General features: G+C 44.5%; 2 protein-coding genes across 4 annotated transcripts; one reads left to right on the top strand and one right to left on the bottom strand.

Annotated features, from left to right (window-relative positions):
• Nucleotides 1–33,068: 33,068 nt before the first annotated feature.
• Nucleotides 33,069–41,565, bottom strand: MRPL53 (mitochondrial ribosomal protein L53). The gene is made up of 3 exons (XM_083187328.1): nt 41,408–41,565; nt 36,992–37,104; nt 33,069–33,693 (listed from the first exon to the last, which is right to left on the bottom strand). Exons 1-3 carry the CDS (start codon nt 41,500–41,502, stop codon nt 33,575–33,577), a joined length of 327 nt encoding a protein of 108 aa, XP_083043454.1. The 5' UTR covers nt 41,503–41,565; the 3' UTR covers nt 33,069–33,574.
• A 47,962-nt stretch (nt 41,566–89,527) lies between these two features.
• Nucleotides 89,528–254,813, top strand: PAG1 (phosphoprotein membrane anchor with glycosphingolipid microdomains 1). 3 transcript variants are annotated; one of them, XM_083187325.1, is made up of 9 exons: nt 89,528–89,778; nt 144,213–144,253; nt 189,444–189,565; nt 237,472–237,683; nt 240,891–240,942; nt 242,250–242,346; nt 244,551–245,140; nt 248,070–248,129; nt 251,048–254,813. In XM_083187325.1, the coding sequence occupies exons 4-9, from the start codon at nt 237,535–237,537 to the stop codon at nt 251,399–251,401; spliced, it is 1,302 nt and encodes a 433-aa protein (XP_083043451.1). In that variant the 5' UTR covers nt 89,528–89,778; nt 144,213–144,253; nt 189,444–189,565; nt 237,472–237,534; the 3' UTR covers nt 251,402–254,813. The 3 variants fall into 3 exon arrangements, with proteins under 3 accessions (XP_083043451.1, XP_083043452.1, XP_083043453.1); XM_083187326.1 differs by lacking the exon at nt 189,444–189,565; XM_083187327.1 differs by lacking the exons at nt 89,528–89,778; nt 144,213–144,253; nt 189,444–189,565 and adding an exon at nt 199,461–199,633.
• Nucleotides 254,814–278,644: the final 23,831 nt, after the last annotated feature.

The following is a 278,644-nucleotide window of genomic DNA, read 5'->3' as shown; positions in this document are numbered from 1 at the left end:
AAATGCTCTGTTCCTGGACTTCCCTGGTAATGTAGGATTGCCATCACCTTAACCTAGCTCCCCACAGGTGATAGCAATCATACATTATCAGGGAAGTCCAGGAACACAGAATTTTCTCCCGCATGAAGAGGGTCAGGTAGGCAAGTATGAATTAACTACAGGTGCACCCCACATGTGCTGATTTACATGTAGGTGCCCCTTCAGGGGGAGCCCAGAAGCTGGAGCCTCCATTGCCTCTGAATACACACTGTCCTAACTGATGACACAATAATGCACCAATGTATCATTAACTAACGTGATATGTAGTTCACAGACATTTCGTTGTACACACATGCTGACCAGTGCATACCCAGCATTACAGTCCACGTTTTTAGGATAGTAATACATGCACACAGATGCATAACTCCCAACTATTTAGTTGGGGGAATCAAGGCCCTTATTCAGATCTGATCGTAGTACAAATTTGGGTACTTATGTAGTAACTGGGCTGCCGATTTTTTGATTGTATGCCTTAAGTTAAGGCATACAATCAGATGCGATGCGATGCGATATCGCATCGCATCGCATCGCATCCGATATCGGATGCGATGACCCGATTTTTCCATAGGAATCAATGTTAAAATGATTCCTATGGAAAAATGGGTCCTTTTCATACCCCTACTATCCAAGTGGGCATGGAGTTGGATATAAACCTGTGGCGAGCGTAGCGAGCCACCGAGCCCGAAGCGTGGCGAGCGAAGCGAGCCCCGCGAGGGGACGGTATTCGTCCCCTCGCGGGGCTCGCTTCGCTCGCCACGCTTCGGGCTCGGTGGCTCGCTACGCTCGCCACAGGTTTATATCCAACTCCATGCCCACTTGGATAGTAGGGGTATGAAAAGGACCCATTTTTCCCATTGAATTCCATGTTAAAATGGACTCAGTCCATTTTAACATTGATTCCTATGGAAAAATCGGGTCATCGCATCGCATCGCATCGAATCGCATGGTCGCATGCGATGCGATGCGATCTCCCGATCCGACCCGATTTAGAAATCGGCAGCCCAGTTACTACATAAGTACCCAAATTTGTTCTCAAAATGGGCAAAACCATGTGCACTGCAGGTAGTGCAGATGTAACATGTACAGGGAGAGTTAGATTTGTGTGAGTTATTTTGTTTCTGTGCAGAGTAAATACTAGCTGCATTATTTTTACACTGCAGTTTAGATTTCAGTTTCAAAACACCCCACCCAAATGTAACTCTCTCTGCACATGTTAAATCTGCCCCACCTGCAGTGCACATGATTTTGCCCATTTTGAGAACAAATGTGTACTGCATATCAGCTCTGAAACCAAAAAAGGGTGTGTAGCCTCTTCTGGATGGGGTGTGGCCTCATGGGGATGCTGCAGTAGTGAGACTATGGAAACATGGCCAGCACTGAAATGCCCCCACTCCCTCTGTCTCTCTAAGCCAGGCATGTCCAAACTATGGCCCTCCAGCTGTTGTAAAACTACAAGCCCCATCATGCCTTGCCACTGTTTTGCTATGAGTGAATGCTAAAACTATTGCAAGGCATGCTGGGATGTGTAGTTTCACAACAGCTGGAGGGCCATAGTTTGGACATGCCTGCTAAGCAGACACTGTGCATCTATTCATCACTGCTGAGCAGAGCAGCGACGGACAGGGGGTCTCCCAACTGAGCTACTGTGGTAGCTAGTCACACCCCCTTCTGTAGACTGGCCACACCCCTAAACATGGGCCCCGATAATGGCATTCCCTTGTGGGCACCAGTCCGACACTGGACTGCAGTACTAACTAAAGCTATGTACACAACTAAAGGTTTATCTTTCCTATCTGTCTGGTACGAACAAAAATCTTGTAATGTATGGACCCAACAGGGCCGCCGCCTCCACTAGGCAGCTTTAGGCATTTGCCTAGGGCGACAGCTACTGGAGGGTGGAAATTAGGAGCAGGAGTCCCCTCCCCCCCCCCCCTGAATGGAGGTGAGCTGCAACCCCCCCCCCCCCCCCCCCCTATTACTTTACCCATACTTGCCAGATAGATGGCCAGATCAGGACATGACCATAGATGGGCAGATGGAAGGGGTGTGAACACACAATCATCATCATTACTCCTCCCCAGCCATACAGCACTGTACAAAATAGGCAGTGTATAGCAGGGGCAGGACTACGATTCCGTAATTTAGTGTAAATCGAATCATTGGACCCTCCTCAGTTTGCCACTTGTGTTCTTTAAATGGGTGGGTGGACAAGGAGGATGCAGAGTTTTGCCCTCCTTTCCTGGGGACTGTAAGGGGCTCCCAATTTTCCAAAGGTCCTTTCTGTGAGACATTCCATGAGGCTAGGTAAGTATGATGGAAACCTGTCCGGAAAGTGGGATTCTTCCCCAGGGGAGTGGACCAGTTTTTGATGCATGTCTGGCATATTCTAATGGCTGCAGTGTGAGCTGTGATCCTGGGTCCATTAAGCACCTGCACAGTACAACCTTTACACAGAGCAGCCAACGTCCCTGGTGCGGTTGAGCCGGAAAGTGTAGGGGGTGCAGTCCAGTGATATCTTTGCAAAGATGTCAGTGCACAGTTACAGCAAAGCCTAAGGGCCTGATTCAGATGTGTATGCAAAACCAATGGTTAGCGTACATGTCTGATGGTGGGGAAACTGTGCATAACATGTTCTGAGTCTGCTTACGGAGTTACTCCTAAGCCCCAGCCTGATTGAAAGGCTGAGGGGTTGGAAGGGGTTTGTTGCGTCCGTTCTGTGTCTGGCGATGCAGATTTACTAACTTGGACTGCGAATCAGAGACAGCCGTCCTGGTTTACCTAAGGATATACAGTGTTCCGATGGTGCAACAGTGGATCACAGAAGCAGTCAGGAGGCGTCTATTTACCCCAGACACCTGCTGCTCCATTACCATATTAGTTGTACGCAGTGGTGTAAGTTTGACCCAGTTGCCCGGAGGCAAGATAAATATTGGTGCCCCCCCCCAACTTATATACATTTACGTATGCATGTGTGTATATGTATGTATGTTATGGATATTATGTTTAAAATAAAGAGAGTGTGACATCTATGGTCCTGCTAGGAGGTGGAGTCCGCCGCAGAAGCGATATATAAATGGCTTTCAATTAACTGATTCAAGCTTGCAGGGGAGGAGAGGTGCCCCCTTTGGGAGCATGAGCCCGGTGGCAAATAACTCCATTGTCTCCCAGAGTTACACCTCTGGTTGTACGCATGGCCAGCTTTACCATTAGGAAGCTTTAGACAGCTGTCTAGGTGCTCCAGAATCTGGGCTCCTGAGTCTTGCTATCAAAAATTTGAAGATAACCCAGAAAGAGAGGAATCACTGTTCAACGTAATGCAAATGGCAGGTGTTGAACTTCTAAGACGGCACCTCCACACTTTCACCTGAGGTTCTGGAAAGTCAGTATTGGTGTGTGGGTGGTGGGAGCAGTAATCTGAAGTTTTTGCCTGGGGTGCCAAAAAACCTGGCACCGGCCCTGTTTGTGCAGTATTTCCCAGCCGCTTCCTTACCCTTCCCAGCACACAGCCTTGTTTGGTCCTTTCACACGCTCCTATAGTTGACTATGGGGGTAATTCAGGTTGATTTGCAAAAGCAAACTCTTTCTTAAATAGACAAATCCATGTGCACTGCAGGTGGGGCAGATGTAACATGTGCAGAGAGAGTTAGATTTGTGTGGGGTGTGTTTAAACTGAAATCTGAATAGCAGTGTAAACATAAAGCAGCCGATATTTATCATGTACTGAACCAAAATAACGCACCCGAATCTAACTCTCTCTGCACATGTTACATCTGCCCCACCTGCAGCACAGCATGGTTCTGTCTGTTAAAAAAGGAGTTTGCATTTGCAAACCAACCCGAATCACCCCCTATATGTGGATCGCCTATATTCACTTGGTTATACCGACATGTGTTTTCAATAACAATGATTTGTATTTTTTTTCTGTTTGCTAAAATAAAAAGCAGATTGCATAAAAGAAAAAAAATGTGTTGCTTAAAAGTTTGCGGGCCAAATATGTGCTTTGAAAAAGCCATCGTTATGGATATATACCCCCAGGTCTGTTAGCACTTACTGAAATACAAATCTGAGCAGACTGCAATTCAGTTTCCTTTTTTCGTGCAGCTGGAAGAGGAAATAATGACTATGGCAATGGCATGTTTTTCTAAGATAAAAGAAATACTCAACAGGGTGTAGCCTGTTATCAAGGGCAAAGCACACCCAGATAGAGCGGTGATTTGTTTAACATTGAAACAAAAGTCTTCTAGAAGCCAGTCTGGCGTTCCGTTGCCTGCATTAAAGCTTACATCTTTGTTCTTTTATATGGACCCATAACTCTGCTTCTAATATCTCAAAGCATAAAGCCAAATTGTGTGTTCTTGTCTTTACTGCTTGTGGACAACTTGCAGGAACATGTAAGTAGCAACTGCTGAAATCAAGTCTATCAGCAGCAGTTACTGCAGTGAGTGACAGGTAGCTGTTATCATGTCTGCACACGCCTCCAATCACTTGCAGACTGACTACAAACCTTCCAACCTGTCTGTCACAATGACACAATGCTATAGCTGCTGCTGGGCTCTTCTGGCATCTATTTCCTCATATTTCTGAGGAAATTGAGAATAAGAGCGTTTCATCATAAGAGGTAGGAAACTATCTTGCTGCGTTCTCCTCAGAGTACAGGATATCTAGTGTTTGGGTTCCTCTGGTTTTCCAATGAATTCATTTATCCTGAAATAGTGCAAAAGAGAAAAAGGGAGAAGCAAAATGAGGCTGTTGTTACCGCTGTGACAAGGAGTCCAAGGTTTCTCAGTAATTCGTTATAGCAAAAGACACATCTGTATGGGCTCACATGTGCTATACACTTAGGGGTCAATTCTGGTTCACTCGTTGGGAACTAAATTCGGCCTCTGCCCCGATGGTCGAGGTTTGCCTATGCGCATTTCTGCGCACGTGCAAATCTCGACTGTACACAGCCTTGGTGATTTACAATGTCGCTGGGCCATTCAGAGCGGGGAGGGAGAGACGGGGGCGGTGGCAACGCTGACTTCCCCATGAAACCGCTGGGCGTTCCCATGGGAACGCGGGCAGGATTAAGTCTGCCGAGGGGGGGCAGCCGCCACCCTGTATTCGTCCCGGTGCCCAGAAATATGTCAGTCTCCACTGACTTATATTTGCGAAGGCAGGAGAAATCATTTCATGGTCGATTTCTCCTGCTACGTTCACATGTGAGGCGATGTGTCTTCATTACACATCGTCCCCTCGCATGGTTGCGAGGGGAAACGGCGGTAGGGGAGCAGGTATTCAAGAAAAAGATTGTACCACCGTAGACACTCTCTCGATTTGGGCTTTTGACACAATTTATATAAACAAAATTATCATAATGGGCTGGGTTAAGGGCATACCAAAACAAAGAGGCGTGAGCACAGAACCTAAACAAAAGTGACGGGGAACGCATCTAAAAAGCCGGCAAGGTGACTAAACTTCTATATAGAAATGGCGGCTAGGACTGTATGAATTAACGGGGGTTAACAGTGACTAATGTGACTTCACAGGAACCGTAAGCAGAATTATCCTGTGATGGTTCTCTAATGAGTCTTAAATAAACACTGTTATCACTGCGTGTCTGGCCCCGCAGTTAAAGTATAGACGCTGACTAGTCACAATATAAATAAAGGAGACGTATCACAGAGTCTACGTGTTCCGTCTATGGTCTGTGTTCCATCTATGGTCTGTGGTATGTGGCTGTAAACGGTGGGAAGGCAGAGCAGTACTTGGGCAGCTTACACTAAGGTTGCCTCAGCCGGCACTCCTCTGAGCCCCAGCATCCATGCTGCCTACTCTGCTCCCCCGTAGCTGCACTGCGGTCACTGGCGGGCCCTCCACGACTATGGGACCCGAGGCAGCCTGTGTCCCATCTGTACGGGTGCCTGAGACAGTGAGGAGGGGGCAAGATATAATTTTATTTCGCCACTCACCCATATGCAGCAGCAGCACAGTGTGACATACTCCCGTACAGTCGGGACACAGTCGCCTCAGACTTCCTGTCACAGTGAGAGTGCCGATTCCCCGGTTCCCATAGTCATGGAGCGCCCACCAGTGACCATGGTGCATCGACGGTGGAGCGGAGTGGGCAGCATGGATGCAGGGGCTCAGAGGAATGCCGGCTGACGCAACCATAGTGTAAGCTGCTTTGTATTTTTTTTATTTTTTGCTTTTTTCAAACAAAACCTGTGTAATCCTTTTCCCATTGGAGATAATGTGAATTTAGTGGAATCCGGTTCAAGCGATCTACAGCAGTCACTGCTGCATATGTTCATAGGGCAATAAAAAAAAATAGAAGATTAAGCTCCGCCGGCTCCCAACAGTCTAGCAACCTTTCAGGAATTACTATGATTTATAACAACTTGGGCCATTGTCATCTGATAAAACAGACCATGGCTACATCTAGGCAGCACGGATGCAGGGGCTCAGAGGAATGCCGGCTGATGCAACCATAGTGTAAGCTGCCCGGGTACCACTTTGCCTTACCACCGTCCATAGACGGAACACACAGACCATAGACGCAACACATAGACTCTGTGATACGTCTCCTTTATTTATATTGTGACTAGTCAGCGTCTATACTTTAACTGCGGGGCCAGACACGCAGTGATAACAGTGTTTATTTAAGACTCATTAGAGAACCATCACAGGATAATTCTGCTTAAGGTTCCTGTGAAGTCACATTAGTCACTGTTAACCCCCGTTAATTCATACAGTCCTAGCCGGCATTTCCTCAACTGACAGTCAGAAAGTGCTGAGACTGAAACATTGTTTATTTATATTTCAAGAAACATATACTCTGTTGCCATATTGTTACAGAAAGTGAATCATTCCTGGGGAATCTATATTTATGACAGAGCATCATTTAACCGCTGCAGTTAAAAAAAAAATCATAGAGACCATTTAGTAGACACGGGAGCCCCGCACGTGCTGTTTTTAAACACGCACTTACCTCACTTTGTTTGTCAATATTTGTATATTTTTTTAATATTTCTCAGTTTTAAGTACATTTAAATAAAGGCTACATTTTATTCTCTAGTCACCTGCCGGCTAACTAATTAGACGCTTACCCTATACGTCTATATAGCAGTTTGCCGTATATGTCTGGCCCCTGGAGGTGAATGCTTCTTGTTTACATGCTGTGCTGTAGTAGAGATCATGCAGCTATGGAACGCCCACATGGGCGTTCCAGCTTTGGCAGTATAATCGCAAGAACGGACAGGTTATCGATCGAACGTGCGTACACACTGCCCTTTTGTTCCGATATGGTCCTGGCCGGTCGGATGAATATTAAACAGCACTGAACCTTCGACCGACCGAGAATGGACGGACAAGACCGTTTTTGGCCGTTTATCGATCGTACAGAGGTAGTCGGGACAGCGTACACACATATACAATTTAACACACAGATGTAATGGGTAGATGTTCCTTAAATAACAGGCAGTCCCAAGTACTCCTTGTGAGATTCCGCAATCAGCTCCTTGGTAACAGAGCAAGCTCTCTAACAGAGACAGTCCTCCTTACAAACATCCTCCTTGTGTATATGGATTGTGGCTGGTCCCAAAAATAAAAAGATTGCCCTCAGTCCAGTAGGAGCACCTGACGCATTTCCTTGCTTTGTCAACAGCTTTATCAAAGGACCTTACGAAGGACCTTAAGCACGACCATACGCATACCTCCCAACATGACCCTCTCCAGGAGGGACACAATGCTCTGTTCCTGGACTCCCTCTTAATGTATGATTGCTATCACCTGTGTTGAACAGGTTAATTGATGAGAAAGGTGTTTCAACACAGGTGATGGAAATTATACACCAAGAGGGAAGTCCAGGAGCAGAGCATTGTGTCCCTCCTGGAGAGGGTCATGTTGGGAGGTATGCATACGCAATTCACGGCCCATCGAAACCGATTTTACTGTCTGTGCAAATGTGAGTAGGTTTAAGGCTTCCACTACAGGCTGGAAGTGGTCATCGCTGATTATACAAACACTCCTTAAAAACACCTGGGCATGCTGGGTTTTTACAGACACACCAAGAAATGATCAGACTTTCACCTCTAAACGCTGGTTTCCTGTCAGTCAAATAGCAAGAGGATTATGATTACATTCCATAAGAGTTTTTATGGGAAATTCCCCTTGCGCATGTGTGATTCGATCAGTACGCATGCTCAGCCATTTGTTAATCACTTTATTTGTGAATTCTCTAATTAGCTCAACCCTGTACCAGGCCCTAGATTCAGAGCCACATGTGAAGTGATAACATCTGCAATCTTTTGCACTGCGCATCTGTCTGAGGTGCACATACGCATTCAGCAAGCTGTTCAGAGATATTCTGAGGTAGGATAAGCGACCGTGGGCATGGAGACAGATTTGCAGGCTATTCAGAGGTCAGGGCATACATAGACCAAGCTGATTTCAGATGGATCATTTGCACTAACTATGGGGCTAGAGGAAATCTGTGATGAATACTCATTAATACTGTTACTTTCTCAGGAGGGTACATAGATGTAGAGCTGGAACAGGGCAACAGTACTGGAAAAATATGCTGATGTGCAGGTCACACCAGTATATATAAAGCAGCGCTGGACAATAATGGTTTAAAAATTGTCAATATTTAACCCCTTACCGACGCAGCCTGTTTTTGCCTTCCTGACAGAGCCCTTTTTTTCAAATCTGACATGTATCACTTAAGTGGGGATAACTTTTTTTTGCTTTTACTTATCCCAGTGATTTTGAGATTGTTTTCTCGTGACACATTGTACTTCAAGTTAGTGGTAAATTTTGGTCGATACAGTCTGTGTTTTTTTGTGAAAAATACCAAAATGTCGAAAAAAAATTGAAAATTTAGCAATTTGCAAAATGTTAAATTTTCTGCTTGTGAGACAAATAATCATACCACTCAAAATAGTTAATAACTAACATAGACCATATGTATACTTTATGTTTCCATCATTATTTCAACCTCCTTTTAATTTTTTTGGACACTAGGAGGCTTAAAATATGAATAGCAAATTCTCAAATTTTCAAGAAAATTTCAAACACTGATTTTTTTAGGGACCAGTTCAGTTCTGATGTGAGTTTGAGGGACTTGTATGTGAGACACCCCCATAAATGATGCCATTTCAAAAACTGCACCCCTCACAGTATTCAAAACAGCATTTTGGAAGTTTGTTAACCCTTTAGGTGTTTCACAGGAATTAAAACAAAGTGTAGGTGAAATTTCAAAATTTCATTTTTTTTAGCAGATTTTCAATTTTAATAAATTTTTCTAAGGAACACAGTAGATTTTACTAGAGAAATGTGACTAAAAATTGATTCCCCCAATTCTTTTGTTTTCATAAATATCCTATATGTGGCCCTAGTGTGCACGTTGACCAAACCACAGGCTTCATAATAGAAGGAGCACCTACTTGATTTTGGAGCCTCCTTTTTATGAGATTATTTTTTAGGCACCATGTAGGTTTCTAGGCACCATAAGATGCTAAAAGTTAGGAACCCCCCCACAAGTGGCCCCATTTTGCAAACTACACCCCTCAGGGAATTCATCTAGGGGTATAGTGTACATTTCAAACCCCCAGGGGTTTCACCAATTGTGGTACAACTGGGCTGTGAAAATGAAAAATTAAATTTTTTACACAAAAATGCAGTTCTGGCTCAAAATTTTTCATTTTCACAAGGAATGAAGGAGACAAAGCACCCCAAAATCTGTGCCCCAATTTCTCCCGAGTACGGCAATGCCTCATATGTGACCAAAAAATACCATTTGGGTGCATGGCAGGACTCAGAAGGGAAGGAGTGATATTTGGATTTTGCAGCACAGATTCTGGTGGAATGAATGGTGGGTGCTATGTCGCATTAGCAAGACCCCCGAAGCACCAATACAGTGGAACCCCCCACAAATGACCCCATTTTGCAAACTACACCCCTCAGGGAATTCATCTAGGGGTATAGTGTACATTTCAAACCCCCAGGGGTTTCACCAATTGTGGTACAACTGGGCTGTGAAAATGAAAAATTACATTTTTTACACAAAAATGCAGTTCTGGCTCAAAATTTTTCATTTTCACAAGGAATGAAGGAGACAAAGCACCCCAAAATCTGTGCCCCAATTTCTCCCGAGTACGACAATGGCTCATATGTGACCACAAAATGGCAGGACTCAGAAGGGAAGGAGTGATATTTGGATTTTGCAGCACAGATTCTGGTGGAATGAATGGTGGGTGCTATGTCGCATTAGCAAGACCCCCGAAGCACCAATACAGTGGAACCCCCCCACAAGTGACCACATTTTGCAAACTACACCCCTCAGGGAATTCATCTAGGGGTATAGTGTACATTTCAAACCCCCAGGGGTTTCACCAATTTTGGTACAACTGGGCTGTGAAAATGAAAAATTACATTTTTTACACAAAAATGCAGTTCTGGCTCAAAATTTTTCATTTTCACAAGGAATGAAGGAGACAAAGCACCCCAAAATCTGTGCCCCAACTTTTCCCGAGTACGGCAATGCCTCATATGTGACCAAAAAATACCATTTGGGTGCATGGCAGGACTCAGAAGGGAAGGAGTGATATTTGGATTTTGCAGCACACATTCTGGTGGAATGAATGGTGGGTGCTATGTCGCATTAGCAAGACCCCCGAAGCACGGTGAAATGATGAACCTAATAATCCATAGATGTGTGGTATATTTTAAAGCACTCCTTCATACATAGGCCGGGTTTGTCGGGGCAAGTTTCACAGTGGAAAATAGTTTGCTTTCGTATTCCCTTTTTATAGCAAACTTTGCACCTTTTTTGTGTCCTGCCCTTTTTTCCAGTGGAGGGGATTTCGTTAGGAAAATGCTGCCCTGATACAATACGGGGGCCAGTACTAGAAGTACTGGGGCCAGTACTAGAAGTACTGGGGCCCTCTGCCTGCTGGTTCCTAAATATTAGGCCCTTTATGACTTCCTCTTGAAAGTGCATAAATGTCCCCGTCTGGCTGGTAGAACGGAATAGTACGTAAGCGTTATACAGTGCCATCTGGATGATATACACGGCCAGCTTCTTATACCATATTTTTGTTTTCCGCAGGGCACTGTACGGCTTCAGTACCTGATCTGAAAGATCCACTCCGCCCATGTACTTATTGTAATCTAGGATACAAATAGGTTTTGAGGTGTGGGTACTGGTACCTCATACAGGGACGGAGGTGGTACTGTCTCCGTGAATTGTTGTCAGTATAAGGACATCCCTCTTGTCCTTATATTTGACCAACAACATATTTTCGGTGCATATTCCCCTGCTTTCACCCTTTCTCAGTAATTGGGCAACGTGCGTTTTTGGGAGGCCTCTTTGGTTCTTGCGCACAGTACCGCAAGCTGCTGTACCTCTTGAACCAAGGGCCTTAAACAGGGGGATGCTGGTGTAAAAGTTATCCACATAGAGGTGATAACCCTTATCCAGGAAGGGGTGCACTAAATCCCAGACAATCTTTCCACTAACACCTACGAGGGAGGGGGGGCATTCTGGCGGTTCAATTCTTGTGTCCTTCCCTTCATATACCCTAAACCTGTGGGTGTACCCTGAGTTACTTTCGCACAGCTTATACATTTTTATGCCATACCTTGCCCTCTTATTGGGAAGGTACTGGCAGAATTTAACCCTTCCTTTAAAATGTATAAGTGACTCGTCTACACAAATGAATTTTTGGGGGATGTACATCTCAGCTAATTTGGCGCTGAAATGATCAATGACCGGCCTGACTTTGAATAGCCGGTCAAAGGTGGGATCATCTCTGGGTGGGCACTGTGCATTATCGTTGTAATGCAAAAATTTAAGGATCGTCTTAAAACGAGTCCGGGTCATGGCCATACGATGAAGTGGGGTGCTGTACAGAACATCTGTACTCCAATATTGCCTAATTTCTGGCTTTTTAACTATGCCCATATGTCACACCAGACCCCAAAACGTCATCATCTCTACTGCATCTACAGGGGTCCACCTAGCAAATGATGACGTGGGGTTTTGGGCAATAAACTGCTGGGCATATAAATTACTTTGGTCCACCAATAAATTTATAAAATCATCAGAGAAAAAGACTTTGAAAAAGTCAATTTCTTTGGGGCCTGTAGTATCAAATTGGATTCCTGGGTTGGCCAAAAACTCAGGAACCTGGGGCTCAAAATTGTCTGGTGGTGGGGTCCATACGAGATCAATCATTGGGGGGGGGTCTCAGCTGCTCTACGGGGGCGTCTTTGAGGGGGTCCCTCATCACTAGAGGAGGAAGAGGAGCTTAAGACGAATGCAAATTCATCGCTTTCTTCACTGGCTGTGTCAGTGTCAGAGGCAATAAGGGCATATGCCTCCTCCGCTGAAAACAGTCTTTGCGATGATTGGGGCATTTTTATTATTTTTGTGTAGGCGTGTATAGTGTAGGGGGGGGTATAAACTTTATTTCAACACGGGGGGTATGTAGTGTGTATGTAGTGCTTTAACACGTGAAAGTTAAAAGGAAAAAAAAAAAGCTCCTGCGCCAAAAATTGAGCACAGATGTTGGTCAGTAACGTCCGTCACTGATCAGCGCTCAGCGGGCACAGGACACCCACAAAAGCACCGTGGGTGTAAAAAAATTTAAAAAAAAAGACTCCACAGCACCCTCCCAAAAAAAAAAAAACTTCTGATGAGTCAAATACAACAGGAATTTGATCCCAAAAAAAAAATTAGATTAAAAATGCTGATCAGTGATGTACGTCACTGATCAGCGCTCAGCGGGCACAGGACACCCACAAAAGCACCGTGGGTGTAAAAAATTTTTTAAAAAAAGACTCCACAGCACCCTCCAAAAAAAAAAAATTAAAAAAAACTTCTGATGAGTCAAAGACAACAGGAATTTGATCCAAAAAAAAAAAATTAGATCAAAAATGCTGATCAGTGATGTACGTCACTGATCAGCGCTCTGCGGCCACAGGACACCCACAAAATCACCGTGGGTGTAAAAAAATTTTTTAAAAAAAACCCCACAGCACCCTCAAAAAAAAAAAACTGCTGATCAGTGATGCAACACTGATTAGCAGTGAGGGGCAGCAGGCACACCACTGTGGGTGCAACCTGACAGGGTATATATATAAAAAAAAAAAACCTGCACCCCAAAAAAAATGCTGATCAGTTAGTTTACACTGATCAGCACAAAAGGGGGCAGCAGGGGGCAGCAGATACAAAATTATATCACACAATTTAAATCTCTGACACAATGACGCTGCTGCAGCAGCAGCAGCAGCACCAGCAGCACAAGCACCAGGAAGTCACAGCAGGAGCTGGCAGCACGGATGCCACCAACGCAGATCAGGTCAGTATAGGCACAGATGGGCACGGAGACAGCTCTGCACGCTGTTCCTGACCGGAATGGCGCCTGCAGGGCTGTCTCTGTTATTTCATTTGAGGTGTAATGGCTGTGATTGGTCCGTCGGTCCAACGGACCAATCACAGCCTTTGGGGGCAGGTGGGGTGAGGTGGGGTGACCACCAGTGACACCCTTACACCCGGTGGTGATTGGTGCTGTACTTAACAGCACCAATCACCACCGATCCCTGTGTCACCGGCGAACGTTATTCGCCGGTACACAGAAAACGCTGTAATTGGCTGTTCACATTGAACAGCCAATCACAGCGATCGCCGATGGGTGGGGGTATCGCTGCACCCCCTGGGCAATGAGGGAAGAAGTCTGCTGTCAGGGACAGCAGACATCGTCCCTCTGTCACCGCGTCTATAGACGCGGTGACAGTTTAATGGCATGACGTACATTTATGCCATGTGTCGGGAAGTACATCCCGACCATGACGTAAATGTACGTCAAATGTCGGGAAGGGGTTAATAAGGACAATTTCATACAAATAAAAACACACTATATGATTGGCAGTAACTAAAAAAGCATATTGATATGTTCCTCCACTGGAACTCAGCAATTGGGACACCACCACCTGCTCAACATCTGGGGTTCTTTTCCATCAGCCTGTGAGCCTGCCCCAAACAATGAGCACAGAGTTATCACCACACAGTGCCAAGAACCCTGCCAGGTGTTATGGATACCCACCATCACCAGTTCCAGTGATATACAAAAACAGGGAGGACGAGATACGTCAAGGTCCAATATGGACACAAGTGGGTGATCATTTTAAGTACATTGCTCAGTCCGATATTTATATTTTTATATTAATCAATTTTTCTATTTTAATTCAGTCACTTGGCCAATTACAAGTACAGGTCGAGTATCCCGTATCCGAATATCCGTTATCCGAATTATTCCGAAATACGGACATTCCAGAAAGTGAAAAAAAAATTTTTTTTTGCTTAAAACTCACTGGGGACATATGTAACAGCATCACTGGGGACATGATATGTAACTGGTACTATATATGTGCAAGACAATGATTGCTTGGCATTCAAATTCAGTGCTGAGATAGTACACACATTTTGTTTCACGTTTTGAAACCTTGTTTTTTGAACAATTAAAATATGTTTGTGTGTATTTTATGTGGTAATAAAATGAATTTGTGTGTATATTATGTGTTTATACAGCATAAATGCAAGATACTTCAAAATACATCATTGAAATATTAAAATATTCCGAAATACGGAATAATCCGTTATCCAAAATTCTCCTGGTCCCGAGCATTTTGGATACGGGATACTCAACCTGTATATTCATTATTTTAGATTGTTTAATAAATGTTTCTCATTCATTTGTGATACCCAATTTATCAATTAATTTATTTTTTAATAATTTTTAAATTGATTAATATCTAGCGCTCCACTTTCCTTTCCTTTTTTTGTTCATATTTTGATTTTGAGGAAGTGACCATTCCTTTGTATGAGCTGCTTATACACACACACACACACACACCCCACTCCTGGCGCCTACTCTTCACCTTTTGGTGAATACCCTCATTTTTGTCTCAATGCAGACTCAGGGCTAGATTCTGTAAGCTTCATCAGTGATAAAATGGAGAGTAATAACAGCCAGCCAATCAGCTCCTACCTGTCATGTCACAGACTGTGTTTGAACAATTTCAGACAGGAGCTGATTGGCTGGCTGTTTATCACTCTCCATTTTATCACCTTTGAAGTTTAGATAATCTGGCCCCAAGTCGCTTAACTCCGCAAAGGCCCATGGGAGGAGAAGCAGCTGTGGCCTAGCATTCACATCAGCCCTCCTCCATGGAAGGTGGCCATTTTGTTTATCTCCACTGACTGTTTATCTCCAGCTGCCCACTGCATTGTATAATAGTAGTGGAGTGCCCAGCTCCTTCTCTGCTATATGTACTGCTAATATACCTTACAGCTGTCAGCTCTGCCTGACCCGTGTTTCTCAGCTCTCTTGCCCATCTCCCGCCTTAAAGTCCTGGCTCATTTTTAGGTATGCACCTTTGGCGTGAGCTGTCCTTATTAAAATAGGGCGGGGGGGGGGGGGCGGCATGAATGCACTCTCTTGCACAGGGCATCAAAATGTCTGGCTCTGGGACACATTTACCATGACAGGTGTAAATGTGGGTACTTTAGTGCAAAAAATGGAGTTAGGTGGAACAGATTTTTGATTGAGTTAAAAATGTGGCTTCATTAGGAAAAATTGCATCCCAGGAGTCAGGTATTGTGTATGTAGTGCTTAGCTGTAGTGCACTGTATCACAGTGAGCTGGTAGATTACACTTCTTCCTTTTAGTGGTACTAGGCCTCCATTCTGACACATGCCTCCCCCACTAGCGGACAAGTTCTAATAAGAAGATGTGGAAGAAGCCCTGTACAGAACAGAAAAGCTGCATTTAAAGGTAGACATCAGGATAATGACAAACTACTAACAAATAATCATTTTATTTATATAGCGCTCTTTCTCCAACAGGACACAAGGTGCTTTACAGACATTAAAATAATGCATATAATACATACATTTTACATAATACAGCAATAGACAAGTCACAAAAAGAAAAAAAAGAAAAGAGTGTGCGATAAGCATAATACAGAGTACGTGAAGGCATTTTAGTTAATAAACTTCCACACTATCAGGTCCATGTACTTTTCATACCATCCAGGTGAGGCAGCCATGTTTGCGCACTAAAATGTGGGGAAAAAAAGTGTGGAAAGATCGACGTAAAGTGCATCCTGCCCACGGTGGAACTATGAGGTAACCATCAGGTGCACTGCATAGGTTGCTGCCGGCAGGGCATGCAATCAGTGGAGGTAGACATCACAGGAACAGCACTGAATGGGGCAGAACTAGGAAAGCAAGAAAGAAAACCACATGGTAAAAACATATTTACAGGTAAGAAAGAAAAATTGAGGTAGCAATTTTTTTTAAATAAAACTATACATAAATGTCCTGGTCTCATGGGAGCAATACGGGCAGGTGTGAGAATGCGGGGAGTACTACACCTGGTGTCCTCCCCCTTTAGCGACCTTATGGTGTAGGACCAGGGACAGTCCCCATAAGAGGTAGTTAGCTTGAACCCAGTTGTCTTGCTGCAGAGGTGCTGAGCTGCAGTGTTTGAAAAATTGGATTCACTTGTGATTCTACAATATTTCAAAGTCCAAATCCAGTTTAAACTCCTCCAGTTATAACTCTGCATCCTTGGAATGCAGTTCTAATCCATAGAATGCCGTTCGGATTGCAGGCCTTAAATTTTTTCTTTTTGACTCTACAAAGGGCCTCAGTAGCCATCTCTTTTTTGCAGTTGAATGCCAGGTTTTGCAGTGGCAGAATTCTTAAATAATACACTGGATGCTCTCACAGTTCTGACACAGCCCCACTTCAGAGCAGAGGCGTTTGTTTGGAGAATAAATTGTTGGCTCAATTGTAAGAACTTTATTACTATTCTTAAAATGACATGAACATTTACTACCTTTTCCCCAAATCAGTGACACTCATAATAGAATTATTTACACCCTCTAAATATCAAGAAATAGCTTCCTTTTATAGACAGAACACATCACTAAACCAAGATTTAAAAATCTTATTTATAGTAGTTTGGGTTCCAAATGATTTTCAACAAGCAACAGATCTTAAACTGGGCATTGCTATTAACACTGGACACTAGATTAATCCATATACCATGACTTACTGAAATAGCAAGTCACACTTCACATGTAGAGCGCTACATACAAGCAGATATAAGCTAGCCACTAGGACTTCTAGCACAGAACAGCAGGCACCTACGTATCTACGTATCTAAGTGTAAGCTGGAATATGGAGTATAACAAGGTACTTGACAGACTGCAGGCTGAAGGGGACATCAGATCCATGGCTGGCGGCAGGGTCATCTTTTCTAATGGGCTGGGTAGGCTGCATAGGGGCCCCAGAGCAGCCTAAGGCAGGGTAAATCAATCTTAAAACATTGCTTACGGCAACACCGCTAGTGCTGTCCAGAATTAGCCAGCATCCCTCCTCCTCCTGTCCTCCTCCTCCAGCGGTCGCACTGAATGTTGAGAGTGATGTCATCATACTTGATATGTTATCAGTGAGGAGCACCAAGAGAGTAGCGATGTGATGGACAAGAGAGAAGAGAGAAGAGAAATCAGTAGAACAAAGGCAATTGAAAGGTAAGTGAAGGGGAGCAAAAGCTGCACGATGGAGGGAAAAGTGTGAAAAGGGGGAGTGTTTGTGTAGGTAGGGCCACAGCACTGCTTTGCTCGGGGGCCCATAATGCCATTAAGATGACCCTGGCTTGGGGAGAACAAGAGAAGTTCCAGGATTAGGCTAAAGATCAACACTAATGGCAGACAAGATATATCCAGTAAGACAAGATGGTGCACAAATAATTTCTAACGTCTGCTTTTTGAAAAATCCAATAAAACATTTCAAACAAAAAAAACTTCCACACTCCACACTTTTTCAGGGCCATGCGCACTATTGTGAATTTGCAACGGTGAGCAATGTTTTTGTGATGATTTCTGCGCATGTGCCTGTGAGCGATGACTTCTGCGCATGTGTTGGGTGCAAGTGGTCACGGCAAACAGAGTGTTAGCCAGGCGCTCGCACCCACCAGTGTGGGCAGGGGGCAGTGGCGTGTAGTTGCGCCCATTGGAACACTGGCATTTTGCGGGTACCATTTAATGAAGCTGCCAGTTGAGGACCTGTGAGGTGTCTATTTCTCAAACTAGAGATTCTAGTGTACTTGTCTTCCTGCTCAGTTGTGACATGCAGTGCCAACCAGAATAACCTCCTATTTCTGATCAATTTAATGCTATCTTCATTGAAAAAAACAGTGCTTTTCTTAAAAAACAAAAACAAAGGAAATTTCTAAGTGACCCCCAAACTTTTGAATGGTAAGGTATGTATAAAACTATATATATAGTACAGAGGTCCGGCACTCCCAATGAGTACCTTTTGTCCGGTGGGTGCCTTCACAAAAGGGGTAAGTATATATGTTGGAGGTGCAGCACTCGGGCTTGATGATGATGCAAAATGATGCTCAGCAAACAACGGCTGGAGACAACGTTTCAGTTTTTATTTCAACTGTTTCATATGACTTGAAAACAGTTGAAATAAAAACTGAAACGTTGTCTCCAACCGTTGTTTGCTGAGCATCATTTTGCATCATCATCAAGCCCGAGTGCCGCACCTCCAACATATATATATATATATATATATATATATATCCAAAAGACAGGCACACTCCTATCATCAATCCGCCAACCGCGGTGCTTCCAGCCGAATATATGTACCGTATTTTCCGGCGTATAAGACGACTTTTTACCCCAGAAAAAAATGCCTCCAAGTGGGGGGTCGTCTTATACGCCGGGTGCACGGCGTGACATACTGGTATTATTATTTTCCGGGTGCGTCATACAATTATTACAGGGTAGCTCTCCCACCCCCCTCTTATGCATACGGTACCTTGAAATAATAGTATCCAGGTATGCCAGCGCTGCTCCTTCCGTTCTGCTTAACCGCCGGTCACGTTGAGCATTGAAGTCGGCGGCAGGCTCGGGTGTTTTCGGCGCGGCTCGGGAGGACTTGTGTGCCTGAGCGCTCCCGAGTCCCCCCGAGCCGCGCCGAAAATACCCGAGCCTGCCGCCAACTTCAATGCTCAACGTGATCGGCGGTTAGGCAGAACGGAAGGAGCAGCGCTGGCATACCTGGATACTCTTATTTCAAGGTACCGTGTGCATAAGAAGGGGGGTGGGGGGGCTGAGGAGAGCTACCCTACAATATATTTTATGCCTGGGGGGGGGGGGGGGGAGGACAGCGGCATGAGGGGGTCTTAAAACTTTATGTGGTGGGTTTTGCTGGGGCAGGACAAACCTGCCCTGATAGGTTTGTCCTGCCCCAGCAAAACCCACCACTCAAGGGGTTAATATATGGTACGGTACTATAATACTGGTCCCTGCTCCCTGTCTGCCCTCCCTGTCTCCCTGACTCCATGTCAATAGCAGCAGTCTGTGGAAGGTGTGCGGAAGAGGGGGTAGTCTTTTACAGCGAGTATATAACAAACTCTGTATTTTGAGTGGAAATGTTGGGGGGTCGTCTTATACACCGAGTCGTCTTATACGCCGGCATATACGGTAATATAGAGTCCAACGGCGAGCACCCACGGACTTTGCATCAAAAAGTAATTCACTCAAACACAGTGAGTCTTCCTGAAGAAGTCCAACATTATTTGATAAGGACGAAACGCATTGAAGACTGTTTGGTGGATGGTGACTGACCTCATGGGTGCCGGCAAAGCACACACCAGATAAGCTATTTTTTTAATCAACATTGTACGGGCAACTTAGTTGTCATCATTTTATGTATATTAAAAGTGTTTAATGGTATTACACTATTATCTCCTTCATGTCTTTCCAATTTATATGCACTATTGCCCTTATTCAGATCTGATCGCAGTACAAATTTGTTCCCAAAATAGGCTAAACCATGTGCACTGCAGGTGGGGCAGATGTAACATGTGCAGAAAGAATAAGATTTGTGTGAGTTATTTTGTTTCTGTGCAGGGTAAATACTGGCTGCATAATTTTTACACTGCAATTTAGATTTCAATTTCAATACACCCTACCCTTAACTCTCTCTGCACATGTTACATCTGCCCCATCTGCAGTGCACATGGTTTTGCCCATTTTGAGAACACATATGTACTGCAATCAGATCTGAATAAGGGCCTATCTGTGGAATATATGTGGAGACGAATATGGGCTCTTAAAGAATTTAAAGCGTTCCTGATTACCTAGGATACTGATCAGAAGCTCAAATGACATACTGACGTACTGTTTACGGTACTCCTTTATTTTTGGGGGTGCACCTTCCTCTATGGTGAAGGGTCCTTAATGTTGGATATGTAAACATACTACACTAGGAGGCGCTTTTTCTCATATTTATTTCAAGATTTACTTAAGAGTTTCCTTGGACAGAAACCTATTAGAGAGTAGCAGCCGCCCTGAAGAAGAGGGATTGTGTTTACAAGGACTGGGCGTCTTTGTTCATTTATTTTGGACAGAAAAGGACTAAGGGGGTCCAAATCTGACATCTACAGTGACCGGTAAGGGAATTCAGCGCTAGTACTATCATTTGAACATATAGATATATATAGATGTATGTATAATGTGGTCACAAGCCATAGGGCACCCCAAAACTAGGAAAGGTGAGTGCCGATGTTAAGTGTATATATTGTTTATTAGATTAATTATTTTAATTAGTCTTATTGTGGTCACATTCTCTCATGCACCCTGTTTTAACCCATAATGCATAGCTTATGTTAACCAGTTCCCTAGATGATTAGTGACAGGTGTGTTGGTAACTGCTCACCTATAAAAGCACAGTCTGCTGTGAGCTTTAGACCAGATAACATGCCTGGATTCAAACATTGATGTGATAGCTATGTGTATTGTAGCCATATTGAGCGATAGTGTTAGGACCTGCAGAAAGGTGGGGTCCCGTGAAGGGGGCTGCAGGCTTAAATGCATTGTTCAATTCATGAACCAAATCTCCACTATTTATTATCAGTTAATTTAGTGAGTGCAGAGCCCCTACAATGTCTGTTTAAACAATGTGGTCACAAGCCATAGGGCACCCCAAAACTAGGAAAGGTGAGTGCCGATGTTTAGTGTATATATTAGATATATAGATAGGTAGATATATACATACATATACATTGAAACAGAAATTCGTAGATTGAGGTTATGATGGACATCTCAATAATGTCATGCTACAAGTTATATAACTTGATAGAGAAGATACATTAAAAACTCATAATTCCACTAATAAAACCCTTTCGTGACTTACAGTAGATGAGCAAATTTACACCAGCAAGTGGGTCTATTATTTATTATTTATTAACAGTTACTTACATAGTGAACACATATTCCGCAGCGCTTTACAGAGAATAATTGAACATTCACATCAGTCCTTGCCCCAGTGGAGCTTACAATCTATATTCCCTACCTAGGCACACACATTCATTCTCTGGATAATTTTGTAGGGAGCCAATTAGCCTACCTGTATATTTTTGGATTGTAGGAGGAAACCGGAGTACCCGGAGGAAACCCACGCAAGTACGGGGAGCATATACAAACTCAGCACAGTTACAGCTATGGTGGGAATCAAACCCATGACCTCAGCGCTGTGAAGCAGTAATGCTAACCATTACACCATCCGTACTGCCCATTAAACATATTGTTAAAAACATATTTTTTTTAAAACGCTAATAACATATCATGATTTGGAAATATCTGATATGAGACTTGTGCCTTGCTACACCAGGGGTTGTAATTCCTGTGACTTTCTGGTCAAACCATTACAGGAAAAGAGATTGGCATAGCAATATTGGGGCACGGTCAAGCCTGATTGGGTATGTGGCAGACCAGTAGCACAGGTGGATAGATTTGGGTGTAGTTAGAGCAAGTGACCTAAAGTGTTTCCGTATTCAAATGTAAATAAGCAAGTAATGTCTACAGTATTGCTGACTGATGTTCCATGAGGTGTCAGTTGATGGTCTCTGTAAGGAAAAACAGTAATGCACTTGGTGATCTACACTTGTATTAGTACAAGAATAAATTGGATGCAAATATAGCAAAATAATAACAATAATAGTAATAAGCACCACCAAGCACATAAAAATATGGGTAGACTGACATGACAGAGTGGATTGCTGGACAGGTAACTTACTGTTACCTACACAAGTTTGGGTCTGCTAGTCTAGTCCCTAAAGGGTCAAGGCGCCTGCAGATGCTACATACATAGATTTGACAGCTTCTATGGAAACCACAGCAACATCCTCTTTCTGAAGTGACCCTGCCAGCTGCAGGGGGTATAACCACACAAAAGCACAGTCACACAGCTGCACAGATGATCATGAGGCGGAACATATTCTTAATAGAGAGAATTTACCTTGTGCAAATATAGAGAATGACACAGAAGACATTTATCACCACTTCTTGAAACTTAAAAAGATAGAGACTGTATTTTTGCTGAATAGCATTTACCTATCAGGCTATTTTAGGGAGAAGTTGATGTCTATAATACAGAATACAGATTACCACACTATCCTTTTAAATGGAGAAACTCATACATTACACAGGTTCTGTGGCAGGCTACCTTCAAGGCTGCATTTGATCTGGTTTTAATCAGCCACAGAACCTGTGCAAACCCTGAGCATCCCAGTTTAAATAGAATGAAAATGTTACTATAGGACTTCTAAAGGTGCGTATACACTGGCTGATATATCGGCCGTTAGAATGAATGGCCGATATATTGATGCACCATTGGCCAGTGTGTATGAGCGATACATCTTTAAAAGGCGATCACACATATATGGAGTCAGCTGTGCTGATTCCTGATCTATCTAAAGATATATAATTGCATCATGCTGTAAGTATGGGTGATCCTTCGACCTTCCGTACAGCCACAACCGGAGCCGCTCAGTGGTGATTGACAGCTCGCAAATGTGCCCGCCCATCTGTGATGTCAATCCAGACGGATTGGGCAGCGTGTATGGAGAACACGCTGCCCAATCTATCTGTAGATCTATCTACTAGTGTGTACCCAGCTATAATCCCATGTTTAGGCAATGGGTAGATATACACTAATGGCCCTCATGCTACTTGCAGTAGAGGAGGGGGACACAGTGGTGCAAGTAGGAAAACATCCTCAATTGTGCATGCACTAAAGGCCCAGATCTCAATGCAAATGTAATTATTTACATAAAAGTTAGTTGTGTCCACATTATCATTTTAACGTACATGCAGATTGTTTGTTTTATTATGGATTTACTCCTGTGGCAATATCAATGCCTCATGGTGCAAAAGTTGCCCCCTTTTAACACCCGATGTCGCATGCCATCTTGCGATGGCACATCGGGTGCGGGAAGAGGGTGGGCAGAGGGCGGTGGAGTATTACAGCGCTAGAAGTAGGGGGTCAGCACGGAGCAGAATTTGAAAAAAACTATTTAAAACACCGGGCAGCCCTCTGATTGGCTGAGAGAGCTCAGCCAATCAGAGGGCTGCCCAGTGTTTTAAACAATTCTGCCACCACCGCTGACCCATGTCGCCCGCTAGCACTTCTTCTAGGCTATGCTACTCCAACACCCTCTGCCCGCCCTCTTCCACACCGCCAGCAGTCCCTCTGGTCCCTTCTCCCCAAACCCTACGCCGCCGAAAGTGTCTCCTCTGTCCCCCACCCACTGATAGTTAAAAACCACATGCGATCAATCCTGCAATTCGATAGATATTAATTGCTGCACATACTACCTATCGACGCGACATTAGACCGCGGGCCCACGCATCACGTCGAATGGTCCCTTAAAAATGCAAACAGTCATTCAATTTATTGGCCAGATGTGGTCGAAATCGAATGATTGCATGCAATATCTCACAAATGTATGGACAGAATAACTTTTATTTTCTTTTGTTTATGTAACTACACAACATGCACATGGAGGTACCTTTAACTGTGTTTACTCTGTAACCATGACACTGAATTTCAATAGTCAAACTTAAAACACACAAAGCTTTGCATTAAGCAGTGTGCAAACGGCCATTGGAGGCTTTTTTACCTATATTAACCCTGTCAGTACCATTGTGTATATGCCTGTGTGGGAAATGGACATGAAGAAACAGACCATAGATAGATAAGATCCTGACAAGAAACACACTTTTTTCACAAACAAACGTCTAATATACAATTTAAAACCGTTACTTTTCAATCACATTGATTATAATGAATAGATATGAGGAAGGAGGATAAAGTTGCTATTTTCTAGTTTACTGTATATAAATGTTTGTAATCAAATGTAACTGGACATTGTAAAGCATATTATTACAACTTCACCTCCAAAAAATGAACTCTAAAATACTATCCTGTCATGTTTATCTTCTATACAAAATCTGAGGAAATTCAAATTCATTCAGAAACAAAACATCTTCATTGATTGTTGTAGCAACAGCACCACCTGCAGGTTACTAGACCAAACACGATACTTGTTTCCTAGCACGGCGCCCATGATATTAAGTTGTATGACATCGAATCGCATTGCATCGCATGCCATATGCCCACATGCGATGCGATTATATTTTAAATTGTATAAGCCCCTATATGATTTTTAATTGTATAAGCACCCTAATACAATGTTAAATGCACCCCCACGTCACCCCCACTATCAACGCCAACCCGAAGTGTGGCGAGCGCAGCGGTACGCGTCCTCTGTCCTTTTCATACCCCCACTATCCACGTCGGCGTGGAGTTGATTTTATATAGAGTGGCGAGCGCAGCGAGCCACCGAGCCTGAAGCGCGGCAAGTGCACGCGTATTACTTTACATGTATTCCACTCGCCACGCTTCGGGCTCGGTGCGCTCGCTGCGCTCGCCACACTATATAAAGTCAGCTCCACACCGACGTGGATAGTTAGGGTTTAAAAAGGTCGGAGGACGCGTACCGCCGCCCCTCGCGGGCTCGCTGCGCTCGCCACACTTCGGGTTGGCGTTGATAGTGGGGGTGGCGTTGGGGGTGCTTTTAACATAGTAAGCACCCATTACGGTGCTTATACAATTAATTATCTTATAGGGGCACATTTAACATTGAAAACACTCATTAGGGTGCTTATACAATTTTAAATCGTATACCATTGTATATGGCATACAATGGCATAAAATGCGATGGTATACAATTTAAAATTGTATAACATCGGCTGCCATCGCGTAACATCGCCGTGCTAGGAAACAAGTACCCCAAACACATACACATTAAAATTCTATAAACCAGACGTACTTATGGTGCATACACACCACACACACACTATACAATATTGTTAACGATCTTCCCTTGAACTGCCTGTACTCCTGGACAAACGATATAGACTTTTAATGAGAGCTAGTTCTAGGCAGTAAATGAACTAAAACCAAACCCCCCATTTGTCCCAATTTTTGCAGGACAGTGCCATTTTTTTTAAATTTCCCAAAGTCCCACTTGTGGCTGACAGTGTCCCATGGGGGTGGGCACCTGGGAGTCCCCAGTGGTGGTGGAGGGCAGTTGGGAGTCCCCACTGTCTGTCACTGCTCTGCTTAGGGAATAGACGCTGTGCGCATGTGTACAGTGTTTATCCCTTTAGACCAGACATGTCCAACCTATGGCCCCCCACCAGTTGTGAAACTACAAGTCCCATCATGCCTTGCTACAGTTTTGCTATTAAGAAATGCTAAAGCTATGGCAAGGCATGCTGGGATGTGTAGCTTCACAACAGCTGGAGGGCTACAGTTTGGACATGCCTGCCTTAGACACAAAAGAAAGGGGGCATGACCAGTAGCACTCAGACCACTGGCCATGTCCCCACAGTGGCGAAACAGGGGCGTGGCTTTGTGATTGCAGACATTCTTTGATGCCACACTTCATTTCCCAAGGCCACACATCCATTTTGCATGCAGGTGGCTGGGGTGCACAGTTTGAGAAATAATGTGAAGCCATTTCAAGCTCCTCTATTTATAGGCAATGACTCTGGATAATTATAATTTAACTGAATTCCTACTTAAAATATTTAATCTTTGGGGAAAAGACATAGCAGAGATTTCTTGTCTATTATGGTTCGTGAGAAAGTGCAATCTTGCCTGGGAGTTCTGGGTAAAAAAGAAAAATCCTGTATAATCACTCCTTTAGTCTACCTTTCAAATCTCAGACATGGCGGGTATCCAATTACCTGCAGTAATTTACAGTGGTCAATTATATCGCCAGGACCTATCCTATCGTCCTCGATAAGCCGGCATGAGACGCTGCTTATTGTGGACTTTGTTTCACCTGCCGTAGGCAGGCAAAACTAAACTCCAGCTAAGTGCTGTCTTTTTTCGCAGACACAATTGCAAAAACACACAGGTTTCACTGAACGTGTATTTGGAGTAGAGCTGAATTGTATGCAAAAACTGTGGTATCCTGATGATAAGCTGATAAAGTCGAAGGTCAATAGGTTGACATTGCCAAAATGTTGACATGGGGGAAAGGTTGACGGGGCAATGGTCAACACATGAAAAGGATGACATGCTTTTTTCACAATTTACTTTTCTTTTCCTTTTTTTGAGCTTTTCATACTTTATCATCCAAGGGAGCGGTAAAGTGTGCCGAGCGCAGCAATCCATATGGCTTGAAGCATGGCGAGCGTGCATGGTACAATAATTGGGGATCCACACGCTCAGGTGTGAACATTGACACAAAAAAAACCTCATGTCAACATTTTCATGTGTCAAACTTTTCCATGTCAACCTTTTGCTTGTGTCGAGTTATTGGTATCAATCATATGATTTATACCCAAAAATTCCTATATATATGTTCAGAGTGTCGGTTTTTATAGGCCACCGGTGATTCATAACGGAAATCATCATGAATACTATATTGGGCATTATATATATATTATAACATTATTTATTATTGCAGTTTGATCATCTGGATAGAACAGTAATGGGGCCTACACACGGGGAGATAAGCTGAGCATTCTGAGTGATGCTAGAGCGTTCAGCAAGATCGCTCAGAACACAGCGATGTGCCAGCAATCTGTCAGTGCCAGTGTTCTACGGTGAGAACACTGGTCCTCCACTCAACTGAGAAAACATTTCACCGCTACAGAAATCTTGGAAAGAAATCTAGGAAAACTTCAACTAATCAGGTTTCATGGTGAAACTTAAGCCAGGTACAAACTGTAGCGATGTGGTTTGGTTCCTGCATTGGAACGAATCCCGTCAGCCGGATCACCTGCACACACTAGAGCAATGTTAATGAAGGACTGAACAATCACTGTTCCGTGCTTCATTGTGAGCAGTGGTGGCCAACCTGTGTCTCTTGAGCCTCATGCGGCTCTCCCCCTTGTAAAGTGCGGCTCCTGCTCCCACTGCTGCCCGCCACCCACCGTCTGTCCCAGTCCCCCCTGCTGTCGGTTCCCTGAATCCCTTCTCTTTCTGAGGGGAGGAGAGCGCACATCGCGCATCTCTCCTACCCCTTACTGTGCATCCTTGTGACTGGGCCGTCCGCCAATCAGAGCTATTGGGGCATATGTATAAATGGCACTGCACTATTGGAGGCATATTTGTATCACACCCACCCAAGGGGTCAAAATAGACTACGCCCCTTTTTTTGGCGCATGCGCCTTCGGCGCGCGCATGATGTCGGCTCTTTAGCTTGACTACCGATATTTTTCGGCTCTTTACCTCTGACCGGTTGGCCACCCCTGATTGTGAGCATGGGGTTGCTAGTGCTGTCCCTAAATTTGATGTGCTGCACAAGCCACTGCAGGAGCTCGCATATCATGCTTTCACACTGATATGCCCTTTTGATCTGTCCAGGTGGCATATCGCGTAGTGTGTAATCAGCCGAGAGCTGGTTTTGTGCTGCACATTCTGTAGTGACCCCAGCAGTGGATCACAGATCACTTCACAAGTCTGAGGGGCTGCAGTCTCCAGGCTAAGGACATCTATACACTACGGGTTCCATGGCCTGAAGCTCCAAAGGGCAGTAAGCCAGCTAAGAAGAAACTGCAATCAGGTAATCGCCACCCAGCCACAGAGAAATCCCTGCAGGTGGGGCAAATGTAACATATGCAGAGATTTGGATGGGTTATTTTGTTTCTGTGCAGGGTAAAAACTGTTTGCTTTATTTTTACACTGCAGTTTATGCTGCGTTCTCATTGCCGCCCCTGCCATCAAGTGTGTGGTATCTAAGAGCAGCTTTGATTGGATGTTTAAAAAGTATGTTTGATTAGCTGTTAAAAAGCAGCTTTGAGCAATGCAATGAACTTGCTTTTTTGCATTTTGTGAGATAAACCCGGGTCTAGCCTGTTCACACTGCCATACACCCGTGTATTAGCCAGGAAAAACCCTGCAAAAACCCTGTGTGTAATTTCCGGGGCATAACACCCAGGAATTTCACAAAGACCCTTTCACACAGAGACGTGACACAGGAAGTTACCACTCGCCCTGGCAAATACCCGGGTTTTTGCGGCAGTGAGAACGGGGTATTAGATTTAATTTTCAACACACTCCACCCAAATGTAACTCACTCTGCACATGTTACATCTGCCCCACCTGCAGTGCACATGGTTTTGCCCAATTTAAGAACAAATTTGTCCTGTGATCAGGTCTGAATTGAGTATGTCATACACTGCTGCGGATTCTCGCAGCATTGTAGAGCCAGTCAATCCCCCTTGAGCTACCCGGGCCTCAGTATTGCATGCGATTGATCACATGCGATCCGAGCAAGTGCTGCAGGAGGCTGTCTGATACAACAGATCATATGTGCAGCACTTGCGATCTATGGGACTCTGATTCTGTGCACACGGCACCGTGCATCGGAGTAGATCTAAGACAAATGTGATTCCCCTGATCCGTCGGAGTTGGGTGAAATCAGGCCAAATCACACTAGCATATGGACACCTTTAGGCCTAAAGACAGCAGCAGTTTGTAGCCAGTATTGTAACAGGGGAACATAGGAAGCTGTAAGATTACGTGTACAGGCCTGTGGGCCATGTTAAACACAGATATGGAGAAGGTGGAAGTCAGTTATACCATTTTTACTTAAGTTCAATGATAAGCAGCCATGTTTTTTATAAACAGGAAAGTCTGTTTGATGGGGAAAGTGCTTGTACATCTCCCAACAGGGCTGTATTTGGGCCCCTATTCTAATTGCCTGGCTCCCCTGCGTGTTCGCACAGTGATGGCGAGAGACTGCGCATATATGCATATTTCTAAGCTTCTTTTTCTTAATAATTTATTTAAATTAATTAAGGTTTGTCTTCTGGCTCTAATTATATTAATAAAAGTCTATTTTGTACACAATAATATTATTAAGTGGGATTGTTTGACACGTGTGACAGATTAACAATTACTAAGTGGGTATATAAACCCAAACATGGAGACCCATAACATCACCTTGAAAAAGCTGAAACTAATCAGCGAAACGCGTCAGTGGGCACAGGAGTTAGCACCCTTGCTAAAAACCTCTACACCTCTACCACCTTCAAACGGGCAACAATTGTACCTCTGTTTATATATAAAAATGACTATTCAAAGGCAAAAACCTTCCAAGTCCTGGAGAGAAATTCCTCTAAACGGCAAGCTCCATTCAGGATGGATACCGTAATCTCGTGAGGACACCTGGACATATGCCACAAGTCGTCCACTGAAAGAATCTACAGTGGTGAGATCTCCTATTTGCCCATACTTTTACACCAGAGGACATTTTAATTATTGAGTAGGATAACATTCCTAAAGGGTGCTGAAGGCTCCTGGATATTGAACTTTTTTTTTTTTTTTTTTTAAATAGACATTTTTATTGGTTTTGCTGAAATTAACAACATGAGTAATACAGTTTGTAACATGGGATGGAGAAGGGATATGAATGTATTAACTACATAACATCAATAATCAGTACTACAACAATTCCCATTAGGTGTGGTCTCTCAGCTGGTTGAAGGGGAGCAGTATGACCAAACAGGTCCTAACTCAATGGACTAGTCGGTTGATCAATATGCCGAGATAGTTATATCCCACAGTTTCCAGTAAGACTATCTGTAGTATCCATTTTATTTCTAAATAATAACCAATAATACTATAATAGAGAAAGGAATCAAAATGAGAAATGATGTAGTGCGTAAAAGGGTAGAAGAAAAAAGGGGGGGGCAGAGGGGGAAAGGTAAGGAGGGGAAGGGGTGGGGTATGGTAAGCTCACAGATCTTGGGTGTCTTCTCCTCCGCGACGTTCAATAAATTGCAACAGGAGACATCTAGAGTGTCTTTAACATTAGGTTAAACATCAGAACCAAACAGTCTCTAGGAAATGCATGGCTCGAGTCATATCCCAACCTGGGAAATCTAACTCGGCTGGGGGTTTATGAGCGGTGGTGGGTAGGTGAATATTCAACTTGTAATTTCAGATAATCCCATTACTTTTTCCCTGACATCCGGGTCTAAGGTGGTAAGATAAGGACCCTACTTTTTGTAGAATTTGTGACCTGATCCAAAAGACACTGTATGGCTGTATTTTTTGTCGAAATACAGTTGCTGCAGCATCATGGAACGTAGCAGGGCTAGGGATGGGGACGTTTTTACTGTCCAGTTTTTTAATATGAGCTTCTTGGCCACAGTAAACATTATGGTGAACATAGGATACAGCGGTTTGACTGTTGCCACAGATGCCAATTCAGAGAATATAAGACAAAGACTGGCAGTAGGAGAAGGGGAAAGAAATAAGTGGAAATGACTGTTAATAAACATATATACCTTAAGCTATGTACACACGGGGGCGATGGGGGCTGAAATCGCTGGAAATATGGTCGCAGGCGACCATATTGCCAGTGATGGGAGTGTGCACTGGCAATAAATCGCCGGGTGCGCGCTCCCGTTTTCTGCCCCATTGTAATCGCTGGTCGCAGGAGCTTGCTCCTATGACCAGCTGATTACCTCTGCGGCTCCCCGGGCAGAGGTTCCTTTTCATCAGCGACCATCTCTGGTCGCTGATGCAAAGGAGAAACTGAGCAATATATCTCCCCCGTGTGTACGGGGCTTTAGTCCAGAAGCGTCTGCTTTTCGGGCAATCCCACAGACAGTGGTAGAAGTCGGCTCTGGAGCTCCCGCATCTGGAGCATACAGCATCAATTGCAGAATCAAAGTGAGTGCGGATGGATGGCGATATGTAAGCTCTATGTATAGTTTTCACATGAACTTCTTGTAAATAAACTGAGCTGAGCAGTTTAAGCGAGGTGGTATATTCAGTCAAAAACATGTCAGGCGAAGATATAGATGGTATGTCTCTCTTCCATGCCTTATTTCATGCAAGAGAAAGGGACCTTGCGGGGAGACTAGTTAGTAGGTCATAGAAGACGTGCTTCAATTTATATGATGTTTTAGTCTGTTTATTTAAAAGGGCCATGACGTGGGTGGGGTTAGTTGTTCAGGCTCTTAAGTGAGAACGATTGGAAATTCAAAAATTCTTTTACTCAATTGAGTTTTTACTAATATTGTATTGTCTATGTAGACTAATTAAATAAATAATATTTTTATAATATTCAAACAATCCCATAGTGTTTATAGCACTGCTTTATTATTGGTTGTTTATGTACCTATAGCTAATTGAGGATTTGACTATACCCTCAGCCCAAGCAGCAGCTATTACAGCTATATACAGCGCCTAATTAATTTTACCTTGGTAAAGAGTCTCTTTTTATGCACAGCCACCTGGTGCGAGCGGGCGTGGCAAACTGCTTGTTCACCGGCCCGGTCGCACCTAGCAGTGCGACAGGTGGTGGAGGCCTGAGCCATGGGAACGCCCAGCGTTTCATGGGCGTTCCAAGGAAAACGCTGGCCATTTCCATGGTAATTGCCCGATGACACAGTTACGGGGGTCAGGCAGCTGAGATCAGTGGATGTCAGCTGCCCGCCGGCTTCCCGCACAGGGCGCTTGTAGAAGTAAGACAACCAGAATCACCCCCTTAGTTTCAACCCTGCCCTTGGAAGCAGTCATACCCTAATGTAAAACACTCTATAAAGTTGGGAACCCAGAACTTTATAAAGGGATAGGAAGATACATTCAGAACATATAAAGTAAAAAAATATATCGGTGCCCAGCATAGTTCAATATAGGTTTAAACCACCATAGCATAGAATTTGATGGCAGATAAGAACCGTTGGTCCACTTTGGCTTAAGTATATATTCGGATTGAGGAAGGAACCCGGAGTTCTCGGAGGAAACAGACAGGCACAATATACAAACTCCACACAGTTAGGGAGATGGTGGGAACCTATGACCTCAGTTCTGAGCGGCACTAATGCTACTCATTACATCATCCATACTGCCTAAAGGTACATTACATAGAACTCCGCAGAAAGAGAACATTTGTTCATTTAGGCCCTGATTTCTGTAGTGCTCGCAAATCTAAATCAGTCTCTGCTGACTTAGATCTGCGGCGTCCTGCTCCGTGAACTGGGCGGGCAGTTGACATCCAGTGATGGAAGGCACCCCTAGAAGCCCGGCACATGCGCTTAAGCAGATATGCACAGAGCTTCACCAACAAACTCCCTATGCGCATCTACAGGTGAGTTTGCGAACTAGAATCAGGGCCCTTATCTATATCCTAACAGGATACCCACAAAAGTGCAAATGCATGGGCCAATTCTACGGAGTCCGGTGAACTTTATCGGCTTAAAAGTAAAAGATACCATATTCAGATAAAAAAATCTGAATTATTCATGCGATGTGAAAAAGTTATAAGATCAGGTACAACTACCTGCTAGGGAAGAGGGTGGAGGGGTTTTGGGTGCACAATGTAGGTTGTTAAATCTAATTTTTAGAATGACTTCCATTGTCCTCGAAGCAGGGGAGCCCCTATATACTGGTATATCTAGGGAAACACCACTGATTTCACAAAGTAGTCTTCCAGTTACAGGTTATAATGCAATCTTTACATACTGTAGTTTAGGTGTGCCTAACTGGGAAGAACACAAGCAGTTTTCACATTCAATTTGGGGACATCACACAATCTACCGGATATCGGAGACACCGTTAAAACCAATCACATAAAACAAACAGGAAGAATTCATCAAGTATCTTTATTTAGAAAACACAATACAGTATCACGCAATTGTTCCAGGTTGAACTCAGGTGAGTGACATAAAGGGACGTTACTGCTAGAATTTGACAGACTCAGTCTGTAACGTGGAATTACCGTGTATCATTAATATTTGCTCTTTATCACTGCTTGCCTAGTGGTAATCTCCTTTACAGAAAGCGTCCTTTTAAAGGGGACAGCGACATCTTGTAGGCCTTGCTGATAGAGACAGGGCGTGGCCAGGCATGGGGGGTGTGGCTATACTTGCTGTGAAAAAGATTAACCTTTGAGGAACATTGATAAATGATATATATACAAAAATAAACATTTGGTAGCTAAAAGTATTTGATGTGAGGAATCTGTTGTGTCTCTGGGATGGTCCTGGTACCGTAGATGCGTTATTACAGACAGGAACATATTAGGTAATAAATAGGAAATACAGTAACTGTCCCCTTTCCATGTTAGATGGGGAGCAGAGCTCACACAGTCTATTTCTTGGCGATGTCTTTTGCCTGCAGGTCCTTAGATGCACAGACAGAGCTGAACTTCAGCATCATTTCCTTACAGGTCACATTGCTAGATTTAAACACCAGTCTGTCCCCATCGGCTGCAATCAGAAGAGAACGCCGATTAGAATACATACTTCATTACATTGTGACTCTGCACGACTCTACACAAGTCTGGTCAGAGATTTCTCAACCTAATGAACTTTCTATATACAGATAACATTAGTTACAGTTCTTGTTATCCCTGTCAAGCAGTGTTTCTCAAAATCAGGTTGAGATTTACCAAGCACTGGAGAGAGATAATGTACCAGCCAATAAGCTCCTAACTTATTTTACAGACTGTTTAAAACATGAGATAGAAGCCGATTGGTTGGTACTTTATCACTCTTTTCCTTATCGCTCTCCATGCTTTGAGAAATCTCCCCCTCAGTGGTTACGGTATAATGTATGCATTCACGTGTGTGAGGAGCAGCTCTCAGTGAGAGCAGCCATGGAAGTGAAATAACCTACTAGCAGGTCAGAAAAGTGACTGGCCAAAGGGGCTGGCTCATAATGTTGGAGAATCCAATATAGTGACCGTAAAACATGTGGGAAATAGAACTCAATTGGTACAATTTAAGCAATATAATCATTAGGACAATAGTAAAATGTACACTATGTGTACGACAGTAACATCACTTTATTATTGGAGGCAAATCATTTACACTGGCACTCTGGGTAGAGAAGCTGGGTAAGTAATATAAACATGCAAAGAGAAACCAGAAACTATGACCTTCAATACAAATCATTTACTTAAGATGTTATTGACCCCTTCAGTGGTAATCCCGAGAATTTTCCGTGCTATGCTTCAGTGCCCAGACTGGCAAGCCCAGAAAATTCTCAGGTTTGCCACTGTTTAGCGCCGGGCAGCGTTGCTGAGTTAATCGCTGAACTCAGCTAGCTTCAGCGCTGCCCGATTCCCTCTTCTCTGCCGCGCCTCCTCCTCACCCCGCCCCCCGGCTGCTGTATTACAGCCTGCGGTGCCGGCTACTGATACGCCGGGTTTCTGGGGGCAGGGCCGGGCAGCGACCCTAGACACAGCGTGGTGGGGTTTTTTTTTTTTAAGGTAGAGCTGCCCTTAAAATGTTTGCCCAGTGGGGAGCGTGACCTTCAAAAAAAAAAAAAAAACACCACTGAAGGGGTTAAAGCATGGGTCTTCAAACTGTGGCCCTCCAGATGTTGTGAAACTGCAAATCCCAGCATGCCTTGCCACAGTTTTGCTATAAGGTGGTGTTAAAACTGTGGCAAGGCATGCTGGGATTTGTAGTTTCATAACATCTGGAGGGCCACAGTGTGAAGACCCATGGTAAAGGGTTCATGAGGCACCCTGTTGTTATCCACCTCTATTACTATTCTGGATGTGAAAGTCCAGGGTGGCCAGGTACAGTTTCCGATTTTATAGCAGTCGGTTATCATAAGCTAATGGTGACAGGTAATCATACCATGGAAAAGATGTTGTGTGACCCCCATCCCTTGTTACAGTGGTAGTGCCAAGTGACACCTTCACTAGTGCAACTACACCAGCTGTTCCAATTAGCCTGGTCCTGGTGCAATGAAAAATAAACACTCCAGTTAAAAGGTGAATTTCTATGGTGTTTGGTTGCCAGCAATGGGGCAGATGTATTAAGCCTTAAAAAGAGATAAACATGAGGGTGATAAAGAGTGGTAAAACATCCCGCCAACCAGCTCCTAAGTGCCATTTTTTCAAACACCGCTTATAACATGACATGGTAAGCCCCATCTGTACACACAATGAGATATTGGCTATTGGCCAAATTTTGACTGAGCAATTTTGACAAATGCACAAGAGATTTTGACTAAAGGCCCATACACACTGGGCGACTTTGAGCTGAAAGCCGCTCAAAACAGCATGTTTGAGCAGCTTTCAGCTCAAAGCCGCCCAGTGTGTATGCCCCGGCAATGAGCGGTGAGTGCTGCTGTGTGCTCCCGCATAATCACCAGGAAAGCTGTTCATCTGCTGGTAACACCAGCAGATGAGCAGCTTTGAGGACAGCTTTGCATAGCGCTGCGATGAACGCGATCATCGCTGTCCATACACGCTGGGCATAGTCACCCAGTGTGTATGGACCTTAAGTAACTGTAGTCTAGAGGAGTGTACACACAGTGAGATTTTGGCCACGTGTTTAAATCGGCATAGAATATAGTCACATTCATGTTCTGCTGATCTTATTTTTAGTATGTGCTTGGATATTTCATGTGATTCCCAGCTCTATTGATCGGGTTGTGCAGTGATGCACTAGGATTAAACCCCCTGTATTATAAATTGGGGCGGATATATTAAGCCTTAAAAACAGAAAAACGAAAGGGTGATAAATGTCCAGCCAATCAGCTTCTGAAGGGTTGTAAACATGGTCAAATCTCCTAGAAAGTTAGCCAAAATCTCCCAGTGTTTCTCCTGCTTAGTCAATTATGACTAGATCATAGATTATCATTATTTAGACAAAATCTCTTAGTCAAAATCTTCAGTGCATCTAGCCAAAATCTCTCTCAAAATTGCTTAGTCAAAATTGGACATTAGCCAATATCTTGCTATGTGTACAGGGATTATGATCTAGTCAAATTTGCCTTGCCTGCACAGTCAATCTATGCTAGACAATATTTACTAAGCAGGAGAAACACTGGGAGATTTTGGCTAACCTTCTAGGAGATTTTGACTATCTAAGTTAAAATCTCCTGCCAAAATCTCACCATGTCTACAACCCTTAAGAAGCTGATTGGCTGGATGTTTATCACCCTTTTGTTTTTCTGTTTTTAAGGCTTAATACATCTGCCCCAATGTATAATACAGGGGGTTTAATCCTAGTGCATCACTGCACAACCCGATCAATAGAGCTGGGAATCACATGAAAAATCCAAGCACATACATGTTAAAATTAAGATCAGCAGAACATGAGTGTGACTATATCCTATGCCGATTTAAACACATGTGGCCAAAAGGATGAGCTCTAGATAAGACTGCAACATTATTATTATTATTATTATTATTATTATTATTATTGTTATTACCAGTTTCTTATACAGCACAGCAAGTTCAGTTGCGCTTTACAATTGGAAATAAGAATAAAACAAACTTTATAGTTACACAAAGTCAAAATGGTATGAGGGCCCTGCTCGGAATTTTACAATCTGGAGATTGCAACAGTTACAAACTTCAATATTAGGACATAAAACTGAGTTGTGTCTGTACAAACCCTGTTACTTTAGATAGATTACACAAGGAATGGTACAATCGTGACACTAATTGGGCAAATTATGGCAGTATTCCTAAGAGGAATTGTGCAATTTTACATTCCAAAACAGGGACAAGGAACACCAGTAAACTCCACGTATGCAACTTACCAAAGACAATGTCCACTAGCGGCTCGGACCGGTCATGCCTGACATCTACAGTTATTGCACAATTCGTATTGGTGGAGCGGATTTTTTTGACGTTTATGGCTTCCAAAAATTCTCTAGAAAAGGAAATATAAAAAATATGTCAAACAGCAAAATAAGCTATCCCTGGTGAAACTACAGATGTCACGTTGCACACGGGGCGGGTGGTAATAGGCATCACATCCGCAATGGGGTACATCCCAACACTTAGGGCAGTATTCAATGAGAAAAATTCTCCGTGTTTTATGGAGAATTTTTGCTTTTTTTGCCTTGGACGGAGCATTTTGCTCTCCAAAAGTGAACCACCCTATTCAATGTGAAATATTCACCGTCTTTCTAAGTGATTTTCGCCGTCTCTCTCCGTGTAGAAATTCTCCATCTTTTGATGTAGAGCTGGAATGTGAACTTTTAAACTAAAAGGTTTTTTTTTTTAATTTTGGTGTAAAAAAAATCAGGTTTTTTTTTTCTGTGAAGGGGCATGTTATTTTTATTCATGTGCTTATAGCACATGAATATATATTTAATAAAAAAATATATATTTTTTTAAATTTTTTTTTTATTTTATTTTTTATTTTATTTTTTTACACAGTGCAGCCAGCAGGGGGCCGGCAGGGAGCGGTCGAGCCACTCATTAGATATTCATATATTCACTGCACCCGATCGTTAATATGCACGATCGGGTGCAGTGAATACTGGGTCCCCCGCTGGCTATAGGCAGTGGCAAACGCAGGATTTTCAGAAGGGGGTTTCCAGAGAGGGGCGGAGCAAAGCGCGGAGATGGACACTTAGGTGACCCAGTATATGCCGGGTCAGTTAAAGTATTATAGATAGACCAAATGTATATAAATAATAATACACACATATACATACATTATATATATATATATATATATATATATATATATATATATATATATATATATATATATATATATATATATATATATATATATATATATATATATATATATATATATATATATATATATATAACAGCAGTGTAGACCCCTGGGCATAGCAATGTATTGGGGCCCCTAACGATCCTCCAGCGGTAGGGGTGGGGGGTGCTATGAGCGGAAGCTTTGATGTCCCGCGGGTGGTAGGGGGTATTATATCAACCGCTCAGCATGTAGGGCCTGGATCAGTAATTTCCACTAATTTCCCCTTTACTGCACAGATGGTGGGAGATGGGGTGGGAGAAGGGGGCATTGGGCTAAATGAAGGGGCCCTGATACATAACTTCCAGGGTGGTAGAGGATGTTTAATATGCAGAGGAGGGGTGTATAGTGGAGTGGGCTTATTATTCATAATTTTCTGGTGGGAGGAGCTTGCTTGACTGCAGATATCTCCAGTTTCTGGAAATAGATTTCTTAGCTTTTAATGGAATTAAAAACTAGAGAATTCCACCTACCAAATGGTATTGGGGACTAGGGGATCAGAGTTCAGGAGGCAGAGCAATCTGCCCACGAGTATATAAAACTACATACCAGGTGTGTGGAGCTGGAGCAGTAACCAGTTGCTGGAAGGCTGATATCTCTGCTTCTGGGACAAGCTACTAGTGTCCATCAAAGTGAGAGAGTCCCAGCTTTTGGAATATATGCTCAGAAAAACTGTAAGTCAGACAAAACCTGAAATATCTGACTGGGAAGAGCAATTAACAGGCTTGGATGGGGACCACTGCTTTGAAGTCAGATATCTCCGGTTCCCCATGGCCGATTTTTAAAATTCTTGTACCCATAGAAAGAGGGGACTCTCAGCTTTCGGTCTAGGGCCCTTAGATTCCTGGGGGGGTTTCTGGGTACTCAGAAACCCCCCCTGCATGCGCTACTGATAGGGGGAGCCCCCTCCCCTCCACATATGTTCTGGGGCATCCAGGGAGACTTTAATCTCCCTGGATGCCACCATCCCATGGCTCCCTGTCAGCTCCCTGCCGCGGACGCTCGTCCGCTGCAGGGGTTAAGACTCGCCGCGAGTGGCGGCGAGTCTTAAATACATTGAATAGTGTTAGCAGGAGGCTCCGGAACACGGAGAGTGCATGGCGAGAGAAAAAATCTCTCGCCATGCACAGAGAATTTTTTTCATTGAATACTGCCCTTAGGCTGGTTTCACACACTCCGGCTCCTGCCGGACGGCGAAAACCCATACGGCCAGGTAGCCGTGCAGCACACAATAGTTTATCATGGAGGGGATGGCCACAGCCCGGCAGCCCTCCCTTCCAGTGGCGGGATCCGGCTGCAACCGTGCGTCCGGATCGGGGCTGTCCCGTGTGAATGGACCGAATAGGGTGTCCATTCACAACTACTGAGTGTGGCACGGCTTCCTGGCCGTGCGGGATTTCGCCGTCCGGCAGGAGCCAGAGTGTGTGAAACCAGCCTTACTGTGTACAAGGGTATGGCTCATAGGGTCGACAGCACTGAGGCCAACATGCATTGGGTTGACATGAGCCAAGGTCTAAATATGGGAATGTCGACATGGGCTAGGTCAACAGTCAAAGGGTCGACATGGGGTTTTACTTTTTTTTTTTTTTTTTACCCAAATATCAACAGTCGACATGAACACTGTGGATGGTAGGGCAAGAAAAATCCTGTATGGCGGCACAAAAAAATAAAATAAAGTGAAAACCCCATGTCGACCTTTTGACCGTCGACCAAGCCATTGTCAACCTAATGCCTGTGTCAACCTTCCAACCATTTTGTCCTTGTTTGATGTGTGAACCTTCAGTAATCGACCCAATGATCCATACCCATGTAAAGTCCATGTTCAAATACAGCTCAATAAGGCAGATGTATCAACTAACGTTAAGTGCAGATAACTGGGGGAGATTATTATTTTTTTTTCAGATGTACTAACAGCGCACCTTACGTACGCACCTGCAACCCCCGCCCAGTAATTAGCGGGGGGGGTGTATTACCAGCCTTCAAGGCACTAAATTGCCACGGTCGCTTCGCCAGCTCAGGGTTAGCGTTGTCCTATCCCCACAGCAGTGACAACTCTAGAGATCTCGCGCATGCCTAGAGAGCCGGCCAGACAGAGAGAGGGTTTTTTCAAATAATACGCATGTGCAGCACTGCAGGGGGGGCACCAATAAAGAGAACCATGGGCGCAGGCCATAATGGCTCTCCTTATCGGCAGGGTGTGTGTGTTAATACATCAGCCTGCAACGGTGCCCGCTTCTCCTCGTTATGCAGGAGAAGCTGGAACTGTTATTTTTAAACCGTCAAAGCCATATTAATACATCTGCCCTGATTTGTTCACCTGTAATTGGTTCCTCCCAGGTCTTCAAGTTCAAGATGCTGTGGAAGGAACTTAAGGCTCATATACACAATAGAGTCTAGTGTGTAAGAGCATTACGTTTGTAAGCTTGCGAGTAGGGCCCTCCTACCTCTATGTTGCTTTCTTACTACCCGTTTGTTTTATTGTACAGCGCAATGGAATTTTCTGTGCGACATAAGAAACTGTAAATAAATAAATACGTTCCTTCCACAGGACTAGACGATGACTAGATGATGTGTTCAGTGAAAGATACTGTTGAAAATTTTCCTTGAACCTTCCAGTGTCATGGACAAATGATTTTGTGCATAGACACTGAACGATATGACGAATGATGAAGAAGAAGAATGATCTAGCTAGCTCAGTGTTGTGGAACTACACGTCCCAGCATGCCCTGCCACAGATTTTATATAATGGATTGCTTAAACTGTGGCAGGGCATGTTGGGACGTGTAATTACACAACAGCTGGAGGGCCATGAATTAACACCGACCTTCAGTGGTTCACCAAATGCTTGTCAACCTTAGGTGTCTCCACCTAACAATTGTATACCGTTCAAAGTTGTCATCGTTAGCAAGAGTGCTCAACATGTGGCCCTCCAGCTGTTGTGAAACAACATCCCAGCAGCAAGTTTAAAAAAATCCCTAATAGCAAAACTGTAGCAGGGCATGCTGGGAAGTGTAGTTTCCGGCTTTAGTGACACGTTCATTCTAGCATCCTGCACCTTTCAAAATCCATGCAGTTCTTTCCTGCCTAGGGTGTCACTCTTTGCGGTTGCGCTCCTTGAACAGTCTGGTCTGTATTTCAGCAGAGAAATATAAAGCATTGGGTTGACCTTTTGACTTTCGACCTAATGCAGGTGTTGACCTTCCAACCCTGTCGACCTTAGCCATTTCAACCTATTATATATGTCGACCTAATGACCGTATAACCGCGCACCCTGCTAATATAGAGGGCACAGTGTAATGACAAGTGACAGCAGCTAGTGTGCAGTGCGCCGTGTAGAGAGATTGTGTGACCCCAACATACACCGGCGGCAGTACCTGCACTACACTAGTGATGTATAACAGGTCGCGTGTGGATAATCCCCGTAAAATGAGACATCTCTCACCGGGTGGATTGCACGTTGGACTCGAAAGGGCACATGCGGACAGCGATCGCTTTCACCGACTTCAGCACCAGCTCTGCGCCCTTGGCGGCCGCCATGACAGTCCTTACACACCGAGCCAGCGGCCAATCGCAGTTAAGACTACAAATCCCTAGTCCTGGAAACGGTCATCTTTGGCAAAGCATCACGGGAAATGTAGTTTAACTGTGATACACTACTACTTCCCCTTCGTCCTTAGGACCTTCTGACGTCAGGAGCTGGGCGAGAGGGCGGGTGCACACTGCACAGGATTTGGTTGGGCATAACCTACCTCCTCGTGAGGCCGGGACGCTGCCGCTTAGCCCACTAGAATTTAGCAACTACTGTTACTTGTTGGTTTCCACTTCTGCTGTATGTACATGTATTGTGTGAGCTAGGAATCCTGTCTGCAGGATGTGGGTTTGTGCTGGCAGCTGCTTCTATTCCCTCTGTACCGGTCTCTCACGTGTCTTCTGGATGCGTCTTATAGGTGACTACTATTGGTCAACAGGGCAACGGCAGACATATGAAAAAGGTCGACATGGCTTAGGTCTACACATGCAAAAGGTTGACATGAAAGGGTTAATATAAATTTTTCGTGGTTTCTTATTGGCTGACAAGATGGACACTATGGGCGGTATTCAATGTGAATACCGGCGACGTGCAGCGAATCCTGTTTAGGATTCGCTGCACATTCGCCACTGGTCGCTGCGTTCCAGAGCCTCGCCTGCTCAGGTATTCACCGAGTTGGGGGCGGTATTCAATGTGAATACCGGCGACGTGCAGCGAATCCTGATTAGGATTCGCTGCACATTCGCCACTGGTCGCCGCGTTCCGGAGCCTCGCCGGCTCCGGTATTCAACGAGTCAGGGGCTCGCTGCCCCTGACCGGCGAATATGAGCTCCTGCGGCGAACGCCGCAGGGAGCCTGAGGACGGTGGCAGGCAGGGAGATGGAAGTCTCCCTGTCTGCCCCAGAGCGTATGTGGGGGGAGGTGGGCTCCCCGGGTGCCAGGCAGCACAGGCTGCCCCCCGGGGGTGCCAGCAGGGGACCGGGTATATTCACTACACCCGATCATGCATAGGTAACGATCGGGTGCAGTGAATATATGAATATCTAATGAGCGGCTCCGCTCCTGCGCCCCCTGCTGGCTGGTCAGTGTAAAAAAAATAAAATATTTTTTTAAATTAAATATATTTCTCTTTCAATGGTCCTGGTGACACAGCTCAACATTGGGATGTAGGAGAGTCCGAAGGAGCCAGGCACCTATCCTAAAGCTCTTAGAGGGTAGGCTCCTCCCCTACTGCATCCCGGACTCTTCAGATCGTGTTAGGTTCCCACTGGAGTGGGTGCTATTCTAAAGGGTTGCGGGAGCAGCCGAAGAATTAGAGTAGTTAGGGTATTTTTATTATTTTATTAACTTTCACTCTAGTTAGGTAGGCACAGTGTGAGGATTCTCATTAGTGAATCCTCACACTGCTAGCGCAGCAGGAGCTGACAGAAGCGCGTTCTGTCAGCTCACTGTGCACAGGGGAGATGCTGTCTGGCCTCCCTGTGCAGCGCTTACAGCTTCTTTTTAGAAGCTGCCTGGGCTCCGGAGCGCTCTGAAACCGGCTTCACGCTAGGTGGGGATCATGGGGGACAGGCGCTCCGTGATGGCGGCGGCCATTTTCTGCGGAGCTTACACACTGAGCTCCTGTTATGAGAGGACAGCAGTGTGTTACAGGCATGTTCCAAGTGGTCCCCAGCCGAGGGGGAGATACTGGAACTAGGAGATCCTACTAAGGGCGCGGCTGTCTGGGGGTGGTTGGCGCCAAAAGTCACGGACCCCGCAGCAGCAGGGAGTTGGTCTCTTCCCTCACTCTATTTTGGCGCCATTCGGAACGCTTGCAGCGGAGCTGAGCTGGCTTACAGATCCTGACAGAGTGTTTGGATTTCCTGGGCATCATTTCCCCGCATCTGAAACCGACAGACAGATAAGTGGCTGGGTGCATTGACTCTGTATAAGCGCTGTTGTACATTGTATGCACTGTGTGGTTACTTTACATCATGTCTGAGCAACAAGGACCGTTCAATCATCTGGATTCAGCTTGATTAATGTTGACGGCCTGGCTGTTGAAACCGCCATTTTAAAGAATAAAGGATTCTCAGAGGCGGTGGTTAACACCATGATAAAAGCTAGAAAGTCAGTGTCTTCGGCAAATTATTATAGGGTCTGGAAGACCTATATTCGATGGTGTGAGAGACAGAAGTCACATACATCACGCTTTAAATTGACAAAAATGTTGGAATTTTTGCAGGATGGTTTTTCCTCTGCAAATCTCGGCCTTGTCCATTTACTTCCAGAAAAGGATTGCATTATTGCCGGAAGTACAGACCTTCCTACAGGGGGTGTCTCGGTTGAAACCTCCCTACAAACAACCAGTAGCACCATGGGACTTATCTCTGGTTTTGGAATGCCTTCAGAAGGCACCTTTTGAACCATTAAGGTCGGCTGACCTTAAGTTCCTTACTTGGAAACTGGTATTTTTGTTGGCAGTGGCATCAGCAAAGAGGGTGTCAGAGTTGGGAGCATTGTCATGCAAGTCTCCTTTCCTGATATTTCACGATGATAGGGCGGTTCTTCGGACAGTACCCCAGTTTTTACCTAAAGTAGTCTCTGCTTTCCATCTAAATCAGGAGATAGTTCTGCCTGTGTTCCAACCCCCAGAGGGTTCAAGAAAAAGGGACAAATTGAGGAATTTGGATGTTGTGCGTGCCTTACGCATTTATGTGGACAGAGTTAAGAATGTCAGAAAGACTGATACCTTGCTAGTGTTGTATGACATACACAAAATTGGTTGGCCTGCTTCTAAGCAGACCATTGATAGGTGGTTGCGTTCTGTTATAGCGTTTGCATTTACTAAAGTTGGTAGGCCTGTACCGGCCAGGATAAATGCGCATACCACCAGGTCAGTCGCCACCTCTTGGGCGGTTCGACATGGGGCAACAGCTGAGCAGGTTTGCAGGGCTGCCACTTGGTCATCTGTTCATACATTTGCCAAATTCTATAGGTTCCATGAGTTCGCGTCGGAGGACGCATCATATGGGCGAGCAGTGATGAGAGCTGCAGACCTGAGCGTACCCACCCAAAGGACCGGCTCTGGAACGTCCCAATGTTGAGCTGTGTCACCAGGACCATTGAAAGAGAAAAAGGGATTTTTGTAAGAACTTACCGTTCGAATCCCTTTCTCTGATATGGTCCTGGTGACACAGCGATCCCTCCCTTACGCTCAGTAAGTATGCCAGGTTCATGATGTTTCATGTTATATGGTTAAAAGTTATTGTTGAAAAATGTGCATATAATATGTGCAGGCGGTTGTACTGAGTTAATGTATTCCAGTGGCTTTGAAAGATTGAACTGAAGAGTCCGGGATGCAGTAGGGGAGGAGCTTACCCTCTAAGAGCTTTAGGATAGGTGCCTGGCTCCTTCGGACCCTCCTACATCCCAATGTTGAGCTGTGTCACCAGGACCATATCAGAGAAAGGGATTCGAACGGTAAGTTCTTACAAAAATCCCTTTAATCATGTGCTTACAGCACATGAATAAAAATAGCATGCCCCTCCTCAGAATAAAATTCCAGATTTTTTTACACCAAATGTAAAAAACAAAACACTTTATTTTAAAAGTTCACATTCCACTTCACCATAAAAAGATAGCGATTGCTACTCGGTGAATCATGGCGAAAAAAAGGTACTTATGTATTATCTGGGCTCCCATGTTAAATGCACCCCATTTTTTCATACCCCTACTATCCAACTACGCATGGAGTTGATTTTATATAGTGTGGCGAGCGCAGCGAGCCACCGTGCCCGAAGCGTGGCGAGGGGACGCGGTCCCATAACAAAAACGGGAGCCCAGATATTACATAAGTACCGAAAAAAAACTTGAAATGTATTCGCCATCTGGTCATTGAATAGGGTGATTCACCGTTTTTGTCAAAAATTCGCCTTACAGCACAAAATCGCCATAAAAACCTGGCGAATCAGCCTCATTGAATACCGCCCAATAAGTGTACTGCTGTGAATCGCTACGCTCGGTACACTAGTTTAAAGCAGTGTACACATGGTAGGGTGTACACTTGACATAATCGGCCCATGTGTACACAGCGGCGATAGCGATATGTGGCCCCTCAGCGTTGCTATCCCCAGCCAAATAGATTATGCAGACAAGAACATTTTCACTAGATGCCTTCGGCAAAGTGTATTTGGCCGTAGCACCCAGGGCTGGCAGGATGTAGTTAGCCGTCTCTGACAGCTTAGCTACATCTTCATATTACACATGGGGCTCAGCCGAAATCGCAGGGACTGAGTCCTGTGTTTACACCTCTTTACTCTGACACTTGGATAGTAAAGAATGAAAAAAATACTGAAAAAAAAGTTCAAAAACGTGTGTCGACCCAAGCAGTGTTGACCTTTTGCATGTGTTGGCCTAATGACTGTGTACCCTTCATGGTGAAAAAATACTTCAAACCATAAATATGGCATCATGCTGTGCTGTAAGGTGCAGCTTTGTGCTGTATTCCTTCCTTTGGTTTTCAGTCCTATGTCCAGCTCATATCCAAAGGTTTCTGACTATTTTGATGATAAAACCATACCGCGTTATGTTGTGGTGTTATGCTGTACACTGCCTTCCTGGTGGTTTCAGTCCTATTACTTTCTACATGGTGATTGCAAATTTGAGACCAGGGACTCCATTTTATGAGCTGAGCACGTCGACTGGAGCACGCTCTGCTGCCACCAATCCCATGGCGCTATCAGATGGCTGCCCAGGAACCAGGAATGGAGCAGCGGGTGGCCACTTCCCTGCCCTGTGCCCATGAAAATTTGTGCATCACCACCAAGGTGGCACCAACCGTGCACTAGAAAGTATGCTCTAAGCCTCCCTCCTCACAGAGCGGGGCCCGCCCAATAAATGAGGTGTGGGATCACCATGTCCGGATCGGCAGCAGGTAAATGGGCTGAATTACTGTCTGCTGCCACCATTGTCTTACCCACCGGCCAGGGTTCAGGTAACCCCCTATGTGCCAGGTTGTTATCCACTCACCCGCCCAGCCTTCGACTACCCATTCCCAGTACTTCCATGTGTCCCATGTAGCTTTTACCACCCGGGAGCACCCCATTCTGCAGTGATTCAGCCCTGGGACAGCTGGGAATTTGCCACCACCACCCCCAACAGTGACCCTGCAGGACCAGCACTCCTGCACGTGTTGCGGTGGGAGGGAATCGAAGTATGCTGCTGCCGTGTGTTGGGAGGGTGATGCAGTGTGCTGCGTGGAGGGTGTCTGGTGATGTGCTGTGAGAGCATTGGAGGTAACCCAACACAACGTAAGCAGCCATTGTAGAGTGTCTGTGGTTGTGGCACGCACATGCTCCCTTCAAACCCCCCCCCAAGGGTTTTGGGTATCCAGCAATGGTTTCAATCACTCAAAGTATACAGATGATCATCAAGGGATGGCCATCGTCCAACGATTATTCAATGTTATCAACGGTATATGACCAATGTAGAATATTTTTACCATCGATGGGGAGAACCACGTGGTTCCCCCATCAATAATGAATGAATCATTATTTATTTCAACCCCTCCCTTTTTAAACTCACCACTTCTTCCCCATCACCTGGCCTGTTCAGCTCACCACATCACCTCACTCCTCTTTGCCTCACTTCCTCTCGCCCAGTCACATCACCCCATCACCTCACCCCCCCCTCTCGACCATCATCACCTCACCCCCTCTCACACAAATGCCTCATTGTTGTCTCACCCCCTCTTGCCCCATCTCCTCACCCTCTCTTACCCCCCACCCTGTCTTTCCTCTTTCTCACTCTCCAAGTCCCCTTTTTCTCTCTCTCTCTTCTGTGTTCAGTTTGCTTTATCTTAATATCTTAAGGTTCCCTTAAACCAGTGGTTCCCAAACTTTTTTGAATCACGGCGCCCTAGAGCATTAAGATGTTTTCAAGGCACCCCTAGGCCAAATGTTTCTTTTTGAGAAATTTAGAAAAAAAAATATTAAATTAAGTACATTGTGTGTATATGTCACCGTTATCTGGTGAGGGACAGGATTCGCTCCTGTTTGTCCACATATATTATGATTGGCAGCCACCAGGACTAGTTTTGCCTGTTACATTGACCATTAATAATATGAATTGATCCTGGTCCACCAACCCAAGGCACCCCTGCAAGTGTCCTGAGACACCCCAGGGTGCCTAGGCACACAGTTTGGGAACCACTGCCTTAAACCCAAAATATTGGGTTTTAAACTAACAGTACAGGTTTAAATTACTGTATATCCAGTTCTCTATGACAGTGATTTTCAACCTTTTTACCTTGCGGCACACTAAATAGGACTTTAAAATTGCCAAGGCACACCATGAGATCCCCACAGGGCAAAACACATTGGCCACCACAGGGAAAAAAAACAACTATTGGCCCCCTCATTAAAAACAATCACACTGATCCCCACAGGTAACAAAAATAAAATACATTGGCCCTTTACATGAAAACAAGAGACCAGTAAATAACAGTTGAACTGGTGGTGGCTGTAAATGGGTTTGGGCATCTCTAGATCTGGAGGCACACTTGAGAACAGCTCAAAGCACACTAGTGTGCCACGGCACACTGGTTGAAAAACACTGCTCTATGACATAGTGCAGTAGGTTGACTTCCTGTAGGGTGCTTAATCAATATCAAGTTTGCATGTAACATTGGTAGTGTTTACTTTTACTGTTCCACTTCTCACTAGGACAACTACTCTACTGAAAATTGAGGTTCTACGTATTTGAAGGCTTCATCCATTGACAATGTTGCAAGAGGAAGCCAATGTCTTCAAACACTACGGGGGGAATTTACAAAGATATGAATTCTACTTCACATGTGATATTGCTATGGGCAACCAATAGCTGCCTACCTGGGGTTTTCACTCCCATGTCTATCTTGTTTTTCCTTACTATGCAATGGGTTGTATGACTATTTTGAGTAGAAATTGTGAGAGGCCCAGGCACCCCTCACTTCATAAAGTTGGGATCCTACTCCTCTTTTTGGGTCCCATCATACTATTCTTTTAAGTCCAGCCCCCCCCTACTTTCGCTACAATTCTCCCCTAGGGTAACTGGAAAAAGTGAGTGGCATGATCGACCGAGGGTGTTGGGTAAATGGCAAACAAGAGAGGAGCTAAAAAGGGGGAGAGGGGGTCAGTCAGGGAAAGAACATGGAAAAAGGAAATGACAGGTGCGAGAGAGGGTGTCTGATAGAGAAAGAGGGATGAGGGAGGGATGTGAGCAGGAGTAAAGGCCCACTGGGCGACTTTGAGCTGAAAGTCGTTCAAAACAGCAGGTTTGTGTGGCTTTCAGCTCAAAGCCACCCAGTGTGTATGGTCGAGCGGTGAGCGCTGCTGCGCGCTCCCGCAACATCGCCGGGAAAGCCGTTCATCTGCTGGTTATACCAGCAGATGAGCGGCTTTCAGGATGGCTTTGCATAGCGCTCCGCTATGCAACGCCATCCTCCCCCCTCCGTTGGTGCCGGGCCGGGGGAAAGCCGCTCTTTGTGTATGCACTGAGCAGCTTTCCCCCCAGCGATGAATGCGATCATCGCTGTCCATACATACTGGGCATAGTCACTGTGTCAGAGTGGGAGCATGTCATGGAGAGAGACTGCGCCAGGTAGAGGGGGGTAAAAGAGCATTAGAGAGACTGCCAGAGAGGGGAAGCATGGGGAGAAGAGAGGGTGTTTATAAGTGCTTTTTTGGAGTATAATTAACACCACTGCCCTCCAATGTTTCTAGGTTGTATGTTCAAATTTTGTTTGTTTTTTTGCAGATTTTTCAATGGATAAAAATAAACCATGCTGGACTAGATTCATCTGTTACAAATAAATAAATGCCTAAGATGTGTCAAGAGTAAATGTGGCAACAGAAGAAAAAACTGGAGCTATAGAAAATGGTCATGTACAACTTAGGGCAGAACACTGATGCTGACATACCCTGGGTCAAGAGGATTCAAAATTTAGAGAACCAGTCTTCTTAAGAGCACAACAAACCAAACATCCTGGTGCTGGAGGAGGAGTTGGAGTTAGTGAAAGAGGAGGAATTGGAAAGATAAGGCATAACAATTTTTTAAACACGTGCAGACGGTTCTTCTGGTTCTTCTAAAGACCCCAGATACATTTTAGATTTGTCATGAACTTGGTCAATTTCACGCATCTCATTTGCCAAGACCAACTAGTCCATTTCACGTGTTTGTATTATGTATATTACACGCTGGTTATTCTTCAACATCCACCCACCTACCCTGCGGTGTCTATCTCTACGCCAATTTTTTTTATAGTATTTAAAACATTATTCTGTACTTTTTCTTGGGCTCTCATGTTGAAGTACGTGGGCAGAGTACGATAAAGGTGTTCACTGAAATTTATTTGCACCTGCTAACTAATGTTGATATTAGTATTTTTCTTGTGTTCTTTTGACAAAACTTCTGGAAATGATTATCCAAATCATGTCAGCATCACACTCTTGTTGTTTACTATACTTGGCCAATTGCCGTATTGCCTGATTGTTTGGCCTTTGTTGGGATAATCTTTACTACACAGGCACTTGTTTTCCTTTGATAGATACAGTTGCAAGAAAAAGTATGTGAACCCTTTGGAATTACCTGGCTATCTGCATAAATTGGTCATAAAATGTGTTGTAATCTTCATCTAAATTGCAATAATAGACAAACAGTCTGCTTAAACTAATATCACACAAACAATTATGTTCACAGGGCTGACAGCACTGTAAAGGCCCTCATACACTATGCCATTTGGTCCCGATTCAGATGGATCGGGCAGTGAAATCGGGCCAAATCGCATGTCCAGACACCCGCTCCGACCCGATGCGCGGTCCCGTGCGCATCGAATTGGAGTTGGGAGGTCGGACCGGCTGCACATAAGATTTGCTAAATCTTATGTGCAGCCGGGCAGGGGACGCCGGAGCAGGGAGCTGTGCTCCGGGAAGGTGGAGGGAGCAGGGTGGCTGGGACGCTGTGGGGCGGATCGCGGGGGACGCTGCTAGTAGGGCAGACCAAGACCAAGTCAGCCTCTGTTGGGACTCCCAACATTCCCCTCCCCACATACTAATGTAATTTTGTTGTGAAATTGTTCCATCTAAGACCGCATCAAAGCGAGCGCCAGTTTTCACTGGGTCCGCTGAGTCGGAGACGCAGCATGTGACGCTCACACCGCCGGTCTCCGGCTCATCTGACAGGCACAGGTCCTCTGGCGCTTCCTTACACACGCCCTGTCCTCTCCTGTCTCTCAGCGGGGAACGGCCGCAACTCCGTGTCCAGGCTCGGTAGTGGTACGGCGCTCTGAGTGTGAAGTGGCAGTTCACATCAGACGCCGTCCACACTGAGGGACATTGGTGATATTGTGGCCAACCCGGGACCCGCCACTGCAATACAAGCGGGTCACGCCATTGTGTTAGATTTTTGAATATTGTGGGGTACAGAGTATTTCCTTCCCCACCAGTGCAATATTGATTGCACATGCGGCATTGGATAACATTAGTCAGTTCACCACCACAGCTATTTAGCCTATATACCTACCTGTACCAGTGGTTCTGACTATCCACATATCAACCAAACTCTAATAGGGAGATTGTTTTGGGATAACTCAAGAGTCAGGATATATTATCCTTTTTTTAAATCACATTTGTGTTGTGTATGTTAATAAATGTCAATTGTGTGTGTCCATACTTCGCTACCTTTTAGATACTTTCAATAAAAGTTTCATTTTAATAATCATCCTTCTCCAGGTGCATCACATTGGGCCTTATTCTAGTTCACTCTTTCTGACAAAATCCTTCTTAGATGGACAAGACCATGTGCACTGCAGGGGGGCAGATGTAACATGTGCAGAGAGAATTAAATTTGGGTGAGTTATTTTGTTTCTGTGCAGGGTAAATACTGGCTGCTTTATTTTTACACTGCAATATAGATCTCACTTTGAAGTAAAACCCCACCCAAATCTAACTCTCTCTGCACAAGTAACATCTGCCCCACCTGCAGTGCACATGGTTTTGTCCATCTAAGAAGGAATTTGTCAGAAAGAGTGAACTAGAATAACTCCCATTGTGACATTCTTTCCTTTCTCTATCATCCGGCAGGGGACACTGGCGTTCACGCTGGGTAATAGAGGTGGATGGCTGGGAACTGGCACACTGTAACTTTAAACAGCTGGCTCCTCCCCTCTAGTACCCACAATCCCCAGTTAGAAAAATTGTGCTCGGGAGCTGGCCACGCAGGAGTTCTCTCCTGTATTTGCATCTCTTTTGGGCATTTTTTTTCTGGCATTTTCCCTGCTAGGGAATTTATCTCAGTTTCTGAGTATTTTTCGCATCCCTGCTAGGGAGCTTGGCGCGCTGGTTTAGCCAGCACTGACTGTCAGGGTCTCTGCTAAAAGACGCCTGCCAGCCTACCTGTGTTCCTGCGGTCCCCCACCAAAGGGACCGTCAGACACCTTCTGCCTGCCTGTGACGCCGGAGAGCCCCAGGACAGAGTCACTAACAGTGAGTACCCTTTCAGCGGGGCGTGCTGTTTGTGTTTCACACAGCGCGCCGCGTGTTAACCCGCTGTCGCGTCTCCCAGCAGGTGCAGAGGGGTTAAAACCTTGCTGGCTGGGAGGCTCAGCGTAGCGGGGAGATAGCGGTATATCGCTGTGTGAGGCTGCTCAGACGCGGTACCGCACGCGGCGGGCGCCATTTTAAATGTAATGCCGCGGTGAGGGGGACTTGTCAGTGCTTAGTTTTACAAATGTGGGAATATTGCTGTGTCTAGCTATATTCTGAGGCATTGTTCTGCTTGTCACCTCTCTCCTGCTTAGGTGTACAAGACAGTGGGACGTTAACCCTTGTATCCCCTCTGGTGGCTTTATAGCTTTGTGTGGGGGGAAAGTTTTTTTGGGTTGCTATCAAGGAGGCTTAGTCTTCCCTCTGGTACCTACAGTCCCTGGGTCCTTACACCCCCCCCCCCTGTCTTATCTGTGTGTGAGGTGTGTGTAAGTGCTTTGAAAACATGACTGGCAAGGCATCCACTAAGGCTGCTCAGAAAGCCTTCATATGCATCGCTTGTGGTGTAAAGTTTTCACAGTCCTCTGCTGAGGGTAAAGCTACTACTTGTGAAACATGCAGGGGCATATCACAGGGTCCTTCTGAGGTCCCTGTTGCTCCTCCTGCATGGGCTTCCACATTAGTGGGGGCCATGTCTCAGCTTTCCTCTGAACTGGCTGAATCCAGAGTGGCTCAGCCAGCCTGGGTCTCTTCTCTAACTAGATCCATGGATTCATTTGTTTCTTCTATGTCTGTTCCTTCTCTACAACAGAGGCGGCCAAAACGGCCGTTACTTCTGCAGGACTCTGATGATTCCGCGGAGGAACAGGAGTTTCTAGCAGACGACATAGATCCGGACCAGGATGATGATCAGGTCCAGCCTGCAGCTGAGCCAGAACAAGCCCCGGCAGGGGTGGAGGCGCTTATAGTTGCTGTTAAGCGGGTCCTTAACTTCCCGGAGGAGCCGGAACCCGTGTCCCAGGATTTAGAGCTGTTTGAGGTACGTCCTAAGCAGCTGGTGGTTTTTCCTTTTCCTAAACAGGAACAACTTAATTCACCATGGCAGAACCCGGATAAACGGTTCCAGGTTCCGAAGAAATTTCTTTCCTTATACCCGTTTCAACCGTCTGCGCTAGCGCAGTGGGTGACGCCTCCTCCTGTGGATGCCTCCTTTTCGAGGTTGTCCAAGAAGACTACCCTGCCGGTTCCGGGGGCTACGTCCTTAAAGGACCCTGCGGATAGGAAGCTGGAAAATACGCTAAAGGCCATCTATGTGGCAGCAGGAACCCAGTTGCGACCAGCGGTGGTGTCAGCCTGGGTAAGTAAGGCCATTTCTAAATGGGCTGACCAGCTAGTTCAGGGTCTGGATGCGGGTGTTCCCCGCCAGGAACTGAAGGTACTGGCGGAACATATCCGCGAGTCGGCAGATTTTCTTACAGACGCATCCAAGGACATCACTACGGTTGCTACCAGGGTATCAGCCAACTCTATCGCCGCCAGAAGAGCCTTGTGGTTGCGGTCCTGGCAGGCCGACATGGAGTCAAAGAAGGCGGTAGAAGCTTTGCCTTTTACTGGGGACATGCTGTTCGGCCCTGAGTTGGACAAATGGATTTCCCAGGCCACGGGAGGTAAGTCGGCTTTTCTGCCATCTGCTCCTCCTCCGGCGAGACGTCAGTACGCGGGGCCCTCGTTCAATTCCTTTCGCCCGCAGCAGTCCTTTCGCGGCAGGGGAAGAGGTTCGTCCTCTTCCTTTCGTGGGTCCCGTGGAAAGACAAGAGGTCAGCCTGCGGCCAGGGCCCAGTTGCCCAAGCCCCAGGAGAAGCCTGCAGCGTGACTATCCTCCAGCCATGCTGGGGGATTCCCAGGTTGGGGCCCGTCTTTTGGAGTTTCGACAACAGTGGCTTGCCACCACGTCGGATCCTTGGGTCCGTCTGCTCATTTCAGACGGATACAGGATTCAGTTTGCGGGTCCCCCACCTTCAAGATTTTTCACAACTGCTCTGCCACGCGAGCAAGAGAAGAGAATACAGTTGCAAGGCGCTATGGAGAAGCTCTTGAAATCCAGAGTGATTATGCCGGTGCCGTTCGAGGAGAGGGAAAGAGGATTTTACTCAAATCTATTCACGGTTCCCAAGCCGGATGGATCCGCGAGACCCATCTTAAACCTCAAGGCACTCAATTTGTACGTCCAGTACCATCCTTTCAAGATGGAGTCAGTACACTCTGTTATAGCCTCTCTGGAGCCTCAGGAGTTCTTGCTTTCTTTGGACATAAAGGATGCGTACCTCCACGTCCCTATATGGATTCACCATCAATCTTTTCTCAGGTTCGCTGTTGGTCTGGAGCATTTCCAGTTCCGCGCCCTTCCGTTCGGGCTGTCCTCAGCCCCTCGAGTTTTTACGAAACTATTGTCAGTCCTGCTAGCCTGTCTGAGGCTTCAGGGCATCAATATTGTGCCGTACTTGGACGACCTACTGATAAAGGCAACATCTCCGTCTCTTCTGCAGGAGCATGCTCACAAAACAATTCTGTTCCTGACGCAGCACGGGTGGATAATGAACTATCCAAAGTCATCGTTAGTGCCGTCCCAACGCCTACAATTCCTGGGCCTGTTGCTAGATACCAGAGCACAGAGAATATTCCTACCAGAGGACAAGATTGCCTCCATCCGGTTGTTGGTGCGTCAGATTCTACTCCACAAGAGAGTTCAGATCCTACTTTGCATTCGGCTGATAGGGAAGATGGTGGCAGCCTTTCCGGCGCTTCAATTCGGGAGATTCCACTCTCGAACCCTTCAGTTGGACTTGCTTCGTCAATGGTCAGGTTCTCACCTGTTCATACATCGGAGGGTACAACTATCCAGTCGAGCAAGGTCATCACTGCTGTGGTGGCTACACAGACAGAATTTGACTCGGGGCCGCCGGTTCGCCATATGGGACTGGCTAGTTCTGACAACAGACGCAAGTCTCACAGGCTGGGGCGCAGTCATTCTGGATCGTCGACTGCAAGGCCTCTGGAGTCAGTGGGAAACAAGTCTGCCCATAAACATCCTGGAGCTCAGGGCGATTCACAACGCTCTACTGGCTGTTCCAGACATTGTTCAGGGCAAGACAGTCAAGGTCCAGTCGGACAACGCGACGGCTGTCGCGTATCTCAACAGACAAGGAGGCACCAAGAGCAGGGGCGCCATGAAGGAGGCCGCAAGGATCCTAGACTGGGCGGAGAGACACGAAGTGATTCTGTCGGCAGTATACCTTCCAGGAGTCGACAATTGGGAGGCCGACTTTCTGAGCAGACAGAAGTTCCATCCGGGAGAGTGGTCTCTGCATCCCGACGTGTTTCAGGAGCTGGTCAGGAGATGGGGTCTACCTCAGATAGACCTCATGGCCTCCAGGCAGAACCATCAACTTCCTCGTTATGTCTCACGAACAAGGGACGAAGGAGCTTGGGCAGTGGACGCTCTGGAGGTTCGGTGGCCCTTCAACTTCGTCTACCTGTTTCCTCCGATTCCGCTCCTAGGAAGGATCCTCAAAAAGATAAGAAGGGAAGGGGTCCGAGCCGTGTTGATTGCCCCGTTCTGGCCCAGACGCACTTGGTTCGCCGAGATTCAGTCGCTACTCATAGACCAGCCTTGGACACTTCCGGACAGGCCGGATCTCCTCCTGCAGGGACCATTCCTGCACCCGGCGCTGAAGCCTCTCCGTTTAACGGCATGGCTATTGAAGAAGACATCTTAAGGAAGAAGGGGATACCGGAGTCGGTAATCCCTACGATGATGGCGGCCCGTAAGCCGGTGTCTGCTAAGCATTATCATCGGATATGGCGTGCATATTCCACTTGGTGTTCCGCTCGGGGTTACCCGTTCAGGAGTTTCCATCTGCCTAGGATACTTCGATTTCTGCAGTCGGGGTTAGACTCAGGACTTCGTCTAGCCTCCCTGAAGGTACAAGTTTCTTCGCTGTCCATCCTGTTCCAGAAGAAGCTGGCCTCATTGTCAGAAATCAAGACGTTTTTACAAGGGGTGGCCAGAGTCCAGCCCCCCTTCATTCCTCCTACACCACCGTGGGATCTGCCTTTAGTTCTGCGTTTCCTACAGTCCGATACTTTTGAGCCCTTGGAGCAGGTAGATTTAAAATTCTTGACATGGAAGACAGTTACGCTATTGGCTCTGGCTTCGGCAAGGAGGGTCTCAGAGTTGGGTGCTCTGTCTTGCCGGGCACCTTTTCTTGTTTTTCATTCGGACAGGGCGGAGCTTCGTACAAGAGCATCCTTTCTGCCTAAGGTGGTTACTTCATTCCATGTGAATCAACCGATTGTCATCCCTGCCTTTACGGACTCCGACCCGCAATCGGTCTCCCTTGATGTGGTCCGAGCCTTGCGAGTTTATGTGTCTAGAACAGCGTCATTGAGGAAATCAGACGGCCTATTTGTCTTGTACGACGCCCTTAAACGGGGTTGGCCGGCCTCTAAGCAGACCATAGCTCGTTGGATCAAGCTCACTATTAGGCAGGCCTATTTGGCTGAGGGTAGGGCTCCGCCTCCCTCTATCACAGCTCATTCCACCCGTTCGGTGGGTACTTCGTGGGCGGCGCGTCGAGGCGCGTCTTCAGTTCAACTATGTAGAGTGGCTACATGGTCGTCTTCTCACACCTTCATTAAGTTTTATAGGTTCGACACGTTCGCCTCTTCAGCGGCGGATTTTGGTCGGTTGGTTTTGCAGGCTCCTCCGAGTTCTCCCGCCCAAGGGGGAATCTTTGGAACCTCCCCAGCGTGAACGCCAGTGTCCCCTGCCGGATGATAGAGAAAAGAGGAATTTGGTACCTACCGGTAATTCCGTTTCTCTGAATCCGCAGGGGACACTGGCCTCCCTCCCTACTCTGGTCGCCTGCTGGTCATTGTTCTCAAGTGTGTACAGTTCTTGTGGTCTGTATATATGTATATGTTTGTATATATGTTGTGAACAGTTTATTGGTAAGCCTGGTGTCCTTCCTCTCGTTCCAATTTTCCTAACTGGGGATTGTGGGTACTAGAGGGGAGGAGCCAGCTGTTTAAAGTTACAGTGTGCCAGTTCCCAGCCATCCACCTCTATTACCCAGCGTGAACGCCAGTGTCCCCTGCGGATTCAGAGAAACGGAATTACCGGTAGGTACCAAATTCCTCTTTTTTTGCGCTACAATGTTAATGTGTCCAGTGATAGCGCAACCTCCTTTTTTTTCTATACATTATTAAAAGAATATTGTGTATGAGAGTCAATCCTGTTTACCCCACCCCCAATTGTATGGAATAAATAATGCAATGTGGGCATATACTGTATGCCTTGAGTTTTCCTTTCCTCTGGCCAAAACCAAGTTGACGGGATGCATTCCACCACATCAGGGACATGAAGTGCATAGTATGCCCAGCTTATAGGGCAACAGGAAATTAATGGGGCAGATGTACTAAACCTTAACAAGAGATAAATGCAAGGGTGATAAAGAGAGATAAACATCCAGCCAATCAGCTCCTTGCTGACTTTTTTCAAACACAGCCTGTAACATGGCAGTTAGGAGGTGATTGGCTGGACGTTTATCACCCTTGCATTTATCTCTTGTTAAGGCTTAATACATCCGCCCCAATGTCATCTATCCCCGATTTTGCACTACAGCATTAATTTTTTTCTAAAGTGGTGTAACTATAGATATCTCATTATGGTATGCAAATATTTAAAAATATGGAAAAATGCTAAATCCAATATTCTGGCCCAGAGCATATCAGATATGGGAGGCTCAATCTGTACATCCAAAAATCTGAAAGTGTGCTATTTACAATATGAGTTAGGCATACAAAAAGAATGATGCTTAAATGCATATTCACCATACTTTACAGTAGCACATGTGTTACAGCAGATAACCTGCAGATGGTGCCATCCAATAACATAAATATCACTAATAGTAGCGAAAGTATACAGTCACATAAAAAATTGTCGCAACAAAAGAGGAAATAGAGCAGGTAGTCAGCATACATTGTCATTTGATAAAAATACATCTCTCTCATGTATGCTTTACACATTTTATTGTTATAGGAAATCTTTAACCACTTCATGATCAAAGCAGGGGCATTTGTCATTCATGACCAGACTTGAACCTCACATTTTGAGGTGTATCCATTCATATAGTCAAGAACATGGGCGGAGCTACAGTGTATGCAGTAAATGCTATTGCTATGGGCACCAGACCGACCCATATCCTGAATAGTGTAACATTCCATTTTCAGCGACAGCAGGTGTAGTGGTATAAAATGAACTTCAGGTTCTACCATGTGGCCTAATATGAACAAGGGCCAATATGATGTAGCATATTATTACCTGGGGCACTATAATGTGGCATCAGTGTAGGGATGGCCATTGACCATCAATGATTTAAAATCATCAATGGTTTATGGCTGAGGTTGAATACTTTTGCCATCGATGGGAGATAACCAGATGGTTTCCCTTGCACATACCTCCCAACTGTCACGATTACAGCGGGACAGTCCCGATTTTCGGGTCCTGTCCCGCTGTCCCACCCGCGGCAGGCATTGTCCCGCTGCGGGGGTGACAGTTGGGAGACCCCCCAATCTAATAGAATAGATGCTGTGCGCACAGCGTCTATTCTCATATGAAAATGAGGTCGCGTCTAATTAGCATAAGCTGCGCCCTCATTTGCATATGCCCCAGCCCCCTTTTTGGGCGCGTGTCCCTATTTCCCCAACACAGAAGTTGGGAGGTATGTCTTGGACAGCAAAACCGATGTTTTGTTTTTGTTTTTTTTGCCAGGACACGAAGTATAGCTCTGACACCTGTGAAGCCCCACCCTCATGTTTTGATTGGCCCACAGGCCCATCATTTAAAAAAATGGGTGACCATGTATAGGAAAAAATATATTGCATAGTTTCACACTATCACTGGCCAGTTGCCCGTCAGTGGCGTAACAACTAAGGGTTTAGGGGGTACAGCTGCTTTGGGGCTCAAGCTGTTTATAGGTCCCACAGCTCCCCCTGCACGCAAAGGTCAGTGCTCACTGCTTCCCCTTGTCTACCGGAGAGTGCAGAGCTGGCCCTAGCCTAAATGATGCCCTAGGCAAGATTTTGGCTGGTGCCCCCTAGCACCGCCACTAGTTCCACCTCTGACCCTGCTCCCCTTTCCCAGCACCATCAACCCTCATCATAGCAGTCATCATTTTGGTGCCACTACCTGCAATATTTTAAATAGAAACAGTGCACACATTCGGTGCGCAGCCCAAACAGGGGTGTGTTCTTGCTGGGATGGGGCATGGCCACCCAATAGTACCTCCAATTCAAATTATGCCACACAGTAGTGCAACTTTATTCACATTATATCATGCGATGGTGTCCATTATTCACGTTACATCACACAGTAGTACCACTTTATCTTATGTACATTACTCCTCACATTATTCACATTATACCCTTAGAAAAAAATCCTGAGAAAATATTGTATTTTAAGCACCTCCATGGCCACACTGCAACCCAGCACAAAGCAGTGTGTGCTGGGCAGAGGAGAAGAGCTGCAGCTGCTGCTGTCACTTAAGGGGAGGGGGCCTTCCATCAGACTTTGGCCTGGGTAATTTGTACCCCCTACCCCTTTCTCTCGCCACCCCTGATAATATCACACAGTAATGCCCCTTACACATAACACACATTATTAATGTCCTTATAACCATAATGCCCCTTACACATTATGCCAACCTTTATTAATGCCCTTCATACACATAATGACACACATAATGCCCCTTACACATATGTTGCACATTATTAATGCCCTTATACACATGACACACATAATGCCTGTTACACATATGTCGCACATTATTAATGCATTTATACATGACACACATAATGCCCCTTACATATATGCCGAACACTATTGCACAAACAACCCACCCGCAGACAGCATTCGCACAGCCGCTAACACTGGGACCTCTGCCTCTGCTTGGATACAGATGTTTCCTCATACATCTTGACTCAATAAGCCATGCAGCTCCTGGCCAGTTCTGCTAACGTTTGGGGCCTTTTTTGCTGAAAATTTGTCTTATTTGCATTGTTATGACCAGTACACACAAGGAGCTTGCGATGATTAAAATGATATGTGGCATGAATATATTCTGTGTGCGACTGTGGCTGTACCTGCATACGGAATGCTATGTTACAGTGATTTCCATGAAAACACTATTTCATATGCAGATACAGCTTCACTCACACACAGAATATAGGCATGCTGCATATCATTTTAATCATCAGAAGCTGCTGATGCCCCTAGGCATTCCAAATGCCCTAGGCAATTGCCTAGTTTGCCTATGCCTAAGGCCGGCTCTGGGAGAGTGCAGCCACTGCGACAGCTCCCTCACCCGGCCCATTCACCATCCTGGCCGGATTCCTGCAGTCCTGTGATTCGTGCACATTTATGGGGTGGAGCCTGATGCCTTAAATTGCCCTCCCCCTCTCTGACACTGTCTCCTCCCCAGTGCTGGATCCCGGATGAGGATTCTGTTGCAATTGCAGACTGAGCCCCTCTTCACGAACAATCAGTCAGTAATCAATCACCACCACCAGGCTGCCGTGCATTTAACTGGCTGCCGCTGCGGAACTTACCTTCTCCCCTCCCTCGCACCATTCTAAACTTCCTCCGCCGAGGAGCAGCACAGAGACAAGGGGGACTGCCTGCTTTGACTTCCCGCACTGCTCCTTTCACTCGCCTGCAACTCTCCTGCTGACCCCCTCTTACATCTGCCGCATGCAACTTTCCTACTGCCAGCCGTCACTATTCCTACCACCCACTGGCTACTGGCCACTACCTCTGACATGCATATCACACCATGCCACTGTAGTATATCCACAGCACGTGAGGAGCATCCTGTAACAGAAGTAGAAGGTCAGTAAGTTATGGTCAGGTTGGTCAGTATCAGATTGGAAGCAGGCACCATTTTGTAGCACCCTAACCCTCTCCCCATACCACCATAACCCTCCCTTTCAGCAACCAAGACCCTTACCCCCTCCCTGCTATTGCGCAGCCTAACCCGGCCGGTACTCTGCCAGTTAACCAGCTCTGACCCCCCCATCATATCCCAACTCCTCCTTCTAGAAGCCTAAACCTAACCCCCCTCCCCGCAGCCTAGCCCTAACCTTTTCCTCCCTGCAGCCTAACAGTAAGTTTAATGATATTGTTTACAATGTCGGTCAGTGACGTCACCCGCCCCTCACTCCCCACTCCGTACATGCAGCCTCTGACAATACTGTCAGATTGAGTTGCATGTACAGAAACAGGTGGTGGGGGTCTTTAACGATATTGATCTACACACAACGTTATTTATGCAATATCGGTATCGATATTGTCCATATCATTAGTGATAAATCGCCTAGTATAATAAGGGGAATTTCAGGAACAATGGGGGGGTTGCTATGGGACCCACAATATTCTAGTCATGCCGCTGTGTGGCGTATTATTACCTGGGGCACTACAATGTGACATATTATGAACTGGGATATTATACTGTGGCTTAATATAAACTGGGGCACTACAATGTGACATATAACTGGGATACTATACTGTGGCATAATATGAACTGGGGCACTACAATGTGACATATAACTGGGATACTATACTGTGGCATAATATGAACTGGGGCACTACAATGTTGCATATTATGTACTGGGACACTATACTGTGGCATATTATGAACTGCATGGCATAGTGTGAATTGGAAGCAGTGTGGCATAAGGTGTTTGCTACAGGCCTGCGAAATTCCTGCTATGCCCCTGTTTTAAGTTATATTGATCTGTGTTCTATTTTGTGCCGATATTTAGAGAATATTTAATTTGGCCTGATTTTGATTGAGCTTTGTGTTGCTTATTCCCTGTTCCTTATTCTGTCAGCAGCCACCATGCATGTCAAACTTGGGTGCTTGGGTGCTGTACCGTTATTTATTTTATTAACAGTTTCTTAAATAGCGCAGCAAATTCCGTTGCACTTTCCAGTTGGAAACAGTGATACAACAAACTGGATATTTAAAGATAGTTTAAAAGGTAGAAGGGCCCTGCTATCAAGCTTACAATCTATAGAAAAATAGGGATTGATACACAAGGATAGTTCTTATTGCATAAATTCTACCAGAATGCTAAGGTTCTGCTTTATAATATGGTGACCCAGCAATTCTGACCAGGGGTCAGGAGCATGTAAAGTGTGAAAAGTGAGAGATGATATGTGTGGACTGTACAGTGGGAATGTTGATTAGTAGAGGTTTATGAAGGTTTACGTCACTGGTTCTGGAATTTGATAAACTTGTCTGAGAGGTGAGTTTTAATGGGACACTTGAAGGATTGCAGACTGGAGGGGAGTCTTATTGTGCGTGGGAGAGCATTCCACAGAGTGGGTGCAACCTGAAGAAAGTCCTGTAATAGAAAATGGGAGCAAGTAATACTTATTTATTATGTACTAGCTGACCCGCCCGGCGTTGCCCGGGAAAACCTTGGGGTTTTTTTATTTCCAAAATTGCTGAAAAATGTCATCTTACAGTATGCTGTGCCAAAGACCTAAGATTGTAATTTGTTATAGATTCCACCATAATGTTAGAATGTGTTTGCATTGATACTCAATGATGGCAATGAAATCAGGTGTGGTGTTGTTGTTTGAAACACAACGCTCCTGAGTTGATAACTTGTATGTGTTGATGAATTCCACAACCACTCCTGAGATTTAGCACCTATGACATACCTTCCAACATCTGAGGGTCAGAAATTGGTACAAAATCAGAAATGGATGTGGCCACACCTCCATTTCTATACTTTCAATGGTACAGTTTCTAGGGTGTGTAATTACAGGCGCTGAGTGCGTGGAGACCGGGGTGGGCATTACTTACCGTGCCATAATTAATTAAAAATTCACCGCTCCCTGCCAGTGCCGCTCCCCTCACTGATCCTGCCTGCAACAGTCTCTGAGGTCTGGAGATCTGTAAAGCACATGCACCGGGCATCTCTACCAAATAGTGGGATAGCCACTGAGTGTGGGAGCAGGTCCGCAGGCCTGGCAACACGACATCATGACGCGATGCACGCTAACCGCACCACTGCAATGCACCACTGGGAACGGGTGCAATGGGCCAAATTCTTCCCTACACCCACCGGGCCAATACACCAATTCAGCCATCGCAATCATAAAAGGGTGCATTGATAAGGTTTGGAGTGTAATAAGTTGAAGAATAAGACTGAGGTAAAGATTTGCCATGTTAAAGTGTACAATTTACTTGATAAATTGTGAAAAAAATATATACGTGTACATAGAAGTACTATTAAAAAATGACAGTAGGATTATAAAATAAGTTCTGATTCAAACTGATAATTGTTTGGATGGGGGTGGGTTTCGAAACAAATCTATAGGTGGGGGGGTATGGATATTGTGGGCATAATTGGTGTTTGGTACACCTACAGGGGGTCCTCAATTGATGGGATTTTCAGTACAGTGTCACGGTCACAGTGTCACCATAGCGGGATTCCCAATTGGGGTCCAGGTGGTCTCTTAGGGACCCTTTACAATCCCGTAGGTCTCTCCTCCTTGAGCCTACGGTCTCCCTTGAATGATAGTCAATCACTGAGGGAGACCGTAGGCTCCAGGAGAAGAGACCAACGGGATTGTAAAGGGACCCCTAAAAGACCACCTGAACCCCAATTGGAAATACCCCTATGGTGACACTGAAGTGAAAATTTCTCATCAACTGGGGACCCCCTGTGGGTGTATAAAACACTAATTATGCCCACAATATCCATACCCCCTCCACCTATAGATTTGTTTCGCAACCCACCCCATCCAAACAATTATCAGTTTGAATCAGAATTTATTTTTTAATTCTACTTTCATTTCTTGATTGTGCTTCTATATACACATATTTATTTCACGATTTATTGAGTAAATTGTACACTATAACGTGACAAATCTTCATCTCAGTCTTATTCTTCAACTTCTTACACTCATAACTTCAAACAAATACATGCAGCGCTCATGCCCATCGACCAAACATTATCTATGAACCAAAAGAGTCTGGGAAACCCTTAAGGCAGAGCAGTGCCTGATATCCAACTGACTAACAGGGTGAGTGCAGTGTACCCACTTTGTATTGATCAACGGGTGCATTGGCCAGGACAAAGATTTCTCAGTGCAACTGGCCGGGGTGCGCAGAGATGGATATGGGGAAAAAAGAAAAGCTGGTACATTAGGTACAGTTTTTATTAGCCGGTACAGACTGTTAAATAAATGGCAAATTATTTTTTTATGTGTTTGTGTGTGTTACTGTTTTTGTGTGTGTGTTGTAGTGTATGTGGTTGTGTGTGTTGTGTTGTATGTATCTGTCCAATGCGTAAGTGTGTGAGGTGTGCTATGTATATACAGTATGTGTATGTGTGTGTTGTGCATTTGTGTATCTGTGCAGTGTTTAAGTATGTGTTTTGTGTGTTGTACTGTTTTTTGGGTGTGTGTGTGTGTGTGGTGAATGTGGGTGTGTGTTGTGTTGTTAGAGGTATGTTATGTGTGTGTGTGTGTTGTGTGTATCTGCCCAATGTGTAAGTGCGTAAGGTGTGCTACGTATAAATGTGTGTGTGTGTGTCTAGTGTGCTGTGTGTATCTGTGCAATGTTTGTGAGTGTTCTTTGTATTGTACTGTTTTTGGGTGCGTGTTGTAGTGAATGTGGGTGTGGGTTGTACCATGAGTGGTGTGTTATGTGTGTGTGTTGTGTTATGTGTATCTGCTGAATGTGAGGTGCACTACATATATATGTGCGTGTAGTGTGCTGTGTTTATCCTGACAATGCTTAAGTGTGTGTGTTCTGTGTGTTTCTGTATCTGCACAATGTTTAAGTGTGTGTGTTCTGTGTGTTTGTTGTTCTGTTTTTGGGTGTGTGTTGTAGTGTATATGGTTTTGTGTTGTCCTGCATGTGGTGTGTTATGTGTGTGTTTTGTTGTGTGTATCTGTCCAATGTGTAAGTGTGTGAGGTGCGCTACCTATATATATGTGTGTTGTGTGCATATGTGGTGTACTGTGTGTGTGTGTGCGTGTACAATATGTACGTGTGTGTGATGTGTGGTCTATGTATATCCTCAGTTATTCCTAATTGTTTAAACCCTTTACCATAATGTTAGACTGTGTCATTCATGCTCAATGACAGCAATGATATCAGGTGTGGAGTTGTTCCTTCGACAACGGTTTCCCCGATCGTCAATCTTTTTCCCCAGATCATCAATGAAGGCAAATTTAAACTTGGTGTTTTTTAAATTTCTAAGTGAAATTTCCCAAAAATGGCTTCGAGGTGCACACCACCAGGTCCAGAGGTACCTTGTTGCCAAATTTGGCAGCTCTGAGTGCCACGGTGTGCCCGCATTATGCAACGGACACGCACACACACACACACACACACACACACACACACACACACACACACACACACACACACACACACACACACACACACACACACACACACACACACACACACACACACACACACACACACACACACACACACACACACACACACACACACACACACACACACACACACACACACTCTTCAACTTATTATATGGTACTTGTGAGTTATCCGGGCTGCCGATTTTTTGATTGTATGCCTTAAGTTAAGGCATACAATCAGATGCGATGCGATGTGATATCGCATCGCATCGCATGCGACCATCGGATGCGATGACCCGATTTTTCCATAGGAATCAATGTTAAAATGATTCCTATGGAAAAAGGGGTCCTTTTCATACCCCTACTATCCAAGTGGGAATGGAGTTGGATATAAACCTGTGGCGAGCGTAGCGAGCCACCGAGCCCGAAGCGTGGCGAGCGAAGCGAGCCCCGCGAGGGGACGGTATTCTGTGTCCCCTCGCGGGGCTCGCTACGCTCGCCACGCTTCGGGCTCGGTGGCTCGCTACGCTCGCCACAGGTTTATATCCAACTCCATGCCCACTTGGATAGTAGGGGTATGAAAAGGACCCTTTTTCCCATTGAATTCCATGTTAAAATGGACTCAGTCCATTTTAACATTGATTCCTATGGAAAAATCGGGTCATCGCATCGCATCGCATAGCATCCGATGGTCGCATGCGATGCGATGTCCCGATCCGACCCGATTTAAAAATCGGACGCCCGGATAACTCATAAGTACCTATTATATAGATTAACAGTTTCTTATATAGCGCATACGAATTCCGCAGCGCTTTACAGAGAATATTTGAACATTTACATCAGTCCCTTACATTCTATATTCCCTACCATGTGTACACGCACACAGACATTCTAGGAGCCCATTAACCTAACTGTATATTTTTGGATTGTGGTAGGAAACCAAAGTACCCGGAGTAAACCTACGCATAACGGGGAGAATATACAAACTCCACGTAGATCTTGTGAGGAGCGAAGAGGTGGAGTTGGGAGATATTTTGAGATAATGGGGGTTATTCTGATTCACTCAGAAAGGCACAATAAGGTGGGGCTGTGCAGTTAGATTTGGGTAGGGGTGTACTTCAAACTGATATTGCAAGGTAAAAATAAAGCAGCCAGTATTTACCCTGCACGGAAACAATAAAACGCCCAAATTTAACTCTCTCTGCCTTTCCATGTGAATCAGAATAACCTCCGATGAGTAGGTTTTTCACTGTTAAATGTATCCCCTTTTCTGCGGGCTTCATTGGTGGGGAGTGGGGACCATAAATCAATTACCTCCTGAACCTAAGGTAAGCAAACATCAACCACTAGTGGTAACATGCTCCACATTCACTGCCTGTGACACTATCATCAGCCAGTGACATCACCCCAAATTACATAACACCAGGGTTGCCTACCTGACCCTCTCCTTCAGGGAGAAAATGCTCTGTTCCTGGACTTCCCTTGTAATGTAGGATTACCATCACCTGTGGGGAGCTAGGTAATTGATACGACATGCGTTTCACCACAGCTGATGGCAATCCTACATTACCAGAGAAGTCCAGGAACAGAGCATGGTACTCTTTACCTAGAACGGCGCCCAAGATTTGGATCTTGGGCATCGCAAGGTAAAAAAATCTTGTCGGTCGCATCGCATGCGACCAAAAAATCGTATGCGATGCGACCGACGCGATTACCGTGATTTTACATAGGGAACAATGTTAAATGGGCCAATTGACCCGATTTTACATAGGGAACAATGTTAAATGGCCCACAGAGCCCAAATAGCCACCCTCAAGTGTGAAATGGCCCACCCAATTGTTAACGCCACCCCACGATCAACGTCAACCCGAAGCGTGGCGAGCGCAGCGAGCCCGCGAGGGGCGGCGGTACGCGTCCTCCGACCTTTTCATACCCCCACTATCCACGTCGGCGTGGAGTTGAGAATAGAAAGTGTGGCGAGCACAGCGAGCCACCGAGCCCGAAGCGTGGCGAGCGCAGCGAGCCCCCCGAGGGGACGCGGATACCTTCACAGGTATCTGCGTCCCCTCGCGGGCTCCACAGGTATCCGCATCCGCTCGCCACGCTTCAGGCTCGGTGGCTCGCTGCGCTCGCCACACTTTCTATTCTCAACTCCACGCCGACGTGGATAGTGGGTGTATGAAACGGTTGGAGGACGCGTACCGCCGCCTCTCGCGGGCTCACTGCGCTCACCACGCTTCGGGTTGACGTTGATCGTGGGGTGGCGTTAACAATTGGGGGGGGGGGGGCATTTCACACTTGAGGGTGGCTATTTGGGCTCTGTTGGCCATTTAACATTGTTCCCTATGTAAAATCGGGTCAATTGGGCCATTTAACATTGTTCCCTATGTAAAATCGAGGTAATCGCGTCGGTCGCATCGCATGCGATTTTTGGTCGCATGCGATGCGACCGACGCGATTTACATTTTAACATGCATTTTTATGTGAAATCGCAGGCATCACATCGCTCGCATCGCATGCCTTTATAATGGCATGCAATGTACATGTGATGCCTGCGATGGGCGCCGTTCTAGGTAAAGAGTACCCAGAGCATTAGCTTCCTGAAGGAGAGGGCCAGGTAGGCAACCATTTCATTACATCAGGCAGAGGGATCGCCTCTCCGCCAGCACCCGCATAATCGCCTCTCCGCCGGCATCCAGATCAGGGGATCTGGCGGTTATCGGCACTGTGTGAGAGGTGCTCACTAGGCTTGCCAGGGACACCGGGGACAGAGCTGCAGCTTGCGGGTACAGTACGGTAACTATGCTGCCTGATGGGGACACTACGCTGACTACGCAGGGCTGCCGCGGAGTCACTATGCAGACTACGCTAGGCAGCCGTAGGGCTACTCTGACAACGTAGCTTAGCCTATGCTGAAAACGTAGCGTAGCCTGCCGCCATGAAACTACACCAAGTACCAAATAAATATTGCACTAAGGACCCAATTCAGACCTGCTCCCTAGGCTGCATATATTTGCTGCCTAGCAAGCCCCACCAAATGCACGCCCAACCCTGCCACTCGAATCCCTGTGCTACGCTGTGAGCGGATGTGTACGCTTACACATACACTCGCATGCGCCCGCACAGAGGAATACTCGGTACTTGTTTCCTAGCACGGCGCCCGTCGTAGGTGATCGCATACCTTACCTTGAGGTATGCGATGGACGCAACCGACGCGATTTTAGGGCTATTTTTAGCCTTTTCCCCGACAATGAAAAAATCGCGTCCATCGCATGCCTTAAGTTAAGGCATGCGATGCGACCGATGCGATGGACCCGATTTTACATAGGGAACAATGTTAAATGGGTCAATGGACCCGATTTTTCATTGTATACTCACCCTTATGGGTATTTTACATGACAAATGGCCCTCATTGTTAACGCCACCCCACGATGAACGTCAACCCGAAGCGTGGCGAGCACAGCGGTACGCGTCCTCCGACCTTTTCATACCCCCACTATACACGTCGGCGTGGAGTTGACTTTATATAGTGTGGCGAGCGCAGCGAGCCACCGAGCCCAAAGCGTGGCAAGCGCAGCAAGCCACCAGCCCAAAGCGAGCCCCACAAGGGGACGCGTAATATCTGTGAAGTAATGCGCGTCCGCTCGCAACGCTTCGGGCTCGGTGGCTCGCTGCGCTCGTCACACTATATAAAATCAACTCCACGTCGATGTGGATAGTGGGGATATGAAAAGGTCGGAGGACGCGTCGGGTTGGCGTTCATCGTGGGGTGGCGTTAACAATGGGGGGGAATTTGACCCATCAGGGTTGGGAAACAATAAAAATTGGGGTCTGGGGGGCATTTAACATTGGGGCCAATGTAAAATCGGGTTTCAGGGACCATTTTACATTGATTCCAATGTAAAAATCGCGTCGATCGCATCGCATGCGATTTGGTTGCATGCAATGCGATCGACGCGATTTTTGGGGTCCCGATGGATACAATTTTTATCGCTGGCGCCGTGCTAGGAAACAAGTACCGAAAAATCATTTGATGTTTACTCGCCTTTGAATGATTTTTCCTCTCTTCGCAGATAAAAATAAGCCAGGACTTACCTTTATGCTGCTTCTGCAAGACGTCATCCACCCGCCCGAGCAGGCAGGGGCATGCCCGCATTCGCAAGGGTCCGCCCGTTTCTGTGGGTGCACCCACCCTTTCTGTGGGCACGCCCATGGAACGCTGAGTGGACCCCCGCCCCTCCTGTCACTCAATTTGCAAACGCCTCAGCGAGTGAAAAACTCACCAAAGGCGTTCGTTCATTGGGTTTGCCAGGGTTGCCTACCCTCCTGGAATGGCCAGGAGGGTCCTGGAAATCGGGTCCCCCTTCCGTTCCCCAGGAAAGGGGGGCAACCCTCCCGCATAGCCCTCCATCCCCCGCGAACCGCCCCTCGGCGGGAGGTCCGTTGGTCAAATGATGCGATCGCGCAATTTTAGCCCCGCCTTAAATACCGGCATTGCATAGCGGGGCATGGCTAACATGACATGGTAACTCTATCCATGCCCCCAAACAAATCAGCCCATCTGTGACTCTGCCCCCAAAACCACCGCTTTTCGCTCCCGGTGATGGCAGACAAAAAAGTTGTGAAGTATGAGTTTGTACATGTGCATGAGTGACTATGCGCACTATTCGGGCTTGAATTTGGACCTGTACGCTGTACACTAGTTATTATGAAGCTCAAACATGTTTGTCATTTATGTGAAAACTATCAACTAACAATCTCAAAATATATAACATGTTGATGTGTGTAGCTAAATATACAGAATAACATATTGATGTACCTGTGTAGAAAATGTTCTCACCCTTACACAAAAAAAAGATTTATTTGGTCTGACCCCTGAATGATCTTACTCGCTCTTTTATTTTATTCTTGAGTTTTCTCATTTGTTTTTACTTTTCAACTCGTCAGCTTTGAAATTCCCTTTTCTACGCTGTTACTCCTGGGGCCAATTTTGCTCAGGGCAACAGAGAAACTTTTTCATGAGATCAAGGTTTATAAAGGAATTCTCACCGCAGCGCACATAAAATAATAGAGAATTGCAAGGTTTAAACAGAGAATGTTTGGATAACATTACATTTTAATCTCACTAATCCAACTTCCTACTTTATGTATATCAATAAATCAACAATGTACTGCACTGGAGAAAGTTCATTATCTTTTAATAATTGGCACAGATACCAGCAGTAAATTCTGTACGCCGATTGTGTACACTAATTATATAGAGATCTCATCTGTTCTACTGTGAGATAATGCTGGTGCTGAAATAACGCTAGGAGCCATCAGAGATGTATTTGGCTGGTCTGATCATTTCTCTACCTCATACTGGCTAAAATAACTCAATCAGAAAATTGAACAGTGCTGATGGGTCAGCATCCTGGTGGTTGGGATTCAGGTGTACACCGGTGCCGGGAATCCAAACTGCCTCTAGAAGCCCAGCACTTGAAACTCGAGAAAGATCAAGATGCTGAAGCCAACATCCCAATTGCGGGGCAGGCTAGCATGCACCCAAGAAGGGGAGTAAGGTGAAGGTACTAATAGGGTGACGTAGGGTTAGGCTGCAGGGCAGGGGAGTTAGGTTTAGGCAGTGGGGTACGAAGATTATGTTTAGACACTAGCGGGTAGGGTCAGGATCAGGCTGCGAGGAGGGAGGGTTAGGGTTAGGCTACTGCAAGTGGGATTTAGGGGAGAGGATTTGCTTACAAGCCTTGCCCCTTTTGGGATTCTCCATAGTGGGATGCTAGGGTCTGGATTTTGACCACTGGCATTCCTAACGCCGGGATATAGTATGTAGCCCGTGTTAATAGCAGTCTGTGTATTAGGTGTACTTGTTCTGTTTCCCATATAGTAGACTTTGCAAACTTGACAATTAGCATTCTCGCAAAAATATTTACAAAGTTAAGGTTATTCGGATGGAAACCGCAGACAGGAAAAGGGCCCAGGACTGGAGAATCAAGAATAATTTGTTAGATACAAAGTTCACATTTCCCTTAAATAATATAGAGGTAGAGCTCCAGGCATGCCGGTTGTTTAACAAGGGAAGGGCAGCACCTGGTTGTCACCCGCTTATTAGGCCACTCCCATACTTCCCAACATTTAAGCAATGAGGTGCTTTCCCTAGCCAAAAGGAGCCGTGGCATCACAGGAGTGCTGTGGTCACGAACCATGTCTCCATTTTCGTCACTGTGGGGACATAGCCACCCGCAAGTGGGACAGCAAGACAGTGGGGATTGTACCGTGAAAATCAAGACAGTTGGAGGTATGCACTCCCCCCACATTACTGGGGCATGGGCACTGTCTGTCTCTGGCACTAGTCCAGCCTAAGGGTCCTGACGCAAATCAGAGACCCCCAGGTCACGGTGGTGACACTGGCTATGATACTGGTCGTAATTGACTGGATTTGTGGTGTGAAAATACGGTGTTCTAACTCCTACCACACATATTTTTAATCAGCACATGGAAACGCCCAGCGTTTCATGGACGTTTCCATGAGAAGGCTGGGCGTTCTCATGGTAATGGGCTGATGGGGCGGGGTGGGCAGCTGACATCACCGGATGTCAGCTGCCGGCCCACTTCCCTCAGATTGTGCATGCAGATCTAAGGTTGCTCTGAGCAACCTTAGATCTGCATGCATGTTCCACATCATTCCATGGTCGCCGACCATGGAATGATGTGGGTCTTACCTTTCGCAGTTTATGTTAAACATCCGTTCGCAGGCCCTGCATGCGTACACATGCTGTGAGGGGGCGTCGGCGTACCACTTTCGTAAGGCGGGGTTTAATTGACTCGCAAGGATGCAAACCCCCTGTACGGACACCTTTGGTAAGTGTCACACTCACCGAGGCATTTGCACGGGTAGGGGAGCAAGGTGGGCGGGCGGTGGGCTGTAGATAGGCCCGGAGCAGGGGAGCTCATTTTCTGGGCATCCCCATGAAAATGCCGGGTGTTCCCCTGAGAACGCAGATGGGCGGCTGATGTCACATGAAGCCAGCTTCCGCCCCCTCTTTGGCGGACTTCCGACGGAAATAAAAGACAGTTTAGACTGACTTTATTTTGCCGAAGGGGAAAGAAACCATTTGATGGTTGACGACCACTGAATGATTTCTCTCCCCTTTGGCCACATGTGAGGGGATGTGATAGCGTACATCCCCTTGCATGGTACCAAGGGGATTCGGTAGCGGGATGGGCAGGGGGGTGGCATTAAACGGCACACTAAGCAGAGAACGACAGTTGCTTAGCGAGTGGTACTGAATCAGGCCCTTCGTATCTCAATAACCCTACATCTCTACCACCACAAGATACACTGTGCGTGAGACCATCAGATTCAGTTGAATGAGCCAACATCCTATTAAAAATACATCAACTGTACTCATCAAGCAAAAATACAGCTGTAATGCTATAGCAGTAGTGGGAAGTAGACCACAGGATTCAGCACACTCCTCCTCCTCCTCCTCCTCAATGAGTGGGTTCTAATGTGCAGAGAAGTAGTTTAGGCCTCTAGGATGGAACGTGTGACATGAGACATTATCTGAGGACAAAGGACATATCCCGCAGCGGGGACTGCAGATGGGAGCGTACAGTGGCTGATTCCTTGTGTAATAATGGCTGAGGAGAAGCCTGACATGTCACATGTGATTTTCATCATCTCATGATTTCAATTAGTAGGGGCTTATGATCAATTATATTTGTAGGTCAGAGCACAGGGCCTGAGATCTCGCGTGTGCTGAATAACAGAGCGTCTCAGCAACATGAAACAGCAGTAACCACATCTAGAGAGTGCAGCCAGTCTGCTAATAACATGCAATTACCTGCAAGGCCTTAGCTCAAACTAGAAATATGGATCAATATCCTGAAAACTGGTATAAATCACATTCTCTCCTATCATAGAGTCTCACACGAGAGCTGGCACAATGCTGAAGAGACAGACGGCCATGTTTTATTAGAAAAAATGCCATCGGTCCAATGACAAATATGGCAATGTTCTCCTGGTTAATGGAGATTGCACGGCACATTCAATAAATTGTAGGTCACTCTGTCGTTGATTATAATATAAATTGAATTTTAATTAAAGATGTGACCTATTCCATCCGCCAGTGTGTCATTGAATCGACCTTAATAGGTCGTAAATAATTACCAATCTGTTAAGCACATTTTTAGTAGAAACGCAGATCTGTTATAGCACATTCATAGTACGATAAAGGGAAAGTTATTACTTTGAGGATGTTCTAATTTCAGTCAAAGCCAAAATATGAAGTTAATAAATTGTTTGACATATTCCGTAGAAGATTATGTACGTATTCTGATTAAACAGTTGCAAAATGATTTTCTTAAAGGGATCCAACTGTTCTCAAAGTTTGTGTTAGCTAAATATATATTGAGCAGCTGTAAATTAAATCCAGGAGTAGAACCTGCCTGCTGATTGGAGAAGGCCAACTGTACTAATTATTGTGGTCCATTGTGACACACTCGCATAAAGTTGTACAGTGGGAGGGGATTTACTAAAAAAGTATATTAAAGTAAAAATCCCTTTAAGGTGACATCTATAGTATAATCCTGAATGACTGTCCCGTCTCCATCATGCCCAATGGGAGCACTTGGTTCTTTCCCCCAATGGCTCCCACTGGTACAATGGAAAGGGGAACATAGAGAAGGAACATTCATTAAGGAGGATGTGTCCGGGAGGATGAAATGCTGAGGCCAGGTGTTGTACCATAAGTTTTGCACAGGGAAAGAGGGAGAGGGTACAGGGGGCAGATATATCACAACAGACATATCCAATATCCAACATACTATATATATATATATAGATATGTATATTACGGTTTGCACTTATATATATGCACGTTTATGCCAGTTTGTATAAGTGATGAGGCAGCCAGAACTGTTCCTCCAATGAGAATTAGAATAGTCAACTTTCCAGTTTACGGACAGGCCCCCACTAGGTTACTCCACACGTTGCCCAGCACTACAGTAACTGCCTTCTTCAGTAACAGCATGAGAATATTAGAGGTAAAATTACTAAAGCTTCTAAAAATGAAAAGAGGGGGTGTTGCCTATAGCAACCAATCAGATTCTGTCTATCATTTTCTAGGATGCAAAAGAGAAATGATGGACAGAATCTGATTGGTTGTGATGGGTAACAACAGCTATTTTCATTTTTAGAAGCTTTAGTAAATTAGTGACAGGGGGGCACCCAACTGCCCCCACCACAGGCCACCACGGGTGGGACAGCGGGATGATCCAGAAAAATCAGGATGGTTGTGAGGTATGCATGATGGATAGTGTTGAAATAAAAAAATTGAGAATTATTTACCTATTATAAAAATAGATCTCAAAAACATTTAGGGAAAAGGGAGATTACGTATACTTCCACTCCAAATGCAATTTGACCTGGTGTAAATTCATCCCTAAGCATATAAATATGTTTTCAATGCATTAAATGTTATTTTATTGTGAACAATGACTGTCTCGTAGGCACAGATGTGCTGTTTTCTATACTATTATAGCATTAGCTTAATTAGTATACACTGAAAATATACTTATACTGTATGCTTAGGGATGAATTCACACAAGATCAAATTGCATTTGGAATTTATTGCATAGGCATTACATTAATCATGTACACTGTGTTGAGTGACGACACTGTCAACTTAGTAATTTATTAGGGGGAAATGTAGTAGCAGGTCGAGAGGAATAAAGTGGAGAGAGATAAAGTAACAGCCAGGTTGTGTGAAAAATTACCCAAGCTGGTTTGATACTTAAGCTCTCTCCAAAGTATCACACTCCAAGGTTTAGTAAATCTGCCAGGGCAGGCATTCTGTGCAACTGTTTAGATACGAATAGACAATGATTACAAATGGACGTCCTTTTAGACTAGAAGAACATTCTATTAGGAAGCAACAACCAGGCTGTAATAATGTAACATGTGCTGCCAAGGATATGGATAACTGAATAGTGTTAATGTGAGATTTATAGAATGATCATGTATCAAAAATGGAACCACTTAGTCTATGTGTAGAATGATAATATTGATCCATTCCACATAGAAATATACATTGGAGTAAGTGAGAAGAGTTTGAACTTAATGGAAACTCATTCAGCCTTGACTACTGTGTCATTATGAATTAATCATTTCTGCATTAATTATGCTCCAACCATCCTCATAGAAAACACAGGCTTCCTGTGTCACTGTACATGTGGACCAAATCAAGTTTCCCCAGTTATACAGTAAATGAATATTGTAATTTACTGGTCAGATGATGGGACTGCGGTTTTGTATTTCTCTGATAAGAAAGGGAGAGGTGCATAAAGCCTCAGGCAACTATAAGTTCATATAATGTGAAATCATACCTCCCAACTTATAGAAGGATGAAATCAAGGCTCCCCAAAAGGGGGCGTGACCTCGGTAAAAGAGGGCATGGCTATGCAGCAATGACACACTCTTGAGCCACGCCCCCATGTGCTGAGCGGTGCAGTGAATGACAGATGGACCCCCAACTGTCCCCCACCACAGGGCACTGATGCCCATGGATGGGACAGCGGGGTGGTCCTAAAAAATGGGACTGTCCCATAAAAAATTGAGAATTCTTTACCTATTATAAAAATAGATTTTAAAAACATTTAGGGGCATATGTATTAAGCCTTTTCGAGTGATAACGTGGAGAGAGATCAGCTCCTGACATTTTTCAAACACAGCCTGTAAAGCATGGTGCGCACTAGGGGGCCGAGTCAGGATCACTTGTAGTGATCCGAATTTGGTGCCAGCCCTGATGGTCGGGAACTGCGCATGTGCATTTCTGCGCATGTGCAAACTCCGGCACCGAACGGCTTTGGCGAGTTACACACTCACGGGGCCGTTCGCTGCAGGGAAGAGGGCTGCGGACAGGCAAAGAATGATTGCATGGAAACTCCCAGCACTCTATGGGCATCCCCATAAAAGTGATGAGTGTTCCCCTGGGAATGCAGACGTGGTGTTCCCTGCTCAGAGCGGGCGGCTGACGTCATGGCTGATGCCATGACATTAGGTATACAATAATATAATTGTATGTCCCAAAAATAGGTTTAACGCCCCCCCCCCCCCCCACTATCCACGCCACCCCGAATAATGGCGAGCAGCGGCAAAACGCGTCCTCCGACTTTTTCATTACCCCACTATCCACGTCGCCGTGGAGCTGATTATATATAGTGTGGCGAGTGCAGTAAGCCACCGAGCCCAAAGTGTGGCGAGTGCAGCGAACCCCTGCGTGGGGACTAGGAATACATGTAAAGTAATGCGCGTCCACTCATGGGGCTCACTGCGCTCGCCACGCTTCGGGCTCGGTGCCTCGCTGTGCTCGCCACACTATATAAAATCAGCTCCACGCCGACGTGGATAGTGGGGTAATGAAAAAGTCGGAGGGCGCGTTTCGCCGCCGCTCACCACGATTCGGGGTGGCGTGGATAGTGGGGGGGGGGTGCGTTAAACCTATTTTTGGGACATACAATCATAATATTGTATAGCTAATGTAATGGCATCGTACACCCTATTAAATCGCATGCAATCGCATGCGATTTTGTGGGACATGTGATGCGATGCGATATAGTGGGGTACAATGAGCATAGACAAAATGACAATAAAAAAATCGCATTGCATCGCATCGCATGCCGCTATAATGGCCCATGCGATGCGATGCGATTTCCCTACGGTGCCGTACGTAGGAAATCTGAGCGCCGTGCTAGGAAACAAGTACCTAAACTTGTATCCACCTTTTGTCAATGTCAACCTGTGTACTTCGACTATTTCAAGGTGTCAACCAAGTCACTGACGACCCATAGTGGTCGACTTAGTGACCGTCAACTTAGACATTGTCAACAATTTATACTGTAACCATCTAGACATTCTGGGGTAGATGTATGAAGCAGTGATATGGGAGGAGAAGTGATAAAGTGCCTGGCGCTTTATCACCTGCCAATCAGCTCCTAACTGTCCCGTTTTAAACCCAGCCTGTAACTTAACAGTTAGGAGCTGATTGGCCGGTGATAAAGCACCAGGCACTTTATCACTTCGCCTCCCTTATCAGTGCTTCATACATCTACCCCATTGTGACAGTGTTCTGGTTAGCACAGGCCGGCGATTTGACTAGATCTTGAATACATGTAGTCAAGATCTAGTCAAGCGACAGTGATTCTTGAGATTGCGCTCCGCCATAGCTCAGGGGCATACACATGGAGCGATCCGTGCTTACTTTCTGATGAACTATTGATGGCTGGCTTGCAGTTTACTTATATACACAGAGAAACTGGATAAAAAGCATAACGATGCCGTCTATTGATTCCTTATAGTGCATTTCTTCCACCTTCAAAGTGTTGTGTTTTATCAATCTACTATACGCAGTAAGGCTGTAACTACCTGTGTGCCAGTGGTGCCTTGCCCTTAGCACATATCCACTGTGGGTGCAGTACCGGCATCACTCTCATGGCTGCACTGCTAGCTAGCTGCAACATCTCCTAGCTTCCTCCTTTGTGGCCACAGCAGCTTCTTCAGCCAACCCCCACTGTACCCTGCAAGGAAACGCATCAAATTCTGGGATAGACTCACAATCAACACCCACAGTATCCTGCGAGCAGCCTCAGAGTTTGGATGGGAGGGAGATGGCACTGCCACTCACTGAGAGCTCCCCTAGGACCAAGGAACTTCAGGTCAGATGCAGCAGTGCACGCACTTGTCAGTGACTGTTCCACTCTTTGCACCTCAGCAATAACAGGTATTGGGGGGGGGGGGGGTAGTAGTAACAGGGTTTAGGGGGGTCATTTATAAGAGAGATTGTGGGGTTATTAGGATTAGGATGGTATTAAATAAAAGAAAATGGGTACTTCCTCATCTTTGCGACCAACGCAACGCCTGTTACGTTATACGCTACTTAACCGCTACGTAAGGATTTTCGGCGATGGAACCGTTACAAATTGCGCAACCACCTTTGGTCCACGCAACCCTTCTGTGTCCACGCCACCATCTTTTACCTTTAGTAAAGTTGTGGTGAGCAAATGGGAGCCAACGAGCGCAAAGCTTGGCGAGCGTAAGTTCCGTAGCGTAAGCGGTGGCTGCAAAGATGAGGAAGTACCAGAAAATGAAAGAGGCACAGCCACATACTGTAGGGAGAGGATTTTTTTTTTTTTTTATGTGTTGGTAAAGTTATTATAAAGTAACTCCATGTAGACTACTGTGCGGTGTAATGTGACTAACGGACACTACTGTGCATTGTAATATGAATTATACATGGCCACGCCCCTTAAAAAATTGCAAGTACGTTAGAAGCACACTGCCCATTTTTTAGCTGTGTGGGGGTGGGAGGTTGGGGGGGTACCAAAATTTCTAGTTATGGCACTGATTTGCAGGTTCACAAAGAAGAAATAAGTGGGGAAATCAATTGTAGAAGTAACTGCTGTTGTGTTAAAACGCCCACAGCAGCAGCCCGATTCTCACCCTTTACCTACGATTCAAACCCCTTTCACTCAAAAGCGATTGTTTACCTATGGGGTAGCAAATACTTTTGAGCGAGATCTAGCGGCAGTAAAATAACTGGCAATTAAATCCCCCAAAGGTGTGCTGGGTCATAAAAGTGTAATAATGGGAATGAACCAATTGGAAACCATGTTATTTCAAGGCATTAGCAACTGAAATGCCCATTGAGGGCCTAGTTCAGGTTCAGTCGAAGTTGTGCGATACTGCAACTGCAGGCGGTAGGCTGCAGGGGTGCCCAGCACAGCTGCCCCGTTGCTTCCCCAGCCGGCTCTAAACCTGCATTTGTGTGCGATCGCATGTGACCTCCCAGTAGCGCACGCAGGGGGGGTTTCTGAGTACCCAGAAAACCCCCCAGGAGTCTTAGGGCCTTAGGCTGAAAGCTGATTGTCCCCTCTTTCCATGGGTACAAGAATTTTAAAAATCGGCCCTAGGAAACCGGAGATATCGGACTTTAAAGCAGTGGTCCCCATCCAAGCCTGTTAATTGCTCTTCCCAGTCAGATATTTCAGGTTCTGTCTGACTTAGAGTATTTCTGAGGGTATATTCCAAAAGCTGGGACTCTTCCCCTTTGAAGGACACTAGTAGCTTGTCTCTACTGTTCTCAGAACCAGATATATCAGCCTTCCAGCAGGTGGTTACTGCTCCAGCTCCAGACACCTGGTATGTAGTTTTATATACTCATTGGCAGATTGCTCTGCCTCCTGAACTCTGATCCCCTAGTCCCCAATACCATTTGGTAGGTGGGATTCTCTTGTTTTTAATTCCATTAAAATCTAAAAAATCTATTTCTGGGAACTGGAGATATCTGCAGTCAAGCAAGCTGTCCTCCCACCAAAATTATGAATAATAAGCCCACTCCACTATACACCCCTGCTCTGCATATTAAACATCCTCTACCACCCTGGAAGTTATGTATCAGGGCCCCTTCATTCAGCCCAATGCCCCCTTCTCCCACCATCTGTGCAGTAAAGGGGTAATTAGTGGAAATTACTGATCCAGGCCCTACATGCTGAGTGGTTGATACACTACCCCCTACCACCCAGGAGACATCAAAGCTTCCCCCACCCCTACAGCTGGAGGATATCTAGGTGCCCCAATACATTGCTATGCCCAGGGGTCTACACTGCTGTTGACACCCATGTATGTATGTATGTATGTATGTATATTATTATTATTATTATTATTATTATTATTATTTATATACATTTGGTCTATCTATAATACTTTACCTGACCCGGCATATACTGGGTCACCTAAATGTCTATCTCCGTGCTTTGCTCCGCCCCTCTGGAAACCCCCTTCTGAAAATCCTGCGTTTGCCACTGCCTCCAGCGCACATGCATGCACAGGAAATCGCCAACAGTGGAGTCCTGAAATATTTCTCAATATTGTATGATTAACACAGCAATGTAAATAATTAATAATATAACTTTTTGGGGTAAACCCCTTGTGATAGGCGCTAATAAAAAATATATTGTTTTAAATTTCCATATGGTTTTATTCAAACAAATTTCAATCGATATAGCAGCAGGCAAATAGTGTGACTGTGAACTCACAACTAATTAAGGTGTTGGATACACTATAAGTGCAACCACAGCTATATTCCCAGATAATTTTGTAAAAGAAAGACTGCGCTTATAGAATACAGGTGCATGTAGGTCTGAACACTTGCTTATAAACAAATATATTTATTAAAAAGTATTAAATTCGAATAAATTTATTTCCACAGTAAAATACACATACACATTCAATAATCGGTGGCCACCTATAATGTGTAAAAATAGTTAATAAAACATAATTACTACTACTTGAAGAAGCTTTTGTTGGGCTTGTATGGCTCTAATTTTCAAAGTGCAATAAACTCTTTCCAAGAGGGACAAGTTGTAGTTGTGTAGTTTCACGGTGTTACTTCCCGTGGATCGCATAATCATCGCACGCAAATCGCATGTGATCCCATACGATTTGATCACGTGCGATGCGATGTAATGCAATTTAGCTCACCCCCACTATTACTTAGCACACCCCTACTATCCACGTCACCCCAAAGTGACGTGACGAGGGGACACGGTACCCGTCCTCCCAAAATGTTCATACCCCCACTATCCACGTCAGTGTGGGGTTGATCTTATAAAGTGTGGAGAGGGCAGCGAGCCACCGAGCCGGAAGCGTGGCGAGCTCATCGAGCCCTACGAGGGGCAGTGGAAAATGAGCCCGAAGTGGGCTCACCACACTTTGGGCTCGGTGGCTCGCTGCACTCGCCACACTTTATGAAGTCAACTCCACACCGACGTGGATAGTGGGGGTATGAACAGGTCGGGAGGACGCGCAGCGCGTTCCCTCATGGGGCTCGCCACGCTTCGGGGTGATGTGGATAGTGAGGGTGTGCTAAATCAAATTGCATCACATTGCACGTGATCAAATCACATGCGATTTGCGTGTGATGCAATCTGCGGGAAGGGGTGCGGTGAAACTGCACAAGTACCATTGCATCGCAGGCAAATCTCATGCGATGCAGTCCTACTACGCTGAATAGGACACTACGTTAACTACTTAACGGGCGCCCTGACAATACACAAGTACCCCTGTTTGTACTATACATGCTTGGAGCCGTGTGGAGCTGATACTGACAGCCAGACATGATGGGATGAGAATGCTGTATATTGGGTGATTGAGGAACACTGCACTGCACTTGAGTGGTGGGTTTTGTGGATTGTCCTGCCCCAGCAAAACCCACCACACAACGTAGCCCCCCCCCATCCCCCCCCCGCCCGTTGCTGCCCCAGCCGCCATTCGCAGACAGTGACCAGGTGGCAGGCTCGGGATGTTTGGGGCGGCTAAGAAGGACTCTCGTGCCCGAACGCCCGAGCGCTCCAGAGTCCCCCCCCCGAGCCACACTGAACATCCCCAAGCCTGCTGGCTGCTCACTGCAACTAATGTCGGTGGGGGCAGCGACAGGGGAGCTCCGGCGTACGATCGCCTGAGTGGAGGGGCGAGGGGGAGCGACAGGGGGAAGCGACCATTGTGGGGGTCCCCGGAGAGGTGATGCGCCAGTGGTGCACAGTTTCAGGCACCACTCGTGCACACCTTCATATTGGTGGTATGCACGGAAATTTTCTTTGACAGCCCGCTGCAGCAGTGCAGCTAAGCCTGGAGAATTTCCGGGCATACCACTGAAGAGGTTAATTATACTATTGTGCTATACTATTATCTAAGGTACTTGTGTATTATCACGGCGCCCCCGATATTGATCGCGCAATGTTTGCATCGCATCGCATGCCATAGACCCGATGCACTGCGATGCGATGCGATTTTAGCCCCCTATTCGATTAAAAATTGTATAAGCACCCTAATGGGTGCTTACAATGTTAAATGCACCCCCACGCCACCCCCCACTATAAACGTGAACCAGAAGCTTGGCGAGCGCAGCGAGCCCGCGAGGGGCAGCGGTACGCGTCCTACGACTTTTTCATACCCCCACTATCCACGTCGGCGTGGAGTTGATTTTATAAAGTGTGGCGAGCGCAGCGAGCCACCGAGCCCGAAGCACGGCGAGCACAGGGAGCCCTGCGTGGGGACGCGCATACCTGTGAAGTTATGCGCGTCCCCTCTCGGGGCTCGCTGCGCTCGCCACGCTTCGGGCTCGGTGGCTCGCTGCGCTCGCCACACTTTATAAAATCGCCGACATGGATAGTGGGGGTATGAAAAGGTCATAGGACGCGTAACGCCGACCCTCGCTGGCTCGCTGCGCTCGCCACGCTTCGGGTTCACGTTTATAGTGGGGGTTGGCGTGGGGGTGCATTTAACATTGTAAGCACCCATTAGGGTGCATTTAACATTGTAAGCACCCATCGCATTGTATGCCATATACAATGCCATACAATTTTAAAATTGTATGACATTGTACAACATCGCGCGATATCGCATTGCATCACATACCATCGCATGCCTTATGGTATGCGATGGGCATCGTGATAATACACAAGTACCTTATCTAATTAACAACAACTTTTGTGGCTTTTTGGAGGCATTACATTTTTTTTTTTTTATAAAAAGTGACCTATGATTTAAATCCTATATACCACTACATATATCCTTGATGGCTAACCTTGACACTCCAGCTGTTGTTAAACTACACATCCCAGCATGCTCTACGTCAGATTTAGCATGGCTAAAATAGCAAAACTAAAGCAAAGCATGCTGGGATGTGTAGTTTAAAAACTTCTGGAGTGTCAAGGTTAGCCATCAAGGACTATATCATGGTATAAAGTAGGAGAAATGAGGATCACACTTGGTACATACACATAAAACCATCTCCAATACCAAGATAGGCCTGGATTATAAGCACAATTTGCTTTATATCATTTTTAATATTTTGCAGCATTTTTTTTGTTGTGTATGTTTTTTGTGACAAGGAATCTATCACAGCCCATTTTAATGCATATCCATTAACAATGTTTTTTTTCTAAATACTGTAATCATACAAATATAAAATCTTTTTCTGTTATGTAAGGGTGCCCCCACAAAGAGTTTTCTTTTTCTTCTTCTCCTCTCTTGGCCAAAATAACATCTGGCAATGAGCAAGACATACCTGACAATGAGTATGTAACCACATGGGGCCTTATTCTGATCGGTGCGGATTTCTCCGCATGCGGACGTCCCGCCGATGGTTATCTTCTGCGCATGTGCAGAGGTCACTCTGCGCATGTGCAGGCGATTTCGCCGCACGTATTCTTTACACGCCGCACAGGGGGCGTAGAGGGGCGTGAGGGACTACTAAGCCTCATTACCCTATGCATACGCCCCGCGTTTCATGGGCGTTCCCATGCAAACGCGGGGCGTATGCATGGTAATGAAGCCGTGACGCGTGTGTAGGGGGCGGGCATCTGACATCGCCGGATGTCAGCTGCCCGCCCCCATACATGATTTCACACGGACAAGTGTCCGTGTGGTCTTGGGTGGCGGGACCTAGTGGAGCGTGCGGCCCTGCATTCGATGTTCGGCGACCATCGAATGCAGGGGCTGCTCCCAAGACGGAGGAGGCGTATCCCCGTCCACTTTCATGCGGATCGCCACATATCCGCGTACGGACGGAGGTGGCGATCCGTATGGAAGGCGGGGATTCGCCTGCACGGTCGTGGCCGCATATTCTGATCGGGCCGCACCGATCAGAATAAGGCCCATGGTAACAAGCAAGGAACTGCTGGCAATGAACAAGAATGCCCTGGCAATGAGCATGTAACCTTGGCAATGAGCATGAAACACTGGCAATGGGAAGGTGACCACTGGTAATGATCATGAAATCCTGGGTGCCAATCATGTAATCCCTGACAATGAACAAGAAACCCCTGACAATGAACATGTAGGTAAAAAAATATATGATTAATGTATCGGACTGAGCACCAGAACCTTTTAGGCATGGGGGGCACAAAATATTTACGTATGTGCAGTAAGGGTTCCTGAAGCTATTTGCGCATGCACAGTATGGATCCCTGCGGATTTGTGCACATTTGCAGAATGGGTTCCTAAGGATATCCACAGTAAGCGTTTCTGAGGATATATGCCATGTGCATTAAGGATTCCTGCGGATGTTTCAACTGCGCCGCCCTCCCACGCTATGCTGACATTTGATCCATCTGCGCTGGAGATGAGGGTCCGTGTAGTTGATGCAAGAAGAGCTTTGGACGCTGCAGTCTGCTGTAGCAGCCAGGAAGAAAAAAAAATGTATAGCACTAGACATTTGCACTAGACATATACTGGGGGACATTTACCAAAATGGATTCGTAGAAAAAAGGTGTATTCGTAGGGAGAAATACACCTTTTTTTTACGAATTTGTATTTTCGGGATTTACAATCCCAAAAATACAACAATTCGTAGTCCTAAAGATGGAACATTCGTATTTGTAGTTACAAATACGAATGTCTACACCATCGATAGAATACGACAGAAATCACCATTCAAAAGAATGGTGGTTTCTGATTTACTAAGCAGCCGTATGGATAATACGGCTGCTTAGTGGTGTAAAACACCCACGCAAATACGACAGGAAAATAGAACACCATTTTCATGTCGTATTTGCGTTTTTGCCTGCACGGATCAGTCAGATCCGTGCAGGCTTCGGTGTAAAAAAATAGAAAAAAAAATAAATTAAAAAAAAAAACGGCGTGGGGTCCCCCCCACAGCCGAAACCAGCACCAGGCTGACAGAGCCTGGAGCCGGTAATTAAAAATCAGGGAACCCGACAAATAGGGGTTCCCCGATTTTTAACAACCAGCCCCAGGCTCCTGCTCTGGGGCTGGTTCCCAAAATACGGGGGACAAAATGACTAGGGGTCCCCCGTATTTCAAGAACCAGCCCCAGGCAAAACCAGCCAGCGGGTAATGCCACAGCCGGGGGGAGACTTTTTATGCAAGTCCCCCCGGCCAAAGCATTAACCCTACCGACCAGTCAGCCTGGCCAGGGGCCCTGGGGGAGTGGGGACCCCCCCAATAAAGGGGTCCCCCCCCTCCAGGACTTACCTGACCAGGCTGAAGCCTGGTGCTGTCCTCGATGCCCCTGGGCGGTGGGCATCGAGCTGATGGTTTTGTGTAAAAAATAGAATAAAAACCATTGTTTTTTACTGTGGCACTACAAGTGCCAGCAAGCCTCCCCAGCAAGCTGGGACTTGGATAACCACAAGTCCCAGCCTGCTGGGCATTAAAGGGCCCGCTGGGTCTTGTAGTGCCACCGTAAAAAAAATAGTTAAATAAAACACACTGACACCCGTTTTAAATAAAAGTTTAATACACACATTACATACATACTGATACTTACCTTTCTTGATCCCGTAGGTAGCCCTGGTCCTGATGTCCTGTGTCGTCCTCCAGGTCCATGTCGGCTGTCTGCGTCGTCCTCCAGGTCCATGTCGACGGTCCGTGTCGTCCTCCAGGTCCATGGCGGTGTCCGGGTCCGAAGAAATCCATGTTGGAGCTGTGGAAGGAAATCCTACTCACCTGTTCCTGCGCTGAAGAAGTCTTGTCTTGATCCGACGTAGTCCAGGTAATCTTCCTGCTGTCGCCGGTCCCCGCTGTCTGCGCTGTCTCTGCATCGCGCTGAGGAGAGATGCTGAAGTTTCATATTCGGCGCCTCTCCTCAGACTGAATTCTATTGGCCGCCTAGCAGGCCAATCAGGAGCCGACTTTCTCGACTCCTGATTGGCCTGCTAGGCGGCCAATAGAATTCAGTCTGAGGAGAGGCGCCGAATATGAAACTTCAGCATCTCTCCTCAGCGCGATGCAGAGACAGCGCAGACAGCGGGGACCGGCGACAGCAGGAAGATTACCTGGACTACGTCGGATCAAGACAAGACTTCTTCAGCGCAGGAACAGGTGAGTAGGATTTCCTTCCACAGCTCCAACATGGATTTCTTCGGACCCGGACACCGCCATGGACCTGGAGGACGACACGGACCGTCGACATGGACCTGGAGGACGACGCAGACAGCCGACATGGACCTGGAGGACGACACAGGACATCAGGACCAGGGCTACCTACGGGATCAAGAAAGGTAAGTATCAGTATGTATGTAATGTGTGTATTAAACTTTTATTTAAAACGGGTGTCAGTGTGTTTTATTTAACTATTTTTTTTACGGTGGCACTACAAGACCCAGCGGGCCCTTTAATGCCCAGCAGGCTGGGACTTGTGGTTATCCAAGTCCCAGCTTGCTGGGGAGGCTTGCTGGCACTTGTAGTGCCACAGTAAAAAACAATGGTTTTTATTCTATTTTTTACACAAAACCATCAGCTCGATGCCCACCGCCCAGGGGCATCGAGGACAGCACCAGGCTTCAGCCTGGTCAGGTAAGTCCTGGAGGGGGGGGACCCCTTTATTGGGGGGGTCCCCACTCCCCCAGGGCCCCTGGCCAGGCTGACTGGTCGGTAGGGTTAATGCTTTGGCCGGGGGGACTTGCATAAAAAGTCTCCCCCCGGCTGTGGCATTACCCGCTGGCTGGTTTTGCCTGGGGCTGGTTCTTGAAATACGGGGGACCCCTAGTCATTTTGTCCCCCGTATTTTGGGAACCAGCCCCAGAGCAGGAGCCTGGGGCTGGTTGTTAAAAATCGGGGAACCCCTATTTGTCGGGTTCCCTGATTTTTAATTACCGGCTCCAGGCTCTGTCAGCCTGGTGCTGGTTTCGGCTGTGGGGGGGACCCCACGCCGTTTTTTTTTTTTATTTATTTTTTTTTCTATTTTTTTTACACCATGCAGCCTGCACGGATCTGACTGATCCGTGCAGACTGCTAGAAATAATTCGTATTAGCAGCCGTATATACGGCCGCTAATACGAATCATTACACCATCGGAGGGTTACAAAGCAGTCGTATATGACTGCTTTGTAACTGATCCTCCGGAACACGACTTTGCATACGACTTAAACAGTCGTATGCAGTCGTAGGGAAAATACCAATACGAAAAACTAGGTTTTTCATATTGGTAAATTTCCCCCATAATCCTGTCTCTATTTATGAGTGTGCAGTAAGGGTTTCTGAGTATATTTGCTTGTGCACAGTAAGTGTGCATACACACGGTTCGATTCCGTTTTTGATTCGATTTCTATGAGATCTCCTACCTGAAGCCAGTGTTGATCGGGATGCAGTTAAAATCCCGGCGGTCGGGACCCCTGGAGGGAGAATAAATTAGTGTGCCAAGCGTAACGAGGCACCGGGCCCGCTGCGTGGCGAGGGGGGGCGATCCACGTCCCCCCCTTGTCGGGATTTTGGCTGTCGGGATTCTGAACGCCGGGATCCCGACCGCCGGGATTCAGTACTAAATCCTGTTGATCTAATAGAAAACTGAATGCACATTGGGCCAGATGCATTAGGCTTCAAAAAGTGATAAAATGGAGAGTGATAAACAGCCAGCCAATCAGCTCCTACCTGTCATGTCACAGACTGTGTTTGAAAATGTCAGGCAGGAGCTGATTGGTTGACTGTTCATCACTCTCCATTTTTTCAGTTTTTAAGCTTAGTGCATCTGGCCCATTGACTGAAAAATAGAAAATAGTGTAAAATAGAAAATGAAGTAGAGAAAACTTCAGGGAGGTAGAAAAGTCCAAATCGCATCGAAAACGGAATTGAACCGTGTGTACGCACATTAAGGGTTTCTGAGGAAATTTGCCACCCCCAGAAAATGGTTGCGACACCCCCTTGTTTTCCCAAATGCTTGCTGCCCGTCCCCCTCCGCAAACACCTTTGTCTGTCAATCAAGCAGGAGTCACCACATTTCTACGCTCCGATTGCAGAACCCTTTCTGCACATGCGCAGAACGGATCCTGTTTGTGCGCAATTTCACAATGTAAAGCTGTGTACACATGGGGGCGATAGGAGCTGAAATCGTTGGAAATATGGTTGCTGGCGACCATATTGCCAGTGATGGGAGCATACCTCCCAACTTCTGTCTGGATGAAGCGCGAGCATCCGAAAAGGGGGCGGGGTGTATGCAAATGAGGGTGCGGCTTATGCTAATTAGCCGCGACCTCATTTTCATACGAGAATAGCCGCTGTGCGCATGCGCATAGCGTCTATTCTACTAGATTGGGGGGTCTCCCAACTGCCACCCCCCGCAGCGGGACAATGCCTGCCACGGGTGGGACAGCGGGACAGGACCCGAAAATCAGGACTGTCCCGCTGTAATCGTGACAGTTGGGAGGTATGTAGGAGTGTTCCCCAGTGATTTAAGCCCTGTCATAATCGTGCGACCAGCTGATTACCTCTGCGGCAGCCGGCAGAGGTTCCCTTTCATCAGCGACCATCTCTGGTCGCTGATGAAAAGGAGAAACTGAGCAATATATTACTCAGCCATATATTGCTAGCCATATATGGCTGAGCAATATATCTCCGACCGTGTGTACGGGGCTATAGGGAAATTGCAGAGGATTGCTTGTGTGATCCTTGCTGAATTAGGCTCTGTGTTAGAAGTTGTGTAGCTGCAGTAACCACTGTGTATGCACCCAGCCTGCACCTGTGCTGCCTGCAATGCCTACCACCACACCTCCTGTCTGTTTCATTGCTGACCTCTATTTAATTGCTCAGCTGGTCTGGGAATCCAAATTGCACAGACAACCAGCATAAACCTAAATGTAGTACATATACTGTACACACAGAGACTGCTTATTCCAGTTATGCATAATAACCTGTAAACCTACAAAATAAATCATGCATTTCATTAAAAACATTTATTTTCACGATTTCCATTGATATAAAACGTTGCTATAGTGCAACCAAACGCGATAAATACTTAATCTATAATATGTGCCAAATATAGGAAACAAGTGTTATATATATGACACTATTCTAGCGCTACATAAAATCTGCATTGCCATTATATATTATTAGTAACACAGATGCCACATATGTGCTTAAGCAGAGGTGCCAGACAGACAGCTCTCGGAGAGGTCACGCATGGAACAAGTGGGAGTGGTAGATGAGGAGCTCTGCAATTAGTCAGGCCCCTCCCCCTCATGAATATGCATGACGTGGGAGCTGCCCGGCCTGGGAGCTGGGAGGGGGATGCCAGTGTTTGCAATGCATGCTGCTGCTGCCGCAGATACTGTAGTAGCGGCTAGCGGGAGCGGAGACGGCAGAGAGGTGCTGATGGACAGGGGCTGTACTGGGCACATGTGCTGCAGGCTGTGCTAGTGCAGTGGGGGCAGCTACCCTGTGCTGTAGGAGGGGGCTGATATCCCAATCTGCTGCGGGTGGATGCTGTGCATGGACCGAGCCTGGAGTACACTGACCGGTGAGATCCTCCTCCTATGTACATAAAGGCTGCACATAGATAGGGCACTGCAGACTTCTGCTCTCTAGGAATGCTGCTAGGGCCAGCACATTGGGCTAGGTGCTAGGTAATGGCTGTGCATGTAATTCTCTATACTGGTTGTGTGTTCCATAGAGTACTGTGGTACTAGCTGTGGTATTTCAGAGCTGCAGATTAGCCAATAACATACCTGGGCTCATTGTTATATAGCATTTTATTGTTATTGGCTTAATACTTCTCCCATCCCATGTGTGTACTAGTCATCTGTTACCATATATACTAAGCAGCATATATGGATGTTCCTTAATACAGGTATCAGTACCACTGAGCAATGGGAAAGGCACATAGAACCTCTATACTGTATCTGATTCTGCAGAAGGCTATTTATACAGTTATGATGTTCATTATAGGTGTTACTGGTCCTTTAACTATATACCGTACAGTGCGAATTGTGACAGATATGTTTTATTTATTTTTGTCCCTGAATGTATAATGACATTTGAGTTTTTTGCAGTCTGATGTGTTTCTTTATTTGTACTATGTATTTAGTCCATGCAACATGAGAATCCCACTGAATGGATAGTGCTTCAAACAGATGTAGTGTTGGTATTGTCAGCACACACTGAGGGGAGGACAGATGGAAAATAGTTTGGTATTAATGACTCACTCCCAGCACAGTCCATGTGCCCGATATAACACATTTGGTATACTATGTATGTCTATAAACCATGACTTTTAAAGTTAAACTATCTCGGGAGTGGAATTACGCCATTAAATCCCTGGGACCTGGGTTAGATCTTTGTGAATCTGACTGCAGACTTTTATGTGAAAGACTAGGTATCCTTGCCAGGCTTAGTAGCTTGTTAATTCAGTTTTACAAAAAGATTGCAGCATTTATTGCAGTAAAATGCAGACATTAATAAATCTCAAAGGTGAACGCTACAAAATTAGGGGACTATGTAAAAACCGGACCCGGACTGCACATCCCAGTGTCCCATCCGGGGGGTGTCTTTTCCTTACACCAGGGACATGGCTAAGGGGAGATTACAGCCTCCCTGTGTGGTCCGGTCCATTCCGGTTTTTGCTACATGCCCTGACCATACAGGGAGGCTTTATTCTCTCCCTGGTGACAGCTGACAAGCCCCCCGGACAGGACACCCCCCAGACTGGACGCTACAAGCTCCGGAATGCAGAGTTTGATGTCCGACGGTCCGCGGTTTTGTCCTGGTCTGGTTTTTACCCATACCCCAAAATTAGTTTTCATTTTATTCTTTCCACCCATTATGCTAGTTAAGTATTCCCGCATCCTGGTTTTATTTTAAATACAGTATATATTCATGTCAAGCTATTCATACTGTTATCTATCTATTATCTGTGTGTCCGAAACACTTCCATCTATAGGCAGCGAGTAAAATGAGATCTTTCTGTCACAAAGGTAACTAGCTTTCGAAGCTTTTGTTCCGAGCGGGCTTATTAGTATATCTATCCTATATGTCTTCTTTCCGTTAGCCGTCCATCACCTAAACAATCCAATCAAAGCAAATGCAATCCCAATATCAACAGCCAAACAACGTGACCCTACTTGGCGACCTGACCACCATAGTCGTAGCTAGAAATGGAATGCATGTAATGTCTTCTCCTCCCCCCCCCCCCCCCCCCTCCTTACCCCTGGTTGATGCTGCACTGTAATCCACAAAAAAATCCTAGTGTGCGCAAGCATACATGGCCAATAAAGTTGATTCTATTCTAATCTATCTATATCTCACAAACCGTTCAGTAGTCCTACTGGGAGAAAAAAAGGTTAAAGCGAAATGCAAATTTTGTCTATTTGTCTCATACCAAAAGGTAGCATAGCATTTTGCCAGGAGTATTGCAAGTAAAAACTGCAGTATAAAAGCAAAAATCACATGAAGGTGTTTTGGGTACTTGTTTCCTAGAACAACCACAATCGGTACTAATCGTGTACCTTAACTTAAGGTACACGATTAACGCAATGGACCCGATTTCCTTTGAAATCAGGTCCATTTTGCCGTCAAAGGCAAAATCGGGTCCATCGCGTCGGTCGCGTGCATTAACATGGCACGCGACGCGACCGACCCGATTTTGCCATAGGGTTCAATGTTAAAATATTTTTAAAATTGTAATCGCGTTCATCGCGTCGGTCTTGTGCCATGGCACAAGATGCGATGGATGTGATTAAGCACATTTTACATAGCAAAAAATGGGAAATGGGCCATTTCTCATTGTATATGCCCCCCCCCCCCATTGTGAACGTCACCCCACGATTGACACCAACCCGAAGTGTGGCAAGCGTAGCGAGCCCGCGAGGGGCGGCGGTACGAGTCCTCCAACCTTTTCATACCCCCACTATACACGTCGGCGTGGAGTTGAGAATATAAAGTGTGGCGAGCGCAGCGAGCCACCGAGCCCGAAGCGTGGCGAGCGGACGCGTATACCTGTGAAGTTATGCACGTCCCCTTGCGGGGCTCACTGCGCTCGCCACACTTTATATTCTCAACTCCACGCCGATGTGGATAGTAGGGGTATGAAAAGGTCGGAGGTCGCGTACCGCCGCCCCTCGCGGGCTCGCTACGCTCGCCACACTTTGGGTTGGCGTCAATAGTGGGGTTAAAATTGGGGTGTTGGGACAATTTTACATTGAATCCAATGTAAAATAGGGTCCCAGGGACCCTATTCACATTTCAATCAATGTAAAAATCGGGTCCATCGCGTGCGATTTGGTCGCATGCGATGCGACCGACGCGATTTTTCCGACCCGATCAATATCGGTGTGGCCGTTCTAGGAAACCAGTCCTGTGTTTTGTTTTGTTGTGTTTGTAGGCCATTATTGTCTTTTTCTCTTTATATTACATGAGTTTTTACTGGATTATCTGCTAAAAGGCTTAGATTACGGATTGATATTAAACCACTATGCTTCAGTCAAACCCTCTTTTGTAAATTGTCTGCGTTGGCCACAGGCTTATGTTCCATTGCTTACAGCAGGCTTGGGAAGGAATTGTTTGGAAAAATGAGAGGGGATTACGCATTTTACGCTACGCACTGTCATTTGAAATGTATGGCATTCAAAATATATTTAGAAATTTGGAATAATGGAAGTACTGAATTTCTAAAGGCTGTCTAAAAATGTCTGCCCATTGGTGCTGAATAGACACTTTGATGTATAATTTACATAGTTAATTTTCTATTGTGCATATTTCAAAACCACTTACAAGAAAATATAATTGTCTACTGGTTCTTGTGACCTCCACTTGTGGTCATAGTTGGCAAGTTTACTTTGTTTATTTGTTTATTGGAGGTTGAGATCCTGGTCCTGTGTTTTGCCTTCTCACCAGTATCTAAACCCACTGGTAATTAAATTAATTATAACTATTCAGATTAATTGTACCTCAAGAATGGCATTAATGCTCTGTGCTAATGTGCAGTAATGTTATGAAACATTCAAGGTAATTATCAACGTTCCATGCCACAGGGTGGATAAGTGGAAGTAATGGCTTTCTGTTTTAAGATATGTGGCATATTGAAATGAAGTTTTGGGTGGGTCTTTTTTCCCTCTCTAATTGAAATCTATTAGTGTAACTTGTTTTGGGGTTTCAGTTATCAGAGAAGATATTAAAACATACAGTAGAAACAGGTTTGTAAAAGGTTGGCCTGTATTTCCCTAGTATTGATCCATATTTACTTAACCCCTTGGGTGGTATGCCCGGAAATTTTCCGTGCTCAACTGCGCTGCCGCAGCGGGCTGTCCCAAAAAATTTCCAGGCGTGCACCACCTCTAGAGCCCCCCCATCACCTCAGATTCGGCGATCGTACGCTGGAGCTCCTCCTCGCTTCCGCAGCCGCCATTCACAGCAGTGATGGAGGCGGCAGGCTCGGGAATGTTCGGGGGGACTCTGGAGCGCTCAGGAGTTCAGGTGCCCGAGTCCTCCCGAGCTGCCGCGAACATCCCCTCCCCCGCCGCCTGTGGTCACTGCTGTGATTGACGGCTGAGGCAACGGCAGGGGAGCTCCGGCGTACAAACGCCAGAGTAGAGGTGAGAGGGGGCCACTACGATCTGTGGTGGGTTTTGCAGGGGTAGGACAAACTTGCCCCAGCAAAACCCACAACTCAAGGGGTTAAGGGTGGACATACATACATACATACATACATACATACATACATACATACATACATACATAATATTGTGCGCTTGGCACACTATTATTCCCCCTCTACATTCGCTGGGATGATAACGTATTAACAAGTCCTTTTCTGGGGAAAAAAAGTAAAACTTGTGTCCACCTTTCACTTGTCGACCTAATGCATGTAGACCTTTTTCATGTATCGACCTTTTGACAGTCAAACTAATGGCCATATCCCATGAAAGTCTATACAAGCTGATCCAGGGCTGTGTTAAGGCGGCACATGCGGTACCCTGCGATCTCATCCGGCAGCTGCTGGGAGGCAGGAGCGCATAAGATGTATTGTATGCAATAGGACTGCATACAATATATCTCGTGTGTTCCTAACAGGGGCTACGGGCTGCGATAAATATTCATGGCAGTCCATAGTATCTGTGGTGCAAAGTGCCCGGGAACGCGCTTCTCATCACAATCGCAGGTAAATGACATGCGATGTGTCACTGCTTGTGTGATCCGTCGCAGCAATGCATTGGAATTGCATAAAAAGTGGCCATTTCACACTAGTGCATGGGGGCCTTTACAGTATTGTAGTTCAGTTATAGGGGAAGATAAATGAAGCTGTGATAAGAGTGGAGAGGTTGCCCATGGCAACCAATCAGCCTTGAGGTAGCATTTATCAAGTACTCTATAAATTGATAGGTATATACTGATTTGTTGCAATGTGAAGCTCCTCCAAACGTTCCCTTCTTCGATCTTATCACTTCTTAATACATCTACCCCATAGAGAGAAAGGGCCAGATTCTCTAAGCTTCAAAAGTGATAAAATGGAGAGTGATAAATAGTCAACCAATCTGCTCCTACCTGCCATGTCACAGGCTGTGTTTGAAAAATGTCAGGCAGGAGCTGATTGGCTGGCTGTTTATCACTCTCCATTTTATCACTTTTGACGCTTAGAGAATCTGGCCCAAAGAGAGGAGAGAGGTAACATGCAGACGGTTACAATATGGAAATGGCTATTTAATACAGTGGGGGCGATCTTATTACTTGGGATAGGTAACGGCACCTGATTTTGCATCCTTCGCACGCTGGTTTCAGCCGGAATTAGCTCAAAATTGCTTGCTAGCTTTGGGGCACGGAGCACTGCTGTGGACCCTGTGGAGTGCAGTGATGAATAGTAACAGGCATCTCTGAGTTTACAAATGTAGTAAGTTTTAACGTTGTGCTTATATCTGTAATGTGACACCGTGATGAAGATAATTGGGGTTATTCATACATGATCAATGCCCTGTGATCAGATAGCCGCCACCCTGCCAGAGCAAAAACCCGCCCTGTGCAAGGCTGCAAATGGCTTGCGAAAAAATCCATACGCAACTCTCACCATCAAATGATTTTGCCAGTCTGTTCATAACCCAGTACCTGCTGTACCTGTGCGATAGAGTCCGGCTGATCGGGCCCTGAGCTGACGTTACACCCCACCTGCATATTTCCTGACACTCCCAGATAACAGCTGGTTACCACCCCCCAAACGGCAGCTACCTGTCAGTCAAACAGCGGCCGGCGTGCGATAATAAAACTGCTGATATTTGTAGCTGTTGCATACTGTGATTCGTATGCGTGCGCAGTCATTTCATATTCGGTCCCTGTGCGAGTTTGTACAACAGCGATCAGGTCGGACTAACCCCCAATGCCTGGCTGGGGGAGTAATAATAGCCATGTAGCAATGTGAGGCATAGCAAGGTCTGCTTACAAACAAATCTTCCCTTGTTTTACTATGCGAAGCGGCTCTTTCCCTGGGCGGAAGGGCATACAGGGTAAACTGCATGTCCCTCCCATTATCTCTGATACTGTGTTGGCATAGTGTGCCCTTCCTGTGTTGTGTAGCAAGTGGGCATAAAACACAATGGGGCAGATGTATTAAGATAAAGTGAAATAAAGCAGCAGCCAATCAGCTCCCAACAGTCCTTCTCAAACACAGTTCATTGGTTGATGCTTTGGGTGGGATGTACTAAAGGGAAAATGCGGTAAAACAGGGGTTTTACCGCATTTTCCTATTTACCATTACCCGTCTGCCCCGTTTTCGCCTGGCAGGGTATCGCCGGGAGGACATCCGGCTGCAGGGGGGGAGGAGGAGACGCATGGGGACACTGGCAGCCGCCGGGATGTGACGGAGACCCCCGCAGACCACATCAAAGGTATCGCGGGGGTCCCCGTCACCGCACCCCGATGCTAGCCGCATATGTTAGTATATATGCGGCGGCTGTAAGGCGAAGGGCGGCGATGTATATTAATACATCCCATCCTTTATCTCCTTTCACTTAATCTCCAGTTTATCTCTTCTTCAGGCTTAATACATCTGCCCCCATAAGTGGTTCTTTTAGCAGGGCGCTGCTAGAGGGGCAGGCCGCATTTTGCCCTTTAAAAATCGGGCAGGGCGCAGCGCCCCACTAAAACAGCCTAGCGGGAACACTACTGTTTATAGAGACCACCTCAATTCACAGCCTGAATTTGATTGCCGAGTGGATCGTGCAGGTTTGATAACCAATTCGGATAGTTTCTACATCATCTTCAGGACGTGACTGATCATCGTTCGGTACCATACAGTGTGTTGAATGATATTTGCTCACACCAGTAGACTACTTTGTTTAATTCCTACATAAAATCTATTTGTTTGTTTTTTAAATTCATTCTTCTGTCTTGAGGAAGATTGTTATTCTGTAAATGTAGTTATTTGCATGCAGTTTTGTACATATTGTTTTCTTAATACAGTAAATCCATTCCATGCACAAATCTATCAGTATAATTTAATGTCTTCATCTCTCACTCTGTTAATGGCAGAAATATTGACGAGCGTCAATAAGCCAGAGGTGGTGATATTACAGGTTGGGATCAATATGCTTTGTTACTGCAGTGTTTTCCAGTGGAATTGCTCTTGTGTTAGTACTGAGCCGCTGCTGCTGTATGTAAGCATTGCTACAGCCATTTGGACGCTCGGCAACATTGCCTTTGCTCTCTTCTGTACCACACCCACCTGCCTATTATGGAGTAGATCGCTGAAGGTGTCCTGTGGTATCTGGCACCAAGGTGTTAGCAGCTGATCCTCAGTCCTGCATGGCTGTGAACTCTTGTTTCAGTGCATCCCATGGGGATGGGATTAAGATCTGGGGAATTTGGAGAAACCTTGAACTATTTGTCATGCTGAAGAGGATGTACTTGGTCTGCAACTGACTATTTGTCAAAGTAAAATCCACACAAGGTTACCTGACATAGGGCCTTAATCTGGTTCATTCCTTCTTAGATGGACAAAACCATGTGCACTGCAGGTGGGGCAGATGTAAAATGAGAGAATTAGATTTGTTATATAGTTATTTTGTTTCTGTGCAGGAAAAATACTGACTGCATTATTTTTACACTGCAATATAGGTCTCACTTTGAAGTAAAACCCCACCCAAATCTATCTCTCTCTGCACATGTTACATCTGCCCCACCTGCAGTGCACATGGTTTTGTTCATCTAAGAAGGAATTTGTCAGAAGGAATGAACCAAAAATAACCCCCATAGTCTCCCATCAGCCTGGCACACAGAAGGGGCCTGATTCAGACCTGATAGCAGGTTTGGGGTCAGTTGCCCGCTTAGCAGCGAGAGACAGCGATTTCAGCCAATCCACTTTTAACTGCCTTGTAATAAGTGGGTTTAAAAAATAAGTTAGGAGCTGGTTGGTACTGTGCCCACTTTAGCTCTCTCCAAGGCTTACAGTACATTACAAAGGTGTCATTTGTCACTGTGTAATCAATGATAACCAAGTTGGAATGTGACAAGCGCAAAAGTTGGAAATGGCCTCAGCAAAGGTATTTAATTCTCCATGAGTTACGGGCGTGATATTTGGGTGTATACATTGTGGTAAAATACGGTGTCCACATGGTTAGCGGTTACTGTATTTGAAAAAAAACACCAGTATTCATGCACATTTCTGTAGGGTGTGAGAAAATGGCGATGTTGGTTCCGAAGTTCTGCCACTGTGACCAACCCAGCAGCTTTACTACAGTACATTGCGGACACTTCCAGCGATTGTAATCGCAATCTATTTAGTACAAAGATGCATCTAATACAGGTTGAGTATCCCATATCCGAGTATCCGTTATCCGAATTATTCCGAAAACCATACATTCCAGAAAGTAAAAAAAAATATTTTTTTTGCTAAAAACTCACTGGGGACATTTGTAACAGCACTACTGGGGACATGATATGTAACTGGCACTATATATGTGCAAGAAAATGATTGCTTGGCATTCAAATTCAATATCTGAGATAGTACACACATTTTGTTTCATGTTTTGAAACCTTGTTTTTTGAACAAATAAAATATATTTGTGTGTATTTTATGTGTTTATACAGCATACATGCAAGATACTTCAAAATACATAATTGAAATATTAAAATATTCCGAAATACGGAATAATCCGTTATCCAAAATTCTCCTGGTCCCGAGCATTTTGGATACGGGATACTGTACTAGCACACAACAACAGCAACAAAAATAGCTTGTGCGACATAGCTCATGACTGATATGCACTAACATCAAAGGAGCAGCTGTACAATAATATGGGAAGCTCATTTCATACACTCCAGTCCTACTTTGTCACCATTGCTGTGACTAGCTTGCCAAATTGATACATGGTGGTCAGGAAACGCAAACATTTGCATGTTGCAATACTAAGCTTAAAGAGTACAATCTAAAAGACTAGTAAGGTCAGAGAGACCTCGCTACTGACATATAAGGATCTCCTATACCAGGGATGGGGAATCCTTAGCCCCCAGCTGTTGTTAAACAACACATCCAAGCATTCTCTGCAATAGTTTTAGAATGGCCAAATACCAGAACAGTAGCAGGGTATGCTGGGATGTGTAGTTCAACAACAGCTGGGATCCCTGTCCTATACTTCAGCAGTCAAGTTTGAGAGAACACTGTTCTGGTTGTGGCAGCTTTATTAAAAAAATAATAATAATAATCCCCCCACTGGGCACTCAAAACATGACACGGGCCAGTACTCCAGCTCAGACGGATTCACCCTATTTGGTGCTCATTAGTGTGTTTTTAATAGTGGCACCTCTGATAGGAACTGAAGAGAACTGTAGTTCTACATTCAATCTTAACCCCCTAGGCTTTTCTACCCAATTACCGACACTCTACGCCGCTTACTGAAACATTTATTCTCCTTCTAGACCCAAACAACTCTGAGCCACAGACATTCCTGGATGTAGCCCACTTAGCATTCTTTGCTATGTAAACGCCATGCATATACTCCTGTTTTCCCATAAACCTCTGCTAATAGCCTAGTGCTGTATAAATAGCTTTTTTTGCTCCTAGTGGTACAGTGCTGCGGATTATATTGGTCCTATATAAATAAATGTTACAATTATTATAATTTTGATTTACGCATCCACATGTCTGAGTTTCACCTGTTACAGCTGCAGATCAGCATGGCAGCCTCTGGCCCTTCTGCTGAAGGGATATTTGTATCCCCAGAGATGCCTCATTATTCTATGCGAGTCTGATTTCCCCTGATGCATGCTGGGACTGACCACTGCCACTAGATTGCATGTCTGCCTAAAGTATTATTCATCCGTGCTGGCTGTATTAGAGATGACAGAGCTCGTTCAGTAGTCACCGATATTGGATGATTTGAGTGGAATTAGAAGGGGTTACTGACAGCAATTTTCAACTGGGTTTTAATCCATTCTATGAAATAAAGGATTATGGCGTGCTGCTAAAACACATTAGATAGGACTCTGTATTTAATGCTTTGGTTGGGGTTTAATGGAGCATGGAATGCCTTGTATTTCTATAGCTACATAGACCACACTGAGACATTGAGTAATGGTGAGAAGGTAGCTTTCCTCCCTTCCAGCCTATGTACATCCAATCGCATTAATCCTTTGTTACTGTGTTCTGTTGTAGAATTATGGTCTATCCGTTCTAGAATCCGTTGCTGGTTTATATTGAAATCAAAGTAAATATTAGGCAAATTTACTGAAGATGGGATGTTGCCCATAACAACCAGATTCTATCTTATCAAGAAGGTGCTAATAAAATAAGCTGTAGAATCTGGTTGCTATGGGCAACTTACCATCTTCAATAGAACTCCCATCTTGGTAAATTTACCCTACAATCGGTGATACCTGGTCCCTGCCGCAGCCAATATCCGTGTCGGTGGGGATTGGCGAGTGTATGGGGCTTTTCAATGCTTCTGGCCAATAGGCGCCCACTGGAGAAATAATATACCCAGAATATGGCTTTAATGAAACCGATACTGTTAGCGATCCTTTAACCCCATGGCATTAATATTGATGTGTTTTTGCAGATAGATGTGGCAGCTTTGTTTATAGAGATGTGCTTTTTTATTTATTTTTTAATGTATTAATTTTTAAGGGGTCACTTGGCTTCCGCCCTACCGGGTGTAAGCTCAGTGACTGTAAAACATGAACTCTACGTTATACAATAAATATAAAATTGGCCAGTGAACTGACACTGTAGGACAGGTGTGGATTATTGGGTGGACAATGGTTAGGTCAACAGTCAGTAGGTTGACCACTATTGGTCAACAGGCGAAAGCAGGGGCGTAACTATGAATTGGGCGCCCCCCCCCCACCATTAATGGGGGGGCGCCCCCTTCCCCCCCCCCCTCCGCAGCACCCCCCCTCCCCCATCCCCTACCCGCAGCCTTACCTGTCTTGCTGCCGCTGGTCCTAGCTCCCTTGCTGGCTTCATTCTTCTGCTATGGAGACGGACCAACACAAAATGTCCGCCCCCATACAGCAGACAGTTTCAGAGAACTGTCTGCTATATGGGGCGGACATTTTATTGTGGTCCGTCTCACTAGCAGAAGAACTGAAGACAGGTAAGGCTGTGGGCGGCGGATTGGCGGGCGATGGGCGGGCGGCAAGCGGTGGATGGGCGGACGGGAGGGTGCTAACTATAGCAACGCAGCCCTCCGGCGCCCCCACATGCACAGCGCCCCCCGCGACTGCTGGGGGCTGCGGTGCTTTAGTTACGCCACTGGGCGAAAGGCAGACACATGAAAAAGATGGACGAAAGGTCAACACAGGAAAAGGATGACACAATTTTTTCAAGGTTTTTGGTGTCTGTCAACACACTTGGCACACTATATTCTCCCTCTAAGCCGGTTTACTAAAAATGAAAAACTCATGTCAACCTATTGCCCGTCAACCGATAGTGGTTGACCTAGAGACTGTTGCCCTATCAACCGGATACTATATAGGACTTAGAGTAGAGACAAGTGTTTGGGACTAATGGTCTATTGGCAGGCAAGTGGATGCGAGTCAAAGAGGAGGAGGTCTGCTCAGCAATCAATGCGGACAATTTAGTAGGCACATGGGACTTTAATTCAAATAAACCCCATGACGCCCACTATTTCACACACGAATGCACATGCTTAGCCATGTTAAGCAGCTTGTTATTTTCCATGTGCCCAGTATTTGGGACCATCTCCAAAATCCTTCTTAACCTAAGCTTCTGTTTACACACAAGAATGGTTCTAGCAGAAATCTATGGTGAATGCAGCCTTGTGGCTATTGGTGGAAATAAACTGAATAGCTCCCGTGTAATTAGCCAAGGAGCTAAGCGGCAGATGTATTAGGCCTGGAGAAGAGTGAAAATCAAAGGTAATAAAGCAGCAGCGGGACAGCTCCTAACTGTCATTTACCACACCCAGTCTGTAAGGTGGCAGTTAGTAGCTGATTGGCTGGTGAGTTCTCGCCTTCAATTTTCTCTCTTCAGGCTTAATGCATCTGCCCCTAAACCAGGGATGGGGAACCTTCAGCCCTCCAGCTGTTGTGGAACTGCACATCCCATCAAGCCTTGTTACAGTTTTGCTATGTGGCCATGTTACAACTGTTGCAGGGCATGCTGGAAAGTGTAGTTCAGCAACAGCTGAAGGGCTGAAGGTTACCCATCCATGCCCCAATTGAATATCCCCAATGAATTGCCCCAATGAGCCTGTACCCAATGAAGAGCGAGCGTGAGTCAAAATTGAATTGCCCCAATGAGCCTGTACCCAATGAAGAGCGAGCGTGAGTCAAAATTTATGAAAGGCTCTAGGAGACAAGGGAACACTGGAAGAAAGGATTGTGCTTGGGAAGACTGAGGACAGAGGGACCCCTGCACATAACCATTTACATACTAAGGGCAAGATGTACTAAGCCTTGAAAAGTGATAAAATGGAGAGTGATAAACAACCAGTCATTTCCTATCTGTCATTTTTCAAACACAGCCTGTGACATGGTAGTTATGGAAATGACAATACTACTTTTTTCTGAGTATGAATAGAATTGCGTGCTACTAAAAATGAATCCAGTTTCTATTCATGAACCCTTATCGCAGGCAAAAGCAGGGAATTGAATTTGCTCCTTCGCCTGGTGCCTTTGGAAGTGATTTGTACTTTTTTTTTTTTTTTGTGATACTGGAATAAAATAAATGAAATGATAACCTTGTAGCTCAGACTGCAGGTACAACATTTAACTTAGGAGATGAAGCGTTGCCCACATATTTGTAATACAGCATTGTTCTACCACGGCTGATTTGCGTAATGGTATTTTATACGAACAGAGCGGAAACGTCCTGGTGTAATGTAGTATAAAACAATTGGATATTAAAAAGTTTCATATATCTTTTGGGCTGCTGAGTTCATGGTTTCAGAATTTTTCGGGAATGTTTCCTGTGATCAGACATTACAGATTAGTGGAACACACTGGAGTTCTATTTCAGATATGGGGGTAAATTTAATAGGATGAGCGATTTAGAAAGTGAGAGATACGGTAAGAAAAAGGCAGGTTTTTTTTTTTTTTGGTACTTGTGTATTATAGCGGCGCTCCCGATGTTGGTCGTACGATGTTTTTATCGCATGCGATGCGACTCGACGCGATTTTACACCAGTTATCGATTAAAAATTGTACAAGCACCCTAATGGGTGATTTTAAGCACCCTAATGGGTGCTTACAATGTAAAATGCACCCCCACACCACCCCCCACTATAAACGTGAACCCGAAGCGTGGCGAGCGCAGCAAGCCCGCGTGGGGCGGCGGTACGCGTCCTACGACCTTTTCATACCCCCACTATCCACGTCGGCGTGGAGTTGATTTTATATAGTGTGGCGAGCGCAGCGCATAACTTGTTTTGCTATTTTATTCTATAGTTGGAATGGGAACAATTCAAACCACAATTTTTAGAAGGCTGTCAGTGACCATAAGGAAAGTATAAGGAAGGTTTTTAAAAGGTGGTGAATGGATGAATTTTGTACTTTTGTGCAGATTTTTTTCATCAAATGAATTTTGAGCTACAAAAATACCTTTTTGATTATTTTATTCAAGCTGTGTGGTGTTCTCTGGACCGGGTGTGAGAACCACTGGATTATTGGTATACATTTACAAGCAGTATGGACCCGTAGGTGTTAAGTGGACGGCACTGGATATTCCTGGGACCAATCCTGGTACAGTATGTTTATCAAATGATTTTAAAGAGAAACTTTTGATACAAAAACTCTTATGTTCTCTTTCTTGGTAAGGTGAAGGTGTCCATTCAGTAGGTTTCAACAGATCTGGAGTGCTGTCATAGAGCAAAATAACCCTTTTAATAATCTATGTGGAGGAGAGCTGGTTATACTGCTATGGTTCATGTTTTAGGTGATATGGCAGATGGATCATTTTGTGGTAGTGTCAGATTAGGTTTTTTTTTAAATTCCCAGCTGTGACTCTCTAGTGGGCCAGTGGTGGAAGCTTGATCATGGAAATGAGGTGGTTTCCAATAATTCCTGAGCATGAGATTTATGAATAAAACTGATATTACTGGTATCGGGCTGGTAATAATCTGAGTCAGATATTAAACTGGCACCCATGAGACTTATTCCCTAAAGACAAGTCTAAAGCAACAAGTGCTGATGAAGTCCATGTCGAGCTGACCAATACTGCCTGGTGAAGCAGGAATATGCTGAGGATAGCAGACCGTGGTAAACTACGGCGAGTAGTAACCGGACGTATTGCACCCAGGGATGCGGTGCTGTGAAGCGATGTTGTTCAAGGCACTTGCAACCTGATTGAGCTTCCCTTTTAACCTCAGTGGTCGGCTGTGATTGGAAAGCAGATTCAGCTGACCCCTGAGGAGGCTGTGGTTGGAGAATCAGAAATCAGCTGATCAAAGGTGTCATGGTGGCATAGAGTCTCCAGAGATGGTGGCAGAACATTGGGGTCAAAATGGAACAAGGTACACTGTGGACAGCAATGGACCATGGAAGACTAACACAACTGGCCAGGCAGGCTATTGCCATTTATACTTTGGATTATAAATATTGCTTCTGTATTTGAGATGGTTAAGAACCCCTACTGCCCTAGAATAAAACTGATCTCCTGGGGTAGAGCCTGTTACCAGTTAATGGTTGAGATGCAGTATGTGACAGGGATGTGGCGGTTTACATATATCATAGTATTGATCTAACATGTCTCCTGTCTAGCTAATGTGATTCATGGTATCATGGCTGCTTATTTATTGAACTAGAAAAAAAAACAGATGGCCTTTGAACTGAACATTAATGGTGGCATGAACAATGCAGGGTTCACAGTGGCATTAACCCTTTGAGTGATGGGTATTGCCAGGACAAACCTACCAGGGAAGGTTAGTCCTGCCCCAGAAAAACATACTACATAGCTGTGGGTCTCTCCCCGGCCCCCGCCCTCATCTCCGCTCCGGCAATCGTACGCCGGAGCTCCCAGGCCCTGCCGCTGCCCCAGCCGCCATTCACAACAGGTGGCAGACTCGGGGATGTTTGGGGCGGCTCAGCAGGACTCCGGCACCTGAACTCCTGAGTCCGCCCGAGCCGTGCCGAACATCTCCGAGCCTGCTGCCTGCTCACTGCAACTAATGGCGGTGGGGGCGGTGGCAGGGGAGCTCTGGCGTATGATCGCCGGAGAGGTGAGGGGGGAGGGGAGAGGAGGTGGGGGGTGCCTGGACAGGTGATGCGCCAGTGGTGCACAGCTGCAGGCACCACTGGCACACACCTTCTTATTGGTGGTATGCCTGGAAATTTTCACGGCAGCACAGCTGAGCCCTTAAAATTTTAAGGCAGTTAGGTTCAAGGTGGGGAACGAACCCATGACCTCAGCGCTGTGAGGCAGTAATGCTAACCTTAACACCCTCCGTACTGCCCTGTTTAGCCGATTTTTTATTTATTTATTTTTTTGGTACTCTTTACCTAGAACGGCGCCCGTCGCGGGCATCGCGGGTACATTTATGCCTGCCCGCGACGCGACCGACGCGATGCCCGCGATTTTCCCATTGAAAACCATGTTAAACTTGAAAAATCGCGTCGGTCGCGTCGCGGCCGTCCATAAACATACCCGCGATGCCCGCGACGCGATGCTCCCGATTTCCCATAGAGAACAATGTTAAAAGCCGCGATGGACCCGATTTTAGTGTTAAATGCCTCAATCCACCCGATTTGGCCATAGGAATCAATGTTAAATGGGCTACAGAGCCCATTAACCCTGAAATGTCCCCCCAAATTTTTAACGCCACCCCACGATCCACGCCAACCCGAAGCGTGGCGAGCGCAGCGAGCCCGCGAGGGGCGGCGGTACGCGTCCTACGACCTTTTCATTCCCCTACTATCCACGTCGGCGTGGAGTTGAGAATAGAAGAGTGTGGCGAGCGCAGCGAGCCACCGAGCCCGAAGCGTGGCGAGCGCAGCGAGCCCCGCGAGGGGACGCGGATACCTTCACAGGTAAGCGCGTCCCCTCGCGGGCTTCACAGGTGTCCGTGGCCACGCGGACACCTGTGAAGCCCGCGAGGGGACGCGCTTACCTGTGAAGGTATCCGCGTCCCCTCGCGGGGCTCGCTGCGCTCGCCACGCTTCGGGCTCGGTGGCTCGCTGCGCTCGCCACACTATTCTATTCTCAACTCCACGCCGACGTGGATAGTAGGGGAATGAAAAGGTCGTAGGACGCGTACCGCCGCCCCTCGCGGGTTCGCTGCGCTCGCCACGCTTCGGGTTGGCGTGGATCGTGGGGTGGCGTACAAAAATTGGGGGGACATTTAAGGGTTAATTGGGGCTATTTGGGCTCTGTAGCCCATTTAACATTGATTCCTATGGGAAAATCGCGGGCATTGAGGCATTTAACGCTAAAATCGCGGTCAATCAGGCTTTTTAACATTGTTCTCTATGGGAAAATCGCGGTAATCGCGGGTACCCGATTTTGATGTACCCGCGATTTACCCGCGATTTACCCGCGATGCCCGCGATTACCGCGATTTTACCCGCGATGCCCGCGATTTCAATCGTGGGCGCCGTTCTAGGTAAAGAGTACCATTTTTTTTAATTCTTTTTTTTTTTTAGGGGGAAATATACTGCCCTGTTTAGCCGATTTTTTATTTATTTATTTTTTTTAATTCTTTTTTTTTTTTAGGGGGAAATATACTATTTGGCCGATCCCAGTAAGACCGGGATCTGTCATATGAGACCCGAAAATATGAATGAAAAATGTACTAAGCTGTCATATATTTTTCTCATTTTTATTTTTCGATGTCGTAGCCATACCCATAATATGTCATATACATATTTGGCGGCCATATATACTTCGCCAAATACGTATGGAGTGGCAGCATTGGGATCCGTGCAATGCTGTCCAGTGTAAAATATTGAATGAATGAATAAATAAATACATTAAAAATGTAATTAAAATACATCGCTGCCTCTCGCTGCGCCACCGCAGCCATGCTAACGCATATGTACTAACATGTGCGACTAGCATTGCAATGCGGTGACTGAGGCCCCCCCGCAATACTTGTGGTGTGAGGGGGGTCACCGTCACATCCCTGGGCTTCAGGGGCTGTCCCCAGAGGAGATTCACAGACGACGGGACTGGGTCGGCGTCTGTGGTGGGCAGCATTAAGAAGACAATAAGCTTTTATAGTGTATCGCCACCCAAAGGAGGCGATACTCTGCCTGGCGAAGTTGCAACGGCCGGGTCTTGGTACATTTGAAAATGCAGTAAAACCCCGAAAACAGGGGTTTTACTGCATTTTTCCCTTAGTACATCCCGCCCAGAAACTGATAGAAGGTGATTGGTTGTTATGGGCACCTACTCCATGTTGTGCCTAATGGAGTAGGTATGCATTTAGGCTGATGATGGACGGAACATGATCATTCCGTCCTTCATAAAACTTGGTCTAATGTGTGCACAGAATCTTTGCTCAAGGGTGTCAGAAAGAATGGCTATTGCTCCAGTATGTACCCAGCTTTATTCTAACAAATCCATTCCTTATTTTATCAACTTTTCATTTTAGAAAATTAGACTAATACGGCTTACACGCATGCCGATATTTAGACATTTTGTTAGCGACTTTGCTTAGTCGCTTAGAAAATGCCCCTACATTGTTGTGTGTGTGTGTGTGTGTGTGTGTAGGGGCTATAGCGAAAGCAATGTGTGTCCCCACGTGGAGCTGTCTCGGGCTGAGATTGATGGTCAGTGTCCATCAATCTCGCTGATCGCCACTGGAGAACACTGGCACTGTCCTCTTGCTCAGCACACAGTGCTGACAGCTCGTGCTGTGTGTGGGCTGTCAGTGCTGTTTCCTGAGTGACAGCTGCACAGCACTGCCCGACCTAGCATAGCTAGGAAGCGCTACACTCAGAGCTGTGTGTAGGGCCCATAAGGGTAACCGTTTTAAAGAAGCTTATACAATATGTCCAGTATTAGATGTACAGTAACAATTAGATGATGGTTTTGCTTCAAAATGTCATACCTGGCAATATTTAGGCCAAATATTACAGTTTTAGATACATTTTCAAAAAGACAATAGATATCTGTCCTGTATAGAATGTTCACAAAAGAGCAAGCTGTCAAAAGAGCTAGCAATCCATTACATTGATTTTCACCTTATCAATGTTGTCCGTGCTAATGCAGCCACCTGTCAACTTATTCCTCTTTCCATTACTCTTGCCTTGCGGGTCTAATAACACGTTGTATTATTTTATTTATTTGTGGCTCTCAATTGTAAGCACTTTCTGCTAATTGCAATTTGTCCTGTCGGTCCTGGGGGAGAAAACCTCTATTACCTCTATTCGGAGCGTGATTATGTATACACATTGATCAACCTTAGCGGAGAGGAACTAGGTAATTCCATACTTGAAAAGGATCTAAAAGTCCAAATAGACAGCAAACTAGGATGTAGTGCCCATTGTAATGTAGCTACAAAAAAGGCCAACAAAATTCTGGCATGTATTAAGAGGGGAATGGAAACTAGGGACTCAAGGGTAATTATGCCACTATATAAAGCATTGGTGAGACCTCACCTAGAGTACGGAGTACAGTTCTGGGCCCCACACTATAAAAAGGACATCATAGAATTAGAAAAAGTCCAAAGGCGAGCAACAAAGCTTATTCGGGGAATGGAGAATTTAAGCTACGGGGAGAGATTAAGCAATTTGGGACTATTTACATTAGAAAAGAGACGTTTAAGGGGGGACATGCTCAACATGTACAAGTATATCAAGGGCCAATATAAGGAACTGTCACGCACCCTCTTTTCTACTAGAAAGGAATCTAGGACGCGAGGGCATGAGTATAGATTAGAAGAAAAAAGATTTCATTCAGCTAGTAGAAAGAATTTCTTTACGGTCAGAACAGTCAAACTCTGGAACTCTCTTCCCAGAGAGGTGGTAACGGCTGGCTCATTAAATGCGTTCAAGGCAAAGTTGGACAAACATTTACTGGAGAAAAACATCCATGGGTACAAATAAGAAATATAATTTGTCTGTAAAATACCAGAACCTACCAAATCAGCAATGGATATCTATACCAGGTTGAACTAGATGGACGCAAGTCTTTTTTCAGCCTTACCTACTATGTAACTATGTAACTATGTAACATTTTCAGTTCTGCACAACAAAATCTAAATATTGTCCAGTGTGTACACACAAATCTGCTGACGATGTGGGCTCAGTGCGTCAAGGACATCCTCATTATCGGTACATGCAAGACATTGCATCCGATTTATAACATGGAAAAAATGCCACATTAAGTGACACATCTTATTGGGCTGCCAGTGAAGTCGGTGCCCACTTGTCCTTAGGAAAGGCCTGCCTAATGTATGGGGGCCGTTAGATTTGTGGGGCACTTGGCAGCTGTCCAGTGTACTGATACATTAAGTCGGGCCCTCTGATGTGGCCTCCCGCATGTTACCTACCCAGGGGCTCTTCAATTCTTAATCTCAATCATCTTTTATTGAAAGGACTAGCTGGCTGCTTAATTGACTTTTTCTAATCCAAGGCTAAAGCATATGGCTTTCAATAAATGGAACCTGTGATTTATAGGTGGCTAAAAAGCAACTTTTACAGCGATTGTTCCTGTCTCCTTTTTTGCTTCGATTATGTGTCTCCTCCCTGGGGATTTCTTATAGACGAGTTATACATCACCTGCAGCGTTCATTGCTAAAGCTGATTGCGTTTCCTAAGGAAGCTGGCGCTGTGATGTCATGGGTTACACAGAGAATGGATCTCTGCGCAGAGCATCATCGCTTCTATGTAAAAGGGGCTTTTTATTGGTCTCTTTTTATTAGTTGTAATTGTGCCAAGCTCCTGTTTTACAGTCGCTTGCTTATCACTTTCCCTGGAAAAGAACATGTACCCTCCGTATGAATTGTGAGGGAGAAACTGAAATCAATATCGTAGGTCCAGTCCCTTGCTGGATAAGCCCTTGCTAATTGCGTCTCCCAGCCTGGCTTTGTTGCTGACACGGATGGTTATCTGACAGAATGAGATAATTCATGCAAATGCAAGTCTACATGTTAGTAATGCTGGAGCAGAATTTGTGCCCTAACTCATTAACTCCTCTTGCACACAGACATTGGCCTCTATCTGTTGTTTCATTTAAAATTTGAAAAACCAACTGCACTATTGGGTTTCATGCATTGGATCCTTAAATGCCCTGTGTAATTATTATTCATATAATATTTGTTGTCGTCCATGCGCACATAGTTGAGGGAAACTGAACAGAGAGGCATTAGAACACTGAGGTAAGTATTTGAGTGTGCCGGAGATCGGGATAGAGCCATGCTGGAAACAGGGGATGTCTGTGGAAGCTACGACAGTGGGCGAGGAGTATAACAGAGTAGGGGTGGGCCTGAGCTGGTGGAGAGTTCTATGTATTTCATTGAAGCCCCCACATGAAAGGGAAGTTCAGTTGTTTTCCTGTTTGTGTGCTACTGTACTGTCCAGTGGTGGTGAGCAGAAATCCACCAAAAGTCTGCCAAACTCAGAATAGTAGATCTTTAGAGCATTGCATGATCTCATGACACTAAAAATAAAATTTCTACCAAGTTAATAAACATGAGCTTATGTAGTTGGGGACATGAGGGATGAAAACTTTTGATACTGTATCCCAGTAGAAAGGCAGTGTTGCCTGCGGTAGCCATTAAGATATTTGCGTGTATAAGTCCCATATACATGGAGTGATTTTTTTTTTTCCCCCTTCTTTCTAAGTGATCTGACTAGATCACTTACAAAGTAAGCACGGATCGCTCTGTGTGTACAGCCTATAGCAACGGCGATGTGCGGTCCCATGCGTCACCATCGCCTGACTAGATTTTGACTGCATGCAGTTAAAATCTAGTCATAACACCAGTGTTCTCACCAGAGGACACTGGTCAGCACACATCGCTGGGACATCATATGTGTGTTATCGATCTTTACTTAAATACATCACTAAGCACAGGGCTCCCGTCTCCCCATGTGTACAGGGCTTTAGACCAGTGATGGACAACCAGTGTCCCAAACCTTCACCTTAGGTTGGGATTAGGTCATTGGTGATGCTAGTTGGGGTAATAAGCAGAGAAGAAGACTATACTTCATCCTGTTCTTTGCCTGGAGAAGACAACTTCAGCATTGCATTCACCCTTCTCACTTATATAGTGAGACCTCTGAGAGCTAAAAGCATTTTTAAGATCAGAGGATGCAAGACGTGCAATCTACCCCACTTGGCCTCCCTCATTCCACAGCCGGAAAGAGCGTCATGGTTCCTAAAGAGTGTTGTATCTATTCTAAGCTAAGGGCATGCAAAGTCTTTAATCTTGGCAAGTTAAAACATGGAAATCAACGGTCATGGGCAGCCCTTTTGGCATTAGGAGGGCCACGCATGTAGCCCTCGAAGTGTATCCTGTTGTCTTTCGTGGTTCTACTGTAAACTGCAGGACCTTCAACAATCCGGTTATTTTACCTCCAGAGTAACACTGTCTCCTTATGGCTGTACCCACTCATGGGCTGCAGTAAGATTGATTTATTTGTCTAGGACGAGGTTCTTCCTCCAGACATCCTCCGGCATGAAGATAGGAGAAAAATGTTCTATTTTATTTGGCCAATAAATCCTCCCAACTCTACTCTATGACCTAGTAGATGGAAACTAAATAAATAAGTCTGTTGAAATGGTGCCAGTTGGATTTTGATAGAAAGATTAATTATATTTCTCATCTTCTGAAGAGCTGACAATTTGCAATCGCTGACATTTAAAGCATCTTATAATGTAGCTGCGAGAGAACCCAGCTTCCTGCAGTGTAGAACCGTGGCGGAAAATCTTTAAACCCTCAATCTCTTTTCATTATGTTACAGACTTCGCCTGAAGGGAGAGTTATTATGATGTCTGGCAGATGGATTGTTTACCTGGAATGCAGGACAGTGTTGCAATAGGGTAGTTCAGCCGAAGAAGAGAGAAATCCTCCGGTTACAGTTGCTGGATCTTGTTTATTATTAGTGGGCACCAACCAGCTCCTTCTCTAGTAAAACACTCTTGTAAGGTAATGTCAGTTTAATGAGAAGCCGAGTTTTCTGCTTGCTTGCAAAATGCTTGTCAGCTAATTCTCCCTCCTTATGTGTTTTACCTTCCCTGGCAGTTATGCCTTCTTAATTCATCTGACTTTGAGTAATCAAATGCAATTCTATACTTTTTAAAGTGTTTATTCTGGTTAATTCAATATTATATAAAAAATGTCAAACTTGGAAGATATTTTAATGTAGCACAAAATTTTTTTTCCCCTGAATACAAAACCTTTCCGTAAGTCAGATTTAATAGGTCGAAGGTAAATTTGACCTGTTCTTGCCAAAAATTGCCGATATTTCAGACTTGAAAATATCACATTGAATACCTCCCTAATGACATTACAAATTTTTCCTACTGTGTTTTCCGGTGGAAGTATGGACTTCAAAAAATATACAACGTATACTTACCTTTTAGGCACTGTCACAGACAGCTGTACTGTGTTTACCTCTTATCTGTTTCCAGCAGTCTACAATCCTAACATTCACAACTTTTCAACCAGATTGCAACAGGATTAGAAATAAGCACATGGAGGAGCATTATAGAAGTTATAGCATTTGTGGAGGACTGTTGGACAGCCCTTGGCGTTAAAACCTTGAGGCTACCTCCCTCCCTTTTTTTCACCTGTGGTAGTTCACAGCCATAACTGAATACCGGACAATCTCTGTATGAACTGTTACAAATCAGGTATACCCTTCATACTCTAGTGGAGAGTCTATAAGTGGTGTGCAGCTCAAAAGTGCCCTAATTGCATTTGCTAGCAGTTTAATGTCCTTGTTAAGCAGTGTAATGGGGCTGTAGGATTCAAGTAGTTGGTGGTCACATCTTTGCTTGGAAAGCAAAATCTTATGGGCTGAATTGAAGTCTGGGAAGAGGGTGTGGTTGGGGAGAATGTTGTTAAATAATTCCGCTAGAGTTGGGGCATTTTTGAGCTCTAATGTTTTGTAATGTTCTTTGGACACGCCATCAAGACTTGGCATTTTGTGTAGCTGGGATATGGCGCAGTAACTTGGCTGAAGTCAAGTGTAAAATCTATGCCTGTTGCTTCCGGTTGGGATTGGAAAGAGGAGACCAGTCTGCTTGTAATATTAGGTTATCATGTTTGACTTGGTTGAAAGGGCGGACAGAGTATATCTCTTTTATATATTTGGCTACATCTGTCACTCAAAATGTGTGAGTGTGTCTATAACGCTGGGTGGAGCCTCTGGCTCCACCCACACACACTCACAGTGACAGAGAACCAGCCCAGTGAGCCCACAGTGCCAGACACCCTCTGCCTCCCCATGCTGCCCGGCAAAGACACTTCTACTCCACAGCCACCAGGTGAGCACCCCCCCTCACGGCACCACCCCATCCCCCAACCCCCCTCCCACGTTTCGCGGCACCCCCCACAACTCCCACGATTCGCAGCACACAACCCCCCCGCGACCCCGCGATTCGCGGCACCTCCCCCTCCCGCGATTCGCGGCACACCCTCCCCCCGGGACCCCCTCTCCCGCGATTTGCGCAACACCCCCCCTCCTGCGATTCACAGCACCCCCGCGATCCCCCCTCCTGCGATTCGCGGACTCCACCACCCCCCCGGATTAAATGGTCGGCACAAGCAAAACACACTGACATGGCTATGGTCGACAATGAATGAGTTTTTGAAGATTTTGTTTTCATATTCATTCTCATGTGTCGACATGGACACCAATGAAGTGCCACACTTATGTCAACATGTGTTGACCTTTCAGTGTTGATTTTTTTTCTTGTGGCAATTTTTTCCAGTGGTAACTTTGTGCACGTCAACCTAGACATCATCAACCAAGACGTTGTATAATATACAACGCCTGTTCTGTTTTACTGTAGGTGTTTTAAGTCAGATCTTTTACTGCTACTATTACTGTTTATGTAAATGCATTCTGAATGACAGCAGCATCCTACCATTCTGCTACAAGAATATATAACCAACTAGGTGATTCATCGCACCCCGTGCCCCCCCTCCCGCAATTCCCGGACCTCCCGCACCCCCGCTCCCGCGATTCACGCCCCCCATACCACGTTTCACGATGCCCCCCCTCCCGTGATTCGCAACCCCCCCTCGCGCAATTCACGCCCCCTCCCGCGCTTTGCAGACCTCCGCCCCCTCCCGTGATTCACGGCACCCCCAGCCCCCCTCCCGTGATTCACGGCACCGCGCGCCCCTCCCGCGATTCACGCCACCCTCGTACCCCCCTCTCGCAATTCACTGACCCCCACAACCCCCCTCCCGCAATTTGCGGACCCCGCAATTCGTGGACCCCCGCGACCCCGCTCCCGCATTTCACGTACCGCGCTGCAGGTTCCCCCACTGCCAGAAGTGTCCCCACGGTCCTCTGCACCAGCGCCACAACTTTTATCAATGTCTTGCCCACATACCACTATTATACAGCCTCCTGCTCTCATGCACCCCCTTACTCCCTCCCAATGGGAGGAGACGCTCACTCACTGCCAGGAGCTGCATACTGTCCCCCATCCTCCTCCAGTTCTAGGGATGCCCATCGACCATCAATGATTTCAAATCATCGGTGGTTTATGGCCGATGTTGAATACTTTTGCCATCTATGTGGGAGGACCAGATGGTTTCCCTACATCGATGGCAAAGGAGAACCGATCAAGTTTAAAAAAATTTTTATGGTGCCGGGACACTGAGCATAGCTCCACACCCGACAGTCCCGCCACGAGTTCTGATTGTCCCACGGCCTATTCAGTCAGATATAATGGATGACCATCGATAGCTACAACAATCGATGGTTATGCAAGTAAGATTTTACTATTATCGATGGCAGGGTGCAAAATCGCCATCAATGCCAACCATCGATGGATTTAAAGTACTTTACATGGAAGATGGTGGTACTCCTAGCTCTGGCTTCGGCGAGACGAGTATCCGAATTGAATTCTTTATCTTGCAAGTCCATACCTGGTGTTTCATGCATACAGGGCGGAGCTGTCCATGAATCCCAGGTTTTTGCCAAAGGTGGTTTCGGCTTTTCATGTAACCAGCCTATTGTGATGCTGAACAGTGGGGCCCATCCTGGCATTCCGGAATCACTTGACGTATTGTGAGCTCTCCGTTAAACGAACGGCTCGGGTCAGAAAATCCGATTCTCTTCTCTTTTTGTATTATACGATGCAGGGGCAGTCATCCAAGGCTCCCACACATGACTGTATCACCAGGGTGCAAGAAACTGGCATACTGGAACTGGGATTTTTGTGTGACCTAATGTCAACTGGGGTCACCTACAGTGTTTTTATCACATTTCTGGTGCTGGGAACAGTAATCTCTGCAAATTCCATGCAGTCTTGCTGTACTCATGGAATCTGATTAAAAATGTACACCAAAAATGGCTGCCATCTTGGGTGAGACCGACACTAGAGGATCTACTGGACCTCTGGCATCTGTCAAGGGAGTGCAGCATGTACAGTACTACCCGGGAGTGTGGGTTCCATGACCGATGGTGCACTGTGACCATGTAACCCCTGGCAATGAGCATGTAGGTAAAAAAAAAGAAAAGAAAGAAAATCTAATGTTGGGGGGGAGCAATTTTTCTGCCTGGGTGGTGCAAAATTTCTAGCTATGCCATTGACTGGGAATGGTTACACATTAAACCTTTTTGTTCTAATTGGAGATATATATATATATATATATATATATTCTACAAAAATAGAGGGGGCGCCTGATAGTGTAATATCGTTTTTAGTCAAAAACGTGTGCAAACAATATAAAAGCAATTTTGCAGAAAGTAGTGCCCGTACCAAGGTCTCCCTCTGGTGTGGGCTGGCTACCACAAGATTTCACAATAAACCACTGGCAAGACAGCTCGCAATGATGGACTCACGGGACCCTCAAGATCTCCACAGGCTCTCCCGGCTGGCTGCGACTTTGCACTCAGCACACACACCCGGCAGGCAGCTCGGACCACCAGCAGCGTCTCCAGCAGCAGAGTAGCGTCACACAAGCCACGCCCCTACGCGTTTCGTCACGGGACTTCGTCAGTGGGGAGAGCCTGTGGAGATCTTGAGGGTCCCATGAGTCCATCATTGCGAGCTGTCTTGCCAGTGGTTTATTGTGAAATCTTGTGGTAGCCAGCCCACACCAGAGGGAGACCTTGGTACGGGCACTACTTTCTGCAAAATTGCTTTTATATTGTTTGCACACGTTTTTGACTAAAAACGATATTACACTATCAGGCGCCCCCTCTATTTTTGTAGATGGAGATGTTGTAAGAGACCCCGTGGGAATCGGGATCACAGGAGGGGAGCTGCAGTCCAAGAATTATACCAGGACTAGTGTGTGCTTTTAAGGACACTGATTTACAGACTGTCTTACTAAGGACTACAGGTGTCAGCGCACCTATATTTTCTCTGTTGTATATATGTGTGTGTGTGTGTGTGTGTGTATATATATATATATATATATATATATATATATATATATATATAATTTATATTAGCAGGGGCCCTCACACCTTAACTCACACTCACCCTGATCCAGCCTTGCCGATCTCCCAGAAATATGTTGGGAACATACATGATTTCAAAAGAAAATGCATTGCACAACTGTTCTGTCTACTTTCCTCTGCAACACATCAAAATGTTTTCCCTGGTTTAGGTTTAGCAACATTATAATGCATGAAAGATCAGGGAAATAAGCGAGCGTTCTATCAGCTGTCTTATCTGTAATCTGATCACTCTCTTTAACATGAAACAAGAGCGACAATATAGATCTTGGTGCAGCTGTCAGAGATCCAGGAATTGCTGCAATATGTAACATAAGGGTGAAGCTCGGTGTAATACATTGCAGTACTATTCTCAAGGCAGTTTTTCTTGTTTATTACATGGAATGCATGGAAATTAATTTCGCTGAGTTATTTGACTGTCACGGTTTTATTGCGTTGTATTTACATGAAGAGGGCCACACATATATTAAGGCCATTGCTTGTGGGCTGAATGCTAATAAAAATGATTTCATGCAATAACGTCTGGTGGGGGCCGTAATAAAAAAATAAAAATAAAACCTTTGGTCCTATGTGTTTACCTTTTTTATAAAGATTTGTACTACTGCGCTGATGTGTCCATAACATCACCATTGTCTGCCTCAGGCTTGGTATAAACCGTGTTTTAGAACAGGCATGTTTATATGTATGCATAGTTTTATTTATATATAAATATCCATTGTTTTGTCAGTCAGCTGTATGTCTGTCTTTGTTTTCGTAAATATACTTCTTATCAAAGCCAAGTACACTATGGGTGATGGCCAATTACGCGCTGTCATTTAGCTTGTGGTCAGACGTCCTATACGTAGCAATGTTGTGAGAAATGCATTAGGTTTTAGCTGATAAGGTGTGAGTTTGATGATTATGGTCGTACAATCACTCTCTAATGGACAAAACCATGTGCACTGCAGGTGGGGCTGATGTAACATGTGCAGAGAGTTAGAAGTGGGGGTTTTATTGCTTCTGTACAGGGTAAATAATGTCTGCTTTATTGTTACACTGCAATATAGATATCAGTTTGAAGTACACCCCCACCCAAATCTAACTCTCTCTGCACATGTTACATCAGCCCCACCTGCAGTGCACATGGTTTTGTCCATTAGAGAGTGATTGTGCCTTTCCGAGTGAATCTGAATAAACCCCTTAATGTGGCAATAAAGTCAAAACCAATGGAAAAGCAAGCAAGGAAGGCAGCACTATGAGTGAACATTGATAATAATTAATTATGGCACGGGAAAGTTTAATATCAATAACACTAATAAGAATAAAATGGGTTCCGCAACAGAATAAAACCTGTATCCAAATTGACTTGTATTGTCATAATTCCAATTTAATTTGTTTCTACTGAACCAACATATTCTAATACCAGTCCTTTGTGGCTGCTAAGTGAATGGCTTTCTTTTAGTATCTCCCCTGTATACTTCATATGTTTCAATAAAAAATTTGCCTTATGCACTGGAACTTCCTGGGGCTCCCGGCAGTGACACTGAGCTAAGAGGAAGGTTAAGCAGCTATATTATCCATTCCCAGCACCTTCACCTTGTCCAGTCAGCTGAGACACCATTGCTTGCTGCTTGATCAGTGGACCACAGGCAGTAGGGCTGGTAGTGATGGATGGCTTATATACTGTAATATATGTATTTATGATAACAGTCTCCCAGAATGCATCTGACTTTTACAGCAGCTGCCTGCAGCGCTTTTAGTCCAGGCCATGGCTTATGCTGCTGCATCTAAGGAGTAGGATATTTTATATAAGCATTGAAAGATGAAGAAACTGCAAAACAAAGGGTATGGCATGATGTTCAGACAGTCGGGATTCCGGCAGTCATTAGTGCGGTGTCTGAATCACGGGTGCCTGAGAGAAGGGGGCGAGTGCTAAAAATCCCTTTGCAGGATCGTTGCGCTCACCACACTGTAGGGTCATAGGCTTACTGTGCTTGCCACAGGTTCTATTCTCCCTCTATGGCAGTGGTTCCTAAACACTGTGCCGTGGCACCCTGGGGTCCCTTTGGTGACTTGCAGGGGTGCCGTGGGTTGGTGGTCCAGGATCAATTCAAGTTTATTATGTCCATTTTTAAAGTCAAAATGTGGACAAACAGAGGTGAATCCTGGCCATTACCAAATAACTGATCCTAAGAGATATAAACACAATTTATTTAACTTAATATTTGTATTTGTTATATTTCTGACTTTCTCAATAAGAAAGAAATTTAGCCTAGGGGTGCCGTGAAAACATTTCTGATGCTTCGGGGTGCCGTGATTCAAAAACTTTGGGAACCCCTGCTCTATGGGGTTCAGGGACGATGGAGAATAGCCCCGGTCAGTCAGGATTCCAATTGTTGGGCATTTAACAGTTGGGATTCAGATATCGGACTAATGACTGTCGGGATCCTGACTGTTCGAGCGTCATCCGGAACCTCAAGATGAGGACGATGACTGGATGATGCATGCCTACTGATAAATTCAGAGCTTTATACTGCCCTCAGGCAGTAGTAATAGAGTATTATACAACAAGGAAAGTGGATCCCTTCAGCGCTGTTCACAGGATTTTTCTCAAGAATAATTTTCAATAGGTCATTCACATCCGGGATATTGAGGCCACCAGGAAAAGAAAGAGAAATCTCTCGGTTACCACCAGTATATATAGTATATTCTAATCAGATGGTCAACCACCTGACGTCACTCACCCAGACAAGCTAGGAGAGGTTCACATCAAGGTTTCTTTTTTTTAACGATCATCAAACACTGTACTTATGAAACAGGACTCACCTAGGGTAAATGCCCTATATGCATCCAAAGGTTTCTTTCGTTCAGATGAAGTAGACTCTGGGACACTCGTAAATTTTTCAAAGTAAAAAGTTCACACTTTAATAGTAAAACTGGACACTCCACATCTCCAAATACAGCCACGTCTTAAAACCCTCACCCGGAATGGGGGCTAGTCGGGGGCAGCAGGTCCACAGATGTTAGAAGGACTGAAGATTGGGGTCCAGAATAAAATCCTTTTCATACACCAACGCGTTTCAAACACAGTTTGTTCTTCCTCAGGGTGTCACATTAAAATGATCCCGGGGGGGGGGGGGGGGGGTTTAAATACCCTAAAGCCTCCCGGTCACATCTAAAACCCGGCTAAAATCCACAGAGTACACACTTCACCAATACCTATTTCCATACAGAAAATCATCCTACGGACTAAACAGAATCCATTATTCAGCAATCCCCCAACTTGATAAAAATCAGCATAAAACAATAAATACATACAGATAATTATATTACAAACAGGAGATCCAGTTCATATTTCTTTAACTTCCACGCTGTGCGACGTCAATTCCCGTACTTGCACTTCCGGGAACGAGCGTCACATCCGTTCTCTGTAACGCATATGCGTGTCAGACGGGACTTCCTCCACTTCCGGATTGAATAATGTTCCGGAATTTCCTGCTGCGAATGGAACGCAAGCGGTTTAGTCTCCTGGATACCATACGGACTTCCGGTATCCACGGAGCTGGGGATTCTTATATTCTTGTAGGTCCCGTATTCGGGATCATCACACGATGTACATAAAATAGAAATATAAAAGGGAGTCATTAGACACTTAAAATACATATTTCACGCAGGAAATTCCGGAACATTATTCAATCCGGAAGTGGAGGAAGTCCCGTCTGACACGCATATGCGTTACAGAGAACGGATGTGACGCTCGTTCCCGGAAGTGCAAGTACGGGATTTGACGTTGCACAGCGTGGAAGTTAAAGAAATATGAACTGGATCTCCTGTTTGTAATATAATTATCTGTATGTATTTATTGTTTTATGCTGATTTTTATCAAGTTGGGGGATTGCTGAATAATGGATTCTGTTTAGTCCGTAGGATGATTTTCTGTATGGAAATAGGTATTGGTGAAGTGTGTACTCTGTGGATTTTAGCCGGGTTTTAGATGTGACCGGGAGGCTTTAGGGTATTTAAACCCCCCCCCCCCCCGGGATCATTTTAATGTGACACCCTGAGGAAGAACAAACTGTGTTTGAAACGCGTTGGTGTATGAAAAGGATTTTATTCTGGACCCCAATCTTCAGTCCTTCTAACATCTGTGGACCTGCTGCCCCCGACTAGCCCCCATTCCGGGTGAGGGTTTTAAGACGTGGCTGTATTTGGAGATGTGGAGTGTCCAGTTTTACTATTAAAGTGTGAACTTTTTACTTTGAAAAATTTACGAGTGTCCCAGAGTCTACTTCATCTGAACGAAAGAAACCTTTGGATGCATATAGGGCATTTACCCTAGGTGAGTCCTGTTTCATAAGTACAGTGTTTGATGATCGTTAAAAAAAAGAAACCTTGATGTGAACCTCTCCTAGCTTGTCTGGGTGAGTGACGTCAGGTGGTTGACCATCTGATTAGAATATACTATATATACTGGTGGTAACCGAGAGATTTCTCTTTCTTTTCCTGGTGGCCTCAATATCCCGGATGTGAATGGCCTATTGAAAATTATTCTTGAGAAAAATCCTGTGAACAGCGCTGAAGGGATCCACTTTCCTTGTTGTATAATACGTGTGTTGTTGGGTTTGGTAGCCCTTTTTTGTGTGATCTCTAGCAGCTGGTCCGTGTGAGCGCAGACCGTTACCAACTATCCTTTTTTGTGATATTCTAGTAGTAATAGAGTGCTGAAAAGCACAGGATCAATTAATCAGTGCTCCTAATTGTGTAATTTTGGAGTAGGAGAAAGCAGGATGTGTTTATAATCCCGGTGGCTGGTATACTGGCAGCCACAATACTGATGCCAGCATCCTGACTGCCACCAGGAGTCTGGTACTGGAATGCCGACATTGATGAGGATGCCAGCTCTGGACTCTCAACTGCTGAGATGCAGAACGTAAGTATGCAGAGATTGCTCGCGTTAGTCCAAAGTGGGGGCAGCTTAGGCACTAGGGGATGACTGCGGGGTGATGGGTAGGTGTATGAGGCAGGGAGCAGGGGTTAGTGTTAGGCTCCTGGGAAGGAGGGTTGGACACTTAGGTGTGTGTGTATAGGAAGGAAGGGGGGGGGGGGGGAGTAGGCTTAATCTGTAGATGGCTTTTAGTTTTAGGCGTCAGAGTACAGGTTTCAGTGTTCCTGTGTTGGTGGGGTGTTAAGGAGGTATACTTACCAGACCCCTGTCTGATTCCTGCCATCAGGATGTTGGTGACTATTTCCTGGCCACCAGCATCCCCACCGCTGATCACCTGTATGTATCCAGAGAAGCTGTAGGCTTGTTGAGTCAGCTATCGCTTTGCTGCTCTCTGCTATCAGCCACTGAGGGTAAATGTATGAAGCTTGGAGAAGTGGTATCTATCCCCATAAAGAAAAAGCAGATGAACTAGCCAATTGGCTCCAATATGTAAATTGACAGTAGCTGATTGGCTGGAGAATTATCACCTTGCACATAACTTTCTTTATGGGGATAGATGACACTTCTCCAAGCTTCATACATTTACCCCTATGTAAGGTAAGCTGTTGTCTAAGTGTACCACATCTCCTTGCATGGCTCGCTGCGTTCGCCATGCTTCGGGCTCGCTGCACTCTGCACACTATTTTATTCTCCCCCCTTGCCCTAGTGGATGGTAGGGCATGATATACTGCCTGTCGGCACATGTCGGCTCAAATTTTAGTAAAAAAAATGCATGTCTAAATTTTTTTCAGGTCGACCTTTTGACCATGTCGACCTTTTGACTGTCGACCTAGAGTCATTCTATGATCAGTCCGGATACCATTCTACTGACCCATGGCTCTTGCAACAGTGCATTTTTTTTTCTCTATGCAAATGACGGCAATGCAAGTCTGGTCACCTGGGTTATTCTGCGAAGCAGGGGCGTAGCTAAGGGTTCATGGGCCCTGGTGCGAAAGGTCAGCTTGGGGCCCCCCTACATACAACAAAATTAAAATCTCGGTCTGTTTATATTTTAATACATCAAGTATATTATGTTAATAATAGAACTAACATTTAAACATAGGATAGTAGTTTATTTAAATAAAATATTAAAAGAACTAAGATGATTAAACTGGAGAGGCCCAGGTTAGCAGTTTCCTGGCTTTCAATCTTTTCAAAATGCAATCCTAGTGGGGAAGGACAGTCTGCAGTGACATCGCAGCACTGCATGCAATGATAGTGGCAACAAGCAATTACTCCCATAAGAATGTCCAGTGCATGCATTGTTACCACTAACTAGTCTCTTCCAAGTTCCATGTGAGATCCCCACAACACTGTCTGTAACTAATGTGTTATCCTTCACAAAGGTGCAGGCAAGATAAAATGATAGTTTAAGGTGAAGCCTCCAACATTTATATGTATGCAATTGCCCACTCACTCTGTGTTCTGCTCACTGCTCCCCTCTCACTGTGTCCAGACTCCCGCCAGCCGCCGCAGGTGCTCCACAGTCCTTCTGCTCCACGGCGCTTTGTATACTCTGCAGAGTATGCGCCCGCGGAGGAGTGTGGGAGGTCCTCCTAATCCATGGCGCCTCAGCAGACCATACGCCAACAGAGGAGTACGGGAGGGTACGTGCCAGAGCCGCGTGACGTCAGCGCGACGCACGCTGGCCGGGCCCGCAAAGCACCACTGGGAACGGGTGCTACTGTTCACTACCCTCATCCAGGACGGCCGGACAGTGGCGGGGGCTGGGCCCCCCTGGCTCAGGGGCCCGGTCGCAGGTGCGACCGCTGCGACCCCTGTAGCTACGCCACTGCTGCGAAGTATATGCCATGATCTGTTACTACATTTGTACAACACTTACAAAAAGAAACCCCATCTCCCATAGACGATACTATTTCCACAAGCTTTAGTGCTCTTCCAGTGATAAATATGATCCAAATTGTATATGTCAGAAGTTCAACATCCCACACAAACCAAAGATCCATGACTCAAATAATTCTGGGACCAGGAATCGCACACAGCGGGGACGCAAGATCCCAAACTGCACTAGTAGAGGTACATTTCACTAAGGTGGGAGTTCATTTGAAGATAGGATGTTGCAGATAGCAACCAATCAGCTTCTACTTATTTATTTAGCACCTTCTAGAAGATAATAAATATAAATAGTTTGGTTGATATGGAAAATATTCCATCTTAGTAAATTTACCTGGATGAGCACTGGACCTCGCCAGTCTTTGGAGCTATTGACAATCAGCATTAGAGATAATGGTCTGTATGGTTCTCTTTATCAGGGGCTGGTCACATTTACTTTCCTTACACCACAATATTCCCATCATTCCCATATGGATGCAAATGGGTACCCTTCAAATTTATTTTTTTTACACTTCATGCAACCTAAAAGGGCACAGTAATTGGGGATCTCATCTGCTTATTCTGATACCATCATATCATATCTAACTTGGGTTTTGTAATTAAGAATGTAGAAACAGTGACCCACATCTTCCTTAATTTAAACTCTCTTTTTAAAAATCTTTTATTTTTTCGGTACTTGTTTCCTAGCACGGCGTCACCGATTTTAATTGTATCCATCGGGTCGGAAAAATCGCGTCGATCGCCAATTTGCCAACCAAATTGGAATCAATGTAAAATGGTCCCTGAGACCCGATTTTACATTGATTTTCAATGTAAAAAGCCCCAAAACCCCCCATTTTAATACCAAAGCCCCCCTCATGTTTGAAATGCCCCCCCCCCCATTGTTAACGCCAACCCGAAGCGTGGCGAGCGCAGCGGTACGCGTCCTCCGACCTTTTTTATAAAGTGTGGCGAGCCACCGAGCCTGAAGCGCCATTCTTCGGGTTCAGTGGCTTGCTGCGCTCGCCACACTTTATAAAATCAACTCCACGCCGACGTGGATAGTAGGGGTATAAAAAGGTTGGAGGACGCGTACCGCCACCCTTCGCGGGCTCGCTGCGCTCGCTACACTTCGGGTTGGCGTCAATAGTGGGGTGGCGTTAACAATGGGGGGGCATTAAACATACTTTTTAACCATATTCAATGTGAAATGGGCCATATTGGCCCATTTCACATTGTCACCTATGTAAAATCGCGTTGATCAACCCGATTTTCACTTTAAAAATAATTTAACATTAATCTCTATGGGAAAATCGCGTTGGTCGCATCGCGGCCCCTTATTAGGGGCCGCGATAGATGCGATCAACACGATTTTCTCTTTCACCGGCAAATTAGCTGGTGATTGACAGAAAATCGGGTCCATCGCGTTGATTGTATGCCTTAAGTACCTTAAACTTAAGGCATACAATCAACGAGATGGGCGCCGTGCTAGGAAACAAGTACCATTTTTTTCTCTAAATATAAGTTCCTTAAAAGCTTGGAGCCAAATAACTTGTACATCAGGCATGTCTTTGTGAAGGTACATTAAGCTGGCCGCCCAATTTCACATTATTCACTTGTACGGTGCCCGCTACATTCTCTGTCTTCCATTCATCACATTATTTATTAATAACTCCTTAAATCTGTGTTTAAATGTGTAGTACCTTTTACAGCATCCTATGAAACATTTATAGATGTCAAACTTTATTACCGTATGTTGTTGCTACCTACTGTAGCGTAGTGGAATATTCTGGTAGAATGTTTGTAAACAACGCTCTTGCCTTTGGGGGTGTCAAGATCCTTGTTAAATATCTTTACACCTGAATAGTGTTTAGAGCTCTGAATTAACCCCTTGAGTGCCCCAGCAAAATCCACCAAAGAGCTGTGGGGCCCCTCCTCCTGTCGCTCCCACTCATCTCTGCTCCGGCGATTGTACACTCCCGGGCCCTGCTGCTGCCCCAGCCGCAGTTCCTACAGGTGGCAGGCTCGGGGATGTTTGGCGCAGCTCAGGAGGTCTCTGGTGCCTGAAGTCCCGAGTCCCCCTGAGCCACGCTGAACATCCCCCGAGCCCTGCCGCTTGCTTATTAATGGTGGCGGGGGCAGGGGAGCCCCGGCGTACTATCACCGGAGCGGAGAGGTGAGGAGGCGCTACGAAAGGGGAGAGGAGAGCGCCCACTGGGGGGTGTCCGGACAGGTGATGCGCCAGTGGTGCACAATTGCAGGCACTACTAGCGCACACCTTCATCTTAGTAGTATGCCCAGAAAATTTCTGCCCATGCCACTCAAGTGGTTAATGAATCCACATAATTGCAGTCTGATTTGCACCTGGATACATGCATTTATGGAACAGTTTGCAGAAGAGCTTCGTTTTGTTCAGAAGGAAGAGGCGTTTAATGGTTATTTATGTACAGACCACCTAGTTATAGGATTTTTTTTTTTTAAGCAAGACCATTACAAGGCAGCATAGAAATGGCCCATTTTTTAATAATGTATATTGTGGTGCAGAATTTCTCCCACTTACCGGCATGTTGATAAAACACCTACATGCTTACATCTCATTATACTTGTGTCTGGTTTCCCACACCTGGTATTATGGCTACTACTTCCGCATCAATACTGGATTGACGAGCATTCGTTCTGACATTGAATGTATCCCTTTGAGCCCACAATCTCTGTACACATTAGAATTATTTTTATGAAGGTCAGAACAATCATATTCTATCTTTTAATAAGCTTGCTACCAATATCGCTAGGTGTCATGTGTTGCACAGCAAACCAAACCTAGCGACCTTGCAAGTGCGCACTCTCCCGTACATACTGAACAAGGTAGGTGATTTGTTTAGAAACTGTCTGACCATCGCTCCAGCATGCACCCAGCTTAAAGGTGCCCATGCACGTTACAATTATTGTATACAATATAACATCTCATTGCATCTTGGTTTTGCGATGAGCTCTAGTACAAAAATAATGTGCAGCACATACTTTTTGTACTAGATCTCATCGCAAAACCGAGATGCGATATTGTATACAATAATTGTAACGTGTATGGGCACCTTAAGGGGAACAATTAATCTCAGGCAATATCCCCCCCCCCCCCCCCCCGAATCAACAATCCAGCGGCCAATTTCAACAATGCAGATTTGATGGCAGTCCTGTCCAAGAACAGCTGGGATTGAATACTTATGTCCAATATTTCTGCCTGTCGGCAATCTCAGACAACATGTAATGCCCATCTATGTCAGTAGTTCTTGTTTTGTTCACACGGTTTCTGTTTAAGTCCTTTGTAAGGTGCAGCAGACCTGATGTGACTGTTTATAAAAAATAACCATTTGCATTGGTGGAGCAGGATTGGAGTGGTCCGAGTATGTTGCACTTAGTGGCTTACCCCTCTGTCTAGACTCTAGACCAGGCATTCCCAACCACGGTCCTCAAGGCACACCAACAGTGCAGGTTTTAGTGATATTCAGGCTTCAACACAGATGGTTTAATCAGAATCACTCAGATACTAATTAAGTCACCTGTGCTCAAGTCTGGATAGCTACAAAACCTGCACTGTTGGTGTGCCTTGAGGACCGTGGTTGGGAATGATTGCTCTAGACCCTCCGCACCGATTCAGTCCTCCTATTTCTACCACTATAATTCCAAAATCCAGTCGCATAAATCCACTATTAGTACCCCATCATCTTGATAACTTCTGAATTATGAATATTTGTTTGCGGTGTACTAGGTAAATGGTATTATAATTGCAACAGAAATACTGCCAATTATGTAATATTTAAAGCTGTATTGATTGTAGTTGATTATCTGTCTTGTAAGAAGAGAATGGGACAGCTTAATGATTTAACGCTGCATTATTTATGCCTCTCAATGACATAATGCATCTGCAGTTGGTTTGCTTTGTACACCAGTGTGTGTGTGTGTGATTTACATTTTCTTATGCTCGATTGAACTTCAGATACAGAACTAGAAATAACTTTGCCGTAGCTGAGCTTTGGTCACGCACAATGCTAAGAATACATGGTTGTAATTAGCCTTTGTTTAGCTAACTCACGCCACTTTATAGATTCCTTCTTTAGACCACTGCAGATGATGATTGTGATTTGCCTTATTATATATTGGCCGGTGTGCTCTGGTTTAGAGAAAAGCAGCATGTTCTTGTGTTCTATCTATTCTAACAGAATGTTACTCACTTTCTCCTAACAGCAGTAATAAAAATAGATGCCAAGGAAGATGTAAATTTTAGAGCAAGAATTATCAGTTGCCATCACGATGAAGACTTTAAAACGTAGGAAAAGCTGGTTGTTATATTGCGCCGGCTATAGAGATGTGTTTTTAAAAATATTTAATGCATAATATATAAAATGTATTACATTGCTAGTACTAAAGCCTTGTACTACAGATCGATCAGATTGTATTGTAGTTCATCAGAGGTGATGATTAGTAAAAACTGTTTATTTTTTATTTATTTTCTTTGTTTGGTTGTTTTTTTGTAGTGAATGGCTAAAGAATGTTTAGTTAAAGTTGGTTTGCTGGGATTCTTCTTCTGGTCAGATGAGAAACCGAATGACTGAATAAGAATGGAAAGGTTTAAACTTTCTGAGGCTGGAAATGGCCTTGTGGGTAGCATGTGACATGCCTATCCAATAGGATGACAGAGGTGAAAGGGGTGGGTTGGGTATAAAAGGGCTAGCATGAGGCAAAGTCTACCTCTATCATCAGGATTTCCCACCCACCCTTCCCCGTTTTTTTTTTCTTTTTGGTGGCTGGTTTTATTTTTGCATTAGCTGTTGTGACGGCAAGTTACCTATCACAAGTTGTTTGTTAGATGTCTGTTAATATTGTTGATGTGGAGTTGGTGTGCTCACCTTCGTTGACTGTTAAGGAATTATGCTGGATTACCTAAATGGGGGCAGCGACATCACCCGAACGGGTGGTTAGTCAAGTCAGAAATTGAGTGGTGGTTGTTGTTGTTGTTGTTGTTGTTAGTTCGGTACTTTTTTACTTTCACGGCGCCACTAGAAATCGCGGGCATTGAATGCACTAAAAAATCGGGTGCGACGCGATGCCCGCGATTTCCCATAGGGACCAATGTTAAATTTCTCAATGGACACGATTTTCTGTTCAATGCCTCAATTGACACGATTTTTCCATAGGAAACAATGTTAAATGGCCCACAGAGGCCAAATAGGCACCCTCAAGTGTGAAATGGCCCCCACAATTGTTAACGCCACCCCACGATCAACGTCAACCCGAAGCGTGGCGAGCGCAGCGAGCCCGGGAGAGGCGGCGGTACGCGTCCTCCGACCTTTTCATGCCCTACTATCCACTAGGGCGTGGAGTGAGAATAGAATTGTGTGGCGAGCGCAGCGGATACCTTCACAGGTAAACGCGTCCCTTCGCGGGCTTCACAGGTATCCGCGTCCCCTCGCGGGGCTCGCTGCGCTCGCCACGCTTCGGGCTCGGTGGCTCGCTGCGCTCGCCACACTATTCTATTCTCACTCCACGCCCTAGTGGATAGTAGGGCATGAAAAGGTCGGAGGACGCGTACCGCCGCCCCTCGCGTGCTCGCTGCGCTCGCCACGCTTCGGGTTGACGTTGATCGTGGGGTGGCGTTAACAATTGTGGGGGCCATTTCACACTTGAGGGTGCCTATTTGGCCTCTGTGGGCCATTTAACATTGTTTCCTATGGAAAAATCGTGTCAATTGAGGCATTGAACAGAAAATCGTGTCCATTGAGAAATTTAACATTGGTCCCTATGGGAAATCGCGGGCATCGCGTCGCACCCGATTTTTTAGTGCATTCAATGCCCGCGATGACCGCGATATCCTATCTGTCCTAATCTAGTGGCGCCGTGAAAGTAAAGAAGTACCGTTAGTTCTGTTGATTTGATTGAGGTAGTTCCTTTAAAATGGTGTATGTTTTAAGCCATTTTACCACCATTCTTTTAAATAATGTTATATTCACAGATAATTTGGCTTAAATTTTAATCTGAATAAATCAGCTAACATTTCTCTGCCAAATCTAATAGTAGCCATACATCAGAAAGACCTGCTTACAATCTTGATTTTGTCCAACTTTCCCTTCAACTCCCCAGCAGTCCTTGGTGGTTTTTGTACAATGTACTCGCACAAGTGGTCATTTCATCAGACCTTAGAATGTTTATGGTTAGAAGTATAAATTCAAAGATGACCTGTCTGGAGAGAGCTTGAGATTGCAGAGGAGCAACGGGTGATCAATAACGAAGGTGGAAACACAGCAAAGAGTGGAAATTGAGGGAAGGCGGAAGTTTAAGATGGGGGACAGCAAGGGAGCAGGGGGATGGAGGTTGAGATTAATGAACCCTTATGAGTGCCAATGTTGCTGTGAGAGATGTACTAAATATCCACTAAAATGCCAGCATCGCTTACAGTAACTGTTCTTTGTTTTGGCGCAATGTTTAGCAAACCTTAAATTAATTGACTTTCAGCAATAACTGAAGTGAATCGTATTCCTCGACTTTGAGTTTTGCACATCTCTGAGCAACGCTGGCACTCAAAGGGTTAAAGCTTGGGGAGAGATAAACTACCAACCAGCTCCTAACCAATATTTTTTTTATTTTAAATACAGCCTCTAAAATTAAAGTTCAGCTATGTATACACTGGCCAATATATCAGCCTTTCTATTGACTGGCTAATATGTCATGGGCACATTGGCAGGTGTGTACCAGCTATATGTCTGAACTACATAATTCCCAGATGGCACATGTTGGCCCTGCAGCAGAGCCAATGGGGCCAAATCAGACCTTTTTCCACAGGTCCGAATTCAGCCCCTATGGTGTTGGGGGGTCTGCACATGCGTATTGGTGACAATGCGCATGTGCAGGCCCCCGGCTGTGTTCCTCTGCCTACTCTGGGCAGGTGCCGGCCACTGGAAGAGAACTCATTGGATGCTAGGGTCATTAGACCTGACCTGTTTGAGAAAAAGGTGCTTTACAATTAGGTCTGAATTAAGCCCATACTGCTGTGTGTACAGGAGGCCAGCTGATGACTGACATGACAACTGGGCGGGCAGATGTAATTGCCTCCCCTTGTCGTGACGCCAGGCTGACTATTAGTAAGTGTCGAATGGCCAACCAGTTGTCCCATCATTAAGAGCTGATTGGTTGCTACTTTATTTCGCTGCACTTCATTTCTCTCCAAGCTTTGATACATCTCAATAAAAGAGAAGAGAGCAAGATAGATAAAAAAAAAAAAAAAAAAATTCAAATATTAACCCCTTCCCGACGCAGCATGTTTTTGCCTTCCTGACAGAGGCCTTTTTTTCAAATCTGACATGTATCACTTAAGTGGGGATAACTTTTTTTTGCTTTTACTTATCCCAGTGATTTTGAGATTGTTTTCCCGTGACACATTGTACTTTAAATTAGTGGTAAATTTTGGTCGATACAGTTTTTTTTTTTTGTGAAAAATACCAAAATGTCGTAAAAAAAATGGAACATTTTGCTATTTGCAAAATGTAAAATTTTCTGCTTGTGAGACAAATAATCATACCACTCAAAATAGTTAATAACTAACATAGACCATATCTAAACTTCATTTTTAAATCATTATTTTAACCTCCTTTAATTTTTTTGGACACTAGGGGGCAGCAGAGTCTAAATTTTACACATCACACATTAAAACGCTGTTTTTGGCTGTTCACGTTTGAACAGCCAATCGCAGCGATCGCCCATGACGGGGGGCATCGCTGCCCCCCCTGGGCAATGAGGGAGGATGTCTGCTGTCAGGGACAGCAGACATCGTCCCTCTGTCACCGCGTCTGTAGACGCGGTGGCACTTTGAAGTCATGACGTACATGTACGTCATGTGTCGGGAAGTACATCCCGGCCATGACGTACATGTACGTCAAATGTCGGGAAGGGGTTAAAGAAGTCTGAAAGGATGAGTATATTGGTGGCTGTTTTGCTCTCCTACCTGCATATTCATCCTGGACAGCCTGCTGCTGGCTTCTTGCCTGGATCCTAGAATGTTGCGGCCTATTTTGAAAATGTGTGCATGAAATGGGGAAGCCTATGAGGAGTGAACAAAATACAAATCGGCCACTACATAATAAAAACAATGTAATAAATACAGTACATGACTTTTATTATACAGTCTTTATACACTTACACCCTTTTCCCGCCAAAATGCCATGTCCTACCCAGGTTATTGAACACTGTTTCAGAGCTGCTTTAAAACCTGCTCATTGCCAGGTCTTCCTTATGCTGGCAGTTTGAGATGACATCATTGCCAAACGCTGTTAATCAGGCTATCCATATTTGGTTCACTCTGTAGGCTACAGGTCGGTACTGGGTTAGTCCTTGGTAGCTACCAGGGTCGGATACCTGGGTAACGCAACCTAGGTAGACCCTTTCATACCAAATTTGGACCCGGGTTTCCATGGACATAGCACAGGTTATAAATTTGGTGTGAAAGAGATATTCCAGGGATTATCTGTGATTGCTGGATAACTGGAAAGGTGACCACTTTTGGCTTGGGGGCAACACAAGAAAGTGGCAATCACCCTATTACCAATGAACGCTGACAAAGAAAAACAAACATGCAAGTGGAGTACAGTTTTTTTTTTTCTTCAGTGCCAAAGATTAATACTAATATTTGCATTAATAATAACATAATCCTCATCATGTAGAATTCATTATGCCAGGTAGAGGAGCTTGTCCAAGCTTCCTGCATTTCAGTGGCTCAATAGCAATTGTTTCATTCGTTTCTCCATTAAGTTCTATTCTACCTCACCTTATTTCAGGTTTTGCTCCTCATTTTCTTAATGAAATTCTATTTTAACATACAGTATACTGTAGCTAGCAAATAAGTCCTGGTTGACTGGAAGCATAAAGTAGACTGTGCTTTTCTCAAGCACTGGAGGATCCCATTTTCTTTGTCACTGCTGTTGCATATTGGGGTGATGGCTGGCACATTTTTTTATTTTCTCTATCATTCTTATGGGATACAGGGAGTCGTTCTTAACGATGGGGAAAAGAGCTTATCCGAAGGAGACAGGCACATATAAAACTTTACACAGGGTGTACTGGCTCCTCCCCTCTGCTCCCCTCCCTCTAGCTTCAGTTTGAGAACTGTGCCTCAGGAGAAGCACAGATCAGGAAGAGCTCCAGAGAGTTTTATCTTCTGTTTTATTTCTTTATTATTTTGGGGCTGCTGTTTGGACTTAACAGCAGTCCTGCGTCGTGGGAGACTAGGGGAAGGGTTCAGCTGCTGGCCACTTCAAGGTACCGAGCTGTCCCTGCCACAGGACCACCGTCCTGAGTGGGTGATGTTACCGCGGGCATTGCGCTGCAGCGCGCACACCCCTGGCACGCCGCACACCCCTAGTCCAGTCTGAAGACGTCAGTGGTGAGTATTACCCCAGGGTCCCCCGCCGTGGGGTCCCCGGGTTATTGTGCGGCAAGATGGCGGCGGTATGGCGGTGCCCTGCACAGGGACCGTGTAACCCCCTGCCTACACTGGGACAGGGTACAGTTCCTGTATTGTCCAGGGCAGTTACCAAAGAGGTTTGGACATTCCCCAATGTCAGTCTCAGTATAAAACGCAGGTAAGCTCCGGCGCCATTACGCTGGGCGGAGCTTACCCAGAGTGAGACCAGCTCTGTAAGGGCGCCTAAACCTGCTTCCTGCTTCTTCCCTGGCTGCTGGAAACGCCATTATACTGCTCCAGACACTCCTCAGCGGTGTGGATCAGAGGGAATCTGCTTGCAGAGACAGCTTCAGGTTTTCAGCGCTTGTGTACTTGTACACTTGCCTGCTTACACTGTAAAAGTACTGTTATTGATTACTGTACTGTATTACCAGCCCTTCTAATCGGAGAGCTAGGTTATCAGGTGTATTGGTCTCCTCCATTATCCTCTGTACACGACCCCACTGGCTTGTTAAGCTGTACAAGATCAGATAAAGCTACACATAGTATTTATCTGGATAATATCACACTGCATATCCACTGTGTGTGCGCGCTGTGTGAGGGGAGACTGTTTGTTTGTCACAATGGTGAGGAAACTTACATGTATGGTGTGCAGTGATAAGTTTGTGCCAGGATCTTCATCACAGGTTACTTGTGAGCCATGCATGTCCCCACAAAGTACTGGGGTCCCCCCACAGCTTACTGGGCAGCAGAGTAACACGCAGGACAGCTCACAAGAGCCTGCCTGGGCTACAGGAATGAAAGCCATGCTTGAAACTGTGACTACACAGTTAACTGCTACTGCAGCGCAGACCCAGAGAGTACAAAGGGAGCTGGCTATCCTCTCTGCCAGAGTGGATGTAATCACTCCCACCCCTGGGGATACTCGCAAGAGAAGGGCCCCCTCTCAAACCCCTGATTCTGGGGCTGGGGATGACGATGATGATGTGGATGATGCAGACGCAGGTGATGAGGAGCCTGATGCTTCACAGTCACTGTTGCGGGGCACAGAGCCATTAATTATGGCAATCAGGGAGGTGTTGGACATTCCCTTAGCTGAATCCACAGCAGGGGATGCCTTTTTTGCTACTCAGAAAAAGCAACAGGTAGTTTTCCCTGAGCAGTCTGACCTGGAAAGTACATTCAAGTCAGCGTGGAATAACCCAGAACTGAGGTTTAAAGTGGCTAAAAAGTTTAAATCCACGTTCCCCTTTGATCCTGAGGGACGTAAGGTGTGGGAGGAGCCACCAGAGGTTGATTCTTCTGTGTCTCGCTTAGCCAAAAAGATGGTACTCCCAGTACCAGGGTCGTCTTCACTAAAAGATACCACGGACAGAAAGGTTGAAAACACCTTGAAGTCCATTTTTACTGCTAGTGGCGCGTGTCAGCGTCCCGTATTAGCAAGTTGCTATATGGCCAAGTCTATATACACGTGGGCCTCCCAGATCCAGGAAGGTCTTCTGGGCGACATGACAGTAGCACAGGTGTCTGAGAAATTACACCATATTCAGGACACTGCTAAAGTTCTGTGTGAAGCGCAGAAAGAGTTAGGAGCCATTAACGGCCGTAACTCAGCCATGGCGGTGTCAGGGTGCAGATCCCTCTGGCTCCGGCAGTGGGTAGCTGACGCTGACTCCAAACGGAGTGTAGAAAATCTCCCCTTCACAGGTGGCAGGTTATTTGGGAGTGATTTGGACGAGTTAATCTCTAAAGCCACGGCGGGAAAGTCCACTTTCCTACCATTAACTCCACAGGCGCCGAAGCGTCCCTTTCAAGCTCACTCCCAGCAGTCCTTTCGGGCAAGTAAATTCCGCCCTAAAGCCAGGGGTGGTTCAAATGCTGCAAGAGGCTCCCGTGGTAAATTCAGGAAGCCTTCTGCTTCGGCCACCGCAGAGCGGCCATCCGGGGCAGCTGCAGGTAAACCCGCAGCATGACGGTGGGGCTCCACCATTAGCTCCGGCAGAGGTGGGAGCCAGACTGGCGTTCTTCGGCCAGGTTTGGGAAGCCTCGTGCCTCAATTCTTGGGTACAGGCTCTTATTACGCACGGCTACAAGCTGGAGTTTGCAGCTCAGCCACCTCAGAGGTTCTTCAAATCAGGCCTCCCAGCGTCCCCAGAGGACCAAGTGGTGTTGCAGCAAGCAATCCAAAAGCTGGTACAGGCCAAGGTGATAACCCGGGTCCCTCCCCTAGAGAGGGGGCAGGGTTATTACTCGAACCTATTTGTAGTTCTAAAACCGGACGGGTCAGTACGCCCGATTCTGAACTTGAAATCCCTGAATCCTTTCTTGAAAGTAACCAAATTCAAGATGGAGTCCTTGCGGGCCGTGATAGCGGCACTGGAGGAGGGGGAGTTCTTGGCGTCATTAGATGTGAAGGACGCCTACCTTCACATCCCCATATGGCCCCCTCATCAGAAGTACCTGAGGTTTGCGCTGCTAAACGAGCACTATCAGTTTCGCGCACTGCCTTTCGGCTTGTCCTCAGCCCCGCGCATATTCACCAAGGTGATGGCGGAGATGATGGTGGTTTTAAGGAAAAAGGGTATCTGTGTGATACCATATTTGGACGACCTGCTGGTAAAGGCGTGATCGCCACAGGAATTACAGACAGCCTTAAAAGTTACCATACAGACCCTGTCGGGTCATGGTTGGCTCCTGAACCTGGCAAAGTCCTTTCTGATCCCTTCACAGAGACTCCAGTTCCTGGGGATGGTGATGGACACGGCTCTCATGAGAGTGTCCCTGCCACAGGACAAGGTGTTGGACATCCAGCAGCTGGTTACAGACTTGCTGAGAACCCCCCAGGTGACGGTGCACCAGTGCATTGTCTTATTGGGAAAGATGGTCGCCTCTTTCGAGGCTCTCCAATTCGGGAGGTTTCACAGCAGGATTTTCCAGCTCGACCTCCTGGGAAGGTGGTCCGGTTCACACCGCCAAATGCACCGGCGAATTGTGTTGTCATCTCGGACCAGACTGTCACTACAGTGGTGGCTCCACACGCCCAACCTGCTGGCAGGGTGTCGGATTGGCATCCAGGATTGGGTCTTAGTCACCACGGATGCAAGCCTCACGGGATGGGGGGCAGTGACCATGGGTCAGTCCTTTCAGGGCAAGTGGACCCTATGGGAAACACGCCTCCATATCAACAACCTGGAGTTACGTGCTGTGTATTACGCACTTCTGAAGGCGGCCCCTCTCCTCAGCGGCCAGGCGGTCCGCATCCAATCAGACAATGCCACTACTGTGGCATTCCTGAACAGACAGGGCGGGACCAAAAGCAGGCCCTGTATGAGGGAAGCATCGAAGATCCTGTCCTGGGCAGAGAGTCACTGCCAGGCGCTCTCGGCCATATTCATACCCGGGGTGGACAACTGGGAAGCAGACTTCCTCAGTCGCCACGAGCTCCACCCCGGGGAATGGAGTCTACACCACCAGGTATTCAGTTTTCTGGTGGCCCGGTGGGGGACCCCACTGGTAGACTTGATGGCATCAAGAGACAACTGGAAAGTATCCAGGTACTTCTCGAGGGCAAGAGACCCTCAGGCAGAAGGAGTGGACGCCCTCTCCATACCGTGGACGTTCAACAGCCTGGTGTATGTCTTCCCACCGATTCCCCTAGTGGCTCGGGTGCTAAGGAAGATAAGAAGAGACGGAACCGAGGTGATTCCGGTGGCTCCAGATTGGCCACGAAGAACGTGGTACCCGGAGCTTCTAAGTCTACAAAGGGACTCGTGGCGCCTACCCCTGCAAAGAGATCTACTCATGCAAGGACCGTGCGTCTTCCAGGCCTTGGAACAGCTGCGTTTGACGGCCTGGAAGTTGAACGGCAGATCCTGACTCAGAAGGGGTTTCACACTTCGGTCATCAGAACTATGACAAGTGCAAGAAAACCGGTAACGGCTGCACATTACCACCATATCTGGAAAAGATATGTGGGTTGGTGTGAACAGGAAAAGTTTACTCCTTCAGAGTTCAAACTGGAAAGGTTTCTTAGCTTTCTACAAGCAGGTCTGGAGCTGGGACTACGTCTAGGCTCTTTGAAAGTGCAGGTATCTGCATTATCTGTTTTTTTCCAGAGGAAACTGGCTAATATGCCTGAAGTGCAGACATTTCTGCAAGGAGTGTTGCATATACAGCCTCCTTTTGTGGCCCCTACTCCACCGTGGGACTTGGATGTCGTTCTGAAGTTCCTTAAATCCTCCTGGTTTGAGCCCTTGGAGGAAATTGACCTGAAATATCTAACTTGGAAGACAGTGGTCTTACTAGCCCTAGCTTCGGCTAGGAGGGTCTCGGAGCTAGGGGCATTGACTTGCAAGAGTCCATATTTGATATTCTTTGAAGACAGGGCAGAATTACGCACTAACCCGCGCTTTCTATCCAAAGTTGTGTCTGCGTTCCATGTGAACCAGCCAATTGTGGTTCCTGCTGGTGGGCCTCATTCTGAGGTACCAACGTCTTTGGACGTGGTAAGGATTCTCAGTGTCTACTTCAGGAGAACAGCGAGGATTCGCAAAACTGATGGACTTTTTGTCCTCTATGACGCCCAAAAGATTGGGCATCCTGTTTCCAAGCAGTCTATTGCACGATGGATATGTGCAACCATTAAACAGGCTTATGTGGTAGCAAAGCTGCCTATGCCTGTTGGGGTGAAAGCTCACTCTACTCGTTCTGTGGGGACATCCTGGGCGGCTGCCCGAGAAGTTTCGGCCTTACAATTGTGTAGAGCAGCCACATGGTCTGGCCAACACACTTTTGTCAAATTCTACAAGTTTGACGCTCTGGCCACTGAAGATACTCAGTTTGGGCAAGCGGTGCTGCGGCAATAGGTTCCGCACAATCCTGCCCGTTCTGATATCTTTGGTATATCCCCATCGTTAAGAACGACTCCCTGTATCCCATAAGAATGATAGAGAAAATAGGATTTTAATACCTACCGGTAAATCCTTTTCTCGAAGTTCTTATGGGATACAGGGCGCCCGCCTCTGTGCGGAGGTTTGCCTTGCTCACTTTGTGAGATGTGGACCAATACTGGGTCCTTCTGCTACCCTTTTTGTTCCTGGCGGACATAAGGGTGTAGGTTACCTAGGTAACTTACTGTTACATAGTGTACCTTAAAGGTTCACGAGTGTAAATTGTCACTTAGGTGATAATTCCTATACATTGTTCCAGTGGGAACACAGTTCAAAAAAGTTGTCATGTTGACATGTTCTTAGGCCTTAGACTTCCCAGGTTCGGGGGTTGCTAATGTGGTCTGTTATGTTGAATGTTGGGTGTGCTGGATGAATCTCACCACGGTAAATATACACATATTCCTCTCATATTGTTCTTCTCCTTCGGCACAGTTCACTTAACTGAAGCTAGAGGGAGGGGAGCAGAGGGGAGGAGCCAGTACACCCTTTGTAAAGTTTTATATGTGCCTGTCTGCTTCAGATAAGCTCTTTTCCCCATCGTTAAGAACGACTCCCTGTATCCCATAAGAACTTTGAGAAAAGGATTTACCGGTAGGTATTAAAATCCTATTTTTTTTATAAGCTAGTCACATCGTTTTCTTGAGCCAACCGGATGTCCTGGTAATAGAATTTGTACTATGGGTGTTGCAGCGTGGGCTTGGGTATGTACTGAGCCTGCAAATATTCACTGAAAAGGCAAATTGGTCGGAGTTTATACTTTGCTCCTCGCCCTCATATCTTGTAAGGGAAGGGGGCTATGTGCAGTGCCTGAGCCAACACATGCACAGTACGGACTCCAGAGTTGGTTACAGAGTCTACCACACATGTGAATATCGCCAGGAAAATGCCCTCATCTAGTGTGTACCTGGCTTTAGATGGAAGGGTGTTTTCAGACTTGTCTGTTGCATCCAGCATAGGCTGGTACAAGTAATGCTTACCTCTTTTCTCAGAAGCTGTGAGAGACTCTTTATCTTTCGGGTAGTCCCTCACACTCCTGGTAGAGTTGTTAGATTTCCTACTGGAGGGGGAAGGATGGCCAGATACCGCTGTGTGATTAGCGAGTGTGTACGGAGGGGCCATGACCTGCGAATCAATTTTTATCCCACGGGGACAAGACCCAATGGAATTAGAATACGGCTGCTTCTCGAACTTGACAGCTGCACCTCCTCTCTGGACTCCTGGAGAGATGTACTTAAATGTTGGTAAGTATGGTGTAAGTGCGCAATCTTGGTTAGTAGTAAGCAGAGGAGATGGATGTGGTGAGTGGACCCCTAATATGCGTACAGCATTATTCTGGATCATTTATGACCGAGTCTTGGCCACCCCAACCTTGGTTCCAATGTGAGACATTTTCCTCGTTGTTCTCTTGTACTGTAATTATCTGGGAATGTAGAGCTTTCATCAGATCAGACATTTGCTTGTACACATTCCTCTCTAATGATTATTATTTGCTATAACAGTAAGCCATCATCTCCATGGAAACAAGAACATGTTTATTTTTATTCACTGAATAGATAAAACATTAGTAGTTAGAAGATAGCATATGATGATGTCCTCACCCACTGACTCATTGTTCTATGTACTTTTCAGCACTTTACTCAGAAATATTAACACTTTCACACTTTTACAGAGTAGAAAAAGTTTTCTGTGTATGGGGCTGTCATTAGTGTATATAATACTTACAGTGGTATCCAATTTCCTGGGGTAAGTTACAGCAGCGGTTAGTTGCCTAATCGGGGGCTATCCAATTGGCCGCGATGAGCTGGTGGGGGACAGTGGGTTATTAGGGGTTTAACTTCACTGCCTCAAGCAGTCAAAACCAAATCCCCACTTGAAAAGGTGGCTGCAGCTGGCGAAAACACACAGGTTTCACTGAACTTTTCTGGAGATTTTTTTTAATATATTTTTATAAAATATCGGAGAACCACCATGGAAAAATTGTTAAGACCATCAGTTTTTTCCTTCCTGAATAAATTGGATAACCCTTTGACTGCTAGCTTAGTATCTACTGTACTGGAATTCGTTTTTTTTTTTTTTTTAAAGCGGCAATCATTTACACTGCCAAACCAGTTTGATTTTTGAGGTGTAAATGATTGCCGCTTTAAAAAAAAACCCAGAGATTTCTTATCATATCTTTCAATTTCTGATTCTCTCATCCTTTTAAATATCACCCTCAGTGAAGAGTATCAGTCACATTTGATATTATTTTTAGGTGAAAAATTATCACATTACAATTTTTTTTTTTTTTGGGTTAATTTTGAATCGCTCTGTTCAATTAAAGTGGCATTTCCCCCCCCCCCCCCCCCCTTGGGTGAACAATTCAACACGGTCTAAAACCCATGGATCAGCGAATCCATTTGTTTTCACACATTTTCAGGCAAAATTAGGGGAGCTTTCACCCATTTTAGTCTTAGTCCTTTTTATGCCTTTGCCTTTTTACCCAAAAAAGGACAAAAACAGGCTAATGGGTACTTGTGTATTTTGGCGGCGCCCATCGCATACCATAACGCATGCGATGGTATGCGATGCGACGCGATATCGTACGATAGTGCACGATGGCATACAATTTTGAAACCGCGGGGATCGACAGCCGTGATCCCACATTGAATACCCCCCCATAGTGTCCTACTATTTCCTGTGTTTTCTATTACCCAGTCTTTCCCACCATATAGTATATTAAGCCATATGGTTTACTCACTGCAGTTTTGCTGATATGAAGGCTTTGGAAAACATGTCTGGTGTTTACTAATAAATAAAGGGCTCTCACCGAACACTATTTGAAACTGATGTATTTGGCATCTATATCCATAGCCCTCTATTTATTCCCTGTCCTGTTGAGACTAATGACTTCCTTTAGCCAGGTGTTTCTGCACACATTGCAGAATTTCTCAGTGAATTTGCTGTCCTGTGCAATGTCTTTTACATTGTCTTTTACAAACTCCACTAAACGCTAAAAAATGTGACAAATGCATTCACCCGAAGAAAGGAGAAGAATCCTAGGCCTGTATATCATTGTACTGGAACCAAAGTACAATTTAATATAGTGCATTTGATCATCTCAGCTTTTTGGTGTAAAACATTCGATTCTTCATTGTGAAATTACTCAGAAAGCCGCAGTTAGTGACTGGAAATAAAAACATTTATTTGTTCTAGTGTTTCAGTTACACTTCTCTTTGTAACATTGCTGTTAAAGTCTAATCTGTGCTGTTAACCATCGAGTGAACTGCAAATAAACGGATGTCAAATTTTACATATTTTTAATAAAAACAACTGAGTCAAAATACTTATGTACTTTTATCTATTTGAGAAATATTTGATCATTTGTTGATCTAATTTCTTGAAGGTGTTGGTATTTGATAGCGCTCTCTATTTACTATATATAATATATGTGTGTGTGTGTATGTAAATTTTATATATATATATATATATATATATATATATATATATATATATATATGTATGTATGTATTTGTATGAATATATATAGAAGACTCAATGCAGCAGCACTCAAACAGGACTTTCACCAAATATATATATATATATATATATATATATATATATATATATATATATATATATATATACAGGTTGATTATCCCGTATCCAAAATGCTCGGGACCAGGAGAATTTTGGATATCGGATTATTCTGTATTTCGGAATATTTTAATATTTCAATTATGTATATTGAAGTATCTTGCATGTATGCTGTATAAACACATAAAATACACACAAATATATTTTATTACCACATAAAATACACACAAATATATTTTATTACCACATAAAATACACACAAATATATTTTATTTGTTCAAAAAACAAGGTTTTAAAACATGAAACAAAATTTGTGTACTATCTCAGATATTGAATATGAATGCCAAGCAATCATTGTCTTGTACATATATAGTGCCAGTTACATATCATGTCCCCAGTGATGCTGTTACAAATGTCCCCAGTGAGTTTTTAGCAAAAAAAAATTTTTTTTTCACTTTCTGGAATGTATGGTTTTCGGAATAATTCGGATAACGGATACTCGGATACGGGATACTCAACCTGTATGTGTGTGTGTGTGTGTGTGTGTGTATATATATATATATATATATATATATATATATATATATATATATATATATATATATATATATATATATATATATATATATATATATATATATATATATATATAAATTTGTATGTATTGGCATAAACCCAGTTTGTCCTCAATTTGTAGAATTGGGTACCTTTTTTATTCCCACAACACATCCATTGTAGCACCAATACTCCATATCCCCAAAATTCTAGGTCACATTGTTCAACTGGATTGCGGAGAACCAGTAGGTAGTTCTGTAATCAGATTGAGTGCTTATTTACCAACTGTCCACATTTCAGGTTACCCCTTAATGTTTTTCCACATATATACAATAAAAACGGATGGACTGTACAAATGAAAATGGATGTATTATTAGTCTGCACATACTTTTTAAATGTTATCAAATGTGCATTCAAAATAATTATTTTTATAAATGTCTCCTAAGAAAACATAATTACAAAAAGTGTGACTAGCTCACCCCAGAAGAACGGGTGGTTTCAACCCCACCCTGATCAGGTTACACACTGGGAAACTATGCCGTTAACTCTGTCCCAAAGATGCATCTTTCCTTTTATTTTTTATGTCATTAGTGAAGTTTGAAAGCTGAAGGGTTATTTAACACATCTAGTTGTAATGATAAAAGCGTTCCCATAATTTTTTTTTAGCTAAATTTCTGTGGAATGCATTTTCTATAGATAAACAGGACATCATTTTCTGCATATCCAACAACACCATTATAGGTGAGTCTCTGACTGAGATAGGCAATTGTTGTGAAGGAATGCTCACAGCCCACTGCCTTCTTGAAATATGTTATGATGCCAGAAATGGTTTAAAACGGTAGTTCCCAACCTCTGTCCTCAAGTACCCCCAACAGTGCACGTTTTCCAGGTCACCCGGCAGGTGCACTCATTATTCACTGACATATTTTTAAAACCATCATTGGTGAAGCTAATTATTTCGCCTATAATTCCGTGTGGAGACCTGGAAAAAACGTGAACTGTTGGGGGTACTTGAGGCCCGAAGTTAAGAACCACTGGTTTAAAAGAAAAACTATCATTTGGTACAACATGTAATCTGTTACTTTTTATATAGAAAATCAGTGATTATCTCATCTCATAGACTCGAAGATATGTTGATTGGATATCCTATATGGAAAAATGAATTGCCGTATAAGGATATAGCCACCTTTTTATAGACTAGGAAGATCTTACCGTAAGAAACGTCAGGATACTGCATTGTGTAAAACCGCGATGACAAATTTATTAGATTGAAAAATACAGTCACTGCATTCACTGCTCTAGTCAGAAAGGATATGGCCGTACTGGTAGACTGGGTCTGATGGTTAGCAGCAGATTGTACAAGTAGTTGGTATGATCTTGGTATGATGCCAGTTCTGGGACCTTTTAAAAACCCAGCAGAGATAACGAATAGGTCAATCATTAATACATTCCTGAAATGTACAGTGTTATGGGATTTATTCCCAGCAATCAGATATTGGGTGAAATTTAATAGGATGAGAGATTTAGAAAATGAGAGATTTGGTAAGAAATCCTCAGTTTTTTTTAAAGCGGCAATCATTTACACTGCAAAACCAGTTTGATTTTGCCAGGTAAATGATTGCCGCTTTAAAAAAACCTGTAGATTCATTACCAATTCTCTCTTTCTGAATCTCTCATCCCATTAAATTTCACCCACTGTCTAGTACAGCTTATACTTGACTTTCAATAAAACACAATGGAGCAGATGTATTAAGCCTTAACAAGAGATAAATGCAAGAATGATAAAGAGAGATAAACGTCCAGCCAATCAGCTCCTTACTGACTCTTTTCAAACACAGCCTGTAACATGGCAGCAGGTGATTGGCTGGACGTTTATCTCTCCTTATCACCCTTGCATTTATCTCTGTTAAGGCTTAATACATCTGCCCCAATGATCCATACTGTATCTCCGAGCATGGTATTTTTTAATAGCGTGCTTGTTGTTTGTGTATACGGCTGTGAACTATAGACTTAAAAGTGGAAATACAGTCTTCTGAGAAATGATCTGCAAATAAAAGCTTTAGACAGTCTTCCAAGATGAAATGTAAAGGTGTGAAAACTCGTCTCTAGATAGCGGAAGATAAACTGTTTTGTGTTCTGCAAATGCAGTAGAATGCAATCAAACTTGCAGCTTCATCACTTATGTTCCACAAGGTCATTTGTGCAGCAGAATTTGAAACCGTTACAATATAAGGACTGAGCAAATACAAAATAGAGCAATGAAGTACAAGGATCTAGCATTAATTGTCCAATCTAGGACATGCCCATATTTTAAATATCCTTTTTTGTCCATTTTTGCATGTTTATTTTTTTCGTTTACTTCTTTTGCCCTATCAGGGGAGATTTCAGTGCTGCTTTGGAATCTTCTTCAATATTAAATGAGGCTGATGTTGCTGCTGCACTATTATAAAGATCACCCACCGCTTGGATCCGCCACTTAATCTTTCTAACTTTTGTGTAATACTTTGACAATCGTTTTATTATCTAAATACTTTTTGAATGAAAAAAGTTTTGTTGTAATAAGAACCCATAACAAGAAATTCTTATTTTCTGTCTTTTCACAGATGTTGTCCAGTCAATACTTCCTAAGAATCACCTATTTCAGGTAACATTACGGTTATTTCTGAGTGTGCTTATTGTGATTTATATATATAAAGTGTGTGACCAGATGGAGTACCATCATTTAGTTGTCCCATACTGCATTACCTCATCTTGCAGATGTTATAGCTGCAATTGCTGTGTGGGGATGTAATTTGGCTAACAATCATCTATCTATCACCATATACTGTACAGCAGTGAAGAGTTCCAGTGGTAGACTTTACCTATGGGTTGCAGGAGAGCAGCGGCCGGGGCTTTGCTGCGGGGGGTTACGCCAGTTCTAGATGGCATAACCCCATGGAAGCCTGTGGGCTTCCCTTTGCGTCCCGTGCGTTCCCCCCTCACCTGTGTCCGCGCAGCCTCCTGCTGTGCTGCCCAGACCAGTGATCTCTTCCTCCCTGCACCTCTTCCGCGTGCAGGGAGGAGGAAGCTGAGCCGAGTACGGGTCCCGATAGAGAGGGGAGACCCGCTGCACATTGCCAGCCACAACGCAAAGGACAGCTCATCGCAAGAGCTGTCCTTTGCCTTAATAATCGCATATGTTATTGCATATGCGATTATTAACTATGCCAATGCCGGCGATGTGCAGCCGCATTTATTAGAGAATCCTGCCCTAAGACAAGAATGACTAAAATGTGACATTTAATTCAGTCAGTCTAAGAAAGTGACAGACTAAAACTTAATTGAAAATCATTGCTACAATGAACACTGGACTGCAAAGTTGAGTTTGGGAACCCCTGGTATAGGGGCATGATCATGGAGGGTTTGTAGGTGGACACTATAGGGAGGTGTAGGGCTGATTGCCAGGGTTGGTGTAGGACAAGCTTTCCCAACCACGGTCCTCAAGGCACACCAACAGTGCAGGTTTTAGTGATATCCAGGCTTCAGCACAGATGGTTTAATCAAAATCACTCGGGTACTAACTAAGTCACCTGTGCTGAAGCCTGGATATCACTAAAACCTGCACTGTTGGTGTGCCTTGAGGACCGTGGTTGGAAATGCCTGGTGTAGGAAGTTTAAGATTAAGGTGTGCATGACCTACACCAGGGCTGGGCAACACCAGCCCTCCAGATGTTGATGAATTACACATCCCAGCATGCCTTGCATCAGTTTCAGCATGGCCACATAGCAAAACTAATGCAAAGCATCCTGGGATGTGTAGTTCATCAACATCTGGAGGGCCGGTGTTGCCCAGCCCTGCACTAGGGCGTGGTGGGAGAATAAAATAGTGTGCCGAGCGCAGCGAGGCACCGTGCCCGAAGCATTAAGAGCGATGCGAGGGGCTGCGGTTGACTTCCAACTGTGTCCATGTCGACTGTGTCGACATTCGGGTAAAAAAACCTGTGAAAACCCATGTCGACCTTGCGGCCTGTCGACCGAAAGTCATGTTGACTTTTTCACCTGTCTACATTCTATATATTGGTATTTTGACCTTGTCGGGATTTTAAATGTCCGTATTTTGACTGTCAGTATTTTGACTGTCGGGATTTCATACCGAATCCCTGTAAGAGCTTGAACCATTAGTAGTAAGGGTGGGAAGATGGGGGAAGATTCAGGGCTTTGGCATCATAAACATAACCTGTTAATTGGTCATACAGGTGTCAATGTGCTAAGCATATTGATAGACGGATCTCCTAGTTTTGTGGCTACATGTTCAGATTTATCTGAGTGTTTGCGCTGAGCTGCTGCATGTCTTTACCTGCTGCATCTGATGATTGGAGCAGACACCCATTATTATAAGTTAGGCATCTTGTTAATATGGGACTGTGCCAAATGCACTTTGTTTGCATGAGTCTGTGATGTCTCAGCTGCTTCGCCCACTCTAATTCCCACCCTCCCTCTTATCCAAGGGGCCTGTAGTGTGTGCAATGCAAATTGTTTTGTTTTGTCATGTGTGATTTTATGCGATTACGATTTTTTTTTCTTTTTGTTTTTACGGTTTGATTTTTTTTATTTTTATAAAGCTAAACGAACCCAGTATATCACGTAGTAAAATAAAACCTATTATTAAGAGCACAATTATTTTTTTTTCAATAAATAAAATCCTATTACACCGTATCATCTCCCAGCATACTATTCCTTTTGTTGACAAAGTACAGCGTGCTCTCGCTTTGGTAAAATTCTCATTATTGTGACATTGCAAGATATAATTATTTGTCAAAATGCCAGCTCCCCGGAGGCATCCGGCTGTTGCTATGTATGGGAAATTTTATGGCTCTATAAAACCTAGGTGAAATATGGAATCATCATAACTGTGATAAAATAATAAAATACAATATCTTAAGAAGTAAGTGTTTTTTCTGCATTTTTTTTATTAAGGCAAAGCTGTCGGCTAGTTATTAATATGCAGTGTTACGATTCGATTTAGTTGAACTTTTCAGTTTTTTTTAAAAGAAATAAACTAAATCTGTTCAGTATTTAGTGCTTTCTTGTTTTCAATGAACAGCAAGCAGTGGTGTAACAAGACCTAGCCAAGGGCTATAGACAGGTTTCATAGGCAGTCTCATCATTTTCTATAGATGAGGTCGGTGAGATTTCCAGTATTTCAAGGCAACTCCCAACACTGTAACTTGCTACCTACCCACTTATACAGTAACATCCAGGTATGGGGTGTGCACAGACACAGAAAAGCTTCAGGATGCCGATCCCGGGCACAGCATCCCAATTGGCAGAATCCTAACTTTTTTTTTTGTGGAAAATAAGCTAAGCCGACTCCTTACCCTCCCCGCAGCCTAAACCTAACCCTCCACCTAGTGCCTGACTGTGATTCCACCTCCCTGCAACCTAACCCCAACACTCCCCAGCATACTTAAGTGCGGAATTTTGGGGCTGGTGTATCTTGACTGTGAGGAATGCCAATTACAACCCAATTGCACTGATATATGCTGAGTCTGACACATCCCACCTCTCCTACTGTCCTGACTCTTTTATACCACTGCTTTATACACCGGTTCCATGATAGACTGCTGGCGTGTGGGTGGCATTAGTGTTGTGCAGCCAGTTGCTGTGAGCCTGTGCAAGCTTATGATGTAACTACTTACTGCTCTGTTGAAGAACATACATTTCCCAACTGTCCGGAATCCTTGGCACCCAATTAATCAAGTAGGCCAATGGCTGCGCACACAACAGTAGTCGGTCCCTGGGCAACTGCATCTTTGGTTCATGATGATTAAAATGTAAACATTTTTGATGACCAATGGAGCTCCATACATTTTACCTCATATGATTTCAGGCCGTTAACATCATTGTGAGTGGGTCAAGAAACTGACCACATTCTCTGGCTGGCGCACCGGGTATGTTGGCTGGAAATGTTACTCTGTCTATTTTTTGTTTTTTTTTAATTTTCATTAAAAACATTGCAAAGACCGCTGTGTACAGCGTGTAACTACAGTGGGAATGCAGACACATCTAGTACAATATAACAGTAACCTAGAAAAGAAGATTCACAATTAGGAAATGGCTGCATCTGCAGAATCCAGCTGAGAGAACCTGCAGAATGATGAGTTCACATTTAGAATAGTTTAACATGGTTTTAAATGGGGAACAGTGAAACCACAATGTATATTAATAATGTCACTCCTCCAGATATCCACATTAGAGATCTTGGTGCACCATGTAATATAATAAATGCACTTCTTGTATGTAACGAAGTGTCAAACCAAATCGCATGCGATGCGATCGACGCGTTTTTCCAATGGATTCAATGTTAAATGGTCCCTGTTCATACCCCCACTATCCAAGTGGTCATGGAGTTGATTTTATATAGCGTGGTGAGCACAGCGAGCCACCGAGCCCCGCGAGGGGATGCAGATTACTTAACATGTATTCCGCTCGGTGGCTCGCTGCGCTCGCCACGCTATATAAAATCAACTCCACGCCCACTTGGATATTGGGGGTATGAACAGGGACCATTTAACATTGAATCCAATGGAAAATCGCATTGCATCGCATCTGATTGTATGCCTTAAGTTAAGGCATACAATCAAACACATCGGGCGCCCAGATATTACACAAGTACCCCTGTTTTTATCACCCTGTAAATTACAGCGTTAATGGGTCTCAACTAATAGATCCAAGAACTTATAGTGGACTCTATGATCTAACACGGCTGTGACACCCGAATACAGGCTATTTAACGGGAATTTCTTTTCGAGCCTGCTCAGGTTAAAAAAAGAAATCCTCATTATCTGAAGCCTGTGGGCTGCCTTCATCTCGAATTCAATAACCCTGCTACTTCAGTTAGCCCGCAGCTAATTGGATTCCCCCCTGCATGTTTAAATGCTTATCATGGATGCTTTAGTGTTGTGCAGGGGCTACTAAGCACATCCTACACTGTTTGCGGTCCTTGCAATGATTGGTGCAGCACAATTATATATATATATATATATATATATATATATCTCATTTGTTGCATTATAGATTTTCCTCTTCAATAGTGAGAATTGCATATAATTGTACTATGTATTTTAATACTGGCAGACTGAAATCACAAGGTCACAAGCTTCTAAACATTGGACTGTCTCCTAAAAATGACAGTTGGCAGAAATGGGCACGGTTGGTAGTGGAACGTTTTTGAACATAGATCAAGTTTGTTTAGATAATTGTAGACTATCTTCAGTTACTGGGGCCGTTTTATTGCAGGCCACTTGTAAATTTCCATCATTTTTCTGCTTTGTAAACGACCCACATCACCCATCTAGATTGAATGTGAATTTGTTGCAGGAATGATGAACTAATAGGCCTGGAAGGATTTTTATTTTTAGTTTTTTTTTTTTTTTTATTTATTTATACATAATTTTTTACAGTTGCAGCACTTTGAATTAAGTGTTTAGTTATTAAGTACTTGTCTGCCTAATTTAAAAAATCATTCCCTGTCCAAGGTCTGCTGTAGCTGTAATGGGTGATCAGTCCGTAGCCTGTCTGTGGAAACATAGAGGATCCAGTCTTTATTCCTGATCGTATATAGTTATTCCTGAACCTGGTTTGGGTTGCTCTTTTTTTGACCAGTTTAGGTTATATTATTTTGAGCTTATTATGCTCTTGATTTCAGTCATAATGGCCTGATATTCTTCAGTGACACACTATGTTCACACTGCCTACCAGTGGTGTAAGTTCGTCCCAGTTACCCAGAGGCAAGATAAATATTGGTGCCCCCACACATACTGCACCCTATTTAAATATTTGTATGTATGTATTTTATGTTTAAAATTGAGTGTGACTATGGTCCTGCTAAGAAGGGGAGTCAGCCACAGAAATTATATTGATGACTTTTAATTCTGATTTCAACTTGCTGTGGAGGTGAGGTGCCCCCTTGGGAGCAGGAGCCCGGAGGGAGATGACTCCATTGCCTCCCAGAGTTACAACTCTGCTGCCTACAATGACACATTGTGCAAGTCTTGTGTCTACATAGGATTCCCCAGTCGATGTTACTGCCACCCTTGTCTGTGACAGCTGGTATGACTGTCATGTTGTGGAATGTTATGTATGTTATTCTACACTGACAAACTCCCAACCGGGCTTCTTGTCCAAAGAACATGTTTCCATTCTTCTGCATCCTGATAATTGACTCCTAAAACTAAACAAACACCATGCCTTTTATAAAAGTACTATTCCATTTTTCATATGGATGTCTCTTACTCTCCACATACCTTATCAGGATTTGGGATCTGTAACATTGTATTTTATTTGCTAATACTATATTCTGCTATTTCACACCGAAAACCAAGGTATTTGTCTTTAAGAAACAGCTATATATGGACTGATCCTATAATAAAGCAAAACAATCCCATCAGCAACTTATGTTTCCAGTTTGGCAAAACACGTTTGTCCATATTGCCCCAAGGGATGACCAGCTGGACCGAATGGGCTACACACCACTGAACTGCAGCGTGGTCACTTGCCAGCTGTTGTTTTTGTTTGTTTTTTTCAGAAATGGTTGGGTCATGTCACTTTTGGCCATTACCAGTTATTTATATAGCTCACACATATTCCGCTGAGCTATACAGAGAAAATGTGGTCATTCACTGCCCCAATAGAGCTTACAAGATATATTCCCTACCACATACTGTATACATGCAAACACATTCTAGGGTGAAAACATTTTGTTATTGGGAGCCAATTAACATGCCAGTATATTTTTGGATTGTGGGCGGAAACTAGAGTACTCGGAGGAAACCCACGCAAGCAGGGGGAGAACATAAAAACTCTGCACAGTTATGCAAATAATTTTGGGGATATTGAAGCCTTTACCAGGGCAGATTGGCGTCTTTATACTACAGATACATTCAATACAATTTGACACTTAAGATCATTATAAAACACTAGTTATGAAATGTTTATGACACTAGTAACACTAATAAACAGATGTGAAATGAAAAAAATAATTGTGCCCATTAAGACACATTTCTAGGTGTGTTTTAACTTTATTTGCTCTGCAGTACGTTCCATTTCAGTGCCCGTGGCAGCGCAGTCCAGAGCATGTATTCTCCTTACTGGGAGCACATTATAAAGTCCATGAGATGTGGCTTGGTGCTCTTATATACTATTCGTGTGGCTTTAACAAGTAGCCATTCTTTTTGTCAGATATTTTATATTAAACAAATGTATTTGTAAGTAGAATGTTGTTGTTAATATGTATTTGTGCTCTATCATGCTGTAAACACATTTAAAGGGCTGGATTCAATTACACGTGGTTAAACAAACCGGACTAATGGATCTGCCGAGAGGAGAAGGAGCTGTAATTGAATAGCACAGTGCATTTGAGCTTGAGGCTACCAACGTTTTCCCAGTGCATTAAATGACCAAATCGAATGGATTCCTGCAAATGTAAATACAGAGCTTTAAAGACCGCACTTGCTCAGTAACTCTGCAGGGGCCGCAGATAGGAGTAAATTGACTGCTTCTATGGTCCGTTCTCTCCTCTAACACATTGAAGGGACAAGCCCCTGTTCATGCAGATGTATTGTAATACAGTCATGCGAATGTCAACAACCCAAAATTGCTAGATATGCCCCTTTTGTTTGCTGTACCATAGGGTATTTGTGTTCCCACACAATCACCGCTCCATCTCACTTCTTCATCTCTGATAAAAGTAAGTACGTATAATTTTTTATGATATTAGAACCTGCTTTCCTAAATATTGTAGGGATATTGTAACCGGGGATTTTTGTATGTGCCTTAAGTGGATTAAACGCCATTGGCAGACCCAGACTGGCAATCCATTTGGTCACTCTTGTTTTGTTGGGGGGTTAGCTGTGTTTATGGACAGTTTGTTCTGGCCTGGATAGCTCTTGTCTTTTGTCATGGCGATGGACTTGCAGAAGACCCTCATCATAGGTGGATGGCCTGACAGAAGGTTCAAAATTTTGACTGAGCAGTAGACAGAAGACCACAATTGACATAAGCCTGTTTCCTGTCCAGTATTCAGGAATGCGATGATACTGTAGTCTGAGCATCTGGCCATTCTGTCCCCGCCCCCATCAAATAATTCAAAATACTAATTCATGAATTGATTTGAACTTTCACTACAAAAAGAGATGGACGAGCTGTCATCAGCCAATAGGTAGTTGATTATTTCTACTTTATTACATTCCTGTTAAATTATGATTTTAATCTGTTATTTTAATAATAGACCCTGACCAGGTGGAATAAACCTGCAGATCCCTGCTTTTTTCTTTTAACATGGATATTTCTTTTAACATGGACCATGTTTAGGTGAGGAGATCCAAATGCTTTTATTTTCATTTATATTCGTGTGTACACAAAGATTATCAATAAGCCAAGACCGCATGACTCCAAGACTGGGGCGCTAAGAGATTTATCTTCTCTACATATAATTTAATAAGTGGCCACTTAAAACACTTATCAAAAGAAAAGAGCTTCTGTGAATAAGTGAAGAGCCCACTTGTAAGTGGGGGTATTGATTTTCAATTGCGATTACCTGAATATTTTATTTTCCTTTTACTACTCTGTGCTGCTTGGGGACCCTGTTGCTTTCCAATTTTAAACTGCAATTTTTTTCCAATATACTCCCTTTTTTTTCCTACAATCATGGCATTGCTGCAGAGATGCAGACCTCCTGTCCCGTGATCACATTAAACACCAACCACCATGACCAGCGCTATTCCTTGCTTAGATTCTAGGGAAGTCCCTGCAGCACTTTGGTGCCATTTCACAGCAGCCCCCGAAGAGAGCGGTGTGCACTGATGGTTCAGGCTTACTCCACACTGTATCCATACACTGTAGTGCCTAAGCTAACCTACCGGCTTCCACTGTGTAAATCCACCCCAGTGGCTAAGGTGACCGATCTGTGTCCAAAATATAAATCCAGAAAATTGTTCCACTATCCTCACTGCGCCTTGAGCCGCAATATGAAATAATACCAAGCAGGGGACAGTTCCACCCCCCAATAAAACATATATAAAACACAGTTGTTTCATATGTGTCCAAAATATCATTTTTATTTTTTCGTACAACCAGTATCTTTTCCAAAAGGGTTAATTTTTAATTTTATTGTACTGATGTGAGTTTGAAATGGATAACTATCAGTTGAGCGAAGATCAGAATCAGCAACCACATACCAGAGCTGCAGCTGCTGTCAGCCAGGATAGTACCACATCTACTAAAGGTGGTCCAGGGGAGGAGAAAGTTTAGGAAAGGGCACCTGAAATCGAAATCTATCACAATGTTAAAAAAAAAAGCAATAGCGATGTCCCATTTTAAAAACCAAGAAATCCATGTCCAAAAAAATGCACATGAATACTTGATTGGACTCAAGGGGCATCCACATTAGCTTTGTGTCAGTCTGACATTTCGATTTTGCCTTCTTCCACCTTTTATACACATGTGAGGAGCAATGCAAGTAAACATAGTGATGAAAACATAATCGAAATTGAGGTTTCTAGTGTGGAAGTGGTATAGGATGAGGGGGTACTACTACCATCTGACACTACTGAGAATGATGTTGGTGATGTTTGTGTAAGTCACCTAATGGTGACTTAAGTTCTTGGCACATGATATAAAAGAAAGCCTTTGTCCTGCCTGGGCATAATGGGTGTGGGGTTATCTTTATCCAAATCATGCCAATGTTTGTGACGATAACTGCACTATTTGTGAGACTAAAGTTAAAGGTAACAATGTTAACCATCTAGGTATCGCCATGTTATATAATTTGTTGCAAATTCATATAATTTATTTTACAAAATTATAATGTAATTAACACCCTCATCATAAAACTCCTCATTAGTGATCAGAGGTATTCGGTTTATGGGGGCCCAATCAAACCAAGAACTTCAGCCACAAAAGCAGCAGTGCCTGTTGTTGAAGTGCTAGGTTTGTTAAACTGTCTGGCCTTCATAAAAGTGGGTGGAAGGGCTCAAGAACAATTTCATCTTGCCCCATTTTTCTTTTCAAAATGTATTATAATTATATAATTGACTCTGCCTGAGCTGCTGCAAAACAGTTTAGTTCTGGTCTGTTTTGCATAGACAAAAAGTTTTATTGGTTTTCTCCAACACATTACTAAATTAATTAATCAATAAATATATGAATCAATTATTCTTTTACTTTTATATTATGCCCCCCCCCCCCTGCAGAAGAGCCTCATGTGTTAATATTAATTAAGTAATTAATCAATCAATCTTTCTTGTTTTCTGTTATTACCTTGTCACTCCTGATTTGCAGTGAAACAAAAAGTTGATCTAGTCTACATTTTCAAATCTTTTGACCTTCCTTTCACTATATAATCCACCTGCATTTCTCTGCTCTAAACTATCCAACCCATAGATGTGCCATGTTTAAAGTTGAACTGCCACGTGTGCGCCCACTACAGTCATTAGCTAGCTAGCTCAGTGCAACGTTTGGTATTAAAATATTATACGCTGTGAGGTGATCAAAACTGACTGGAAGATAATGTTGTTATTGAGGGTCAGAATAGTGTAGAAACCTAAATTATGTGAATCTACGGTTGTTGTTGTTTTTTTTTTTTTTTGCAACCAAACACTGGAGGGTGGTTTTGTCAAGACCAAAACTAAAATCAAAACCTAAAGTTAATATAGATCCAAAATCAAAACACAGCGGTCAGCACACATCTCTGATTAGGACTGAAATATAATCTTATATCTAATTTGACAAATACCTATTTTCTAATTGCATCTGTGATCTTGAATAGGAATAACGATTTTTGGAAATCTTAAGTTCAGAAAATTTGTCACTATACATATCCCTGTTTGCTACTTTTGCTTCCAAAAGAAATATAACAAAAAAAAAAGTATATCAAAGCGCTCTAGATAATGCTTTGATGCTGGGAGCACGTGTAAACAGTACATGCACTAATGGTCTCTTACTTGATTTTCAAAGTCTGTGCATCCGCAGTGATGGCCCTTCAGGTTTCTATTTGCAAAACCCATTGTGTGCACATAAGTCACTGAATGCCAGCTGGATCTTCTGTTTCTTATTCCATGATGTTTTATGCTCTATAATGATGGGATTTTGCCGGAGGACTGTAATAATTTCCTGCTTGGTTTTTGTCTGAGACAGTACGCTTTCAAAAAGGTCTGTTTTACGTGTTTATATCCCATAGGTTGGTTCCAAGTGTTTGGAAGGAGTTAAATTTTATTGTGATGTTGATTTATTATAAGAATTTATCCAAACAAATGTTTAATTTGTTAGGTTTGTATGTTCTCTTGTCCTATAGTAGCACCGTACCACTGCAATACTCAGGTTTCCACATCTAGCAACACCACCGTGCTTTTACATGTGTGAATTATAGTCTGCCTCTTAGGAGCCAACCAAGCCCCAATACAAGAGTGCACAGTGCTGGAGCAGAGCAATTTAATGCCCAGTGTCTGTACCATCTCAAGCACGTGCATTGAGATGTCATGCCAAGGGAAGACTGCACCAGGACATACAGCAGTGCCCAGAGCATCAGCTTTGCAGCAATGTGCGGTTTCAGGTACTCTATAATTCAAAAGCAGGGGCAGCAGCAGTACCACCGCCGGGACACACCCCTGAGCATGCATGTCTACTCCTTCTCTGTTACTGAACACATGCCATTGCCATTGAGAACACATAGCCGAAAACCGTATCTGGATGGTAGGTCAACAGTGTCTAGATCAGGGCTGGGCAACACCGGCCCTCCAGATGTTAATGAACTACACATCCCAGGATGCTTTGCATTAGTTTTGCTAAGTGGCCATGCTGAAACTGATGCAAGGCATGCTGGGATGTGTAGTCTGGAGGGCCGGTGTTGCCCAGCCCTGGTCTAGGTAGACGTTCAAGAAGTTGACATGCACAGTGTCGACATGACATTGGTTGACACATGAAAACGTCAACATGAGTTTTTCATGAATGTTTTTTTTTTTGGGGACTTTTTTTTATACTTTTTTTATCCAGGTGGACTCAAAGTGGGAATGAAGCGCTACACTAATTGCTCAGGTCCGTTTGCCATTGTCGACCTTGGGCGTGTCAGACAAATCGATAGGTCTACACCAAAAGGCTATCTAGACACTGAGGACCCTTTAATTCAGGACAGCATAAAAAATGTACTGGCCCTCCTACACGTACTTGTCTCATATTTATACATTTTGTAAAGTAGCAAGTTAAGGGCAACCAACTGCACCTACAGTTCCCAGAGTGCCTGCAGTCAAGTCGTCAAAAAGTGAGCCTTCATCAGGTTCTTTTTTTTTTAAATACTAAACTTAATTTGTTTTATGTAATTTCCTATTCTCCACCTAATGGACGACTATCTGGGAACACAGGTTGACCTATTCAGTAGATACAACATTTCCTATGGTACTTCCACCACTTTTTTTTTTTTTAGGGTTATATATATACATTTAATGGAGTGAGTAGAATATCTTATATAATAAGTCTAATGGCTGTGTGTTCTAAACCGAACATGGCTTTTAGATCATGGAGGCAGAAGGGCAGCGCACCCCGGACGAGGCGGAAGGGCAGCGCGCCAAATCCCAGAATCTCCCCCTCGATACCGAGATTGGCCACCCTAATCCCACCTGTTACTCTCCTTGACCGCTATGTTGGGGGGGAAGAATTTAAGCGTTGTACACGCCGGTGGCCACTAGATGGCACCCGACAGAGCAATTCAAGTGTTGCCTCGTTTGGGCGTGCACAGTCGCCAGTGCTGATATTACTGTTCTGATGTTACGTCATTTTGACGGGTTTGTAACTAGTATACATATAATATCTCCTGTATCTAAAGCAGATGAAGGTAATGCAGACAAGGCACCTGTAGCTAGAATGCTTGGCAAATTAGATTAGTCCATAGAGCGCACAAAACAGCTTCTAATGTGCTGTAAATTCTTTGATAAAAATCTTTTCAACTCTGCTCCCTTGGTAGCAGAAAATCAATCAACTTTCTGTATCATGCCTCTGTAAGGTGGGGAGGAATGGAATTAGTCTCAGCCTGTAAAGGTCGCAGTTTGATGTATACGTAATCATCATGCCAAAGCAGCAAGTAGCTAAGTATATTATCTGTTAACAATTACAGGGCATATATCAACTATACCCCCTATGATTTTATTTTACTCTGCAATATCGCATTAAGACTGGAAATTATTTTCTTAACTACAGTCTTTAGTGATTATTAATAAGCATTAGAGAACCGAGGGCTGAGTAAGCCTGCTGTGGGCTAAACCGGAAGACTGTTGGATACAGGGGGTTATTCTGATTCACTCGGAAAGGCGCAATCACTCTCTAATGGACAAAACCATGTGCACTGCAGGTGGGGCTGATGTAACATGTGCAGAGAGAGTTAGATTTGGGTGGGGGTGTATTTCAAACTGTATATTGCAGTGGAAAAATAAATCAGCCTGTATTTACCCTGCACAGAAACCAAAAAACACCCAAATCTTAACTCTCTCTGCTCATGTTACATCAGCCCCACCTGCAGTGCACATGGTTTTGTCCATTAGAGAGTGATTGTGCCTTTCTGAGTGAATCATAATAACACGTTATCACATGTTAACACATGTGAATCAGAGGTCACATGTTAGAAAGTTGGGTTGGATGCGGCTTTAGCTGAAGTTATTGTTTTACTTGTTCCTCTTTGTGGAATGTTCAGGGAAGGTGACCCTATTGCTGTCATATTGTACATAGAACTCACAATTCTCTGTAATAGTGACGTTATTGGGGAATGTGTGTGTTTGTGTGTGTGTGTGGGGGGGGGGGGGTTCACAACATTCTTCTTCGCGGATTGCTCATATTATTGCTCTAACTCTGCTCCCCTGGTGGAACGGATAGTGTTTGGTACTGATTTACTGTCCTGGTCCAGGACTCTGTAATCATTATGGTGAGACATACTGGACATATTGTAGCTTCCATCTTCTTAGAACTATGACCATAAATACTGTAGGTCTCTATTATCACAAGGATGTAGGTGGATTGCTTTACTCTGAATATTGGTTTATCCCACAAAATGGCTACCTACATGGTGTGTAACAGCACTTTCCATGTACAATGTGCACCACTTGCTGTTATACACCCTTATCAAATACTTATTACCTTTTTTTGGGCAATAGAATTTATTTCTTTTTTTATTCTAAAAACATGGACCTTTTTAATATGGAATATCTAATCATTGATAATGTAATTTTTAAGACTATAGTCCTATCATCGGCAATACCTCGTGGTAGATTATTTTCATGTGTAAAACTGGTGTTTAGTGCTAGATTAATTTCAAATAGCATTTTTTTTTGTTTTGTTTCTCCCACAACATCGATTTAATGTTGCTTTAGGCTAAACAAATGTGTCAGGTGGCATAATATATGGAGCCGTTCTACAGTATGATCTTATGTCCAGTGTAGGATCATTTGAAAAAATAAAAAAAACCTCTGAAAACCAAGGATGTTTTTGTTTTATCGTTTGTGTAATAATTGTAGAGATATGCAGACCAAGATGATTAAGGGCTACATTCAATTAGATGCGGTAATTCACTGCTTCAGATAACATGCGTTAATCCATAAAATTACTTTATTTCTCCACCCTTTATCTGTGAGATGGCAAACCTATTTCATGATAGGCAGAATTATTTATAAAGCCCTAAATACCCACGGCCCAAGGTACTGGATTCCAAATTCTCCTCCACTTACTTTGATATGTAGCCAAAGGTCAAGCATTTAGCTTTGCGTTTCTGAAGCTCATTCCTTGTACAGATGGAGAGGCTTCGACTCTATTCTAGAAACCTTCAAAAACAGACTTTGCTGTGTACTCCAACATTTGCTTACTGCCTCCTTTTTTTTTTATGCAAAAAATAGTACAAAATGCTATTATAAATATACTGAATTGAGGTTAGTTGGACTTTTCATTCAACCAGCAGATGGCAGCAGATTTTGTTGATCTGTATATTTACAAAGACCAACCTCTCATAATTTAATTAGTTCAGTTCCATGATATGATTTATGACATTCTGGGTGGTATATAGCTTTTTTGTCACTAGGTTGACACCTTGAAATAGTTGACATACCATAGGTCGGCATTGACAAAAGGTTGACATGAGATTGTCACCTTTTTTTTGAAAGTGTGTGTCTGACAACTTGGTTTATACTTTACTATCCAAGTGGGCATATGGTGAGAATATAATAGTGTGTCTGAATCATGGCAAGCGCAGCGTACACGTATGTGGTGTCCATGTCGACATAGACATCGAAAAAAGTAAAAAAACTTGTGTCGGCCTAGTCACTGTCACCATTAGTGGTCAACCCACTATATGGAAACTACTGGAGATCTAAACTGATGGCTGTCGCTAACAGCTTTATGTAAGATGGAGAAGAGAGCCGAAAATACAGATTAAAGGATGCTGGAAAGAGATCAAGGAAAGTGAAAAAGGGAAGTTGTGGGTGGAAATGGGTGCAAGTAGACAAAGAAAGAATGGACACAAAATTGTGGAAAGGGGAAAGGTAAGAAAAGTAGACAATAAACAAAACTTAACATTTGTAACCAAATTATTTTATTTTTATTCTCCTTTTATTTATTTGACCGCACAAGGGTTATTGCAATGCTCAGTTACCGAGTACATAAAAAAAAAAAAATACACAATACAGTGGATACAATAGAGAACAAGTACCGGGCACATACGCATAGCGGCATCAGCACATGACAGCACGGTCCGATTCAGACTTGCTCACTGAGCTGCGTTCTTGGAGCCCAGGGAGCAGGATAACGCCTCGAAGGAGGGCGTATGTAGCATTCCTGGAGAATTAGCACTGTGGAAAACACTTTGAAACATTACATTTCCACAAAGGAAAAACATCCTCATTATTTAAAAAGAAGCATGGCCGATAATAATGGCCTGTTATATTGTACTTAAGATAAACCTTTTCCCATATCTTTTCCTGGACAAATAAAATCTGGTCCGTTCAATGCAAATGACCATCTGCTATTAGGGTAAATCACCTGCCACGTTTGTGCGTAGCATGTGTGGGTATTTCCCGGAGTATCTGTGCATTCCGATCTATTAGGGAGCTCACAGTACACACGGCAGTGCGATGACAGTGTCTCTTGTTTAGTTTCCTTTTTAACAAACTGTATACAGGTGCGACACATGGTTAAGTGTTAACTCCCAAATAGTCGGCAGTACTGACATTTACATCCAACAACTGTGGCACTGAGCAGCAGATCCATCTTGTTGGCTTAATAAGTCAAATATCCAGGGTCATCCACATCCATCAAATACCTTCGTATCGAATGCCAAAAAGATTGTTTGCCCCGACATCAGTCTGAAGACTTTTTTTTTTCCTTCTAATGAAATACACTTGAGCTCATCCATCTGCTGTGATAAATGACTGGCTTATTGCTTTGGCATTGCGGATAATTCCATTAGCAACATATTATTCATAACCGTACAAACTGTTTAGCTAGACTGGAGCAATAAAATGCTCATAAACATTGAAATGCACAATTATTCTATTACAAATAATAGGCTGTGAAAATAATGCTGATCTTCCTCCTATTTGTATTTACCCTTAGAACAAATGCTGGTTTTCACGTGGATGGAAATGTTTGTAGAAAAGGAAATTAAATAGACGTGTTGTTCCACAGCAGATGTTATAATGCGAAAGGGAACCACATACAGTAGGTCACAGCTTCTATACCTCGACCGGCTCAGACTGGGAACATAAAGTAGGTTAAGGGCGGTATTCAATCCTGGGTTCCGACTCTCTGAAAGTCCCGGGCCGTTTTCCCAGCTCGACTGAAACTCGACAGCCGAAATTCAATATTCTGGCTGTCGAGTTTTGGAAAGTGGGCGTGTTGGCAAAAACGGTGGCAGATTGTCCAAAAACGGCCCTGAATTCAACAATCTGCGGCTGTTTCAGACAAAACCGTTCCAACATTTTTAAAAGTCTTTTGTCGGACTCTGCCTTTAATGCTGTCAGAAATTAACGCATTGAATAGGCGGCGGCCATAATTCCCCCTGGCGGAAATAGCAGCCGAGATTGAATACACCCCTAAAACCTGTGTCTCTGGGATTGAGGAATGACTGTTACCTTAGTGCGGTCACTGCATAATTTATAATCCCCAGCTTTTAATGTGGTTTGCATGAGCCCAGTAGTCAAGTTCTGGTAACACATGAGTTATGGAATATGTTATGATAAAAAAAAAAAATAATAATGACCTAGCGCAGACCTGTATTAATATGAAGCTGTCTCTCAGGGTAATACTCAAGCCTTAACTTCTGTTTCACCTCATTTTGACTAGAAATCACCAGTGATATTTAGCCATGATTGAAGGAGCATGCTCCTGGGACCAATAGGGCTGGTTGTGGGAGCGCCACCAATATGGCTGGTTGCGGGAGTGCACTTCTAGGGATTTTATTGCCCACAACACAACAAAAAACAAAAAAAATGGTGACATGGTTGCTCCATGACCATTTAGCCAGCGATACTGGCTAAAATCACCTTCTACTTATATTTATTTCAACGTTACTATAAAGCATTGTACACATAAGCCAATTTTCTATAAATTTCCCATGAACCACATGAAACTCCTGGAGAAATTTATACCGTGCACACAACTCAAATGATAATCTTAATGATATTGTTCAATGACCCCATCCTGTCCCTGCTGTATATATGCATTTGTCAGTGACAGACAAAATTGAGCTGTGTGTTTGGACAATGGGGTACATCATTAACGACATGTAGGATTGCGCATCATTAATGATATTGAGTGTAAGCACTGGATGATATCACAAATGGTATTGCTCAGAATTGCCAACATGATCTATATCATCTGTGATATTGCTATGGGGGTATTGAATCTGTGGATTATTTAGACTGTCTGAAAAATTGGTACACTTTTCAACGGTTTTCAATCTAATTTATATTCAAGCTATTCAATCCCAGTGCCAATTTATTGACTGTCGGAAAACATTAGTCACCGTTCCGTGTGTTTTTTTAGTCAAAAATGCGGCCATTAATGACTGTACGTGAGCGCAAAGTTGACTGAACAAATTAGTGTAAAAGCTGGATGAACGTGACTATATTGAATAGGGTAGCAGAAAAATCCAGGCAAGATTGAATGCTTGCCTATAAAATTTCATAAGCACCATGCGTGGAGAAACATTTCTTGTACCCACTAAAAGGGTAGCTTTATTATTATGGTAAAGGTAGGTATGATTTTAGTTTATTTATTATAATTTAAAAATTGGTCGCTAGATCTGATAGGATTGCCGTTTAGAAGGTTTTAGTAAATATACTCCTTATGTTTCTCATTAACGCTGGCCAAGGTCCATATCTTTCTCAATTCTTTCTTTTTTGCCCAGGTTTGCAAACCTACCATTGTATTTGACTTCAATGCTGTGAGGGAAGACCTGATGGAGCCTGTAATCAACATTATTTTTTTTTTACATTCTATTTCACATCCTCTTTCAGTAGGTTGTAAGGTTCAGGATGTTTGTGTCCAGAAATTGGTTTGAATCTAGAAGCTTAAAGTCTTCATGTTGATTGCACGATGTGGTGATATCTACTTTGTGTAGACCAACACACATAGCTTCATCCAAAAATGGTGTGGTTGTTGGTAGAGCTGGGTGTGGGTCTTGGAAGGTGAAATACTCTTATGGTGAGCAGACTTTCCATACTGAAGCCATGGCAGGAAATTCCTTATACTCCTCCAGCTCATGAAGTTTTAAAGAAGTAATGAATTTGGAATATGAAGCGAAGAATTCCTGCCAGTCTCCTGTTCCAATTTCACTTTTTGCTAAAGCTTTGTGCATTGGAGAGTTGTATGTATTGTGTGTAACTGACATTAGAGAAATAAAAATATTTAAAATAAAACAATGTTTTTTTTTACCACAAGCTGGGCATATATGGATGGACTAGGTGCTCCAGTTAAGTGATGAACATGCATATACTGTGTAGACCGTTAGAAGCTGATGGGAGGGGGGGGGGGATATCTTCTTTTGTGTTGATATCAAATTATCTGGTGCGTTGGAAAGAAAAAAAACATATAGCATTTCTTCTGAATTTCTGAATAAGAAACTTTTGGCCCAGGGGTGCCGTGACAAAAATTCTGATGTTCTAGGGCAGCGTTCGCCAACCCGTCGCTCGCCGGGTGTTTTAGAGTAGCTCGGGGACTCCAGTCCCCGCTGCCGCTCGTGTAATGGCGGCGACTGGGCAGGGTGAGTGCGACCGCCTCTAAGCGCCATCAAGCGGCACGGGCGCAGCAGCAGCATGCGCCTCGCGGCATCTAGCACAGCAGGAGCACGCGTGGGCGGAGTCCTCCTGCCATTGATTGGCTGTGTTGGTGTGTATGCGGTAACATGGCGGCGTACCGGGGCGACAGACTGCAGAGAGGGACCCTGGAGTGACTGACAGCCCGGGAGCGAAGGGAGAGGTTTCCCCAGCAGCGCACGGACCTGAGTGAGTTCCCGCCCGTCACCGCACACTGTTTGTCCACGGGTTGCCGCACTTATCGACGCCACAGGTATAATGGGCATCATGTGTATGGCATATGTTTAATGAGTCATTAAACATATGCCACACAAATAATGCCCTTTAAACATATGCCCCACACCTTGATACTCATTAATTAATAATCATCAAGGTGTGTGGGGCATATGCCACACACAATGCCACACACTTGATGCTCATTAATAATGAGCTTCACGCTGTGGGGCATTTGTATAATGGGCATCATGTGTGGCATATGCCCCAGATACCTTGATGATTATTAATTAATGAGCATCAAGGTGTGGGGCATATGTGTAATGGGCATCACACTGTGGGGCATTTGTATAATGGAGCTTCACATTGTGGCATATGCATAATGGAGCATCACGGTGTGGCATATGTATAATGGAGCATCACGGTGTGGGGCATATGATTAATGGAGCATCACGGTGTGTGTCATATGTATAATGGGCATTGTGTGTGTGGCATATGTATAATGGGCATCACAGTGTGGGGCATTTGTATAATGGAGCTTCACATTGTGGCATATGCATAATGGAGCATCACGGTGTGTGTCATATGTATAATGGGCATTGTGTGTGTGGCATATGTATAATGGAGCATCACACTGTGGGGCATTTGTATAATGGAGCTTCACATTGTGGCATATGCATAATGGAGCATCACGGTGTGGCATATGTATAATGGAGCATCACGGTGTGGGGCATATGATTAATGGAGCATCACGGTGTGTGTCATATGTATAATGGGCATTGTGTGTGGGGCATATGTACAATGGAGTATCACGGTGTGTGGCATTTGTATAATGGAGCTTCACATTTTGGCATATGCATAATGGAGCATCACGGTGTGGCATATGTATAATGGTGCATCACCGTGTGGCATATGTATAATGGAGTATCACGGTGTGGCATATGTATAATGGTGCATCACGGTGTGTGGCATATGTATAATGGTGCATCACGGTGTGTGGCATATGTTTAATGGTGCATCACGGTGTGGGGCATTTGTATAATGGAGCACCACGGTGCGGGGCATATTTATAATGGAGCTTCACATTGTGGCATATGCATAATGGAGCTTCACATTGTGGCATATGCATAATGGAGCATCACGGTGTGGCATATGTATAATGGAGCATCACGGTGTGGCATATGTATAATGGTGCATCACGGTGTGTGGCATATGTATAATGGTGCATCACGGTGTGTGGCATATGTATAATGGTGCATCACGGTGTGGGGCATTTGTATAATGGAGCATCACGGTGCGGGGCATATTTATAATGGGTATCACGGACTGCACTATTGGGGTCATGTGTATCTGGCACTGCACTATTGAGGGCATATGTGTATCACACCCCCATTTTCCATGGCCGCACCCCATGTGGCTACAGCTCTTAGAGAGCTGACCATGCCCCCATAGCGGAAAAAATGGGGGATGTAGCCTCGCAGGAGTTCCACGGTAGTAGCTGAACCCTCCAATTGTCTCTTCTCCTCTACCTACAGTGTTGGGAGGTATGTTTGTGACATATTGGACATTGCAGTGTGTGCCATATTATGTCTGGGGTATTGCAGTGTGTTTTTTTTTATATTATGCAGATTTTTTAACATTTTTTACTTTAGTAGCTCTTCGGGCGGTTTATTTTGTCGCGAGTAGCTCCCGACCCAAAAAAGGTTGGAGACCACTGTTCTAGGGTGTTGTGATTTTAAAAGGTTGGGAACCACTTTTTTAGTGAATTAAGGGAAGTAGAAATGAGTGTAACTACTATGATACTACTTATGGCAGGGGTTCCCAAACTTCAAAATCCCAAAATCAAAATATTTTCAAGGCACTCCTAGGCCAAATGCTTCTTATCAAGAAATTCAGAAAAAAAATATTAAATTAAGTGCATTGTGTTTATATGTCAGTTATCTGGTGAGGGACAGGATTTGCTTCTGTTTGTCCACATATGTTATGCTTGGCAGCCACAAGCACTGGTTTTGCCTGGTACATTGACCACCAATAAAATTAATTGATCCTGGTCCACCAACCCAAGGCACCCCTGCAAGTGTCCAGAGGCACCCCAGGGTGCCTAGGCACACAGTTTGGGAACCACTGACTTACGGTCAATTTAATACCAGTATAGCTAGGTTTCTATAGGGATGCTAATAATGTATACTTTATGTGAGCTATACAGTAATGCAGTTATAGGGGTTTGAAGTAGCAGTTGCGCAATCACCAGCTCTGTGAATATAGAGGGGAAGATTAAATTAGTTTGCCCCTGGATTTAAGCTGCACTTTGCTTGCAGCCCCAGTGGAGCACAGATCTTAAAGAGGGTCTTCAAGTTTCATGGAGGAAGAATTTCCCCCTGAATTTCTGCTGGACGGAGACTGAGCAAGACTGACTATACTACCACCACTGCCTACATGACATACTCCGCAGCCACCAGTCTGTATGTGTGTGTGCTTCCCTATACCACATACCACCTGCAATATCCCTCACCTGTCCCAGGCTAGATCTGTGGAACTTGCTTCATTGTGTACCTGTAAGCTACAGCATTTACCCTGTTTCTCTCTGTAAAGGCCCCCATACACTTCCGATTTGACAGCTTTAACTCTTTCTCCCGGATTAGTAAATCAATCCTGGCTAAAGCATTCATTGTGTGGCCTGTCCTCCATTATATACGGCTGGCACCTATATCATTACCTATAGGACCTTCCGATTTATGGATAATTGTTGGTTGCCATCTTTAATTTAGTCGCACTGAGAGCAGGATGTTCTAACATCCGGCATCCCCCTCCGCCACACATCACAGGCTACCGCATCCATACTTATCGCATATGCATTAACATTTGCCATTTGTAATGTGAAGGACAGCTCCAGTGATAAGAGCTGTCCTTTGTGATGCAGCGCTGTCCCTGGACTTCTGGGTCGGCCGCAGGGCATGCTGGGATGGATCCATGATGGATCCGTCACACAGCGCTGCGGACAGAAGCCCAACAAAGCTGGCGATTCCCTCCGCAGTGGTACCCCAACAGAGGGGATTTAATGCAAATGAAAATGCGGTAAAACACTTGAAAATGCGTTTTTTTACAGCATTTTCACTTCAGAGCATCCCATCCTGAATGAGTCTGTGTTTGAGTAGGTCCCAGCTGAAGAGGTGTGACATGAAGATAAGTCTGGTGTCCATTGTATTTTGCCCAAAGGATTTTACTATACGGTTTGTGTATTTCTCTGGTACTGAAACAGTTTGTTGCTTGGTTTGCATGGTAATAGAAGTGTTTAAATGCACTGGCAAGAGCAATAATCTCCTGAGGTGAATTCTGCCACTGCACATAGTGTGCACATTGCAGTTCTGCCGCTGAATACTTTCCCACAGTCTGAATTTCATATACACACTTTCCGTATGGTCTTCCTCCATAAATGAGCCTTATGTACGCCAGCATCTTGGGGTCATTGGTCACCCATTGTCATTTCCAGTTTCCCAAATGTGATCTTTTTCTCTTGAGGACGTTAACTTACTAAAATGGAAAGTTTCCCCAGTGAGAAAGTAAGATTGTGATTTGCATGACCACTATTTTGCAGGTCACAACTTCCTTAGGGTGATACATTTTTAATGTTCTGGAATCTAAATTACTAAAGTATTTTATGTAAATACCCACATGTATTATTGTAATGTTTCTCACAGTCCCTGGTTACAAAAAAAGTCTGAAGCTTTCCATGATCAGCACAGCCTGAATTGTGAAAATCTGAGGCGTGTTGCCGCAATTAAAATCTGGTAAAAGGTCAGGGCTCTCTGACATTGGTAGCGGGATGCAGGCCACACCCAAGTGCCAACTCCTACTCTGTGACTGGAGCTGGGTGCTGCACTGTGATTACATTACATGAGGCATCTGTCCATAGTTTAGTAGTCGGTGCTGTGGACTGAAGGACCGCCTGTGTGTGGGAGAAGAGGTCAGTTCCTGGCTGGTTTTAATGTGAATAAAATAATTCTGGTGTTTAAGGAGATAATTTCATTTGTTAAAAGGAGGTATGAGAGAGACCATTTAAAAAAAAAAAAAAAAAGGTCTCTCTCAAACCATTTATGGTCTCTGTACATACTACAGCCATAATGAAAATAATGCTTTTTTGCATATGAAAAGCTGTGTATATACTACAGCCAGAGGAGACCTTTATACAGCGGACTGTGCTGGCAAAATGTTTGCTTCATTTCTGTAAATGCAGTTGGGGAAATTTACTAAGATGGGATGTTGCTATGGGCAACCAATCAGAATTTAGCACCTTCTAGAATATAAGAGATAGTATTTGATTGGTTGCCCATAGCAACATCCCATCTTAGTAAATTTCCCCCATTTACCTCTAAGTACATTATGTACACCCCGGTGGATGTTCCCTGTATGGCCAAACGCCTGGAGCAATGTTGAGCCATATAACGTTTTGCAAAAAGATATTGTCTACATTTCTCAATGTGTACCCCCAATATGTATGCATACCGCATTTCTGCTTTACAGAATCTCCCCCACAGTCTGTGACATGTCAGGTAGGAGCTGATTGGCTGGTGGTTTATCACTCCCTTTTATCAATTTTGAAGCTCACAATCTGGTCTGACAGGCATTCATTCCATTGTCAGAACGAATGCCATTGCTCAAGGGTGTAGCCAGCGTTATACCATCTTGAATGTTTTTGGATCTAGTTGGGCATTATTTACTTCCATTAATAAAGGTCACAGTGCTGGGAAGCTCCCAGGAGACCGGTATCTATGGTAACCAAATAATTTCTCCAAGCACAACAACTTAGGCTACTTTTATATTGATAAGGGCTCCCCCTTTATTCCACCCCCTCACTTATAGAGAAGAAGGGACGAAGGGACGTTTTCGGGGTTTTGCCTCATTTTCAAATGTACTAATACCCGGCCGCTGCGTCTTCGCAGGGCAGGGTATCGCCATCCTCCCTGTCCTCCATCAAACTCCTCCTCCCCCTAACAGCATGTCACAGCCGGATATCCTTCTGCTGTGGGGGGGGGGGCACTGGGGACAGCCGTGCTTGAGCCAGGGATGTGAGTGTGACTGAGACACCACATCACTGGTATCGCAGGGGGCCTCTGTCACTGCACTGTGATGCTAGGCTTATATGTTAATACATTATTTACTTTGACATTGCTGTTAGTTTGGGTAACTGTTAGTGCTTTGATGTCTGCTGTAGCCAAATAAAAATACAAAAACTCATACAAACAAATCATCTTCAGTTCCACAAATTGTGTTTCCTGCCCACAGAAATAACAGGTGCGGCAGCCTTTTTAAAAGCATAGGTTGGATAACCAATACATGGAGATATTATTAGACTTTGGAAAGATACAAAGTGTAGAATACAATATATGAATGATCACAAGAACATTCATCTTGGGGTGCGCATCGCTGCATTTTCCCTGGAAGCAGCAGTGGAAATGCAGTAGGAGGCATCTGGTATGTGATATATGTATACGTATATGTTCCTATAAGGAGGCCAGTAAATCTTCATCTTCCAATAGAATTCTTGGCCTTGGTACGCCTACATAATGGAGGTGATGCCTCCATTTTGTGAAACCGAGTCCATTGACACCCCTTACCCATTCTTCAAATGGCTGCGGCTGTAGCGCATCCTTTTGGTATTGTGCACTGTGTGCCACAGATTCTTCAGGTTCCCACCCAAGAATGTACCATGAAAGGCAGCCATTTTGTGCTCCCTACATAAATTACTTTGGGTGGGATACTCCAATATGTAGATAATGACAACATACAAAAGTACACAAAGGGAAAACAGAGGGAAAATACACAAAGATAGTTTATATATAGGAGAGTGAGTCCCTCCAGATTATTTGGGCCCAGCTGGCTGTAAATGCTAGATCCAAGTGGAAAGTTTGATGGCCATCACATTCAGTAGTATTTCTTCTCTCTTGGACTATGGGGGTGATTCAGGTTGGTTTACAAATGCAAACTCCTTCTTTAATGTTCAAAAGCATGTGCACTGTAGGTGGGGCAGATGTAACATGTGCAAAGAGATTTGGGTGAGTTATTTTGTTTCTGTGAAGAATAAATATTGTCTGCTTTATTCTTACACTGTAATTTTAGTTTGAACACACCCCACACCCATACCCTACCCTGTGACAGTGGTTCATTCTTCTGTCTGCTATTTTTTAGAAAGATGGCGAATGCACATCCCCCATTTTACCGCATTTTCACATGTACTAAAACCCCGCTGTCACGTTCCCGCAGGGCAGGGTATGGCCACCTTTTGGGTGGCGATACCCTATAGAAGCCTATGGGCTTCTATCGCCACCCTCCGCCGACCCCCCCCCCCCTCCCACTGGTTTACCTTAGTCCAGGTCCTCCTGGACCCGGAAGGTAAACCCTTCCTCCCCCTAGTAAAGCAGCCGGACGTCCTTCCGGCTGCAGGGGGGGAGGAGGAGGTGCCGGGAACAGCCTGCTTAGCTGTCCCCGGCGTGAGTGGATAAGGAGGCGCCCAGGAGGTGACAGAGACCCGCCACACCACATAACCGGTATCGCGGGGGGCCTCCGTCACCGCACCCACCGGCCGGCGATGTATATTAATACATCCCACCCTAAGTCTTTACGATAGCGGCATTGTCTTTCTAAACACATAACCTGTAACATTGCACGCATTGCTCCATTATGCATGCACCAGTAGTAGCAACCATCTATTCTCATTAGTTAATTGTTTCCATTCGGATAGTGACAAGAAGTGAATTCTCATTACATTTTTAGAGGGGAACTCACAGATGTTTTCATTTAGCTTAATTAGTTGTTTGTATTATATTTTAAGAGACTAAATGTGTCTTCCGCATTTATCAGTAACTCTCAATGGGTATGGATAATTGGATAGACAGCAACTAGGTCGACAAGCATAAGGTCAACACCACTAGGTCGACATGGGGTTAGGTTGACAGGGTCATTAGGTAGACACGGGGGAAGGTCGACATTTTTTTGCCCCGAATGTCGACATGGACATTGAAGTGCACCACGTCCCCTCGCGTGGGTCGATGCGCTCGCCTTGCTTCGGGACACTGTTTTATTCTCTCACCACGCCCTAGTGGATGGTAGGGCATGAAGTACCACCTGTCGGCTCAAAAAACCCCCCATGTGGTCCTTTTGACTGTCAACCTTCCCCATGTCGACCGACTGACTCTCTCCACCAAACCCCATGTTGACCTTCCTGCATGTCGACCTAGTGGTGTCGACCTAATGCTTGTTGACCTAGTTGTTGTAGACCTAGTGACCGTATCCTCTCTCGGTACACTATTCTCTTATGTACATAACACTACAGTACATGGTTTCGTTATTTCTTAGTGTGTGTGTGTGTGTGTGTATATATATATATATATATATATATATATATATGTATGTATGTATGTGTGTATATATATATATATATATATATATATATATGTATGTATATATGTATATATATATATATATGTATATATATATGTATATATATATATGTATATGTATATATATATGTATGTATGTATATATGTATGTATGTATGTATATTTCCTCTACCTCCCCCATGGCAGCCATCACTTATGGGTTCTTCCCCTATTGGGTAGCTTTGGAAAGGAAAAAAAGACGCCCCTTCTCCATAAAAGGCTCCTCCTCCTTCTCTCTGTGTCTTTTTTTCCTTTCCCAGGAGGGTAGCAGACGGTTTTTGTTTTTTCAGTGGCTTACCCTGTGAAGTGGATCTGGTTTCCACCGTCGCCTGGAGCGTTCAGGTGGAAACAAAGTAACCAGGCAGTTGGTGAAACCTCAGGAAGCCGCATGCCGTCCTCAGGTTTGGGCGGCTAACAAGCGGTGGCGTCCAAGGAGGCAGAGTGGAGGTCTCCTGTCCGGAATCCAGGTGAGACCGGGCGGACGTCGTCACCCGCGGCGGGTGACAAGCAGACAAACGGGCCGCGGCGCGGCCAGTCAGCGCGTCCTTATGGGCGCAGGAGGCAACGCAGCGTCTGACGCGGCAGGGGCTGGCGCCGGCGTCTGACGCGGCAGGCGTCTGACGCGAGTATTGCCGGCGTCGGCGCCTGACGCGGTGACGTCACGACGCATCGCCGGCGCCCTCGGATGACGCGGTCGCCGGTGACACGCGGAAGAACGCTTCCTTTAAAAGGAGGAAGCGTGTGGGGACACTGTACCACCAACGAAGGGGTCAGCTCCACGGTCTGCAAGGAAGCATATTTTGGCAATATACTCCCGGACTTAAAAAGCAAAAGGCGGTAAGTGTGCCAAACGGCTCCACTATTGAAATGGCTATGCTGTATTATTACAAGTGCCCTGATAGGTTGCTATTATTTATAGACAGCCTGAAGGGTCATTACAAGAATGGAGGAAGAGAGGAGGCAGGTCTCTCAAAAGTCAGGGTAAGCCACAAAAAGTAGAGGTATATATTTTTCGGTGGGGCATGTGACAAAATCCAGCTGATAGTATGTATTATTATACAGATCTGACAACAGCAAGGAAAAAGGAGAGAAATCCAGGCACAAGAAAATGCACACGGCTAAGTGTCTTATGTGCAACATAACACTGCCGGATAAATACATGGGGAGTGTATGTGAAAAATGCAAGACCCCACAATTGTTACCCCTGTCACAGATGACGGGGTTGGTCGACATGTTGAAGACAGCCCTTGCCGACACCTTTGTGGCCAAAAAGGATAGGGCCAAAAGCACAGGAAAGAGGAGTCGCTCCAGAGTAAGCGAAGCATCGGCAGAGTCTGGAGATGATATAGCAGATACAGCAGCAGATGAGGCTGAGGATCTGGTTGTCGACAAATCAGAAACGGATTTCAATGCGGACATGGTAGAAAACCTACTAACATTGATACACAAATCCCTGAATATAGAAGAAGCGCAGGAGGAGGTGAAACTCCAGGAGCTTCTGTTCCGTGATAAAAGAAAGAAGGGGAAGACTTTCCCTTTACCTCAGACATTAAAGGATGTGGTGTCGGATGAGTGGAAGCATCCGGATAAGAGGGTCACTGTCCCGGCGAAGATAGGGAAGATGTATCCATTCCCTAAAGATCAGACGTCCACTTGGGATGAGGTTCCTAAAGTCGACGCAGCAATAGCAAGGATATCAAAGAAGACGACCTTGCCTCTCGAGGACGCGAACATATTCAAAGATCCGATGGAGAGGAGAGTGGAGCTGGGGCTGAGGAAACAGCACCTAACACTAGGAGCAGCTATGAAGCCGGCGGCCTCTATGGCTACCACATCCAGAGTAGTGCGAGAGTGGTGTCAGCAATTGGAAGCGGATATGATGGATGGTCTAAGGAGGTCCGACATGCTGACAACAGTGCAAAATATACAGCTGGCCGTCGAATTTTTGTGTGAAGCATCTTTGGATGCAATGAGGCTGACGGCGAGAGCAAATGCTACAGCTACGGTAGTCAGGAGAGCGCTCTGGCTCAAATCCTGGGCCGCAGACGTGCAATCCAAGATGAAGTTATTGTCACTCCCTTTTCAAGGAGATTATTTATTTGGAGCACAGTTAGACCAAATCATAACAAAGATATCAGGAGGAAAGTCTGTTTGGCTGCCGCAGGAGAAAGTAAAGGGGTCAACAGTGAATAGGTCGGTTAGATACCAACCACAAGACTATAAAGAGGCGAGAAGCTACCGACCAGGTAGAGGTTTTCGCAGAAGTAATTGGTCGTCCAGGACAAATTTTCGCTCCCAAAGGGGGAGAGGAAATAGATTTGCCGCAGGGCAAAGCTCACAATGACGCCGAGCATCAGAAGGTCGGAGCCAGGCTGCTGAGATACGTAAGCACCTGGGAGAGGTCCACGACGGACAAGTGGGTCCTCGAGATAGTAAGGACAGGATACAAACTGGAGTTCGGGAAGATTCCAGGGAATTTTTTTACAGAATCCCCCATACCGAGAGTCTCATCAGAAAAAGAAGCCTTGCTGACGAGTTTAAAAGAGATGATAGATCAAGGGGTAGTGATAAGAACTCCCCGAGATCAAGTGGGGATGGGTTGGCATTCCCGCTTTTTTGTGGTCCAAAAAGCGTCCGGGGGTTACAGGACGATTTTGGACTTAAGGAAACTGAATCAATTTCTAAAAGTAAGGTCATTCAAAATGGAGTCGGTGAGAAGTATACTCCCGGACTTAAAACGAGGTTCATACATGACCTCTATAGACCTCAAAGATGCATACCTGCATGTACCTATATTCAAGGGACATCAGAAATATTTGAGGTTCTACATCGAAGGAGTAAGTTATCAGTTCACGGCACTGCCGTTCGGGCTAGCCACATCCCCCAGGACGTTTACCAAGGTTCTGATCATAGTAGTGGCGAACCTCAGGAAAGAGGGGATAATGGTCTGGCCATATCTAGACGACCTATTGATAATGGCGGAAACAAAGGACTTGGTCATAAGACATACCAGCAGGACAATGCAGTGCCTGAAGGAACATGGCTGGTTGATAAATCAGAAAAAGAGCCAGCTGGAGCCCACAAACCGGATAAAATATCTGGGGGTGATACTGGATACGCAAGATATGAGAGTAAGCCTAAGTCCAGAAAGACAGCAAAAAATGGTGCAGACGATGGAATCCACAATAGGGAAATCGGTCGTGTCAGCAGAGTTGTGCATGAAAATGCTAGGGCTCATGGCGTCGGCCCTGGAGACCGTGCAATGGGCGAGGTTTCATACCAGAAAGCTACAAAGATGCTTCCTATCACAGTGGAACGGAATCAGCAAAGACCTATCACAAAGGATAGTGTTAACAAAAAGGGCAAAGGAGGACATCAGGTGGTGGTCCCACAAAAGCAGACTAGCAAGAGGAAGGTCCTTCGCCAAGACGACTCAGGTGGTGGTGACCACGGATGCGAGTATGATAGGATGGGGAGCAGTGTGTCAAGATCAGACAGCCCAAGGAGCATGGTTACTCGAGGAAAGGGAAAAACACTCCAACCTCAGAGAAATGAAAGCGGTACTATGCGCATGCAAAAGTTTCCAGTCACAACTGGTCAGCAGGGAAGTAGTAGTCAGGTCAGACAACCAGGCAGTGGTATCATATATAAACAAACAAGGGGGCACTCACAGCCTACACATGATGATGGAAGCAGAGAAACTGTTTGCCTGGGCGGAAAACAACGTGGAGGATATACGGGCAGTATATCTGGCAGGCGAGGAGAATGCACTAGCGGACGGCTTGAGCAGGACAATGTGTCTACCAGGCGAGTGGGGCCTAAATGTAGAGGTGTTCAGGACACTGACAAGGATGTGGGGCAATCCAAAGATAGACCTCATGGCAACATTTCAGAACAGGAAAGTCAACAGATATATGTCCAGGTTCCGAGACCCACAGGCGGAGCAGTGGGATGCGTTGACGGCGGATTGGCCGAAGGGACTGTCCTATGCGTTTCCCCCATTTCCGATAATACCAAAGTTTCTGAGAAAAGTAAGGGAGGAAAGGGCAACCGTGATCGCGATCCTACCATACTGGCCCAGAAGGGCATGGTTTGCACAGCTTCTACGTCTAGCATTAGACGGGCCGTGGAAACTCCCAAAGAGACCAGACCTGCTGGTTCAAGGCAAAGTAAAGAAACACCAACCAGAGGATTGGAACTTGATGGCGTGGCTACTGAAACCAGGGCGCTGCTAGGCCAAGGGTTTTCAGAGCAAGTAGTGAATACCTTATTGAAAGCTAGGAAAACATCTACTTCCAAATCTTACTACAAAGTCTGGCTGAAGTATACACACTGGTGTAAGGAAAATAAGAGGTTGCCAGAGCAGATACCCACTATTCTCGAGTTTTTACAAAAAGGATTGGAGAAACAACTGGCAGTCAGCACTCTGAAGGTGCAAATATCAGCGCTATCAGCCATGCTAGACATCAATATCGCTAGCAACAAGTATATTCAAAGATTTATACAGGCGGCCAAAAAGATAAGGCCACGGTTTCATCAACCCATAGCTCCATGGGATCTAAACCTAGTTCTCAATGCCCTTACGAAAGAGCCTTTCGAACCTATTCAGGAAATCCCATTAAAAATTCTGTCATGGAAAGCAGCATTTTTGGTAGCTATAACGTCCGCCAGAAGGGTGTCGGAGCTACAGGCCCTCTGGGCAGAAGAACCTTTTATGAATATGTTCGAAGACAAGGTAGTAATGAGGACAAATCCCATGTTCTTACCCAAGGTAGTTTCAGACTTCCATGTAAATCAAGAAATAATACTACCTTCGTTCTGTGCGAAGCCCGCAAATGTAAAAGAAGACCGACTTAACAAACTAGATGTAGTCAGAGTGTTAAAGGTGTATCTAGATAGGTTAAAGAAAGTTAGGAAGACAAAAAATTTGTTCGTACTAACGGAAGGGAAGAACAAAGGTGAGGCAGCTTCCAAGATGACAATTGCAAGATGGATAAAAAGCTGCATTACAGAAGCATACAAGGCAAGCAATCAGGTACCCCCAGAAGGCCTGAAAGCGCATTCCACGAGGGCAGTAGCAACCTCATGGGCAGAGAAAGGGGCGGCCTCCATTTCAGATCTGTGCAAAGCAGCAGGGTGGTCGTCCGTGCATACGTTTACAAGGCACTACAGGGTAGATGTCATGTCGTCGGCAGACGCCAAATTTGGAAGAAAAGTCTTATCTGCGGTAGTATAAAAAAAAAAAAAAAAATCCTTGTTTTGTTATTATAATTGATTAATTTGATTATGTACCCAGCCCAGTGAGAATTGAACTGCTGGGGCATTTCCCATAAGTGATGGCTGCCATGGGGGAGGTAGAGGAAATATCAGATTTTTACCTGATAATGTGTTTTCCTCTACTCCACCATGGCAGCATAGTTCCCGACCCAAGTGATGTTATAATTTCTGTGTGCGATTAACTATTTGTGTTTAAGAGCTAGAAAACGAAAGACACAGAGAGAAGGAGGAGGAGCCTTTTATGGAGAAGGGGCGTCTTTTTTTCCTTTCCAAAGCTACCCAATAGGGGAAGAACCCATAAGTGATGGCTGCCATGGTGGAGTAGAGGAAAACACATTATCAGGTAAAAATCTGATATATATATGTATGTATATATGTATGTATGTATATATGTATGTATGTATGTATATATGTATGTATATATGTATGTATGTATATATATATGTATGTATATATATATGTATGTATATATGTATGTATGTATATATATATGTATGTATATATATATGTATGTATATATATATGTATGTATATATATATGTATGTATATATATATGTATGTATATATATATGTATGTATATATATATATGTATGTATATATATATGTATGTATATATGTATGTATGTATATATGTATGTATATATATGTATGTATATATATGTATGTATATATATATGTATGTATATATATATATGTATGTATATATGTATGTATGTATATATATATGTATGTATATATATATGTATGTATATATATATGTATGTATATATATATGTATGTATATATATATGTATGTATATATGTATGTATGTATATATGTATGTATATATATATGTATGTATATATATATGTATGTATATATATATGTATGTATATATATATGTATGTATATATATATATGTATGTATATATATATATGTATGTATATATATATATATGTATGTATATATATATATGTATGTATATATATGTATATGTATGTATATATATGTATATGTATGTATATGTATATGTATATATATGTATATATATGTATATGTATATATATGTATATGTATATGTATATATATGTATATGTATATATATGTATATGTGTATATATATGTATATATATATGTATGTGTATATATATATGTATGTGTATATATATATATATGTCCAATATCTGCCGGCACTCTGTGAATAAAAAACAACTTGCCCCCGGTGCCTGTATGAAGTGTACAGCAATCCAAATCCTCACGGACAAAAGGCACTCAGGAGACGGTTTTATGCAAACGAAATTGTATTGAATGTAATTCCCATTCAATACAAGATCGGGTACTCTTTACCTAGAAGGGCGCCAGCGATTGAAATCGCGGTCGTCGGGGGTAAAAATCGCGGGCATCGCGGGTAAATCGGGATGGCCGCGATGACCGCGATTTTCCCATAGGGAACAATGTTAAAACGGCTGATTGACCGCGATTTGACTGTTAAATGCCTCAATGGACCCGATTTGGCCCTAGGAATCAATGTTAAATGGGCCACAGAGCCCAAATAAGCACAATTAACCCTTAAATGTCCCCCCCAATTTTTAACGCCACCCCACGATCCACGCGAACCCGAAGCGTGGCGAGCGCAGCGAGCCCGCGAGGGGCGGCGGTACGCGTCCTCCGACCTTTTCATGCCCTACTATCCACTAGGGCGTGGAGTGAGAATATAATAGTGTGGCGAGCGCAGCGGATACCTTCACAGGTAGACGCGTCCCCTCGCGGGCTTCACAGGTGTCCGCGTCGCCACGGACACCTGTGAAGCCCGCGAGGGGACGCGTATAACTGTGAAGGTATCGGCGTCCCCTCGCGGGGCTCGCTGCGCTCGCCACGCTTCGGGCTCGGTGGCTCGCTGCGCTCGCCACACTATTATATTCTCACTCCACGCCCTAGTGGATAGTAGGGCATGAAAAGGTCGGAGGACGCGTACCGCCGCCCCTCGCGGGCTCCCGAAGCGTGGCGAGCGCAGCGAGCCCGCGAGGGGCGGCGGTAGGCGTCCTCTGACCTTTTCATGCCCTACTATCCACTAGGGCGTGGAGTGAGAATATAATAGTGTGGCGAGCGCAGCGAGCCACCGAGCCCGAAGCGTGGCGAGCGGACGCGGATACCTTCACAGGTAGACGCGTCCCCTCGCGGGCTTCACAGGTGTCCGCGTCGCCACGGTCACCTGTGAAGCCCGCGAGGGGACGCGTATAACTGTGAAGGTATCGGCGGCCCCTCGCGGGGCTCGCTGCGCTCGCCACGCTTCGGGCTCGGTGGCTCGCTGCGCTCGCCACACTATTATATTCTCACTCCACGCCCTAGTGGATAGTAGGGCATGAAAAGGTCGGAGGACGCGTACCGCCGCCCCTCGCGGGCTCGCTGCGCTCGCCACGCTTCGGGTTCGCGTGGATCGTGGGGTGGCGTTAAAAATTGGGGGGGACATTTAAGGGTTAATGGGCTCTGTGGCCCATTTAACATTGATTTCTATGGCCAAATCGGGTCCATTGAGCCATTTAACAGTAAAATCGGGTCCATCGCGCCTTTTAACATTGATTCCTATGGGAAATCGGGAGTATCGCGTCGCGGGCATCGCGGGTACATTTATAGCCGGCCGCCACGCAACCGACACGATTTCCATGTTTAACATTGGTTTCAATGGGAAATCGCGGGCATCGCGTCGGTCGCGTCGCGGCCATACATAAATGTACCCGCGATGCCCGCGACGGGCGCCCTTCTAGGTAAAGAGTACCCAAGATCGTTTGCATAAAACCGTCTCCTGAGTGCCTTTTGTCCGTGAGGATTTGGATTGCTATATATATATATATATATATATATCACTTATTTGTCCACTCACATCAGTCCCTGCACCAGAGGAACACACACCAGGGTTGCCGACTTTTGAACGCTCCTCTTAAGGAGAAGAGACTTTCAGCAGGAGTTTTGGGGCGGGGCTTAAGCGTGATGTCATTAAGCCCCGTCCCCATGAAGAAAAATTACCTGATATGCCGATCTCCGCGGAGGGGCTAAATGACGGCGATTGACACTATAGCCCTGCCCCGGAGATCGGCAGATAAAGTTATTTAAGTGGCGCGGTCAGGGGGGAGGAAGCCTCAATCAGGGGGGGGGGGAATGGGGGTCCCCCAGAATCCGGGAGGGTGACCCGATTTTCAGGACCCTCCCGGCCATTCCGGGAGGGTAGGCAACCATGACACACACACACCCACCATGTCTGGCACATCCCTCACCCAACCTTATAGGAATAAAAGTAAAATTGTTGCTTTAAGAATGATTTATATCTATTTAATAAAACTATGATTTTAGACAACTTTAAGGAAGTTTGGGCTAGCCTTCTCACTGTAGACTGTGGTCAGCTAGTGTCCTCTGAAATAGATACGTGAAAACTCATGTTATAGCAGTTTTATATTATATTTATAAGTCATAATGACAAGATAAATCATAAGATGCTGAGATAATGTCTGGAAATTCCCCATACAGGGTGTATAATATATTCTAATTATTAATATTTGATTGGTAAATGTATGAGTGGTCAGTTAATGTGATTGGTTTATGTTGAATCTATAAATGCAAATGTTTAAGGTATATAAGTCTGTAACTTTAATTCTGCCATCAGCTCGCATTTGATGCTGATTGCTCTGTTGATGCTACACTCGGAATAAAGAATCTTCAAGGAGACTTCATTCTTATCAATAGTTTCTGCCATAGCAGAAATACATATTGGATGCCAGACTGTGGCCTGGACCGGGAGTTTTAGGTAAGATAGGAATCTATAGGAATCTATGACCTGCAAACCGGATTTGTTCTAGGGAACAGGATTGCCACCTAGCAACAGCAGGTGGGTTAGGCAGCAAGCCTCCCGAATTTGCTGAGGGAGAGGAAGTGACATTTTTTTTCACTTACCTCTCCCTATACAGTAACAGCGCCACCGGGGGCGCACACAGCGCATCACGCGCGCGCACACGTGAGCGCGCCCCCCCCTCAGCGCTGGTCAGATTTTTTTCGGAAGCTTACTGGTGACAAACCTGTCCTCCAAGTATATGAGAAGGCATTATGACCCTCTAACTTGGTTTACTCCTGGCCCAGTGATAGGAAAGGAAAGACACAAACCAGTAATGCCTTGAAACCAGAAAAGGTTTATTAAACTGAAATAGGCAGCCCCTTTTGGGTAACTGGGCTAACTATATGGGTTGACGATCCTTATGTCAGAAGGATTAGACTCCTTAGGACTGAACTTGAAACGGGTAACATCTGGTGAAGTATGAAGATTAACTGATGACTGTAGGATGTAGTTTACTTCTGATCCTTATTGGCAGCTGGTTGCGGCTTCTTTTGGTCCCTCGGTGCGCCTTATGGGAAGAAGGAGGGTAAAATCAGTATCCAACAAATTTCTTAGAGGAAACACCAGACCTAGCGACATTTGGTGTAAACCAAGGGTGGAACGGGTGGGAGCTGTTTCTAGGTGGCAATCCTGTTCCCTAGAACAAATCCGGTTTGCAGGTCATAGATTCCTGCAAACCAGTGTTTTGTTCTTCGGGAGGCCTGCCACCTAGCAACAGCAGGTGGGCAGACTACCACATACCTGGTGGTTGCTCTGAGAAACTTGATCTTTTGAAGATCGGTTGGTCTCCAATAATGCTTTGCGAAGGTTCGGGCAGAGGACCATCTTGCTGCTCACATGGTAGAGGGTCTAGCGGGATGATAAATTTTGCCAGCTACGGGAAGGGGAGGTGTTAGGTTGCCTGCTATGGGCAATGCCAGGAAAGAGGGGTATATCACCTGAACAGGTCCCCTTATTAGAATACTTACTTTTGTCTGTCTTTTTTCATCTTTTCCTGTGCGGAATGGGACTCCCTGAGGTGGAGGGTGACCCTGCCATTTCCTGAGGAAACTCTTTTACCTTAAAATCAGAAAAGTCAGTCTGTATCACATTTCTGACTGACTTTTTCTTTCTTTTTTGAAATAATCATATCCTCAGAAGAGGATGAGTCTAATGGGGAGTGAGGCAGTGCACTCTTGTGGCCTCTTTTCCCCTTTACACTGTCAGGCATGGAGGACATATACAGTGAATCTGGATTCAGTACCGAATCCCGGCGGTCGGGATCCCGGCGTTCAGAATCCCGACGCCGGAATCCCGACAGCCAAAATCCCGACAAGGGGGGGGGACGTGGATCGCCCCCCCCCCCCTTGCGGGCTCGCTGCGCTCGCCACGCAGCGGGCCCGGTGCCTCGCTATGCTCGGCACACTGATTTATTCTCCCTCCAGGGGTATCGTGGACACCCACGGAGGGAGAATGTGTCGGGATTTCGGCAGTCGGGATTCTGAATGCCGGGATCCCGACCGCCGGGATTTTAACTGCATCCCGTGAATCTGTATCTGTAGCTGACACAGAGACACTGTCCTCCATGTCTGTTGACAGAAAGAAATCTGACCAGGGCTGGGGGGGGGGGGGGGGGGGGGGGGGGGCGCTCACGTGTGCGCTCGTGTGCACGTGATGCAATGTGTGCACGCGCACGCCCCCGGCGGCGCTGTAACTGTATAGGGAGAGGCAGGGGCGAATTTAGGGGCCAGGCCGCCCCTAGGCACAACATTTTTTGCCCCCCCCCCCCCTATTTTAATGCAGGGTTGCCGACTTTTTCTGTCGGAGAGGAGACTTCCAGCTGCAGTTCGGGGGGCGGGGCTTGAGCTATACATCATTAAGCCCCGCCCCCAGGATGGTAAAAACCCCAATTCACAGATCTACGTGGAGGGGGCGGGGCTAAAATGACGCGATTTTAGCTCCGCCCCCTCCTCTGAGACCCGCGGATTGATGGATTTCAATCCAAAGGTATGGGGAAGACGCCGCAATCGGGGGGTGGCGTGGGGGTCCCCCAGAATCCGGGAGGGTTGCCCACCTTTCCGGGGGGCCGGGAGGAGGACCAGATTTTCGGGATCCTCCCGGTAATTCCGGGAGGGTCGGCAACCCTGTTTTAATGTAATCATAAATGTATATATATTTAGTTATTTATATATTTCATAAAAATTTAACTGTAGCCCACCTTCATATTTTTTTAAGCACTCTGGACTGCTCACTGTACGGAGGACCCGGAGGGAGGCACTTATTAGTACAGTGATTAGCACAGTGTCTCCATCAGTCTCTCTCCGGCTCACACACTGTGACTGACTGAGTGCAGGAAGGATCTGCGCGCCAATCAGCTCAGCTGCTGGATACACAGCAGCCAATAGACTGTGTGTGTGGAGTAGCCAATGGGCGGGAGCCGGCAGCAATGAGCCATTTTCGGACGCGCAGGGGGACCGTCGGATCCAGCCACTAAGCGGTGATGTAATGCATGGCAGAGTGGTGGGCAGTGGCGGGTGATGAGCGGCGCTGCCGCCGACATAGGATAATTTGCGGCGGCGGCGGCGCTCGTCACTCGCCACTGCCCACCCGCTGTGCCATTTAATAGAATGTCAGCCTGCCTGCCGCCCTTAATTAGTGCCGCCCTGAGGCCGGTGCCTCACGGGCCTAGGCACAAATCCGGCCCTGGGGAGAGGTAATTGAAAAAAATGTCACTTTCTCTGCCAATTCTGGAGGCTTGCTGCCTAATCCACCTGCTGTTGCTAGGTGGCAAGCCTCCCGAAGAACAAAAACCTTGTGTTTGGTAGTAAGAGAAAACTTCATATTCTATTCTAAGAGGCCTCTGTTCTACTGTGAGATTTATTTAGAATATATTTCTCTTTTTCTTACTATCATTTCCCCTTTTTCAGTACTTTTTTCTGTCAGCGGATCTGCCATAGGTGTGGTGTAATAGTATTACATGCTGGGAGCTTGTAGTTCTTACAGAGTTTATGCAAATGTCAGCATTATCCGGGGTTTGTCGTTATACAGCTGAAGTGTGAAAGATGAATGTTTCTAAATATTGCTACAGGAAACTATAAGGATTTGGTGACTATAGAGACATAAGTGCAGTGTCCACAGCATTCGTATGGTTAAAATGTAATAGGGATTTGTACTAGGACACAGTAATATAAGAAATCTAACAAGAGTGCAATATATTACCATGGATGGATGTAGGTCCATGACATGGACCTGCATTCAATCACAACACCATCTAATGCATCAAATTAGGGACGGAGAACACTAGCCCTGCTTCCGTCGCCATAACTTGGATTGCCTGCTCTGCCCTCGTTCTCCTAATTCCCCTTCCAGATGCGTTGTCTGTAACCTGATCAATCTTTTCTGCTTCCAGCTGCAGAATGGGGAGTATCTGAGACCAGGACTTGGCCTGGCATTGTAGTCTGACAACTCTGAAACGTGACCTAGAACAGGTGCCAGTTGCGTAATGCCTAAAAAAGATAAATGGGATGTCACACACAGAAGCTATAGATTTTTTATTTCTGCTGTAACTTAAGCTTAAAGGAATAGGAATATCTCAGTAGTTGTGGCTTGGGGGGAGATTCTCTAAACTAAAAATGCAGTTAAAAAAACCCTTTATCTGGGTTTTTACCACATTTTGGGATGCTCTAAGCATCCCCCGACGGGTTATCGCGGCGGGGGGCATCACCAGAAAAATCTGGCGATGCCCCATAGAAGCCTATGGGCTTCTAACGCGACCCCTTGCCACCCCGCACAGAGCTGTGCTGCCCGGACCTGTGACCTTCTCCTCCCTGCACTGTGTTCCTCTTCCGGGTGCAGGGAGGAGTAGAGCCCCGGGTGCAGGGAGGAGTAGAGCCCGGTGCAGGGAGGAGTAGAGCCCGGTGCAGCAGCAGCGCCGGGTAAGGGAGGGATGGGAGAGCCGCCGGATCCCCATGGGACCTGCTCCTATGAGAGGTCTCTCCTATGATCTTATGTCCTGCATCTATGATCATTTGGGATGGCTTGCGGTCGTATGCAGATCGTATGTGTTTTTACAACATATGATCAATCGTTCGATCGATCATACGATCTGCATCACATGTAAGTCCTTGTATTGTATGACCAGCAAGACACTCTCGATACGTGTATTACGAGACATACAGCATATCTACAATCCTCATGTTGGTGGGATGCAGTTACTATGCTGACAGTTGAAATCCCATTCGGCAGCCACAACACAGACACCGGGATTTCAACATCAGCGCAGATGCCAACACCAGCACCTTGATTGTAAGAATGCGAAGGTGTCTTATCTTTAGCTCAGGGGTGGGGAGGGGATGTTAGGTTTAGGCACAGGCGGAGAGTTAGGGTTGGGGGAGGCTAGGACTAAGCTGCAGGAGGGGGGCAGTTAGGGTTGGGCAATAAAGAATGGGGGGTGGGTTTTGACGCTAAGGGGGAGGATTAGGTTTAGGCTGCGGGGATGGGGAAGGTTAGGTTGTAGTTAGGGAGGGTTTGAGGGCAGGGCAAGACAGTAATGCCTGGTACACACCAGAACGATCCTGACTGTTAGTAGATCGTTAGCAGATTGTGTGATGGTTGCACGATCTGTTGGACCACACTATCTGCTAACAATCTGCTAACGATCTGCATCCAATCTGATCCCAATCCGATCTGAGTCTGTATCCAGTGGAATGTATCTTTTACAGATCCTACCTGCAGCAGGTAGGATCTGTAAAATGACCAAATGACAGCGGGGACGCGCATCGGATTGGAATCTGATCTAAACATGCCCAATCTGCATCCAATCGGTCGGAATTGGATCCAGATTGATGGAATTAAGCCCTAATCGTTCTGGTGTGTACCCTTCATAAGCATAATTATCAAACCCATGTCAGGATTGAGTGGGTCATCACGCTTACTCAGTGTCATGTATATAAAGAGCATATTGAACTGTGCATTCACCCGGAGTCTCTCCTCTCCCACCCTTACCATGGCTGCACTTTCCCACAGTCTCCTCGTTGTCCCCTAGAGCGCATTAGTGGTATTTAAAATGTACCAGTCATCTGCACATAACAGATTTTGTTGCTGAACAAATATTGCTGCCTGGCAGGAACATGTCCCATGGCAAATTTTAGGGAAAGACCCTTCAATGTGAATCTACTTTTTACGGACCCCTGCTCTGCTGTTGTGCATGCACAAATGGGCAGATTAACAGCGGCCCCTCCATTGTTAGCAGTTCCATACCCTTGTGGCATAGAAAATGCAGCCTGCCATTTCTGTGAGGGCCAGTGGTGTTAGTGAGGCATAATCAGACTGCTGTTGGATGGCTGAGTGAATGTTCTCTACTGAATGAGAAGCAGACACAGTTGGTGCTTTTGGATTCAGTTCCTTTTTCCACATAACTGAAATCTGTTCTGCGAAGTTACAAATCTGGTAAAGATATTTATCACAGATCATGGGAAAGACGTAAACTCAGGCCGTGTGACACAGGCGTGTATTGTTCTTTATGCAATACTTGAGCAGATGTTTCCAGCTGTCTCCCCATTTTTTGTATATTTTAAACATTAAATTAAAAAAAACTTATTTTAAAGAATATTCCTTTTTAAATCAATATTTACTGTATCTGTATTCCTGGTGAGAACACATACAGAATAAGGTCTTTTGTGCTGGATGGGGTTTGGGTGGAGGAGAATGGACACAGTTGGCATCTATTTTTGCTTGCGAAGGCTATAGTAACAACATGCGCAGCAACTCCTAGCAGCTTCTACCAGTACGTATATTCTATTTTCTGTGTATTTTTGCTCTCTAGGTTTTGTTCCCTTGCTACCAGATGACCTATGTGTCCTCTATTTCTTTACACTTTAGTGGTAATGTTACCACCACCCTTTCTCGTCCTTTTCTGTATTGCAAACATGTTTAATAAAAAGATATTTAGACATGAACGCACAGCTGCAAATTCGATAGACTCTGCATGCATACTGCCCATAGTACACATGTTCAAGGCCGTCCTGCAATCCTGATAATTTTTTGATCGTTGGCCGTACTCAAGTTGGTTGACAGGAATCTGGGGTTTGTAGGTGGTAACCCCGCCATTTTCTGGGAGTTTCAGTAAAAAAACGCAGGCGTGTCCAGATGTTTTAGGTGAAGTCTTTTGATGTTGGCTCCGGGGCTAGTGCCCACTTGGCCCTCAAATCGCACCCATGCATCGGCTAATGCTGTTGCTTTTGTGAGAAACAGAGGTGAATTCAATGTACAAGCATAGCAAAGGGTCCGTGCATTTCTATACTATCTAAGTAACCTGTGGTCAAGCACAGATAATACTAAAACCTGGACTGAGTGTGCCTTGAGGACCAAGCTTGGGAATGCTTGCACTAATGTCGGGATTCCGACAGTCCTTACACCAACATTGGAATCCCGACTGTTAAAACCCCAACACTCGGGATCCCGACGGCCACCAGCTATGCTCCCTCGTGGGGTCCATGACCCACATAGAGGGAGAATAGAGTAGGTGGCAAGCGCAGCGAGCCTTTGTGCCCGCAGCGTGGTGAGTGCAACGACTCAGACCCCCCACTGTCTGAGTCCAGGCAGTCGGGATTCCAACGTCGGGCTAATGACTGTCGGAATCCCAACTGTCTGTGTGCTATATCACACCCACCAGAATTTCCCCCACAATCTCTACAATCTCTACAGTCAAGGTCCACCCTGCCGCTATGTGATACAAAAAATGTAAATTTGTAAAATGGAGGTTCATGCAACATTTAATATATAATGAGATTTTTTTTTTATCAAAGTAGAAATGTATTGAAATCTAGGATTAGATTGTATTATGAAAAACATGGAATCTTTATGATTTGTTCTAGATGAGCTGCTATTGACCACTTTTTAATTACAGTAGCTGCGAGTTGAGTGCGGTCTCCGCTGCCTGGTAATGTTCCTGAGTCTTAGATTAGATACATGATGATTCCAGGTCCCTGTACTCTATAATGTATGTTTTTATTTTTGAGGTCACTATTGGGTGTCTGACTGCTAAATATGTTTTCATCCACCTCCAATGTGTTCATATTCATTCCCTTTATCTCCCATGCTGCTTAGAGTGTGTAATACAAATGTGGGTGAGATGTATTAAGTTGAAAATGAGGTAAAACCCCCGGTTTACCGCATTTTCATATGTACTAAAACCCGGCCGCACCGTTGCCGCCGGGCAGGGTATCGCCAGCATTAGATTGTAACTGCAGAAGCCTATGGACTATAAATGGGTCAATCTTTCAGCATGAGTAGTTACAGTAGGACAGCTGTGTAATAGCATTGACATCAGCATAATAAATAAGGCTCTTTATAAACAGCATAGAAATATCGATTACAGCAGCATCGCTGGAACCAGAGACAATCTGTTAAGCAATTTGTGCTTGTCTTTATTGCTGCAGTTGTAATTTTTATAGCTCTGTGTGTGTGTGTGTGTGTGTGTGTGTGTGTGTGTGTGTGTGATAGATATATATGTGTGTGTGTGTGTGTGTGTGTGTGTGTATATAATGGATGGATATAAACAATTGTATAGCAGAATGTAAAGTTCAGACTTCCCATAATGTGTGTCTTCTGTTTTGTAATACAATCTAGAAAAGGTATTCCTGTATAAAGCAGGCTTGGGGGGCGAAATTATTTTTTTTTTAAATTGTGCGATCCAATATGATAGCCTGGGTAAGAAAAAAAAATGGCGATACATTTCTCATCCTCTATGCTTCAGTGGAGTTCATAGGGATACCCCTCCTAGATATAAGGTATTGCCTCTACTCCAATGTTATACCAATGTTCTTAATTCAGAAATTATTCTAAATTAGTTTTATGAAAGAGACCAATTCTGCTTTTGGAGTATGTGTAATATTTCTGTGCATGAAAAGGAATAGCAAACGCTGGATATAAATGTACCTATATATTCTGCTATCTAATCAATAAAAACAGTGCTCAGAAGTGTCCACAAAACCGTGAAATACACTTTTCAAATACAGATCTTTAATTTAAAGCATTACTGTAAAGCTGGCCGAAGCTGGCAACCCCCCTTTGTGCCGCTTGGAACCCCCCCAAACTGCAGAACCGCATATGGTCTGTCATGTAGACCGTATTCGGTCTACATGATAGACCGTATGCATGCGATATATTGCATTCAATCCCAGCTGAGCCAGCCTTTCAGTGGATCTCTCCTGCTAATGGTGCGACTCGCAAGCACCAAGGTGATGTGTACTGAGCTGCGCATCGCATCCGACCTGTTATTAATTACATGTGATTTTGACACTTTTTTTAATGTGATTGATCGCTGTAATCACATAAAAAGTGACCAAATAGCAAATATATCGCCCCCGTGTATGAGCACCTTAAGTTCAGTGCGTGTTTCTTTTATTTATGTGTAGCAGATGCAGTACACTTTATTTCAAGTAGATCTTCTTGTCTATGATTGTGGTTTGCATATACGGATAGTTTTTTCAATTACACAAAGATCGAGTAAAGATTACAAAGTATTGAAAGTGTATAACATACGTTCCCCGCGATGCTGGAAATGGGGATATTCATGAGGATTGTCAATAGGAGTTCACTTTTCAGTGGGACCGGTAATCTCAATAGTGTATACAGGGAAGAAAAAGTGTAATAGCCATTGCACCGTGTCCCCTTTCACTAATGTTGTTATTTGATCGGGGCAAGTGTTCTCACAGGAGTACAAAAACGTTTGATCTTTAGTCTGCGTGTATGCTGCTTTTATTTCGACCTTGAGTGCCGCTTACCTCAAATTGTATTTTGGAACCACTGTGTTACCTAGAGGGCACCGGGGCACACCCCTTGGGTGGAGAATGACACATCCCCCTCAACGGGGCTCTCTGCAAAATTCTACTACCAACTATATATTATATTATACACACCTTTTATTAGATAGGGCAGAGTAAGTGATGTTCCCAAAGTTACATTGCGTTGTCTGCCCCTGAGACCGCCATCGGGTGGGTCTGTACGTCACCCACTTACACCTAACGACTTCACCTAGAGAACTGAAAATCCTGCTACTTTCTCAAGGTTTACAAAAGTACTTGCTGGAGATGTTTTGCTACAGATACACAACACACATATCTACAGCCTACACTGCCCCCATGGCTGTGCATAGATGCCAAAGGGAGTAGAGACTGGTAATGAGAATTCCAGGGACTGGGGAGAAATTTGAGAAGCAGAGACATAAATTGAGGAGGATGTTATTGCTGCATCTGAAGCCCTGGGAACACATGTTGTATTAATTACCAACTAGTCACATACTGTATGTTGTATGTAAGGTCATTGCTTCCCCTTATAACTCCCACATAATCAGTCATTTGTTTACATAGACCTTATGTAGGGAAATGAGGGGGATGAGCTGAGTGGAGGATCATTACCTAACACTTCTATCCTATCAATCCTCCTACGTTCCATGGTCAGATCTTCACTGGGTTCTCTATGTGGAACACTAATAAAGGAAACGTTGAGACCTCGTTAATGGTAACAGATGTAAATGAGTAGTTGTACTATTAGAAGGTACAGCGCACAAATCTTTCACAGGATATCACTTTACATAAACAAATGTTGTGGCAGTAACTATAAAGCATTGCTGTGGTGTTTTAGTGTCCGGTTTCATTAATCCTGGACTATATTTACATTGTAGCTATCGGATGTTAATTTGTCAACTTTGTTTTCTCCCCCCCCCCCCCCCCCCCATCTAGATCACGAGGAGATGTAGTAGAAATAAACACTAACAGTCAGCTGAGATACTTCAGAGTTTGAAAGGTGAAAACCAATGCGATCTGCCACAATACGGATGGTCTAATACTGTACACCTCCACAGGTAACCAGCATTTCACATGTGCAATAGAGACAACACGTTTCGCTGTAATAAATATAATAAAGTCAAATATGTGGTTTGGGTTTGTCTAAAAGAATGTGGTTTTCTTAGCCAATCGAATGTATGTATTTCCTAGATTTAGGCAATTTAATATATAACTAATGTAGCCCCATCTGAGAAATATGCTATGTCAATCTTATCTTTGTGACACTATGTAGAGAACATCTTCTTCAAGGGATGAATTACAATACAGAGAGAGTTCTAGTAGTGAATTGCAATGCAGAGCAAGTCCTAGTGGTGGAATACAATGAAGAGGTACTTGAAATGAGGGTTGAGAACCTGCCTTCTAGTGATGTGTATATACAATCTAGAGAGTATTCCAGTAAAGCCTAAACATTGCAGGGAGCCTTACATTGATTTAACATGCATTATAGTTTACCATACAGATAGCATTCTAATGATGTATTGGTTCTAGTATTGGCAATACAATGCAGAGAACATTCTAGTGATAGATGTACAAAGCAGTTGGCATTTTAATGACACACATACAATATAGTGTTGACGTGACGAATATACAATGCAGGTGTTATTACTTTGGTAATGATAGATTATTTAATGTGACTTAAGGTCTAATTGTAGTTGTGTGAGGACAGCCTAAGGCTTCCTACTTGATTTGAGCAGCTCACTTGTTGCTATATTTGAGAAATAATACTAAGTGGCTGGTTCTGATTTGTGCGATAAGAAGAGAGGAATAAGTTGCTTTGAACCTTGGTAAAACTGTTGTAATGCAAGTTGGACAGATTTAAAATATGTAGAGATTTAACTTTCGGTGCGGTCCAAACTCATATAAAAAGAACAGTGTATAAAATAAAGCTGCCCAAGAATGTGTGGGCTGCATGCACAAGCAGCCAGTATCCAAATGGTGTTGTCTACACTGAGGTGTAACTCTCAGAGGCAACTGAGAAGCCAGCCTCAGTGATGGTAATCACTGAGGAATTCAGACACATCATATTTGTTTTCCTTTATTTCAATAAGGGGGGCAATGAACTCCAGCTTGCCTCTGGGCAACTGGGATGAACTTGCGCCTCTGCGTCTACTGTGTAGAACTTGGAGTGTTCACATGATTACTCAGGTATATAATTTATATGATAGTTGTAACTTAAGATGATAACTAAAAAATATTGTATTACAGGTTTGAGTATCCCTTATCCAAAATGCTCGGGACCAGGAGAATTTTGGATAACGTATTATTCCGTATTTCGGAATATTTTAATATTTCAATGATGTATTTTGAAGTATCTTGCATTTATGCTGTATAAACACATAATATACACACAAATATATTTTATTACCACATAAAATACACACAAATATATTTTATTTGTTCAAAAAACAAGGTTTCAAAACGTGAAACAAAATGTGTGTACTATCTCAGCACTGAATTTGAATGCCAAGCAATCATTGTCTTGCACATATATAGTGCCAGTTACATATCATGTCCCCAGTGATGCTGTTACAAATGTCCCCAGTGAGTTGTTAGCAAAAAAAAAATTTTTTTTCACTTTCTGGAATGTCTGGTTTTCGGAATAATTCGGATAACGGATATTCGGATACGGGATACTCGACCTGTACAGCACAGCAGTGTAGTGTAGTGTAGTGTTGTCTTTGCACTTGCAATGTCAGTTGCGGAATCTCTATAAACAGTCAATTAGAACTACAAATATTTACCATGGATGTAATTGCTGAAGGATTCTTCAGATTGTTTCTGCAAGACACTCTCTGACTACAAGTAATTACTTATCTGCAGCTATTTCAATGTAAACTGCCCATTGAGCTGCCATACTTACAGGGCCTGGTTACACAGCACCATTACAGGAATGCCCCCCTCCCACAACTTTCCTCTTCCTGGTTTCCCTGTCTCAGTGATGTTGGCAATGCCAGCAATCACCGCTGCTTCCAAAGTTCCCGGGGAAGATCTCACAAGACCTAATTTGGCCCCATCTCCTGCAGCACCAGGAAGCACTCCCATCCCAATGCTATCTATTGTACCAGAGTTGCCCCCCCCCCCCCCCCCCCCCCCCCAGGACCCAGCACTCCAGGCTGCAGCCTATTGGTTAATCAGGTCCTACATACATGCATACGATGAAATGGGTCACTCACTGAGTTTTTAACTTTTGTCTGTGTCAACATCTCTGGACATTGACCCCAAATTAGTGTAGTGCGTAACACTCATATGGTGTGTCGCTTACTATCAGTGTGGGCCAAACACACTCCATTCCAAATTGTAGTCCATATGGATAACAAAGCATGAAAAAGTACAACAAAAAATAAACGTGAAAAACCTGGCGTAAAACTTTATCCATGTGTCGATTTTTGGCATGTTGACGTTTTTGCTTGTGTCTACCTTTTGTTAAATATGACATCGTGCATGTGGACCATCGACGATAAACGAAAATGCCCAATGAGCTGCATCACGACCGTAGGAATCCAGATTGACTACCTCCTATAGTTATTGATTGGGTGGTTTTCGCCCTCTTTGAGTACTTTTTCGCCCATGCCTTTTTTAACATTTTCTTTTGACTGGGTGAAAACAGACCCAACATATGGATCTGCGACGAAGCGGCATGGTTTTCACCCGTACCGGATATTTTCAGCAGTCCAAAAATCAGCATGGGCATTGAATAGGGCGAATCCAATTCTCCCCAAAAATGTGCAAACAAAATTGAATACCCCTTTACTGTTACTATTGCCTACAATAATCTATACCCCTCCACCACCTCTTCTCCTCCTTGTACCACTATTTTATTGTTGGAGATCACATCAGTTCTTCCTGTTGCAGCAACACATCAGCATCAAGAAGCATTAATCAGCTGCCTGTCTGCTACTGTCGGTGAAGAAGAGGGACCATACAGAGACTGGGGCTGCTCAACCTATTGCTGTAGCACATGGCATTTGGGAGAAGATAGCGGTGTGCTGGCCTCACTGTACTCTACAAATGAATTTTACTCCGGTACACTCTGAGCCACTTCACACACCTCACTTTACACCAAAATACTTACCAATCCAGGATCCAGCGCTGGTCTGTCTGCAGCAGAGCCAGCTCATCCCGCACTGACAACGCTTTTCCAGCGCTACAGAGGCTGATAGCGTCTTGGGCTTATGCGTCTCCATGGAGATGCATAGCTCAGCCAATCAGGGCTGAGCTATGCGTCTCCATGGAGACGCATCAGCGAATCACGCTATCAGCCTCTGTAATGCTGGAACATCGCTACAGAAGGTGATAGCTGCGGCGGAGAAAGCTGGCTCACCCCGCTGTCAGTGCTCATGGTATGGGAAAGAGGGGGGGACTGGACTGCACACCATATTTTTAAACCTAATGAGAGGTGCTACCAAGTTAAGGCTTCTAGTACCATACAGGAAAAAAGAACAATACTGATGCACACTCTAGGTTCTAAGAACACTGATAGTAAAAATAATTTTGATAACTCTTACAATTAACATGGAGTACAGGTCGAGTATCCCGTATCCGAATATCCGTTATCCAAATTATTCCGAAATACGGACTTTCCAGAAAGTTTTTTTTTTTTTGCTAAAAACTCACTGGGGACATTTGTAACAGCATCACTGGGGACATGATATGTAACTGGCACTATATATGTGCAAGACAATGATTGCTTGGCATTCAAATTCAGTGCTGAGATAGTACACAAATTTTGTTTCACGTTTTGAAACCTTGTTTTTTGAACAATTAAAATATATTTGTGTGTATTTTATGTGGTAATAAAATATATTTGTGTGTATATTATGTGTTTATACAGCATAAATGCAAGATACTTCAAAATACATCATTGAAATATTAAAATATTCCGAAATACGGAATAATCCGTTATCCAAAATTCTCCTGGTCCCGAGCATTTTGGATACGGGATACTCAACCTGTATAATTGAAGTTCTTAGCACACATTTGCGCAAATATGTGGGCCCATCCACCGCGTCCAGGTGAACTTCATTAGATGGGTCCCTAACATTTCTAATACTAACACATTATATAAATGTATCTAGGTCTTACCTTCAAATAGTGCCCATATTAACATGCAGTCAGCAATGTAGGAACCTGTGCTAATTAAAACACCTGAGGGTAGATGGGAGGGGTGCCAGTTCCAGAATGAAGGAGCCTTACCTTCAGTGTACAAAATATACACAAATATTTGGGAAAGAGGGGGGGAATGGACTGCACACCATATTTTTAAAAAATATGGTATGGCTGTGGGACCTTATGTAAAGTGTCCCCCGGCTGTGGCATGACCGGTCCAAGAGTCCGGGGCTGGTTTCAGAAATACGGGGGACCCCTACGCTTTTTGTTCCCCGTATTTTTGGAACCAGGTCTGGCTCAATGAGCCCGGGGCTGGTTATGCACAGGAGGGGGGACCCCACGCCATTTTTTCTTTTTATGAACACAAAATCGCACATTTACTCAAATTCGCACATTTTCATGCCTAAAAATCGCACATAATCGCACTTCTTTCTCCAGAATGCGCACCTCATTAAATATGTGAATTCGCAGCAAAAAATGAGATTTTAAAAGGTGCGAAAAAATCAAAGTGCGAAATGTCATTTCCTATTTATTTATGATAAACATTACACGTCATTATGATAAATAAAACTGTTTGCTTGGCAAATTTTACACATATATTGACAAATTCACTTGGCACTCAATGGGTTAAGGATTCTATTCTTAATATTCTAATCCTACATGACAATTTCTGATGGTAACGTTTGTGTCAGAATTCAGATAGACTAGAATCCCCTTTGTGATCACACCTGCTGTTTCTCATTTTGCATGGAAAAGACATGAACAAAAAAAAAACTGTTAGAATTGTAGAATACTTTTCTCCCTAAGGCAATTTTCTGCTTGATAATGTTCTGTAAAAAGTTCACTTAAAACAGATATGTTTGTGGTTTCCCTTAAGAGATATTATCACCATTTGTTCTACATAAACAGGATGTTTTGTACTATACGTTTCATTTGTTTAAACTTCAACTGTTTTTTCTTTTTGGTTTTATTATTTTACAGTTGCTTCTTTCTATTAGTTAGTAATCCATTATTAAATGATTCTTAGGGTGAAATGTAATATGATGAGAGAATCAGAAAGAGATTTGGTAAGAATTCTCCAGGTTTTTTTTTTAAAGCGGCAATCATTTACACTTCTAAATCAAACTGGTTTTGCAGTGTAAATGATTGCCGCTTTAAAAAAACTGGAGATTTCTTACCGAATCTCTCACTTTCTGAATCTCTCATCCTACTAAATTTCCCCCTTAGTTTCAAATATTTGGAAACTGCAGTTTCTGTATGTTTAAACGAAAAATTAAGTATCCAACAATTTAATAAGATATCTGAGGTATCATCTACTTTCTGGACAATAGCCATCCTCATACTTTTCTGTGGCAATGTTTTGTAACCCGATCAGCAAAGCATAGCACAGGTTTTCCCAAACTTGGTCCTGAAAGCTCCTTAACAGTCCAGGTTTAAATTCTATTCATTCTTGTGCACAGATGGTAAGCTTAAACATGGAAATCTTTAAAACCTGGACTGAGGGTGACTTGAGGACCGAGTTTGGGAGTCCCTGCATTAGTCCATTACCTTAAATGTGGCAGCCTTGCGGAAAGGGATATTACGATCTGTCTCTCCAGTGGGCTGGAGAGGATTGTGATGTGCATCGCAACATCTTTGCATTGTGCTGGATCAGTAGCCTGACCAGGGTCCGGACCTGTAGGTTATGTGCACGTGCACTTTGCTTTCTAACAAATCACATGGATGTGATATTTTCAGATTCCATTCCCTGGAGATATAGACCTATTCATGACAATTTAAATATAATCTTTACAGCCATAATAACCTTGAGTATAACTATTGATGATACGTAATTCGATGTAGATGAATGAAACTTGAAGTAAGCAGGACATTTTGAATTGGAGGCACGGAATGCTCGAGGTCCACACAATAGTACCCGCCAATTCAAATTGTCACATAGTAGGTCTTATCACATTGAACAGCACAGTGGAGTCCCTTATTCATGTTTCACCACACAGTAGTGCCCCTTATTCACATTAGACTACAATAGTGCCTCCTATTTAAGTTATAGCAATGCTGTGAAGGAGCCAAACACATCACTAGTACATTCCAGCGAACGCCCAGCAAATAGACATTAAGGCTCCATCCCACTGGGCCAACCTCCCCTCTATGCAGTGGCACCAGCTGCATCACAGTAGTTACACCCTGCCAATGACATCTGCAAAGTAGAAGTAGATTTCTTCATTCTGTGAATTTTAGGTCTATAATGGTTTGGATATTTTGCTTAAATGTTAGAAATATAGGAAATCTTTATTCCATAGTAGAAATCTTTCATTAATCCTGCACGCATTATGCCGTTGTAATGAAACTGCGGAGCTGTTTCATACTCTGACTTCTAGGTCACAAATATCTATTAATTTTAAGCCGTGAATATTACCAGCTGGCCTTGGTCTGGAGTTAATGGAAATAACTACCCATAAGATTCCAATGTAGTGTTCTCTCTTCTGCTGTTTTATATGCTGAATAGGTCAGTGCTGTACTATGCTGTAGAAATTAGCAGTTTATTATATATTTATTAATGTTCTTTGTGGGCATTTCTAAGGTCATTGTTTATTCATGTAATGATTTATTCATTAGTGATAATTATTTGCCTTGTGAGTATTCTTGCTTAATGCCAGGAGCTCTCATCTAGCTCATTGTCAGACAGTTGGTTTTCAAAACATTTCGTTGACAATGATAGAAAATTCTTGGCATGGTGTAAAACTAACTACTGGGCTGAAAAATTACAAACTTTGTGGTCAACGGCCAGTGGTCCTAGCATCAGAACTATATGGGAAAGATAAACTCATAGGGGTCGATCCTATTAACCCTGAAGGGTGCGGATGATTCCCAGAGTGTGAATCCTCACAACACCAGGCACATTTTACGGCAGGCCAAATTTGCTGAAAAGTGCTCGCACCTCCATAGGGGTCCGAGCAAATTTTGGTGAATTCAGCCCTGAGTGAAAATGGCACCTGAACGGCAACTCGCACCCTTTGGGGTTAATAGAATGGACCCCATAGTGGTAACAGCCCATGACTGGAAGATCCACACTCCCCGTGATTTACAGGAGTGATGTGAGTGAATTTATGCGGATTTAAAACTTACCTTTCTGTTTTATATTTCGCGAGTCTTCATTTTATATGCAATACTTAATAAAAGTTACATTTTATAAATATTCGGTGCACCACACATTGGACAACTTTGCCTCTCTCTTGTTAGTTTACTTAAGAAAATAAAATAGAACTAAATTACAGGAAATGAATCGATTTGAATACAGAACACCCTTTAAAGTTATTTAAAAGTGGAATTTCCCTTTACCATTTTCTGAGCATTCCTGAAAACCAGTTTATTCTCAATGCTATTTTTAACAAAAAAATGTATTAATAACAAAGAGCTTTCATAGACTATCGGCTCAGAGATGAAGTTTCTGGCATCCTCAAATAAGCAGCAATGATCGATGGTAACTCATTAATAAGGCATGGGTCCCTAGGCAAGGTATATCCCATATTCTGTGTCTGACACAAGCATTTCAAAATGGTTTTGACTAACGGGGGCCTCTCCGTATCCACTAGGCGCTCGGCACGAGTCTAGCTTTCCTAATGGCTGATCTGGCTATGAGAGACTGCCAAGTGGGTTAGTTACAATAAGACCACATTCTCCAAATTAAACTTACATTATTTTCTACTTTACAAGTTTTTTTTTTTTTTTTTTGTAGATGGTCTGTTGCTTTAAACATTGTCCTAAACAAAGATTATGTCGTGAATTAGTGATGTATCTCGGGAATGGGGTTGTCTTTGTGCGCTTGTGTTATTCGGAAGCTTTTGATGTATTCAGATACGCCATTTGGTTTTCAGATGCACCAAGTTGTCAGACATCTGGGAACCGCATGTGAAAGAGCTGCTGTTTGCCAGCACTGTGAGATTTGTCACTTCCCATGAGTCAAGTTCACCAGAGAATACACAACAGAAGCTGTCAACTCGTTCCCTGCCGGGGACCTGTAACCAACGCTGGCCAACATGCTGACAGCTTAAGACCTCAGAGAGTGGATTTTATTTATTCTTCTTTCCTAATGGCTAGAAACTTATTTTGCAGGGGGGGGGGGGGGGACAACTTAAAACACTTGTCTTATGTACAGTACATCTCACTGAGCTTCACATCCTATCACAGTAACCTAACATGGAGATATAGTTGGTATATCTTAATAAATGCATATCTGTTGCAGTTGCCACAGTGATAGCCAATCAGAAGCCCCGTCCACTTACATCATTTGGAATGTAAGCTCTCACATGCAGGGCTGCTGATGCCACTATGTTTATGTACCCTGTACTTGTTCTGTATGTCCCATACACATTACACGGTACCAGCCGCGGCCGATATAGTTCACAATATCTGCCACAGATGACTGATATTGCGTGTATACACTGAATGATATCGGTAAACTGTATCGTTCAGTGACCTTATCGGGACTCAATGAACTTGCGGGTTGTTGGCTATGTAGCCAATTTGACCTGCATGTTCAGCCACGAGGGGGTCATTAACTATGCACGGGAGCAATCATTGTTAACGATATTCAGTGTACACACTAGAAGATATAGTAAAAGATATCACTCAGAAAGCCCTTTTGAGCGATATATTTTACGATATCCTCTAGTGTGTATGGGGCTTTCGTCACTGCTTCCTGTGTTGCTTATACCCCTGTTACACCAGAGCTGCGACCCGGGTTATTGCCGCTCCAGTCCGGGCCGGGGCTTGGTGTAAAAGGGGTAAAAAAAAAAACGGGTCCTGTTACCCGGAGTCTGACCCGGCAAATGTTCAATGTCAGACACTGGGCTTCCCCGGAGTCAGGGGCCGTGTAAATGGGTAACCCGGGTCATCCAACCCAGGGACCCATTTCCTCCAATCAGATAGCCCCAACTTCGGGACCGCAGCGCCCTGAGGTCAGTCTGGGGCTGAAAATAGCCTCCGCTGCTGTCTGCGGTACTATGCAGACAGCAGCGGAGGCTGGGCAGAGGTGAATGGATGCCTGTGTGCGGCATATGATGTCATCTCCAAGCGCCGGCTCAGGGCCCGGCTTCGCCCACCCAGCATAATGCTGGGGGATGCCGGTGTAAAAGGGAACAACTGCTGGGTCGCACCCGGCTGCGACCCGGCAGTTTTTGTGCAAAAGTGGTACTATTCATTTATGGCGCTGCAGATCCCTTGTGGCGCCATATAAATAAAGGATGATAATATCACTTTATTGAAATGTGTATTGAAAAACTTTTGTTTATATGTTGTAATTTATTTTAGTTACAAAATTTTACTTTAGTTTCAAAGTTTTGTTTGGAGCTTTGAAGTGATCTGTGTTGCTATTATTATTTTTATGATATTACTTTTTATCATGTTGTTGTTATTATTATTATTATTATTATTATTATTATTATTATTATTATTAGGATTATTATCATTAGTTTGGTATTGTTTGCATTTGTGTTGTGGTTTTATGATACCAGAAGCTATAAATCACTCACACAGCCTTGTATTGGGTAAGCAGGGCATGAGAGTAAACTGTAGGAAGAAAAACAACTCAATACAAACTAGGAACTCGGGCAAATGGCTGTATGCATGTTATTGGGTGAATAATAAGGAATATATAGAGGTCTTATCCTGCACAGGGTGAGGCTGCAGGATTAACTCTTGGTTGCCCGGCAGCGAGCGAGTTAATGCCTGTACACAGGGGCAGTGCCATTGTGGTAGTATGCTGTGCTGTGACAGAGGAGGCATTGTTGAAAGTAGCTGGCAGCCTAATAAGGAAGTGCTCTGTGCCTTGCATGCAGATTCACACTGTGACCCAGCTTAGAGCAATCTTTAAATTCCAATGAGATGGTGGCTTAGCCGGGAGGCATTTGGGAAGCCTAATGGCGTTACAGGGGTCTCCGTATCTGCTGGTGGATCTGGTATAGAAGTTGCAGTGCCAGGTAATAGTGCTGTGCCGCTGATGTGTGCGTGTGTGATTGAGTAGCTGCAGGGCTCCTCCAGTTCACAGACATGTACACCAAGCATGTGTGCTGCTCCTGCTAGTGCTGTTGGTGTGCTGCTCGTGCTCTGAAGCTGAGGGGGCTGGATGCAGCGCTGTGTACACGAGCACACTGTAATAGTATATTGTTATCTCTTCTTCTACAGCAAAATGCATGTTCCTGTACTGCTAATGTAGTAACATGATATTTGCTTGTGATCTCTACAGCACAGAGCTCAGAATTTGTGCTCTTTATTCCCATTGTAAATAATATATAGTATGTATTTTATCATGCGTGCCTTATTTAATTAATTTAAATTTAATTTGTATATTTGTGTCACAACATGAATAGGCTTTTTCTGACTTATTCATATCAGGAGCATGCTACCGGTATGTTCAGGTGTATAATATCTTAACTTTTACCTTAGTAATGGATCCCTTACTCACGACATCATCCTTTTTCGTGTGATTGTTTGTGTTCCTGTTATCGAACCTCACACTCTGATATGGTGTTACTTATTAGTAGGCTTATCACCCTGTCCCTTTAAACTGGGATGCTAATGGATTACACAGGATCTCTAGCTGATTAAACCAGGTAAAAGGCAGGCTTGAAGTCAAGCGGCCGTAGAGCCTCTGTAATCCGTAAGGCTACCGGTGTAAAAGCTTAGTATGGTAAGCCTACTTATTAGGGGGCTGGCAACCAGCAGCCGTCCTGCAGAACATGCTACCATTGTGTATCACCTGTAAGTGTAAATGTATTTATTGTGATGATAGTTGTGCCTGCCGCTTATTGCAGTGTGCTCACTCTTATGAGTGTGAGTGGGTGGCCCACTTACTGTACATATAAGTTCAACAACACGCTGATGCTGGGACACACAAGTCATTAATATACATGTGTCACCCGTATTGTGTAAGCTGCTGGGGGCATCGCATGCTTAATATAGATTGTAAGCTTGCGAGCAGGGCCCTCCTACCTCCATGTCGGTTTGGATCTGCAACGGAACATGCTGCGCTATATAAGAAACTGTAAATAAATATATGTAACCCTTGGCTACTCCTCCACCCGCTTACTGCTGACTGTTGTGAGTAAGTGGTTGCTATGCCTACGTGGTGCTCAATAAGCGCCCCCACCTAGGATGGAGGACCACAGGTTATTGCCTGACTTGTTCAGAAGCCTTGCTTTGCCTATATAAAGCATAGTGATGTACTTCACAGGCAGGGGGACATGGGGACGGGACGGGGGACAGTTATGCAGCAAACTTAAAAATGGATATAATGTCACTGATTGCTCTTATGTCATAGGGAATTGTTTTGGGTAAGAATTGATTCAAGATCAGTAATTTGCTGTATGTATGGAAATTTTCCCAAAATTGGCACAGTGACACATTAACAGCGGAAAGTAATGGGCAGCTCTGTAATGTATACCCAGATGTCACATTGGGGCAGATGTATTAATCCTGGAGAAGAGATAAACTTGAGATAAAGTGAAAGAAGATTAAGCACCAGCCAATGAACTGTGTTTGAAAATGACAATTGGGAGTTGATTGGCTGGTGCTTTATCTCCTTCCACTTTATCTCTTCTCCAGGCTTAATACAGGCTTAATACATCTGCCCCAGAGTCAGTATCAGCAATTATGAATTGCTGGAATTACGAAATTATTAGGACATAGTGTAAGGATTTCTCATAGGCCAGGTATAACATTTCTACGTCCTTACTTCAAACCTCCCAACATGACCCATTCCAACAGGGAGAAAATGCTCTGTTCCCAGACTTCCCTGCCAGTGGCAGTTGCAGAGGAGGAACTGCAGCGCAGTCCATTATTCAAATAGGGGAGCCACACCTACTGCCAGTGAGACCCTAGTGGTGATGCTTGTGTTTGTGGTGGCATTTGGTGCTGCTCCACCATTTGAATAATGCACTGTTCTGCATCCCCATCTCTGCGACTACCACTGGCTAGAAAGTACAGGAACAGAGCATTTATATCCCTCCTGGAATGGGTCATGTTGGAAGGTATGTTACTTAACAGTTTAGTCTGTAACGTAGGATTTTATCCAATTCCAGAGTTTGCACCAACAGGTTTGAATGTTCGATTGCAGGTGTCTAAGGTGGATTCCTCGTTTCTCAGTACTGTGTGCACAGATATAGTTGTATGATATAGGTATATTGTATCTAGAAGTCTGTTAGGAATAAATTCTAGATCTTCATGAGTGACTTTTTTACAGAGGTCTTCCATTGTCTCTATGGCTCCCAAATATATTCTGTGGTCTTTCCTACGGATTGGTAGTTTTTGTTATTGTGTCCGTACCTGTATATAGCAGTGATGACTACTCTATTGTCACATTTGTCTGCTTAGAGCTTGTAACACTTGTTAACAATGCCTGCTGGTATGTTATTATGTTATCACAGATCAAGAGTAATGTACAGTAAATTCAGCATTATGCAATTTGTATCAAGACTAGTGAGCCCGCTCAAAGCAAAAGCTTAAAAAGCCAGTCTGCTACCTTCTCTATATGTGCATGTGTGAGAAATATGTCGTTTCACTCTCTGCCAGCAGATGGCAGTGTTTCGGAGACTCACCGACACTAGACCTTTATATAATATATAGATGATCCTAATTATGCTTGGGAGTAGTTCATTGTAAGATTCGCCAACTCACCTCTGCAGTTCTTTTATAGGCCTTGATGCACTCTTGGCACCCGTATTCCCACACTCCTCACTGCCTGACTGCAGGAACATCAAAGTTCAGTATGAAGAAGAATCAGTGTGGACTAAATCCCAAGATCTACTCTCTAATCCATGTATACAACACAATTGCCCCTCGCTGTGCTGGCTTCATGAGGGGAGAACCCACATGGCAGGACTGTAGAGCCGCATCAATGCTTGTACATATGAGCCCAGGCAGCGGATTTTTATTTCTTAGGCGGACAACCTCTATCAATGATTCTCTTGCTTTTTCTTGCTGTCCAGGTGTAGGTTAATGTGGTGGTTAGAGAAATACAGCATTTATATATAACATGCCATTGCCTCGCTGTCTATTGATGATGATTTAGTTTTCACCATGCACCTGGATAAATGGAAATGCTGTTTTCTATTTTATTTCTTTCGAAATGCAACTTTCCAGGCGACACTCTGGGCTTTCCCTTGTGGCCTGTTACAGCTTTAGACAGGGTCAAGGTTTCAGCGTTTGTTAGTCATAGGGCTGCCATCGTACTGGACAGATAAGTGTGACATCTTTTATTATGTGATTTGTTTAGCGGTCGCTGTTCTGTGAGTTGTTTCTGTTTTGATTTGTGTCTAATTCCTATCAAACTCAAAATTTCCATCTAACACAGTGGTTCTGACCTCAAAATAGGTTCCGAACTTCTCAGCATGGGGTCGTGACTCCATGTTGCTGACCATCAGGCTGATGACTTTTCTAATCTTAGTCAGTGATTCAAGGAGTCTGAAAAATCTATTGAGATTTATTTGTTATTTTATTTATTAACTTTTACTTAAATAGCGCATACAAATTCCGCAGCACTTTTCCATCAGTCCCTGCCCCAGTGGAGCTTACAATCTATATTCCCTACCACATGTACACGTACACGCACACACAGACATTCTAGTGTTATTTTGTTGGGAGCCAATTAACTTACCAGTATATCTTTGTGGGAGGAAACCGGAGTACCCAGAGTAAACCCACACAAGCACGGGGAGAATATACAAACTCTGCACAGTTGTAGCCATGTTGGGAATCGAACCCACGACCTCAGTGCTGTGAGGCAGTAATGCTAACCATTACACCATCCGTGCTGCCCATGTGCTGTCTGCTGACTACAAATGTGATGTGATGACCTTCTGCAGTAACTTGCTGGGGTCTGAAATTATTTTTATTGTCTGATGCGGTCCCAGAGCAAAATGGTTTGAGGACCCCTGATCTAACAAATATAATCACTTAATACAATAATAACAATAATTTACAGGGGAGGCAGGGGAAGAGCTACCACTGGTGCAGCACATTTTACATGGGTACTTCCTCCATCCCTTATTGCTTCCTCCTGTGGAAAAACGCGTCAGCATATGGAAACTGAAATTGGCGACTCAGTTAGCATGCTGTGCTCTAGCTTCAATATAGAAGTGACTGATGTGAGTCGAGTTAAAAACACAAGTGCAGACATTTTGGGGTTGTGTAATACAAGTTTCTGTCTGTCTATGTGAGTGTGCCTCATGCTGGGTGCAAACTGTCTGCACGCCTTAAACAAGAATGGAAGTTGCCAAGCTTTATAGACTTCTATACTCGTTTTTGTTTTCCCCCATCCCTCGTGAAACATTCAATGGATGTGATGGAAATGTTCAAAAAAGGAAGTTCAACAATTAAAGTATAAAAAACACAACATTTGCACAAAAATACATCAAGCAAAAAATAAAAAAAAAAAATGGAACAAATACACAAAAAAAAACAGACGCATTACAAAAGAAAAGGTGGGGGGGGGGGCTTCAGAAAGGGAAGCAGAAGGTTGGAAGCCCAAAATGCAGATAAAGAAAATCTAGAACAGACATTGCAGGGGCAACAATAAAAGCTCAGTTAGGAGGGAAAACCAGAGACTCAAGCTGAGGTTAGCACCGTATTGTAAAGACTTGAATTCCAACCAAGGTTTCCTGGAAGCCATGAAATCCCAGTTCCTCTCCGGGGTCATTCCAAAATCCACCAGTGACTTGTACACGTCAATATGAGTGAACCATTCCTTTATGGTGGAAAGGGATGTAGACCGCCAATGAACCAGGATTATGGCTTTGGACCTGCAGGGGTACTGTGGAATATGTATGGGCAAAGATTCTTCTCTATAGAAACTAACTGCTTAGTATAAGTCACCAGGGACCACTCCAGTACCCTACCCAATATTACAGCACCATAGTGTAAACTGAAATGTGCGGTACTTGAAGGCCCCCCCCCCCCCCCCCCCCCATGTGTCTACACCTAAAGTGGATAGCATGCTTTTCTATTGTCTGAGGTTATGTCATTTTGTTTGTTGTGTTGAAGGGGTGGGGGGCAAATACAAATACAGCATAGGTTCTATTGTGATTATAGAAGAGTAATCTTTCTCCAAAGCTTGGTAAATGCTGGTTGAATTTGGCTGAATGGTCACCATTATTCCAATCATGCCACACAGCACAATGAATGATCTATTCTCACCCCACAGGGGGCATGGCCTCAACTCATTGGGAGTGGCCTCCAGTAACACCGAATATGCCAGTCAAGCAGAGCCCTAGTAGGTGGAGCTGCCCAGCCGGGCTTCCAGACAGCCTTACTTGGCCCATCAAGCCATCAACCCTGTCCGGCTCTGCTTTCCACAGAAGCTGCATCTACATATTTGCATGTTACTCCATAAACATCAATTTGCATTATACATTATTTCCATGAACCGTCTCTTATCTCTGGTTGTGATTGGATTCTACTACAGTGCTCTGTGAAAAGCTGGGTTTGAAGCTAATAACCGATGGCATGTAGAAAATCTCATTAATTCAAAATAAGATTATGTATGTAGCGTTGATCCTAGCAACCTGCCCCTTTTCAAAACCCTCTACATTTCCTGCCTTGGGTGTCGCTCTCTGATGTGGTTCTTCTAGCACAGGCTGGTCTGTATTCTAATTGTGTTGGTCTTTACAAAGCGAGAGCAGCTTGCAGTATGGTTTTGTTTCTTGTCCATCTTCACATTTGTCTGTGAGACTATAGCAATGAGAGCTGCCCTTGGAAACGGAAGTGGTCAGAGACGTTGCACAATGTTCTCTCTGTGTATATGATCTGTTGTACAGAAAGACACCGTACGTGTGATAAGGTAGTGCTACTGTAGTGTAGCATAAGAATTACAGTCTGTGATATGTAATACATCTTCAAAATTAAAGAGACCTTAGCAACCTGACCCATTGTCATATTAAGAATGTTTAATTATGGATGTTAATAGGTTTACAATACATAATGTATATACAAAGACACTAGCGCAATCTATAAAGAGCTTGAGATACATTTACTAAAATTTAAAATAAATGAAAGGAGTTGATGTTTCCCATAGCAACCGATCTATCATTTTCTAGGATGCAATAGAGAAATTATAGATAGAATCAGATTGGTTGCTATGGGCAATATCACCTCTGTTAATTTTTAGAAGCTTTAGTAACTGTTCCCCGATTATCTATAAACTAACAAAATGTTTCTAAGCCCAGGCCAGTGGAAAACAGTACCAAGGAGTGTGTATCCTACGGAGAGGGAAAGGAATCATGTGGGTTGGCTAATGAGGAGGAAAGGACCAACAGGACAGGGTATGGGTGTTTTAAATGAATTCTAAAGTACGGGGGTGGCATAAATTAACAGGGAGGCTGAAAAGAAGAACGTGGATTACAGTGAATGGTGAGGGCATGAATTACCAGTAGAGAAGGCCACGGCGGAAAAGAGATGATGATTAAGAGGGCTGTGTTGGGGATATGTATTGAGTGGGAGGAGGATATGGGAGGAGTAAATCTTTGCCGGCTGTGCAATACATCTGTTGCGTGTTATATGGCCCAGTTCTATTCTTTTCTTATATAATGATAGAGGTTTATTGTGTTCGGTACATATGACATGGCTGGAAATGTAGTTCTGAAGATCCTCAGCAAAGCCATTATATGTTGCGCACTTGCAGATCAAACTCTTGTACAAATTTTTTGTTGTTGTTGTCTTGTTTATTGGGCAAGAGGGGTGCTTGCCTGTGAGAAGGTGCCCAGACACGGTGCGATTGTATCGCACAGTACAAAAAGTATGTGCTGCACATACTTTTTGCATTGCCCTTGGATCGCATTGCATGCAAAATGCGATGCGATCCAGCCCATAAGGGGTGCAATAATCTCACCGTGTATGGGCACCTTGAGAATGGGATGCTCTGAGAATAATAGGCGTGCCACCTTGGTGGTGGTGCTTCTTTCCCTGTCTGGAGGGCTGCTTATTGCCCACCCCTGCGCTAGTCCATGCCCCAAACTGGTGCCACCATCAGACCTACTTTTTTTTACAGAGATTAGGGGTGAAATGTAATAGGGCGAGAGCACCATGTTGAGGTGTGACTTAAATACTGTGCAGGAACAGGAATAATTAGCAACATTTGTGAATAGTATTAATCCTGTACAGCAGAGGTATCAACGTTTTGTTTATAGCTTCCCTAGGCCAAAGGCTTATTGAGAATTACAGTAAATATGATAAAATTAAAGTAAATTGTGTCTACCTGTCTTTTCTAGGTCATATTATGTGATGGAGGACAGTGTTGCACCTTTAATTAGTACTGAATCCCCAAAGTGCGCATCCAGTGCAATGTAGGAGTAAAGTTCAGTATCTGTATGTTTGTGTCTCTTGGTGGCAGCCTGGCATGGAAAATGAGTGACATTTATTAGGCTCCTCAGTCTTGATACCCTGGAGTTCTAGGTTCTGCAACCTTAGAGCCAACCTTCTCCCCTCAGGATTCTGTCCGGATTCTGAGAAGTCCTTAATGTAGCTGACCACAAGCTGTAATATCTTGATTAAACCAAAGACCCGATCATTAAATATTCAGATTTACTTTTCAGTTGTGATGGCTAAATTGCACATATCCAGTTGTTATGGCATCGGCCCGGTTTAAACCCATGCATGCTTCTTCAGTTGCTCCTAGTAATCTGGGGACCTCCTACACAATCAATGTTATATTTGGGGAACTGTACCTATAATATAATTGTAACCTGTATGCATTGGGAGCCAGGTCATGGACACGGGACAACATAGGGAAGATGATGTCCAATCCTTTCCTTCAAGCAATACGCTACCAGGCTGTTAATCATAAGCGCCACAAGGAGATATGGAGAGTATACACTGAGAAAATAACAATAAATATAGATAGCAACTCAGAGACTGATGGGTCCAGAATAATAGTACGGTTTATTGGTCTGCAACTCTTTGTTGGAAAGGAAAAAGGTAAGAAGGATCTAACATAGGCCTTACATAGGCCTTCATCACACATTGCTACCAGAACTGGGTGACTTCCCCTGTTAAGCAACGTGTAATGAATTTACCTAAAATAGAATTTTTAAAAGAAATATTTACTTGGACAGGAATGATTACATTCCTAACATCTCTACTCTGCAGACAGATTCCAGGACTGGTTTAAGCCATTCACAAACTGGTTCGTGAATGGCAGGTGACAGGAGTGGTTCTAATTGTGTGAACTGTCCGATATACTGTATTTGAGCCGGGAACCTTCATCATGATCGCCATCGGGCTCGGACTGAAAGATGGCCTGGGACTGGAGTCTATCAAGTATAAAATGTCATAAACAAAGTTCACATTTCCACTGAAGCAATGTAGAGGTAGAAGTGTGGCCAGTGCTGCAGACACCGGAGATCTCACCAGTCACATGAGCGGTTGAGAAGGGAAAAGAGGGCCCTGCCTATTTGATCAGTTCCGGGACCCACAATTTCTGATGGCAGACCTGACCTTCAGTATTAAGCTTGTATACATTAATCTGCCCAATGGATTATAGCTTCTTATGTCCAACATGGGCATTCAGCGAAACTTCCTTATCCTTGGGCAGAACAAGCATGTGTTGTAAAAGCATATTCTTGTTTCTGTGACCTAATAGAATACTGACATTCATATCCGCTTAGGAGACTCGATTAAAAGCCGCTCTGTGCTAATAATAACCAATGTTCTGTGTCTATTTTGTTTTCCTCTGTATTTTTGGGACACTTTGTCCCAGAGTGATTTCCGTGTGTAGATCTGGTGCTGTGGCGTCTGTCCTGACTATTATTTATAAATGTGAAGGACACTGTATTTTTAAGTAGGATTTTTCTTACATTAAAAACTGCAGGGCAATGCACATGCAAATTACGACTTAAGGTGGGATGTATTAAAATACATTGCCGCCCATCGCACCGATGTTGATCACATATGTACTAACTGAGTCCCCCGCGATAACTGTGGCGCTCTCTGGCCGGGAAGTAGAAGCCCTTTGCCCCTCCTCCTCCTCCCTGAAGCCAGAAGGACCTTCTTTTTTCTAAGAGGAGAAGGTATGGCCGGGAGTGCCGTTGACATCGTTAAGAAGCCCATAGGCTTCTATAGGTTATCGCCATCCAAGGATGGCGTTGCCCTATGCGGCGAGAAAATGGCAGCCGGGTCTTATTGCTTTTTAAAATGTGGTAAAACCCCCCAAAGTGGGGGGTTTATCGTATTTTCCTTTAGTACATCCCGCCCTTATGCTGGCCATACTGTTACAAGATTTGAGTCCTTTTCACCCAATTCCGATCAAGAAATCGGGTGAAAATTGGCCATATCATATGTGCCTATGTTCTGATTCGATGCGCGGTCCTGTGGGCATTGGATTGGGTGATAGCAAGTGCTTCATGGAAGATTTATCGGCCCTGGCAGCACCTTAATATGGTTGAATACAATACATCATATGTTAAAGGACCGCGTACAATAATCGTCAGACAGTTCCCAAGGTATCGCACGTGAGGCTGCATGCGATACCACCAATAAGCGTGTGGCCACTTTAAGTTTAAACAAAGTAAGCCAAATGTATTTGCTGAAAGTGACTGCTTTTCAAATTCCAGAAGGTGCTAAATATTCCATTTATTTGAATGGGTTTCTAGCATGCCTGTTTCACTGAGTGGTATCAATAAAATATGAGTATTTTAGCACATTTCTTGCTGGTGCTCTGACTTATTACTCCTCACACTGCTGGCTGCTTCCTGCTCTTCTCATCTCCCTCCTGAATGTTTCATGGACACCAAGAGGCTGCGACACCATGTAAAATAATAGTCTTGATGAGCAACAATGTATATATCTCTGTGGCATGGTGGTTTTGTTATTCTGATTTTCAACAAATATTCAAGAATATATTGTAGTTTTTTAGTGTGATATATTTTTCCTTTTTAGCTTCGGTTAGCCTGAGAGGACGAAATAAATATGCTGAAGCGGCAGCCTAATTCTAGTGTAGATCTTCTGCATTTCCTAGCGGAGTACTCACTAATGCCGGGCATTTTCTTACCCGTTTGCCATGCTTCACTTCATTAGGCTGCGGAGGGGACATATTGTTACCCTTGGTATACAAATGGATATATTCTAAATGGCAGACTACTGTCTTCATGCTTATTCTGTTCTCGCACTATCTATATAAATTTGTACGATCATGTGGCAGAAAAACTAAATAAAAGTATAGAAAATAGTTACATTGATAATAATAATAATAATAATAATAGTAGTATTATTTCAGTGTTGTCAGCTGACCAGTGCAGCCGCCAGCATGTGCTAATAAGGTAAGTCTGCTTGAGAAGCTTCCTTGGTGGCAGGGAGTCACGTGACGTGTATGGGTATATGTGGGCCAGATTAAGTACCACCTGGGGCTGAAAACGAGAAACAGGGTAGTTGTCCCCAGTGCCATGTGGGCATATACACCCACCTACCAAAATCTGCTCCAGCGTCTGCCTGATAACATCAAAGACGAAAAATTGCATCATCTTATGTGAGAAAGGAAACGCGAATGCTCGTTATTTATGGATGACTGCATGGCTGCTGGTCATTCTCACACTGGGCATATTGTCGTTTGGGTGGGCTGGCACTGTAGTCCCATCTGCCCTGTTATCTGGCCCTGGATGGGTAATCCTTTTCCTCTAAAGAGTTCAGACCAACAGGGTTTGTTGTGTGAGTCTTCTTTACCTTTACATTGACCTTGATGATGGCTCATCGTACAGAACTGAAAATTCTGTAGTGCAATAGGTTTGTAACGGCTGCCAGCCATCTGAGGACCGTGTATCCAGAAACCTCCCCCCGACCATGAGGCGTGACGCTACCCCTTACTATCAGGTAGGCTCCAATCTCTTCTATGAAATGATCCTGTCCGTCAGGTTAGGGAAATCAAGATGAGAACAATTGCAGGATCTATTTGTGGATGTTTGCATTGATGTAATCTGGGCGGTATATTTAGAGGCCCTTTCCGGGAGCTTGCTTTGAATAGCATAAATTACATATTGTTACTTACTTCTGAGTGACAGGTCCGTATAGGTCGGCTGTGCAAATAGAGCAGCAGAACAGAATTGGCATACTCCTGAATTACAGCTAAATCCCGTGACATGAAGCTCTGTGAAGCGAGACTGATCGTCTGCCGCAGGTGGAAGAGTTCCTACACAAAACCTCTGTTCTGGCTGTGACAAGTCTGTATAGCGAGGGCAGTTTTATATTCATGGCCATTATTTCCATAGGATTAATAGTCACAATGTCCTATCTCTGCTAGGCCTGTACACCAGCAACATAGGGGGTTATTCTTTTTTCAATGGCATCTGCAAATTCACTCGCAGATGGACAAAACCATGCTGCACTGCAGGTGTGCAGAGAGAGTTAGATTTGGGTGAGTTAATTTGTTTCTGTGCAGGGTAAATACTGGCTGCTTTATTTTTACACTACAATATAGATCTCAGTTTGAAGTACACCCCCACCCAAATCTAAAGGTGCCCATACACTGCTGCGATGTCTCGTGTGTGAGAGTGTTTCAGGAACAATATTGATGACACATGTTAACTGCGCTAACTACGTAAGCTCTGGCTAGCCGCGAACGAACGTACTGACTACGCTTTCTGCGGCTGCGGGAACACAACACTGATACTGACCGGGACATTGACTACGATAACTACACTGGCTGTGGGAACACTACGCTGCTATGAAACTACACAAGTACCTATCTATCAATAGACCATTTGTACTTTGATGTTTCTCAAGGCCTGGGAGCTTCTGCTTTGCCTAGCTTGAAATATTTCCGTGACGGAGACACACACACACCACATCACAGGTATCGAGGGGGGCCTCCGTCACCGCACCGCGATGCCAGCCGCATATGTTAGTAGATATGCTCTGACATCGCGGCGAGGGAGGCGATGTATATTAATACAATCCGCCCTATTTGAGGTGGCAAATGTTTGGGAGCATGACCTATTAGGAATGTGTGTATAATAGGAGAGAAGCTTTAACAAGGGGCTGTGATTAGTGAAGGAAGTGTCAGGAGCAGAAAACAATGGATAGACAAATGGGTGTAGATGGGCCATGGTCGGACTGTGTGAAAGGACCCTACACGCCATATTATACATTAAAAGACTAGCATGGGTTTTTTGCCCTTTTGGCTTTTTGCCATCCGGCCTGAACCGGATAATGTGAAATAGCCCTGACTGTTCTCTCATTTTGAACACTTGCTTTTAAAGATAAGCGATTTGCTTCGTACTTTCCCTCTTTCCACCTTTAATCTCTTTTATGTCTTTTATCTCCCTCTATGCTTTGATAAATCCCCCCTTTGTCATTTCGACTCTCCTGTCACTTTCTTGCAGTTTCCTGTGTATATAACGGGGGCGGTATACGATCGTCAGTATGAAGGTTGACAGGGCTTAGGTCAACAAAAATGAAATAGGTAGATAGAGTCAGAGGGTCGACCTAAGTATTAAGCCAACAATGGGAAGGTCAACAGTCAAAAAGGTTGACATGAGTTTTGAGCAAAAAAAAAATTCCAATCCACTAGGGCAGAAAGAGATAATAATAATAATTATTTTTGTGTCACTTCTTGCTTTGTTATTTAAATAGACCACTTTTCTCCAGGTATTGTAGTTGTAAATGCCCGGGTATGCTGGAATTTGTAGTTCCACAGCAGCTGCGTTGCTTGCCATTTCTTTTCAGACGCTACTTTTATTTTAGTAGCGTTCTAGAAAAGAGCTGCAGCATTCCCTGGCGTGCTGTATTGTAAATGGCAAACACTGAGCTGTTGCAATGAAATATGGTCAGTGGTGGCAATTTAATGAGTGCAATGAAATGTTATGTTGCATTTAGCGAGAAGGCAGGAGTGTTGTGATATTACAGAGCAATTGATCACTGCCAAACTCTGTGCCTGTCCGTGTATTTATTACACAGGATCGTCCCATTGTGGTTTCTCAGTATTGCTGCATTTTTCAATTTGAGTGCAGTGAATGTTTCCGTAGTCTTCTCTGTACACAAGTCAGCCAATATAATGGCCATTGGATTAATGTGAATTTTGCAGAAAGGTCCTTGTGACATTCAGGTTAATGGCACCCCGCCGAATGCACACCCACCTCACCGGCCGAATCCATTCGGTACGCTGCAAGTGGGTACGCTTACACATCGGCACGCATGTGCCTGCCCAGAGGAAAAATCATTTAATGGGGGGGAGGGGGGCGATGATGTCATGCCCAGCGTTTCTATGGGTGCGCCTACTGTTTTTGTGGGCATGCCAATGTAACGCTGGGTTGACCCCAGTAACCACCCCCTGCATGTGACTCAATGAACAATTTCCCAAAGGCGCTCGCTACAGGGCTTTACATATGCGCATTATCGTGCATGGACATACCCCTACCAACAGGGACGGGGACGAATTCGGACCTGTGCGAACAGTTCTGAATAGGCCCCATTGTTCCTACTGAAATTGCCAAGTCTCCGAGAGCTAACCGGTAAAATTATGTTATTTTAGAAACCGTTGATAGGAATATAATGGTGATTTGCCCAGATTTAGAGTTGTACGCTTATGCATTCACGGCTACGATCCCGGGAACACCGGATATGTAAAAAATATGCAAATTACACTTTTTTTTTTTATTGAGGTGCTCATTGGTGGCTTTCTGAATCAAAACAACTGAATGTAAATATGCAGCGGTAATCTCAGATCCTTTGAGTCTCCAAACTTTTAAGCATTCCCTGAAAACTCACCTGTTCAGGCAAGCTGATCATATTCCCGAACGCCCACATAACCTCCAGTAGCATTCATATCTAATCGCATCCCGTCTTGCAATCTGGTGGGACTGCCATGCTATGGAATTCTATCCTATTATCCCTATAGATTGTAAGCTTATGAGCAGGGCCCTCCTACCGCTGTCTGTATGTTACTACCCAGTTTGTTTATCCAATTTTAAAGCGCAACAGAATAGGCTGCCCTATGTAAGAAACTTTATATAAAATAATAGACTACCTGATTATATGGTAGCGCAGAATGGCTTTGGCGAGTAAGACGCCGGTGCCATGTTTTGTACGTTTCCAGCTGTAGGCTGATAAATGCCCTGGAAACAGCTGCGACATGGCTCTATCTTACTATGGACGGCATCAATATGGAATCATGGCGCTTGCACAGTGCCACTGTGATGCATGCACAATAGGTCGATAATCGATTGACTGCGTAAATGGGCGTTACGTACATCGCTGAACCCTGCCCGAAGTGTACATTTATGTTTCTTCAAAGATGCAGTCTCATCTGACAAAAAATGGTTGATTGGTCCTCCAGTTCATGTTACGACCCACACTCAAAAGTTGAATGCGTGTAATTGGTTTTCCCGCTGACAAACACAGCCGTATAGTGGGAGGCTACTAAACCTAAATATCATAGAATGTTGCAGGAATCTTTGCCTGCTGTGGGCAACATCTCCACGTAGGTTTGATAAATCTCATTGGTTAACAACAGAGCATTGGTTTTACTTTAACAATTTCCTAGGTGATAATGCAGCGTGTGCATTGTGGAGCAGCTACAGTACATTCAGTCAGGAATAAGATGCTGAAATGCAACCTGACAGCCCTTTTATAAACATCCGTCTCCTGAACAATTAACAGTAGTAATCGTTAAGTGCTCGAAAATCAGAAACACTTGCACATTAGCTCCGTGTAATGAATACTTCATTCACTTTCATCTGTAGGAAGCGATCGTCCGCCCGTTCTGTTACTGCAGCCAACGCCCTGCAGCTTACTCCACATCTTTTATTTATTAGAATGATTAGAATTCTTGTATGTGTATTTCTGTTGCTGAGTCTGCACAGATTGATGCCAGATACAATACTGTTCTGCACGGATTGGAAGTGAACTACTATTGCTAGAATATTATTAATGTGATATAAAACAGACTCAGTTGGTAATGTCTTACAGCAGCCCTGGCGTCCTGCCTATCTGTGTATTACAATATAAACTATACTATAGGGAAATGACCACTTCTACCTATACTGTAGCTTAGATTCTTTCAAGAGCAATTTAAAATGAGTAGAACCATATTGACTATTTCTCCTGGAGAATAGTCATAAGAACTGATTTCTACATAAACTGACCTGAAGACAGACCCTAGTCTACTATCATACCCCTTTCACATCGCAACTAATTGCCGGGTACAAGCCAGTTTCTTGCCGGCTTGACCCGGTAATTAGTGCGATGTGAAAGGGGCTACCGGGGGCTGCAAACGGTTAGCAACACGGCAATAAGAACCAGTAAGAAAGTTCTTACCGGTTCCTTGCTGTGCGGTGTGAACGGGTTAAACGGATTGTGCGACCAGTTTCCTGTTCACACTATGGAGGAGGCAGCGCTTTGAGCTCTAAATGCTGCCTCATCCCCCGCCCCCGATGATGCTCCACCGCACCCCTAATGACGTCAGCGAATCTGCAATATTGCCGGTATATAACACCTGTAAGGGCAGTGGTGCCCACAACCAATATGGCGGTTCTCTCAGTGTAGAATCATGAGTTTTCCACACAGTTTAAGACACATGTTTAGAACACTGTTCGGAACCTACAATGAAAGAAACAATAAGTATGATGCTAGAGAGAGCACATACCACTCACTCAACCTCAAAGACTCTGTTTTATGCGGGAATCTACTACAGACTAAGGGCACTTCTTCCCACATCAAAGATGGCCGAATGACAGCCCTGATGCACGCCCACATGATTCCCTTGAAATACCCCCGGCCATCTCATTCTATCACAGCGACTCCCTGAAGAAGTCCGCCAGGCCGACACGCGTTGGAGAGAAAGCACCTACACTTATCCAAAGTCTCCTCCGTCCAGAGGCGTTGAGCGCACAGCACCTGGCTCGGGACCCAGTCAGCAAGCAGGCGGAGTCTAGCGACACCGTCCTGCTTTGCAAGCCGCTTCAGAGCCGTGAGACGCTGTGGGGACCGGAAGCTGTTACAGACAGGAGAGCACACACCGAGGGACGTAAGAAGAGAGATAAACGTGTACCGGGAGGAGGACGGGACGCCAGCCTCCCGCGCCACGATTACCTGCTAGTGGAACTTTCAGAACTTGTTCCCAGTGACTTTGCCCCCTCTGCCCATCAACTTCCCTGCTCTGCCCTCAGCCCAGGTCATCACCCCCCTCCCTTTTCCTTCATTATTACTATTAGCAATAAAGCACTTTGTATTTTATCCACATGTTACAGCTCCTTCATTCAGTGAATACCCTCATTATTGGCTTATACTTCACAGTATATAGTGTATTGAATACTCATACTGCACAGTGTCATCCAGAGGTACCAGTACCTCAGCGCAGGTCTCCATACCCCCTGCTTCCATATTATCTTGTCGGAGGGTGGCCCCCTCCTTTGGAGACCAGCAGCTGCCACAGGGTCACATCAGTTGAGCGCAGTATCTACCGACATACCTCATAGTAATATATAAACAAGGGCAGGCAGTTCACATTAATTGTATGTGCGCTATAATTTTGGGTAGAATCTGTAAAGCTGGCTACACACGATGCTATAAAAGCAAATTATATGCCCTATGTTCTGTGTACCCACTAGGTCATTAATGATGACCCCTGTCATCTGAACATGCAGTCAAATCTGACCATATCATCAGCGATTGCATACCTCCCAACATGACCGTCTCCAGGAGGGACAGAATGCTCTATTCCTGGATTTCCCTCTTATTTATGATTACCAGCACCTGTGGTGAAGCACCTTTCTTATCAATTAACCAATATTAAACAGGTGATTGCAATCATAAATTAAGAGGAATGTCCAGAAACAGAGCATTGTGTCCCTCCTGGAATGGGTCAGGTTGGGAGGTATGTGGTTGCATGTTGAGGGGGGTTCCCGATCATGTCACTGAATGATGTTTTAAGCGCAAATCAATGGTTCCGCGGCACCGCAGATATCATTAGGTTTATTGGGGGTGCCACATATTGCATAGTGTGTATGGGGCTTAAGTGTTGCGGCAAAGATAAGGTCCTGTACTTTCGAGCTCCGTCCGTGCCCCCTCTAATTCGTAGCTCACACATGTCCTCGTTTTCTCTGGGAAAGTCTTAAGGACAATACACACTAGATCAGGGGTGGCCAACCGTTTGTATGGATTGAAAAACCTTTGGGGACCATATGTAAAAATGTGACTTACAATTTGTTCTGCTGCAGCCGTCCCGCGCTCCCGGCTGCCGCAGAATAGGTCTTACAGTGTCCGGCTGCTGCCGGACAATCAACCGTTAGCTCAAATTACAATCAACCGTTAGCTCCCAAATGCTAGAAAATGGACAAAAGCCGTCATCTGCATAATCTGATATAACCAATTTGTCTGTAGGACCAATTTTTGTCAGTTTTCCATGTTTAGGAGCAAATGGTCAATTGTCATTTGCTCCCAAAGTTTCCATATTTTTATTCGAACCATCCAGATTGGAAAGATAATCCTATAGTGTGTATATGGGCCTTAACTGCTGCATTGTGCAGAGTCCCTGACATTTGTCTGCAACATACAGGTTACAATGCAGCCTGCTGTGACTACACAGGGGGACAAATGCCACACACTCAGCTGTACCTGCGAGTGAGGGGGAAGTGTTCTTAATGGGAATGTTCTATCTGGTAGCTAGTTACATAGTATTTCATTATACATCACGTCCGATAGTATGGTCATGTTCGGCTTAATTCTTTTGACCTTTATGTCTCCAAAGTTAAGCTTTGAAGGTTTAAAAAGTGATCTGTGTGAGGCCCAGATCTAGGTCAGAACCAGGAAGCCCAAGGTCACCAGTGGCTGGACCTGTCCACTTAGACTAGGATGTCAGGCTTTATAATGAGCATTATAAATGCATGTTTGCCAAACGTACATTATCTAGTTTTTTTATGTCCAGTCCAAGTACACTCTTAAACCAAGTACACACTTGACACTGGAGCGATGTTAATGAAGGACAGATTAAACACTCTTCTGTCCTTCATTAACATGCATGGTGGCGCTAGGTTTGATGTTCTCGCAAGTGACCACAGGAGCCCATACACGAGCCGCGTTACTGGAAGGCATATCTTCACTAGGCGGGGGGAAGGGTAGCATTTGCAATGTCCTCGGTCTTACTGCATTTACAGATGGATGGCGTGGGCTACGCTGGCATTATACGTGGCATAGAGCGTGTCCATTTTAGCATGACCAAATGGCAAAACTGTAGTAGGGCATGCTGGGATGTGTAGCTGGAGGGTCCAAGGTTCCCCATCCCGGCTGTAGACCGTAGCAAAAATATGTGTTTGATCTCTTTGAAGAAACCTGAAGGAAAAAGTATCCTACAGGCACTGAACTCATAGCGATCACACTGTAATAAGTCTGCCACTCTTATCATTATTATTGTATTTTATATAGCAATCAAGTAGTATTACGTTACATGTAACATTATTATTATTAAATGGTCTCATCATTAATGTTTTGGTTTCCATAAACCACTCCATGTTTTAATTGCGTTGACCAGATTAACATTGTGGCCAAGCCTATTCTTAATGTGATTTGTGGCCACAGGCTGCTTTTTCCTGTTATAGCTGAAGTCTGCTTTTTGTCTGTATGTCACATTTGGACAATTACCTTAAAGTACTAGTTTTACTGCATGGTTCTGTCAGTCTTTTATTTTGTTATTGAGAACAAGAAACGGCATGGACTTTATTCCCCTTGTCAATCATCTCTCTATCTATCTATCGATCTGATGGCTGCCTAGGCGCTGCGCAGCTTGGCGGGTATGTGTTCTCTATGTGATAACTGTACTGTCCTTGCTTATATAGGGGCAGATGTATCATAGCAGCGCTTATCGCGCCGCTATGATACTTCCTGCTTCGCCTCAATAGCGAGGCGAAGCAGGAAGGTACATCGACAAGATGTATTAACATCTTGTCTGCCGAATCGGGGGAGCGTTAACTCCCCCCTCCGGCGATGTCCCTTTCTGGAGATAGCGCATCAGTTAATACTGATGCGCTATCTCCTGTCCCCCGGCCGGCCGCACTGGGCATGCGCGGGATCTCGCTGTTCACGCGAGATCCCCAGCGCAGCCCACAGCTGACAGCAGGGACAGCGCTGTCCCTGCTGTTTAGATAGGGCTTCGCCAGCCTAATGCTGGCGAAGCCAAAGCAGGCTTCGTGCGCAACGGTCAGCGATGCTGACCGTTCATACATTCGGCCTGCTATCATTTTGATAGCAGCGCCGATATGGACAGGGGCGCATAGCGCCCCTGTCCATTATCGCATCCCGGCCACATCATACATGGGGGAGAAGCGGTATCAGTGCACATAACGTGCGCTGATACCCCTTCTCCCCCATAACGACGGATCATACATCTGCCCCATTGTTACCTACCGGGCTGCTGCAACGACCAGTGGCGCTGCTGATGGCTGCCTAGGAGCTGTGCAGTTCAACAGACATGTGTACCCTGCAATGTATTTAATGCTCCCCCCCCCCCTCTCATCCCTGCTGCTTGATGCTGCACTGTAATCCACAAAAAATTCCTAGTGTGCGCAAGCACACATGGCCAATAAAGTTGATTCTGATCTATCTATCTATCTATGATTTATGTCTATCTATCTCTCTCTATAGGCCTGCTCGGCTGGGGGTGACAGTCTGTGTGAGAGCCGAGGACGGTGACGCAGATGCGCAGCGAGTAATGTGCGCACACAACCGCCTGGAGCTGGCTGAGGTGTTCTGTGTCTGTGCGCGCTGCGTAATGTAACTCCATCCATAGCAGGCCCCAGTCAGTGTCTGCTTGACAGTTTACTGAGGTGTCCTCCGACACCCACCCCAGCCCAACCACTGTGCGTTGCAGTCCAGTGCTGCCTCCAGCCCTGTGTGGCCCACCTGCTTTAGCAGGCCCTCGGCTCCACTCCTGCCCTAAACAGGAACCATCTCTGTTGATTCTGCTGCCCTGGCACCGAGCATGCAACCCCTGGCATCAAGCAAGAAACACCTATAATTTTTTAACATAAAATGACCACTGATAAAATATGATGCTATCACGTTGGAATGAATTGACAGCTGTTCTGAAATCTGATTCCTGCCTCCGTGATTGAGAGAGAGAGAGACAGTGGAAAAAGTGTGTGTGTGTGTGTGTGTGTGTGTGGTGAAAATCGGTGAGGGAGGTGCGGAGAAATTGTCAGGGAGAAAGAGAATGGAGTTGGTGGAGAGAAAAAGAGGTGAAATAAAGACAGAGGGTGTATATAAATAAAAGCCAGACAGTGCTGGGCATTACAGCTAGTAAGCTATATATCCATGGATTCAGTACGAAATCCTGGCAGTCGAAATACCAATGCCGGAATCCCGACCGCCGAAATACCGAAAAGGGGGGGCGTGGATCGCCCCCCATGTGGGCTTGCTGTGTTCGCCACTCAGCAGGCCTGGTGCCTCACTACGCTCGGCACACTATTTGGTACTTGTGTATTATCTGGGCGCCCGATATTTTCATCGGGTCGGAAAAATCGCCAACCAAATCGCATGCGATGCGATCAACGCGATTTTTCCATATGAATCAGTGTTAAATGGTCCCAAATGGCGAGCGGACGCGCATTACTTCACTGGTATTACGCGTCCCCTCGCGGGTCTCGCTGTGCTCGCCACACTTCCGGCTCGGCTCACTATATATAATCAACTCCACGCCGACGTGGATAGTGGGGTATGAAGAGGTCGGAGGACGCGTACCGCCGCCCCTCGCAGCCTCGCTGCGCTCGCCACGCTTTGGGTTGGCGTTGACCACTGTGCGTTGCAGTCCAGTGCTGCCTCCAGCCCTGTGTGGCCCACCTGCTTTAGCAGGCCCTCGGCTCCACTCCTGCCCTAAACAGGAACCATCTCTGTTGATTCTGCTGCCCTGGCACCGAGCATGCAACCCCTGGCATCAAGCAAGAAACACCTATAATTTTTTAACATAAAATGACCACTGATAAAATATGATGCTATCACGTTGGAATGAATTGACAGCTGTTCTGAAATCTGATTCCTGCCTCCGTGATTGAGAGAGAGAGAGACAGTGGAAAAAGTGTGTGTGTGTGTGTGTGTGTGTGTGTGTGTGTGTGTGTGTGTGTGTGGTGAAAATCGGTGAGGGAGGTGCGGAGAAATTGTCAGGGAGAAAGAGAATGGAGTTGGTGGAGAGAAAAAGAGGTGAAATAAAGACAGAGGGTGTATATAAATAAAAGCCAGACAGTGCTGGGCATTACAGCTAGTAAGCTATATATCCATGGATTCAGTACGAAATCCTGGCAGTCGAAATACCAATGCCGGAATCCCGACCGCCGAAATACCGAAAAGGGGGGGCGTGGATCGCCCCCCATGTGGGCTTGCTGTGTTCGCCACGCAGCAGGCCTGGTGCCTCACTACGCTCGGCACACTATTTGGTACTTGTGTATTATCTGGGCGCCCGATATTTTCATCGGGTCGGAAAAAATCGCCAACCAAATCGCATGCGATGCGATCAACGCGATTTTTCCATATGAATCAGTGTTAAATGGTCCCAAATGGCGAGCGGACGCGCATTACTTCACTGGTATTACGCGTCCCCTCGCGGGTCTCGCTGTGCTCGCCACACTTCCGGCTCGGCTCACTATATATAATCAACTCCACGCCGACGTGGATAGTGGGGTATGAAGAGGTCGGAGGACGCGTACCGCCGCCCCTCGCAGCCTCGCTGCGCTCGCCACGCTTTGGGTTGGCGTTGATGGTGGGGTGCCGTTAACAATGAGGGGGCATACAAACAATGGGGGGGCCTGGGGGCGTTTCACATTGACCCTAATCGTCTCAGGGACCATTTGGGACCATTTAACATTGATTCCTATGGAAAATCGCATCGCATGCGATTTGGTTGCATGCGATGCGATTGACGCGATTTTATCGCAGGAAATCGCGTTGATCGCATTGCATGCCTTAAGTTAAGGCATGCAATTAACAATATCGGGCGCCCAGATAATACACAAGTACCCACTATTTTATTCTCCCTCTATGGGTGTCGTGGACACCCATAGAGGGAGAAATTGCCGGCATTGCGGCGGTCGGGATTCCGGCATCGGGATTCTGACCGCCGGGATTTTGACTCCATCCGATATCCACACCCGGATCCACTTTGGAGGGGGTAGTACTCATGTGACCCTCTTCCAATGCACTTTGGGCTATGAAATGAAGACACTGCAAAGGAGGGCCTGTAAATTTCCCTATAGAGCAGTGGTTCTCAAACTGTCCTCAGGACCCCACACAGTTCACGTTTCCAGGTCACCTAACAGGTGCACTCATTACTGACTGACACATTGTAAAAGATCCACAGGTGGAGCTAATTATTTCACCTGATTCTGTGAGGAGACCTGCAGGGCATGCACTATGTGGGGTCCTGAGGACCGACTTTGAGAACCTGTGCTATAGACTACAGATTCCACAGAATTTGCAGACAGTGTAGAATGGGCATTCAGCGAAATGGAGAAGCGGAACATAGACAGTTTCTGCAAAATGTCCTCTACAGCCATAAAATAAAACTTTGCCTGAAATTCCACCTCCTCTCCGCTCATGTCCGCTATACAACAAAATGATTACACAGCTCATAAAGCAAGTAAACACCGATGTTTTATGTTTTCACAGTGCATTTCTATCCCTTCATTGTAATAAGTCCTGTTTTTATCTATTATGTTATGTTATGAAGCTGAGGCAATGCATGTGAATCTGCCAGGGGGGTTAGGAGTATCTGGTGAATGGATTTTAAATTTGCTCATTCAAGAACTGTATCACGGCCAGGAAAAGCTGTGTGGCTACTGATTACTGGTAATGAACTAATTAAGGATTGATTTAAGTCATGACCAGGCTTCATGTGTTGGATGAAGTCTCTGATCATTGTGTGTACAAGGTTATTTCTGCTGACTAACAAATTATATGAATTTAACAGCCTGATTTCTCTTCTTAATTCTGCTATTAAATGACTGTTTATATTCATTTAAATCTGGGGTAGCCAACCCTAGTCCTCGAGAGCTACCAACAGTGCATGTTTTGCAGGTCTCCTCACAGAATCACAAGTGAAGTAATTAGCTCCATCTGTGGATCTTTTAAAATGTGTCAGTGATTAATGAGTGCAGCTGTGCAGCAGCTAGGTTGTCTGGAAAATGTGAACTGTTGGTAGCTCTCGAGGGCTAGGGTTGGCTACCACTGATTTAAATGAATGTTTGCAGCAGAACCAGGTTTTGCACTAGACAGAATGTACAGTTGTGTCGTTTTTGACCTGAAAATAAAAGATTTTCAGGTCAAAAAGCCGCCGACCATCAAATTATTTTGTCCCCGCACGCAAGGCTGCGAATGAATGTTTATTCGTAACCATAACAAATTTTTTTTTCAAAATGAATGGAGTGAAGTACTATGATGCTTGCTGCAACATATTTGCCAACTCCACTGGCACTAGTCCTGTCAGTACTGTATATCTTCCTCCTTAAACTGCAGCGCTACACAAAAACATATAGATGCTGAATGCAGTTGCTCCACCAGCGGCAGACGAGGGGGAACACAGCGAGGTCTTGCTGGCCTTACCTGTGTTTTTCAAAGTTCAGTGGATATGGCGTCAACTTGGGAAAACCCCAGGACTACGATGCAGTGGTAACGCGGTCATGCAGAGTTCGACCCGGCAAAGTCTTGGGTGGAAATGCTGGGTCGTACCCGGGATTTTGGTGGAAAGGTGATATTAGGTTTCTACTTGACCCGATGCGGCAAGCTCCTCCCCATGATACCAGCACTTATTCTAGACTACGCCTCAGATGCTTCAGGCAGCCATCAGAGCCACGGGAACACAAGGAATTGGGACTTTCCCCTGGATCCTGTGTTATCATGCGATCAGGAATCCTTTTTCAGCCGATAAAAACAACCACTTTTTGGATACCAGGATAATGACCAGCTCCGTCCTCCATGTAAAGGGTTCTGATGGCATGTAAAAGGGTATTCAGATGGGTCTATAAGTGTGTGTGTATGTATAAGTGTGTGTTTTATGTATGTATGTGGCTATATATGGGTGTATTCAATGCTTTCTGCAAGCTGTGACAGCAAGCAGGGCTGACTGCTCACTGTCACAGCCCACAGGGTCAGTATTCTACTGATCCCCTGCACATGCTGTTTACCCCCTCGCTAGGTGTTTGGAGCGAGGGAGAAATGGCACGTGCGGCCACTAAAGCGGCGAGACTTGCGGCTAACTGCAGCGAGCTCCCTGCATTAGCCGCAAGCATCGCTGTTTGGGTGAATCCTCCCTGTCCTCCGACAGCGAGGATTCCCCCGGAATGCTTAATATGGTGAGCGGCTGGCGCGGGGGTTAAACAGCCAGGATCACCACCTATCGCCATTTACCCCCCCTCGTCGGCTGCATTGAATACACCCTATAGATGTATAGATATTATACATACCCCTTTGCTGCCTTCTCTCCATTCATTTCCCTATTTAGTTGGCCTCTCTATTCCTTCCTTTGTCCCCAGTCCTGGGTGTACAAACAGCATTTAAAGGATGACGCAGTCTTACAGGCTATGGTAGGGAACTGGAGTTCCATAAATGGGGAGCGGGAAAGGAAACCGCTTGATTTAGAAAGTTGATCTTTATATCAAGGTCACAGATTGCAATTTGATGCAGTGCGCCTTTGCCTAGATTCTGCTTTTCAAGATAATTGCAGTGGCTGGAGGAAGTTTGTTTGTTGCAGTTGGTAAGGAAAATGCTGTGACTGATAGATTCTCAGCAAAAATGAATATATACACAGATTGTCCCAATACACCAGCCTTCAGTGGCTGAAACACACTTGTACTTAATAATACCTTTAGTAAATATATATAAATATACTACTAGCTATCCGGTCTGTATGAATTAGCCTGTATAAAGCTGGGTACACACTATACGATAAGCTACAGCACATCGGTGGTGCTCCTGGACAAACTGTATCAGTTTTTGAAGCTTGATACAACTGGCCCATATGTTCTTACACCATTGCAGGGACCAGCTCCTTTTGATGTCCCATGCCCTGCATGTGTTTTTTCATATATTCATGCGAATGTCAAAGCTTATGCCTGTGGTGAAGGCTTTGGGAATGGCAGGGGGAGGCAGAGGATGGAAGGAAGCCTGATGACTCCTCAGATCTCCAGTGATGTGAGGAGTCTGAAGTTACAGAAAATTCAACTTTTTTTTTTTTTGACGTCTTGTATTACTGACTGCGAGATCAGAGAAGTCACCAGCCTGATGGTCAGCCGGAACACTAGCGCATACACTGTGAAGGATATCATTAACAGCATTATTAATTGATGGCAACCCCCCCCCCCACACACACACACACACACACACACACACACACACACACACACACTGCGTTTATAGTCAGAACAATATCATTATGCATATCATTTAAACATATTGAATAGTGTACCCAGCTTAATTGTCCGTTTAGTTAAGGTCAGGGTGGGGGGGGGGGGGTAGCTGAGCTATGCAGCCCCCAAGCTTTTACCTGGGTTCCCATCATTACCGATTTTGATATCCGATTTTGTTTGTTACTAATTGTGAATACTTGTATCTTTCATAAAAATGCTTGCTAGTATGTTATTACAGATAGGTGTCTTAGATTAAATGTATTGTACTGATTTGGGGGGTTATTCAGACCTGATCGCTGTGTGCGATATAGCCGAGCCCTGCGATCACATAGCAGCCGCCCAGACAGAGTGAAAACCTGCCCTGTGCAAGTCTGTGAATGTTTTGCGAAATCCACGCCGCAGTCTCGGCGTAAGCCTGACGGTGTCAGAATCAGGCTGATTGGGGCCGGAGCTGATGTCACCCACCCTCCCTGAAAATGCTTTGGAACACCTGTGTTTATTCTGACACTCCCAGAAATGCCGGCTTACTGTCAATCAACCTGCGAACGACTAGCTCTCAGAATAGATGCTAGATTTTGTCGCTCTCAGGGCTTTGTATTGCGCTAAGATCCTTACGCAGCCGTTTGATAATAGACTACCTGACAAATTCGCATGGCAGTGTACAGGACCTTATTGCAGTGACTTTGTGAGTGTAGAGGGAACTGGGGTTTTCCCGTGCTTAACTATAATCTGCGGCACTAAGTGCAAGAGTTAAGAACATGGCTGGAGTGTTTATCCGAATCCTGGAGGTATCGCCTGGCTGAACATTGCTTCTTAGAATTTAATAAACGCAATCAGCTGGAAATCTTCTTGCCGCACTGACACATAAATAAATCTTACAACACAGATTGATGTTTCAAATTTCTTAACTCCCGTTTCCAGCAGTTGTTTTTATTCAATGTCACAATATTTCCTGGCCGAGTTCTTTTCATCTCATTGTGGCTGAGGGTGAGTACAGACTGTACAGTGTGCTAATGTCTCATTTACATACTGCAGTGCTTCATGTGGTAATTAAATTGAGTGTCAGCTGAGGGTTATTACTTGGATGGAGACAGAAAACATTAGCTGCTGCTGGAAGTGTGCATATAAATCTCCCAACAATAATGTTTATAGTCAGCGTGGAGTGGTTGGGAGATTGGGGGCAGGGGAGGGGTCTTGAGGTTGATATTTGGCATGATCAAAGTTTGACTGTTTTACAACTAGGTGATTGTCCCTGACCAATGATGAGAACACTTGTACTAGGTCAACGGAAGTGCCATTATCAACCAGAATACATGTCACTCATGTTGGCATAACAAATAGTATAGTTTATGGGTGATGATGTGAATAAAGAGACTGGTAAGTTTGGGATTCACTGTCATGCGGCTGAGGAAACCATTTATTGGGCATGGTATTGCTGAGCATTCCAAGCCTATGAAGACTTAACACTCAACGTCATTTGGTGTTGCTGACTTTATGGCTAATAAAGGAAGTACGTCCTTATTCAATAATATATCCTTTAAAGATGCATTCATCCAGAGGAAGGCAGCGAATGCTGCAATGGCTACTGTCTGTTAATTGGCTGAGAGCATCCAACTCTTAGCCAATCAGCAGTTCACCATTGTGTAGTACAGGGAACCATGTCAAAACTACTACATGGACAAGGGGCTGGGCAGGTTGAATGAAGTCTGTGTGTGGGGTATTTTATTTCTAATGAAGGGCTAAAGCTTTTGGTGCGTGTGTATGGTCATAATTTTAATAATTTCTCTACAGTGGGACTATAGGTGCCAGCGGTCCCTTAAAGTCCAGACAGGCTGGCACTTGTAGTTCGCCAAATGGTTTAATGCCAGGGCAGGCTTGCTGGTACAGAACATTATTAATTCTACTTTTATGCCTCAGCCACCAGGGGTGTGGGGACTTGCCCTGGACTTTCTGTCCAGACCCCGGGGGGGGGGGGGGGGGGTCCTCACAAGGGGGCTAGCAGGGTGTCTGGAATGACACCCAATGACCAGTAGCTCTGTTGCAGTGTGCAGAGGCCCTGGAGCATCCAGGCAGCGCTATACTATTACTGGTGGCCCTGCCCCCTCATGTGATGTCATGTGTTAGGGGCGTTGCTTCGAGGAGCCTTGTGCTGGTTGTATCTGCTAGTGGTCCTTAAGGCTGCGAGTGGACAGATGTCTGGATGAGATGTTTGTTTGCTAAGCACCAATGACTATACATTTCAGAAAGGTAAAGTGTGTGAGAACATACAGGGTAAACAAATCATCCCTAACTAGAACTGATGCTGCGCACTATGCATTAACCTCCAACTTTGTGCAGAAATGTCATTTGAGGTTGGAATTAAATGTATTACTGTCAGCACGAGACGGAGCGCACTTGATTTATCTGGTCCAGTGAGCAGAGCACACAGAATTATAATGACAAGACAAGCTAATTAGAGAATGTAATTTAATTAATGCCTATCCTTCCCCTTCATAAGCTAGACAATTACAGTGTCTCTTGCATTAATGTAAGGAGGCAAAGGCTGGCTCTGTCCTTATATGTGATTTATACTCCATGCAGATTGGTCCATTTTGTAGTCATAATGTAAATTACTTAAATTCTCTCATGTTAATGTGTGGGATTATGCAGCCACTGTTTATAGGAACCTTCTTTCCTTGTTCACAGAACTGGCATATTATATGCTAATGAATGTCTGGGTAGTCCCATTTTATTAGGCATCATTTATTATAAAAGGTGACGACAGCATAGCACATTAGCAGTAATATTGTGCACGTACAGTGACCTTTCTCCTGCATACTGCCGAGGCAGCCATTTTGTGTTGAAGCAATATTAACAATGCACAAGAAATAGGTGATTTACTGGGTGCCGGATGATTGGCCGATGGTCGGGATCCTGACCAACAGGGAATATTCTCCCTCTTGGGACTCCACCGTGCCCGCAAGGGGAGGTTTGCACACGTCCACCTGTCGGACTACCGGCGTCCAGGATTCCAATGTATGTATACGGATTGTTGGGATCCCAACTGTCGGCCAGTTATACCACACCCAATTTACCACCTTTCTTTAAGCATAGAGGGGCAGATTGATTAAGCTCAGTGAAGTGATAAGGTGGCTGGTACATTGTCATTGGCCAATCATCACCTAACTGTCAAGTTACAGGCTGAGTTTGAAAAATTACAGTTGGGGCTGATTTGACCAGTGTTAAAGTACCAGCCACTTTATCACTTCTTCAAGCTTAATAATTCTGCCCCATTGTCTATTGGTGTACTGGTCTATTTTCTTACTATCCATGTAGACTGGGACTGGGAAGGGTAAAGTGTAGCCGTAGTAGAGCGAGTCCCAAACATGGCGAGCAAAGTGGTTCACTTATTGGTCTCCTTGTGCATGCCGCCCTTATTGTGTCTGTGAGCTAGTTCACACCCTCGTACTAGTCTATGATGTACAATTATATTTTTTATTGTACAAATCTGTATGTATGTTCGTGACATGGATTAATTTTCCTGTATTTAATTCATCTGTTGTCTTGCATCAAGCATGTACACTCACGCACAATAATTACATCTATTAGCGAAACATTTTTTACTCGCAACACATGGGATAAACATGTAGCAGATGGGTGGAAAAGAGTGAAAGGATGCAAATAAAAAGTACACTATGATTGTATTTTGAGGCTAGTAAACCCTCAAACCACTTTTGTTTTAACTGGGTATTTTTATTATTATTATTATTTAAACATTTTTTTTTTCATTTATGTTTTAATGAAAAAAAATATGTTGAATCCTGCTTACTATAATGAACACTGTGAAACATTACTTTGCATTCGAAACCTTGAACAACCATGTTGTAATGCTTTTGAACGTTAACAGACTTTGATATGATTTATTTTACATCTTTCAATAAAACCAATTTATTTACTGCTTATTATTTGTTACAATGTTCTGTAGATAGAATAACAACTACAGTGTCAGAGACCTCTGAATAGGACTGACGGTTTTGAATTGAAATACGCATAAAGGAGACTAAACCATGAGGGGCCTCTTTCATGTGTGGGAGGAGTTTACTCTTTAAGATCGAGGGCATCCCTATGAATACGTTGGCCTTTCTCATGGGAGTACGCGGGTGGGCCGATGACATCACAGGACGTTCAGACGTGCTTACAGAGCCCACCTGAATCAGGCCCTGAATAGGCTACCTCCAGTTGTTACATGAATGTAGTGAACAAATCGGGGGAAATTTACTAAGATTGGATATTGGTATGGGCTATTAATCAGATTAGATCCCTTATCTACCTGAAGGTGCTAAATAAATAAGGTATATTCTGATTGGTTGCCCAAAGCAACATCCCAATTGAAATAGAACTCCCATTTTAGTAAATCTACCCCATAGACTTTGGAACACCCCTCTCAGCTCCCTTTTACTTGTGACATGTGCCTGCTCCCTCTCGGCCTTCAACGGACTTCCATGCACGTTTCCATGTGATTTTATTCATAGTAATTGTGAGTCCGCAAAGATGCACAATGGTTTCTTTACCTTATGTAAATTGGACATTCTGGTTGATTCACTGGACCCCAATTTGTTTTCAGTCTCCCGCCCCACTTATCCTCCCTCTGCATTACAACACAGGCAAACAGCTTTCATGCATCTAAAGCCATATTTGTTTTCCCTCCAGAGAGGCATTTGAAAATGAGATAATGATCTGTAGAATGATCATAAAATGAGAAGGTAAAGTTCTTGACTTGCTGTTTAAAGAAAGAATTTAATAACATTTATGTGGCATTGCGTTATGTCATCACTTGAAGGTTGCAAGGCACATTAGTATTCCAACTTCCATAACACCTGCTGCTAATAGACTCTCTTGGTATTACGTTATGCAATGTTTATTACTGGCTTCAGGCAGCATGTTGCCATTTTGTAATATTTGTTTGCGTATCCACCATCAGTCACAGTGGGGAGCGCTCACTCACACTCTCCAACATCTTCACATATTGGGATATTTGGTGGTGTGTGCCCTTGTGGTGGTATATCAGCATCAAGTAAAATCTGGAGGGAGAAACCTATTTTTCATTAGCTAGAAAGATTTTTTTGAAATTGCATTAGTTTCAGTTCATTAGATGGTATAATTACATTGGCACAGTGGCTGTACTTGAAGAAAACTGCTTGGAGGGAATTCCCAAGACAAGGCAGATTAGTTTTTACTGTTTTGGTCTGTAAAGAGAGTGGAGAACTGCTTTGTTCCACAGCATAAAATCAAATGGAAGGCTACAATCTTTAAGGACCATACACACTGGGCGTTTTTTTGCCCAGCGTGTATGTACAGCGATGAAGTGCAAATCGCTGGCCGGAAAATCGCTCAATGCATACACACAGAGCGATTTTCATGGGGGTGAATGACTTTCCATAGTAGGAGACTATGGAAAGCTGTTCACTTGTCCTGTCAAACAGGGTGATGTTGCTGGAACGCACATCGGTGCTCATTGCTCGGCCATACACACTAGGTAGTTTTGAGCTGGAAGCGGCTCAAACGGCAAAATCAACTAGTGTGTATGGGCCTTTAGGTTCACCAGGCATGGTCCCACCGTATGCGACCACTCAAGACAAATGATGCAACCAGTCAGATACGCAGTGGCCAGCTACCAGAAGAGAGAGACCTCTTGGCCTCCCTGCACCATCCCCCAGTGTCTGCCTTACCTTGCTGCTGATCACTGCTGATCTGTCACCCTATCACCTTGTTAGAGTAACACCCGCCCCCACCCCTCCCTCCCGTTAGATGACTTGGAATAGGCTGCCGTCATTTTAATAAAACAATAACTGGGTTTATTGCTGGATGTGCGGCTGTATAATAGCCTCAGGCATCACTTTAACACTTCAGCCTATGCGCTCCTGGAATGAAATATTGATTTTATTGCTGCTCTAAGAAGGTACAAATTACTGGACTGGATTTTGATGCTGTGTAATTCAGTCTAGAAAGTACAGTAAGGTACCGATACATTCTGTCACCTCCTCTGCCTCTGTATAGCTGACACATATGTTCTAGTCACCTGTATTCCGCAGACTGTCACTATACGTAGCATCTGCTCATCTTTTTAAATGAGTTTTATTTTTTCTCTCATAGTGATATATGTAACCATTCATCAATTATCACAGAACATGTCTTCCTGTAGGATATGACCAGTAGGTCGACATGCAGGAAGATCGACACAAACAGGTTGATATGGGGAAGGTTGACAGTCAAAATGTCGACATGTATTTTTTTTTCCAGCAGACATGTGCCGACATGCAGTATTTCATGCCCTACCATCCACTAGGGTGTGGTGGGAGAATAAAATAGTGTGCCGAGAGTAGCGAGTCACCGTGCCCGAAGCATGGCGAGCACAGCGGCACTACGTTTCAGTGTCAATGTTGACATTTAGGACAAAAAAGTGGAAAACCCCATGTTGACCTTTTGACTGTCGACCTTCCCCATGTTGACATAATGCTTGTGTCGACCTAATGACTCAGTCAACCTAACCTATGTCGACCTTCAGCCACGTTGACCTTCCTGCATGTCGACCTAGTTCATGTCTATCCAATGATCCATACCCCTTCCTGCAATTAGATTTCATGGGAAGTTCGTCACATGTATAATTATTATTATTATTATTTATATTATAAGTGTTGATTAAAGAATATGGATATTCTGCACATACAGTAATTGCTTTCCTAAAAGAACTATTAGAAGTCATTTCAGACAGGTTTCTCTGGTTTGAGAACATGCATTACATGTTTTCTTTCTGGATTTCCATGAGCAAACTAGATTGCAGAGGGTGGTGCAATACTGTAGCTGGACAGTAGCCAATAGGAGCGTTCACACTTTAAGTCAATAGCCGACCGCTGTTCTTAATGTGATACAAGTAAAGGGCTCGTCTAGAGGTAGATGAACACCCGCTAAGAACGTAAGGGAAAAGATGCACTTAGGAAAGCATAATCATATGCATATGGGCCCTTATTCTGGTTCACTCGCTAAGGCAAATTCCTTTTCAAATGGACAAAACCATGTGCACTGCAGGGGGGCAGATGTAACCTGTGCAGAGAGAATTTTATTTGGGAGAGTTATTTTGTTTCTGTGCAGGGAAAATACTGACTGATTTTTTTTTTTACACTCTGAAGTAAAAACTTGGGGATTTTTGTTCTCAGGAGAAAGGGGATGACCCAGTCTCCTAAGAGCCCCGGCGCTAATTAACAAAGGTATTTAATCTGTGTAAAAAGTTTAAATAATTTGTATAAAGAGTGACCTGATTGGCTGCTGCAGAAGTGAAAAGTCTGCCAGACTTCAAAAAGGAAGAAAACGGATTCTCTTCACACAAAAATAGTATGTAGGGGAATACACACTGCGCTGTCAATCAGGTCTATATTTCAAAAAGATAATAAGGATATATGGCACACCAAGCACAATGAAGGAGGACACGCTCTATTTAAATGTAAAACATTTTTATATATAGACACAAACAATAAATTTAAGAATAAAGGTGGGTAATAAACTAAAATTGGAATATAATTGTCACAAATACATATACATATACAAGAAAAAAAAAGTACAAATGATATAATAAGAATTAGGTGGGTAATAAACTAAAATTGGAATTAATTAGCACAATTGTATGTATAGTACATGAATAAAAATACTATTCACTGGACCAGTGTTTCATAGTAAAAGCAGCCGACTTGGTATTTTTTATGTATCACAATTAGCTGGCGTCCCAGCGGGAGTGATGAGGTAGTATCAATTGTTGATGGTCCATTCAGGGGATTGCCGTTGAAAGTACACACAGTTTAAAGCCTTATAGCAGAAACAAGGTTAGTAAGCCAAGTGAACCTGGATTAGCGGGTAAACTGACACGCATAAAGTTCATGCAGGTGTTGGCAGGTAGCGGGCGTCTGTGTGTTAGTAAAGCAGGCACAGTAGGTAATAAGCCCAGACTGCAGGAGTCACGAGTATACGTTTGAAGTTGCAGGTATAGAAACACTCACTGCGTCTTGAGGGTGGATGTTGTACCTCAATGGGCTGCTTTGGAGATGGCGTGCCGGAGTTATGCACGCTGACGGCAGATTCCTGTGTAGTATTGGGCGCCCAGCAGCGTGTTTGGAAGTAGCGGCGGGCGTCAGGCCAGGAGCAGCAACGGCAAAGATCCCCGGGACTGAAGGTGCGGGCGGAGGTCTGTCACAAGTCTGCTGTATGCACTGGCGGAAGTGGGGCAACGCGTTTCGTCTCCCAAACAACTGGAGGCTTTTTCAAGCTTTTTGAAATATAGACCTGATTGACAGCGCAGTGTGTATTCCCCTACATACTCTGAAGTAAAACCCCACCACATCTAATTCTCTCTACACATTTTACATCTGCCCCACCTGCAGTGCACATGGTTTTGTCCATTTGAGAAGGAATTTGCCTTTGTGAGTGAACCAGAATAACCCCCATGGTCCATGGGACACCGCTCAAGAGCCACGTAGCCCAATCACATGTGCCACACGTCATAATAGTGTATGCCTACTCCACATGATAGGGTAGAGATGTGGCTGACTTGTAAATGCTAAAATACCAACACCCTGTATGTTGTTTGTACACAATATAAAGTAAGCAAGTGTCATATACACACAGAGGGAATAGTGTCTTGAGAGTGTTATATTAATAAATGCATAAGAAAGTTCCATATTGTTTTCCCATTCTTTACTGCCGTGGTCCTAATGGAAATGTCAATTATATACTGTAGATTGATGGCTATGACTTCATATTGTATAATGTATAGCTATATACACAAAACAGAAAGCAGCCCCTAAATAGCATCTCTGATCATGACTCGCCAGTGCCACCCGGTGGCCATGTTATTGTACATGTTACAACGTGCACTTCATGTAACTAAGCAATAATTGGTTTGCAACATTTTAAATAGACATTGCACGTGACAATTAGGGGGTATTTTATCAATGCTCGAAGAGATAAAATTGTGAGAGATCAGCCAATCCACTTCTGCCAGGGATTACAGTGGTCACAGAGAAGTGGTGGAACTTGTTTCCCTCTGCCACCTAATTCCCCCCCCCCCCCCCCCCCATATTCCCTTCCCCCATTAGGCAGAGCCAGGGCACCCCCCCTGCAAACTATAATGATTTTCTGTTAGAATGAATGTGCTGGGCTAAGGTGAAGGTTGAAATAGTACCTCACCATTACAGTTCCACCCTGTTGTCTCTATCACACACACACACACAGTAACCCCTATGTGCCTTAGATTTTACAGAACGGATTAGTTGGAAAATTATTTCTCACAATTTTATCTCTATCCAAGCTTTGATAAATGCCCCCCTCAGTGAGCCATTCATTATGTACTGCCCATCAAATTCTTTAAAGATCCATACACACTGGGCGATTATGTCCAGCGTGTATGGACAGCGATGACTACTGTCATCAGTGGGGGGGGGGGGAAGGCCGCTCAGTGCATACACACTGAGTGGCTTTGCCCCTGCTCAGCCCTGTCGGCAGGGGGGGCGGACGGCTTTGCGTAGCGAAGCACTATGCAAATCCATCCACAAAGCCGCTCATCTGCTGGTAATACCAGCAGATGAGCGGCTTTCCCGGGGATGAAGCGGGAGCGTTCATCGCCAGGCCGCACACACTGGGTGGCTTTGAGCAGAAAGCCGCTCAAACTTTGTGTTTTGAGCAGCTTTCAGCTCAAAATCGCCCAGTGTGTATGGGCCTTAAGTCTCATTCCCATCTGCAGTCCAGAATGGTACTGTAGCAGGAGTTTCATGTTATGTTCTGTACCTAAAATACTTTTGCTCAGGTGTGTACAAAGGGTTACTAAAGCTTCTAGTGTTTGAGGAGAAGAAAATATACTTTGGTTCCAAATTTAAGAACACTACATTTATATGTATGTAATGCTGGCCGCACACTTGTGCGACTTCTCTGTGACAGGATCACATGCGATTTTATATCATAAGCGCTCCTTTTACATACTATATATCTAAATTGGCTAGTGATGCGACACATTTACCTTGCAGTCCTCAGGCTCCAATTTGATGCGCACAAGACCGTGCATTGCGTCATACCTGATGTCAATCACATGCGATTTAGATGCATTTCATGCAGTTTATTGCCTCAATCGAATGGGTGTGGTATATTTCACCGACAGTTGGGATTCCGACAGTCATTACTCAGATGTCGGAATCCCGACTGCACAGCGGGGGGGGGAGCGCAATGAAGCCCCTTGCGGGCTCGCTGCGCTTGCCACCTATTTAATTTTCCCTCTATGGGGGTCGTGGACCCCCACGAGGGAGCAGTCGGAGTAATGACTGTCGGAATCCCGACTGTCGGGGAGACGTCCGGCACCCCAATCGAATATAAAGTGACCAAATGCCATGTAATTTGCCCCAGTGTTTGGGCACCTTAAATAAATCCAGTAGTTCGCAAACATTTTTTGTGTTTGCGTGTTGGAAAAAAAGGTCATACCATCCTGAGGCCAAAAGTAATTTAGAGAAAAAATATAAACTTCCTACATTTTATATGTTAATCTTCGGTCCAGTTATGCGGTGAGCCACAGGATTTGCTTTAGTTTGTGCATATATATATATATATATTTTGATTGGCCATAAATAATTTTAATTGGTCCTGGACAACCTACCTGAGGCACCTAGCTTTGGAACCACTGGTTTAGACATTAGTAATACTACTTTTATAACAAATAGCTGGGTCGCACCCCTGACTTTGTACCAGACTTGGAACCCTTTCTCATTGACGTCACTAACTGGCTTAATGCTGGACGAGTGATGTCCAGTTGAGGTGGGTCCTTAGCCGGCATTGTTTGTGAGATCATTGCGTGGGTTTCCTCCGGGTACTCCGGTTTCCTCCCACAATCCTAAAATATACTGGTAGGTTAATTGACTCCCAAAAAATGTAACCCTTGATTGTCTGTGTGTGCGTGTAGGGAACATAGATTGTAAGCTCCACTGGGGCAGGGACTGATGTGAATGTTCAAATATTCTCTGTAAAGTGCTGCGGAATATGTGTGCGCTATATAAGAAACTGGTAATAAATAAATAAAACAGAGCATTTGGTGTCCCTCCTGGAATGTCATGATGGGAGGTATGCTCTGTTTCTAGGGTTACCACCTAGTCCCTTTAATTCCGGACACATATTAATTACACAGGTTCTGTGGCTGGCTGACTTCAAGACTCCACTTCACCTGATTTTAAACTGCCACAGAACCTGTGTAATTAACATGTGTCCGGAATTAAAGGGACTAGGTGGTAACCCTATCTGTTTCTGGACTTCCCTCTTAACACATACTTGCCTACTTGACCCTCTCCATGCGGGAGAAAATTCTCTGTTCCTGGACTTCCCTGGTAATGTATGATTGCCATCACCTGTGGGGAGCAAGGTAAAGGTGTGTCACCACAGGTGATGGCAATCATACATTACCAGGGATGTCCAGGAACAGAGCATTTTCTCCCGCATGGAGAGGGTCAGGTAGGCAAGTATGAATTAATATATGATTGTGATCACCTGTGGTGAAAAACCTTTCTTTTCAATTAACCTGTTTAAAACAGGTGATGGCAATCCTACATTACCAGGGAAGTCCAGAGTATTGTGTCCCTCCTGGTGGGGGTCATGTTGGGAGATATGCCAACAGTAAGGGGGGGGGATTATATACCTTCAGTTTAAAGCTCCTTTTGTAGTTCTAAAGGTGCCCATACACGTACCAATTACCTGGAACTTTTTGTGCTAAAATAGCATTGCATCCCATGCACAATGGTGCTATTTTAGCACAAAAATTACCGGGTAATTGGAACGTGTATGGGCACCTTTAGTTGGTCAAGAGTATGTTGTCAGCTCTTCAGTGACAGAGTAGTGCTGCCCCCTTGTGGTCATGTATTGCATTGAGAGCAAACCAATATTTGTTTATTGAATGTTGTTTAAAATGAAATCTATAATTAAGGCTTCCGGTTTTATTTACAAACACACACACACACACACACACACACACACACACACACACACACACACACACACTCTCACTCTATCGAAACTTTAACCTTTATACTGCAATATATATTTATATATAATCAGCATTTTTTGTTGCACCATATTTCAAGTTTGCACCTAGCCAGATGACCAGCTGAGCTGTAGTCCAGGGAATAATCTCCCTGCTTGTGTCTGTTCTCTGTGTATTCTCCAAGCAATTACCATAGCAGTTTTGAATGTAGCCATGTCTCCTCCACAGCTCTGCTAAATTTGAGGAGGGTAAACTTTTTTAGTCTGGAGTTTCATTTTCAATGGAGGTGTCCTGAAACTGACAGAGCCCTAGATTCACAAAAGGAAGTGCACGAGAAAGCTGTCTGTGCAGTGTTACCATTGGTTACAGAACTGTATCCTGTCCCAGATACTTTATCTGCTACAACTTTTGTGTTTTGCAGAAAGTAATCTCTCTTCATACAAATGAGGCCACCGCACTCTGCGTGTTCATGTAGCTGCTGAGAATGGCTCCAGTTTTACAGGATATCACTGGAACCCAAAGCTGGGGCCTCAGCAGCGAGCAAACGCTGGTCATAGCATGGGGAGGCCTAGCTGCTGTGTCCACCTTCCTCTTCATTACAATTCTTGTCTTCCTCTGCTCCAGCTGTGACAGGTAAGATTCATTTACATTTGTGCTGATTTAACCATAGAGTATTGGAAAGGGTGAGAACGGTGGGGTGGTTGACCTATTGACTATATTTACAGTAGATCCACATCCAGTACAGCTAGTACAGTGGCTGAGACCAAAAACTTTTGTGTCTGCATTAAAGTACTGTAATTAGTTTTCTGTCACCCGAGGCTGCAGTGTTCTGTTCTACTGGTGTTTGGGCTGAATTTCACTCCAAATCTGTACTTTATTCTTTCCTAGCTCATTAATTGTTGGTGTTCGTGGGGGATACAGTCATTGGGTCTACAGCAAGTTGGTCGACATGGTTCTTGGTCACCCTGGTTCTAGGTCGAAATGTCATTAGGTCGACACAAGCATTAGAGCGACAGGGTCTAGGTCTACAGTCAAAAGGTCGACATGGGGTTTTTCACTGTTTTTTTTGTGCCGACAGGCAGTATTTCATGCCCTACCATCCACTAGGGCGTGGTGGGAGAATAGAATAGTGTGCCAAGCGCAGCGATACACTGGAAACTGTGTCAATGTCAACTGTGTCGACATTCGGGTCAAAAAACTAAAAAAAAAAAAACTTATTGACCTGTCGACCTAGACCCATATCAACCTTGAACCATGCTGACCTTTCCCGGTGTCGACCAACTTGCTGTAGACCAAACTATCCCATCTCGTTCGAGGTACTTTTTGCTTTGTTTCTTTCTATAGTTAATGGAGCATCCTTCTAGCCCCTACCAGACATGCTTAGAAATGATGTGGGTCTCAGAGAAAAGTGTATAAAAGACGTGTGTTCTGCAAACTGACAGCTGGAGAATAACAGTTCCTGGTGTGACAGATGCTGGTGCCCGTACTGGTTGCATGTCTACACACATAGCCTTGTAGAACATATTTCCCTCTAATTACAGCTTGGCCACGCAGCTACTATAGCAACTGCTTTTAGAACGCTGAGGTGGCGAGTGTCAATTATTAAAGTGAGTGGTAGCAAGCTGTGGATCTCTCCTGAATGAACGAGTAACGTAGTGGGGAAGGAGTAACTCGCGTCACCCTTTCCATTTGTTGTTAAACGGAATTGACAGGAGCTGCCGGGTAGATCAGAGATGAGCCCTCGTCTGACTGCACAATGCAGGTCCGCTGTGTAACATTGACAGAGAGAAACCTTATAGTGTATTCTGCTGCAGAGAAAATGTGTAAAAACAAAAAACTTGTGCAAACTAATGATAAACAGTAAAAGAACAAAATCTGAGGAACCCCCCAGCCTAATTGCTAGGTATTGCATAGTGAGGAGCTTAGTCACCCATTGTAGTGCCCTGATATTGAGTTAGCAAGGCAGCCATAAACCATTGTTTGTTTGAGAAGTGTGATAAACAACCAACTAACCAGCCCCCAACTGTTTTCGAACACAGCTTGTATCATGGCAGTTAGGAGCTGTTTGGCTGGTACTTTATCTCTCTCCACTTTATAACTTTTGTGATGCTAAAGGCCTCCATCCATTAGTGGGAGGTATGGCATGTGATACCCTGACAACTCACATGGCAGCTCCCGGGCGGCTGGACCGCATACAATACATCATATGTTGTCCTTTTGCATACAAAGTAATGTATGAGATTCCAGTCATTGTGGCAGCCCCTGAGATCTGCAAGGAGCTGTGCACAGGAACGTGCCTTGCATTGAAATCGCAGGAAAAGGACATGCGATGTGACACTTTTTATGCGATCCGTCGCATCAATTCGTCTGAATCAAATAAAAGGTGCCCGTAACGCACTAGTTAATGGGGCCATTGGTGCATCTGGCCCTAGAATCTAGAACATAGGTGTAATAGAAAAACAGCATTCTATGTAAGGACTCAGACCTGGATGCTAAAAGAAGTTGCTGAAATGTACAGTATGTGGTATAGCTACAGATAGTCTAGGTCGACATGCGCAAGGTCAGCAGTGAAAATTGTCGACACTGGAAAAGATTGACATGTGTTTTTCACGTTTCTTTGTGTCCTTGTCAACCCCATAGCACGTGAATTAGTGCCCTCGGCCAGGGCCCTCGCTCCAATACCGCTGTGCTCGACACACGTTACCATTCCCAATCAGAGTCCATGTGGATAGTAATGTATGAAAGTCCCCAAATTTTTTTTTTTAAATCTTGAAAAACTTACATCAACCTTTTCATGTGTCGAACATTATTGGTTTAGCAACATTATCCAGTGTACATATTACTTCACATATTACCTGCAATATCAGGCATTGTTTGCATTAAGTTTTCACGTGTCACCATTGAGTTTGCAATCTCATTTCCAGGCAACAGCATGCACCTGTGTGCAGTGATGTCACCGATTGCCAGTCCAGCCACCAGCCTCTGCCGGGGTGCGGATCATTTGGTCTACAACATTTTGGTCGACATGGGTCTAGGTCGACAGGTCATAAGGTCGACACATGCATTAGGTCGACATGGGCAAGGTCGACAGTGAAAAGGCCGACATGGTGTTTTCAGTGAGGTTTTTTTTCAGCCAGATGTCGACATGGACACTAAAACATAGCACCGCGTCCCCTTGCATGGCTCGCTACGCTCGCCATGCTTCGGGCACGGTGCCTTGCTACACTCGGCACACTATTTTATTCTCCCTCCACACCCTATTGCATGGTAGGTCATGAAATTCCACCTGTTAGCACATGTTGTGTCGACATGGACAATGAAACGTAGCACCACATAGCTCGCTGCGCTCGCCATACTTTTTTATTCTCCCTCCATGCCCTAGTGGATGGTAGGGCATGAATACCGCCTGTCGGCACATGTTGTCTCCAAAAAAGTAAAAAAATACCCATGTCGACCTTTTAAATGTTGACCTAATGCATGTGTCGACCTAAAGCCACGTCGACCTAATGTTTGTCGACCATCATGCTGTAGACCAAATGACCGTATACTCCCTGCCGGGTCATAACTGGTTTGGACCTGTGTACAAAATCTCGGGGTGCGAACTGGCTTTTGTAATCTGAATGGTGTATAACTGGAGCTGGACAGTGAAAGCCCCTCTCCAGAAGAAGTATTATAAGGAGGAGATATGGGTGCAGCAGTGGGTATTGAGGGCCACTGCACCAAAGGTAAGAGAATTAACTACTATTATAAAGTAGTTCTGGATGCTGGCCAGCCTGAGTGGTGTTATATATTTGGAATGAAAATTAAATTCTTATCTAAAGAATTTTTTGCTTTCTATAGGGGGAAACGGACAAAACATCAAAACGGGGACCATGAAAATCTGATGAATGCGGTGAGTGATTTTTTCTTTTTTTCTTTTTTTCTTTTTTGGAGTATGTTCTGTTCCCATTAGATGTCCATATTTATTGTTCCCATATAGTGGCACATATCGGACAATTACGTATATGGAGCGATAAAAATGCACTAATTCCCTTAGCTCTACATATTATGTAGCCAGCTGTACAGACACTGGCACGCAGCAGAGCAAAAAGAATTACATAACAAATAGTTTTGCAATTAGTGTTTCAAAAATATAGGCAAAATCCTCAATCCATAACATCTCGTCATTTACATATTAGCTGAAAATAGCTTTAATCCCTGCCAGCCACTTATATATCCACATGTGGTATAGGACACCAGGAATACTTCACAGTATCAAACTAAATATGTATTTGCAGGGGTAGGCAGTGCCAATGTAGAACCGCATACTTCCCAACATTTGCATTCCTGAAACTGGCACGAAAAAGAACATTCGGGCCACACCTAGCACCACCACCCAGACACTCCCACTTTTGTGCAATTTACCAAGCACGGTTATCTAAGCCCTGCCCCATATGAGATACAGTTGTGTCCACTGCTCACTTGGTGCTCAGAAGAGAAGTAAGCTCTAGGAGTGGGAGACCTCTGGGAATGCAGCACGTGTCTCATAGGGGTTTGACCACGTTTTGGCAGTTTTCTTTCACCACTTGGTTCCACAGCAGCTGGAACCCTAAATAAATCTTCCACTGGAATAATTACTCCACAAAATGTTTTCCCCACGGTCTAAATACATAAACCAATTTACATGAAGATAGTATAAAGAGTGTGGTGCCTATACCAACTTGCAGCCAGTTGAGCGCTTCACAGCATACAGCAAGTGGGGTACACTGGTAAATCCGGTTTTCGGGGTGTGTACAACTCACTGACCTTTCTTGGTCCTCCTGGCTCTTCTGTCGAGTCACCTGGGGAATGGTTTCTGCGCTATATAAGAAACTGTAAATAAATAATAACTTTCAACCTAATAGCAATTGAACCACGCAGAGTATGAATGTCTTTTGTTGAGGTAGTGCCTCTGTATCATTGTTCCTGGCATAGAGTTCCAGTATACCTGAGCTCAGGGTAGAATAACAGAATCCCAAACCATGCTGGAAGCAAGGGGGACGGATTATCGGTGGTGTACCTGTAGAAGCATATTATGTGAAAGTTACATTTTAAGTTTTTTTTTCTATTAAATAAAATGGTTTACACACCAGAAATGGTTTCTATACTGTGTTCCTATTGCCAGGTTTAATATTTAACCATAATTATACCAAAGATCTGTCTTTGCTGTCACCGCTACAGCCTTCTGACAAGGAGACACACAGCCACTCTGTGACCAGCCTGGGAACAGAGGCGCCAGCCAGCAGTTATCGGAATGGTGCGGTCAGTACAGGCGATGGTGAGTACCTCACACATACTCTGACATTTACAGGTTGGGCACGCTATGGGCCAGATTCTCTAAGCTTCAAAAGTGATAAAATGGAGAGTGATAAATAGCCATCCAATCAGCTCCTGTCTGACATTTTTCAAACACAGTCTGTGACATGGCAGGTAGGAGCTGATTGGCTGGTTGTTTATCACTCTCCATTTTATCACTTTTGAAGCTTAGAGAATCTGGCCCCATGTCCTTTGCATGTGCAAGCTATGTTTCAAAGTTTTTCTCCTCTAAAGACCAAAAAGAAATATGCCAAAGATGAAGCAAACAGAAAGTATTTCTATATCCTATGCTGACCCACCCATGTGGCATTCCAGTGCAAATTGCACACTAATGGCTCATGTTTTAGTTGTGTAAAAGAAAGGATTTTCATACTGGTCATGGGCACAATAGAAAGAGTATACAGACTTGTGACTCCCTACATTTGCCCAGTTGGAACAGGGGAGGGTAGAGGCATGTATGTGCAAACAAAGTCTAGTAAGGGCAGGTGCAGATTTTTGCAGTGCATTCAATAGGGGAAGCATCGGCAACTATGTATTCCAGTGGTGGCAAATCATGGTGACACCACACAGGTGTTATAGTAGAAGGGGCAGGTGACACAGTAAGAGGGAAACGCATAACGTGGGGTCTGTCTTCTTAAGATATTCCTGGCGGGTGTGGATCAGTGGGTCACCAGCAAGTTGTTAGACAGTGATTAGGTCGATATGCATTTAGGTCGATATGCATTTAGGTCGACATGCAGGAAGGTTGACATGAGTCTAAGTCTACTTGGGTTAGGTCGACGTGGGTTTTTTGACCCGAATGTCGACATGGACACAGGTTAAAGTGCACCGCGTCCCCTCGCATGGCTCACTGTGCTTGCCATGCTTCGGGCATGGTGCCTCGCTACGCTCGGCACACTATTTTATTCTCCCACCATGCCCTAGTGGATGGTAGGGCATGAAATACCTACTGTCAGCTCAAAAAACAATGAAAAACCCCATGTCTACCTTTTGATTGTCGACCTAACCCATGTCGAACTAATGACCCTGTCTACCTAGACACGTGTCGCCCTAAATGCATGTCGACCTAATTGTGTCGACCAAACGACTGTCTAACAACTTGCTGGTGACCCTTTCTGGCTCAGCCTGAACACTCAAGTGCATATTTGTAACAGCATTTTTGGGTCTGTGTCTGTTAACTTAAAATGCGTACAATTCCATAGCACACCCTAACAATCTGGGCCCTAATGCTCGAGGCAAAATAAAAATAAAAAAGACCCGCAGGTCTGTTCATTACAACACACATAAGGCAGAAGTTTAACCCTTTCATCTGTCTCCTTTCAATTATAGACGGTGGCGCCTCTCCTCACCCAGCAGACCACAGCAGTAGACTTTATGTAATGCATCTCCACTTAACGTGTAGCAATTATCACATGGAGCTGAAAAGGTTTTCCTTACACACCACCCTTTCTGTATGTATAATATACAATTAGTATTATTTATGCCTTACAAAGCACTTCCTCCATTGCAGTAGGGAACAGGGCCTTCAGCTGCTGATTCCCGGGTGTGCAGCTTATCCGTATAAGGGTAAACCGCTTCACTCCACAGGACTCTCCCATCAGTTATTATGGCCCTCTGCTTCCTCTAGGAGTATTGCTGCTAGATGTAATCTGTATGCATATATTGGACCTGATTCTGTATTGGACATCAGTAGAAATGCAGAACACGGTCTAGTGGTGCCTCCAAGCCTGTTGTTACTTGAGGAGGCTGCTGTGGCCACAAGAAGAAGCAGCAAGAATTGGGCCCATTAACAAATAAGTACATTTCTAATGTACCCTTAAATGAAAATCGGTTCAAGTCATATACAAATGAAAATCAGTTCAAGGGCCAGATTCTCTAAGCTTCAAAAGTGACAAAATGGAGAGTGATAAACAGCCAGCCAATCAGCTCCTACCTCCTCTCCATTTTATCACTTTTGAAGCTTAGAGAATCTGGCCCCAAGTCATATACAAATGAAATTCAGTATGTCTCTTAAAAAATGAATTTTATATTTGTAGTTTGTGTGGAGAGAGGAAGGTGTCTCGTATTTATTTGCTCCGGAAAGCAGTCTGGTGTCTGTGTCAGGTCTTGCTGTTGTGATTTACTATTAACATTCAGTTTTCATGCAAGAATTGGTCTCTTTTGCAGTCTCAGAAAACAGCACAGCGACCTGCGTTCCGCCATACGAGGATGTGCAAAGCTCTCTCCCTGACTTGTGCGATCCCCAGGACTTCACAGGAAAATCTGTGAGATGCCCTCAGACCAGAGAGCTGCCTCAGATCCCAGCGGACAGTAACGTAGATTGTGCCCTTTCAACCGGCAGCACAGAAAATGATGCCCCGCTGTACACTGAGGGGGCATACGAAGTTCTGAAAGACAGCTCTTCCCATGAAAACATTATTGAAGATTCACTCTACGAGACTGTTAAAGAATTGAAGGACATTAGTTCATCAACCAGTGGGGAGGAACGGAACTTGGACATGACCATGCCGCATGCCAGCCCGACAATCACAGAGTGTAGAATGGAGGCTGCCGTGGAATACGCCTCTGTGGACCATAATCGAAAAAGCAGGCAAAGCATCAACACTCAGAGTGCGGCCAGTACGCCGACCTATCAAGATGAAGACATTCCCCCGCCCCTTCCTAAAAAATTACTGGACGAGAATGAGAATGTGCAAAGCAAGGAGCAACAGGAGGATCAAAAGGACCAAGATGGTGGGGCAAGCGAAGACGACAAGGTAATTGCTGATCGTACTGTGATTAGCTCATAAGGGGGGGGGGTGTAGTAAATATTTTATACAGGACAGATTGCCTGTAGGCACCAGTCTGATTCAAACTCTTTTGTAGAGTTTAGTTGATAAATGAAAGCCAAATTCGGATTGGTTTACAGGCTTACAGAAGGACTAAACAAGCAAATTGTTCTATAATTTCTCCTCTCACAAATTGACAACTTCAAATATTTAACTTTTGTACTGCTGCTTTATAGCAAAATAATATTTTACAGGCGCGTATATCAGTCACTGGAGCGAATGTCAGAACAGCTGCACCAGCCACCACAGCATGCACGAGTAGGAGAGTCCGTAGGGGAACAGGCCATATGGATTGCTTCTGCCGATTGGTCCTGTTTCATACCCCCGTTCCCTGCCAAAACCCCCCTCTGTAGCCATTTCACAGGGGTAGATTTCTGTATTGGGTGCTGCAGTTATGCAGCTTTAACCCTTTGAGTGCCAAGGTTGCTGTGAGAGATCCTCAAAATATCTGTTAAAAATGCCGGCGCCGCTCACAGCGACTGTTCTATTTTTGGATGCAATGTTTAACTAAACTTCAATGAATTGACTTGTCTGTATTTCTATTTATTTATACTAAAAGCACAGTCGCTGGGAGCGATGCTGGCATTTTTAGTGGATATTTTGAGGATCGCTCAGAGCAATGTTGGCACTCAACGGGTTAATGGTCTGGTTGGTGCTAGAGCTCTCCCTCCATTACCTATTTAGTACCATAGAACTTGGCAAGCAATGCTACAGGTAATAGTTTAGTGTAGCCACCATGGTGTAATTATCACTGCCAGGGAAGCCTGGCACGCCCCAAAGATGGCAATCTGCTTCTGCTATTCTCTATTGGACTTGACCCTACCACCGCTAGTACTGTGACCCATCCAATCTCTTAGTGGGATACGATCACTACGTCGACATGCAGGAAGGTCGACGACATGCAGGAAGGTCGACATGATAGAATGTTGACATGGGTTTTTTTACCTTTTTTTTAATATTTCATGCCCTACCATCCACTAGGGCGTGGTGTGAGAATAAAATAGTGATTCCGGAAGCACGGAAAGCACAGCGCTACTTTTAGTGTCCATGTCGACAATATCGAAGTTCGGGACTAAAAAAAAGTAAAAAGACTAGTCTACCTATTGTCTACCAACACTCGACTTTCCCCATGTCGACCCAATGCTTGGGTCAACCTAATGACCCTGTCGACCTTCCTGCATGTCAACCTAGCGGTGCCGACCTAGTGCTTGTCGACCTAGTTGCTGTCTATCCAATGATCCATACCCCTCTTAATGGCCCCCTGGTGGCCATGTTAAACATGTGAGTCCCTCCTTAAAGCTAAATAAAAACAGGTGTTGCTGCTGATGAAAAGAACTGAAGTTGTCCACACACCTTAATTCACTGCACATTAATTACACCGGAGTCTATAGCTATTGGAACAGCTTATGTTTCATTAAATACAGTGTTCTATTGTGAGGCTCATTACAGTATATACTGCTGAAGATATAAAGATCTGAATTCTTCTCTAAAGGAAGAAAGAAAGATCCTGTGTTTGCGTACTATAGAGAGTAATACGAGCCTACAGTAGATTCGCATTGCACCACCATCTGCCCTTTTATCTATAGACTAACACAATGAGAAAACAATGGGCGAAATTTACCAAGATCAAATGGGTATGAATGTACCGATTCCATGTTATGTACAGTCGGGATCAGCTGTTGGACCAGCCCTGGTTCCAAAAATACAGGGGGACAAAATAAATAGGAGTCCCACACATTTTTATAACCAGCACCGGGCTTCAACAGCCGGCGGTGCCATGCCACAGGCAGGGGACAATCATGGCTGTTCAGCCCTGGCCTGCTCCCTGGGGAAATGGGGATCCCCCACAATAAAGGGGTCCCCTCCAGGGCACTCCAGCGCCACTGGGTGTTGGGAGCCAGGCTGCTTATTTTTGTGTGTGTAAAAGAAGTAAAAATTACATTTGGTTTAATAGTAGAACTACAAGTCCCAGCAAGCCTCCCCTGCATGCAGAGTAGGTTGATAACTGGCATAGACCATGGGGTGTAAGAAAACATATTGTTAATGTAGTGTTCATTCTAGCACCCGCTATCTTTGAAAACCCATGCAGTTCTTCTTCCTTGCCTGGGGTGTCGCTGTCTGCTGTTGTGCTTCAAGCACAGTGTGGTCTGTATATCAGCACTGATATGCAAACCAGACCTGTGCTAGAAACACCACAGCAGACAGCGACACCCCAGGCAGGGAAGAGGAACTGCATGGGTTTTCAAAGATAGCGGGTGCTAGCATGAACACTAGTTCATGATAGCAGTCTGTCTGTAAATAACACAACTCTTGTCCTATACCACCAACCTAGGGTACCCCTGCAAGTGCCCCAGGGGGCCAAGGCACCCAGTTTGAGAACCACTGAATTAGGCTCTTGGTGAATTCCGTGCTTGCAGTGATTTCCTGTATAGTTTAATATTAAAAGTTATCTCCTTTAACAACTGCTGGAAAGGTAAAATAACTGGAACATTTACCCCGTGTATGCTGAGCATAGTTCATGATGACTGATGTGGCCTACGATTGTGTATGATCTGGTTTTAGAATCAACTGGCCTGCATTACCCAGGGCATGTATACCAAAATCAATGCAAATATACTTTTAATGGAACTCTTAATAGGGACCTCTGTCACGCAGACCATAACCCTCTGAATACAGGCAGCTTCCTTTTGTATGGAAATTGTCAATTCAGTTTATATATTCAGTTCCCTAATAAACTCGCAAGTGGAAGGCCTTTGTTCCAGAATCCTGGTATTATAACCCTGGAGGATTAGGGCAAGAACAAATAAAAGTAGGTCTTCAAAGAAAAAGCTCACACATTGATCTTTCTTTTCTTTAGAGACAGAGTCATATATCCTACAAATCTCGGGAAGAAGACCCGTGCCTGACAGAAGATGATGTATGTATTAAGTGATCGATCTTGAGAATTACCATATGGAAGCCCACTGTATAGGGTTATTTTCTATGCACCCCTGTCTGATAATGCAGCTGATGTTTGATGTCAGGAGTGATTGACAGGGGACTTGTGCATGTCAGTAGGGAAGAATGTATAATGTAATGTGGTATAGGACAAATATTAACCCTCTGTCCTATAATCAGAACTCTCCAGACCATCTTATTATTCCATTACCACATCAGCCCTTCCTGAATTCCTGCAAAATCCTTTCATAAGTAATATGTCATTTGTATTATTGTGTTAGGCCTCCTGCTAACCATAAATGTGTTTTAATACATCCAAAGTTCTCCACAGTTAAGGTAACACTTTTGATGCCCAACATGCAAATTATTGTGCCAGTTACAGTACATAAGATCATTGAAACTCCGATACAAGAGTTTACTGTTCCATAGGCTTAAGTAATCCCTATTCAGTGGATTCAGACATAGGCCCATTAACCGATATCAATGGTAAAAGTTTTACGGAAGATAAGGGTAAAGCAGAACTGTAAATTGGGTTCTTCTCATCAGTGTTTACTAGAGAAGAGCAGACAGTGGAACGCACACGTACCACAAATGGGACGAACAAGCCGAATCTCAATATTGCTTTCACGACCGAGGAAATAATATTGAGTCTCGGCAACATTTTTATTAACGATATTGGGATGGGGTTACTCGGCAATGTATTAATCTTTGCAGACGACACAAAATTGAGCAGAGTTCTTACATCAACAGAGGATGTCTACATGCTTCAAAATGATCTTGACAATCTAGATGAGTGGGCAAAAAAGTGGAAGATGAGGTTCAATGTGGATAAATGCAAGGTCATGCACCTTGGGAGACATAACCAGTGTGCTAGTTATAACCTAAGTGGGGATGAATTGGGTAATTGAGTACTTAAAAAAGATCTAGGAGTTCAAATAGATCACAAACCAGGCTGTAGTGCTCAATGTAATATAGCAACAAAAAAGGACCACAGAATTCTAGCATGTATTAAAAGGGGCACGGAAACTAGGGACTCAAAAGTAATTATGCCACTGTACAAAGCATTGGTTAGACCTCACCTCGAATATGGAGTACAATTATGGGCCCCACACTATAAAAAGGACATCATAGAATTAGAAAAAATCCAAAGAAGAGTAACAAAGCTTATTAGAAAAATGGAGAACTTAAGCTATGAGGAGAGATTAAGCAATTTGGGACTATTTACACTAGAGAAGAGACGTTTAAGGGGGGACATGCTCAACATGTACAAATATATCAGGGGCCAATATAAGGAACTGCCCAACACCCTTTTTTCTGCTAGAAAGGAGTCTAGGATACGAGTTTAGATTAGAAGAAAAAAGATTTTGTTCATCGGGAAGAAAAAATTTCTTTGCGGTCAGAGCAGTCAAACTTTGGAACTCTCTTCCTGGAGAAGTGGTGTCGACAGACACTATAAATACATTTAAAACAAGGTTGGATAAACATTTATTGGTTAAAAACATCAATGGGTACAAATAAAAAACATAATCTGTCTTTAAAAATTTCAGAACATATTATACAACAAGGGATAAGCTATTATAAACCCAGGTTGAACTATATGGACGCAAGTCTTTATTCAGCCTTATCTACTATGTAACTATGTAACCTAGCATTGTGCATGTAGAATGGGACCTAATAATCCCCCTGATAAACACTTGCTAAAACTCCCTTCCATCTCTCTAGTACGGTCTCCGCTGCCACTCTGCACTCCTCATCTAGTGCTGCAGGAAGAGGCGCTGGGCTTTATACCCTTATGTGACCAAATCACCAAGCACATTCTCTAGCATGGATTAGGATTTATTGCCATGCACGGTAGCAGTGGACAGCATAGAGTGGGTAGGGAAGTGTACCGGAGGGCTTTTGAACAATTCAACAACCAAGGCGGTCTCCTTAAAAGTGGTCAGAAACATTCTAGATCTTTTGACATTTTTACATAAATAAAAGGAACCTTGAGAATTACTTGATGATCCAGAACATCTCCACCGTTCTCATCTAATTCATCCAGTAATCCATAATAAAGCAGACCTAAGCATAAGGCTGCTTTCTGGGTGGAACCCTAGGGTGTAGGAACGCTGTTCAAAAAAGTCAAAGGTTGCACAGTGACTACAAATGCTCCCAGTGTGTTATAAATGCATAAGCACTCATTGGATAGGCCCTGCACCACTGCTACCAACAATGTCACTCACTGCTGCTATGGCTTACACACATCTTCATACTCTCCACAGTAAACGTTGTTTTACGGTGATATATAAATGTGGGAGAGAGCTTGACGGAACCTAGGCCCAAGCAACCCTAATTTATAAAGGCACAAGTAATATGGACCGACCCATTGAACACATGTATGCTCCCTTGCAACAATAACCACGATCACATCTTGCTATGGAGTGTCAGCTGGTCAAAACATCCACTTCCACATTGGGCAAACATAGTATGGTTCTGCTTGCAATGATCAGTGGCCCAGTTGGAGACCATAAGTGCGGCGCACATGTATGGGACCGCGGATCGGATGTTGACACAGGTCCAAATTGGCCACTTTTCTCCCAATCTGTCAGCTAGATCCATCTGAATCGGGTGAAAACAAGCCAAATTGGACCTGTGTATGGGCACCTCAAGTACTTGTGTTTAGGCTTACGCCCATGTCTGCATTGCCTCACAGACCTTTGTCTATGCGGGAGCAAACCACTGATTGCCAGTTATGCCTCTTCAGTCACAAGTGCACCACTCTTGCACTTGGTGCAGGAGAAGGCCCATACGCTCCACAAACTGATGTATGTTCTACGCCCCATCGTGCCCTATATTGTTACTACTCATGAAATGCCCTTTTAATAATGTCACCAATGTCTTGTCGTTTGATTGTAGATTTCTGCAATGTATTCAAGTGTGTCTAGAACCGGACAATCTCTGAGACTTCAAGAAGACCTCTCCCATTATTCCTACATCCAAGAAGTTGAGATCTCGCCAACTAGCTGCAATGGAACTTATGCTACACTGAGGGATATTGATAAAAGCCCTAACATTATCGATTTGCCAGCTTCAATGGAGATCATAAATGGCATCCCTAACCCGGAATATGAAGCAATTTCTGCCATAAGCCAAAGAGAGGAGAGGACTACGGCTTTCTCTAGTGCTGGTCAGGGCAACCTACCACATGGTGAGAGCGACTACGAAAGCATTGGTGACCTGCAACAGAATGGAGAATACACTAAACTTTAAAGGGTGCAAAAAAGTATTATTTTTATTTTCTAGCTGACATAGCACAATCCTTTGAATGGGTTCTTCACGTACCCTGCAAAGTCATGGATTGACGTAAAAGAAAAAGCACAGGTTTGCATACAAGAACGGTCTCCCGGCTGCATGAAGATGTTTTTGTTTTTTTATGTGCCATTTATTTTCTTTATAGGTAAATTGAGAACATTGCATAAAACCCGGATGACCCTGTACGGAGTAAGCTGTTAGGTACTCGTGTCCTTTTTATAGAATACTGTAATGGAGATTGACCATCACTTGTAGTCAGATGTATATTTTATTATCATTGAACTTGAATTTAATTTGAGAATTGGTTTGGTTGTTTTTGTTTTATGTTGATCGGTTTAGTTGGTAAGCTTGTAGTTACTTGCCGTAAAGAGGTTTACTTTCTGTTAAAGCTTTTTATTGGCAACAAACCAGGATAGAATTGCTTTGTTTTTTCTCTCTAAAAAAAAGAGTTGTTATATTTAAAACTTTGGGAGTATACAATTATCCCTGAAGGAACATCAGGAGTTAAAAACGGCAGCTAATTGGATAGGCCCAGCAAGACCATTACTTACGTTCAGTAGTTGTGGGTAATTGATACCCTTTGTAATTGGGTCCTTTGTAAATAATGAGAATCGGTGGCATTTCCTAATGGAAAGCTGTTACTATTGTATAATACAGGGAAGAGCGCTTCAAAGTATTTGGGCACAAGTTATTACACAACAGTGGCGTAGCTTGGTTTGGGGCGCCCCCCCCCCCCGCCACTGTTACACAAAATGCTGGATATTCAGTTGTAGCCTATATTTTATGATTTTAACAGCATTGGCAGTTTCCCTCCAATACTCCATGCTCTATGGATATCCAATGCAGATGTTTAAATCAAAATGAATTGAGGTACTAATTCTGACACCTGTGCTCAAGTTTGGTAATAGTTTAAACCTGAATTGTTAGTGTGCTTAATGGAATGTCCAGCGCTGGAGCAGAGACATTTTCCACCCTGTGTCATCACACCCCCTAACATATGACCTCATGATGTTAAACTGAGAGGGTGAGGCCACAGGCCAGAGGCCAAGGTAAAAAAAAAAAACCTTTGGTTTTAGTAGATGCAGAATCTCTACTGGCTGGAACGGCATCCTGCACGCCAAATGCGGATGCTGTGTGACAGGGACAGTGCTGTCCTTAAGGCCCTGGATGGTGACACCACTTGCACACCTTCTCCAATACCCCCGGCCAATTGTTATTTATATATGCCACAAGTTGCTGAACACAGGACTGGCCACTCTGTGCAGTACAGTTCACTTTAAAGAAACACTGACCCCCAGATTTCAATATAGCATCCCAGTCAGTGTGCTATGGAAGAATAGCACAGATGTACCTACATTCTGAAACCGAGCTTAACCCTTTGAGTGCCAAGTTGTCAACATCTTTGCGAGAGGTGTGCAAAATATCTGCTAAAAATGCCAGCAATGCTCACATTTTGTTATTGAAATTCAAATAAAAAATGAGTTGGGAAAAAAAAAGATTATTTTCTATAGAATATAAACATTACAGGTCATTATGATGAAAATAAATGTTTGCACGGCAATTTTTGACAAATCTACTTGGCACTTAAGGGTTAAGAACCTTCTAATTGCAGTGCAATCGACAGTTCTGTAGACTATGTTCTGCAGCTGACAGATGAGAAATCTCCGTCCTCAAAATAAACTTTTATCTCAGGTAGCTCCAGTTGTAATGTGTTAAGTTTTATGTACATGCATTTGGAAATGTAGGTAAAGTTATGCTGTCCCATGTCCCCTGCCAAAGAGGCACAATCACAGACCCAACCTGGTGTCACAAAATCTGGGGATTGGGCCCCTAAAGCCCACACACATGCACACAGACAGACAGACGGCACACCACTCTTCATATTGTGAACCCACATTTCATATACTAAAATACATATATTTTGGTTTAAACGTTTAAATTATTCACAGCTTTTGGAATGGGACAGATACACCCACCTTGTTCACTTCTTTTCCATATGCCAATAGTTCTACCGAGTGTGATAGGAAGGGTGTAATATATTATGTATTGTTATGGTACTAGCTAATAAGGAGGTCAAATGACTGTCTTTCATTATTTTCAATTTACACTTCTTTAACAACTATATTATTTGTTACATCATGCCATGTTTTCTGGATTTTTCAAGTGGGATTTCCACCTACAGACATCCTCTCATTGGGAGTAGCCCCCTGTGCAGCTCTTGGCTGTAAGTCTCTTCACCACTGAATTATGTAGCGCTTCATTATATGCTCATTAGGGCACTTCTCTGACCGTACTGGGCACAATGTTCAGTGCCAATCAATGTGCCACTTTATCACTGGAAAATAATTTCTAGTCCTGTTACCTGTGATTGGAGCCAGGATTCTGTAGTGACGCACTGCATGTTACCATTGAGTACCATCAGACAAATCACCAACCTATGCCAATATCTATACCCCAGCAATGTAACAGCAGAGTCCTGTGAGGAGGGTGTCTGCAGGTGACTAACCACACTTAAGGTGCCCATACACTAGTTTGACTTCTCCAAAGGGAGGAGTCACCCGTGATCCCCTTTGAACCACCCGGGAACCTCCCAAGCTGTAGGGCTGTATATGATATACCGTATTCAGTCCTTTTGCATGCGATGTATCGTATGCGTACCTAGCCAAGCCTGCCGGAGGCTTTGCAATGAGATAACTCTACAGTGCAGCATTTCCGGTCTGTAGGCTCACAGGACTGCGCATCGCTTCAGATTTGATGTCAGAAACACGCAATTGGACACTTTTCATCCGATTTCTTGCTACAACGGATGAAAATAGTCCAAATCGCCATGTAATCACCCTAGTACAGGAGTGGAGTGGGCAATAAGCGATCCTCCAGCTGTTGAGGAACTACACTTCCCAGCATGCCTTGCATCAGTTGCAGCATGGTCAAATAGCAAAACTAAGGCAAGGCATGCTGGGATGTGTAGTTCCTCAACAGCTGGAGGGCCGCTTATTGCCCACCCCTGCCTAGTGTATGGGCACCTTTAGAGCACACATGAAAGCATTTTAAGCAGTTATTTTTCTTTCTCTATTAGAAAAATAATATAACCTTGAAATCTATTCTACTGCACAACTACAGGAATTCCGGTACAAATAACTTGTAATGTGACTTTTATTGTATTTCTTTTAAAAGAATCTAAATGTGTTTTTATAAAGGTAAAAAGGGAGGATAAGTGCTGAAGATGGATTATGCTCACATTGAACAGTGTCTATGCGGTGTCCTGCATGCAGGGGAGGCACAATATAAAGCTTATTACTGTGTAAAATCAAAGGTGATTTTTGTTACTCTTGTCATCGTTTGCCTGCACATTAAAGGAATATTGGGTTTCTTTCTTTTTTTATTTATTTGTTGGTATACAAGGTCAAATCATGAATTCAGATGTTCTGCTTGTCAAACAGACAATGCAGGAAAAGTACCATGGTATAATACCGCCTACGTTTGTACACCAGGTGATTATAAAAAAACTATATACTGTAACTAAAAGAAAGACACTGTGGGGTAGATGTATGAAGCAGTGATATGGGAGGAGAAGTGATAAAGTGCCTGGTACTTTATCACCGGCCATTCAGCTCCTGACTGTTCCTTTTTAAACCCAGCCTGTAACTTAACAGTCAGGAGATGATTGGCCAGTGATAAAGTACCAGGCACTTTATCACTTCTCCCATATAACTGCTTTATACATCTACCCCTGAGGAATATTGGCGGGGAGAAGAGTTCACTTTAGTTATTTGTTTAAAGGAGATAAAAAGGTACGCTGGCGATAAATGAACGGACCTACTCTCAGTATAGTAAGATGTAACTGGTGCTAACTGCCAACCTATCACCAACAAAGCAAACTAAAAGCAAGCCACACCTCAATCGGGTGAATCCACGTTCCCCAATGCCGACCAGAGGACTCTGAAATTGGCAATCAAAGATCTCAAATGTGGGATTTTGCAATTTTTTGTTTTAACACCATCATTGGTACAATGCAGAATTGTAGCAATTGATTGTCTACATTAGATGGGCCCATTTGCCAACAACAACTACAGGCCTTGGTAGGGGTCAATAGCCAGTTCATCGCCAACACCTCAGTGCCTATATAAGGTCCAACTGACAAGCCATCGTAGGGATAGTCATCGATGATTAGAAATCATCGATGGTTTATGGCTGAACTTATCAATGAAAATGGATGACCATCGATTTGTAAAAACATCGATGGTCATCCATTGAATACTTCTACACTATCGCTGGTCAGTTGCACTTTGCCATGAATGGCAAAGGCAACGATGGCCATCCCTAATCCATCGACTACACCTCGGTGCCTAAATGGGGGACAGCTGCCAACCCATTACCAACAACACAATGCTTAGTTGGAGACCAACTGTCAACCATCATCAATAGTTCATGGCATACAAAGTCTCTTGCTATTGACACAAATAGGCTCATGGGGACCAGTGGGGTCATTGACTGGTAGAATCCTTTAGTCTATTGTCCAAAAGTGCCCAATCCTCCTAGCATGGTCTATTGGCCAAGAGTGCACCTCAATACATAACATGGTTACCGTCCCAGCAAACAATTACTAACACATTTGAAAATACAGGTTGAGTCTCCAATATCCAAAGTGCATAATTGTTTTTTTTTTTGCAGGCTGTGTGACCATGTACACAAACTTTGTTTCATGTGCAAACTTATCAAGTTCATGAAGTATTACATTACCTTCAGCCTGTGTATAATGTGTATATGAAACATAAATAGATTTGGTGTTTAGACTTGTGTCCCATCCCCAAGAGATCTCAATATGGTATGCAAATGTACCAAACTATGGAAAGATCCCAACTACTACGGTTTCCAAGAATTTCGGATATGGGAGACCCAACCTGTAGTATAACCTACATATAAAAAAAAGGGTTGAGACTCAAAACATAGGGTTCAGAACTGTTCACTCCCAAAATTAATTTTAATATATATATATATATATATATATATATATATATATATTTATATATATATTATTTAAAATTATTATTTAATCGTACAACAATCACGGAAATTAGCGATGCTAATGTTCTTTTTTTTTTTTTTTTTTAAATGGCTCACCGCGGGATCTGCTACTAGCGCTAGGGCTGTTGAGCTTGAGTTAAACCAATGTTCCTGTTATTTGCCAAAAAATTGTGATTCCATCCTCACTCAACGCCACAATACTGCACACTGCTAGAGATCAACAGGGTGATTCCTATTGTGCCAGTGGCCGAATTTCAGCATCAATAAGAAATAAATTTGGTATTTTGTGCTTCTTTAAGGCACACGTATCTCCCCGCCCCCTACCCGCTGTTATTTGCGTTAGTAAAATTATATCTTTTCATATATTAACCTCATTGAGGCTCCAGAGCAAGAAAACAAGTGTTATTTATATTGGCAAAATAGAACCCTATTACATGTATCCATTTATGCTTATCTCTGTGAGGGGCTACAGTGGCAGAGGTGGACAAGTATATAAGCATGATGCCACAGTCACATCATTGTAGTCCTGCCCCCACTATACAATGCCAATATGACCGTTATTGTGAAGTGGGGGCGGAGCCACAGTTGCATGATTCAAGGCGAATGGCATAAACAGGAATTGGGCAGCTGCGGCTCTCAGACTTGTCCATCACAGAGACAGATGCCAGCAGCAGAATAACACAGTGAAGGACAGTGTACATTAAGCAACAGCAGCAGTGGGCATGGAAACTTTCCCACCTTTCCCTGGTAGTTGGGAGTGCCATCCAATTTTGGCAACCTTCCAGCCATTCCAGAAGGAGAGGCAAGTGTGGTTTATACTGACCCATATATACACAGTCTACTATAAATTAATTCAGTTGAATTGCACCTAAAAAGGGCTGGAATCATTTGGTCTACAGCATGATTGTCGACACCATTAGGTCAACATGGGAAAAGGTCTACATGGGTCTAGGTTGACATAGGAAAAGGTTGACATTGGTCTAGGTCGACAGTCAAAAGGTTGACATGGAGTTTTTCACTTTTTTTACCTGAATGTCGACATGGACACCGTTTGAAGTGCACCGAATCGCTGGCTGCGCTTGCTATGCGTTGGGTACGGAGCCTTGCTGCGCTCAACTCACTATTTTATTCTCCCACCATGCCCTAGTGGATGGTAGGGCATGAAATACCGCCTGTCGGTACATGTCGGCTCAAAAAAACTGTGAAAAACTCCATGTCGACCTTTTCCCATGTCAACCTAGACCCATGTCGACCTTATCCCATTTTGACCTAATAGTGTCGACCTAATGACTGTCGACCATCATGCTGTAGACCAAATGGCCGCATCCCCCTAACAATTATTAGCTTTTTAACATACTGCATACATCTTAAAACCTCTGCCTTTATTACCAGTAAGCGGAAATTATTTAAATTAAAAGCATGTACTAAACCCAAGAGGAGGCAATTCACAAGCTTCATAATCTCAGGAAAGTAGAATTAATAGCAGGAGACTTCAAGTTTCGGGGAGGTGTTCATTCATTAGATCTACAGTGTCTACAACTTTTGGTCGAAAGGTCAACAAAGATCAATATGAGTTTTTCATGATTTTTGATGTAAAAAGTTGTTTTGTTCATACTTTATCATCCAAGTGGGCATAGAGTTAAGGTGGCCATAAACTACTACGAGAAGTCGCAGCAGTGTATGGCTAACCAATCGACCTTCCCGAGCGGCTATCAAGGACATCCATCCACAGAGGTCTTGTTACCTTACTTATTGAAATACCTTTGTATAGACTCACATTGTAGCTATGTAATGCCCATGTGTATCCAATTTTGTAGTCTTAAAGTTGTATCCAATTCTGTTTTTACAAAGTTGCTGGTCACGGCCAAGCAGAACTTCTGCTACATGTGCACTGCGCACCCAAAACCTATTACAGTAACGAATTGTTGCCCCCATGTCCATGAGCTACATGCAGAATGGCAGATGTGCCAAAAAGCTATTCCTCAACAAATTGGTCATACTATAATTGAATTGTCCCCTTGAGCCCTGTACACACTGGGTGATGAAATGAGTGATATGGCTTATTTTAGCCCTTCTGAGTGATGTCACTCAGTATATCGCCCAGTGTGTAGGCACACACCAACGGCACTCTGCAGGTTTCTCTGTTGTCTGCACAGGGATCGGCTAGTGCCTATGCCAGGACAGGCCAACCTGTGGCTCTCCCATACCTCCCAACTGTCCCGCTTATCGCGGGAATGTCCCGGTATTTTGGGACATTCCCGCGTCCCTCCCGCCACCGACAGTGTCCTGCGGCGGGAGGGGCAGTTGTGAGTCCCCCCTGTCGTCTGTGAATAGACGTTGTGCGCATGCACAGCGTCTATTCTTGCAGGCTGGGGGCTGGCCATAGAGCTGCTGGGCATGCCCCCACAGCGGGGAAAAATGGGGCGTGGTCTCGCGACAGCGCCTCAATGATATGCCACGCCCCTTTCCAATAGACCACGTCCCTGAAAAAATTACTGCACGCTTCCCTCCCCGCCATCTGCAAAAGTTGGGAGGTATGCTCTCCAGCTGTTGTGAAACTACAAATCCCAGCATGCCTTGCCACAGTTTTAACACTCCCTTATAGCAAAACTGTGGCAAGGCATAATGGGATTTGTAGTTTGCCAACATTGGGAGAGCCACAGGTTGGCCAGGCCTGGCCTATGCACTTGCTGACGCCGGGTCCACCCAGCCACCTACATCATTGGCTGTGAGAATTGTAGAGTGTGTGTACACAACTTCAGACTTCCTGGAAGATCTTGAAGAATCAGTGAATCTTGTACATGATACTAATATTAACAAAAATGCTATTCAGTCACATTCAGAGAAGTAGAAATGAATAGTTTTCTGTTGTATACAATGTGTGTCTCCTTACTGAGATAGATGAACAAAGAAAGCATTAGCATGTGACCAAAGAAAGCATTAGCATGTGACCAATCAGGAAGGCAGGACAAGTATTTTCCAATACACTCATCCTTTGCATTGAGACAACCTGCAGTATTTGACTATTCGGTACTTATGTACTAACTGGGCTGCCGATTTTGAAATCGGGTCCATCGCATCGCATCCGACCATATCGCATGCGATGCGATGCGATGGACCCGATTTTTCCATAGGATTCAATGTTAAAATGGACTGAGTCCATTTTAACATGGAATTCAATGGGAAAAGGGGTCCTTTTCATACCCCTACTATCCAAGTGGGCATGGAGTTGGATATAAACCTGTGGCGAGCCACTGAGCTACGCTCGCCACAGGTTTATATTCAACTCCATGCCCACTTGGATAGTAGGGGTATGAAAAGGACCCCTTTTTCCCATTGAATTCCATGTTAAAATGGACTCAGTCCATTTTAACATTGAATCCTATGGAAAAATCGGGTCCATCGCATCGCATCACATCTGATTGTATGTCTTAAGTTAAGGCATACAATCAAAAAATCGGCAGCCCAGATAATACATAAGTACCGACTATTCTTATAAATGGGGAAAACCATGTGCACTGAAGGTGGGGCAAATGTAACATGCAGAGAGGGTTAGCTTTGGGGACTTCTATTGTTTCTGTGCAGGGTAAATACTGGCTGCTTTATTCTTACACTGCAATTTAGATTTCAGTTTGAACACACCCCACCCAAATCTACTCTCTCTGCAAATGTTACATCGGATTTGGTATGAAATCCTGACGGTCAAAATCCCAACAGGGTCAAAATCCCGAATGGGTTATAATACCGACAAGGACAAAATCCGGTACTATCTGGGCGCCCGATTTTTTCATTGTATTGCATCGCATCGCATTGCATGCAATATAGTGGCATACAAGTCATGCGATGCGATTTTTCATTGTAAAGACCCAATTTTTAATTGTATAGTCACCCATGGGTGATTTCATACCCCCACTATCCAACTACGCATGGAGTTGATTTTATATAGTGTAGCGAGCCACCGAGCCTGAAGCGTGGCGAGCGCACGCAGAATAAATGGAAAGAAATCCACGTCCCCTCGCCACGCTTCGGGCTCGGTGGCTTGCTGCGCTCGCCACACTATATAAAGTCAACTCCATGCGTAGTTGGATAGTGGGGGAAGGAAATCACCCATGGGAGACTATACAATTAAAAATTGGGTCTTTACAATGAAAAATCGCATCGCATGCCTTAAGTAGTGGCATGCGATGAAAAAATCGGGCGCCCAGATAATACACAAGTACCCAAAATCCCGACATTTAAAATCCCGACAAGGACAAAATCCCGACATGGTCAAAATACCGACATTTAAAATCCCGACATGGTAAAAATACCGCCATATAGAATGTACAGGTGAAACAGTCAACATGACTTTCCGTCGACAGGTCGCGAGGTTGAAATGGGATTTTTCACTGTTTTTTTTACCCGAATGTTGTCACAGTCGACATGGACACAGTTGGAAGTGAACCGCAGCCCCTCGCATTGCTCGCTTCACTCGCAATGCTTCGGGAACAGTGCCTCGCTGCACTCAGCACACTATTTTATTCTCCCACCACGCCCTAGTGGATGGTAGGGCATGAAATACTGCCTGTCGGCACGTGGGGTAAAAAAACAGTGAAAAACCCCTTGTTGACCTCGTGACCTGTCGACGGAAAGTCATGTTGACTGTTTCACCTGTACATTCTATGTCGGTATTTTGACCTTGTCGGGATTTTAAATGTCGGGATTTTGACCTTGTCGGGATTTTGTCCCTGTCGGTATTATGACCCATTTGTGATTTTGACCGTCTGGATTTTGACTGCATCCCGTTACATCTGCCCCACCTGCAGTGCACATGACTTTGCCCATTTTGAGAACAAATTTGCCCTGCAATCAAGTCTGAATTGGACCGGCGATGAGCAGCGACATGAAGCAGAAGCGGTTCTGCAGTCAGGCAGCAACAGTTAGAAAGTAAAATGATACAATAATAGTTGTTAGCTGGGTACAAAGCATCGTTGCCTACCCTGCAGGAGACTCCCTGCAGCTGCCATCTACCTGACACCATGAAGAGTTTAGCAATTTCCCTGATTTTAGAGATATATACATTCAGATGGGATTATCAGAGGCATTTCCCTGCTTTGGTTATAAGGCACAATGATCCCTATGGCTACATGCATTTTGAATAAGATTTCTTGTGGTCAATTATATGGAACCATGTATAAAACACAATACATAAACCCTGACACGTGTCCGTATCTTTTCTTCAACAATTACCATAGATCTTACTGACTGCTTTGGGCTTATCTACATTTAGATGTTCGTAATTCATGGCACTCCTCTCAGAAGTAATAGTGCACGTCCGTGCTTCTAGGTGTCACCTGCACAATCTATAGGACTTGCTCAGTAATGTCTATGCCTGCCAAGCCTGGAACCTGTGTCTGGACCTGCTGGTAGCTGCTACACCAAGGAAGTCCTGTCAGCAATCAGTGGATATATGCAGTGGATATCTCCAGAGAAAGCTGCACCAAAAAGGTGAACTAAGTGCCAGCAGCTGGGAGACACAGGGCAGTATTCAATGAGCATTATTCTCCGTGCATGGCGAGAGATTTTTTCTCTCGCCATGCACTCGCCCTGTTCCGGAGGGCTCGCTGCCACTCCTGCTCCCACTATTCCATGTGGTTAAGACTCACCGCCACTCGCGGCGAGTCTTAACCCCTGCAGTGGACGAGCGTCCGCGGCAGGGAGCCGGAGGATGGTGGCAGCCAGGGAGATTAAAGTCTCCCTGGCTGCCCCAGAACATATGTGGAGGGGAGGTGGGCTCCCCGGGACCCAGGCAGCACAAGCTGCCCCCCCCCCCCTATAGCCAGCGGGGGACCCAGTATTCACTGCACCCGATCGTGCATATGTAATGATCGGGTGCAGTGAATATATGAATATCTAATGAGCGGCTTGAGAGCTCCGGCCCCCTGCTGGCTGCTCTGTGTAAAAAAAAAAAAAAAATGTACAAATATTTTTTTTAAATTAAATATATATTCATGTGCTATAAGCACATGAATAAAAATAGCATGCCCCTTCACAGAAAAAAAATCCTGATTTTTTAACACCAAAATTAAAAAAAAAACCTTTTAGATTAAAAGTTCACATTCCAGTTCTCCATGAAAAGATGGAGAATTGCTACACGGAGAGACACGGTGAAAATCACTTAGAACAGTGGTTCCCAACCTTTTTTGTCTCCCGTACCCCTTGATTAGGCTTTTCATTTATGAATACCCTCTCGTGAAATTTTTAGGGGGCGTGGCCTAAAAAGGGGTGTGGCTTAACAGGGGCAAGTCATACTGGCAATGACGAGAAAAAAAAAGTGCAACCACTTGACCACAATATAAGCTCAGCTCATTCTGCGGACAGCATATAAAATAATAGAACCTTGTTAAATCTCTATTACTGAAGCAACAGACATTCCAACGGATCACGTTAGCCTTCCAATAGTGCCAGATATACATATGCCCCCAAAAGTGCCAGATACACATATGCTCCAATGGTGCCAGGTATGCCCGCACAGTGCCAGAAACGGGAATGCCACCACGGTGCCAGGTATGACCCCATGGTACTGGGTATGTGCCCACAGTGCCAACAATGCCCTACAGTGCCAGCAACAAGTATACCCCCATAGTGCCAGCAACAAGTATGCCCCACAGTGCCAGTAACAAGTATGCCCCACAGTGCCAGCAATGCCCCACAGTGCCAACAACGCCCCACAGTGCCAGCAATGCCCCACAGTGCCAGCAACAAGTATGCCCCACAGTGCCAGCAATGCCCCAGAGTGCCAGCAATGCCCCACAGTGCCAGCAACAAGTATGCCCCACAGTGCCAGCAATGCCCCACAGTGCCAGTAACAAGTATGCCCCACAGTGCCAGCAATGCCCCACAGTGCCAGTAACAAGTATGCCCCACAGTGCCAGCAATGCCCCACAGTGTCAGCAACAAGTATGCCCCACAGTGCCAGCAATGCCCCACAGTATTCCCCAGCAGCAGCACACTCACCATTGACGCTGCTGCTGGGGAGAGGACAGTCCAGTGTCCCCCTGCCATGTAGCTGCCGCGCTGCAGTGCTTCTCTCAGGGAAGGAGAGTACAGCACACTGCGTATCTCTCCTTCCCTTCAGTGTGACTGGGCTGCCCGTCAATCAAAGTTCGCGGGCCGGCTCCTGATTGGCTGCCGGCCCGCAAGCTCTGATTGATTGGCGGACGGGCAGCCAGTCACAGGGAAGCACACTGAGGGGTAGGAGAGATGCGCAATGCACTCCCCTCCAGCGACCTGTCTGACTGCCGCGGCCGCCATTACAGGCCGGGCCACGGCGTACCCCCAAGCGTGTGGACGCGTACCCCCAGGGGTACGCGTACCACAGGTTGGGAACCGCTGACTTAGAAAGACGACGAAAATATCACTTTGAATAGGGTGGTTCACTTTTGGAAAATGCTCCTTCCAACGCGAAAATAGCACAAACTCGCCATAAAACACGGCAAATTTTTCTTATTGAATACTGCCCACAGAATGGAAGGTGTTTGAAACGGGTGGCTTACCCTGTAGGGTATTTTTCAATTAGTCTGGCCAGACAGGACATTTTCTTTGTGCTATATGCAGAATAAGACTAACATTGGTCTGATGAGCATTAACCATGCACTAACAAAAAGTGGACAGAATCATTTATATACATAAGCCGATAACGGCATATGCTGTAACATATGCCGTTATTAACGCAAGGGACAGCTCTTGCGATAAGAGCTGTCCCTTGCGATGCGGTGCCGCCACTGGACTTCCAGGTCTGTGACCCGGGAGTCCAACTGCGCATGCGCAGACCCCGGCGCCGGCCGAAGGGCACGCTGGGAGGGATCCGTGATGGATCCCTCAAACAGCACTGCGGTAAGAAGCCAATAGGCTTCTGCAGGGAATCGCCAGCTTTTGCTGGCGATTCCCTCCACAGCGCTGTCTCTGCGGATGGACAGTACAGCATACAGAAATGCGGTAAAAACCCTGATAACAGGGTTTTTACCGCATTTCTGTGATAGAGAATCTCCCCCATGCCTATCTGGTATACAGCATACAGTGGCGTAACTACATATACAGCGTCCCCCCCCCCCCCGCTGGTATTTTTGGCCACCCTACCCATAAGTTAACCTCCCCCCAAAAACAAGTTAAAAAAACTCCTCACCACCTTACCGCCGCCGCTGCTAATAAAAAGTGACACTCAGAAAATGGCTGCCCCCCATAATGCAGACAGTTTTTGAGGATGCTGCCGCCTCCTCTAGCAACCTTAAAAACGGTCTGCTGTATGGGGCAGCCATTTTCCGAGTGTCACATTTTATTAGCAACTGGAGCCCGGAGAAATACCCGACAGTTTTGCGTGTCCGGGTTAGAGGCGGCAAGAGCCGTGACCCGACAGAAGCACAGACGGCAGCAGGTAACTATAGCGGTCATCTATTAGAATGAACTTAGGTCTACAGTCATTAGGTCGACCCCACTAGGTCGACTGGCAGGAAGGTCGACCTGACTTAAGGTCGACATGTGCCAAGGTCGACATGACTTAAGGTCGAATTTGCGTAAAGGTCGACATGAGGAAGGTCGACTGGTCATAAGGTCGACATGGGTATTTCACTGTTTTTTGAGCCGACATGTCCTGACAGGCGGTATTTCATGCCCTACCATCCACTAGGGCGTGGTGGGAGAATAAAATAGTGTGCCGAGCGCAGCGAGGCACCGTGCCCGAAGCATTGCGAGCGATGCGAGGGTCTGATTCTCATTGCCAACTGTGTCCATGTCGACTGTGTCGACATTCGGATCAAAAAACAGAGAAAAACCCATGTCGACCTTATGACCAGTCGACCTTCCTCATGTCGACCTTTATGCAAATTCGACCTTAAGTCATGTCGACCTTGGCCCATGTCGACCTTAAGTCAGGTCGACCTTCCTGCCAGTCGACCTAGTGGGGTCGACCTAATGACTGTAGACCTAAGTTCATTCTGACAGATGTACCGCTTCCTAACTCCACAGATCCCCCCAGCACCAGCACCATCACCTTCTTAGCGCCTCCCCACCACTGCGGGGGCTGCGGGACTATAGATGTGCCACTGACAGCATAAGTGAGGTAATTGTGTTGGGAAAAAACTTTACTTTCCTCACTTTTTCGAATAAATACTAGTAATTTTTTACTTCATTCACTATCCGTTGCACATCCCTCCAGCTGTTAATGAACTACACATCCCAGCATGCCTTGACTAATTTTGCTATTTGGCCATGCTGAAACTGATGCAAGGCATGCTGGGATGTGTAGTTCAACAGCTGGAGGGCCTCTTATTGTCCACCCCTGGTTTAGAACCTTCACTATCTCCCTGAAACTTTTTACCAAAAGTAGGCAAGTATGGTACAAAATATATGTTCTTTCATGCTGTGCCCGATTCTAAAGGATCTTTAAAATTGTAGGTCAACACATGAAAATCATAAAAGAAAAAGGTCAACATTGGGCTTTCACTTTTTTAGTATCTATGTCGAAATCGGGGAGATGAAGCCAGGGTGGGAGGACGAGCCAGGCTGATGGAGCCCGGGCTGGTCGCCTAGTGTGTGCTGGTCTGTTGGTGGGTGAGCGGGCTGGTCCACTGGTCGGCCTGGTCCGTTGGTGGGCAGCTGGTCTGTTGGTGGACGGTAGATGCTAAATTGTAGTGGGCTAAAAGACCTTCCACGCCCAGGGGGAGGAGCTAGGCCGTGGGGCTTGCCCCTTCACTATCCACGCCAGCACTGGTTGCCTTAAGTAACCAGGTGGCGAGTGAAGCGAGCCCCCGAGGCTCCGTTTGGGACCCTACTTCCGACCTTGCTCCTCCTCTCTCCTCCCCCTCTCCCCTGTGATGTCAGGAGGTCCTTTAGCCCACTTCAATTTAGACCTAACCACTGGTGGACGGGTGTTCGGGTCGGGCACAGGACAGAGGCAGCCTGTGCGGCAAGCGCAGCGTGACCTCTGACATCGTCACGCTGTGCAGAGCCGCACTGCCTGGGATGGTAGAAACCGAGCAGCTGCTGAGCACCCGCTCAGACGCTGCCCAGCATTAGACTGCGCATGTGCAGTCTAATTCCAAAATCCTAGGATTGGAAACTCCAATCCCGGGATTGAAATCCCAGTGTTTCGGGGGCCAAATCCCGGGATCCCGACGATCCCAATCCCGGGATTGGCCACCCTACTCACCACTGATTGTAGGCTCTGAGCAGGGCCGGATTATCCAAGGGGCGGTCTTAATCCAGCCCTGGCTCTGAGTAGCCAAATAATTATTCGGCAGCTACAATGAAATCAGCCTAAATTGACGTCACACGCCCACCCCTAAAATGCTTGGTCACACTGCGTTTTCCCTAGCAAGCCTCCATTTATTTTGGCACGCCTGCATTTTTTGGGCACGCCCATTAGACAGCAGGTTTCCACCCCCATATGCCGACTTCCTCTCAATCAATTTGCGAATGTCTAGAGAAGAAGAAAAAGTAGCAGGATTTATTTGCTTGACGGCATCATTGCTGCCCAGTTTATCGATAATCGGCCGCTTCGCAAATCCGCACAGCAACAATCCTGTCCGAATTGGGCCCGTACTACAGAATAGGGAAACCCAAGGATTGCGGCACCATCATTTTGCACCTCTGTAAAGCGGACACAAGATCCAACACAAACCTCTGTTTGCTCAATATGAATATCTTCCTGCAGTTTTGCTCATCGCAATATTTCATTCACTGTTTCCCTCATTTTAGTCTTAAATTGTCCTTTATTTTATGTATTGCTAGAGATTATCATAAGTTATTTGTTTTCTCTGGTTTTCCTGGGTATTGACTTACAATGGACACTCATCTACACTAGGAGAATTTGCGGGAAATGATGAAAAGACCTGTAATTATACATGTCACCTCTATATGACAAATCAATAATGCTAATGTGCAGTGTAATTGTCTTGTGCTGTATAGCTCATGAAAGAAAGATGAAACTGTAATTGTAAGGACTGGGTTTATTATAACCGAGAGCCTGTATCAGTAATGTAAGGCCACCAGATGGTCCTGTATAAGAACAATACACAATGTGAAGGAAGGTGACCCAAGTCGCAATGGGATCAGTAATTGACCGTTACAAAACACTTTTCCTCTTAATAAAGATCCTGGCACTGAGGTGAGTGTCTGTTCTGCTGCGACTATTAATGTGTTCCTTGATCTTCCACAGTGCCACAGAGAGGTCTAAACCATGACTGGAGGAACTGTATGAATGGCGATTTCTCAGCAATCCTTTAATGGCTCCACCAAACCCCACCACCTACTGTACATAAGAGCACAGTCGATGTTTGGGGATGGTAACTGGACGTTTTATCGGAGTGTCAAGGCATGCCCAGGCGTTTCAGAGGAGGTCGTGTGACATCAGATCCAGCCTTGATCTGACTGTTCTATCACAGCCGCTGAGTAAGTCCTAGCGAACAGGTTTGAATAATCCCCAATAAGAGAGGAACTGTAGGAAGGGGCAATGAGAGACGTAAAGTAAGAGGGGACAATAAAAGAGGTACCATAGGATGGGTCAATGAGATAGGTACTGTAGGAAGGCGCAATGACAAAGGTACACTATACAGAGTCATTAACATAGGTACCGTAGGAAGGGGCAATAAGAGAGGTACCGTAGGAGGGGGCAATGAGAGAGGTACACTATACAAAGTATTTAAGAGAGGTACCGTAGGAAGGAGCAATGAGAGAGGTACTGTAGGAGGTGGCAATAAGAGAGGTACAGTAGGAAGATGCAATAAGTGAGGTACACTATACAAAGTAATTAAGTTAGGTACCATAGGAAGGAGCAATGAGAGAGGTACAGTACAGTAAAGAGACAGTAAGTGAGATACTGTATGAAAGGGCAATGAGAGAGGTACTGTAGGAAGGGGCAATGAGAGTGGTACTGTAGGAAGGCGCAATGAGAGAGGTACAGTGAAGAGACAGTGAGATACTGTATGAAAGGGCAATGAGAGAGGTACACTATACAGAGTCAATAAGATAGATACTCTAGGAAGGGGTATTGAGAGAGGTACCGTAAGGAGCGGCTCCCAGCATAGTAAATTTACTTCTTTGCATCCTGCCGGAGAAATGTGCTATATAAGTAAAATGATGATGACGCTGATGATAACTATTACAATTATTACCTTTATTGGAGTCCTAACTCCATACCAGAACTTTAAGATCCAGATATCTGACACCAGTGCCTGCGGCCTAGCTCTGGATTATACAATACCATGGCCAAATGTTGTGCTACCTGAAGTTTCGTGCCGGACCACATATTGCCATGGCCTAGCCTTGGCTTACCATAACGGTGACCAAGCAATATGATAGCCTTGTGCCCCTTTTGCCACCTGGACCCATTGCCCAGCTAACACAAATCCACAAAATAGCTTAGGGCCTAATGCCCACTGTGCCCCAAGTATACTGTTGCCTATCTGGAGGCTTGCTGCCCTGGCTTATTTCCCACCTAACCTCACACAATATCTTTGAGCTTAATGCCCACACTGTGCCCCAGGCCTATTGTTGCCTATCTGGGGGCTCAATACCTTCCACCTGTAGGGCACAGTGCTCTTCACCGCTACTTCCAGGCCGACAAAATTAACTATTGCGCTTGGCTTTGGATTTCATAAGTGCCAGGGGTGGCTGTATGATGGGGCAAGCTGCAATTGGCTTGTCACCACCCTTTCTGATTGACTGCCAGTGCGTGAATCACAACTGTCTCACCACTGGTGCCAGATTTAAAATGCAGCACTGTTATTGGCGGGACTGCCATTACACATGTGCATCACCACGGCTGCCTCCACGGCTGCTGCCGAACCCTGCGACTATGGGGGTAGGTGAGGACTGGACCAGAAAGGGTCCAAGTCACCAGTGCTGGCTGATTCTCCCACTTGGCCCCGCCACCGCACCCAAGTCCAGTGTCCTGTCTCGCTGCTATGCCCGGGACCTCCCCAGGCAAGAAAGGAGGTGGTGCAGAATAACAGGGCCAGTGACACTGGCCTTTGCTAAACCTGTGCCTCATGGCACCTTTCTGCTTCTGTGGGATATCGCGCTGCTCCAAACACCCAGCTGCTGGATTCCAGTGCTGGGACATTAACTGTGGCGCCTCTTCCCTAATCTCGTGATCAGGGGTGCCAACCTCAAAAGCGGACAGTGGACCCCTTCTTCCGAACAGTTCATTTGCTTAAAAACACTTATTTTATATTATTATTATTATTATTATTATCCTTTATTTATATGGCACCACAAGGGATATGTAGCACCAAATAACAAAGAGCGTTATCAAATACATGATATCTTTTAAGCACAAATACTTTCCTTTTGGTAACTAATGTTAGTTTGCTCTTTTGCAGCTATAGGCCGAGTTCCTAATTTTTCCCTCTATTGAAGGATGGGATGTTGCCCATAGCAACCAATCAGATTCTACTTCTTATTTATTTTGCACCTTGTAGATGATAATAGATAGAATATGATTGGTTGTTATGGGCAATATCCAATATTAAATAGAAGTCCCATGTTAGTAATTTACCCCATAATTAGGGAGACCAATCCCAGGCCATTTTTTCAATCCCTGGATTTGGGATTGAAAAACTGTAATTTCCGTGATTCCCTGGATTCCAGGATTGGCCTCCTCACACCGCAAACTGCTTAAAAGCAGTTCTTCAGAAAGCGGATGTAGAGGAGCGGGCGGGCGAAGGTAGCAGCCAAAGGTGGGCGGAGGCAGCGTCCAAATGCTGGTGGGCAGACGTCACGCTGTGCACCCGCACAACATGTTTTCCAGGCAGCTCCTGAGCTGAATGCTGCTGGTGCTCAGCACTGCACAGCAGATTGGCCTAAATCCCCGGATCCCGCCGATCCCAGGAATGGCATATCTACTTATAATGTCTAAAAGTGGCCACAAGCTTTGGCAATGACAAGTCTTCTATAAAATAAATCGAATTTTGATAAATGTATGTCATCACATTGGTATGACCTCTGATCCCTCCCACCAGTATCTGAGATGTACAGGATTGAAGTGAGAGGATGGTAAAGATAGAGGAAACCAATGGGAGAAGAGAGAGAGAGTGTTGGGGTGAATGTGTCAATGAAAAAGAAAGAGGAAGGCAGTGGGTTATTCAGAACTGCGATCTTTCTGCAGTTAGACAGCCGCTGCCCAGTCTGAGTGAAACCAGCACATGATTTTTCCAGTCTGTGCAGTCTGTGCACTTACTTGGTGGCTGCAATAAAAACAGAGATCGGGGGCCAGAACTTCTGTGCATTTTCCCTGACACATTCAGAAAATGACGATTACCACCCCAAACGCCAGCTTTCTGTCAATCAACTTGCGTGCGGCGATCAAAAAGAAGCAGCATTTTATTGCAGGATGGCCTCGCACTCGCGCGTTATGATCCGTAAGCATTTGCAGTCTTGCAATAATCACCTGACATACAAATATACAGCCGTGCAATCAAGTCTGAATAACCCCCCTAAGTGTAGAAACTGATGATGTTGCCCCTAGCAACTAATCCGTTTATAGTTTTCTAGTATAGTCCATAATCTGACAGTTAGAAGCTGACTAGTTACTATGGGCAACGCAACTGTTGCAACTTCACTAGAATGATAATTGTGTCCTTCAACAATGCTCTGACTGTTCACAAGGTTGAAAATAATAGATCAAAAATACGAAATACTGCCAGAGTGTAATAAAGGGAAACTGCAGAGATGATCTCTGTATGGGGGTGGTGTGTATGGAAGTAATCTTGCCTAGTAAATGCTAGAGGAAAATAATACTTTTGGGAAGTAATCTTGCCTAGTAGATACTAGAGGGAAGTAACAATTATGGGAAGTAATCTTGCCTAGTAGATACTAGAGGGAAGTAACAATTATGGGAAGTAATCTTGCCTAGTAGATAAGAGTGGGAAGTAATCTTATGGGAAGTAATCTTTCCTAGTAGATACTAGTGGGAAGTATCCTTGTGGAAGTAATCTTACCTAGTAGATACTAGTTGTGTGTAGTCTTGCCTAGTAGATACAAGTGGGAAGTAATTTTACCTAGTAGATACTAGAGGGAAGTAATACTTGTGGGAAGTAATCTTGTGGGAAGTAATCTTTTCTAGTAGATACTAGTGGGAAGTACCCTTGTGGAAGTAATCTTACCTAGTAGATACTAGTTGGGTGTAATCTTGCCTAGTAGATAATAGTGGGAAGTAATCTTATGGGAAGTAATCTTTTCTAGTAGATACTGGTGGGAAGTACCCTTGTGGAAGTAATATTACCTAGTAGATACTAGTTGGGTGTAATCTTGCCTAGTAGATACTAGTTGTGTGTAGTCTTGCCTAGTAGATACTAGTTGTGTGTAGTCTTGCCTAGTAGATACAAGTGGGAAGTAATTTTACCTAGTAGATACTAGAGCGAAGTAATACTTGTGGGAAGTAATACTTGTGGGAAGTAATCTTGTGGGAAGTAATCTTTCCTAGTAGATACTAGTGGGAAGTAATCTTGCCTAGTAAATACTTATGGGAAGGAATTGTCATGAACCTGATTTATTTCATGTATATCTGTCCAGTTTATTACCTTTTGTTCCACAGTTTTCTGAGTTTCTAAAAGGATTGTTTTTAAATCCATGCTGCTGTGTGAGAATGTCTGATACTGCATCACTTTTTGGGCTGATTGGATTGGATAAAAATGATTGAATGTATTTGTTAAATCAAATGGCTTTAACCAATTTAGAAACAGAATAGCAGGGGCACCAGACACCATTCAAATTGTTTATATAATATACTAGCTGGAGTACCCGGCATTGTCCGAGATTTTAAGAATGTTTATTAACAAAAATCAATTTAACCACTTGAGTGGTATGCCCGGAAATTTTCCAGGCTCAGATGCTACAGTCCTGTCCTGGGCCCACAGCTCTGTAGTGAGTTTTGCTGGGACAGGACAAACCTGCCATGGTAGGTTTGTCCTGCCCCAGCAAAACTCATTACTCAAGGGGTTAAATATTAAACAACAGTATAAATAACAATAGTGTTTGTTCCCAGATAGGAAGTCATATGTGTATCATGTTTTGTGTCAATTTGTACAGAAGGACAGACATATTTTCACTTTTATATTATATGAGATGAGGTTCTTGGCATAATATTGGCCAATAGTATGAGCCTGCCCACCACTCGTCAAGGTGACCTCGTCGGACAGGTCCCTAACATTAAAGGGGTTCTTCTCTGGGGTGCAGGGCACCCCCAAACTGCCACATCCAAAGTGGAGTATCAGAGTGTTAGTGTTAAAAGAAAAGAGAGAAGACAGTGAGCTTTTCTATAGCGGAGACAGGAACCCTGTGACATCACAGAGCAGGGAAGTGCAGTCAGGGTAGGCAGGGGAGGCAGTGCTTCCCCTGTCAATTTGTTTTAAAATAATACAAAGAATATACCTATGACACATATTCTGTGTCATAAGTATTTTCTTTATATTATTTTACTGGTTTGAATGATTTAATCTAGTTTGGGAGGCACCGATAAGCGTGCCTCCCACACAGAACTGCAAGGGGATGAAGCGGGGGGCGGGGTTTGGGGCAGGGCTAAGCAGTGGGCTAAAAAGCTCATTAAAAATAACACTAAAAGCGGCACTTCTAGAAGTGCCTAATTGACAGGGGCTGCTGTGATTGGACAGCAGATCCAGCTGCTGTCCAATCACAGCAGCCCCTGTCATGTAAGCCTCTGGCAGTGCCGCGTTTTCTCCCTTCTCCCCTGCTCCCCATGCTGTGACCTGTGCCAGCTCCCTAGTCCTGATTCCCTGCCTGTGTGGCTGCTGCTCCCCTCTCCCCTGCCCAGTGAGTTACCTTTTTTTTTTCAGGGGGGGGGGCAGCGGGCGGGGACGGAGACGGAGGTTTGCGGCAGGGGACGGATGCTGGCTGCTGCTGGAGGAGGGGGGCAGCCGGTGTCGGCGGCAGCCAGGAGGGGAGGGGGGGGGATGCGGTGGTGGCTGTGACAGTGCCTCTTCGTTCACAGCCACAACCGCACGTCACTGTCACAGAGTCCTCGTCTCCGCAATATAACACCCTGCTCACTAGGCGGCTGTCAGGCTGCTGGGGCTGTAGCAGAGATGGACACCCATAGGGTCCCTGTCTCTGCTACAGCAGCAGCCTGTCAGTGCCAAGTGAGCAGGGTGTTTTACTGCAGATACAGGGACCCTGTGATGTCACAGGGTCCCTGTCTCTGCTACAGCAGCAGCCTGTCAATGCCAAGTGAGAAGTAGCCGAGATGACAGCGCTGGACCAGGTGAGTATGTGTGATTGAATTTTAAGTGTAAAAGGTTACTGGGTGTGTGTCATTATTTACATTCTTTTTACAGGTGAGCAAGGAGACTCAGCAGGGCATATTAATGCCCCGCATGCTGGGTCTTTTAGTTCACCTTATAAAGCAATGTGTTTTATTCAATTTTTTTACACACATCAGCCGGCCTGATGATGCTGCGGACAGCACCTGGACAGGGGGCCCCACTTTAATGGGGGGGTTCTGACCACAGTGCTCATGGTATGGCCGGGGGACCTTGTATAAAAACTGTCCCCCGGCTGTGGCATGACAATGCTGGCTGTTGGTGCCCATTGCTGGTTCCAAAATATGGGGGACCCCCATTTTTTTGGGCCCCCCGTATTTTTGGAACCAGGACCTGTCCAAGATCCAGGGGCTGGTTTTAGAAATATAGGGGACCCCTACGCTTTTTGTCCCCCATGTTTCTGAAGCCAGAACTGGCTCAATGAGTCCGGGGCTGGTTTGGCTTAGGAGGGGGGACCCCAAGCCACTTTTTTTTTTCTTCCTTTAACACATTTTTTTGGAACAGAACCATGCACAGTTCTCAATATGCATGGTTCTGTCAAATTCACCTGAACCTGGTCTATTTGTTTTGCGATTTTTGGTAACATTTACCAAAAATCGCACCCTTTAACATTTGCGAATTGTATACTTTATAATGGGAAAACATCTGGATGCAAATTGTAATGTGCGTATTTTTGCACATAACAAAACGTGCAATTTCTACCGCTAAATGTCCGAATAATGGGGGTTATTCTGGTTTTTGTTCAAAATCAAATTCCTTCTTTAATGGACAAAACCATGTGCACTGCGGGTGGGGCAGATGTAACGTGCAGAGAAAGAGTTAGATTTGGGTGGGGGGTCTTCAAGCTTACATCTAAATTGCAGTGTACGAATAAAGCAGACAGTATTTACTCTGCACAGAAACAAAATAACTCACCCAAATGGAAGTCTCTCTGCACATGTTACATCTGCCCCACCTGCAGTGCACATGGTTTTGTCCATTAAAGAAGGATCTTGCTTTTGCAAACCAACCAGAACCCCTGAATCACAAGTCGCACACTATTATATTTGCCTTTTTTTTAAACGTGCGAATTCTGATTTTTTTTTTAACAAAATTTGCAAAAGTGAGAAAATCACACCCTATTACATATCACAAATGTATGTAGCAGTATACTGTATCAGAGCTGTGTGTGATCCCTGGAGTACAGTATATGGATGGCTGACAGACAATGGGGGTTATTCTAGTTCACTCTTTCTGACAAAATCCTTCTTAGATGGACAAAACCATGTGCACTGCAGGTGGGGCAGATGTAACATGTGCAGAGAGAATTAGATTTGGGTGGGGTTTTACTTCAACGTGAGGTCTATATTGCAGTGTAAACATAATGCAGCCAGTATTTACCCTGCACAGAAACAAAATAACTCACCCAAATCTAATTCTCTCTGCACATTTTACATCTGCCCCCCTGCAGTGTATATGGTTTTGTCCATCTAAGAAGGATTTTGTCAGAAAGAGTGAAGTAGAATAAGGCCCAATGTCTAGGTCAACAGTCAATGGCTGACATATATGGTCAACATGGTGAAAAGGTTGACATAAGCAATAGGTCTATGGTCGATGCATTAAAAGGTTGGTTTATTTTAATTGTGTGCATACTTGAACAGTAATGCACTGTACCCCATGTGCCGTCATATGCCGACAGGCGGTATTTCATGCCCTGCCATCCAATAGGGCGAGGTGGGAGAATAAAATAGTGTGGCAAGCGTAGTGAGGCACCGTGCCCAAAGCATCGCGAGCGCATGTCCATGTCGACTGTGTTGACATTCGGGTAAAAAAACAGTGAAAAACCCTATGTCGACCTAGACACTGTTGAATTAATGACGTGTCGAACTAATGACGTGTCGAACTAATGACCTGATGACCTAGAACCATGTCGACCTAGACCCATGTCGACCTAATGGTGTCGACCATCATGCTGTAGACCAAATGATCCCAACCCATCACAGAGACCCAGACCAATAATACAACTTTTAGGTGATAGACACGAGCACAGTTTAATTGATGATCAGGTGATGGCGATTTTCAGAGGTCTGACACTGAACTAACCCAAATGTTCATATATTAAATATATACTTTGACAAAAAAATTTGAATCTTATTTTAACCCCTTTTTTTTTTAACAGATTTTACAAAGGGCAAATACCAGATCTATACTGCACATATGTATTTCCATAGCAGCTGAGATGATGCTATGTGTGTTCACTGCTCTATGAATTTGTGAATGAACTTTAAAGTTGTAAATAAATGTGTCTCATGCAGTCAGAGTATACTGCCAGGAAAGCATCTTGTATTACGTTTTCCACTTCAGTTAGTGCTTGCAGCAGTGCCAGTTCAATTATTGCCATTTTAAGATCAAGGCGGTGGTGACTGTTCACTTATTGCCTGTATAATACGAACAAGCCAGTTGTGACACGTCATAATATGAACAAGGCAATTGTGACAGTTCTGTTAGTGCTTGTATAATAACAAGAAGGCTGTGACGACAGGTCAGTCAGTACCTGCACAATATGACCAAGGCAGTGATAACAGTTCAGTAAATGTCTGTATAATAACAAGAAGGCTGTGGCAACAGGTCAGTTAGTTAGTGCCTGCTCCACAATATTACCAAGGCAGTGATAACAGTTCAGTTAGTGTCTGTATAATAACAAAAAGGCTGTGGCGACAGGTCAGTCAGTACCTCCACAATATGACCAAGGCAGTGATAACAGTTCAGTAAATGTCTGTATAATAACAAGAAGGCTGTGGCAACAGGTCAGTTAGTGCCTGCTCCACAATATTACCAAGGCAGTGATAACAGTTCAGTAAATGTCTGTATAATAACAATACAGCGGTGGGCGGTGGCAACAGGTCAGTTAGTACCTGCACAATATTACCAAGGCAGCGATAACAGTTTCAGTTAATGTCTGTATAATAACAATACAGCGGTGGAGACAGTTTAGCTGCTACCTGCATAATGTGAACAAGGCATACCTTCCAAAAGCAGGACAGTCCCCAAAAAACAGGTCTGTCCTATGAAAATCGGGACGGTTGGGAGGTACGCCAAGGCAGTGGTGACAGTTCTGTTAGTGGGGGTATGATAACAATACCCAGTGGTGCAAGTGGTACTGACACTAAGGGAGTGGTTACATGACAATAGGGGCATGGCCACATTATGCCACACACTGTAATGCCCCTTACAGATTATGCCACACACTGTAATACCCATTACAAATTACGTGACACATCCTAATGCCCTTTACATCTCATGCCACACACCGTAATGCCCATTTCACTTTTATGCCCCACACCGTAATGCCCATTACACATTATGCCACACACCGTAATGCTTAATTTACTCTATGACACACACCGTAATACCTATTACATATTATTCCACACACCATAATGCCTATTACATATTATGCCACACACACTGTTATGCTGCTGACACCATTTTATGTCCGACATACATAAATACCCCTTACAAATTATGCCCCACAGTAAGGCTACTAATTACTCGCTGCCAGTGGTTTTATGGCAAAAGATAATGATAAATGTTGTGCCCCCCATTACATTTTAGCGCTGCTTACACACATAATGCCCCCACTAGTACCACATAAACATAATGCCCTACATGCTCCTTGCCAGGTGTTTTATGCATATTGCTACCGGTTTCTTGCTCCTTTCCAGAGATTACATGCTTGTTGCCAGGGGGTAGCCACATACTGCATGCCAGTGCTCCTAGAATCTGGCACTTCCAGGGTAGCACCCATTTTTAGAGGGACTGCACTTGGGCTGGTGGTTTGGGGTACCGGCAACAGATTTCTCAATGGTATGCTGTACCACACTGTACCATGACACTTGCACCACTGACTAAATCTGTAGTGACTGTTAATGCCTTTATAATAACAGCAACAAAAAGTAGTGACATTTCAGTGGTATCCGGATGGCTGACAGTGTCTAGTTCAACACTTTGTAGTCGACATGGTATACACTTGCCGATGCTGGCTCCGTCGCTGGGTCCTGTTCCTGCCAATGTTGAGCTGGGTACACATTGTATAGTGTGCAGCCATCATAATGTATTGGTGCCTGATGCACAGGACAGTATTGTAGAGCCTATGCCGTGAAGGCTCTGAGCTGCACAAACCCATCATCAAGTTCTACCAACAGTTAACGTTTTACAGACCACCTAGCAGGTGCACAGGTGTAATCATTACTAACTGTCACTTTTTCAAACATGTGCCACATTTACTTCTGACTGGCACATTCTACAGATCCACAGGTGGCCTGGAACACATAGACTTATGGTAGATCTCAAGGACCGATTTGGCCACCCCTGGTCTACAGGGACCTACACATTATTACCCAGGCAGTTTTAATGTTATGGCTGATGAGTGTATTACTACTGTAGATGCTACTAAATGTCAGTACTGTCATTACTCATTAGGTAACATAACTAACATTACTAAAATTAGTACAAGATACATTTAATCTGTTTTATATAACATGTTTCGGTACTTGTTTCCTAGCACGGCCACACCGATTTACATCGGGGTGGTCGTGTCGGAAAAATTGGGTCAATCGCATCGCATGCGATTTGGTCGCATGCGATGCGATCGACGCGACCGACTGATTTTCGACCCGATATTTTGATTGAATGAAATGTAAATCAGGTCCCTGGGACCCGATTTTACATTGGATTCAATGTAAAATATTCCCAACCCCCCAAAATTTAACGGCCTACACCCCACCCCACGATAGACGCCAACCCGAAGCGTGGCGAGCGCAGCGAGCCCGCGAGGGGCGGCGGTGCGCGTCCTCCGACCTTTTCATTCCCCTACTATCCACGT

Source organism: Crinia signifera, chromosome 5, assembly GCF_055691185.1.
Source record: "Crinia signifera chromosome 5, ASM5569118v1, whole genome shotgun sequence".
Classification (NCBI taxonomy): domain Eukaryota; kingdom Metazoa; phylum Chordata; class Amphibia; order Anura; family Myobatrachidae; genus Crinia; species Crinia signifera.
This window is presented reverse-complemented; position numbering and strand designations above follow the sequence as displayed.

Excerpts from the sequence above, each read along its gene's own strand:
- MRPL53 (XM_083187328.1), bottom strand. The coding sequence starts at position 41,502 with ATGGCGGCCGCCAAGGGCGCAGAGCTGGTGCTGAAGTCGGTGAAAGCG. Across the intron at positions 37,105-41,407 it reads TCCAACGTGCAATCCACCCG|AGAATTTTTGGAAGCCATAA; the intron begins GTGAGAGATGTC and ends TTCCTTTTCTAG. Across the intron at positions 33,694-36,991 it reads GCTAGTGGACATTGTCTTTG|CCGATGGGGACAGACTGGTG; the intron begins GTAAGTTGCATA and ends TTCTGATTGCAG.
- PAG1 (XM_083187326.1), top strand. The coding sequence starts at position 237,535 with ATGGCTCCAGTTTTACAGGATATCACTGGAACCCAAAGCTGGGGCCTC. Across the intron at positions 242,347-244,550 it reads TGCGGTCAGTACAGGCGATG|TCTCAGAAAACAGCACAGCG; the intron begins GTGAGTACCTCA and ends TCTCTTTTGCAG. Across the intron at positions 245,141-248,069 it reads GGGCAAGCGAAGACGACAAG|AGACAGAGTCATATATCCTA; the intron begins GTAATTGCTGAT and ends TCTTTTCTTTAG.